Here is a 288,358-nt window from a genome sequence, read left to right on the forward strand (position 1 = left end):
AGGCAGCTTTCTGGAAAAGATGGGAAGAGGCAATCTTCCCAGAGCACAAACTGCAATGTATCTTTGGGGAAAGCTATCCCAATTTGGATATATACTAAGGAAGATAATTTCTTATGTTCCTGGTAAGATTGGTAAATGTACCAGAGAGGTGCAAGACGTCCCTTTTACCTTTCCTTCTCCTTTTAATTTTCTTCCTCATCAAACCACATTTCTCCCAATATACTTAATGGTTACAACTGTGACAAGGGCTGTCCGAAACTGGATGGTTCCTCTGTATAATATTGATTTAATCCTTATTAATAAACTCGCACATTTTTACATCCTTACTTTAGAGATGAACAGGAGTCTCAGAGGAGTTAAATAACTTGCTAAGATCACATAGCTAAATAAGCAACAGAGTTGGGGTTTGAATCTAGATTTGTCTGACTACAAAACATGACACTATACTACCTGTGCATATGCTATGTAGATACCTCAAATACATGTCCAAAGCTGAATTTAATTCTCCAATGTTTCCCCTGCCCGAAGTTATTTATCCTTCTAGGTTCTCATAGTTCAGAACACCACTGCTTACCAAGATGATCAAACTAAGAATCTTGGAATATTCTTGAATTTCTGAATCTCACCACCATCATTGCCCCCCCCCACACACACACTCACCTACTCTCCCTGCTCTACTTCTTTTTCAAAACTCCATCCCATCCTATCACCACTTCAGATTCGCCTCACATCACTTTCCGGGTATAATCTAACAGCATCTCACCTTATCTGTCTGCTTCCATTCTTGTTTTCTGATTTATCGAAGCCACATATTTATGGAAATAATGTACAGTGCAGAGATAAAACCTCATTTATCTAGCGGTCAATATTTCAGCTGACTCCACCTTCTACATCATAGCCTGAAACACCTATGTGAAAAACCCTAAATAGGAAATAGGTACTGGATAAAAACCTAAATAGGAAATAGGTACTGGATAAAAACCTAAATAGGAAATAGGTACTGGAAAACCCCAAATAGCAATTCCAAACCCTGTGCCATGGAAAAACTGAAGCTCTCAAAGACTCTACTGGATTCATATTTGAAATGAATTTCACCATCCTAGTTGATGTTTTACAGCCTGCCTGTAGCAGGTTTAGAAACAGTAAGATTCAAAACAGGTGGAGCACTGCTGGGGGAGAACCATTTAAAGGCTTGCTGCTCAAAATCTGGACCCCGGACCAGCAATATCTGTGTCACCAGGAGCTTGCTAGAAACTCAGAATCTCAGACCCCATCCCAGACCTGCTGAATCAGAAAGTGCATTTTAACAAGATCCCTAGGTAAGTTGTAGGCACATTAAAGTTTTAGGTTTATTGATTGAAGCATATTAGATATTTGAAAATCAAACTCTACAACAACTTCGGGGCAATTAATCACGTTTCCATTAAGACCTACATAGGCACCTTTAAAAAAATAAGCCTTGTTAAAAGAATTTTAGTTGACTGAATTGCTTTTTTAAAAAGTTTGTATCAGGGGCGCCTGGGTGGCTCAGTGGGTTAAGCCTCTGCCTTCAGCTCAGGTCATGATCTTAGGGTCCTGGGATTGAGTCTCGCATTGGGCTCTCTGCTCAGCAGGGAGCCTGCCTCCCCCTCTCTCTACCTGCCTCTCTACCTACTTGTGATCTCTGTCAAATAAATAAATAAATAAAATCTTTTTAAAAAAAGTTTATATCCGGACATGGCCATTACATTTTTCTAAGGCAGTGGTTGAGAACTAGGATATTGGTTGAAGGAGAAATTGCTGCTATCCATGTTAAATCCTATTTATATATATACCACTCTAACCATCAAAATTGAAGTATGTCCACAAGTGTCTCACATTCATGATAGGTTTTTGAAGAAAAAAAGAACTAGTGGGGGGTATTTATCAATCTTTTCACCAAATTAGCTCTAATGTAGAGGACAATGAACATATATCTATGGAGGTCAAAGAGTCCACCATAATAAACTTCTTACATAGTATGTAAATATAAATTTTTTATATATTTTAATGTTTAAAAATTTTTAAAAATTCACTGCAAGCAGAAGAGACAATGAGTAAAAACCTCAATATTTGTTATAGCCTAGGGTGATAAAATTTCTCCAGATGTTACAGAGCTTAATTAAAATACTTAATAAATGAACAAAAACTAGATGGGGGTGAGGGAAAAGGAATGTTCCTGCATCCCAACCATGTCTCTAAATGCCTGGGAACTATTATGATTGTTTGTAAGATAACACAAAACTTTTGCTAAACCTATAAATGAACTCTCTGAAAACCACTCAAGTTGGAGACTCCCTCTACATGTTTCTCCTGCCACTGTTAATCAGTTTATATTTTGATAATTATGTGAGTAATAATAGTCTGTTGCTCAAACTATGTTATCAAAAGAAATTCACAAGTGACATGGAATTCCTCTCCTTTGTATATGCTGAAGAGAATAAAAAACATACATCTACACAAAGACTTGCACATATTCATAGCAGCATTATCCATAATGGACAAAAAGTGGGAACAATCCAAGTGTTCATTAACTGACAGATAACCAAATGTGGAATATCCATACAATGGAGTATTATTCATCAATGAAAAGGAATGAGGTGCTGATGCATGCTTTAAACATGAATGTGCCTTGGAAATATTATTCTTAATGGAAGAAACCAGTCACAAGAGAGTACACACCTACTGTATGATTCCATTTATGTGAAATGTCCAGAATAAGCAAATCTACAGATAGAAAGCAGACTGATGGTTGCCTGAGGCTTGGAATGGGAGCAGAAATTAACTGAAAATATGAGGGTATGAGGGAACTTTTTGTAGTGATAGAAAATTTTAAAACTGGATTGCAGGGACAGTTGCACTACTCTATACATTTGATAAGCACTGTGGAACTCTACATTTATAATGGGCATTTTTTGTATGTTAATTATACTTCAATACAGATGTTTAAAGGTTAAAAATTATAAATTTTATATATATATATAATTTATAAAAATTATAAATTCCACCCCAAAAAAACCCCCACAGAACAAGAAATAAGAATATAGGTCAAGTTTATCGTGTGGCATCATATATACCTGGCATATTGCCTCATAAGACATATGTGCATCCAAGACCTATGTGTATCCTGGTTTGATAATCATGGCTCTGAGGTGTCCCAAGCATGTTTACTCTTCCCATGTTTGACAAAAGAGATGCACTTAACTCATTAACAGCATCCCAACAACCATATTGCCAAAGAGAATGCTGAAGGAGAATAAAACTTTAAAGTAATAAAATGGGTTTATGTCTTGGGTAGTATAAAGATAGACGGGCATCAACGTGTTTTTACTAAACTTGTATTAGCAGTGGTCAAGCTCATTATTTACCTTACTGACACTGAAATAATTCATCGTAGTTCAATTATATTACAATGACATCAATTCCTCTCTATGTAATGAAATGTGTAAATAAATATCATACTAAAGTTTTAGGTTTTATTCATCAAAGATATCAATGACCATTTATATCAACTATTTTTTCCTCCCAAATCCAATCACATATGAATAGTATAGGCTAACTGAACTAAACACCAGACACAAACTTTTATTGGAATATTTTATTTACATTTTATATTTAAAGAGAATCATACAAATTGGGAAATATTTACAGCATTTCAAATCAGTGTACAAGAATGCAATGGTTTTGTCCATTCTACATTTAGCAAACAAAAATACATGTCTGTTCAGCTTTTGCCTAAATTCTGCTGGGATTTGCACTGGAAACACAACTTTAAAATCAAGATAAGCCACACAGAATACAAATAAAGTGCATTTTTAAGTAGCTTTATTTCACTTTGGTGGATGAAAGCTTCAAACTTTATATTAAGGCACCTGGAATTCCCCCCCCCCAATTCTTTTTCAAACACCAAGAAAATGTGTTCACAAAATTTATAGCTATATGGACAGAATTTTAGTTTACCTAATGTAATTTTAGCTCATTTAGGTAAAATGTAAACTCAATTTTTGAAGCTGACATTGTTTGGAAAACATTTTCTACAGACTAATTTCTGCAGACTATTCATACACAAAGACAAATTACCAATTTTTGTGTGACTTACTCATTATCATTTTCAAATAGTATGGTAATTTATATATTCTGCTTTTGAAAATCCCATAATTGAGAAATAGTTATACAGCATTTTTATAAGGAAATTTTTATCTATAATCTTATATCAAATCGGTGTCATTAATATACCAATCAATCCAGTCCAGTCCATAGTCTCTGATAAACTATGCTCAACACTCACATGAAGTACATTTAGCCTAATTTTAAAAAGAAATTGTTAAAATGAATATTTTGCTTTAATCTTGTTCTATCAACTTAATGTAGCCTAAAGAGACATTTCATGAAGTACTAGCCTAAGTTTGCATTGCTTTTTACATTACAATTCCAGATCAATATAAGCACCTGGAGAAAAACCCTGACACATATAGCCCAAGCTAAAATAGTAGCATTTTTAATTAAGATACTATCATAAAATAAAGTGATTACAGCTACTCCACATTTTAAAAGCAACGTGTTTTATAAGAAAATTGTTATAAATGAAAAACATGACTACTTGAAGAGAGTTTTAAATGTTTAAAAATGTTGCTATCACTATTGAGAGGAAACCTGCCTATGAAAAACAGTATGAGTTTGTGGAAAAAGTTAATAGATTAAATATTTTAAGTAATTTAACTATAGCATAATATTAGTCATCTCAGCACTTTCAGTATCATTCTTATTTAATTAAGTTTATCCAGTTCATTAATAGTAAACTAGGCCCTGATTGGCAGTTCTGTTATTACTAAAGTTTCAAGTTTTCTATTGACACAGATTTTAGGATTTAATTTCCCGAACAGCAGTCTCTTGATCAGGAGTTTCATCTTCTTCAAAGGTTGGATTGTCAACATGAGGAACAACATCCACTGCCACGGAACTTGCCTCATGGTTTACCAGCTGGAGATTCTCATCTTTAAAAAGAAATGGCAATTTTAGGATGATTTCACCCCTCTCTTAAGACAAAATTCAACACTCACATCTAAGAAGCCTTTCTTGTCTATCATACTCTGATTATTATGCTCATTCCCTATTTCTTTAATAATTATATGATTAGGCTATGTCTTACATAAGGCATATATGACCTTATTAAACTGATTTATTATTACTCTTATTCAGATGTGTGCTTACTTCCACTTAGATTATAGCCTCCTTAAAAGCCAAAGTTATGACTTCTGCTGCTTTTCCATCCTTAAACCTGGCTTCGCATTTCAATCACCTGGGTGCTTTAAAAAATTACCTATGGTTTTTCATATGCATAGATAGGTACACAGATTTTAAAAAAAACAAATAGGAAGGTAGAGGGAGTTCCTCAAATGGAGTACAAACAGTAACAGATGAACAAAATTACATAACAGAAGAAATATAGAACCATCCTGGAAACAATGGGGAAGAAAAGAACTTAACCTAAGTAACTTTGGAAAACAATATTTTGACTATACCCTATAAGGCTAAAGACAAAAAGACACTTGTAAGTGAAATTGTGAGTTACAAATAAGGAAAGGGGAAGGCTAGAATAAACTCTGTGGTGTTTGAGTACAATCAGATGTATCAGTATCGAGCTCACTGTTTTTCAAATAGATAAATATACATAGATGTTTGTGTATATTTGTCTGAGTATGTACACATATTTCCTAGCTTTGTTCACTGAAAGGGCTAATAGCAATGACATTCCCATAGCAATGATCATACCTAGTGCCCAGGATCCTGGTTTTTAAGTACTGTTCTCTAAAAAGCTACTGACCGCCCTGGATGATTCTGGGGTTAGAGGAAGGAGAATATAAGATTAACCTCTTGTAGCCTAGGGGTCAGCAAACTACAGCTTGCAAGTCAAATCAATAGTTAAGAGTGGTTTTCACATTTTTAAAGGGATTTAAGTCAAACATCCCCCCCTCCCAATGCAGCAGAGACTTAAGGCCTTCAACGCCTAAAATATTTACTATCAGAACCTTTACAGAAAATTTTGCCAATCCCTGGCTTAGAACATCTTGTGGTACCAGAAAGTGCTCAAAAAAATAATGAAGCATGTTGAAAGAACATAGAAACTACCTTGAAGGAGTTCCCAATGACCAAATCTATGACAATCTAAACAATGAATAAATCATGAGAATAACATTACAGAATAAAAGAAATATTTATGAGTCCATACTATTTTATATAAATGAATAAATAGAGAAAGGATAGCTTTTCCTTAAAATATAAGCTTAATTAACATAGAAAGAAGGATGGGGGCGCCTGGTGGCTCAGTGGGTTAAGCCGCTGCCTTCGGCTCAGGTCATGATCTTGGGGTCCTTGGAGCGAGTCCCGCATCGGGCTCTCTGCTCAGCAGGGAGCCTGCTTCCTCCTCTCTCTCTGCCTGCCTCTCTGCCTACTTGTGATCTCTCTCTGTCAAATAAATAAATAAAATCTTTAAAAAAACAAAAAAAAAAAAGAAAGAAGGATGGAAATAGAAAATTACCATTTGGTGCAAATTTCAGTAATAATTATTACAAGGAAAAGACATTGATTGCTAAAATTAGTGGCTAAAAGCATGAAAAACAGAACATATGCTTAGCCTCCAAGTATCTCTCTATAAGATAATACTTACAAATGGAAAAATAGTAACTTTAAAAGGAGAAGCTTGGCAGACACTATCTTAACCAAGTAAGCAAAATTAAAAGCCATCAGTAATAAGACATGAACATCATGTGCCTCATTATATGACAGGAGGCAAAGAAGGGCACAATACCATTTCTGTGGTATTCTTGTCAGAAATACACAATAGATAGTGAATTTAATCATTGGGAAACAGCAGATGAGTTCAAAGTGAGGGACATTCTACAAAATAACTGACCAGTAATTTTCAAAGTGTCAGTGTCATGAAAGACTAAGGAACAATCAGATTGGAGATGAAAGAGACATGACCATTAAATGCAATGTGGACTTCTCAACAAACTGGGTGGAGAAGAAATATATCCAAACATAATAAAGGCCATTTATGACAGGCTCACAGCTAACATCATGCCCAACAGTGAAAGGCTGAAAGCTTTTCCTCTGAAACCAGAAACAAGATAAGGGTACTCACTCTTACCACTTCTATTCAACATAGTACTAGAAATTATAGCCAGAGCAATTAGTCAAGAAAAAGAATTAAAAGACATCAAAATGGAAAGGAAGAAGTAAAATTATTTCTACATGACATGACCTTACATGAAGAAAATGATTAAGATTCCACCAGTAGGACTGTTGGAGCTAATACATGAATTCAGTAAACCTGCAGGATACACAATCAACATACAAACACCAGTCACATTCCTATATACTAACAATGAAATATTTGAAAGAGAAATAAGGAAAACGATTCCATTTATAATGCATCAAAACAATAAAATACTTCTGAATAAATTTAACCATGGAGGTAAAAGATATGTACTGAAAACTGTAAGACACAGATGAAAGATATTGAAGAAAATACACATAAATGTAAAGATATCCTACATTCTTAAATGTAAAGATATCCTACATTCTTAAATTATAAGAATACTGTTTAAAAAAAACTTCATATACCCCAAAGCCATCTATAGATTCAATGCATTCCCTATCAAAATTCCAATGGCATTTTTCACAGAAAGAACAATCCTAAAATTTATATGGAACCACAAAGACTCTGAATATCCAAAGCAATCTTGAGAAAGAACAAAATTGGAGGCATCATACTTCCTGACTTCAAATTATATTACAAAGCTATTGCAACCAATATACTATTGTAACCAGTATACCGGTATAGAAACAGATACATAGACCAATGGATCAGAATTGAGGCCCAGAAATAAACCCAAATACATGCAGTCACCCAATATTTGACAAGGAAGCCAAGAACACTCAATGGGGAAAAGAGTATTTTTAATAAGTGATGTTGGGTAAGCTGGATATTCACATATGGTAGAATGAAAATGGACCCCTATCTTACACCAGTTACAAAAATGAACTCTAAATGGATTAAGGACTTAAATGTAATACCTGAACTATAAAATTCATATAAGAAAACATAGGCGAAAAGCTCTTTGACATTGGTCTAGGCAACGATTTTTTTGTATAGGACGCCAAAAACACAAATCAGCAAATAGGACTACATCAAACTGAAACGTTTTGCACAGCAGAAGAAATAGTCAACAGAAAGAAGAGGCAACCTACAGAATGGGAGACAATATTTGCTTATCAAATACAGGATCAATATCCAAAATACAGAAGAAACCCTACAACTCAGCAGCAAAAACCCAAACAATCTAATTAAAAATAGGTATAAGAACTGAATAAATATTTTCAGAGAATACATACAAATGGCCAACAGGTACATGAAAAGATGATCAACATGACTAATCATCAGGGAAATGCAAATCAAAAACACAATGGGCTGGGGCACCTGGGTGGCTTAAAGCCTCTGCCTTTGGCTCAGGTCATGATCCCAGAATCCTGGGATGAAACCCAGCATCAGGCTCTCTGCTCAGCCTCCCTCTCTCTCTCTTTCCCTCTCTGCCTGCCTCTGCCTACTTGTGATCTCTGTCAAATATAATAATATATATAATATATATAATATGATATAATATATATGTATAATAAATAAATAATCCTTTTTAAAAAAAGAGTTGCATGATTAAAAAAAAAAAACCCACAAAACCCCCACAATGGGCTAATCACCTCACACTTGTTAGAACAGCTACCATGAAAAAGACAAGAGGTAAGTGTTGGTGCGGATGTGGAAAAAGGAATCCCCAGTGCATCGTTGGGAATGTAAACGGGCCTAACCACTATGAAAGATAGTATGGAGGTTTCTCAAAAAAATTAAAAGTACAAGTACCATATGATCCAGCAATTCCAGTTTGGGGTATATATGCAAAGGAAATGAAATCACTATCTTGAAGAGATTTCTGCACTTCCAAGTTCACTGCAGCATTATTCACAATAGCCAAGATATGGAAATATCCTAAATATCTGTTGACAGATGAGTAGATAAAGAAAATGTGATACACACACAAACACACAGGAATATTATTCAGCTATGAGAAGGAAGGAAATCTTGCAATTTGTAATGACATGGAGAGCATTTGTGCTACATGAAATAAGACAGAAAAAAGACAAATACTACATGATCTCACTTATCTGTGGAGTCTTAAAAAAAAAGCCAGATTCAGAAACAGAGAGTAGTATGGTGGTTGTTGGGGGATAGGGGTAGAGGGGATGGGGGAAATGTTGATCAAAGGGCATTAAGTCTCAGTTATAAGATCATTAAGTTGTGGAGATCTAATGTATAGCATGGTGACTATAGTTAACAATACTGTATTATAGACTTCTTAAAGTTTATACATTTTGCTATACTTACCTTTTTAATGTGTTATTACAACATCATTGACTATGTCCTTTTGCTGTGCCTTTACTCCCATGACTTACTCATTCCATAACTGGAAGCCTATAATTCCCCCTCCCCTTCCCCCACTTTACCCATCTCTCTCCCCTCTGGCAACCATCACTTAATTTTCTGTATTTATAGACCTGATTGGCTTTTTGTTTATTTATTCCCCCCTTTTTTTAGATTCCACATGAGTGAAATAATATGGTATTTGTCTTTTTCAGTCTGACTGCTTTCACTTAGCATTATAACTTCTAGGCCCATTCATGTTGTTGCAAATTGCATGATCTCATCCCTTTTATAGCTGTGTAATATTCCATTGTATTATATAGACCACATCTTCCTTATCATTTTGTCCACTGATGGACACTTAGGTTACTTCCATATCTTGGCTATTGGAAATAATGCTTCAATAAAACATAAGGGTGCATATATCTTTTTGAATTACTGTTTTCATTTTCTTTGGGTAAATACATCGTAGTGGAATTCTGGATATACATAAAAGTTGCTAAGAGGGTGCCTGAGTGGCTCTGTTGTTAAGCAACTGCATTCAGCAGAGGTCATGATCCCAGGGTCCTGGGACTGAGCCCACATTGCGCTCCCTGCTCAGCAGGAAGTCTGCTTCTCCCACTCCAGGCTGCTCCCCCTGCTTGTGTTCCCTTTCTCACTGTGTCTCTCTCTGTCAAGTACATAAAATCTTAAAAAAAGGTTTCTAAGAAAGTAGATCTTAAATATTCCACTACATACACACAAAAATTTGTAATTATGTGGTGAATTTGTTAACTAACCTTACTGTGGTAATCATTTTGCAAATATAAGTGTATCAAATCATGTTGTACACCTTCAACTACACAATTTCATGTCAAATATATCTCAATAAATCGGGGGGGGTGGAAGAGTAAAAGGGAAATGCAATTTGGGATCCTGGGACAGAAAAAAGGACATTAGTGGGTCAACTGGTGAAATCTGAAGATCTGACATTTGGTTAATAACATTTTATCAGTTAATTTCCTGGTTTTAATAATTGTATATGATTATATAATATGTTAACATTTGGAGAAGTTCAGTGAAGGATATATGGGCATTATGTATACTATTTTTAAAATTTTTAATCAGCCTGAAATTATATAAAAAAAACTTGGGCCCCACCCCTCATGGATCTGATTTAACCACTCTGGGGAAGAGCCCAGGCATCAGTAATGTTTAAAGTTTCTCTTGAGTGATTTTAATGTGCAGCTAGGGTTAAGAACTAGGGTCCTTAATTTAGTGGTTCTCAAAGTACGGTCCCTGGACCTACAGCATCAGTATCACCTAGGAACTTATTAGAAACAAAAATTCTCTGGCCCTACTCTGAACCTCCTGAGTCAGAAAGAGGTGGCAGCCCATCTGTTTTAACAAGCCCTCCAGGTGACTTGATGCATGCCTAAGTTTTAAAACCAGTGCTCTAACAGAACTTACTGCAATGTTGGGACAAACAGACACTAACTAATCAACTCTGTTTCCAAAGGTATTTAAAACAACTATCACTACAATAACCAATAGCTAATAAGCAAGATATCCACATAGTAATACATAATCATAGATAAAATTAAAGTCTACTCTATATGGTAATTCATTCAACATTTATTTGAGTATTTACTATGTGGTGGGCTGTTCTCAGTGCTGGATATACAATAGTGACTAATAAGACACTGTTCTTATCCAAAGGAACATTTAAAAGTTTTAATACAATTCAGTACAATAAATGCAATGATAGAAGGTCTATGGAAGCCGACAGTAGGGCTGCACAAGTGAGTCAAGAGAGTTTTTTCAAAGGAGAGTTAAGTTTTAAAGGGGGAGCAGGAATTTGACCTTCCCCCACCAAGAAACAGTTTTCTGCAGTTTCTTGGTGGGGGAAAAAGAGTGGAAGGAATGAGCAGAGAGAAAACAGTGGCTCAAACTATGATTGTGGAACTAAAGTTGGGAATTAGGGGATGGATTAAAGAAAAGGGATACTGAATCAATAAGAAAGAGCGGGAAGAAACTAAGATCTCCCTAGTTTCTGGTTTGAGGGACCTGAATGGGTGTTACTACATCCAGATAAAGAATATGTAGGAGAAATGTGGGTGTTATTCATCCAGATAAAGAATATAGGGGGAGGAATGTGGATTATCATTTCATTTGCTTGTCAAGTCCTCTGCAAAAACTGTTCTATATACCACCCTGCCTCATAAGAAGAACAGAACACATTAAAAAAAAAAGTAGATTGGAACTTAAAAAAAAAACACCTAGCCATAAACTGAATTATCCTGTACGCTCTCCTTTATCATCACTGAATTCTATTACCATACAGTTATGGAAACAAAAAAAATCACCTGGGGCAAACGGACAATGATTCTCTATTGTAGGTAGAATAATCCACAGATTATTAAGATTCTCATGAGTACTTTGTACTCCAGGAAATGTATGAAGATTAGATTATGAGAAAATTTGCATGACAGTATTCCCCAGGACATCTTCAGCAATGATGTGTATTGTATTGCTAAGTCTACTGAGGACAAAGGTTTATATTAATAGGAAGCTGAAACTCTCACAAGTCATCTTAACATTTAGTTTTATTCTACATCTATGCTAGGATTAGGTTACTTTAAGATGATTATTGAGAAAACCATCAAATCAACAAAAACCATGAAAAATGTGGGAGTTGTAGAAAAGGAAACTAATTTCTATATGAGGGTTTTCTCTTCCTAAGGAAAAAAAGTAATAAAATTCCCTGAAATTTCTCCACTGGTACAACATTACTAAGTTACAACACTGATTCACATGAAGTTTGAAAATAATATGTTCAATTTTAGTTTCCACAGTTTGTTCACTTCACAGTAAATAATCAACAGGTGGCAGCACATATTCTTATGCAGTTTCTGATCTGTGCAAAAATGGGCTCCTAAGAAGTTGTGTATAAATCAAGCTTTTGTAAACTGAATTCTTCTTTTTATCATTTCAGGACTCATTTATCTTAGTTTCTGATTGCTCTACAATAAACAATGGCTTCTAAAGTTTAAAGTTCCTTCTCAGCCTCTGTAAGTTAATAACCAATACTGAATGCATCAGAGAGAAGCTATCCTATAAAAAAAATCTTTTTAGTCTGTGAATATTGTCCACTCCTGATACACTTCATCTATTTCACATGCATTTGAATATGTGCATATTAAGTTAAGGTAGGGATGTGTCCTGCACTGCATCATTGTTACTAGAAAAAACCTGGAATGTTTTTTACTTTCATTTAAAGAATGAAAGGAAGAAACAAAAAGCAGGAGCACTCTGCCAGGCATATGCTTCACAATGGATCATTTGTGGGGCACTCACTGCTCCTCAGCATGGTGCTTACTTGCGGACTGCACATGTTCTTCTAAAGGCGGTTCATCTGCTCCCTGAACAGAAGCATAGCCAGACGATGCAGTCTCACTGCGATTATCCTCTTCTTGAGGAGATACACTATTTGATGCTTCATTGGAAACGGGGACTTGTAAAGACACTGATCCGTCTTCAACATCCACCTTTGGAAAGCATTGTAACAAATTAAAAGACTCTCAGAGTACATGTTTCCCCCTGACATGTCATTACAAAGTTTCTTCATAGGTAACTTATTATGGCAATGCTTCTTAACCTTTTAAACCTATAATCCCTTTTGACCATCACACAAATCGCTTGCTGGTCCCAGCCAGAGCAGTTGGAGTAACTGGGTCAAAAATGGGGTGGAAAATATTTTAGGCAGATTGCTTTCACATCTGACGGTCATCTGGGTGATCCAGTGCTTCACAATACAATGCCTGCTATAGGATAGGCACTAAACACACACCAAAAATACAAAAAACCCTCTACCCTGAATCAAGTTCACCTCCAGCAGTTTTCAAAAGGCAGTTTCCGGCAAAATTCAAATGAAGTCTGAAGTTTAGTTAATAGTAATGACCAAATGTCAGTTTCTTACTTTTGACAAACATATCACAGTAATGAAAAATATTAACAATAGTAAAAACTAGGTGATGGGTATGAGGGAATTCTCTGTATTGTCTTTGCAACTTTTCTGTAAATCTAAAATTATTCATAAATAAAACACTTATTTAACAACAACAACATCTCATGCTGTCCCCTAAGGGATTTGGGAATCAGTATCCCCTCTGTATCTACTAAAATCAAGAAGATTTTGTTGAGCTTGACTTTCTGTTGTTGGTGTATTATAAAATAGGCAAGTTTTATTTCATTTATGAAATACAATTATAATTTAGTATTTATTATACTTTTTCAAAACACAGATGCTCATCTAACTTAAGTTCAGTTGCTGTGCAATAGTAAGACCAAAAATGCAAAATCTACCACAAACCAGTTGGTAGTTTCTATGGTCATCACTTCAAATTCTGACCAGATAATAAGAGGAAAGAAGAAGGAAAATGGAGGTAGTCCAACATGGCACCTTACTGTCATTATGATGTAAATAGGTCCAATTTTTGATATAAATCACAAGACTAGCATATTACGCTAAAAACTAAGGATGTTACTCTCCTGAAGGCCCAGGTACATAAATAACTTGTTCCTTCATATAAATAGTTTAGCAATGTTTACCTCAATTCCCAGAGCTTTGAGTATGTCACATTTGCACATGGGGCAAGTCCTGTGTTCTAACAGCCATGGGTCAACACATGTCTTATGGAAAATATGGCTAATGAAAGAAAAAAACACATAATTTGGTTATCAGCTGTGAAATAGCAACAACACTTGGCTTAATATACTAACAGGTTACCCTATATTTTTGTTTCATATTTTAATAGATGTCTTTTTTCTTTTAAACACACCATTACAGCATAAACACTACAAAGGAGCCACAGAAACAAAATTAGGAAGTTACATGACACGGTACTTTTAAAATATAAAAGCTTCATTACCTTAGCTTAAAAAAAAAAACTATTTTCAATACTTACTACTTCAAAAATGGCTGTTACCCAACCTAAGACTTTGTTCAGTATTTCAGATCTTTATTATCTTGTCATCCCCCAACTCCAAAAATAGCACAGTTAGTCATTCTCAATAATATAGTACAATATAGTACAGAGTACAAGATAATGCTGATACTTTAGGTCATGTGGTAAGTTCTAAGAACACCACTATTTAATAGCTAAAACCAAAACCAAGAGTGTTAACAACTTCCAGGAGAAGGATAAGAGAAAACTAAAGAATGAAGACTTTCAAATACGTGCTCACTAAGTTGATTTTACTTTTTTCCCTCATTAGGATTGTTAAAATGATTTTAAATTAGATAATACAGTTATGTGTGTGTGTGTGTCTGTGTGTCTGTGTATAAATTACAGTGCTAGCTAGGTTCTTAGTTTTATATGAAAATAGTTTCCAAATTGTACCAGATTATGGGAACATATATAATTAGCCTTATACCAATTTCAATGATGTTAATATATAAAGCATTCACTTTTATTTAAATGAAAATAAATACTTTCTTTACATCAATTTGGAAACATTCAAAGTAATTTCCTTCATTCCAATCATTTAAATAAGCTAGATATTCTTATTGGTGATATAAAAGAAAGTCAAACTTACTTGCAGGTTAAGATGCGCACCAAATCATTTGGTTTATATAGTTCAATACACACAGCACAACTATCTCCATCAGGGCCAATTTCCTATGAGCAAATAGTTATTGTTACTCTGATGGATAAGAAAAGATATATTAAACTACAAAGCAAGATCAGGATATATATGCACTTAAATTGCATAGATTCTTTCAATAAGCAATGTAGAATTACTTAAACTTAACTGTAATCTAAAAAAAGTTCAAACTTCTGGAAACAAAGAATAGAAAAGTGGTTTCCAGAAGCTGGAGGATGGGGGAAATAGGAAGTAGGTGGTCGAAGTGTACAAACTTTCAGAAATAATATGAATAAGGTCTGAGGCTCTAATGGAAAACATTGTGACCACAATTGATAACACTCTTTACAACTGAAATTTGAAGATTATTTAGACTTAAAAAGGTAAGAGAATAAAGTCAACCAAAAGAGGGACAATACAAAGAGGAATAGGTAGTATTTATTTAAAATGCCATTTGTACAAGTTCTACAGCCATGTTTTCCCATTTAAGAAAAAATGAAGGCATAATTCACATGTGGTGAAATTCACTGTTTTTAATATGCAGTTTTACAGGTGTGAACAAATATGCAGTTACTCAATCCTCACTGCAATTAAGATATAGGATATCCCCAACGAATTCCTCTATACTCCTTTGTAGTTAACCTCTACTCCCACTCCCATCCTCTGGCAACCACTAATCTGTTTTCAGATCCTATAGTTTTTGCTCTTCTCAAATGTCATATAAATGGAATCGTGTATTATATTGCCTTATGAGTTTGGCTTCTTTCACTTAATACATTTAATACTCATCTCGGATATTAAGCGTATCATGAGGGTCTCCACAACACCCTTTTGTATTGCTAAATGGTATTCTATGGTGTGGATGTGCTACAGTTCGTTCATCCATTCGCCATTAGAATAACATTTGGGTTCTTTCCATTTTTGGTGATTATGAGTAAAGCTTCCATGAACAATTATGTACAGGTTTTTATGTGAACATGTTTTTTTTCCTTCTAGGTTAAATACTAGTAGTTGAGATTTCTGGATTCTTTGGAAAGTGTTATTTTTGGCTTCATAAAGAACTGCCAAATTGTTTTCAAAACTGGCTATATATTGCATTCTCACCAGCAAAATGCATAACAGTTCCAGTTGTTCCACATATGGCCAGCTCTTGGGTATTGTCAGTTGTACTGGTTTAAGCCATTTTGATGAATGTTCTGTGGCATCTCACTATGGTTTTAATTTGTACTTCCCTAATGACCAATGATATTGAGCATCTTTTTTATGTGCGTATTTGCTATCCATCTATTTTCTTTGATAAATGCCTGTTTCACCCCCTTTTCCCTATGCTGTTTGTCTTCTTACTACTGAGTTTGAGAGTTCTTTATATAGTCTAGATATAGTCCCTTGTCAGTTATGTGATTTGCAAATATTTTCACCCAGTCTGTGGCTTGTCTTTTCATTCTCTTAACCATATTAAAAAAATAAAAGATCTTAATTTTGACAAAGTCAGATTTCTGTTGCTTTCTTCAATGGGCTTGTTTTTGCTGTCATATCTAAGTAATCTGTGCCTAACCCACGTCTTGAAAATATTTCTATCCACAGCTTTCTTCTAAGAATTTCATAGTTCTAGGTTTTATATTTAGGTCTGTGACATATTTTGACCTAAATTTTACAGACAGTATGAAGTACGGATTGAGGTTCATGTTTTTGGCATAAGGATAGCCAATCATTGCATATGGAGAGCCAATAATTGACTATACTTTTTCCATTTAATGGCCTGTGTACCTTTGTGAAAAATCAATTGACCGTTTATGTGTGGGTCTATACCTAGACTCTCTTCTGTTCCACTGATCTAAAGGTCTATCCCTTCTCCAATACTACACTATATTGACTACTATATCTTTAAAATAATGCTGCAAATTAGGTAATATGAGTTATCCAAATTTGTTCTTCCTTAAAAAAATTGTTTTGGTTACTCTAGTTCTTTTGTTTTCCCATATAAACTTAGCATCAACCTGTCAATAAATACAAAAGATCCCACTACGATTTTAACTGGAACTGCACTGAATCGATGGGCTAGTTGGGGGGTCTGACATCTTGACAACAATGAGTTTTCTGACCCATGGACATAGCATATCTCTCCATTTATTTGGGTCTTCTTTGATTTCTTTCATTGGTGTTTTCCAGTTTTCAGCACACAGATCATGTTCACATTTTGCAAGATTTATACCTAAGTACAGAATGGTTCAGGTGCTATTATAAATGGTAATTTTTAATTCAATACATTCTATAGCTGTTTTCTGTACTTGTTTTACACACCAAAGGTAGTTCTTAACTGCTGTAATCTAAAAACGGATGTTCAAATAAAGTGCAACTGTTAGCTGGCATTGTTTAGTTTCCTGTTTTTGTGGTAAAAAATGACCATAACTTTGTGTTATTTTAATAACACAAGTGTATTTTTTTGTTGTTCTGGAAATCAGAAGTCTAAAAGTCAATGTGTTGGCAGTGCTATATTCCTTGTGGAAGCTTCATGGGAGAATCCATTTCCTTGTCTTTTCTAGCTTCTAAAGGCTGTCTGTATTCCTTGGCTCATGGCCCTTTTCTTGCATCACTATAACCTCTTACTTCCATTGTCAAATACTCTATTGCAATGGAGTCAATTCTCCCTTTTCCTCCTTCTTAAAACAACAATCAAATGTAATTACATTTAGGGCCCACCTGGATAATCCAGGATAATCTCCCCATCTCAAGATCCTTAACTTAATTTCATCTGCAAAGTCGGGTTTCTGCCATATAAGGTATTATTTACAGGTTCCAGGGATTTAAACCTAGATATCTATGGGGGGCAATGGCTATTATTCAGGCTACCTACCTCCAGCATCAAAATGATTTTAAAAAGTCAGTAAGATTTTTTTTTAGATTTTATTTATTTATTTGACAGAGAGAGATCACAAGTAGACGGAGAGGCAGGCAGAGAGAGAGAGAGGGAAGCAGGCTCCCTGCCGAGCAGAGAGTCTGATGCGGGACTCGATCCCAGGACCCTGAGATCATGACCTGAGCCGAAGGCAGCGGCTTAACCCACTGAGCCACCCAGGCGCCCCAAAGTCAGTAAGATTTATAAATTCCATGAAAAGCATACTTTGAAAGAACATTTAGTTTTAACAATAACTTGGTAGCACTGCTTGAAAACAAAGTCAAATATGTACCTTGTCTCCTTGTTTCAGTGTACGTAGCTGAAGCCTTCCAATAGCTTTTTTAGCATCTGCCTTTAATTGTCTCTGTAACAGAAACAGCATGTATTAGGAAAAAACTATTTTTAAAAGGAATAGGATGAAAAAGGTAGAGAGGATTAATAAATCTCTATCTGGTATAAGTAAATGTATAAGTGGATTTTTAAATATATAACATAATTAACCATAACTGTTCCATTTATGTGCTATCAGGCAGAATTTTCAAATTACTGAAATTTTTCGCTTATGTTTCCCTACATTCTTTTTTAAAAATTTTTTATTTATTTTCAGCATAACAGTATTCATTATTATTTTCACCACACCCAGTGCTCCATGCAGTCCGTGCCCTCTGTAATACCCACCACCTGGTACCCCAACCTCCCACTCCCCCACTTCAAACCCCTCAGATTGTTTTTCAGAGTCCATAGTCTCTCATGGTTCACCTCCCCTTCCAATTTCCCTCAACTCCCTTCTCCTAACTCCCCATGTCCTCCATGCTATTTGTTATGCTCCACAAATAAGTGAAACCATATGATACTTGACTCTCTCTGCTTGACTTATTTCACTCAGCATCATCTCTTCCAGTCCCGTCCATGTTGCTACAAAAGTTGGGTATTCATCCTTTCTGATGGAGGCATAATACTCCATAGAGTATATGGACCACATCTTCCTTATCTATTTGCCCGTTGAAGGGCATCTTGGTTCTTTCCATGGTTTGGCAGCTGTGGCCATTGCTGCTATAAACATTGGGGTACAGATGACCCTTCTTTCACTACATCTGTATCTTTGGGGTAAATACCCAGTAGTGCAATGGCAGGGTCATAGGGAAGCTCTATTTTTAATTTCTTGAGGAATCTCCACACTGTTCACCAAAGAGGCTGCACCAACTTGCATTCCTACCAACAGTGTAAGAGGGTTCCCCTTTCTCCACATCCCCTCCAACACATGTTGTTTCCTGTCTTGCTGATTTTGGCCATTCTAACTGGTGTAAGATGATACCTCAATGTGGTTTTTATTTGAATCTCCCTGATGCCTAGTGATGATGAACATTTTTTCATGTGTCTAATAGCCATTTGCATGTCTTCATTGGAGAACTGCCTGTTCATATCTTCTGCCCATTTTTTGATATGATTATCTGTTTTGTATATGTTGAGTTTGAGGAGTTCTTTATAGATCCTGGATATCAACCTTCTGTCTGTACTGTCATTTGCAAATATCTTCCCCCATTCCGTGGGTTGCCTCTTTGTTTTCTTGACTGTTTCCTTTGCTGTGCAGAAGCTTTTGATTTTGATGAAGTCCCAAAAGTTTATTTTCGCTTTTGTTTCCTTTGCCTTTGGAGACATATCTTGAAAGAAGTTGCTGTGGCTGATATCGAAGAGATTACTGCCTATGTTCTCCTATAGGATGTTTCCCTACATTCTTAAATAGCACCTTTGAGCTACAATGACAAATCCATTCCAAATGGATTCAGATGCTATGAATTTTCAAAGCAATTTTCCTGTGTTCAGCCTTTGAGTATCTTAAAATGCATCTTTTCCCATTTCCTTTTTGAATCATGTCTTGTTTGGTAGAAAGTGCACAGGATTTGGATTTAAATGGACCTAGATTCAAAATTTCTGTTTGTCATTTACTAAGTGAATAATCCTGAACAGGTAATTAAATTGTTGAACTTCTTTACTCACCTATAAGATGAGGATAATACCAATCCATACAGTGCTATTTCGCATTAGGGGGAAAACTGTTGTTTATAACCACTACTGCCTTATTATAAGGAGGGTGGATTCTGAAAGTAATAAGCCTTTCTTGTTTCACTGAACATATATGTACACCATTCCAGTCATGAAAAACCAAGTCCAGGGCTCATTTTGAGAACAAGGACTAAAATATGCATAACTAGATCAGAAGTGAAGTTGGGGGATTCAAGATGGTGATGTAGGAAGATCCTGAACTCACTTCCTCCCACAGACAGGACAAATTACTTGTACAATATATGGAATAATTTCCTCCGAAAAAGAGCTGAAAACTTGATAAACAGAACCTCCATAACAAAGGATAAAATAATAGCATCAATATGGGTGAGAGAGGCAGAGACATGTTCTCATCAAAACCAGACAAACAAACCCACCCCAGATACAGTAATCCCCAATTGAGAGGGATCTCACAAATATGGAGCTTTTCCCTAAGAAGCAATGGGTCTGTGCTTCACATTAGGCACCTCAGCCCCTACATCTTGCATAGGTGAGATAAGCCCCCAAAAGGCCTGGCTTTGAAAACTAACTAGGATTAGTTCCAGAAATATAGGGAACAGAGAATACCCTCTCAAAAGGCTCACACACAGATTCAATCACCATCAGACCCAGTGTAAAAATACCAGTTTGAAGTGTCCACCAGAGAGCCAGAAACTTGTTGATATTCTTCTGGGGGATGGAGACACTGGCAAGTGCCATTTTTTGATAACTCATCCTAACTTGCTGACACTGGTATTGGCAGTGACAATTTGGAACTCTTCCTCTAGCCTGTGGGTGCTAGAAAGTATACCCCACTGAGGGCCCCACCCATCCCCATGCCAGAGCTGTGGCCCCACCAAAGCAGGCAGTAATGCAGTGTTCACACAAGGGTCATCCCTTGAGGGCTTGGTGCAGATGGCCAGGGGAAGAGCACTTCTGAGCTCTATGGGATAGCTCTTACACCAGGCCACCCCTTCAAGGCTGGGAGAGATAGCTGATTTTCTTAATTCACAGAAATAAACACAGAGCATCAGGCAAAATGAGAGGAATATTCCAAATGAAAGAACAAGGTCTAGAAACTCCAGAGAATTTCAACAAGAAGACCCCAAAGACATCCACACCAAGAAACACTATAATTAAAATGGTAAAAGTTAAAAGATAAAGAGAGAATTTTAAAAACAGCAAGAGAAAAATAACCTGTTACCTATAGAGGAAACCCCATAAGTCTACCAGCAGATTTTTCACAAGAATCTTTCAGGTGAGAAGGGAATAGTATGACATATTTAAATTCTGGAAGTTAAAAAAAAAGTCCAACAAGAATTCTCTACCCAGCAATGTCATCATTCGGAATTAAAGGGAAGATTAAGATGTTCTCAGATAAGAAAAAACTGAACAAGTTCATGACCATTAGTCCAGCCTTACAAGAAATGTTAAAGGGTCTTCTTTAAGCTAAAAAGAAGTAGCACTAATCGAATAACAAGAAAATTTACAAAAGTAAAAATTTCACTGGAAAAAGTAAATATATAGTAAAAATAGTGGATTAATCATTTATAAAGCAAATATAAGATTAATAGCCATTAGTAGTAAATTTAACTATGACTATAGTAATTATTTAAGGGTTGCAAAAAACAAGAAAAAATACAAAACGTGACATCAAAGATATGAAATGTGGGGAGGGGACTAAAAAGTTTTGGAATCTGTTCAATTTTAAGTTCCTATCAACTTAAAACCAATCATTATATACGTACTATGTTACATATAAACATTATGATAACCACAAGGAAAAAACTTCAGTAAATACACAAAATAAGAAAGAAATCTGGGGTGCCTGGGTGGCTCAGTGGGTTAAAGCCTCTGCCTTCAGCTCAGGTCATGATCCCAGAGTCCTGGGATTGAGCCCCGCATCGGGCTCTCTGCTCAGCAGGGAGCCTGCTTCCTCCTCTCTCTCTGCCTGTTTCTCTGCCTACTTGTGATCTCCATCTGTCAAATAAAAAAAAATCTTTAAGAAAGAAATCTAAATGTAACACTAAAGAAAGCCATTAAACCACAAGGAGAGAGAAAGAGAGGAAGGAAGGAAGTAGTTTCTTTGGTAGTTTCTTCCAAAAGTGCCAGAAAATAAGTAACAAAACAGAAGTAAGTACATAACTACCAATAATCACTTTAAATGTAAATGGACTAGATTCTTCAATCAAAAGGCACAGAATGGGTGAACAGATTAAAAAAAAAAGACCTAACTTTATGCTGTCTACAAGAGACTCACTTCAGAAGTAAAGATACAGCATCTAAAAGTGAAGAGATAAAGATATTCCATGCAAATGGAAAAAAAAAAGATGGTCTAGCTATACTAGTACCAGATCAAACAGATTTGAAAACAAGATCATAATAAAGGATTGTAATAAGGATTGTAATAAAGAAGGGCATTATATAATAAAGGAGTCAGTCCATCGTACCAGATCAAACAGATTTGAAAACAAGATCATAATAAAGGATTGTAGTAAGGATTGTAATAAAGAAGGGCATTATATAATAAAGGAGTCAGTCCAGCTAGAAGATATAACATTTACAAATATACATGCACCTATCACAGAAGCACTAGTATATATAAAGCAAATATTAACAGGCCTACAGGGAGAAATTGGCAGCAATACAATAATGGTATGGAACTTTAACACCCTATTTACATCTTTGGATAGATCATCTGGACTGAAAATCAATAAGAAAACATCAGCCTTAAACAACACATCAGATCAGATGGGAGATAATATATATAACATTCCAACAGAACACACATTCTTTTCAAGTGCACATGAAATAGTCTCCAGGATAGGTCACATGTTATGGCACAAAATAAGTCTCAAATTCAAAAAGATTGAAATCACATCATCTATCTTCTCCAACCATGATGGCAGAAAACTAGAAATCAATTAAAGAAAAGTGGAAAGAAGACCTAAAAATGTAGAAATGAAACATGCTACTGAACAATGAGTCACTGAAAAAAAAAAACACAAAGAAAAAAATTTAAAAATACCTAGAGACAAATGAAAACAGACATACAACATACCAAAACCTATGTGATGTAATAAAAGCAGCTCTAAGAGGGAAATTCATAGTAATATAGGCCTACCTCAAGAAACAAGAAAAATCTCAAACAAGTAACTTTACACCTTAAAGGAAATAATAAAGATCACAGTGGAAATAAGTGAAACAGAGACTAAAAAGACAACAGAAAAGATCAATAAAACTAAAAGCTGGTTCTCTGAAAAGATAAAATCGATAAACCTTTTGTTACACTAACCAAGAAAAGAGAGCAGGTTCAAGTAAATAAAATCAGAAATGAAAAAGAATTTATAACTGATACCACAGAAATACAAGGATCATAAGAAACTACTACAATTATATGACAGTAAGTTAGACAACCTAGGGAAAAAATGGATAAATTCCAAGTAACACACAACCTTCCAAGTCTGATTATGAAGAAATAGAAAATCTGAATAGACCAGTTTCTAATAAGGAGATTAAATCAGTAATGAAAAACCTCCCAACAAACAAAAGCCCAGGACAAGATGGTTTCACTGGTGAATTCGACCAAACATCCAAAGGGTATTTAATACCTATGCTTCTCAAACTCTTCCAAAAATTGAAGAGGAAGTAACATTTTCAAACTCATTTTACAAGGCCAGCATTAATGATACCAAAAACAGACAGAGACACTACATAGAAAGAAAATTACAGGCCAGTATCTTTGAGAAACACAGATGTAAAAATTCTCAACAAAATATCAGCAAACTGAATTAAACAAAACAGTAAAAGGATCATTAAGCACAATCAAGTAGGACTTATTTCAGGGATATAAGGATGGTTCAACATCTGCAAATCAATCAACCTGGTACACCACATTAATAAAATGAAGGAAAAATCATATGATCATCTCAGTAGATGCAGAAAAAGCATTGACAAAATTCAACATCCATTTATGATAAAAACTCTCAACAAAGTGGGTACAGAAGGAATATATCTCAACCTAATAAAGGCCATATATGACAAACACACAGCTAACATCATATTCAATGGTGAAAAAAACTGAATGCTTTTCCTCTTAGATCAGGAAGAAGACAAGGATGCCCACTCTTGTCACTTTTATTCAACATAGAATTGGATGTCCTAGCCACATCAATAAGGTAAGAAAGTGGAATAAAATGCATACAAATAGGAAAGGAAGAAGTAAAACTGCAGATGACATGATACTGGTATATATAAAACCCTTTAGTTTCCACCAAAAAAAAAAACCAGCTGTTACAATAAATGAATTCATTAAAGTTGTAGAATACCAAATCAATATAAGAAATCTGTTATATTTCCATATACTAATAATCAACTATCAAAAAGAGAAATTAAGAAAGCAATCTCATTTATAATTGTATCAGTAACAATAAAATAGTTAGGAATAAATTTAACTAAGGAGGTGAAAAACATGTACACTGAAAACTGTAAGATGGAAGAAGTTGAAGACAACACAAATAAAAGGAAAGCTATCCCATGGCTCATGGATTGGAAGAATTAATATTGCTAAAATGATCATACTACCCAAAGGAATCTACAGATTCAATGCAATCCCTACCAAACTTCCAATGGCATTTTTCATAGAAAGAGAATAATTCTAAAATTTGTATGGAACCACAAAAGATCCCAAACAGCCAGTGCAATCTTAAGAACAAACCTGGAGGTATCATGCTCCTAGATTTCAAACTATAATACAAAACTACATAGTACTCAAACAGTATGGTATTGGCATAAAGACAGACACAGTTCAACAGAACAGAATTTAGAGCCCAGAAATAAGTCTGCACATATACAGACAATTTATGACAAAGGAGCCAAGAATATACAATGGAGAAAGGACATTCTCTTCAAAATGGTGCTGGGGGAAAACTCAACAGCCATATGCAAAAGAACAGAAACGAGACCACTATCTTACACCATAAACAAATTAAAATAAAGACTTGAATTTAATACCTGAAACAATAAAAGTGAGAAGAAAACATAGGCAGTAGGCTCCTTGATAGAGTTCTTAGTGACCAGTTTGTGGATCTGACTCCATTGGCAAGGAAACCAAAGCAAAAGTAAACCAATGGGACTACATCAAACTAAAAACCTTCTCCACAGCAAAGGAAACCACCATCAAAATGAAAAGGCCACCTATTCGATGGAGAAGATATTTGCAAATCATATATCCGATAAGGGGTTAATAGACAAAATATAGGAAAAACTCTTACACTTCAACAATAAAAAAACCAAACAACCTAATTTAATGAGGGCCCAGAAAGTGTGAAAAGACGTTTTTCCAAAGAAAACATATAGATGGCCAACAGGCACATGAAAGATATTCAAAACCACTAGTAATTAGAAAAATACAAATCAAAACCACAATGAAATACCACCTCACACCTGTTAGAATGGCTATTATCAAAAAGATAAGAAATAACTAATGTTAGATAGGATGTTGGAATGTAAGCTGGCACAGCCACCAGGAAAACAGTATGAAGGTTACTCGAAAAATTAAGAATAGGGGCATCTGGATGGCTCAGTCAGTTGAGCAAGCCCAACTCTTAGTTTCAGCTCAGGTTAGGATATCAGGGTTTTGAGACTGAGCCCTGCATCAGGCTCCATACTCAGCATGGAGTCAGTTTGAGATTCTCTCTCTCTCTCTCCTCATACCCCTCCCCCAACTCTCTCTCTAAAATAAAATAAAATCTCTTAAAAAATTAAGAAGAGATTGATCATATTATCTGGCTGTTCTACTTCTGGGTATTTATCAAAAGAATACAAAATCACTAATTCAAAAGGATACATACACCCCTATCTTCATTGCCACATTATTTATAATAGCCAAAATATGGAAACAATCTAAATGTCTATCAGTAGACGAACGGATAGAGTATGTGGTACACAAAGACACACATACACAGAGCAATACTATCCAGCCATAAAGAATGAAATCTTGCCACTTGTGATAAGAAGGATGGACCTTGCCAATATTATAAGTGAAGTTAGTCAGGCAGAGAAAGACAAATACCCTATGACTGTGCTCCTATGTGAATCGAAGAAAAAACAAACAAAATAATACAAAAACAAAACTCACAGATATAAAGAACAGACTGATGGTTACCAGAGGGGAAGGGGTTGGGCAAAATAGGTACAGTGGGTCAAAGGAATGGTGATTCATGATTACTACTGAAACTAGACTTTTGGTAATAATCATTTTATAGTGCATACAGGTGTCAAATTATGGTGTCCATCTAAAATGTAATCTTATGTATCAGTTTTACCTCAATAATAATACAAGAAGTGAAGGTGGGGTTTAGGTGGAAATCTCAGAGATAAGGGCAAATTGAGAAAGAATCAATGAAAGATTGTCTCTCTTTATGGGGTGAAGTGACCACATGGAAAAAAAAATCCCAGGTGGTATGAGATATTTAGGGTTGATTTAAAATTATTTGTAATGTTGCAAATAAATCCTTCTTTCCATTTCAGTTAGTATCTATCACATGCACAAATGCCTCAAGTGCATATATGTGTAAATTAAAGCAAAGGCTAGCTTTCACACTTGGGTGGACCCTGTTTAAAGCATAGAGACACAGCATGTGCAGCATGGCAAGATGATTAGCAAATCTCCTGTTCTGTAGTGTAAAATGAACTTAGTAGAAATGCAGCAAACAGTAGGTACTCAGAACCAGAGGTCACTGAGTATGTACCTCTATCCCTAGCAGGAAAACCCCCAACTGACATGAAGAATATGTGAAAATCAAAGATAATGTAAAGAAAGTATCTAGTATCATGCCTGGCATATACCAGACACTCAATAAAACATTTATTAAATGAAAATATAGGGGCCCCTGGGTGCCACAGTCAATTAAGCATCTGCCTTCAGCTCAGGTCATGATCCTGGGTCCCTGGGATCGAGCCTCAAATCAGGCTCTCTGCTCAGTGGAAAGCCTGCTTCTCCCTCTCCTACTCCCCCTGCTTGTGTTCCCTCTCTCACTGTGTCTCTCTCTGTCAAATAAATAAATAAATAAAATCTTAAAAACAAAAAAAGAAGAAAATATAGGGCACCTGGGTGGCTCAGTCAGTTAAGCAGCTGCCTTTGGCTCAGGTTGTGATCCTGGAGTCCTGGGATTGAGTCCCGCATCAGGCTCCCAGCTCCGTGGGGACTCTGCTTCTCCCTCTGACCTCCCATCTCATTCTCTCTCTCACTCTCTCTCTAATAAGTCTTTATTTTTTAAAATATTTTATTTATTTATTTGATAGAGATCACAAGTAGGCAGAGCAGCAGGCAGAGAGAGAGGGAGAAGCAGACTCCCTGCTGAGCAGAGAGCCCGATGCGGGGCTCGATCCCAGGACCCTGGGATCATGACCTGAGCCGAAGGCAGAGGCTTTAATCCACTGAGCCACCCAGGCGCCCCTCTAATAAATCTTTTAAAAAATGAAAATATAAACTACTATTCACCAGTAAGCATAACATGTCTTTGTAATCTGTTTATATACATCTGTAGCAAATACACTTTGGAAGAGAATAATCCATGGGTATAGGTATATGAAGAAAATCCTTAATGCCCCAACCTGCCTCCTATATATCATTTTGTGAAAGGTATTAAGCTTAATGCCAAGGAGATTAACAAACTATTACTTTGCTGACTCAGAAATGGCAGAGACTTCTTAGATTCTTACTTGATGAGCAGAAATAGCTTAACAGAAAGTTAAATAGGAAGGCCTAGCTAGTTCTTTGAAGGAAAAGATGATAATTGAGACCTTTCACTCCCACTTTGGGACTTAAATGTGAGTTAACGCAAAAGGGCAATTCAGGGGCACCTGGGTGGCTCAGTCGGTTAAGCGTCTGCCTTCAGCTCAGGTCATGATCTCAGGGTCCTGGGATGGAGCCCAGCATCATGTCGGGCTCTCCACTCTATGGAGAGTCTGCTTCTCCCTCTCACTCTCCCTCTGTGCTCACTCTCTTTCTTTCTCTCAAATAAATAAAATCTTTAAAAAGGGAAATTCAACAATGGTACTTTATTTTATGCACATGAGTTTTCTGTTCTGTTATTTGCAGAAGTAAATAATAGAGGGACAATGAAAGGAAGTACACTTAGGATCTTTAGAGCTGGAAGAACTCTTGGAACTCACCTAGCCTGGGGCACCTGGGCGGCTCAGTGGGTTAAGCCTCTGCCTTCAGCTCAGGTCGTGATCTCAGGGTCCTGGGATAGAGCCCAGCATTGGGCTCTCTGTTCGGCGGGGAGCCTGCTTTCCCCACCTTCCCCCTACCCCACCCCGCCCACCTGCCTCTCTGCCTACTTGTGATCTCTCTGTCAAATAAATAAAAATCTTAAAAAAAAAAAAAAAAGAATTCACCTAGCCTGATACCTAATCTGGCAGATAAGAAAACTGATGCCGGGGTGCCTGGGTGGCTCAGTGGGTTAAGGGCTCTGCCTTCGGCTCAGGTTGTCGTGATCCCAGGGTCCTGGGATCGAGCCCTGCATCAGGCTCTCTGCTTGGTGGGGAGCCTGCTTCCCCCCATCCCCTGCCTGTGATCTCTGTCTGTCAAATAAATAAATAAAATCTTTAAAAAAAAAAAAAGAAAGAAAAGGGGCGCCTGGGTGGCTCAGTGGGTTAAGCCGCTGCCTTCTGCTCAGGCCATGATCTCAGAGTCCTGAGATCAAGTCCTGCATCGGGCTCTCTGCTCAGCAGGGAGCCTGCTTCCCTCTCTCTCTCTGCCTGCCTCTCTGCCTACTTGTGATCTCTCTGTCAAGTAAATAAATAAAACCTTTAAAAAAAAAGAAAAGAAAACTGATGCCTACAGAGGAAGACAGCCTTGCTCGAAACCTCAAGAGTTGGTTAGCGTCAGTCCCACTAACACCTGGAGTTAAGTGTTCCTTCCCCTAATATCAAGGTAGCATCTTTTCTTTCTTCATTTCTTTTTTCTTTCACTGTGGCTTGTGCCAGGAAGCTAGTACTACTTTATATGTATGCAGTTATTTTATAATTTAAAATTGTTTTTGATATCTTAATAGACATCAAATCTTTACAAAAAAATTGGACTCATTTAGTCCTAACAACCCCATAAAGGAGATAATACTACCATTTTAGAGATGAGCAAATGGTAGTTTGGATAAGTTAAATAACTCATTCCAAAGGGCACACAGCCTCTAAATGACAGAGCTGTTACTGGGACTCTGCTCTTCATCCTTCAAGATTCCCAGACAAAACATCTGTAATTTGGCTACCTTTTGAAGTTTTTCCAACTCCTGGATTCTATAATCTGTGAAATTGTGGCCAGTCCTTATAGTGAATAACCAGTATGCCTAAGGGTCCTGGCCCTGGCCTAGACTTCCAAACATCCATACTTTCTTTTCACATAGAGATGAGCTATTTAGAAACCTAGATGTGAAAACTGCAAATGGTTAAAAAAGAAAAAAAAAAAGGAGGCAAGGGAAAAAAAACAGGAAAAGAAGAAAAGAAAAAAATGCAGTTCATAGGAAGTCTTTGACAATCATTTTGCACTTTGTCTTTAGAGCACTTCTGATTTAAACAAACTGTGACACAGCTGGGGAACTGTACGCACAAGAAGTGATACATCTCTAGTGTATTTACTTGAGTCTACGTAGTCTGATTTCTCATTCCAAGATATTCAACACAACATAAGTGCCTGAGTCTCCAGTGCTAGCACTTATTAATTTATTAGGAATGACTGTGAAATATATAACTTTGTTTAATTATATGCAAGACTAATGCAAATTTGAGGCCTGGGCTCAAAGGCAAGCTTGAAATGTAATGTCCAAGTCTACACTTATGAGATTATGAGAACAGAACTCACATTAAGACCAATGCTTAAAAAAAAAAAGACCAATGCTTAAAAAAAAAGAGCCAGGAGGATATAAAAACACAGGCCAAAATTCAAGACACCGGATGATCCTAGGCAAGGGACTTGATTTTGAAGGATCTCTAAAAGAGTTTCATCATAGTATAAACCAATGTTTAACAAAGCAGCTTTGGAATTAAAAAAAAAAAAAAAAGCTCTTCAAAAGGAAATTCAGGTAATTCCAGTAACTCCTAATGAACTTTTATAAAGAAAAGCAAAGACATTTTCTTTAAATATGGATGTGAGACACATGATTTTGGAGAGAAGCACAAACTGTGTTTTTAGAGCTTGAATGAAGATCACTCACAAAGCTGCCATTAGTACTCAAAACAGTTCAATGTCACACTGACAGAAAGAGTTTCCAAGATGCATTAATTCCTCTAAAAACTGAAATATGAGAACATTAAGATTAAGCAGTTTATATTAAATACACATGTTTGGATATATTACTTAAATCATACTTCTGGGTGCCCAAATATGCCTCTACATTAAAAAAAAATGTGTCTCAAAGCAAACCGTAATTTCTTTTTTTCCTTTTTTTTTTAAGATTTTATTTATTTATTTGACAGAGAGATCACAAGTAGGCAGGGAGGCAGGCAGAGAGAGAGGGGGAAGCAGGCTCCCCGCTGAGCAGAGAGCCTGATGCAGGGCTGGATCCAAGGACCCTGAGATCATGACTTGAGCCGAAGGCAGAGGCTTAACCCACTGAACCACCCAGGTGCCCTGCAAACTATAATTTCTATTTTAGTCTTTAGAAACAGAACTTCAAGCATATATCTAGTTTGTTACACTAATTACATTGGACAATTTTTTGATGCCTTGCCACCATTTCAGAATTCCCTCCTACCTTATAAATTCCAATAGGACATTGTTTCTACCTCTTTTTTAAAAAATGCATTTAGTATTTGAGAGAGAGAAAGAGTGTGTGCACACACAAGTGGGAGAAGGAGCAGGGGTGGGGTGGGGATGGTGGATAAACAGACTCCCTGCTAAGCAGGGAGCCAGTGAAGCTCGATTCCAGGACCCTGGGATCATAACTAGAGCCAAAAGCAGCTGCTTAACCAACGGAGCCATCCAGGCGCCCCTCTACTTCTTATCATATTCTGTAATTGTACCATTCACATGTCTTTCTCTCCTACTAGATTGCGAGTAGCTGGAGGACTGCCATAACCATTTTTAAAAAGTTTCCTATAGAGCCTAGTAGTTGCTCAAAGAATAGCTTCTGAATTTAGAAATCAAAACAGATTTTCATGATTTTCTCATCCAAGTCACAGTTGTACTCATTAAAAGCCTCTACCCCACAAAATCTGGAGAAACAAAGGTTTCGGGAATAGATGTTGGCCCCCACCACGGTCAGGATCAACCCCCTAAGCTTTTTTACATGTGTCATCTTGTTTAATCATTAACAACCTTATGGAGTAGGTATTTTAATATCCAAGTTTTATAGACAAGAAAAGGTTCAGAAGCTTGACTAAAGTCCAGGCAGCTGGTTAGTTGCAGAGCTGTGATTCAATTCAAGCCCAGGTTCTATCTGGCTTTAAAGTCCATGATCTCTCCACTACAGTACACTGCCTTCATTGTGTAATAGCAAAGAAGCCTTTAAAAGGCTTCACATTCCTTGTGAAGAAGATAAATGAAAGAAATAAGAAAAAAAGCCGAAAACCTCAAAGTCAGCTACTATACAATCTTCAGAGCCTTCTTAAATTTGCTACTTACTGTGATTTGGGGAACTCTTTTAAGCACGTATTTTATATCAACAGACTCTCCCTGCCTCCTCTCCAATCCAAAGAGATACCTGATATAAGAATATTTGGAAAGAGACTTGAAGACTAATTCAAAAAAGCTTGGTGGTCAGACAGTTTTCTTAACAGAAGCTTAATGTCATTATTCTATTGAAAAGCTGTGATCATTCTAGTCACTGAAGAATCTTGGCTACATAGTTTTCTTAGTTCTGAGTGAGACTTTATTTGGGCTGAAAATGAAAAGCCACTTCTTATCCTATATTACAATGTTCAATTTTTAAATTATAAACTCAAGAAATATTCTACTTAGTCTATTTGTGTATTTACATCTAATTAAGTAAAATAAATGTTCCAGGCTAGTGATTTGTCAGCTTGGTTTTGGGTCCCAAGGTATTCAGCTTTTAGTGTAACTGAAACCCACATGAATAACACTAGGCATGTAATCAAACCTAATTACTTGATGGGGGGCAGGGTATGCAAAAGCAAGAAATGAGGGTGGATAGAGGCAAACCAGATTTTCTTGCTTGAAGTCATCACTTCTTTTAAAATAAAATTTTTTCATAAAAGTTTGACTCAGAGTTTATAGAACAGAATCAAGATTTATGGTAACAGGATTCTTTTCCTCAGATCTATTCCTGTGAACAAAATCAATGTTTGAGTCATGTGGCTGTTCAGATATATGAGACCTGAAAGAAATCTTTCTTTTTTCAGCAAAAAACCTATGCATATAAAATCTTAAAAAACAAAACAAAAAAAAAAAAAACAAAAAACAAAAAACCTATGCATAATATTTTAATGAAGCATTCCTAAAGGAAAGAAAAGGTACAGACTATAATACAGTTTCCTGTAAGTCTATGCAACTATGGAGATGGGGATAGAAAGGAGTACAGACTACTTGCCTGAAGGTGATCACTGTGAACAGTGAGGAAATGCACTATAAGGAAGAGCAGTGAGGGAAGGGGAAATTTGACCCAGTAGATAAGTTATGACTCAGACTATTGCATTTTTCAAAAAAGACAATCAAAACCTTCAGAATTAGTGATATAAATGTAAGATTAGAGTAAGTGAATATCAAAAAAAAAATCCTGAGACCCATTATAAGAGCTTCCTTTTGTTCAGTGAGAGTCAGAGAAAGATTATACAACTAGGTCCTACTAAGAGAGTGATTTATTTAATCTACTCTTCTTATCTAAGAGCCAAAATAATAGTTTGGTAAAAGGCTCCAATAAGTCTCAAATTTGGACAGGAACAGACACATACATATGAATTTCCCCACCACAAATGTATATATTGGTAGCGGTACAGTATGCAGACACCTGATAAGTCTTCCAGTTAATTTCAAGTACTAGTGAAGAAAACCTAATGTAACCAGAACTATTTCAGATATTTTTAGTCATGCTTTAAAGTTCAAGGACAAATTTTAAGATATTAATGTAGCTTAGTTCTTCCTCATGTGAGACCACAAAGGAGTGCTATCTCTTTGGCAGCAAACTACAGAGACATGTGTGGCATATCTTTACCCAGAAAACCAATTTGAGTCTCAGGATCTGAGGCTAAGATGGGGGCTGGTCACTAGGTAATCCTGCTAGCAACCGGCCATAATGCCTGAAACTCAGAACCCCAATAATGAAAATAGGTGTATCATCAATCTTGACAGTAGTGCCAAGCAAGCATGACAAGCTGGTACAACATGGTCCATTGCTCCAGGTGTGTATAACAAAATCATCAATAACTAACATAAAAAAAAAAACACTTTGAGGCCACATTCCCAAAGGCCAGTTACAGTTCCCCTGGAGACTAGCAAGGAGTAAACAACTGGATCTACTGTGCTATCTTTCCTCACAATCCATCCCCTATATCTCTTTTTCTTTCAAAGTAGTCTTTTTTTAAAGTAGGTTCCATGCCCAGCATGGAGCCCAACAGAGGGTTGAACTCATGACCCCTGAGATCAAGACCAGAGCTGAGATCAAGAGTTGGACCCTTAACCCACTGAGCCACCCGGGTGTCCCCCACCCCCATATCTTGATCAAGGTCTTTTTAACAACAAAACAGTCATAGTTATTTGGACTTCGGCAATTAGTACAGCATTTATACGTGAAATGCAGTTAAGAACAACCTAAGCATACCAATACTTGCAGAAGCCAATGAAGGGAATAAATAGGCTTCTTTCAATCTGTAAGACCATTTCAAACATCTTTATATTGTTGTACCAGTTTAATTATCTGCTTACTTCCTTGTTCTATGACTACTTGAATTTTGTGATAAAACTGTATAGAGCCATTTAATATGGTAATGGAACTAAATCTAATTCTTCCTCAGGCCAATCACTCTCCATTGGTATCATATTCTTTGGAGGTTTCAGTTCGGTTTTCCAATACATTTGACTATCACATGATTTATTTATATAAGATAGTTGAATTTTGCCAACAATACTAGTATTATACCATATATGCAATATGGTTAGGGTATGGTTTGGTTTGGTTACAAAATAAATCAGGAAGTATCACAGAAGTGTTTATTAAACCTTCCTAGAAGAATTGTTCTTTGCCCATACACTAGAAATTATTATGGGCAAATATTATCACCAGTGAGGATGATTCTGTCATTTCTAGGTTCTATATTAGCCGAGGACAAACCAATCACTTGGCTGTTATATAGTTATAGGTTCCTATTGACTATCATGCAGGAAGGCCATCTCCCTCCTATGAGGAATACATGGGTATCATTCAGTATTATTCTTACTAGTTCATCTTATTTTGGTCTACCCTTTGGTCAAGATAAGTTAGAGGATCAGCAATGTAAGTTATAATTTCACTCAAAAAATGTCCACAAGGTTAGGGATCTGCATGTGTCTCAAAGATGCTCTCTCTGAGCTTCCATAGTTAAAAATGGGAGGCCATTAGTCCATAGGGACTTGGGCCTCCATTTGTAGTAGAATAGTTAACAGACCTGTTGTGTCAGAAACATGCTCTTTTCCAGTGTTGAGTGCTAGCACTCTCTAGCATTATGTATTGGGTCTGTGTGACCGTATTATCAAGTCATTATCCTCTTTCCAAGTGGATTCCCATTTTTTCCCTCCTGGCCGATGATTCCTTCCAATGTCTATTTCAGAGAATAAATTCTCTTCTTCTGAAAGTCACTCTTCATTAAAAGTTAGTTCAGCTTCTTCTATTACACATAGGCCAGGTTCTACTTCACATAGAGCCCTCTTTTATTTCACTAGCCAAGTTTAATCAAACATATGAAAAACAGTCTGAGGGGTTTGAAGTGGCGGGGGGGTGGGAGGTTGGGGTACCAGGTGGTGGGTATTATAGAGGGCACAGCTTGCATGGAGCACTGGGTGTGGTGAAAAAATAATGAATACTGTTTTTCTGAAAATAAATAAATTGGGAAAAAAAAAAACATATGCCTTGTTCCACTGAGTATTAACTGCTTAAGTACAGTTAGGATACATGCACCATACACCAAAATTCTGGGTGTTGCATGCCAGAGTCAAGTTAAAGTGGTCACTCCCAAATTCATTAGTTTGAGCACACCATAAGTTTTTCCATAATCTTCCTGGTCTTAGGTTATCGGTGTTCCCAGTGTGGACACAAATCCACCATGTAATGCCTAACATGCTACCTTCATTCACAACCCATTCATACTTTTCATTTGTTTAAAAGATTTCTATGCACGGACACACGGATGACATGTATTCTCACACATCGTATTATGACATTATCAGGCATGTGGCCACTATGTGCTACCTATTATATTTGGACATCTTGGTCATCACATTTATAATTATACATTTACCAGTTTGCTTGACATTATATACTATGCATTATAATAGTTCAGAGGAAAGACAATCCTGAATATTCTAATGAATTCCTCATATTCTAATGAAGGCAAGTTTCCATAACTCAGTTTCATTACCATTTCTACCTGCAAAATGGTAGCAATGCAGTTAAATTTAGTTATAACCATCATGTGTATCAAGCTATACCTTTTAAAAATAAATAGCCAAAATTAACAAAACAGGAAACAACATGTGTTGGAGAGGATGTGGAGAAAGGGGAACCCTCTTACACTGTTGGTGGGAATGCAAGTTGGTGCAGCCTCTTTGGAGAACAGTGTGGAGATTCCTCAAGAAATTAAAAATAGAGCTTCCCTACGACCCTGCAATTGCACTCCTGGGTATTTACCCCAAAGATACAGATGTCGTGAAAAGAAGGGCCATCTGTACCCCAATGTTTATAGCAGCAATGGCCACAGTCGCCAAACTATGGAAAGAACCAAGATGCCCTTCAACGGATGAGTGGATGGGGAAGATGTGGTCCATATACACTATGGAATATTATGCCTCCATCAGAAAGGACGAATATCCAACTTTTGTAGCAACATGGACGGGACTGGAAGAGATTATGCTGAGTGAAATCAGTCAAGCAGAGAGAGTCAATTATCATATGGTTTCACTCATTTGTGGAGCATAACCAATAGCATGGAGGACAAGGGGCGTTAGAGAGTAGTAGGGAATTTGGGTAAATTGGAAGGGGAGGTGAACCATGAGAGACTATGGACTCTGAAAAACAATCTGAGGGGTTTGAAGTGGTGGGGGGGGTGGTAGGTGGGGGTACCAGGTGGTGGGTATTATAGAGGGCACAGCTTGCATGGAGCACTGGGTGTGGTGAAAAAATAATGAATACTGTTTTTCTGAAAATAAATAAATTGGGGAAAGAAAAAAAAATAAAAATAAATAGGAAGTCAGGAAAACTGAACATGTAAATGACATCGTGACACTTTCAAATATTAATAAGCAAAAGGGATTAAAAGTCATATATCTAACCCTTTAGTCACCAAAGGATACACAGATATAGCCCACTATGCAGTGAAAGAGGCCCTTTCCAAAGCTTTCTCTAAAAGGTGAGAAGTTTTAATGCTGTTCTTTTTTTAAAGGTTTATTTATTTGAGAGAGGGAGAGAGAGAGAGAGAGAGCGCGGGAGAGCGCATGTGAGTGCGCACATGAGCAGAGGTTGAGAGGGGGAGAGATAGGAGGAGAGGGAGAGAATCTCAAGCCAACTCTGTGCTGAGCACGGAAGCTGGCACTTAGAGCTCGATCCCATGACCCTGAAATGATGACCCGGGTCAAAATCAAGAGTCACTGACTGAGTCACCCCACTATACTGTAATGCTATTCTTGACCATTTTTATACAACTTTTCATAAAATATATTATAAACTATGAAAATTACTTAAAGGAGTGATGAGACCAGAGTTAAATATTCAGTGAAAGTTATGTGACAGCAATCAGTTCTTTATAAATCATTACTTTCTGATGGGGTTTAATGCCATGCAAATAGATTTATTATAGCACTTAGAATACAGAAATACATATCCCATCATGAACATATGTAAAACCAAACACTCTTACCATTGTATCTATAACCTTTAATAGTCATACTGGATACCAATTTCTCTCTAACCTCAGAGGTAAAAACAGTACAATATATAAATGTCAAATATTAGCATACTGTGAAACTACTGAATGGCTTGGCTTAAGAAATTTAAACATCCTTTTGACCACAGCTAGTAACAGACTGAACCTGCCACCAGTGTGATAAGCTGCTTCTCTGAGGAGAGGAACAGAAGTCAATTAACTGTACATATTTCTCAATATTTATTTATTCTCTCGAATCATCACTCATTACCATATACTGGCGTCTAATCTTTATGAAGGTTTCATAATAAGATTTCAATTTCTTGTCTTTTCCTAAATTCAATTAACTTCAATATAGAAATCTTCACTGCTCCCCTACTCCCCAATAAATTGGGTTCATCTTTCCTTCTTAGAAAGAGAATACATAAGTGGCCAGAATTTCATTGCCTTGGGAGGAACTTCTCAGTACATATAAAAATGTATTCCTGCCCTCACTATATGATCAGCTGAATGCATTAAATCCTTACTGAGCATTCTGGAGAAACAGCACCATGCTCTGTTGTGTTGAGAAACTTAAGAGGAGGAGGAGCTAGGAAATGATGGTGGCTTGGACCAGGGTGGAGGCAGTGGAAGTGGTGACAAGTAACTGGATTCTGGATATTTAATGAAGGCAGAACTAACAAGATTTGCTGATGGAGGTTACATGGGAAGTGAGAAGTAAAAGAGAAATAAAGGATAATTCCAAGATTTCTGGCCTGGGGTCAAGAGACGTTCTTTTTTTTTTTTTTTTTTTTTCTATTTTATTTATTTGAGAGAGAGAGACAGTGAGAGAGAGCATGAGCGAGGAGAAGGTCAGAGAGCAAAGCAGACTCCTCATGGAGCTGGGAGCCTGATGTGGGACTCGATCCCGGGACTCCAGGATCACGCCCTGAGCCGGAGGCAGTCGTCCAACCAACTGCGCCACCCAGGCGTCCCTAGAGACGTTCTTTTGAAAAGGGAAGCAATAATAGCATGTTTGTACATCCACAGTGACAGAAGACAGGGCAGAGGACATAGATACAGATACAGATGCACACGGATGAATAGCTTTCGCAGAAGCAAGGAGAAGCACTCTCCGGATCACTTCAATTTCCTCAGTGGACTGAGATCCAAACTACAAGCAGAGAGTAAAGTTGGGGGAGGTGCTGGAGGTTTAAGGAGAAAAGAACATGTATGATTAGTTACTTGCAAAAGTGGTGGCAGGGTAGCTAAGAATATGTAGTATGATTGTTGGCAGCATTAAGGGCTCACTCAGAGTTTGTGGTCATAAATTTAAAGTGAGATCGGTCTGTGCTGAGGTCAGTGTTTTTCTGCTACTTGAAAGTGCAGGCACAGAGCAGGGAGGAAACAGGATTAAACCTGGGTTGGATTTTGACAGCAAGTGTAACAAACAAAGAGAAGGGCCAAAGGAACTGAAGATGTATCCATGGGACATGGGAAATGAGGGTATCAAGGGAATGGGAGACAGTTTAAAGTGCTAGGATCAACGGCACACAACCACAGGTAATTCCCTGGTTAGATGACGATTCTGTGTTCTTGCTCTACTAATTCTGTACTTCGTGCCCATTTATACACCAGTTGTTAAAACAGGATATGACAGAAATTATGAATATATGACTGGAGCCTGGCATTATATCATGCACCATCAGATCTTTAAAGCCACCTCCTCATGACATTCAGCCTAGTCTCTTCCCAGCCCTGATCCCACATGCAAATACATGCATGTACAGACACATACATACATGTACAATAACAGTGGTGGTAACCACAGTATTTTGTTATATGGGGTTTGGGTGAAGGTTTTCTCCCTTTTATTTTCTGATTTCTATATTTTCTATATTGAGCATGAAATGCTTTGGTAATTTAGAAAAAAATTTAAAAGAACATATGTATTTACACCCATATATAATTAAATGCTGGCTGTGCTCTGTAATGAGGTGTCAGAAGATTTAATTAAGCAGGATTAAGGCCATGGACAAATTACAGAAAATAAAACTTTTGAAAGGATGGAAGCTGGTATGCTTTAAAAACTATCACTTTTCATAAAACATGCATGGATCACTGTCTAGCAAGCAAAATACATTAAAATGCATGACTGAAATTACAATTAAAAGAGTATTTTTAGGGTTCCTGGCTGGCTCAGTCAGTGAAGCATGTGAGTCTTGATCCTGGGGTTGTGAGTTTGAGCCCCACATTGGGTGCAAGAGATTACTTAAAAAAAAGTATTTTTAGATTGGAATAAAGAACCACTACAAACCTGTTTCCTGCTTTGAGCTCTTGCATTCCGTAATCTTCGAGCAGAGTAAAAGATAAAATAGCCCACAGTTGCTGCCGTAATAATAAAAAAGGACACAGAAACAAAGAAAATTGAATAGTGATTCACCCAAGGGCCATGTTTTTTCCCTACTTCGATGACCATTGTTACTTGTATGCCTCTTTGAATAGACTGTAGAATTTTTGTGCCTTTCAGATTGCCAATCATGATTGCAACAATGTCTCCTGCACCTGTAAAAGAAAAGAAATTCAGTTTTAGTTTTGGTCAGCATTCTGAGTATAAAAATCCAATTGCTAAAGTGATTTTATAGCATTCCCAGTGAGACATGGAAGGATACTCATTCACTCAATTAACGTTTATTAGGCACTTACTATGCATATGTTATAGGGAATATAAACATGCTGAGCCTTGGTTATTGATCCTAAGGAACTCAGACTTTAGTAAGGAAGCTACGACATGTAACAAACACCTCCGCTTTCTTCAGGTTAACTACCTATAATTCAACAGTATTGAGTTTAGGGTCAAATTCACCTCTTACACGAGGTCTTTCTTAAAGATAAATATTCCCCCAGATGGTAGAAAAGAGGGTTTACATCTGAGGGAATCTGAGATTTGGGAAAGACAAATACTTAACTATATATTTTCCCATTTTATAAGGTAATAGACTGGCTCATGAGCTCACTACTAAAATGTACAAGAATTTACATATCAGGAAGTAGTAATCTGAGAAAAATGTTTGAGACCAAACATACCACACACACACACACACACGCATGCGCACATATGCGCACATACATGTGCCATTTTTCCATATCCTCTAAAGCAATATAAAATTTGTCCAAGGTACTCTAAGGTTTTGTACAGACCTAATCAGGTTAGCAATGAATAGAACATGTAAAATTAATAGTAATGTATGGTTCAACACCAATGAAAGTCAAGCCTGAAATTAGACTAATAGTCTTATAATCTAAATCTTGGTCTAGAGGCTTAATCTCCTTAACACCTTCCTCTCTACCCCCAACTATGTAAATCCTGTGAGAAAAGTAAAGGACAAACATTATCTTTCCTGGTGTTGTGAGAATGTAAGATTACTCATGCCATTCCAATGCTTATCAAGGTTTATATTCCTTCTAGTATATACGACCTGAAACCAATAATCTTCAGCAAAAAACAGAGCTCTTTGAATGTTTAGAGATTACCAACCAGAGAAACCTCCCACTGATACTAGGTTCAGGTACTAATCTTGGTTAATGATCAAACTCCAGTATGGAATAAACACAACCCCATACCCACCCACACGTGTGCAAGCTTGTGGGCACAGGACTCTAAAAGGCTTTATCTCTTTAACTAGATTTAACTACGTCATTTTTTTCAATTTGTAAGGTAACAGACTTTAGAATTTATTTTTTTTTCAGACTTTAGAATTTAAACACAAAAGTGTACTACTAAAACAATATTCATACTTTCAATGGTCAAATTAAGAGTATAAACCTAAGATGGCAAGGTACATAGCAGAATTACTACCCGAGTAATCCCTTAAGTTTATGGTTCCTGGTGGCCAAAGTCTTCAAAGGATCAAGATGATCTTACTTGAAGTTACTAATTAAAAAAACAGATTCATAGGGTATTATTACAGATCCTTAAAGTTCTAAAGACACTTTTAAAAATATATGATAGCCATTCAGTTAAAACCTTTTACAACTTCACTAATTTGCTGATACTCCGTTTGGTAGATACTGATGACTTACTCTCATTTACTTGAAGAAAATCTTGAAAGCAATGGGAAGTGGAGGAGTCTGGAATGCCTTTTGATGTATTTTTCTCCTCTATTAATATATGACCCAAATATCCCTTACAGATCTAGAGAACTGGCTATTTTGCAAGAGAGCAGCTCATTTTTCTATTTATTTGGGAGCTTTACATTTCTAGCTTTGGCACTAAAAGCACAGATAGCATTTTAATTCTCTTTTGTCATTATTTGTCTTTTCTCTACAAGCCACCTGTCAGGAAAATTTTTGGTTATGAAGATTATTTAACCCAGCATTTATTTCTGATAGTGTAACCTGTATAATCCTTGAAAGTAGAGGTAATTCTAAAACTCAAGCTTTAGAATATAATTTTAAAGATTTTTAAATTTTTAAAATTTATTTTCAGTGTAACAGTATTCATTGTTTTTGCACCACACCCAGTGCTCCATGCAATCCGTGCCCGCTCCAATACCCACCACCTGGTTCCCCCAACCTCCCACCCCCTGCCCCTTCAAAACCCTCAGGTTGTTTTTCAGAGTCTATAGTCTCTCATGGTTCACCTCCCCTTCCAATTTCCCTCAACTCCCTTCTCCTCTCCATCTCCCCTTGTCCTCCATGCTATTTGTTATGCTCCACAAATAAGTGAAACCATATGATAATTGACTCTCTCTGCTTGACTTATTTCACTTTCTTTTTAAATCACAGATGTGTCCTAAACTTTTTGACTAATGGAAATAAGTTTTCATTCTTTTGGAAGATATGAGGTGGGTGGCAGGGGTGGATGCTAAGGAACATACAGACCATTGTGGTCAGCTGGAGATTAAAAAACAAGGACAGTCAAAAATGTACTTTGACCACACATAGGGAACAATGTTGTGCTTCAATTGCCCCAAATGCACATTCATATATGCTATATATAGTCCAACTATCTATTGAATCAGTTTTCTAATCATATACAAGACCTATTTCGAAACATTCTTCTACATCTCCTCCCCTCTACACCTTTGCAACTATTTAAAAATTGCTTCCTCCTTCCCTTCCCAATCACAACCCTCTGTTAATGGTATCAGAGCCCTCTGGTCATCTGGTATGAATTCTCAGAATCCTGTCTGAATACTCACTGCTAACCTAAGCAGTCATATAGATGTGATTTCCTTGGTGTATTATCAGATCCTTCCTTCCATTCCTGCTGCCTACTTAATATACGTCCTCATAATGTCCTTGCCTAAACTCCTTCAGTAATCTCCTAACTTGTCACTCTATATCTAATATTTCCCTGTCCTTTAAGTTTCTTTTTTTTAATTATTATTTATTTATTTATTTTCAGAAAAACATTATTCATTATTTTTTTCACCACACCCAGTGCTCCATGCAAGCCGTGCCCTCTATAATACCCACCACCTGGTACCCCAACCTCCCACCCCCCGGCCACTTCAAACCCCTCAGATTGTTTTTCAGAGTCCATAGTCTCTCATGGTTCACCTCCCCTTCCAATTTACCCAAATTCCCTACTCCTCTCTAACACCCCTTGTCCTCCATGCTATTTGTTATGCTCCACAAATAAGTGAAACCATATGATAATTGACTCTCTCTGCTTGACTTATCTCACTCAGCATAATCTCTTCCAGTCCCGTCCATGTTGCTACAAAAGTTGGGTATTCATCCTTTCTGATGGAGGCATAATACTCCATAGTGTATATGGACCACATCTTCCTTATCCATTCATCCGTTGAAGGGCATCTTGGTTCTTTCCATAGTTTGGTGACTGTGGCCATTGCTGCTATGTCCTTTAAGTTTCATCAGAGTTTACCTTCCTGGTTGACTTTTGCCATCACTTGGTTGCATCATGCCTCTTTTCTGGCTCTAAAGTCTCTCCTGACCCTTTGGCCTAGCATTGAAAGCCTTTTATGAGGGTCCCATACTGGTCCCAACTGCTGTTTTCAGTTTGATATATCTCCACTACAACCCCATCTCATGAACACTCACATCTAGGCACATGGTATTGTCTATTCTCGTTCACTTTTTATAATTCTCCTTTTTGCTCTTTCTGTTCCCTAAGACTACATCTGCTGACACTCCCCCCTCCTTCTCTGCCTGTGCATTACTCAAATCCCAGCTCAAATGCTGCCTCCTATAATCTTTTCCCAAGTTCCAAGAGAGAACATAAATGTTCCCTCTTTGTTCCCTTGTCACTTGGTTTTTAACCTTTATCTAGTAGTTCATTTTGCTTTGTGTTTCAATTGGCATATTGTAGTCCCTCTCTAAATTAATAGCGTTTTAAGGATAGAGACTGTCTTTTAATGAACTACAGTAATGCTTTCCTTTAACTGGTATTGTCAGGGAATTGGGTATCCTCTAAAAGTAAAATTTCCAAGTAACAAAAAGTTTTACACAAATAATTTTTACAACATTAAAAAAAGTAATCTATACTGTCCTATTTTCCTAACTAGGAAATACTGATTATGATTTATTATTGAGAGTGGATCATCTTTGTGAGCCATTATTTTATATGGTACTGGTAAGCTTATTTGTCCCCAAACTTTTACAATTTTTCACCAAAGTCATAGATTTTGGAGCTAGAATGGACCTTAGAAGTCATCCAGTCTGACTCATTTTTGAGTTCTCATTTGGGTAATTTCTTTTTTGGGGGGGTAGGTTCTCACTAAGAGCATCTCTCTCTCTCTTTCTAATTTTATATTTCCAATCTGCTTTCAACTCTGAAAAGTCAATGAAGCTTTGGTCTAAGGGAAAAGTAAAACAAGCTTCCAAAGAGAGCTGGAGGGCTTCAGTTGCAAGTACCCTCTGATATTTATATTGGTTGCTCAGTGACATTTTTGTTTGCTTCCTGAATCCTGGCTATGCTCTGGATAATTGAGGTTGCCAGATAAGATTTATCTATAAACTAGACCCTGTCTTAAGTGCTTTACATGCATTAACATATTTAATCCTCATATCCACCCTATAAGGTAAGCATAGCTATTATCTCATTAAAGATAAGATCGACTAACTTGCCTAGGATAACACAAGCTAATAAGTACAGAATTGGTATTTGAACCCAGGCAGTTTGGCTCCAGTGTCTCTTCACCACCTTTCTACGTCACAGTGAAACCTAAAGCTATTATTCTACTGTAAAAATGAAAATCAGATACATTCAGGATGGGGGCGTTGTGGCAAATATTTAACAAGGAGGAAGCCTTAATTTGTAGTGCGTGCCAATTTCCATGGTATAAATAATTCTTTCTTGGCTATATGAGTGCACAGTTGGGAAAATACGGGTAAAATTACCTTTTTTTTTTTTTAAGATTCATTTATTTTATTTGAGAGAGAGAAAGCTTACACAAGCCAGGTGGGACAGAGGGAGAGGAAGAGGGGAAACAGACTCCCTGCTGAGCACAGAGTCTGAAAGGGCCTCAGATCTCAGGACCCTGATATCATAACCTGAGGCGAAAACCAAGAGTCAGATGCTAAACCAACTGAGCCACCCAGGCGTCCCTGGGTACAATTGTCTTGATAGCATTCACTTAATTCAGTCAGGAATCCTTGAACTTGCTACTTAAAAATCATTAACAACACCATTTAGCTCAAGGTTTGTTTGTTTTTACATTTTCACTCTGCTACCTAAAATATTTTGGGAGAAGGGACAGATTAAGAATAGGTAACAATTAAGCCGAAGAAATACTCCAATTTCAAATGTTCGACAGTGAATAATGGTTTCTGCCTATGACTATCTTGGGAACAAAGGTAATAAAATAAACTGTAGCAACTCTTATACTCTTACAGAATATCATTCAATTAAAATGTTAATAAAGTGTGTTGATCCTTGGCACTACTGGTCAAAGACACTTTCCAGTTATTATTCATAATATATAGAAATTTGATTGAAGCTTCTGCTGGTGGCCAAGCCCTTTCATTTCTTTTCAAAAAAGTTGATGATATTATAGTTTTGGCCTACTCTTACTTATTTGTGAACACAGAAAAATTCAATGAACAAATATTTCTCAAGTAGAAACTATGTATTAAGTTCTGTGATTCTGGACCTTCCCCCCACATTTAAATATTAATGTGTCAAAATATAAAATAAATTCTAAAATTTTACAATATATGAATTATTCTAAGTATAATTACGGCACACTTATAGCACTGTGGCCTTCAAACACAAATTATGGGTATGGTATGCTGTTCTAGTATCTCTTTCAATGTGTATTCCACTTTTAATATTAGAAAAGAATATTTGCAGTGAATGACATACTAGATTAGTAAAGGGCTACTGAAGGCCAAAGTAGCTCTTCCCAAACTAAGCTCATATTCAGTACTGCCCAACATCTTGATAATACAGTGAGATCAGCACTTCTGAGTCCACTTATACATAGGATGAATAAGGTCTAGGTGTGAAGAATTCCAACATGATTCTCCAACAAACATTTCCTCCATTAGAAAACCTGGAACCAATTCATGTGGACTTCTGAGTATTCATTTTGTTCACCAGTAGCTTTCAAAGGCTCAGTTTTTCCCCCTATAGCAATTAGGGTAGGTCAACATATTCAACTTTGGGATACTAGGGAAGGTCAGTGTATTTCAAAGAGGAACACTGAAGGACCTAAGACCAAGGCATCCTAAGAGGAATTTTTTTAAACTAATAAAAAAATTATGTAAACTTTTTAGCTTGACTAGCTTTTCTTCCTTCAAATTTCTGTTTTGTGACTTTTTTGCCCCCTTTTGATTATTGCCAGCCACAGATGAACCGAATTTAGCTTTCTTCACATCAACTCTCTTGATGAAAAAAAAAAAAAAACAGTTCTACCATTGTACCTCAACAGACATACAAAAGATTTCTCAGAGGTATTGGAAATATAGCTCAGTGGTTCACTGTAATCAAACAGGTATTGCACACCTCATTAAATATGTCCTTATGCTCTTAACAAGCCTTTTAGTTAAATTCTGATCTCTTGCAGGATATGAAACAGGCATTAGTACAGGTTAGCTGTTGGGTAAAGCAATGGTTCTTAACATTCTGGATTGTTAACAAATTACCTTTTGGGAGGAGGGATGGTGACAGTGAAAAAGACTAAAATCAACTTTTATTATCATTCTTTTTTAATTTTTAAATTTTATTCATTTATTTATCTGGGGCAGGGTGGGCACAAACCAGGGGAGCAGCAGGCAGAGGAAGAAGCAGGCTTTCTGCTGAGCAGGGAGCCCAATGGGAGACTATAATCATTCTTTTAAGCCCCCGCAAAAATGATGCTGAGGTGGACAACCATGCATAGTATGGCAAGTTGCCTTTCTTTCTGCCCTGAACCCACAGATACTTCTGCTACAGGTTTTGAAAACAATTACCACCTTATGGAATAGTCTCAGATTTGATATAGCACCAAAAAATCTCTGGCACAGAAGAGTCCACAGAAAACAGCATATTAAAGACACTAGGGAATTAGAAGCAACACTATTCAAAGGTCACATTTGCATAAGTGGTGGATGACAGGTCATGTTCACAGGTAAACAATTCTTAGAATTATTTTTTAAAAACCTAGTCCTATCTGGACTATTCTGATTTTCATTAGGGTATGTTTAGCATATTGTTAAGAACCAGAGAGCTAGATTCGCATATCTCCAAGTTTTTAGTCTCAGGACTCCTTTATACTCTTTAAAGTTATTGAAGAATCCAAAGAACAGCTGCTTATGTGCATTATTTCTATGTACAGTTGCCATATTAGAAATTAATACTGGAAAAATTTTTAAATATTTATTCATTCATTTAAAATAACAGTTGTAAATAGATGTTAATGTGATAGACTTTTTTTCCCCCAATTTATTTATTTTCAGAAAAACAGTATTCATTATTTTTTCACCACACCCAGTGCTCCATGCAAGCCGTGCCCTCTATAATACCCACCACCTGGTACCCCAACCTCCCACCCCCCCGCCACTTCAAACCCCTCAGACTGTTTTTCAGAGTCCATAGTCTCTCATGGTTCACCTCCCCTTCCAATTTACCCAAATTCCCTACTCCTCTCTAACGCCCCTTGTCCTCCACGCTATTTGTTATGCTCCACAAATAAGTGAAACCATATGATAATTGACTCTCTCTGCTTGACTTATCTCACTCAGCATAATCTCTTCCAGTCCCGTCCATGTTGCTACAAAAGTTGGGTATTCATCCTTTCTGATGGAGGCATAATACTCCATAGTGTATATGGACCACATCTTCCTTATCCATTCATCCATTGAAGGGCATCTTGGTTCTTTCCATAGTTTGGCGACTGTGGCTATTGCTGCTATAAACATTGGGGTACAGATGGCCCTTCTTTTCATGACATCTGTATCTTTGGGGTAAATACCCAGGAGTGCAATTGCAGGGTCGTAGGGAAGCTCTATTTTTAATTTCTTGAGGAATCTCCACACTGTTCTCCAAAGAGGCTGTGATAGACTTTTTAAAAACGATTTTATTTATTTGAGAGAAAGGTGCCCCTGAAGTAACTTTTCTTTAAACAGCTCCTTTTTATCTTAGAAGTACTACTGACAAACAGATGATTAAGACTTGGGTATTTGGACAACCTTCTCTAAAAATGGAATGAAGTGAGCCTGTAATTTCAAGTAAAAAACAAATAACAGCATTTGTTGCTAAGTAAGTGAAATGTAAGTGTTCAAGCAAAAATTAGAACTTGGGAAAACTTTTATGCACCACATGAACTTGACAACTTCCTAGTACTTAGACTTTTCTGGTGAGATCAGTGGTGATATTAAATAACCATGATTTTTTGATATAGCATAACCTTGAATCTTGAATCACTATAAGATCTGCGTAACTCAGTGAGCCAGTACTTTCTAAATGACCAATGCATGGTATTACAAAAACATGCATGGATAAATAATCCATTTGACATATAAGTTAGATCCGTGCATTTTCATTTAGTACAAAGAGTTCATGGATATGGTTTCAAATTCTACCCTGCACCTAAGAAACTGCTACTTGTTGAGTTTTGGTGCAGTACCAAAGAAGATGTCTACAATTATTTCAAAATGTTGTTAAGTGCTATAAATACCATTTTTAAAATTACAAATCTGCACGAGTAGATTTCCTTCATATACCTAAACCAGAAGAACAAACCACAATAGATCTAATGCAGATACGAAGATCCAGCTGTCTTCTATTAAGTCTGACATTAAAGAGGTTTGCACAAATGACAATACCACTCTTCTTATTATTTTAAGTAATTTTAAAATATTGCTAAATATTTTTAATTAAAACAGCTCAGTTGGTTAGGCATCTGCTTTCAGCTCAGTCATGATCTTGGGGGTCCTGGGATTGAGCACAGAGTCAGGCTGCCTGCGCAGCAGGGAGCCTGCTTCTCCCTCTGCCCCTCCCCCTGCTTGTGCTCACTCTCACACACATAAATAAATTTTTAAAATCTTAAAAAAAGAGGCTACTTCAGCTCACAACTCAGTCATATAAGTGCTTTTCCTTCAGACAACCCTCATACTTTGGTATGCTGTAGAAGTGTTTTATGCCTACCTCCCATTTCATCACACAGAATATTCAAAAAAAGTTGTGCATGACAGGGCAGAGATTTAATAAAATTAATTATGCTTATTGATTCATCAAGGGCATTCCTAGGTGAAACTGGACTTTTTTATTATAAATGCATATAGATACAGTATACAATACAGCTTGGTGCCTCTGTCTTAATTTCTGCTAATGTGCCAGCAGTATTTCCCCACTATTGCATTTATACCACCTGTGTAATAAACATCAACACAGTGAATATGGCAAATTATGTCTATGTGTTATTATGAAAACAGTTTTCAATTCATGGACCCCTGAAAGAGTCTATGGGACCAGTAGTCCCAGATTTTTAAAACTGTTGGGCTAGATTAATGATACTAAAACTTTAAATATGCATGACGATTAATTACTTTGAGAAACTTGTTAAAACACTGAATTCCCTGGGCCCAATTCCCTGATTTAGTCTGTCTGAGGCCAGACTCAGAAATCTGTAGTTTAACAAGTTCTCAGGGTTCTTTTGCTGCATGTGGTCTGTGGCTCATACTTTCAGAAATACTGGGCTGGAGTTTGATTAATTACAAAATTACAGTTTGATGTTATGGTCAAGGAATTTCTAGATAGTGGTTCTCTCTGGCCAGATCAACACTAATCCTTCACTCTGCATAGTAAAACTCTGCCAATAGGATTATTTTGTTTTTATCACTAAGTACTTCATACAGAGACGTTTGAAACTTAGTAGCCACATCAGAAACAGGCCCATTTCTTTCCTGTTAGAATACATCTCTGTTGCCTCTCCAGTTTTTTCTTACCAAAATGTCTATAACAACTTCCTAACTGGTCTTCAAGCCACCAGTATTAGCCTCCAATCCATTCTTCCACAGCTACCAGATAAATTTTTCTAAAGGGGAATAATGTTCATATTATTTCTTTGCTAAGGGCCCTTAAAAGAGCTCTATTTCACCTACAGAATAAAGTTCAACCTCCTTTTATAAGATCCCAATCCATCTGGGGCGCCTTGGTGGCTCAGTGGGTTAAGCCTCTGCCTTTGGCTCAGGTCCTGGGATCCAGCCCTGCATCAGGCTCTCTGCTCAGTGGGGAGCCTGCTTCCTCCTCTCTCTCTGCCTGCCTCTCTGCTTACTTGTGATCTCTCTCTCTCTCTCTGTCAAATAAATAAATAGAAAAAAATATATATCCCAACCCATCTGGGTTAGAAATTCAGCTTTTACACTGCCTAGTGCATATTTCCCTTGAAGTTATCTGGGTTTTGGGGGTGTTTTTCTTTTTGTTTTGTTTTTTTGCTAACTCTGAACTCCTTTAGGTTAGGGACTGGGTCTTTCATCACTGTATCTACAACACCTAGCAGAGTGCCTGGCACATAATATACATCAAATAAGTGTTTGATAAATGTCATTTTAGGTATGCTATACGTAGTGATAATCTGAATCTTGATTCAATCTGAAAACAAATTTATCCTTAAAGATAACTGCAGTGAACAGAATCTAAGGTGCGCCTTCTCCCTACAGTCAGAGACGGCATATCTTGATAGGGCATCTCTGCGTGCAGCAAGGACATATTATATATACACAGACAAAATGTTAAAACACCAGGGCGCCTGGGTGGCTCAGTGGGTTAAAGCCTTGGCCTTCAGCTTAGGTTTATGATCCCAGGGTCCTGGGACTGAGCCCCACATCAGGCTCTCTGCTCTGCTTCCCCCCCATACACACTCTGACTGCTTGTCTGACTACTTGTGATTTCTGTCAAATAAATAAAATCTTGAAAAAAAAGTTAAAACACTAGTTCTACTTTACAGACTTTGGGTTTTATGTGACGCCTACTGCCACAGTGCCGATCCCACTGAAATCACCATACTGCCAGAGCAGCAATAATGGTGGCAATAATCCCTCTCCAACCTGAGGCCTGACCATACCTCAGTTTCCCATTTACATTCAGGAGCTAGGACAGATGATGTTTCATTCTCCAGCTCAAGTTAGAACCCAGTCATCCTGGCTCACTGGGAGACTGGTAATTTAGCCACTTAGGAAGGGGTTCAGAGGACATAAAAGAGAAGTCTTGAAACAGCTGAAAGAGGTTTATTGTCTATACAACCTTAAATTTGTGCTGATATGAAGTAGAAGAAAATAATAAGATATGCTATTGCAAGACTATGCAGAAATTGCAGTATATGATGTTTATCTTATTAATAGGGTATTCTGTAATTGTATTAAAATTTTATGCCAAAGTTCTATTGTCATAGTTTTTGATTGGGGGTAGTAAGGTTTCTAGAAAGCAAATTCAACATTTTTGCTGCTATTTATTAATGTTTTCTGGAGGAAGGTTAGTTGGTAAACTCTACAGCATCAATGTATTTATTCAATCCTTTGGGATAATAAATTGTACAATATCCAAAGCTGTTCAGAATTTGATAAGAATATGTGATGGTGCAAGGTGAAGCAACTACTGACTAGCAACATATATACCACAGGTTAAAAACAGAAAGATATTTGTCGGGCAGTAAAAAAGGGCAAACAAGAGATTTAGGGATTTCTGGCAAAGGAAACTTATACGAAGGGGCGTAAGAAATTATGGTGATTGTTTGTCCTTGTATTAATCAGTTCTGTTTCCCTATAACATGAGACCTCAGGAAGGAGAATTCCAGTGAATAAACTGTTGCTGTATCCATAGGAAAAATACGAGCACAAAACCAAACCACAGCCTAGATTTCCAGTGAAACTGGGACATGGTCTTCACAACTTGCCACTTTACCCTCAACCCTTCGAACCAGGCGACATCTGCACATTCAAATGTATGGAAGGGACATGCACTCTGTGCCTTACATACTCCCCAACTCTAGGGAGTGCCATTTTTGTGTAGATCTAAAAGCCCCATCTAAACTGATGCTTTAATGTGAGACTAAAATACCATTGGTCAAAAAAAAAAAAATGTAGTAAAGGGGAGTTCCCTGGTCGGAAAGGACCACATCGAGCTATCCTGCTCACTCTTCTACCACAATATCCAGTACCGTGCTTGTCATATAGGGTATTCAAAATTGTGTTTAAATTGGAACTTCTTTTTGCATACATTCTCTTCAGGTATACTTTGTGATAGGGGAATTACATTGGAAATTTCATTAATCATTAAAACTAGGAAGAGCATTATGTTTAGAGATTCAGTACTCATTGTGACCTGGCCATAAGAACGAAAGGGTACAAAAGTCACAGATGTCCCATCAGTATTCTATTAGGTCTCTGGATTAGAGAAAAAGAGAATATGCCCCTGTAGAAATTTTGGCATTATTCCATATAAAAATTCATAAATAAGGACACTATACTAATTGAGAAGATTAAATTTCATCCTCTGTGAAGTATCACAAAAGCTAACTTTTGTACTAAGGTCCAGACACTAAATATAAAAATAAACACAAACCGATCTCACTTATGTTTTTATACTTTCACAGTAAATTGTTTCTGAAAGTCAGTAAGAAAAATAAAATAATACCTGGAAGTCACATTAACTTGATATAAAAGGTACCACATTAGTATAAAGAAATATAACTAAGATGTTTGTCATCACAGTTGAAAACATGCTGTTCTCATCAGAGTGAGATAACTAGTTTATTCACTCCTTGACACTGACAATACTTTGATACAGTTAAAATCTGAGGCCAGTCTAATAAAATGAGGGAAGAGGAGAGAAGCAAGGAGGGGTTATCAAATGCATGGAACTATCATGCTTTCCAAATTCTATTTCAAGTGGTAAGTGTTTTAGGAGAAAAAGGGTTCTATAGATCAGGGAGTTTAGAAAATAACCCAGGGAACAAAACAGTGCTTCTTTAGCATATCAGAGGCTCTGAGAAGCCATGAGTGATCTGCATTGCCAATCTCCAAAAATAAAGTGCTACAGTTTAGGGTGAGGAGTTGTTAGTATCCTGTGAAGAACCTGGATGCGTAGTACTTCATGCTTTATATGTTTTCTGATTTATCCCTCACATTAGCCCTAGGAGGTAGGTACGATTATCACCTCCCATTCTGTAAATGAAAAAAACTGAGTCTTGAAAGAGGTTAATCTGGCCAAGGTTATAAAGCTATTACATGACAGATTGTGATTCAAATCAAAATCCATCTGATTCCTAAGTCCCCTCTCTTCGTCACTGTGTCATCAAAAGATCCATAGCCATTGCTATCGTTACAGCTTAACATCTTGATTTTAAGGAGCTGTTGCTGCTTAAAATGGAAATGCACAGTGAGAAGAACAAGATAGTTGTTTCAGCTCCTTGATTATGTGATTTCTCCCTCTATTTCTCAAAAACTTCCCAGAAAAACAGCAATTTGGATGTCATGGGGTTCCCCTCCCCACTTTTACATATAAAACAATTACATATCTCAAAATGTGGTAGTGAAGAGCTACAATAACCAAAGGAGAAATGCTATGATTAGTAATAAAACTGTTAGCAAAAGGTTCAAGAGAACTAACATTTGCTAAACATCCACTCCATGTCAAACACTTTATTTTTTTAAAGATTTTATTTATTTGAGAAAGTGAGTGAGCAAGAGCATGAGTGGGGGAGCAGGGGAGCTGGGTTGGGCAGAGGGAGAGGGAGAAGCAGATTACCCAATGAGCAAGGAGCCCAAATGGAGCTGGATCCCAGGACCCTGGGATCATGACCTGAACTGAAGGCAGATGCTTAACCAACTGACCCACCCAAGAGTCCCATCGAACACTTTATTTACAAAATCACAGAAACTGGGCATTGCTATTCCACTTTTCATGAACAAGATCAATGAAGTTCAGGTTCACAACCTGCCCAAGATCACATATTTATTAATTAGTAGAACTGGAATTCAAGCTCAATACTCTGACCCAAGGACACCCATTCTTCCACTGTAATATGCTACCTTTCAATTTCAAATAGAACACATTCATTCTTGGTATACTAGATTGAAATAAAAACAGAGCAATCATGTAGCTTTCCTTAACATCAAAGAATAATCTGTTAGTCTTTAATTACATTACTTAAGGTAAGTCAACAGCTTCTTCTTCATCAATTCATTGAAAAGGCATCAGTCAAATAAGACTGGCAAAAGGGTTGGGGGGTGACTAGGGCAAGGGAGGTGACTGGTGGGCTGGCACTAGCCAGTTTCAGTCTCTCTTAAATATTCTGTACTCTTGCCAGAATGAAATGATGGTGGCAGAAAGCAAGACTTTGAAATACCACTAAACTCAAAGCATTTGGGACAATGTTAAATATAGGTTGCTCACAGATGTTTGAATGAAGACCTCACTCAATATAATCACAGTTTTCTAGCATTCATCTAAGTGATTGCCGAGATCCTCTAAAATGGAAAAGATGTACCAACTTGAAAATATATTAATGGCTAACTAGGTGGCAAATCATAGTTATATTTTCAAAACTTTCAGGAACATTACAAATACTATTAAAATAAGCCAATTTCTGAGATCACCATAGGTTAGACCACAGGTTAGGAAAATAAAACGCAGAATCCTTAAGGTGAAAGTGAAACACCTGGAAAAGGGAAGGTAGAGCTAGAGTTGACATTGCAAAGAAAATAAGCAGAAAAAATTCTAAACCAGCATGATCAGGACAAATACAATAAACTATATCTCACCAGGCTATCATTATGAACAAAAGTAACACAGGAAAGTCTAATGGGTTGTATTCAAAATTTCATTTGTAAGTCAGTTGTTGGGAAGTAGAGGCAACACATTATCCCATAGCAATGTTGCTAAAGAGTGTGGGTTCCCAAATGAGCCCACAAATGATTGCATGTGAAAGACTTTGAGAATTAAAAACTGCAAAGCAAATATGAACTATTATTTAACCCATATTTGTAATAAAACTTTGCAGGAAACAATATCACTGGAATACCTAAAGTATAACCAACAAAGGCATTTCAAATTTATCTTAAATATTGGGACATAAGAAAATACATATTTAATCAGGGGGATTACATGGCTCATGAGAGGTTTTTGTGGAGACTGTAGGAGTGAGTTATGGACAACACTCAAGGTTGTTAGATATGAGAGCAGTGATTTGTTGTGACGTTTAATTTCACTTCAAAAGAAGTGGAACCACACAGAAGGAAGCTTGGATTTTTTAAAAGATTTATTTATTTATTTGAGAGAGAAAGAGTGTGAGCTGGGGAGGGGTAGAGGGAAAGAGAGAATGTCAAGCAGACTCCCCACTAAGCATGGAACACAACTGGGGGCTGATCTCATGACCCTGAGATCATCACTTAAGCAGAAATCAAGAATCAGATGCTTAATGGACAGCCACCTAGGCACCCTGGAAGCTCAGAATTTTTAAAAAAGACAGGGCTCCAAGAGTGTGTGAGGGTGTGTATGTGTGTAAGATTATTTAAGGCAGGGGAAGAGAGTGGAATAGTAGGGTACAAAACCTGTCCAGTGGACTATCACTTCAAGGGAAATGCTAATTTTTAAAAATAAGTAATTCAGTTTTAATGATGTCTTAAATATCTTTTTTATTAAGATTTTATTTATTTATTTGACAGAGATCACAAGTAGGCAGAGAGGCAGGCAGAGAGAGAGAGAGGAAGGGAAGAAGGCTCCCTGCTAAGCAGAGAGCCCGATGCGGGGCTTGATCCCAGGACCCTGAGATCATGACCCGAGCTGAAGGCAGAGGCTTAACCCACTGAGCCACCCAGGCACCCCTTAAATATCTTTTTTTTTAAAGATTTTATTTATTTTATTTATTTGTCAGAGAGAGAGAGAATGAGAGCGAGCACAGGCAGACAGAGTGGCAGGCAGGGTCAGAGGGAGAAGCAGGCTCCCTGCCGAGCAAGGAGCCCGATGTGGGACTCGATCCCAGGATGCTGGGATCATGACCTGAGCTGAAGGCAGATGCTTAACCAACTGAGCCACCCAGACGTCCCAAATATCTTTTTTTTAAACAATTTTTAAGGGCTTTGTTTATTTGAGACAGAGAGAGAGAGAAAACATGAGCAGGGGGAAAGACAGAGGAGAGGGAGAAGAAGATTCCCTGCTGAGCCAGGAGCCCAAAGTGGGGCTCAATCCCAAGACTATGGGATCATGACCTGAGCCGAAGGCAGACAGATGCTTAACCATCTGAGCCACTCAGGTGCCCTTAAATATCATCTTGATTGAGCTTGTACGTTTGGCATAACATTAATAAAGTGTAAAATAACAACACCACAATTCTCCTCTGCATGTACTCTAACAAATTCTCTTTTCTTGAATAACAAAACCACTGTCGGGGTGCCTGGGTGGCTCAGTGGTTTAAAGCCTCTGCCTTCGGCTCAGGTCATGATCCCAGAGTCCTGGGATCGAGCCCCACATCGGGCTATCTGCTTAGCAGGGAGCCTGCTTCCCCGCCCCCCTCTCTGCCGGCCTCTGCCTACTTGTGATCTCTGTCTGTTGAATAAATAAATAAAATCTTAAAAAAAAAAAACCACTGTCATCAGATGAACACAGTGTGTCATAGGTGAAAACTGCCAATGTATTGGATTCTTCATACAAAGCTGTTAAACTTAATAGTATTCTTAAAAGTACTGAACAGAACAGATATTGAAGGGGGCAAGTGAGGGAAAACAGGCTTCTTATGGAAAGAAACAAAAATAAGGTGAGAGGTATGTATATGTATTGTGGGGGGTGAGAAAAAATATATAAATAGTGATACAAAGGGTAAAGACAAATAGTTCATATTAAAATAGGAGAACGTCTTTAAAATTCTTTAGTGTTCAAGGTTATTTTACACATAAAGAAACCAATTAGTGTTAACAAGAAAGGACCACATTAACAATCATACAGGTTAGATATATTCAAAATGTCAAAGCAATTCTTTAAATTCTCATAATAACCTGTAAGTCATTTCTGTTATCAGACATGATTTGTTCCTATTGTTGCTACAGTCACACTATTAATGCTTTCTTTAGGATTTATCAATGCTATAGGAATATTTTGGGTTTTTAAAAAATAACTGATTTTTCTGATTATAAGTATAAAATATATTCAGTATATATATATATATAGGAAATTCAGAAAATACAGAAAAACATAATGAAAAAGAACAATAATCGCCCATAATTCTACCAATCAGAAATAGCCAAGGTTGACATTTTGGTGTATTTTCTCTTTAAAAGCTAAGACTATTTGGTTGAAGGCAGAACTTCACTAAGCTACTTTATCAGTTCATCTGAAAAGATAATGACTGGTATCGAAACACACACACATCAACAAGTGAGTTCTAGAACATCTTCTTTCAAAATTCCCAAAATAAATAGGGTTAACTCAAAATCACTGATTTGTAGTTAACTTGAGCATTCAAGCATTAAAACCAAGTAAATCACGCCTAGGTTCTGAACCTAACGGCCTCCACAAAGTCAGGCATGAATCATCAAACTTTCTTTTCCAAAGAAATCAATACTGTAACAAGCCAATTGGTTAAATTCAAGCAGCAAGTATGTGCCATGATATACAGAAAGACATACATACAGCTTAAAGAGAAAACAGAACAGGAAAGAGAAACAACAAAGAACCCTTGTGCTCTGCTTTGCTCATAGGGCTCCAAAGTGGGTGTTAACAGCAAAATGTGGCAACTCTGAACTGGCTTAGTAACTGCATCAAAAAGCACATGTCCTCTGTGCTTGTAAAGAACTCCCCTACAGTATGTAGCTAAGGACCCCCACAGGTAACTAGCTCCACAGCAGTGAAGGCCACAGTTTCTATGGGTGACTGAGTTCCTACCACATGTTGTAAGAGGTCACTCCCCCAGGACACAGAGTTCAAAAATTCTTCATCTTGGTGTATGAGTAGTCTTCTAGGGTTCTGGTATGGTTCTGTTTCTTGATCTAGGTGTTCGCTACACAGGCATGTTGACTCTATGAAAATCCACTGAGCTACAGACTAATGATTTCTGTATTTTTTGGTATATATGTTATACTTCAACAAAATTTGCAGATACAAAAAGTCTTCATCCCTAGATAATATTTGTGGTACCCTATCAAGTAAACTCTGGGCAAAACTCCAATAAATGGGATGCCTGGGTGGCTCAGTTGGTTAAGCACTGCCTTCGACTCAGGTCATGATCCCAGTGTCCTGGGATCAAGTCCCACATCGGGCTCCTTGCTCGGCGGGGAGCCTGCTTCTCCCTCTGCCTCTGCTTGCCTCTCTGTCTGCCTGTGCTTGCTCGCTCTCTCTCCCTTTATCCCTGACAAATAAATAAAATCTTTTTTAAAAAAAAAAACTCCAATAACTGTGTACAGTTCAGTGGCCATCATGAAAATGAAAAGCCATCTTAGCCAATGAGGTGCTACTTAACCAATCAACTTGGAAACTAGATGCAAACATTTGTGACAAAGACATCACCTATAGGAGTATCATGGGAGAAGAGGAACTAAAAGCACAAATCTCTCAAAAGATCAAGGCCACAACAGGCAATGCTTTTGGGTTAGACCAGATCACATTTATGGCCAGAATATACATTTAGGTAAAGCTCTGTAGAGAATCAGTTTTGTTTTAAATGTTCTAATTCATACTCCTCCCTGTCACCATTTCTGTACTTCCTTTCTGCCAGTTAATGAAAGAGAAGCTTGATCCCTACCCCCTCAGTCAAAAACCTCCCCCTTCAACTTACAGGGAAATCCTCTATTTTTAATTACATGCAGAAATGCTTACAATAACAAGTTGGATACAAAATTTTACATACAGTATATAATTATAATTCTTAAAATATATATGGAGAGCAAAAGAAAATGACAAAAAACACCCCAAAATGCTAAGTGGTTATATCTATGGATTTTTGTCTTCCTTCAAATTGTATTTTAATGCTACATTAATAGTCATAAAAACCACCCTTATGATCAAAGCAGGATATAAAACCCTAACTATACATGAAAAAGGAGACAAGAAATATTAATGGAACTATTGAATTTTATGCATAGCTTTTATTTTTAGTTTTATACTTTTTATATTTTCCAAGTATTCTGCAAGAAAAAGGATTAATTTTATAGTCAGAAATAACATGGAGAATGTCTTTGATACTCCCCTGTTTACACTTAAGCCTGGGAACGGAGATTAAATATGGAATTCTGTAGGAGATAACACATCTTCCAGAGACGGGGTGGGGGGGTGGGGGGGATGGGGGGTGGGGGGGTGGAGTTCTTTATGTGCTTAGAAAAAAATTTACTGATTGAGCTATATTTCTTTTAAAGGTTTTTATGTAATGGAATTCCACGTATCAGCAACATGTTCAATGGAAGCATTTTAACTGGAGAGATAAATTGAGTGCTGGTGTAAACCAAGTTTTTAAAACAAAACAAAATTTAAAAAACAGGGAAAGCTCAATGTAAATACTCATTCTATCTCGTAGTTACCTAGGTCATTTCATTATTAAAACCCCATAAACTGGCCTATGATGGTCATCACCTTAAAAATTAGGGAGCTTGTAATCTGGAAGCATTTGTAGTACACTCTTGTTCCACCTACTTTACCTTAATTATTTCATATATTCAGGCAAAAGCACAGTATACATACAATAGACCCTTGATAAATGCTCGATGAACTGAACTTTAAAAAAAATTTTACTTACTTATTTAAGAGACAGAGAGAGAGAGAGAGAGAGAGAGAGAAACCCAGCGAGAGAGCATGAGCAGAGAGAAAGAAACAGACCCCCAACCAAACAAGGAGCTCTGATCCCAGGACCATGAGGTCATGACTTGAGCCAAAGGCAGAGGCCCGGCCCAGCCAAGCCGACTGAGTCATCCAGCTGTCCCTCGATGAGTTGAACTTTAATCCCCTTCCCCATTAGATAATTTTCTAGTAAATCTTATGGCCCTCTGGCATTCTTGGGTACTTTTTTTTTCATTCTTGGGTATGTAGAGCAACTGAGCAAGCATTTTCAGAGCACATACAGTAGAAAGGTTCTCATGAGGAATATGAAAATTAATCAAATATTACAATCCAGTAGGAAGGCAAGACATATAAACACAGAACTACCAGCGAAATGCAAAACGTACTATAGGACATGGAGTGCCATGGGAGCAAAACAAAAGGATTATTTTAGTTTTGGTGTGGGCTGTGGTGGGAAGAGGAAAAGAAGGAATTGAGAAAGCTTCAAAGATGAGGAGGCATCTGTGTTGGGTTTTGAAGGATGGGTAAGTTTTTGGCCAGCAGAGCTGGGAAGAAAAGGGTATGGAGGCAAAAGCAGAAGTACTAACAAAGGAATAATAATGGGAAAGGACAGAAGGCATTTAAGGGTCAACATGAGAGAAGAGGTACATAAAGCTTTGAAAGTGTGTTGGGACCAGATTGAGTTCTGTGTGTCATGCTGGGAAACACAGTCTAAAATTTGTAAGTAATCGCCTTTGGAGCAATGGCATAGATGTGATCAGAGCTGTGTTCCAGTGGCAATGTGGAAGAAGAACTGGAAGAAAGGACTGGAGGGGGAGACTGATTAGAAGCCTAAGCATTTGTTCCTATGAGAAGACACAGGAACTTTTAAAAAGCAGGCTAATAGCCACTGAAAGGGAGAAGGGGACCTTATGTGAATAGACTTAAAGTGATAGAATTGTCTGGAAGTGGCAGTTATTTATCAGAGGTCGGTCTGCTGTTGGCCTGGGTGTGAATGCAAGAAGAGGTGTTAGATGAATGAATTAATAAAATAACAGAAATGAAACAAAGGAGAAGAGAGACAAAAGACTGCTTAGGAAAACTTCAAAGGAGTGATTAACAGTGTTAAAATATGGTACTTCTGGGGCGCCTGGTAGCTCAGTGGGTTAATCCTCTGCCTTCTGCTCAGGTCATGATCCCAGAGTCCTGGGATCAAGCCCCACATCAGGCTCTCTGCTCGGCAGGAAACCTGCTTCCCTGTCTTTCTCTGCCTGCCTCTCTGCCTACTTGTGACCTCTCTCTGTGTCAAATAAATAAATAAAATCTTAAAAAATATATGGTACTTCAGAGATATCAAGTTATCAAAGATACCAATTTGTTTAGAAATTGATTTTAAAATAGTACTTTATATTGTCAAATAATCACTACCCAGTCTCTTCTCATCCTCTTTTGAACCTCCCTATTTAAAAAAAGGTTCTTTTCGGGAGGCCTGGGTGGCTCAGTGGGTTAACCCACTGCCTCTGCCTTCAGCTCAGGTCATGGTCCCAGGGTCCTGGGATAGAGCCCCTCGTTGGGCTCTCTGCTCAGCAGGGAGTCTGCTTCTCCCTCTTCCTCTGCCTGCCTCTCTGCCTGTCTGTGACCTCTGTCTGTCAAATAAATAAATAAAATCTTTAAAAAAGAGGTTCTTTTCAATGTCAACATCTTAGGAAAAAAAGCAGGATAAAAATTAAATGTCATGTGGCTGAAAAGGGACTGGGTGATAAATCAATGTAAAAATTATCTCAAAGTCCTTTATGAAGAGGTTTGGTAGCTTGAGGGAGAAGTAGTTATATGAAAAAAGAATAACAAACACAGGTTTTGGCCCTAATCCATTGTGCCCCCAGATCATTTTCTTGCAAAGAATTCAGTTGACACACCCTATTCCTAAAGTGGTAAAGTTAGGATTTTAGGTAATGTGGATTTTGAAGTACTCTAGGTTATTCATCTTCGAATTATGTACTACCAACATCAGATTCCATTTTAGTTTTCTAAAATACATTTAACTATCTTTATTGTGATTAAAAACACATTTTAAGTAGTTTCCTATATGCCGGGCACCGTGTTAAACACTGTATTTGCATTATCTCATTTAATCCCAGGGATTTTCCTTAAAGATTTTGTTTATTTATTTGTCAGAGAGAGAGAATGGGCGCACAAGCAGGGGGAGTGGCAGGCAGTGGGAGAGGGAGAAGCAGACTCCTGGCTGAGCAGGGAGACCCATGCAGGAATCAGTGCAGGATTGATCCCAGGACCTGGGATCATGACCTGAGCAGAAGGTAGATGCTTAACCCACTGAGCCACCCAGGCATCCCTCCCAGCAATCTTATGAGGCAAGATTATCATTATGTCCATCCTAAACAGGAGAAAATAGAGACTTAAAGTAAAATGACTGGCCTAAGATTTTAAAAATACAGAAAGCCCCTGACTTCCAATGATTCAACTTAATGACCGTATCAAAGCAAAGTGCATCCAGTAGAAACTGTACTTCACATTTGGAAAGTAGGACTTTTCAGGAGCTAGCAATATGCAGGAGATACGATCTCCTGATGCTGGGCAGTGGCAGCCACCTGGGATTCTCAGTCAGACATGCGGTCATGGTGGTAAACAATCTGTACATTTATATCCCTTCTGTACCATACAAACATTCTGTTTTTCACTTTCAGTACAGGATTCAACAGATTACATGAAATAGCCCACATTTTATTACAAAGTTGGCTTTGTGTTAGAAGATTTTGCCCAACTATAAGCTAATTTAAGTGTTCTGAGCACATTTAAGGTAGGTTAGGCTGAACTATATTCAGTAGGTTAAGGTGTATTAAACACATTTTCGACTTAATGATATTTTCAGTGTGTGATGGGTTTATCAGGGACATAACCCCATCATAAGTTGAGGAGGTTCTGTAGTAAGTGGCAGAGCCCAACCTCTTAATATGTTTGACCTGTATATACAAGCAATTGTTTTAAACATCCCATCAGAGACCACCAAATCACTGACTTAAACTGCATGGTTTAGTCTCGCTTTTTTTTTTTCCCCACAGCCCTCAGGAATAATGCTTCTCCTGTCATGCCTTTGAATGTGTTTCAAGTCCCTGTAAATGTGTCATAGATTTTAAAGGTTGTAGCTCTGCTCAGGTCTTTGAATTAATTCATGTCTGCGCTTGTTGACGCAAAGAAAATTGTACAAGCAAGTACCTAGACCACTTCAACCCGTGGGCTGTGCTCGATTAGACAGCATGCAAGGTTCAGACCCATCTGCCTGGCAAAAACAGAACAGTTAGTTGCACAATAGCATGTCAACATGTCTCACTGTGACAGTCCTACATTTTACATGGCTTTCGTGTTTACTCTGAGTTTTGGTTGCTTATTTCATTCTCATACTTAAGATATATGAATAGTGGTTAACCTTGAAAACCAAAATTTTCTCCTAATTTTCTTCCAGGGTTCTGGATCAGTTTGACTGAAAAAAATACCCAGAGACTGCAAGAAAAACTTTAAATAAATATCTGTCATTTGCAATTATTTATCTGTGTGAATCAGGATTTTCTGGACACTTTCCAACCAAAATGAGGTATGGGAATAAACTGCGTGGCTTGATGCAAGGCTACAACCACCTTCTGTGATATTTTGGTTTACATAAAAACAGCCTTGGGGTGCCTGGTTGGCTCAGTGGGTGAAGCGTCTGCTTTTGGCTCAGGTTGTGATCCCAGGGTCCTGGGATCCAGTCCCACATATGGCTCCCTGCTCAGCAGGGAGCCTACTTCTCCCTCCTCCTCTCCACCTCAGAGGCTGCTCCCTTTCTTTCTCTCTCTCTCAAATACATAAATCTTTTTAAAAAAGATTTTATTTATTTATTTGACACAGAGAGATCACAAGTAGGCAGAGAGGCAGGCAGAGAGAGAGGAGGAAGCAGGCTCCCTGCCGAGCAGAAGAGCCCAGTGCCATGTGGGGCTCAATCGCAGAACCCTGGGATCACAACCCAAGCTGAAGGCAGAGGCTTTAACCCACTGAGCGACCCAGCTGCCCCTCAAATAAATAAATCTTTTAAAAAGCCTCATTTTCCTAACTGATTGCTCTTAAAGTGGAGTTTCTCTTCAATAAACAAAAGTTTTAAAGCAACTGCTCTAAACCAGTTAGTTCTGTTACTTGAAAGAAATTAGTCTTGTTCCCAGGCCTGTGACAGGTGAAAGTATGGATGTTCAGCATAAACTCAAAGAACAAACAATTTTAGCACCGGCTTTGTTGAGAGTGGGTAAAGAGAGTTTTCATAAACAACGACGACAGCAATGGCTTTTCAACATTTGCTGTCCCTTGTATAAATCAAGCCAATACACATTGAGTTAATCAACACTTAAACCTCAATCCCACCTCTTTGCCATGAAGATCCAGGATAAATTGTTTCTGACCAGAGATTACAATGAACCTTAAGCTTACTCTCAGGAATAAGCAAAGCAAAACACACAGAACTTGGAACAAATGTTCAACAACACACGTGCATGAAATGCAAAGTGATTTTCCCCCTGTGTTGAAAAGCTGTTTCTCTAGGAGTTTATGGAAGAAATGTGATTCTATACTTCAAGTAACTAGGTGGGATTTTGATGGCTAGTTGCCCTAATGGTAAAATTTACTATGGTTATCAAGTCAGGAAGAAATTTTTAAAGTCCCCAAATACTTTTCTGAGTGTACTTTAATTAGGTGGTCAATATTTACGGCTTTATTTCTACCTGATAGTATCCTGAAACAAAACAGCCATGGTTAGATTCAAACTGACAGCTGCATGAACATTTATTTGTATGTTTTTTTGCATCTTGTTAGCATTAACCTATTGTAACAACTAACTTTACTTGATTGTAATTGTTATCTGCTAGGTGGTTTTGATTTGTTATCTTTAAGAATCATGGCAACAGAAGTATCTCCATCTTACTGATGCAGAAACAGAGACTCAGTAAAGTTAAAGAGCCTGACCAAGGACACAAAGCTACTATGTAGTAAAAACAGAATTCATTTACTTGTGGAGCATAAGGGATAACATGGAGGACATTGGGAGATGGAGTGAAGTGAGTTGGGGGAAATCGGAGGGGGAGAGAAACCATGAGGGACTGTGGACTCTGAGAAACAAACTGAGGGTTTGGAGGGGAGTGGGTAGGGGGTTGGGTGAGTCTGGTGGTGGTATTAAGGAGGGCACATATTGCACGGAGCACTGGGTGTGGTGCATAAACAATGAATCTTGGAACATTGAAAAGAAATAAAATGTAAAAAAAAAAAAAAAAAAAAGAAGGGAACCCCCCCCCCCGCCAGAATTTGATACCCATTCTTGACTACAATGCCTGTGCTTTTCCTAGTGCACCATATGGTCTCTCAATAACGTACGAGTAAGATGTATGTAGAGAGCCTGGCACTCAGTGGGAGCTCAACAAAAATTAATTTTATTGTCCCTTAAAACTATTGGACAAATATAAGCTTATATTCTTAACAGAATTAGGATGAAAGCCCTCTAAATGGGGACTTATTAAAGGGTACTCTTCAATTCCCAATCACCCATGCAAATGAATCTCATTTGGAGGAGACAAAGTCAAACTTTTGCATTTAGGTAGCCAATGGAAACATAAGGATTTCAAATTTTGTCAAATCCTTCTTCTTCATTTTTATCAGGCTTTAAAAAGTAATTTCATTCAAACCAATGAATTATCAACTAAGAGAGATACAGCTGCTCCTTTAGCCGATATTCAAATCTAAGAATCACAGCACTTTAGAGCTGGAAGGAATCTTAAGAGTTCATGTAGTTCGCTTTTGCCTCTACACACACTGCCAGTTTGGCTTCCACCTTCTACCTCTCTACTATCACTTGGCTAGCGAGTAATTTGTACAAGGTCACAAAGCTGCTAGAGGCAAATAAGGGACTAAAAGAACTCAGATCTCCTGAGTTCCAACCCAGTGCTCTTTCCATTATACCACCCAGCCACTCAATGGGAATGCTCTCTCTAGGCTGGGCCAAACTCACACAAAACCTCTAGCACTTAAATAAGCAGATTCTGCTCCCCATTGATTCCCTAAAAGGCTAATCCTATCAGCTAGCTTTTCTTGAGAAGGATGGTGTGTTAAACTCTTTACAGGCGTTACTGCATTTCATCCTCAAGGCAAACCTGTGGGAGTAGTTCTTAGTTCTTTCCCTTTTGATTGACGAGGGAACACAGGCTCAAAGACTTCAAATAAGTTGCCCAAGGTCACAGGACTAGTTAGCAATGGAGCCGGAATTTAACCAAGGTCTGACTTGGGCCCCAGCTCTCAACAACTATGATATACTGCTACTATGTGTCCCTTCCCTTCTATCCAATTTTTTTCTCTGTCTTCTGGGGCTTATGAGCATACATATGCTAAGACTACCTTATCACAAATAAGGTTTCTGGAAGAACCACGAAAAAGGGGAAAACCCACAACATCCCCACAAAATGAAGGCCTACCCAGACTACTTTTCCCCCAAAGTCTAGGCCTTTGCTATCCTCAAGCACAAAGCTCTTCTTTTTCCGGTAACATTGATCACCTGTTTCACCACTCAATAACCTTAATCGGATCTTTCAAAGGCCAATGAAAGCAATGATACTGACAATCACTTGGGACCTGAGACCCCGCGGGGGCAGAGAAGAGCCCAAGAACTAGGCAAAGTTTCTGTTCAAACTGCAATGAGGTTACCAGGGCACCGTAACACAATCTCGTACCTGATACTAGGAAACATGGAGAGAAAAACAGGGAGAGAGGAGGGAAAACCCTGCTTTGGGCCCGAGGCTGTTTAACTGGAGAAGAGTGAGGAAGGGACTTCAGGTAGCCTTCTCTCCTGTCATGACTGCAAAGCCAGTGCCCACCAACAAAGCAGATAGTGCAAGGAGCCCTTGTGGAACACCAGGTAAAGGGGACGCAAAGAGCCCCAACAGTCCTCTCTAGTTGCCAGCCTCCACACTCCGTTTGTCTTGCCCTTTTCCACCAGACGGGCAAATCCTGGAGGATTTTCTCGCCCAACACCCCCTCCCCCCACGCAGGGTGAAATCTCGGGAAGGAGAGGACCCTACCTCACTCGGTGGGGACAGAAAGGGCACTCGGTTTCCCCTCGGAGCAAGACAGCACCGAGGAAAATAAGGGGAAAAAAAAAAGGACAAAAACTGGCCTTGGTAGGGGGTTGATGGGGCTCAATGTAGTAGCTGCACTCACCCGGGTGAGACATGGGGATGACCTCATTGCGGGTCCCCGGGAAGTTAAAGATGACGGCTCCAGACGCCCCTCTCTCGTAAGCCAGGTGAATCTTGTCGGCGAAGGTGCAGCCCCCGCCGCGCTGGATCAGGGCCAACCAAGAGACCTGCACGGAGCTTCCCCAGTCCCCCGGGACCGTGGGCACTGTGAAATTCGTATGCGGGTTACAGGCGTTGAGCGCCCCCGGCCCGTCGGGCGGCACCAGGACCCCCGCCACAGGCTCGAGCGGCGAATCCTGGCCGTACACGCCCTCCTCGCTCAGCTCCCACACTGTGCGGTTCACTCCGGTGTGCGGAACCCGCCAGGACACGTTGAGGTACGCGGTCCACACCGCCTCGGCTCCCCGGGAGCCGGGGGCATGGGGGCTCAGAGCCAGCAGGAAGCACCACGCCAACAATCGGGAAAAGCCGCAGCCGCCGCGACATAAGACCCCGGCCCCGGGCGGCGGCCCCATGGCTCGCGCGCTCTGCGGTTCCCGAGGGCCCCTGGCACGCGCCTTCCCGGCTCTCGGCAGGACCCCGGCCCGGCCCAGGTGCGCGCCAGGTGGGGAGGGGCCGGGGAGGGGCCGGCGCGCGCGGGAGCTAGGTAGGAGCCCCGAGGCACGTAGTGTCCAGCAGAGCGGTTGCGGCAGATTCAGCTCCTCGCGTCTCCGGTCTTTCTCCGCTACTGCTGCGGCCGCGTCGGGCTCTGGGGCTTTAGCAAGAAGCTCCGCCCAGACGACTGGGGGTAGAGGTGGCTGGGAGGGAGGAAAGGACACTGCGGGATCCGCCTCTTAAAAGGGTAGCGGGATGGGCAGGCGTTAGAGTAGGCTCTCGGGCTGTGTGGCCAGGGCCAGGTATGTCTTGGCGTGTTGTTAAAAAAAAAAAAAAAAAAAAAGACAGGCCGGGAGCTAGAGAATCTGCGACCATAAAAGCTCTCGGATAGGATCTGAGTCCGTTTTGGATTGCGAGAATGGGTTTTTCGCTCCGAACATTTGTTTAAAGGCCGTTTCAGTCTTAGGCTGCTAGAATGTGAAAGTACTTCTAAACAGCACAGATCCGAAGGGTCTGAGTTGGAGTCAAGGGAGTTTTGGGTAGGTGGGTGGTGCTGGGGGCAGGCTGGTTATTGATTCTCTTGGGGGGGGGGCAGGAATAGCTCATTGTTACTTTTTTTTTTTTTTTTTTTTGAACCTTTCTCCTTTCCTGCTCCAGACGGGCGTCGTACCTGGGTGTTTTCTTACGCTTACCTCATGCTAAATAGACTGCATCTGAAGCCCCTTCTGGAAGTAATCTTAGTCCTCAGAAAAGAATTACCCTTTCCATACACCTCAAAACTGAGCCTCTTTTCTTCATCTTTCACAAACAGGTTTACCAAATCTATACATCTGCGCCATTCCTGACCTTAACTACACAGTCGTTCCTCACTTCCCACCAACCGAAAGGAGCCTGGCTCACCTTGGTGATTCACTCATGGCACTGTTGCGTTATGATTCTTCCTTTCTTTAATTGTACAAGTTTTATCTACCCTGTCAATTGCATTTAATAGGTGCTCCAGAAATATGCATCGGATTAAACTAAATTAATACACCTGTTGTACGACAGGAATGGATAACTTTTGGCCTTGGGGAAATTACTTCTCTGTGCCTCAGTTTCCTCATCATCTGTAAAATGGGGATAATAATATCACCTACCTCAAAGTTGTTCAGACAATTAAATGAGTTTGTACATGTAAAGTACTCAGAATTGTGCTTAGCAGAGTGTAAAAAAGATATTTGTTAAATACTGTTATTACTAAACAGGGTCAGGGACCCCACCCTACCTTTTAAATGATTTTAAATTTGTCACTTTGAGATAATAATAAGAGATAATGACATTCAGGATGTTTTAGCCACTTTTTCAGTACAAAGGGATACAATTCACTTTATCTAGCCCAGCATTTGATCAGTTCCCTATCATTCACTCCCCTCAGTCCTTGGCCCAACACTTACTTAATCAGTATTATTCCCAAAGATTAAGCATGAGACAATTCTTCACTTGGTACTCTGATGGCTTGAGAGAAACCTGGAGGAAAACTAACACCATAACTAAACATCCCCTGGAATCCAAATAAATAGGCAGTTCTATGAAATATAAACCCTATACACTGAAAAGGACGTTTTTATGTTAGAGGTCAAGGCTGGTATAGGAGGCCAATAGCATAGCACCCCCAACTACTGATGATGTTAATCTCTGGGATAAAAATTATCGATGGAGAAAAGAAAAGGTAGGATCAATCATCTCTAAGAAATGGTACAATTCCAGAAATTGTCTGAAGTTGTTGGCGAAGAACTCAAAATTCAGTGAATATTGCCTGCATGGCAATCAACTATATTGTATTTTAATGAAACACTATGTTTAAAATTAAAGAGATCTGTTATAAGACATCTACAAAAAAATGAATGTTTGGAGAGATGTTTCTTAGTATCCGTTCTTAAACAATTATTTATGGTCCATCAACTGTATGCCAGCCAAGGGCTAAGTGTTGGGGTAGAAAAGAAATAAGACATTATTAGCTTTTATGACACAAACAAGCAAACTGATAGTTGGAGTATAGGTGCTATATGTATATAGGGTAAACGCTATAACAGAGGTGTTCACAGGGCAGTAATGGGTAACAGAAAAGAAGAACCTCACCCAGACTGGGAAGTTAGGAAAAGCTGCCCAGAGGAGGTTACACCTGTGCTAAGCTTGAGAGGGTTAGCCTTCTTAGGCATTGAATAATACGAGGGAATGAATGCACTGAGGCATGAAAGTGACAATGCTGGGAGACAGCAAGTACTACAGGCTCTATAAACACAAAATTGTTGGAACCCAGAGTACAAGACATAAAGCTCTACAGGTACACAGAAGTCAGTTCTCGAGAGTTCTTTCATTTAAACTAGAGAGTTTGTACTTTATCCAAAAGCAAGGAGTAACACAATCAGGGTTTACACATGGAGTAATATAATCAGATCTGAATTTGAGAGATCGTTATGGCTTCTGTGCGAATAATAGCTAGGAGAGGACAAGACTAGAAGCAAAGAGCCCAGAGAGCATGTTTTTGGCAGTGCTCCAGGTGAGAGATGAAGGTGGCCCAGTGCAGACTCCAGGAGATGAAGAGAAGTGGATAGATCGGAAGCATGTTTTGGAGGACGAAAAAGAAGGAAGAATTGGGGATTGCTCTGAGGTTTTTGGCTTGGAAGACTGAATGGCATTCAATCAGGAGGAGGGTTTTAAATGTGTAGAAAGGGTAGGAAGAGAGATGAGCTCTCTCAGGACCTGTTGATCTTGAGGTGCATATGATGTAACTAGGTAGCACTGGCTGGTGGGCAGTTGAATTTTCTGATTACTGAACACCCACCAAGTAAAAGCCACTGGAGAGGTGTAGGTATACAGAGACCAAGAAAAAAAAAAGTCCCTGCCCTCAATGAGTTCACAGTTTAGTAGGAAAGTCAGAGGTAAACAGGTAATAATAGTACAGTTTAATAAATGTTATGACTGAGAAAAACTTCGGTTGCTATGGCAACATGGGTATGGCTGAGTCTTTAAGAACAAATAGAGTTAATCAGGCAAAGAGAGTAAGGGTATTCAGGCAGAGGCAATCGTCTACTACTTGAAAACACCAGGAGCATTCAGGAAACTAATGTTAATTAGTCAAGTATGGCTGGGACACAAGTTGCAAAGGGAGAGCCAGAGGAGGTGAGGCTGGTCAAATAGGTCGTGCCAGAACATGAATGGTTTGGAAAATTGTGCCAGAGGGTCTCAACTTAGTGCATATGTGCATACATGCACGCACACACACACACACACACAGGGAATATGGCAAAATGATAACAACTTCTGAGTCTCGATGGTGGGTCTGTAGGTGCTCACTGTATTATTTTTTCAACTTGACTCTGTATTTAAAGCATTTTGCAATGATGAGTTTTAAATTATGAATTTATATGGAAGTCAGTGGAGCAAGTAAATGATTATTGTCAAATGTAGGCTTAATAGAGCATCTGGGTTGTTCGAGGACAAGACAGGAGGCAGAGTGACTAGTGAGGAAACTAACCTCCACAGCACTGTTCTGGAGGTCTAGCCCAGCTGTGGAGATGGAGATAACAGATGATCAAAGCTTGAAGACATGTACCGTTAAAATCATCCTATGAACTCCCCTTGCTATGGGTCCATTCTCACAAAGCAACCTTTTGTCCTTTAGTGCCTCACGTAAATATGCCTACAGGGAGATAATGCACTGATCAGCAAACACTAGTATCTGGTCCACTTGGAAGTTATACTTCTCATTATAAATTAATCAGTTGGCATTCTGGCGTATATATTGGTCTCTTGTGAATTTGGCGAACTGTGAATCAGTCCCCAGGAGCCCAGTTTCTGGTTATACAACCAATCAAATTTCAAAGCCTACAAAGCTAGGAGCCAGACTGTGCATCATGACTCCATCAAAGTCCTTCCCCTCTGTGGGGACTTGTCTGGGTAACTCCATGGCTTTCTCCAATCACATCCCTCTGTCATGCTGTGATTTCTTTTCAAACCGCAACAGAGTCTTGATGCTAACAATGAGGTCTGTGGATCAGAAGCATCAGCATCAGCATCAGCATCAGCAGGGAGCTTGTGAGACATGAAGAATCTCCGGGCCCACCCCGAGACCTGCTGAGTCAGAACCCACGTTTTAACAAGATCCCCAGGTGATTTGTACACGCAAGTAAGTCTGAGAAGCCCTGGGGTAGACTTGAGTAGTCCTGATGTGTAGCCAGCACCCAGCCTCTGCTTGAAAACTCCCAGTGTCCGAGTTTACCACCTCCCACAGCATTGCATCCTGAAGAGTGCTACACTTTTCTTGCTGGAAAGTTCGTGTAAGCACAGTTTGATTTTGCTTCAGTCCCAGGCTTCACCTTATTCATATATATATATATATATATATATATATATATATATATATTCCTTATACCCTCAAACCAAATATCCTAGCCTGATGTATTCCCTCAGGGCCCTACCATCCCTAAGGCTAATTAATAACAGCTACTATTCATCAAGCATTTACTATGCACTTTACATGCACTACCTCATTTAATTCTCACAATCATCCTTTATTGTTCCCATTTACAGAAGAGGAAACTGCCTCAGAGAAAACTAGCAAGCTGCTTTAGGTCATATAACTAGTCCCAGAATCAGGATGCCAGTGCAGTTCTGACTCTTAAGTATTAATAGCTGATAACAACTCAAGATCTTCCCTCTGGAGAGTGGCGTTCACATTTTAAAGATTTATTTATTTATTTGAGAGACAGAGATCACAAGTAGGCAGAGAGGCAGGCAGAGAGAGAGGAGGAAGCAGGCTCCCTGCTGAGCAGAGAGCCCATGGATGTGGGGCTTGATCCCAGGACCCTGGGATCATGACCTGAGCCAAAGGCAGAGGCTTTAACCCACTGAGCCACCCAGGCGCCCCACATTTTAACATCAGCTTATACCAAAGGAAGTTCAAGGGAAATGTTTCTTGTGTGCATTTCAGGCCCTATAACCCGTGAGGGAGACACACTTGGGTCAGGAGCCTTTCTGAATTCCTCAAATCCTACTACAAAGGCTAGCCCTGCCAAATATTTGTATCAGCAATACTGAAACGAAAGCTGCCCTGAGTGGCGCACCGTCTAATAATGACCTAATAATAAGCAGAGCAGCATCCTGCAAAAGCAACAGAAGGGCACCGCTGTGGCCAATTGAGTTTCCCGTCACACTGAGTTTCTGCACCGGCACAGAGATGGACGATAGCGTTCAGCCTTTAATATGTCTGCAAGAAATGAGACATCACATCTGGCTTCTTACCATTAGATAAATGGCAAGGCACCATCTGGGACAAATAGTGTCCTGGCATTTAAGCAATGTTGTGGCTATTCAGCTCCACAACATAGGTGTAGACAATGCCTAGAGAGGGGATGGCAACACATTTCTGCCCTAGGCAGCTGTTCTGTGGCTAGCAAGAAGAAACTGATGGGGAGTGTGGAGAGAGAGAGCAGCCAAACAAAACAAAAAGTCCAAAAGAGGAAGGAGTAGTATACTTTAAAATAACATCGTTTCTGAGTGCAGGTACATTTCGGTCAGCTCAAGTGGGTACACAGCCATTAGAAAATGGGATCTTTTGAAACCAAGCTTTCATGCACTCAAAGAATTTCAGAGAGAGGTTTTACAAGAGGGCCACCGCTGTATTTGAAGCAGTCTTCTCATATCCATAACACTAATAGCTACCATGGAGAAGCATCGAGAAAGATCAGGTACTTTCTGCCTATGAGGCAAGCATTATGTGCTACCTGTTCCAGAAGAAGAAACTGAGGCTCAGGTTTAGTAACTTGCTGAGGTCATCCATGGTAACCAAACCGCAGAATTGGAATTTGATGCCACGTCTTAGTACAAAGCTACACTCTTCCCAATACACCTCTTGCCACTCTGTCCAACAGTGCCTTCAAAAGTAGAGGCAGGAAGGCAATGTATTTACTGAGAATCTACTATGTGCCAGACAATTTACATGCCTTAATTCTATCAGTTGGTCCCTACAACAGGTAATGAAATCCCATTATAATTATAATTATTATAATTCCCATTTTTTTTCAGATGAGGAAGATGAGGCTCAGAAAGGTACGGTATCTTGCCTAAGGTCATACAACCAGTATGTGGCAGAGCTGGAACTCACATTGCGAGTATGACTCTAAATTCTATGCCATTTTCACTCTGCCCTACTACCTTTCCACATGCACAGTAAGGTTATTATTAGAGGGTAGATAGAATGGGTATTTTCTTCCTTTTTTCAAATTACATACAGTTAGCTACTGTATAGTACATCATTAGTTTTTGATGTAGTGTTCAATGATTCATTAGTTGCATATAATATTCAGTGCTTATCACAACATGTGCCCCCCCAATAAGGAATGGGTATTTTTATAGCCACATCCAGTGACATGCTTTAGTATAATAAGAACCCCCTCACCAGAGTGCCCTGATTTCCTGCTGTGCAGCCCCCAAATTCCTAAACAGTGATCATGAAAGCACATTGAGTCAAGTGCTTCATTGTCATTTATTAATGCCTACATCTTCCACTGAGCACACCCGCACCATGTGTATGGAGAGTAGCGCCTGAACCTGTGTCACCTGAAGAAAGGGCATTTTGTGTCCATTGATGAAAACTGCTACACAAAGGAATTGTACTGATGGAGGACAATGCAGAAAATTTGTGCTAAACTGCGTCAACTTTGTTGCTACTAGGGAATCACATCAGCTATCTTGAGTTTGGAGAGATGACTGAGGGGATCCCAGATTGCTAAAGAGGAACAAGGGTGGGGAAGAGCCCAAGGTGTGGGGGCAGGAAGGGCTTCAGGGGAACATTAGGCAGGGTTGGTACTGGGGGCAGAGGGTGGGCGGGAAACAATGGACTCCAGTGGGAGTAGTTCTTATCCTCCACTGCCAGTATCAGGACAACCTTGTTGGGAAACTCATCTGGTCTCGGGCAGTCTCCTCTCATGCCTTTTCAGGTTTTTCTAGTAAGATGAAGATTTCAAAAGAAATAAATCTGTGACCATAAGAGATTTACATAGGTGCTATTGAAAGAGAGGAAAGCAATTACTTGGGGGAAAATGGGAGAGAAATAGGTGGGGTTTTTTTCTTTTTTTAAGATTTTATTTACATGTCAGGGAGAGCGAGAGACTGAGAGAGTAAGCACAAGCTCTCTTATGGGGAGTGACAGGCTCACCGCTAAGCAAGGAGCCGGATTCGGGACTCCATCCCAGGACCCTGAGATCATGACTTGAGCTGAAGGCAGACGCTTAACTGACTGAGCCACCCAGGCGTCCAGAGAAAAATGTTTTTAATGAATTTGCCCTACAGTTATGAACACATATTTGAGCTTTACTTCCTACCCATTCCTGCTACGTAGTAGACTAGATTCACAGAGCTCACCCATTCTAACCTCTGTTGTTCTTTTTAACTTTGCTGTTGACTGGTTATGTGACACGGAGGAAGTTTCTCTTTCTTCTTGATCAACTATAAAACAGGGATGATAATATTGCAAAATTACGTAGCTGTGTTTTGAACCACGTAATGTTCCCTCAGATTAAAGCCTAACAAATGGGCTAGTCTATCTAAAGAAGTGTCTCTGATCTTGCCACTGCCTAGGACAAATAACAGGAGGGAGTGCGCCTGGCAGGCAAGGATAGATCTGTTTGCTAAGTTAGCGAGGATGGGAGTTCTTAAACATGTACATGGGCAGTGAGGCTTTTGTTTAACCTATGGACAGAATGGGATTCGTTTTTTAATAGGAACATAATTTGGTAATTCCCAGTAGACCTGGGATTTCTGAAAAGTAATTTAAGAATAAATGTACTTATATTGTATCACAATCACCTACCGAGGCCAAGGCTTGTTTTTTTAGAAGCTCAAGTCTGCCTGAATGTGGGCAAAGCAGCCTTTGTATTCCAAGGGGCAAAGTCACAAATTCACAGCTGCCAGCTATATATGCATTAGGATTAGCCACAACTGGCCAGGGCTCAAAACTGATCAAGAACATGTGGATTAGCCACAATTGGCCGGGGCTCAGAACTGATCAATAACACATAGTAAACAAGTATTTGGCAATAAGTGACAGGGTGCTATCACATAGTTGAGACAACTGAAATCGGCCGGCTTACTGCTCAAAATTCACACAGTAATTAAGTTCTGTCACATCAGAATTAGATAAGTGTTATGGTTATATTGGTTGCAGGAACCAGGCAAGGGACAAGCAGGCCTTCAACAAAAGGGTATTTTGTGGCTACAAAACTTTGGTTTGCCTTCATCACAAATCATGCGGTGTAAAGCGTAGGAACTTTAACGAGGAAAAATGCTACCGGGAACAACCAAAGGGGGGAAAATGCCCAGATCCACGGACCACAGCACGCTCTGGAATCTACAAAATCCCTTCTCCCTTGGCAGACAACTTCCAGTTAGCAGGGGGCAGGTTCCCTTTTTTCCTAAGTTGTCTCTGTGTAACTTTGGGGGCAGATAACATCAGTATACTTCATGTTCTTCATAGCAAACTAGTTCAGATGCAGAAGTCAGTGACTGCTTAATATTCTGGATGTTGTCAACTCTCGAGCCACAGAAGGCCTTTCACTAGAGGCAATGAAGTGGCTCAGTAATGTTTGCTCTTCGTGAGGAAAAAAAAGAGCAGAAATTGAAAGCCTGAAGCTCTTGTTTGTTTGAAGAAGAGGCTCGTCGAGTTTACCTTCAATAATCTCACCAGTTCATTAAATGTCTTCGTTTTTCGGAGGTGGGGATGGCTGAGGTGTTTAGAGACCTGACAAGAGAGCATATGTTTGGACCCTACACACGGTGTTTATAGTGGAGCACCCTGCTGATTTCAGGATCTGCTATTTGGTTGGATTCAAGATGGGATGAAAACCTCCCACACATTTCAACTATCAGTTATGCCCCTCATAGGCATTTTCGGCAGAGATTTCTAAGTTCCAAGACAGAGGTAATAGTAAAAAAAAAGAGAGAGAGAGAGAGAGAGAGAAAGATTGTATTTATAATGTCTGCTTTCTTTTTTTCACAGAATCCTGTCACTCCAATTCGTGTTAGGTAGCAGTGAACAAGCAAAGGAGAAGCAGACATTCTGGGGGGAAAGTGCCAGATTAATTCCACCTGATTGCTGCAGTCAGTATATAAATTTAGGAATAAAACATTTTTTACTAACTTTGACCCTCTGGACTCTCTGACATACAAAATTTTAAGCAGTGGTATCATTGGGCATGTAGGAATTATAATTTTCTCTTTTGGAGTTTCAGTGATTTAAAGGAAAATTCACCTGTTCTCTAATTTTCTCATTAGAATAATAAATTTTGGGGGGCGCCTGGGTGGCTCAGTCAGTTAAGCATCTGCCTTCAGTTCAGGTCAGGATCCCCAAGGTCCTGGGATAAAGCCCCACACACTTCAGGCTCCCTGCACAGCAGGGGAGCCTGCTTCTCCCTTTACTTCTGCCCCTCCCCCGCTTGTGCTGTCTCTCTTGCTTACTCACTCTCGCAAAGAAATAAATAGATCTTTAAAAAAAAACAAGAATAATAAACTTTTTTTAGAGCTTTTAATGTCTACAAAGTCTTATGACAGTGTCGGGGAAGATTAAAAAGATCAAAGCAACACAGTCCATCCATTAAGTATCTCAGGCTACTGGGGGTAAATTGTTTCAGGAAAAATTTTGTGGGCCCTCTTTGTTTTTGCCTGCATGCATCTAGATTATCAGCAATACAAGCTTTAATTAAAAGCTTCATCCAATCTCAAATGTCTACTAATGGAGAAGTGATATTAATTTTCTTTTAGACTATTATAAATAGCCTTCTAATTGATCTCCCTGCTTTTTGTCTCTCCGTCCACGTCATCCTTCATCTTACTGCCATATTATGCTTTCCGAAACATAGCTATGATTCTGTAACTTCTTGTTGCATATTAAATAAAATACAAATTTCTAAACTTAAAAAGCTAGTCCCACCACAATCGAGGGCCATCTGACTACTGCTTCCTTTATGCCTTCACTGTATGTGACTGGACCTGTATTATATAGGTAGCATCTTCCAGACTCTGCTACATTTATTTCCCTACATATCTATCACCTCCATTAGAGACTGAGTTCCTTGAACGGGGGCCACATATTTTTTCTTTTTGGTAGCCCCAGCTCCTACCCTGGCATGTTAGAGTACATTTGAAGAACGAGTAAATGATTGGCCTGACCCGAAGGGCAGGCTATCTATCTGGTATGAATTTTTCCCATTGTTTTCAAGGTATAGTTTACACACTGTAAAACTTACCCTTTTTAGTGTATAATTCTGCATGTTTTAACAAACATACAGTTGTGTAGCCTCGACCACAATCAAGACACAGAACACTCTCATCACTCCTCAACTTCTCTTGTGTTTTGCTTTTATAGTCAAAACCCTGCCCCCTCACCCTTACCCTGGCAACCCCTGGTCTGTTTTCTGTCCCTATGGTTTCACTTTTTCCAGAATGTATTTCCATTCAGTATGTAGCTTTTTGTGTCAAACTTCTTTCACTTAGAAAAATGCATTTGATATTCATCCATGTTATTGCGTTGGCATGACATTTAAACAAAAGAGTTGTCAAAGAGATGGGTGCTGTGAGGGGGTACACAGTCTTGTGTGAGTATAGAGACAGGAATGTTTGCTTCTGACTCAAGGAATTAGAGGAGATTTCATGGAGAAAATAACATCTGAGTAGGGCCTTAGGGGACAGGTGGGGTTTTTATAGGTATGAATGAGGAGAGAAGATAGATCAGGAAAGGATATAGCAGGAACAAAAGCTCTAAGTCAGGAAACAGCAGAATAGGTTTAGAAAACATTGTTTCACTTAGGTGCCTGCTCAAGAGGAGGAGTAGTGGGAGACAGGCCCAGAAAGGTAGGTTAGGACTTTGTTGACCTTGAGTACCTATTGAGGAATTTGATCTTGATTTTATGAAGCAGTGGTCAGCCATTGCAGGTTTTTGATTCAGATTCTTTTTTGGGGAGAGTAATACTTCTACCCACAGGTAATTATGCTGCCCACCAGGGCTGAAGTAGATTGTTGTTCTCTGTCAGGGTGAGTAGACAACTGTGACTCTTAAAACAGGACAACAAATCACATTGAAATATATCAAAAACACACCAAAGCTATAAAATGTCTGTGCTAACAGTACTTTCTAGAATATGTATTCATGATATGACCAAATCCAACACCTACAAAAAGCTCCCTGATCTCTCCATTCATTTGTAGTCTCTCAATTCTCTCTATAGTTAAGATATCAAAAAGCCAACTGTTGTTCCTGGATCCTCTTTTCTTAATTCTCCATGGAAGCATCTTCACAGGGGTGAGAATTTACATTGGGGCGTCTATCTTAGCAGATAGCCAGTAAACAAGTCCCAACTTAACAGCATTAATTTCTTTTGTAAACCATATCCCACCAATATTGCCCAAATTGCTATGTAAAAAAAAAAAACAAACAGAAAACAAATCAATCAATCAATCAATCAAACAAATAAACAAAAAAACCTTCCTAGTTTGGATGCTTTTTCTCTGAGTCAAGAACAGACATTTGACCAAAGAGGATATGCAGATGGCAAATAAGCACATGAGAAGACGTTCAACATCCTTAGCCATTAGGGAAATGCAAATTAAAACCACAATGTGATATCACAGCATGCCTCCCAGAAAGGCTTAAAAAAAGTAGTAACACCAAATGATGATGAGGATGTGGAGAAACCGGATCACATACACACATACATTGTTGATGGGAATGTAAAATGGCAAGCCAATCTGGAAAGCAGTCTGGCCATTTCTTTCTTTCTTTCTTTCTTTCTTTCTTTCTTTTTTTAAAGATCTTATTTATTTATTTGAGAGAGAGCAAAAGCGAAACAGAGCATGAGATGGGCAGAGGAACAGAGGAAGAGGGAGAAGCAGACTTCCCACTGAACAGGGAGCCTGCCATGGGCGTTGATCCCAGGACCCTGAGATCATGACCTGAGCCAAAGGCAGATGCTTAACCGACTGAGCCACCCGGGCATCCCTCTTGAAAAAGTCTGGCAGTTTCTTATAAAACTAAACATGCAACTACCACATGCACATGACTCAGAAATTCCAGTCATGAGGCTTTGTCTCAGCTAAACGAAAAGTTAGGCTCACTAAAACCTGAATATCAGTGTTCATAGCAGCTTCATTCATAATTGTCCCAAACTGGAAACAACTCAGATATACTTCAATAGATGAGTGATTAAACTGGGATACATCCATACCCTGGAATGCTACTCAGTAGTAAAAAGGAATGAACTATGAATATATGGAATGATCTGGATGAATCTCCCCAGAATTATGCTGAGTTTAAAAAAAATAATAAAAATAAAAAAATACCCTGCCATTGCACTCCTGGGTATTTACCACAAAGATACAGATGTCGTGAAAAGAAGGGCCATCTGTACCCCAATGTTTATAGCAGCAATGGCCACAGTCGCCAAACTATGGAAAGAACCAAGATGCCCTTCAACGGATGAATGGATAAGGAAGATGTGGTCCATATACACTATGGAGTATTATGCCTCCGTCAGAAAGGATGAATACCCAACTTTTGTAGCAACATGGACGGGACTGGAAGAGATTATGCTGAGTGAAATAAGTCAAGCAGAGAGAGTCAATTATCATATGGTTTCATTTATTTGTGGAGCATAACAAATAGCGTGGAGGACAAGGGGCGTTAGAGAGGAGTAGGGAATTTGGGTAAATTGGAAGGGGAGGTGAACCATGAGAGACTATGGACTCTGAAAAACAATCTGAGGGGTTTGAAGTGGCGGGGGGGGGTGGGAGGTTGGGGTACCAGGTGGTGGGTATTATAGTATTATAGAGGGCACGGCTTGCATGGAGCACTGGGTGTGGTGAAAAAAATAATGAATACTGTTTTTCTGAAAATAAATAAATAAATAATAATTTAAAAAAAATAAAATAAAAAAAAATTTAAAAAAGAGCCAATCCCAAAAGGCTACCTACAGTATGATTCCATTTATATAACGTTTTTGAGATGAGAATATTATAGTAATGGAGAACAGATTAGTGGTTGTCCCACAGTTAAAGAGAGGGTGTGGGTTGGAGTTGTGGGTGGTTATAAAAAGGTAATACAGGGCGCCTGGGTGGCTCAGTGGGTTAAGCCGCTGCCTTCGGCTCAGGTCATGATCTCAGGGTCCCGCATCGGGCTCTCTGCTCGGCAGGGAGCCTGCTTCCTCCTCTCTCTCTCTCTCTCTGCCTGCTTGTGATCTCTCTCTGTCAAATAAATAAATAAATAAATTTTTAAAAAAGGCAATACAACAGAACCTGTAGTGATCATGTTATTCTGAATCTTAACTGTGGTGATAGTCACATGAAATGACACACATGATAAAATTGCACAACACATGCTAATGAGTGCCTGAAAACTAGTAAAATCCAAAGAAGGTGGGTGGATTGCATCAGTGTCAATTTCCTGGTTGTGATATTATACTCTAGTTACTTAAGGTAATAGCACTGGGGGAAATCTGGAGAAAGGATACAGGATATCTCATTTCTTCTTTCTTTTCTTTGTTTTTTTTTTTGATCATTATGTTATCTCTATCTCTTACAATTGCATGTGAACCTACAATTTTCTCAAAATAAAATGTTTTTTAACGAGAGGAATATGTGTTGTTTGTAAGAAATGTATGCTGCATTATTTGAATTAACTTCAGAAAATTATTATTTTTTTTTTTGCCAAGGAATTTGGATGTTTTCTTATAGCATTAAAAAAATAGTAAAATTCACCATGTTTCTAGTTTCAGCTATGTTCTCAGGAAACGAGGAGCCCAAAGAAGGGAACTAATTCTGCTCCTTCTAGAGTGGTTCTAAACCTTTTTTAAGATTCGTAACTACTTCTGAAAATTTAATGAAACTCATGTACAGAATAAATGAACACACACAGTTTTGTGCCCAATCTCAAGGAGTTTTGTGGGCCTCATGAAGTTTATCCAATGACCCCATGTTAATATTGGTCTACTGCTGTACTGTTCTGTATGGAAACCAAGGGCCCCATGTAACTATTTAAAATGAAATAAAATAAAAAATGCAGTTCTTCAGGCACATTAGCCACATTTCAAGTGCTCAGTGACCACTGACAGCTAGCTTGTGGCTATGTATTAGACAGTACAGACACAGAACTGAATGTTCTAGTGAACTGAATTGTGGAACATTTAGGATAAGATTTACTTTATTTAAAAAAAAAAGCCAACTCCATGTACCTATAACTTCAAGAATACTTGAGCTGCATAAAGACCCTGTGTGACCCACCTGTGCACCTCCAAGGACTGTGCACCCCTCACCCCAGCCTAAGAACCTCCTCTTTAGATGGATTCTCTTTTAACCATAAATGTTTTCTTTTCTATTGGGTTTAAACAAGGGGCTAATTAAAATCTCCTTTGAATTTAGTAGGCTATAGATGGAAATTATTATCATTTCAATTAGTATATACAATGACAGAAGAAGACAGGGCTGGCATTTGCAAGTAGGGAGCATTATTTGAAGTGCATGAAGTACTTTTGGATGAGACTATAGGTACAGATGAATAAATACTAGGAGATAGTCAAGAGTCAGGCTCATCTACTTAATACCAAAACAATCCATTAAAAGTGGAAATTCAGTTGCTTTGTTCAACTATTATCTTTTATTTATTTTAGTGCTATATGAACACATGACATTGTGGCAAAAGTTATTAAAATAGAAACATGGGGAAGAACAAGATTTTATGCTGTGATGGGAAAACAAGTAACTGAGTTGAGTAACATTTTACTTTTAAATTTTTTACGATTTAAGTTCAAGTTAGTTAACATATAGTGTATTACTAGTTTCAGGGGTAGAATTTAGTGATTCATCAGTTGCATAGAACATCTAGTGCTCATCACATCACAAATGCCCCCCTTAATGCCCATCATCCAGTTACCCCATCCCCTCACCTACCTCCCCTCTAGCCATATTGTTTGTTCCCTAGAGTTAAGAGTCTCTTATGGTTTGCCTCCTTCTCTGTTTTTATCTTACTTAATTTTTCCTCCCCTTCTCCTGTGTTCATCAGTTTTGTTTTTCAAATTTCACAAATGAGTGAAATTATGTGGTATTTTTCTTTCTCTGATGGACTTAATTCGCTTAGCATAATACGCTCTAGTTCCATCCATGTCATTACAAATGGCAAGATTTCATTCTTTTTGATGGTTGAGTAATATTCCATTGTATATATGTACCACATCTTCTTTATCCATTCATCAGTTGATGGAAATTTGGGCCCTTTCCATATTTTGGCTATTGTGGACATTGCTGCTATAAACTTTGGGGTGCACATGCACCTTTGAATTGTTATTTTTGTGTCCTTTGGATAAATACCTGTAGTGCAAATGCTGGGTAGGGTAGTTCTAGTTTTAACTTTTTGAGGAACCTCCATACTGTTTTCCAGCGTGGCTCCATCAGTTTGCATTTCCACCAACAGTGCAAGAGGTTTTCCCTTTCTTCACATCCTCACCAATATCTGTTGTTTCCTGACTTGTTCATTTTAGCCATTCTGACTGGTATGAGGTGGTATCTCATTGTGGTTTTCATTTGTATTTCTCTGATGATGAGTGATGTTGAGCATCTTTTCATGTGTCTGTTGTTCATTTGTATGTCTTCTTTAAGAAATGTCTGTTCATGTCGTCTGCCCATTTCTTGACTGGATTTTTTGGTTTGTGGATGATGAGTTTGTTAAGTTCTTTGTAGATTTTGGATACTAGCCCTTTGCTAGGTCATTTGTAAATATGTTTTCCCATTTGGTAGGATGCCTTTTAGTTTTGTTGATTGTTTCTTTGCCTGTGCAGAAGTTTTTATCTTGATGAAGTCCTAATAGTTCACTTTTACTTTTGTTTCCCTTGCCTCCGAGACATGTCTAGTATGGGTTGCTATGGCTGAGATTGAAGAAGTTACTGCCTATGTTCTTCTTTGGGATTTTTTTTTTCTCTAGGATTTTGAATGGATTCCTGTCCCATGTTTTTAGATGTGTAGGCAGAAAAAAGGTAGAGAAAATGCAAGGATACTTGTGTCTTGCAATAAGTAGCTTTCAAATTCATTGTAATTTTTTGAGTGTGTAGGAATAGAAGTCATTCATGCTTTCAGTGGCAGTCAGTTACAAAAGCTCTGATTATCTTTCCTTTATTAAAAGAATTATATTCTTTCCGTGGGGGAGGAGCAGAGGGAGAGAGAGAGAATCTTAAGCAGACTCCACGCCCACCATGGAGCCCAATGTAGGGCTTGACCTCACAATTCTCAGATCATGATGTGAGCCAAAATCCAGAGCCAGATGCTTAACTGACTGAGCCACTCAGGCATACCTAGAAGAATTTTATACTTAAGATGTAAACAATATCTTTACCTTCCTGGTTTTCTCCTTCAAATATTGAAATCAATTTTTTTTAAAAGATTTTATTTATTGATTTGACAGAGATCACAAGTAGGCAGAGAGGCAGGCAGAGAGAGAGGAAGGGAAGCAGGCTCCCTGCTGAGTAGAGAGCCCGATGCGGGGCTCGATCCCAGGACTCTGGGATCATGACCTGAGCCGAAGGCAGAGGCTTTAACCCACTGAGCCACCCAGGCACCCCTGAAATAACTTTTTTTAATTTCACCTAAACCTAAGTGCACACCAGAATTATTATATTGAAAGTATAGTTTTCTCAGGGTCATTGTTTCTTAGTCTCCTACAAAAGAATTGAGTTAGATCTCAATTATAGATACTAGTAGATGGGAAGCAGTGATGTAGATAATACAAAACAACAAACAGTCCAAAGACACTTGGGGTTGACTTTGAAATGCATTTTTCAGTGTGTTTTCTTTTCATGTTTTACCCAGGCATTCCCTTCAGACCCATAAGAGGTAACCCTGATGTAGCATGAGTGATCAAAGCCAGTTAGCCTCAGATTTCAACATTACCAGTGGACTAGCTGCATTCAAATAATTAAATTAATGGCATAACTTAGCATAATTATATTCTGTATATCACCTTTCTCCAGTGAGTATGTAACCACTAAAGAGCATCTATGGACTCATGGATCTTATTCATTCCGGAAATTTATTTACATCTTCAAAGTGCTTGGTTTTAAAGTAATCAATTAGATTGATTTTTGTTTTATTCAAATCTATTTGGCTGACCTTGACTTACTGAGTATCTTGGTGTTTTCTTAATTGAAAGAGTTGCCATATGGTGTCAAAAGACATTGGAAATTTTGATTCAGATGCCAATATAGCATGTTACTATTTAGATATGCTTAAGTACCAAGGTGTTTGTATTAGTCATAAAAATGCTCAACGTGCCCTCTGCTGGGCCTTTCTAATGTTGGAGCAAAAAAAAATGCTCTGTCATCTGGTTGTACAGTGGGTTGAGGAAAGGAATTCCACTGAAACTACTACAGGTGATGAATAAACCATAAATATAAAATTACATGTCTTCTGGAATGGATAAGTCTGGCTCACTTAGTTTCAAAAGGAAGATTTTAAATGCCGTCTAGATGCAAAGAAACCGAAACTTTGTTATGTGCTTAGGAAATTCCCTGTGTTTTATGAAATGAAATAATTTTATTGTCAGGTGATCTCTCCAGAAATATATAAACCAACTAAATAATTCTACCATCATTATGTTATCGTATAATTACATTATTATGTAAGCCAACTCAGTCATTCTGCCACAGGAGGACAGCTGTGAGCAGGTGAATTTGAATTCAAGATTTTTTGCAGGGTTTGCAAAGATGCGTTTCCATCCACTACCCCCACCTCCATGGTTTTATCTGAGGCCCAATCTTATAAATCGGTATGTATTCCTATAAATTAAGTGGGTAGTTTGCTTATGAAGAAGATCAGGGAATTAGACACAGTGTTTTCTTTGGCCAAAGTTATTTATATGTTTTCTCTTTGATCAAAATATTTTTTAACAACCTCTGTGGTAAAGTAACAAATACCCAGCAGCTGTCTTCTAGACAACCACCTTTACTGTCAGTGGGGCTATACACAACTCAGTTGTGTAAATTGTATACACAGCCACATTTTAGCTGACCACATTTGCCTGCGTATAGCTTCAAAAGAAGCAAATCCTGAAACTACACAGAATCTAGAGAGACTATTGTCTCTACTCTCCCCAGCGCCAACTGGCACTCAAAAAATAGAACTGGCCAGAATATAGCTGGCTAGTTTCTTTATGAATTTCTCCCTAAGGCACAAAGATCAGCTTCTCACACCCCTGGGAATCTAAAAAGGTTTTCATTTTATCACACTGAAAATTCTTCTGGACTACTTCAGTCAATGCCTTCAATTCAATCATTGTTCTCTGAGTTTTCTAAAACATTGTCCTCAGTTGCTCACACCATTATTAAATAGTAACAGGTGCAAAACGAATGCTTGGAGCACTAGAAATTTGCCTTTCGCTGTGTTAGTTCTCACTGCTTTCCTTTTGGTATGAATGTTAGTGCCATGTCAAAGACGGGTGAAACTGACTCAAGGACAGGAAAACAAGTATATTTAAAGGAATTGGGATTATACATTTTTTTTCATATTTCAGTAGAACATGGTACTTTACTGTTTAGCTTCTCAGAAATCAGCATACCATCTATTCGGTAATTAAGGGTAAGAGTTTTTATTTGTCTCATTTTGCCATTTTGTTTGGCAGACAGCAAAGAAATCTTGAATCACCCTTCTACTACTCTGAGTAATGTTTTCTTTGTCTAAAGTACAAATGGATATTGTGACCTTGGAAGACATTCTTAGAGAATATACTCTGAGATCTTAGATCTTAGTAAAGAAATGGAAGTATCCCCATAAGAAGTTATGCCAGAAAATGCCCCAGATGAATGTCAAAACTCCCCCACAAAACACTACAACTTCATGTTTTCAAAATATAATTACAGGCTAAGGGCACAGGCCATTAAACAGGAGCCTAAAGTCCCAGATTTGTAATGTATTATTGCTTGAAGAAGACACATTTTGTCGGTACTTACCACTTCACTAACATTTTAAGTATTCATAGAGTGAGGATTAAAGGGCTGTGGACAAGTATTTCTTCAGAGAAATATTAATAGCGTATCCAATAGTTTAGTTTTCAGAAACAATGTGGGTATTCTTTTAGATTTAACTTTGTTTTCATTGCTAGAAGTACAGTCCAAGAATACGGAATAAAGAAACTAGAACTCTACTTTCATTATAAAATTATTTTGCAAATAGAGTAGAACTTTACTAAATCAGACTTGCTTGAAGTTGGCAAGTCCTATAATTGGAATTACAGAACATAGAAAGATTTCGTTATTTTGGAGGAAGGCTAGTACTGATTCCAAGATGAGAGGGAATTCATGGTGTCTCTAAATTCTGCACTGGGAACAGTTACCTTGAATGAGAAAACCAATTTTTTCTAGTGTCTCAGGAAATATTCATTTACATAAAAGCAATTGGACTATTAATGAAAACTATTTATATTGTTCTTTGAAATAGAGTCCTATATTTCATCAGCTTTGATTACATTACTACAGATGTCTAAAAAGCTATTTTTAAAAATACCCTTCCATAGTTCATTGATTTTCTGTCAGATAGGGCTTCCTCTGAAAATTTTAACAAAATACAAAATGCAGCTTTATTATTTTCAAGTAATACAATAACACAAATGAATTGCCTCTAAAATCATGCCAAAGAGAAGCACTGCTGGATGTCCTTTAATGAAGGCAAAGACTGTTTGCAGGAAAATAGTTGCTTTTATGTACTGCTTTAACAAGAGTTTCTATTCTCTGAAGGCACTTCATCATCTCCCCCCTCCTTTAAGTGCCAACCCCAGATTTTTAACTTAGATTAAACACTGGTGAGAATTAATGAGGGTTTTATTCCACTCTTCCCCAGTTCACAGAGTAGGACGCAGATCACTACATCTGCAACAGCTGCAGCATACAAGTAAGTGAGACCATAATGTTAATTCCACAATACCCTGCAGAGACGCAGGCCCTGAAAGGGAATCTGGTTGCTTCACTCCATGACCCTGTGGGTGTAAGCTGTCTGTGTAGGTATGTGAATCACTGGTGGTAATCTAGGCAGTTCCTATTGCCAGAGCTTTATATAGAAGCAGCCTAACAAAGAAGTCATGTCCCCCTCTGCCAGCTGAAGGTGAGACACCAGATAGCCTCGGGGAGAGTTGACTGAAAAAGAACACTGTTAATAGCCAGGAAGGCTGTCAGCAAGCTGAGGAACCCCAATATTTCTGGTGTGACCATACTCCATTGGCTAGAGAGAGAATTAAGGAGGTCAGTCATATTTACTGGGAAGGGCATATACTCCCCTTTTCAGCCCCGTTCATTCATTCATTCATTCATTCATCAGCTAGAGCCCAGCAATAGTCACTGAGCTCAGAGCTGTGTGTCCTGAAAAGAATGAGAGGAGGTCCCTGGATCTCCAGCAGTCTGCTCCTGCGTCCAGGTCATGCCTTATCCTATCTGATATTTTGCTCTCAAGTCAGTATCAATGACTTAGTTTCTGCTGTGGGTATCAGTTGTGAAGGTGAAAATGTTAACCTTTCCCAGGAGAATGTTCCTTTTAAACAGGGCCTCAAAAACCCTAAAACTTTTAAAAACCCCAAAGAGGGGCGCCTGAATGGCTCAATGTGTTAAAGCCTCTGCCTTCGGCTCAGGTCATGATCTCAGGGTCCTGGGATTGAGACCTGCATCGGGCTCTCTGCCCGGTGGGGAGCCTTCTTCCTCTTCTCTCTCTCTCTCTGCCTGCCTCTCTGCCTACTGTCGGCCAAATAAATAAATAAATAAATAAATCTAAAAAAAAAAACCCCCAAACCCAAAAGAATGCAGCTTTCAGGAGGGGTGTAGTTTCACATATCACAGGGAAGAGGATCTTGTTTGGGCAGGGAAACTCCTGGGACCCAACAGACCACATTACACAGGTGACTGGCTCTCAAATCCTCTCCAAGACTCAAAATGTGAAGTCATTCTCAAGACTCAAAGGCAATGCCCCCTCCCCATTGACAGGAAAAAAAGAAAAGATCGTAGCAGTAAGGAACATTTATGTTCAACTTTGCCTTTAGTAAAAAAGCCAAAAAGGCAATACCACTGACTGAGAATTGAATGGATGATATAAAGCAAATTGAAGGCAACTTCATGTAGTGAAGAGTTTAATCCTATAGTGATCCTTAATTAAACCTATATTTAGTCCTATGTTGTTCAAGAGGGCACAACTAGGAACACTGTGTGAAAAGATGGAGGGAGGTACAGTTTGGTGCATTTTGGGAAAGAACCTCCTGAAAAAAGTTAAGCTGTCCAGCAATGAACTGAACTGCCTGCCTGGTGAGATCATGAAATCTCTGCCGCTGAATGTGCTCAAGTAGTAAGTGGACGGCACTGGGATGCACCAGTAGTTGAAAGGATTCGTGCTGTACATGGAAGGCTTATATTCTTTTATGTTTGCTCTGCGAATCTATTACTATAAGATAATTAAGAATCCAGGAGGGACATAAATAATACATAAGAATGCAGACACACAGTCCAAAAGCAAATTAGTATGACCCATGTTATTAAGCGTTGGCTCGGTGCAGAAGAATGAAGAGTGATCAAGGTAAACTGTTAGTTGAGAAAGGTTTCGAATAGGACATACCTTTTGTCCAAGATTTTGTTTTTGTTAAATTTTTGTAAAGATTTTATTAATTTGTCAGAGAGAGTGTGTACAAGAAGGGAGAGTGGCAGGTAGAGGGAGAAGTAGGTTGTCCAAGATTTTAAAGCGAGAAAGAGACATGGACAGGTAAAGAGGAAGAGGTACAATAAACCAAGAAGGAGGATGCCTTCAAAGGCATTATCTTACTACTACCATTTTTGTGTGTCTACTGTAGAAAACAGCCATGCTAGCTGCTTTCTTTAAGTGTGCTCTTTCTTCCTTTTATTTACTTATTTTCAGAGGTTTTATTTATGTATGAGAGAGAGGGGCGGAGAGAGAGAGAGAGAGAACACAAGTGCAGGAGGAAGGACAGAGGCAGAGGGGGAAACAGACTTCCCGCAGAGTAGGGAGCCCAATGTGGGTCTCAATCCCAGGACCTCAGGATCTTGCAGATGCTTAACTGACTGAGCCACCCAGGTGCCCCTACGTGTTCTGTTTCATTTAGTATTTATAACCACCTGTAAAGTTGCACTGTAATATTCTCATTTTACAGGATGAGATGCCTGAGCTGAGAAGACCGGAGGAATCCAGAGAGGTTAAATAACTTGTCCAAGATCACACGGATAGAAAACAAATGGTAGGTTTCATATTTAGGCCCAGGTCGATCTCCCTACAGAGCTCATGCCCTAAATCACTAGTACATGCCACTGCTTCTCATTAAACCCATGCTGTATGCTTGAGGGCTCAGAGAGAGAACTATGAAATGTAAAATGTGGCAAGGCAGGACACATAGTTGGCCTTCAGTAAATATTTGTGGAGTGGAGAAGTAAACCCTTGCTTTTTAAAACTCCAAATTTTTATGTCTTATTTTATTCCCACGTTTGAAAACCCAGTTGTGAACCAGAGTTTGCTCTCCTAAGAGCTTCCCTGAGCCCAGGCTATGGCTGCATAAACAAGAACAAATAGCTCTCCAGGGCTTTATACCCTAGGGTTTAACCTCAGGTATCATGGAGTAATATACATCAGGTTAGAGCCCTCGTATTTCTCTTTAGACCTTGAATTCCTCTTGTGGAAGAAGTTTTCAAGGGGGGTGCAGTTTTCAGGGGGAGAAAGGATGTGTTTGTGAAATGGTCAGAGAAACCATACATCTTCCTTCAGCCAAATGCAACTTACACTTCTCTCCATCTGAGTTCTATTCCAAAAATTGTCTACAGAGCCCTTTGGTAAATAGGCCCTTTTTGTATCTCCTGGCTTTTTGACAAGACTAATTTTTTTAAAGAGCATTTGCCTCTATGTTTGGAATGGTACTAAATTTCTCATAATCAACCACTGTGGCCTCCAACTGCAGCTACTCTGACCATGTATAAGTTACTGAGCATTTAGATTCTGGTTATATCCTGCATGAGGCTAATAAAAAATAATTGGTGGAAAAATTACTTTGAAAAATGGTTATTGGGTCCATGTAGACATTTTTAGAGCTAAAATAATGTCAAACATCCTATTTGACTGATTATACACTCCTCGGCCTCCTCCTCATCCTCCTCCACTGAATCGACTGCTTTGAGGAGAAGAACTCAATTTACATTTCCATTTAAAAGCTAAAAATACACACAAGCAAATGCAGATTGGATTTAATTCAATTCTGGAATGCAGGGCATCCAGGCATTTAATGATTGCAGTTTTGACATCCTTAGGCCTTGACTAGGTCTCTACCATTTTTTATTAAAATCCCAATCTCCTCAGTGCAGAAATAGGTAATTAGCACTAGTCATAACAAACAGATAATTTCCCAGGACATTTGTTCGATTAAAATGGCCTGAAAGAATTCTGTCGTGTGCTCCTTTTTTATAATAATTTCACATTTTTATGTAACATCCTCCAGATACTAAGGTAACACTCAATTCAAGCCCCAACTTGCACCTGATTTCAGACGTTAAAGCAGTTCCATTTGGTACCTCCCAGATGGTTAGTTTGACGTTCAGGCCATGCAGCATCTCTTGCCTTCTACTGTATTTCCCCTCTCTGCCCAAGCATCAACATGCCCCCGACACATACCCTTATAATCTGCAGCCACAGCTCTAGGACCCTTCTGGCCTAAATTCTCTCACATTTTTCATCTCAACCATATTCAACCTTGCCCTTCTCACCTCCTTCAAGAGCTCCTCCTCTCTTCCATGTGCACTCCTTACCTTCCATGTGCACTGCCAGCCTTCTACACTGCTTCCCCCAGTCCTGGACTCCTTTGAGATACCTTGATTCCAGAATTTAGTTTGAAACCTTTCCACTATATGCTCCTAGTCTCACTTTCCTGCCATCCTTAGTTATTAGCCCAGTTGGAAACTAATTCGGTTCATATTCAGTTCTGTTCTCCCCTCTCTATACTGCTCATTCTTTATCCACTGTGTCTTCAAGATCTCTGGCTCCATGACACATGTTTCACAGATACAATTTCCTCATTTCTTTTCAGTGAGAGCTATACGAAGGCTTATGATGTTTCTCTGTGGTCCCTGACTTATCTTACTAGCCCTGAAGATACCACTTCTCCTTCAGTTACTTTCAGTAGAGGCAGCTCATCCTTCTGTACCCCACATATTTCAGGCCTATAAAGGGTTTTCTCACTCCCAGGTGGTTTCCAAACCACTCTCTCCTCACCCTCATGAATAAATCTCCAGTTTCTTAGAGACTCGTGGATAGTCAAGAGACTCATAGCACTTGGTTTGACCACCCTCTGTGTCTTCCTGGCCTGTTTAATGAAGGACCAACATCCCAGGCATTTGTCCACATATATGAAAGACTGTCATCAGAATCACAGTCATCTTCTCCACACTAAGTCCTTCCGCCATTGATCTGAAGTTGATCCAACTTCAGGGAAATTGGCCTCCATTCCACTTCTGTCACCCTATTGCCATGACCATACTCTGGACATTATCATCATCCTGATCTGCTCAACTTCTGAAACTCTAACGGAAATGCCCCACTTTCTGATGGCCTATCCTGTTGCTCTCCCTTTATTAAAACAAGATTTTATTTATTTACTTGTTTACTTACTTATTTAATTTATATCAGAGAGAACATTCTCCCTTTTAATACGCCCACTACTGATCGTTGATTTCCCTGCTAACATCCATGCTGATGAGAAAAAAAAAACCCTGATTTCATAATTTCTTAATTACTTCGGCTCCAATGACCTTAATACTTCGATTGTAGTGTCCTATGCTGCCTTCTATGAATTGTACATGTCAGTTCTTCCTACTACATTTTCCTCCTTGAGGATAATGATTATGTTTTTGTGCCATTTTTGTACAGGGCCTTGCATAGTAAATGCTCACTAGAGAGGAAGTATCATGTATTAAATGATAACACTGAATCTAGAGTGAGGATATTAGGATCCAGACCCTCATTTAGAGACCTACAGACTGTATGACCTTGGGGAAGTTAACTCACCTCTCTATGCTTCAGTTTCCTTATATATAAAATGGAGATACTAACACTATGTGTCTCATGGAGTTGTTGAGATGATTATACTTAGAAGAATGCTTGGCACATAGTTAATAAAATGCTATTAACAATTGCCTCCATAAAGGGCAAGGGAAAGAAATCTTAATAGGAATTCATGCAATATTGAAAGAAAAAAAGAACTCCACTTATTAGGATTAATGATACTGAGAGACAGTTGTTTAAAATAGAAATGAAAAGCAAGTTAATTATTAAGCAAATGTTCATCTCTCTCTCTTTGCACTTCCCACCAAGGAGATGCCAATGGTATTTACTGATTTTTGCCAGACTAGTTTGACCACATGGTGTCACTATCATTGCATGGCGAAGTCATTAGAAGGTCATGCTGAGAATATATGTTACTAAAAATTTGGGTTAAAAATACAATATACTTCAAAAAATCCAAAAGGGGGGCGCCTGGGTGGCTCAGTGGGTTAAGCCGCTGCCTTCAGCTCAGGTCATGATCTCAGGGTCCTGGGATCGAGTCCCACATCAGGCTCTCTGCTCAGCAGGGAGCCTGCTTCCCTCTCTCTCTCTCTCTCTCTGCCTGACTCTCCATCTACTTGTGATTTCTCTCTGTTAAATAAATAAATAAAATCTTAAAAAAACTGTTAAAAAAATCCAAAAGGTCATAGCTAAAATTATTAAAATGTTAAACACTTATGTGATGGTGGTAGTTTCTGAGTGTAGGTGAAATAAGTTGTTGCTGACACGATGTGATGAGGAATGTTCTAACATCCAATTTCCTCAACTTTATTGTTAAAGGACCTGTTATTATCACCAGTTGGAAATTGGGTTTGTTCACTTAAGTCATGTTGTTTCCAGGGTCAACAAGTGAAGTTTCCTCTTGGATACTTGATCAAAGTAGTTCCTGCATATCTGTCTAACCATTCCCTATATGAGTAGGACATAGGACTTGCGAGTTTAGATGGAAATGGGTAGGACTGATTTACACAAAGTCCTTGTGCCTAAAGAAGGTAGGCTTGAGTGATGGAAGAGGGGCAGCTGGGGTAAGAGGACTTAGGAACCATGGATTGCTGAAAAGAGAGGGAGAGTACTTAGGAAGAACTAGCTTATTTGTACAATCCCACTCAGGCATTTCTTTGTGTGTATTCACACACACACACACACATGTAATAATTATCAGGGATGTGGGGGAAAATCAATGTCCTGGCAGCAAATCACGATATAAATAAACATTAAAAGCTTCAGAGGAAGAGGCCAAGAGTTAAGCAAAGAATATGCTAATGAACAAAAAGCACATGTTTAGACTCTGACAAAATATTTCTTGATTTTAAAGTGGAGAAAAGGGAAATAAAATGTACTTTAAAGAGCTCATAGTGAATTGACTCATTTTTTTTTCTGAAACTAGCATCCAGAGGTAGTGTAACCTTGACTTCCCCATAAAAAGATAAACTCGTATGTGGTTATGTATATATGTACTTCTGTGGAGGTGAGAGAGATAAAGAGAGATAGAGGCTCTTGGGAATATATGAGAGATGTACCAAAATCCTGCTATTGTAAGCTAGGGTATAATAAGCTTGCGACGCTTCCCGTTTCATGAATTGCAAGCATAGTTGAGGTATTTACCAGACCTAACATATTGTATATTTGTTAGTACATCTCATGATCATAACAGTTTTTAAAATATCTGTGTCATTCTTTTTTTTTAAAAGAACGTTTTTAAAAATATTTATTTACTTGAGAGAGGGAGAGGGAATGGGGCAAAGGGAGAGAGGAGAGAGAATCCCAAGAGGACTCCCCTCTGGGTGTGAGCCTGACGCGGGTCTCGATCTCATAACCCTGAGGTCATGACCTGAGCTGAAACCAAGGGTCAGTCACTGACTACACCACTCAGGTGCCCCAACTTTGTCATTCTTTATTTAACTTGTGGTATAATGTGGTCAAATATTTTGTAATAAGCCTGTCTTTTTTTGCCCATGTTTTCTATTTTACACCTGTTTCTACATTTATTATTCATTACTGTTCACTTTATCTTGTTTTAATAAACAATTTTTCTAATTTGTCATTTTGTTTGTGTCTTACAACTGGGCACTCAACATGGAGCTATATGTGTAAACAACAAGAATGTTTTCAATACTTTTATTCAGGGTACCAACAAAATTAAATCTAGAAAAAGGGAAAAACAAAACTGTTTCTTTTACCTATTATTTCAGTGTATCACTTTATTAATTCCCCTAAACTGACTGTAAACTATTGGATTTCTCTTTGGGTCATATTCTAAAATAGTGAATATAACTGATCTATATCTACATTAATCTATACATATATGTAAAAATATACATATGTATTTATATCCTAGCTTGACAATAAGAATAACAAGATTCAGAAGCGTTACTGGAGTCCTGAAACTTGATAAGAGGCATCTCCCAGAAACTTCTACCAAACAACAAACTTAATAGTGGAATAGCAGGACCATTTTTTTAGTAAAATCAGGATCAAGTCAAGGATATACACTATTATCACTACTAGAGTGGATAATAAGTGGAATAAAACCACTGGGAAGAATTAAGAGACACAATTAATATAAAAGACAGGGAAAAACTTTATGGAGAAAATTTTCATTTATCTTGAAAATTTAAGAGAATCAATGGTCTAACTATTAAAATTAATAAGAGCTCAACAAGGTGGTCAGAGGCAAGATGTACCTCAGTAATGATGCAAGTTCAATGTCAATAGCTTCCTTAGGTATCAGCAATAATTATGTTCATTGAAGTAAAAGAGCAGAATTGAAAATAACCCAAATGTTCATTAACAGGAGAGTGGTTAAGAAAATTATGTGCATGTACACACTATGGAATATTTTGCAGTAGTTAAATGAATTAACTAGATCTAGATGTAAATGTAGTAACATGAAAATAGCCCCAAGTCCTACAGTTGAGTAACAAAAGCAAGTTGCAGAATAACTTTATCAATCTTAAAATTAAAACACAAGTTGACTGTATTTTCTGAAATATATATATGAAATACATATTTCATATATATAGAATATACATATATTTATATATATATATATATGAAAATTTATGGAAAAAAGTCTGAAAGGTTACCTACTGGATGAATAGCATTGGTTATTTCTTGGGAGAGGACTGAGATTGGGGGTGAAAATCAAGGGAGACTTTAATCTCTAGGTTTTTTTTTTTTAGGAAAAACTATGACTTAGGTAGGTAAAAATAAAGACAATGATAGAATGCAATGGTTTGTTGAATTCACCTAATCAATTCACTTAAATTTGCCCATACTTTCATATATAAAAGGAAACTTCTTTCTAGTTTCTTAAACTTTGATTCATTCAACAACTAGTGAAGACCACAAGTTATGCTCAGTACAATGGATACAATGGCAAGCATGACAAACATGGTTTCTGCCCTCCTGGGACTTACAATCAAGTGGGAGAAGCAGATAACAAACAAATACCAAAATAATTACACATCATAAGACATTTAAACAGAAATGAGCAGCATGGTTTGATGGGAAATACTGTGCTGAGGGAGACTGCCCAGAATAAGAAACATTTTGATCACATATTGGGCCACAAAACAAGCCTCAACAAATTCAAGAAGATCAAAGTCATGCCGTACATCTTTTATGGCCATAGTGGTATGAAACTAGACGTCGACCATAAGAAAAAATCTGGAAAGAACACAAATACATGGAAGTTAAATAAATGCTACTAAATAGTGAATGGGCGAACCAGGAACTCAAAGAAGAAGTAAAAAAAAATACATGGAAACAAATGAAGATCAAAACACAACTGTCCAAAACCTCTGGGATAAAGCAAAAGCCATTCTAAGAGGGAAGTTTATAGCAATACAGGCCTACCTTAAGAAGCAAGAAATATCTCAAATAAACAACCTAACCTTGCACCTAAAGGTGCTAGCAGTGGAACAATAAACAAAACCTAAAACCGGGGGGGGGGGGGACAAGATGGCGTGGTACTAGGAAGAGGCGTCTTTTCAGCTGGTACCCCAAAGTGAGCTGATTACCTACCAAAGAACTCTGATCACCCATGAAATCAGCCTGAGATCAGAATTATACACGTCTGGATCTCTCAGGGGCAGAAGACGCCAGTGAGCAGGTAAAACGGTATGGGAACGGCGGACTGATATCAGAAGATAAACAAAAGGGGGAGGGAGCCACCAGAGGCGACCGGTGGGAAAGTAATACCCCAATATGAGCGAGAGTGCCCTGCGTCTGGGGACCAGCATTAACTTGGAGACTGGTTGTAAGCACTCCAAAAGAGCAAAGGATCGCGGGGGCAAATTGTGGGAATCGGGGCGGCTAGGGACAGGGGCTTAAGTCCCCGGTCCCAGACGGCCTCCCCGGCGCGGAGGCAGAGAGAGTGCGGCGGGGAAACCGGCTCCTGGTCCCTAAGCCGCCAGCGCGCCCCAGAGCGCGTGGGTTCCGGCTCCTGTGAGGGGATGGGAGCTGCGCCGGTCTGCAGAACGCGGGCTAGCCCTACCACAAAGCTTGAGATGCGCGCGCACGTCCCTCCAGCTCTCCTGGGTTTCTAAGGCCCGGGGGCGCTCCTTGACCCGCGCCATTGTTTCAAAGTCTAAGCCGCGTGCGCGCGAAACTCTTCCCTGGACAGAGGCGCGCAAAAGCCCAGCCTGCGGCTTACGGACCAGCGCCCCGTTCTCAGTGCCCCAGACGCGCGCCCGACCCACAGCCGCCTCTGAAAAGAGGTGCGCGCACACCGGGCACTCCCAGCCCGGGCCGGCGGCAAAATCTCAGTGTGCGATCGCTGCTTGGAACCTCTCTGGCGGTCAGGAGCTCCCAGACAGCCGCCACTGCCTTGGCTTTGGGGACGAGCAAAAGATCCTGCGCCCCCAGGGTCTGCAACTTGGAACCAGCTCTGCCAGCAGCCAAGGGGGAATTTAATCAGCTTCTGCACCCAGACTGAGGCTTCTCTCTGAGACGGAGATCAGGAAGTGTTCCAGGGTGCACCTTGACTGCACCAGAGTTGATACATCCAGCTACATCTGTTCAGTCTTCTCCCACCAAAATGACTAGGAGGAGGAATGCCCAACAGAAGAAAAATACAGAGGATGGACCTTCTGCAACAGAGCTAACGGCTATCAACATAGACAATATGTCGGAAAGAGAATTCAGGCTAACAATTATCCAGGCAATAGCTAGGTTGGAGAAAGCCATGGATGACCAAACAGAATTGATTAGGGCCGAGCTGAAAGCGACCAGACAGGATGTTCACAATGTTAGGGCGGAGCTTAAAGCTACCAGGGAGGAGGTCCACAATGCTCTCAATGAGTTCCAATCTAATCTAAACTCTCTCAAAGCTAGGGTAACTGAGACAGAAGATAGAATTAGTGATCTGGAAGACAAACAGATAGAGAGAAAGGATCAGGAGGAAGCCTGGAACAAACAGCTTAGATCCCACGAAAGCAGAATCAGGGAAATAAATGATGCCATGAAGCGTTCCAACGTCAGAATTATTGGAATTCCTGAAGGGGAGGAGAAAGAAAGAAATCTAGAAGATATCGTGGAACAAGTCCTTCATGAAAATTTTCCGAATCTCGCGAATGAAACCAGCGTTCATGTACTAGAGGCTGAACGGTCTCCACCCAAGATTATACACTCCAAAAAAACATCACGACACCTGATAGTCAAATTGAGAAATTATAATTGTAAGTATAATCTCTTGAAAGCCGCCAGGGCAAAGAGGCTCCTTACTTACAGAGGGAAGCCCATCAGAATAACGTCAGACCTGTCCACAGAGACCTGGCAAGCCAGAAGAGGCTGGCAAGATATATTCAGGGCACTAAATGAGAAGAACATGCAGCCAAGAATACTTTATCCAGCAAGACTGACATTCAAAATGGATGGAGAGATAAAGAGTTTCCAAGACTGGCAAGGCTTAAAAGACTATGCAACCACCAAGCCGATACTGCAGGAAATATTAAGGGGGGTTCTATAAAAGAGGAAAAATCCCAAGAATAGCATTGAACAGAAATATAGAGACAGTCTACAGAAAGAAAGACTTCAAAGGTAACTCAATGTCAATAAAAACATATCTATCAATAATCACTCTCAATGTGAATGGCCTAAATGCACCCATAAAACGGCACAGGGTTGCAGATTGGATAAAACGACAGGACCCATCCATATGCTGTCTACAAGAGACCCATTTTGAACCTAAAGATACACGCAGGCTGAAAGGGAAGGGGTGGAGAAGCATCTTTCATGCCAATGGGACTCAAAAGAAGGCTGGGGTAGCGATTCTCATATCAGATAAATTAGACTTCAAACTAAAGACTGTAGTCAGAGATACAGAAGGACACTACATAATCCTTAAAGGGACTATCCACCAAGATGATCTAACAATTGTAAATATCTATGCTCCCAATATGGGAGCAGCCAATTACTTAAGAAAACTGTTAATCAAGATAAAGAGTCATATTGATATGAATACACTAATCGTAGGAGATCTTAACATGCCTCTTTCAGAATTAGACAGATCATCGAAGCAGAAAATCAATAAAGAAACAAGAACATTGAATGACACATTGGACCAGATGGACCTCATAGATATATACAGAACATTCCACCCTAAAACAGAATACTCATATTTCTCAAGTGCACACGGAACCTTCTCCAGAATAGACCACATACTGGGTCACAAATCAGGACTCAACCGATACCAAAAGACTGAGATTATTCCCTGCATATTCTCAGATCACAATGCTCTGAAACTGGAGCTCAATCACAAGGAAAAGTTCCGAAGGAACTCAAACACCTGGAAGCTAAAGACCACCTTGCTTAAGAATGCTTGGATCAACCAGGAGATCAAAGAAGAACTGAAACAATTCATGGAAACCAATGAGAATGAAGACACTTCGGTCCAAAACCTATGGGATACAGCAAAGGCGGTCCTAAGGGGAAAATATATAGCCATCCAAGCCTTGCTCAAAAAAATTGAAAAATCCAGAACACACCAGCTGTCTCTACACCTTAAAGAACTGGAGGATCAACAACAAATCAAACCAACTCCACACATAAGAAGGGAAATCATCAAGATTAGAGCTGAGATCAATGAGGGAGAAACCAGAGATACAGTAGAACGTATCAATGAACCTAGAAGCTGGTTTTTTGAAAGAATCAATAAGATCGATAAGCCACTGGCTACACTAATCCGAAAGAAAAGAGAGAAATCCCAAATTCATAAAATTATGAATGAAAAGGGAGAGATATACGCCAAGGAAGTATAAACAATCATCAGAAGTTATTACGAACAGTTATATGCCAATAAGCTTAGCAACCTAGATGAAATGGATGCATTCCTGGAAAAATATAAACTACCAAAATTGAACCAGGAAGAAATCGACAACCTGAATAGACCGATATCTAATAACGAGATTGAATCAGTGATCAAAAACCTCCCAAAAAACAAGAGCCCAGGACCTGACAGATTCCCTGGGGAATTCTACCAAACCTTCAAAGAAGAAATAACACCTATTCTCCTGAAGCTGTTTCAAAAAATTGAAGCAGAAGGAAAACTTCCAGACTCTTTCTATGAAGCCAGCATTACCCTGATCCCCAAACCAGGCAAGGACCCTACCAAAAAGGAGAATTTCAGACCAATATCACTGATGAATATGGATGCTAAGATTCTCAACAAGATCCTAGCCAACAGGATCCAACAGCACATTAAAAAGATTATCCACCATGATCAGGTGGGATTCATCCCTGGGCTACAAGTATGGTTCAACATTCGCAAATCAATCAATGTGATACAACAAATTAATATGAGAAGAGAGAAGAAACACATGGTCCTCTCAATTGATGCAGAAAAAGCATTTGACAAAATCCAACATCCGTTCCTGATTAAAACGCTTCAAAGTATGGGGATAGAGGGAACATTCCTGAACCTCATCAAATCTATCTATGAAAGACCCACAGCAAATATCATCCTCAATGGGATAAAGCTTGCAGCCTTCCCATTGAGATCAGGAACAAGACAAGGATGTCCACTTTCACCACTCTTGTTCAACATAGTATTAGAAGTCCTAGCAACAGCAATCAGACAACAGAGAGAAATAAAAGGTATCCAAATTGGTAATGAAGAAGTCAAACTCTCTCTCTTCGCAGATGACATGATTCTTTATATGGAAAACCCAAAAGACTCCACCCCCAAACTACTAGAACTCATACAGCAATTCAGCAGCGTGGCAGGATACAAAGTCAATGTGCAGAAATCAGTGGCTTTCTTATACACTAACAATGAAAATACAGAAAGGGAAATTAGAGAATCGATTCAATTTACTATAGCACAAAGAACCATAAGATACCTTGGAATAAACCTAACTAAAGAGGTAAAGGATCTGTACTTGAGGAACTATAGAACACTCATGAAAGAAATTGAAGAAGACACAAAAAGATGGAAGACCATTCCATGCTCTTGGATCGGAAGAATAAACATTGTTAAAATGTCTATACTGCCTAGAGCAATCTATACTTTTAATGCCATTCCGATCAAAATTCCACCGGCATTCTTCAAAGAGCTGGAGCAAATAATCCTAAAATTTGTATGGAATCAGAAGAGACCCCGAATCGCTAAGGAAATGTTGAAAAACAAAAATAAAGCTGGTGGCATCACCTTACCTGATTTCAAGCTTTATTACAAAGCTGTGATCACCAAGACAGCATGGTACTGGCATAAAAACAGACACACAGACCAGTGGAACAGAGTAGAGAGCCCTGATATGGACCCTCAACTCTATGGTCAATTAATCTTTGACAAAACAGGAAAAAATATACAGTGGAAAAAAGACAGTCTCTTCAATAAATGGTGCTGGGAAAACTGGGCAGCTATATGTAGAAGAATGAAACTCGACCATTCTCTTACACCGTACACAAAGATCAACTCAAAATGGATAAAAGACCTCAACGTGAGACAGGAATCCATCAGAATCTTAGAGGAGAACTTAGGCAGTAATCTCTTTGATATCAGCCACAGCAACTTCTTTCAAGATACGTCTCCAAAGGCAAAGGAAACAAAAGCGAAAATAAACTTCTGGGACTTCATCAAAATCAAAAGCTTCTGCACAGCAAAGGAAACAGTCAAAAAAAACAAAGAGGCAACCCACGGAATGGGAGAAGATATTTGCAAATGACAGTACAGACAAAAGGTTGATATCCAGGATCTATAATGAACTCCTCAAACTCAACCCACACGAAACAGACAAACACATCAAAAAATGGGCAGAAGATATGAACAGACACTTCTCCAATCAAGACATACAAATGGCTATCAGACACATGAAAAAATGTTCATCATCATTAGCCCTCAGGGAGATTCAAATTAAAACCACATTGAGATATCACCTTACACCAGTTAGAATGGCCAAAATTAACAAAACAGGAAACAACATGTGTTGGAGAGGATGTGGAGAAAGGGGAACCCTCTTACACTGTTGGTGGGAATGCAAGTTGGTGCAGCCTCTTTGGAGAACAGTGTGGAGATTTCTCAAGAAATTAAAAATAGAGATTCCCTACGACCCTGCAATTGCACTCCTGTTTATTTACCCCAAAGATACAGATGTCGTGAAAAGAAGGGCCATCTGTACCCCAATGTTTATAGCAGCAATGGCCATAGTCGCCAAACTATGGAAAGAACCAAGATGCCCTTCAACGGATGAATGGATAAGGAAGATGTGGTCCATATACACTATGGAGTATTATGCCTCCGTCAGAAAGGATGAATACCCAACTTTTGTAGCAATATGGACGGGACTGGAAGAGATTATGCTGAGTGAAATAAGTCAAGCAGAGAGAGTCAATTATCATATGGTTTCACTTATTTGTGGAGCATAACAAATAGCATGGAGGACAAGGGGCGTTAGAGAGGAGTAGGGAATTTGGGTAAATTGGAAGGGGAGGTGAACCATGAGAGACTATGGACTCTGAAAAACAATCTGAGGGGTTTGAAGTGGCAGGGGGGGTGGGAGGTTGGGGTACCAGGTGGTGGGTATTATAGAGGGCACGGCTAGCATGGAGCACTGGGTGTGGTGAAAAAATAATGAATACTGTTTTTCTGAAAATAAATAAATTGGAAAAAAAACCTAAAACCAGCAGAAGAATAGAATAAATATTAGATTAAAGATTAGAGCAGAAATAAATGATATAGAAACTAAGAAAAAAAAAAGATACAAGTGAAACCAGAAGCTGGTTCTTGGAAAAAAATCAATAAATCAAAAAATCAATAAAATTGATAAACCTCTAGTCAGACTTACCAAGAAAAAAGAGAAAGGACTCAAATAAATAAATAAAATTATAAATAAGAGAGGAAAAATAACAACCAACACTACAGATATATAAACAATAATAAGAGAATATTATGAAAAACTATATGTTAACAAATTGGACAATTCCTAGGAACATATACTACCAAAACTGAAACAGGAAGAATAGAAAACTTGAACAGATTGATAACTGGCAAAGAAATTGAATCAGTAAAAACAAAAACAAAAACAAAAAAATCCTAACAAACCAAAGTCCAGGACCAGATGGCTTCACAGGCAAATTCTATAAACCATTTAAAAAAAAACCTAATTCCCATTCTTCTTAAACTATTCCAAAAAACAGAAAAGGAAAGAAAAGTTCCAAATTCATTCTATGAAGCCAGCATTGCCCTGATCACAAAGCCAGATAAAGACAGGACTGAACAAGAGAACTGCAGGTCAATATCCCTGATAAGCATAAATGCAAAAATTCTCAACCAATTGATAGCAAACTGAATTCAGCAATACATTAAAAATATTATTCATGGGCGCCTGGGTGACTCAGTTGGTTAGGCGACTGCCTTCTGCACGAGTCATGATCCTGGAGTCCCAGGATCGAGTCCTGCATCTGGCTCCCAGCTCCATGGGGAATCTGCTTCTCCCCTCTCACTCTCTCTCACTCTGTCTCTCAAATAAATAAAATCTTTAAAATATATATCATTCACAGTACACCCCCATCAGAAAGGATGAATAACCAACTTTTGTATCAACATGGACAGGACTGGAGGAGATTATGCTGAGTGGAATAAGTCAAGCAGAGAGAGTCAATTATCATATGGTTTCACTTGTGGAGCATAAGGAATAACATGGAGGACATCAGGAGAAGGAAAGGAAAAGTGAATTGGGGGAAATCGGTGGTGGAGACAAACCATGAGAGACTGTGGACTCTGAGAAACAAACTGGGGGTTTTGGAAGGGAGTGGGATGGGGGGAATGGGTAAGCCTGGTGGTGGGTATTAAGGAGAGCACCTATTGCATGGAGCACTGGGTGTGGTGCATAAACAATCTTGGAACACTTAAAAACTAAACTAAAATAAAAAACAAACAAACAAAAAAAGAAGATATGGTACATATATACAAAAAAAAATCATTCACCATGATCAAGTGGGATTTATTCCTGCAATGCAAGGGTAGTTCAATATTTGCAAATTAATTGATATGATACATCACATCAATAAGAAAAAGGATACGAATGAGCTGATCATTTCAATAGACACAGAAATAACATTTGACAAGGTATAATATCCATATATGATAAAAACCCTCAACACAGTAGATTTATTTTTTATTATTTTCTATTAAATATTTATTTATGTGTTTTAGGAAGGGAGAGAGTGCGTGTGTGCATACACGAGAACAGGAGTTGGGGGAAGGGCAGAGGGAGAGAATCCTTAAGCAGACTCCCTGCTCAGCAGAGAGCCTCAGGAGGGGCTCTATTCCCATGACCATGAGCTCACCATCTGAGCCAAAACCAAGAGTCAGACACTCAACCATTTGAGCTATCCAGGCACTCCAGAAAAGTAGTTTTAGAGGAAACATACCTCAACATAATAAAGATCATATGGAAAAACCCACAGCTAACCTCATCCTTAGCGGGGAAAAAACAGAACTTTTCCCCGACAACAAAAACAAATAAAAGACCAGGTCAGTAAGGAAGAAGTCAAACTTTCACTATGTGCAGATGACATAATACTATATGTAGAATACCTGAAAGACTCCACCAAAAAATTGCTAGAACTGATACACAAATTCAGTAAAGTTGCAAAATCAATATACAGAAATCTGTTCCATTTCTCTACACCAATAATGAAGCAGCAGAAAGAAAAATCAAGGATTCAGTTTCATTTACAATTATATGCAAAATAATAAGATTCCTAGGAATAAACCTACCCAAAGAGGTAAAAGATCTATATTCTGAAAACTTTAAAGCACTGATGCAAGAAATTGAAGACAACACAAACAAATGGGAAGAATGCAAAGAAATGGATTGGAAGAACAAATATTGCTAAAATGTCTGTACTACCCAAAGCAATCTACAGATTTTATGCAACCTTTATCAAAATACCAATAGCATTTTTCACAGAACTAGAACAAACAATCCTAAAATTTGTATGAAACCATGAAAAACACTGAATAGCCAAAGCAAGCTTGAAAAAAGAAAGGGAAAGCTGGAGGCATCACAACTCTGGACTTCGAATTCTGTAAGAGCTGTAGTAATCAAAACAGAATGGTACTGGCATAAAAATAGACATAGAGATCAATTGAACAGAATAAAAAACCCAGAAATGAACCAACAACTATATGCTCAACTGATATTTGACAAAAGTAGGAAAGAATATCCAGTGGGGAAAACAATTTCTTCAACAAATGGTGTTGGGAAAACTGGACAGCCACATGTAAAACAATGAAACTGTATCATTTTCTTACATCATACAGAAAAATAAACTCATAAGGTATTAAAGACCTAAACGTGAGACCTGAAATTATAAAAATTCCAGATGAGAACACAGGCAGTAACTTCTCTGACAACTGCTGTAGCAATTTTTTAAAACTAGATATGTCTCTTGAGGCAAGGGAAATAAAAGCAAAAATAAGCTACTGGGACTGCTTCAAAGTAAAAAACTTCTGCACAACGATGGAAACAATCAACTAAACAAAAAGGCAACCTACTGAATGGGAGAAGATATTTACAAATGACTAATGTGATTAAAGGGTTATTACCAAAATTTATAAATCACTTATACAACTCAACACCCCAAAACCAAGTAATCCAGTTAAGAAATGGGCAGAGGTTATGAACAGACATTTCTCCAAGAAGACATCAGATGGCTAATAGGTGTATGAAAAGAAGCTGATCACCACTTATCATCAGGGAAATGTAAATCGAAACTAAATGAGATATCACCTCACACATGTCAGACTGGCTAAAATCAACAACACAAGAAACAACAAATGTTGGCGAGGATGTGGAGAAGAAGAACCCTCAGTCACTGTTGGTGGGAAAACAAACTGGTATAGCCACTGTGGGAAAAAGTATGGAGATTTCTCAGAAGTTAAAAATAGAGCTACCATATGATCCAGCAACCACAGTACTGGGTATTTCCTCCAGAGAATACAAGAACACTAATTCAGAGGGATACAGGCATCCTGATGTTTATAGCAGTGATATTTACAATAGCCAAGTTAGAGAAAAAGTCCAAGCATGCTTTGATAGTAGAATGGACAAAGAAGCTATGATATATATATACATACATGTATATACAACAGAGTATTATTTGGCCATGAACAGAATGAAATCTTGCCATTTGCAATGACATGAATGGACCTAGAGTATATAATGGTAAGCAAAATAAGTCAGACAAAGACAAATACCATATGATTTCACTCATATGCGGAATTTAAGAAACAAAACAAACGAGCCAAGAAAAAGAGAGCGAGAGTGAGAGAGAAAACAAGAGACGGACTCTTAACTATAGAGAACAAACTGATGATTACCGGAGGTGGGGGTGTGGGGAATGGGTGAAATAGGAGATGGGGATTAAGGAGTGCACTTGTGGTGAGCACAGGGCCATGTACGGAATTGCTGAATCACTCTATTGTATACCTGAAACTAACATTCCACTGTATGTTAACTAAATGGAATTTAAATAAAAACTTTAAAAAAGTAATGCTTGGAGGTCAAAGCAATAGGGCTTTATGTTTAATAAGATGCAAGGGTGAAGAAGAGGAAGGTATCGAGTACTTTCAGGCTCAAGAGCAGGGAAGAGTTTAATGGAATGGAGGGACTGATAGGAAGCCAGTGTAGCTAGAGTTGAGTGAGTGGTAAGGGTGGGAGGGGCAGTGGAGTTGCGGAGGCAGGGAGGTTAGAGGAGATGAGGTCAGAATGGTAGGCAGAAACCAGGTGATTGATGACTAGGTAAGGATATTGGAAGGAGTTGAATTTACTCTAAGTGCCATGGGACCTAAAAGATTTTAGACAGGGAGTGATTTATCTTTTCTCAAAGGCATTTTATTTTGGATTCTGTGTGGGGATAGGCCTGGAATTGGAAAAGAGAAGCAAGATCAGTTAGGAAGTTATTGCCTATGGTCTGAGGATAAAGTCTTGGAGATGGATACCAGGTAGAGAGATTTGAGATTCCTTTGAAGTGGAACTGATTACTTTTCTTAAATTAAGTTCTTGGTGTGTATATCTGAGTCCTTCATGAAGTTTTTAATTATTTTCTTCATTTATATACTATGTTTCTATTTCCTCTTCATTTCTGGAAGACATTTCCCCCAAACATTTAGCATTTGCCTTTGCTGCTCTGATTAAGCCCTTTCTTTCCCTGCACTTACTTGCTCTGGAGTTGATGAGTTTGGGGGATTCTGAAATGCTTCAAACCTTACCCTGATATCCCCTTCATTCAACATATTGGAAATGATAAAAATGTAAGAACCACTTTATCCCATCCAGATTATTGACTTGGCTGAAATAAACTGCACTCAAGGCAGAGGAGTCAAGATGGTGGAGAAGTAGCAGGCTGAGACTACTTCAGGTAGCAGGAGATCAGCTAGATAGCTTATCTAAAGATTGCAAACACCTACAAATCGAACAGGAGATCGAACAGAACAGCAATTCTAGAAACAGAAAATCAACCACTTTCTGAAAGGTAGGACTGGCGGAGAAGTGAATCCAAAGCAAAGGGAAGATAGACTGCAGGGGGAGGGGCTGGTTCCCAGCAAGCGGTGAAGCAACGGAGCACAAAATCAGGACTTTTAAAAGTCTGTTCCGCTGAGGGACATCGCTCCAGAGGCTAAACCGGGGTGAAGCCCATGCGGGCTCAGTATGGCCTCAGGTCCCGCAGGGTCACAGAAGGATCGGGGGTGGCTGAGTGTCGCAGAGCTCACAGGTATTAGGGTTGGGAAGCCGGCTACAGAGACAGAGTCAAGAGTGAGCTTACAGCTCGGGGTTACCTAGAACCAGTCGCAGGCTCGGTGAGCTCGGAGCGCAGCTGGAGGTCAGGCAGACGGGAGTTATTGGGCACTATTCTCTGAGGGCGCACTGAGGAGTGGGGCCCCAAGCTCTCGAGCTCTCGGCTCCTCTGAACTGGAGACTGGAAGGCTGCCATTTTCATTCCCGTCCTCTGGAACTCTACAGAAAGCGCTCAGGGAACAAAAGCTCCCGAAAGCAAACCCAAGCGGATTACTCAGCCCGGCCCCTGGTAAGGGCAGTGCAATTCCAGCTGGGGCAAAGACACTTGAGAATCACTACAACAGGCCCCTCCCCTAGAAGATCAACAAGAAATCCAGCCAGGACCAAGTTCACCTACCAAGAAGTTCAGTTTCAATACCAAGGAGAGCGGCAGAATCCCAGAGGAGGAGAAAGCAAAGCATGGAACTCATGGCTTTCTCCCTATGATTCTTTAGTCTTGCAGTTAATTTAATTTTTTTTTCTTTTAAAATTTTTTTTCTCTCTTCTTCTGCTAAATTTTTAAAAATTTTTACCCTTTTCTTTTTTAACGTTTTTAACTAGTTTATCTTATATATATATATATATATATATATATTCTTTTTTATATTTTTTCTTTATTCGTTTTCTTTTTTAATTGTTTCCTTTTTTTCCCCTGAACCTCTTTTGATCCCCTTTCTCCCCCCCCCCCACGATTTGGGATCTCTTCTGATCTGGTTAAAGCATATTTTCCAGGGGTCTTTGCGACCCTTATAGTATTTTACTTGCTTCTTCATATACTCTTATCTGGACAAAATGACAAGGTGGAAAAATTCACCACAAAAAAAGAACAAGAGGCAGTACCGAAGGCTAGGGACCTAATCAATACAGACATTGGTAATATGTCAGATCTAGAGTTCAGAATAATGATTCTCAAGGTTCTAGCCGGGCTTGAAAAAGGCATGGAAGATATTAGAGAAACCCTCTCAGGAGATATAAAAGCACTTTCTGGAGAAATAAAAGAACTAAAATCCAACCAAGTTGAAATAAAAAAAGCTATTAATGAGGTGCAATAAAAAATGGAGGCTCTCATTGTTAGGATAAATGAGGCAGAAGAAAGAATTAGCAATATAGAAGACCAAATGACAGAGAATAAAGAAGCTGAGCAAAAGAGGGACAAACAGCTACTGGACCACGAAGGCAGAATTCGAGAGATAAGTGACACCATAAGACAAAACAACATTAGAATAATTGGGATTTCAGAAGAAGAAGGAAGAGAGAGGGGAGCAGAAGGTATATTGGAGAGAATTATTGGAGAGAATTTCCCCAATAATGGCAAAGGGAACAAGCATCTAAATCCAGGAAGTGCAGAGAACCCCCCTCAAAACCAATAAGAATAGGTCCATACCCCGTCACCTAATAGTAAAATTTACAAGTCTTAGTGACAAAGAGAGAATCCTGAAAGCAGCCCGGGAAAAGAAGTCTGTAACATACAATGGTAAAAATATTAGATTGGCAGCAGACTTATCCACAGAGACCTGGCAGGACAGAAAGAGCAGGCATGATATTTTCAGAGCACTAAACGAGAAAAACATGCAGCCAAGAATACTATATCCAGCTAGGCTATCATTGAAAGTAGAAGGAGAGATTAAAAGATTCCAGGACAAACAAAAACTGAAAGAATTTGCAAACACCAAACCAGCTCTACAGGAAATATTGAAAGGGGTCCTCTAAGCAAAGAGAGAGCCTAAAAGTAGTAGATCAGAAAGGAACAGAGACAATATACAGTAACAGTCACCTTACAGGCAATACAATGGCACTAAAATCATCTCTCTCAATAGTTACCCTGAATGTTAATGGGCTAAATGTCCCAATCAAATGACACAGGGTATCAGAATGGATAAAAAAACAAAATCCATCTATATGTTGCCTACAAGAAACTCATTTTAAACCCAAAGACACCTCCAGATTTAAAGTGAGTGGGTGGAAAACAATTTACCAAGCTAATAAACATCAGAAGAAAGCAGGAGTGGCAATCCTTATATCAATTAGATTTTAAGCCAAAGACTATAATAAGAGATGAGGAAGGACACTATATCATCATACTCAAAGGATCTGTCCAACAAGAAGATCTAACAACTTTAAATATCTATGCCCCTAATGTGGGAGCAGCCAACTATATAAACTAATTAATAACAAAATCAAAGAAACACATCAACAATAATACAATAATAGTAGGGGACTTTAACACTCCCCTCACTGAAATGTACAGATCATCCAAGCAAAAGATCAACAAGGAAATAAAGGCCTTAAATGGCACACTGGAACAGATGGACATCACAGATATATTCAGAACATTTCATCCCAAAGCAACAGAATACACATTCTTCTCTAGTGCACATGGAACATTCTCCAGAAAAGATCACATCTTGGGTCCTAAATCAGGTCTCAACCAGTATCAAAAGATTGGATTCATTCCCTGCATATTTTCAGACCACAATGTTCGCTGAAGCTAGAACTCAATCACAAGAGGAAATTTGGAAAGAATACAAATGCATGGAGACTAAACAGCATCCTTCTAAAGAATGAATGGGTCAACCAGGAAATTAAAGAAGAATTGAAAAAAATTCATGAAGACAAATGATAATGAAAACACAATGGTTCAAAATCTGTGGGACACAACAAAGGCAGTCCTGAGAGGAAAATACATAGCGGTACAAGCCTTTCTCAAGGAACAAGAAAGGTCTCAGGTACACAACTTAACCCTACACCTAAAGGAGCTGGAGAAAGAACAAGAAAGAAACCCTAAACCCAGAAGGAGAAGAGAAATCACAAAGATCAGAGCAGAAATCAATGAAATAGAAACAAAAAAAAAAAAAAAATCCAATAGGGGCGCCTGGGTGGCTCAGTGGGTTAAGCCGCTGCCTTCAGCTCAGGTCATGATCTCAGGGTCCTGGGATCAAGTCCCGCATTGGGCTCTTTGCTCAGCAGGGAGCCTGCTTCCCTCTCTCTCTCTCTCTGCCTGCCTCTCCATCTACTTGTGATTTCTCTCTGTCAAATAAATAAATAAAATCTTTAAAAAAAAAAAACAATAGAACAAATCAATGAAACTAGAAGCTGGTTCTTTGAAAGAATTAATAAGATTGATAAACCCCTGGCCAGACTTATCAAAAAGAAAAGAGAAAGGACCCAAATAAATAAAATCATGATTGAAATAGGAGAGATCACAACTAACACCAAAGAAATACAGACAATTATAAGAACATACTATGAGCAACTCTACACCAACAAATTTGACAATCTGGAAGAAATGGATGCATTCCTAGAGACATATAAACTACCACAACTGAACCAGGAAGAAATAGAAAACCTGAACAGACCCATTACCAGTAAGGAGATTGAAGCAGTCATCAAAAATCTCCAAACAAACAAAAGCCCAGGGCCAGACGGCTTCCTGGGGGAATTCTACCAAACATTAAAGAAGAACTAATTCTTATTCTCCTGAAACTCTTCCAAAAAATAGAAATGGAAGGAAAACTTCCAAACTCATTTTATGAGGCAGCATCACCTTGATCCCAAAACCAGACAAGGATCCCATCAAAAAAGAGAATGACAGACCAATATCTTTGATGAACACAGATGCAAAAATTCTCACCAAAATACTACCAATAGGATTCAACAGTACATTAAAAGGATTATTCATCACAACCAAGTGGGATTTATTCCAGGGCTGCAAGGTTGGTTCAACATCCACAAATCAATCAATGGTGATACAACACATCAATAAAAGAAAGAACAAGAACCATATGATACTTTCAATAGATGCAGAAAAAGCATTTGACAAAGTATAGCATCCCTTCCTGATCAAAACTCTTCAAAGTGTAGGGACAGAGGGCACATACCTCAATATTATCAAAGCCATCTATGAAAAACCCACTGCAAATATCATTCTCAATGGAGAAAAACTGAAAGCTTTTCCGCTAAGGTCAGGAACACGGCAGGGATGTCCATTATCACCACTGCTATTCAACATAGTACTAGAAGTCCTAGCCTCAGCAATCAGACAACAAAAGGACATTAAAAGCATCCAAACCAGCAAAGAAGAAGTCAAACTATCACTCTTCGTAGATGATATGATACTATATGTTGAAAACCCAAAAGACTCCACTCCAAAACTGCTAGAACTTGTACAGGAATTCAGTAAAGTGTCAGGATATAAAACCAAAGCCCAGAAATCAGTTGCATTTCTCTACACCAACAACAAGACAGAAGATAGAGAAATTAAGGAGTCAATCCCATTTACAATTGCACCCAAAACTATAAGATACCTAGGAATAAACCTAACCAAAGAGGCTAAAAATCTATACTCAGAAAACTATAAAGTACTCATGAAAGAAATTGAGGAAGACACAAAGAAATGGAAAAATGTTCCATGCTCCTGGATTGGAAGAATAAATATTGTGAAAATGTCTATGCTACCTAAAGCAATCTACACATTTAATGCAATTCCTATCAAAGTACCATCCATCTTTTTCAAAGAAATGGAACAAATAATTTTAAAATTTATATGGAACCAGAAAAGACCTCGAATAGCCAAAGGGATATTGAAAAAGAAAGCCAAAGTTGGTGGCATCACAATTCCGGACTTCAAGGTCTATTACAAAGCTGTCATCATCAAGACAGCATGGTATTGGCATGAAAACAAACACATAGATCAATGGAACAGAATAGAGAGCCCAGAAATAGACCCTCAACTCTATGGTCAACTCATCTTCGACAAAGCAGGAAAGAATGTCCAATGGAAAAAAGACAGCCTCTTCAATAAATGGTGTTGGGAAAATTGGACAGCCACATGCAGAAAAATGAAATTGGACCATTTCCTTACACCACACACGAAAATAAACTCAAAATGGATGAAGGACCTCAATGTGAGAAAGGAATCCATCAAAATCCTTGAGGAGAACACAGGCAGCAACCTCTTCGACCTCAGCCGCAGCAACATCTTCCTAGAAACATCGCCAAAGGCAAGGGAAGCAAGGGCAAAAATGAACTATTGGGATTTCATCAAGATCAAAAGCTTTTGCACAGCAAAGGAAACAGTTAACAAAACCAAAAGACAACTGACAGAATGGGAGAAGATATTTGCAAACGACATATCAGATAAAGGGCTAGTGTCCAAAATCTATAAAGAACTTAGCAAACTCAACACCCAAAGAACAAAGAATCCAATCAAGAAATGGGCAGAAGACATGAACAGACATTTCTGCAAAGAAGACATCCAGATGGCCAACAGACACATGAAAAAGTGCTCCATATCACTCGGCATCAGGGAAATGCAAATCAAAACCACAATGAGATATCACCTCACACCAGTCAGAATGGCTAAAATTAACAAGTCAGGAAATGACAGATGCTGGCGAGGATGCAGAGAAAGGGGAACCCTCCACACTGTTGGTGGGAATGCAAGCTGGTGCAACCACTCTGGAAAACAGCATGGAGGTTCCTCAAAATGTTGAAAATAGAACTACCCTATGACCCAGCAATTGTGCTACTGGGTATTAACCCTAAAGATGCAAACGTAGTGATCCGAAGGGGCACGTGCACCCGAATGTTTATAGCAGCAATGTCTACAATAGCCAAACTATGGAAAGAACCTAGATGTCCATCAACAGATCAATGGATAAAGAAGAAGTGGTATATATACACAATGGAATACTTTGCAGCCATCAAAAGAAATGAAATCTTGTCATTTGCGATGACGTGGATGGAACTAGAGGGCATCATGCTTAGCGAAATAAGTCAATCAGAGAAAGACAACTATCATATGATCTCCCTGATATGAAGAAGTGGAGATGCAACATGGGGGGTTAAGGGGGTAGGAGAAGAATAAATGAAACAAGATGAGATTGTGAGGGAGACAAACCATAAGTGACTCTTAATCTCACAAAACAAACTGAGGGTTGCTGGGGGGAGGGGGGTCGAGAGAAGGGGGGTGGGGTTATGGACATTGGGGAGGGTATGTGCTATGGTGAGTGCTGTGAAGTGTGTAAACCTGGCGATTCACAGACCTGTACCCCTGGGGATAAAAATATATTATATGTTTATAAAAAATTTAAAATAGTAAAAAACCACTCAAACTTAAGCATTTCTTTCTTTTTTTTTTTTTAAGCTTAAGCATTTCTTAAGGCAATTTATCTATTAACAGCATAGTTCACTTTCAGGACCTGTTTGCTTATCCAGTGAGTACTTAACAGGCTCCAAATTTTACACTTTAATAATGGGCCTCTTGATTTTCTTGCATGTCTGGGACAGAGCGGGATGGACATCTGGAACATTTGGAAAGGCTTGTTAAGACCTTATGTCATTACTTAAGGATACCATAAGCATGTCCTCCTGTTTCCAACACCATCAAAGGACAAAATCAAAACAGACTGCAAATTGGACAATGTTCAATTAAAGATTCACCTCTAAGCATTAGGCTACCCATTATTCCTCCTCAGTGGAAACTCTTCTCAGACTGAAGTTACCCCCTTCAGAGAAAAAAGACTGCTACTAGGGAGGCTATAGATAGACTGGGCCCAGGAGTAAGAAAACTCTGTACCCACATCATGAAACTAGGAGAAGCAAGGAGTGCAGAGGCATTCTTTATGTTTCTTGGGTACTTTAAAAGCAACCTAGAGGGGATGAGGAGTCCCAGAAATATAAAATGGTGGTGGTGGGTGGTGGGAAGAGAATATATTTGCACCACAGTAAGGCATGAGCATAGTGTGTTGTCAGTGACAAAGAGACAAGCAGCCCCTGACATCTGGGATCCAGCCTGCCACTATTAACTGGGCCTTGGTGTTTTCTTGTTGAGCATAAATAGTCTCACAGAACCTCAATATTAGGGAAGGTTGCTCTGCAACCATGATGGATCAAGACAAAAATAAGACTACTCCACAATCATGTCTGAACATTGTCAAAATATGAGCAGTGTCCCACCCACCAAAAATGACCAAACATCTCCCATCCTGGCTAATATGAGTGACTGTTTCTTCTTTACCAACTACCTCTCTAGCTTTAGGTCAGTCTGCCCCACTTAGAGATAAGATTTATTTAGGAATCCAATCACAGAATTTCCCCCACTTTCTGATAGCCTTTTTTTTAAAAAAAGATGTATTTATTTATTTGACAGAGAGAGATCACAAGTAGGCAGAGAGGCAGACAGAGAGAGAGAGAGAGAGAGAGGAGGAAGCAGGCTCCCTGCTGAGCAGAAAGCCCGACGCGGGACTCAATCCCTGGACCCTGAGATCATGACCTGAGCCGAAGGCAGCGGCTTAACTCACTGAGCCACCCAGGCGCCCCAGCCTTTAAACATAGAACAAAACCAGCTAGTGTAGCTAACTCAGCCTGGTTTCCTCAAGAATTTCCTGGTTTAAGCGCTGAAAGTCTCACGTTCCAGGGAATCCTTCAGTCTCAGGCAAACTGGGGTGGCTGGTAAATGGCCTGCTTCCCTAAACCCTCGTGCAGATCATCTAAAGCAAGTCCAAATCCTCTTAAGTCCCTTCTACCACCCTGTCATTGAGATGCCCCATGGTTTCCCATGGTGTGCATTCTCCCTTTGCTGCAGCAAATAAAAAACCCACCTTTTTCAACTACAGGTCTGTTCCTAGTGATCTGTGGTTGGAGGGCATCAACATCAGTAAGCAAAGAGGCACAACATTGTGGAAATTCTCCCAAGGTCTAGCATGGAAAAATGGGATCGAAGGAATGGAGAAGTAGGTGGAACAGGGCCAGAAGGCAAGGGTGCTACAGCCCTGAGGGGGCCAACGCTGAAAAGGTGGTTTTTAGGGGTGATAAAAGACGAGGTGATGGAGATGAAGCCACGAGCTTTTGGAGGAGGAAGAGGAGTTGTTACGCACCCCCCACCCCCATGCTTAAACAATCATTGAACACTACATCAAAAACTAATGATGGGGGCGCCTGGGTGGCTCAGTGGGTTAAAGCCTCTGCCTTCCGCCCAGGTCATGATCCCAGGGTCCTGGAATCAAGCTCCGCATCGGGCTCTCTGCTTCGTGGGGAGTCTGCTTCCTCCTCTCTCTCTGCCTGCCTCTCTGCCTACTTGTGATTTCTGTCTGTCAAATAAATAAGTAAATAAATAAATAAATAAAGTCTTAAAAAAACCCTAATGATGTGCTATATGCTGGCTAATTGAACATAACAGTTTTAAAAAAAGAATAATATAAAGGTTAAAAAAAAAGAACACTAGTGAAAAGATAGCAAAACCTCACACCCTTTTGGCTTATGTTACAAAATAATGAGTCAATCTGTAATGGCCTGTGGTGCAAATATATTCTCTTCCCACCACCCACCACCATAGTGTCATAGAGTTTTTGTATCCACACTTGCTTTACTGTCGACTGCATCATCTAATAATTTCTATATAAGGTAAATTTCTGGGAAGGGAGAACTCCAATAACACACCGGTTGACAGGTCTTACAACTGCAAAATAGTAAACTTACAATTTTAATTCTTTGGGGTTGAGGACATTCAATGTTAAAGACCAGTAATCAGACAGGAAGACAAATCACGAGAGACTCTTAAGTCTAGAGAACAAACTGAAGGTTGCTGGAGGGAAGGTGGTTGGGGGACGTGGTAACTGGCTGATGGGCATTATGGAGGACATGTGATGTGATGACCACTGGGTGTTATACGCAACTGATGAATTACTGAACTCTACCTCTGAAACTATATTTTGGCTAATTGAATTTAAATTAAAAAAATAAAGTGGTAATAGGAAAAATGAAAAAATAAAATAAAGGCCCTACAACAGTGTCTGACATATAGTAAATGGCAACAAATATAAACTATTACAAATACTATCATTATGCTCTCTTTTTCAATGTGCTTATTTGAAAAGAGGGACAATGCAGTAAAAAAATGTTTTTGATCACGTACCCTTGAGTATGCTGGAAGTACATATTGAATGCTAAATGTAACTGCCTTGTTTTTAATACTCTGCTCAGAGTCAACGTTTAGATGACTGTGTACATGCCCTTTGGTGAAATTTATTGTAAGTGATCTTTGGTAAATCTTTTAAAATCAGGGGCTGGGTACCCACATTGCACTCGATATTGGCCGCTACTGCACGTTGCAAAGCAAGTTTTGCAACCGGATTACAATTTAGATTGGTACTATTTATACTTAAAAAATAGCAGGGGGTCAACTGGGTGGCTCAGTGGGCTAAGCTGCTGCCTTCGGCTCAGGTCATGATCTCGGGGTCCTGGGATCAAGTCCTGCATTGGGCTCTCTGGTCAGCAGGGAGACTGCTTCTCTCTCTCTCTCTCTCTCTCTGCCTGCCTCTCTATCTACTTGTGATCTCTCTCTCTGTCAAATAAATAAATAAAATCTTTTTAAAAAATAGCAGGGGGTGAAAACAAGGTGATTGTCCATGCAAAAGGAAACTTAGAGCACTCAGAATCTAAGTTGGAACATTAGGGAAGTAGGTTCCTTAGAACAGATTCAGTTTCTGATTTTCATGAGAAAGCTGTCTTTCTTTATTTCTACAAAAGTAAAAGTCACCTGTAAAAATGTAGGAACATGCATGGAAGCCTTCTGGAGACCTCTGAAGTTCAAAAGAAGAAAAGTGTGAATGCCTAAGTTCTGGGAGTGTCTAGAATATATTATAAAAGGTAGCAAGTGGAGTTTTGTACATTTATGATAACTTGGTACTGCTGAAAGATCGTCTTTACCAGGTGTTTTGATACCCAGGGAAACAATCAGCTTGTTTATCCTACATTAGTACTAAACTGCCATACTGCATGTGTATAACCTGCATGCTCCAATCGCTACTATTCTTAACACAAATTTGATTTACTCTCTTTTGCAATTCTGAAATGTGTTGAATTTACATTAATTTCCTTAGGGCTCAAGTTTGGTAGTGATAACCAATTATCCTGATATTGTGTGCTTCCAGTTCTTACCCTGTTTGAAATTATTGCCTTTTATTTCCCTCTTTAGCTATTTGGGGCTAAAAATACCCATTCTTACCCACACTATAGAAAACTTGGGTAAGAAACCTACTTCTTTACTATTTTAAGTATCATTTATTTGGAAAGTGGCATTGTTTTACAAAACAAATAAAATAAAAACAATAATTCATGGAAGTAAATTCCAGTAGCAAGTTGATAAATTAGATGGTTATACTTACTTATGAAGTCCTAAGGAAATACTTATAAGGGAAACTTTTACTTTTGATGTAAATTTTGGTGTGATCTTATTTCTACCATGCCTTTTCCAATGTATACTCTTTTTAGAGAGTAGTTTAATATGTATTAGTCCCACAAACATTCAAATCTCATATGCACACAGCAGATAGTCAGATTCCCATTTCTCTAAACATTTTGTGTACTTACAATATGTTATTGTTTACTTATAATAATCAGTTTTGTAGTTACTGCATACTTGAATACATACAATTCTTTCTGTCTGAGAAAATGAATCAAACTGAAAAGCACAAATTGAAAATGGAATTAAAATATTTAAGTTTTCTTTAATGTTTAGAAGTAAGTTATTACATAACTGTTTTCTTCAAAAACAGTTATGTAATAAACAGTGAGCAAACTAATACAACTAAGAAAATCGTGAAAGGAATATAGAGATCACTTCATGAATTGCTTTTGTCTTTGGAACAAATTAATTACAAGTATTAATTAAGGGATAATAGTGCTGGGCAAAAAAGAAAAAAAAATTAAATCATTTTTACAATGTCATTGCCAGATCCTAGAGTAATTCTAGATTGAAATACCATTTTAAGATAAACAAAGACACAAATCCTCTTTAGGACTCGGTCATTACTTACCGAAATTTGCCATCTGTATTGTCTGGTTGCCAGTGTCTGGAACATTGTAAATCACAACAGCATCTGCGTTTCTTCTGCCCGCTGCTTGAATTTTTTCCGAAAATGTACAATTACCTCTTTCTATCAGTGCAATCCAGGGACTGTTAGTATTAGTAAACTCAGTGTTGTAGTCACAAGCTTGGTAGTTATTGTTCTTGGGGATGCCCACCACCCCCATAGCATTAGCCACTGGTGAGGCTAATCCATAAACACCACATTCACACCTCTCTATCGTAGTGTAGTTGCTGGTTTCATTGTAATAAGTCACAGTCACATAGGCATTCATTGAAAAAGACGCTGTGATTTTAAATAAAAAGGTAAAAATTACAAGCAGCCGAAAACAACTGGACTTATTCTCCTGGTTCATTGCTTGTTCATCTGAGCATAAAACTTAAGATGTCTTCTGGTATTTCCAACTATCAGTCACCATTTGTCCACTCAGGTCCCCGCTAGGCAGAAGTTTGAAATTTCAGTTGCAAGTAGGTAACTGATCTCACCTCAAGCAACATAAGCTCTGAATACATCAGCTCTATTTCACTTTAGTTATCTACGTTCTCCCTTGCCTGCCCCTCCTCCAACTGTACACACGTAACCTTTAACCAGGACTACGTTAGCAATAAATAACACCATAAACTTTATTCTACATGTCAACTTATCAGGATTGGATGACTTCCTGCACTGAGATTTTTTTCTTAATGTGCCAGCTAATGCACGTTCATAAACATGGAGTGGATCGGAATGAGGAACTGGACTCTTGGGAATCCCACGTGACGAGGCTGAAAGTCACCTCTCTCAGATTATCTAAAACAAACTGGTTTTCCAAGCCCTGCTGAAATATGCTATCAACCAGTCCAGCCAGGAGTTAAGACCCAGAAGTTTAACTGCTACGGTAGAAGTAGAATTGATTTTATAGCCCTTCCTCCTCTTACTTCTTTGTGGAATTTTTCTTAACAGGCTCCCCAAGGAATATCTTCTGCCACCTTGTTTATTCGTTGAAAAGTCAACATATTCAGTGGCTAGGGATCCTTTTAAGTACAGTGCCTTGCCCGTGGTAGGCGCTCAAATATTTGTTGATTGCCTGATACCTGAGTTGCAGCATTCCATTAATTTTTATGTCCCATGTGTTATACTGTAACGAAAGATTGGTCAAGGTTTAATTTTGAATATTTAGTATTTTTAATTCTGGTGCTTTCAGATATCTAGACAGACTTATTTATTTTGTCACTTCCTTTATTGTAAGCTCTGCTTTTAATCAGGAGTGCAACTGATATGTATTGCTGAAGGGTCAACTGGTCTGGCCAAGTGGCTGGGCTAGGGAGATTGCAATATGTGCCAAGGGCTGGTGAAGAAGTTGATAAATTGACAAGACAGAGATAGCAGGAGTCTGGGCCAAAAGTCAGCAAATGAGACAAACAGGCATCAGGCTTTCAGAGAAGCTGAGGACACCAGGTCAAAAGGAAAGCAGGCACAATGGTAGTCTGAAGTCCAAGGGAAGTAGTCTGGAACTAGAGAGACTCCTAGAGCCAGGGGAACAGGAAAACAGAAAATAGGAAAATGGGAGACATTGTTGAGTGAGATAATCAATGAATATATTTCTTCCCCTACTTCTTGTCCATCCTTAGGCATCTGAGATAACAGCGTTGGAGTGGACCCTGCAGTAGGAATGAACAGAAAGATATTTCTTCCCCTACTTCTTGTCTGTCCTTAGGCATCTGAGATAACAGCGTTGGAGTGGACCCTGTGGTAGGAATGATCCCTTCTATTCAGCAGAAGGGAGGAGTTCAGGAAATGTGCAATAGAAACTGATGAATAAATCTCAACAGATGCACGCTACAGATTTAAGCTTTCTATCCTATCATAGCTGTCGATTACTCACCTGTACATCCCCTTCCCTGTTATTATAAGCACCTTACACATAGTAATCGGTTAATAATTATTCATGGAATTGAACAGGAAAGTTTAAAGGTCTAGGTGTATTAGCTTGTGGTCTACTTAAGAGTAAACACAAAAAGTTGAACATTTTGCTATTAGGACTATGATTTTGATGTTCAAACTCATAAGAAAGCCTGTCTTCACTGGACAAAGAAAACTGTCATATTGAAAAGGGAAGTGTTACTATGGACAAATCTATTAGTTTGCTGATTGTTGATAGACATCTCTGATAAATGCAACATCAGCATGCAATATGCAAATAATTAGTCAAGTCCTAGAAATTTAACTTTTGCTTTTCCTACCAGGTATTAAATTGCTTCTCAAGGAAAAACGTCTCATGAAATAGTTTAAAAACAGATTAGTGAGAAATTAAATCTAAATTCATTAGGACTTAAGTTTTGTTCATTGTAACTTAATAGTTTCAAATCTTCAGATTATATTTTTTGCAGAAGTTAAGTCATTACAGGCCTTAAAAATGACAACTTCCTTGTAACACTTTGTGGCAGTGCTGGTACATTAAAAACGATTTTACTAAACTACTTAAAATTGTTCTGAAGGTTGAAATGCATGAATTTCTTCGGTAACCAGCATCATATATCTTTTTTTAAAAAAAATATTTTATTTATTTATTTGACAGACAGAGATCACAAGTAGGCAGAGAGGGAGGCAGAGAGAGAGGAGGAAGCAGGCTCCCTGCTGAGCAGAGAGCCCGATGCGGGGCTTGATCCCAGGACCCTGGGATCATGACCTGAGCTGAAAGCAGAGGCTTTAACCCACTGAGCCACCGAGGCGCCCCCAGCATCATATATCTTGTACAAGGTGCATTTATGTTTCCTTTTATGACATTCAGAGAGAGAGTTGTAACTTACAAACATAATCTTAGATTGTTTTTGAAAATTTGCAGTTAAGTAAAATTAGTCCCAGAAAAATAAACACCTGCCAATGTAATTTTTATGTTAACTCTTAAGGTAATTTGCTGGGGTGTGAGAGGTCTAGTTCTTTTTCAGTGTTTTTTTTTTTAAGATTTTATATATTTGAGAGAGAGAGAGAGAGAGAAAGCACGCATGCACATGCATGTGAGAGTGAGAGCACAAGTGGGAGGGAGGGGCAGAGGGAGAGGGAGAAGCAGACTCCCTGTAGAGCGGGGAGTCTGTTTCGGGGCTTGATCCCAGGACACTGAGATCATGACCTGAGGTGAAGGCAGATGCCTACCTGACTGAGCCACTTAGGTACCCCTGAAGTTTTGTTTGTGGAACACCTACATTATACTCACCTGGAATTTCATTTAAGTGAAGATTTCTGGGTTCCACCCCCAATCATCCTGAATCAGAAACTGAGGAAAATATCTAGGAATTCACGTTTTAAATGAGCTCTCCAGGTAATTCTTATGCACTTGACAATTTGAGAACTTGAAAGCATAAACTTGTACATGAAAAAAACAGTACAGGATCGTAGTTTTGACAGATTTGGTGCTGTCATTTTATTTCAACCTCATTGTGCTTCAGCTTCCAATCTATATTGTATCTATATAGTGTACATCTACATATTGTATGATCTATATTTGTGTGTTTCTTTGTACTTCAGGTGGTAGTCTGAACATTTTTTTAAGTATATTGCAAACCCAAAGTTGGCACAAGTGCTGATTCTGCAACAGCTACTATTTTATCCTCAGGAAAATAAAAACCTCTCTGGGACTTTTTCTTCATTTACACCATAAAAGAGGTTAGATTAGAGTTTATTTATCCATAAGATGGATATCCATAAGATGGATCTTTATCCATAAGATCTTTTCCAGATCTGATATGCTAGAACTCTGAAAATAAAAGTTGTTTAGAAACTATCAATTTTTAAAAAGATTTTATTTATTTATTTGGGGGCTGCTGAGTGGGAGGGGCAGAGGAAGAAGAGAATCTAAGACTCTGCACTGAGTGTGGAGCCCAACACAGGGCTTGATCTCATGACCCTGAGATCAAGACCTGAGCCAAAATCAAGAATTGGATGCTTAAACAGCTGAGCCACTGAGGTGCCCTGAGGGGTTTGAAGTGGCGGGGGGGGGGTGGGAGGTTGGGGTACCAGGTGGTGGGTATTATAGAGGGCACAGCTTGCATGGAACACTGGGTGTGGTGAAAAAATAATGAATACTGTTTTTCTGAAAATAAATAAATTGGGGGGAAAAACTATCAATTTTTAATTTTTCCTTCCTTTCAGCACAATTTATGATGAAACTGCATTGAAAGTAGCTGAAATCATAGCACCTAAAACCAAGGTAAATTCAAAGTGTTGGTTAAAGCTTGAGCTTTAATAAAATTGAAAAGTGCTCTAAACAGTGCTGTATAGCAGTGGCTTTCAAACTTGTCTGCGTATTAGAATCACCTGGGCAGCTAGCTGTTAACTACCTTGATGCCCAGGTTACAGCCCAACCAGAAACTTAGGCATAGCAATTTTTCAAATTGCCAGGTAATACCAACGTGAAGCCAAGTTTGAGAACCACTGCTATACAGTATTGTTCAAACATTTAATATTCCTGGACTTTTTCGATTACTTGTATCTTAATATTAAGGACCTTAATAAGTATTAAATATCTTAGCAAAAGTACATAATTAGTATTAATAAAAGCATAGAGAAGGGAATTATTCATCTCTTATGCAAAGAACATTTCAAATTTCTCCATATGATTGAATGACACTTATGGCAAACCCATAATTGGAAGATGAGGAAGCACAGAGTTGCATTTCTAATAGAATGCAGGTAGCCCTTGATTATTCATAGCAAACTTCCACTTCTGGGCTGGATGACTCTAACTTGGTGTATGTTCAAAAGGAATAAAAATTAATTGTAATATTAGCCCAAGCCAAATAAAAGAAATAACTGAGATCTGATATTACAAAATCACTTGATGTCCAAAGTCAAATATGCCTAGGAACATATGACAGCAAAGCTACATCTTACTTGGGAAATAAATTGCCTTTGTGATTTTGAGGGGGGAAGGGAAGCATTTTGTGGGTTAAAATTTTTTCAGTGGAATTTGTTAAGAACTGGACCATTAGAACTGGGCAAGATGCCTGAATGTATATTTTAATGTTATCTCTGAAGTTTATATGGACTGTATATCTAGCGGGTCCTCTTGTTTTTACTTCTACCCACTGCATTAGTAGTATATAGGTTGGACTGCTGACCAGAGACCCCAAATAGTGGTGACATAAACAAGATAGTTTATCTTTCTCTCATGTAATAGCCCGAACAGTTAAGAAGTACAAAGCTGGTATGGCAGATCCACATCAGGGACATAGGCTCCTACTAGCTGGTTGGGCTGACATCCTTATAATGTTGCTCTTCCTCTGCAAGACAGATGTCTCACCACCATGCTCACATTTTAGTCAGTGGGGAAGGGAGGTAAAGGGAAAGAGAGCATTTTCTTACAGCCTTTGGGAAATTGGTTAGTAATTGTACAGATCACTTATGCTTACTTCTGAGCTTAGTCAGAACTTAGTGGCAAGGCCATATCTAACAACAAAGGAACCAGGGGAAAGTATTGTAGGTAGCTATGTTCCGAGCTAAAAATTGACAGATCTACTACTATAGAAGAAAATAGTTATTAGGGTCAAGTAACAGTCTCTGTCAACCTCTTTATAACCATTCTCCTTCCAGGAGACAGTGACCATTCTAAAACAAATTGAATCATGGCGCATATGGCCACAAACTGTATAATAGCTTCCCAGTGCTCTGAAGATACATACTAAAATCCTTACTATGGCCTACAAGGCTCTGCATAGCCTGCAAGAGGTTTGGTCTCTTTGCTTGTCTCCTCTTGTACCCCACTTTCTGCACTCCAGCCTCATCAGTTCTCATTCAAGTCCCCAAATACACATTCACTTTCCCAGGAAAAACTTTCCCAAGTGCCCCCCACCCCCAACTTGGCTTCCTTTGTCATAAAGCTCTAATATAAAGCACATATCTTTTCTCTGTAGCACTTAGCTCACTTATTTGTATAATTACTTGAATGTCTCTCTCCTCCACAACACTGTAAGCTCTATGAGAGTGGGAGCCATGTATTTTTGCTTCGTACTGTGTTGTGTTCCTAGTGCTCACCCAGTACTTGTCGCAGAGTGAGCATTCAAACACTTGGATATATGTTGCAATAGTTCAGCTTATTATTTTATGAGCCCCAGGATTTGGAGAAGTTTATCTCACAGCGATCTGATATATTATGTGAAATTATACTCTTCCTCAAACATTTTACTCTGTGTTCATATTAGAGCTTAAAGAAACAGACCTCAGAGTTATAAGCCTAAACTTCTAATTTAATTGCTTGGACAATTTTACATTAAACCATTTAGTCTTTTTCTGTTTTGTTCCCCATTACGAAAGAGATATTACAGCCTTGTTGGGGGTAACTTCTAGATCCGAAGCTACTAGGAGTCAGATGTAGTCATCTCAGAATAGCATCGGAGGTACTCAAATTCTTTAAAAGGTGTTGCTTGATTTTCAGTGAAGATGTGCATATCATTACAAAAAGCTAAAATATTTCAGATTTCTGTCTTAGAAAAAATATATATCAGCGAAAAGGCAACAAGTTAGGAAAAACACTAGCAGTAAAAAAAAATAAAAACAAAAACAAAAGCAAACAAACCCTGGGATGAAAAAATTTCAATTGTTTTTTATTACACTGAGCTTCTATAATTGATAAATGGTCTAATCATATTAAAATGTTCTTCATAGAAAACCACATCTTCATAAAACACATAAAAGTAACACAAATACATTTTCAGTGTTCTATTAACTGTATTAATAGACCCAAAGAATCATAATACTGGTTGGCACCATTATTTTGCAAATTTTACAATTAAGGAAACTAAGGCCTTGAAGTTTAAATGGCTTTCCATAAAATTTCTCAGGCATTTAGAGACAGAGCTGTGGTTAGCTTTAAATCTGTTTTTTCAAAATCTACTTTTCATTTCTTTAGTGTAAAGGAAAACAGAAGCTTAAGGCTAGAAGTGGTGTCAACATAATAAGAGTGAAGATAACATAATGAGTGTTATGACCTGGACCAAGAGATGAGTTTATAAGTAATGTTTCTATTTTGGACAATAGACAAATATAATATTACTTGACTCGAAGATAATCTTGAAGAACTGGAATCTTCAGACAATACCCAAATTTGGTTTTGTTTTTTAATTTTTTAACCTTTTCCCCTAAAATTTCTTTACTAAAAGCAGTTAATTACTGAAATATTCAGGACTGGGGGAGACTGGGAGGTTCAGTCCATTGAGCATCTGCCTTCTGCTCATGTCATGATCCCAGTGTCCTGGGATGGAGTCCTCATTGGGCATCCCCCTGGGTGGGGGAGTCTGCTTCTCCCTCTGCCTCTGCCCCTCCCCACCACTTGTGCTCTCCTCTCTCTCTCTCAGATAAATAAATAAATGAAATCTTAAAAAAAATAGATATAAACTGGGGGTTTTGGAAGGGAGGTGGGTGGGGGTATGGGTAATCCTGGTGGTAGGTATTAAGGAGGGCATGTATTGCATGGAGCACTGGGTGTGGTACATAAACAATGAATTTTGGAACACTGAAAAAATAAAATTAAAAAAAATCAGGACTCAATAATATATATTTTACTTCCCATCAGTGTACCTGCAAATTCTTGGGTAGCAATGTTTAAGGAAGGAAAAAAGAAAAAAAATGTACCTAAAAAGCAAACCAGTGAAAAAGCAACCAGTACAAACCACAGAAATGACTTTAGAATAACAGAATCGGTTATAACATTGGTCCATATTGGCAGAGGTTATATAGCTCAAAATATCAAATGTTGTTACTGTCATCAAATAAAGGTGACACTAATTTCTTAGAAGTCCTTTTCTTTTTCTTTTTTACAAGATTTTATTTATTTATTTGACAGAGAGAGATCACAAGTAGGCAGAGAGGCAGGCAGAGAGAGAGAGAGAGAGAGAGAGGAAGGGAAGCAGGCTCCCTGCTGAGCAGAGAGCCTGAGCGATGTGGGGCTCAATCCCAGGGCCCTGGGATCATGACCTCAGCTGAAGGCAGAGGCTTTAACCCACTGAGCCACCCAGAAGTCCTTTTTTAATAAGAATAAAATGAATGCAGGATAATTCCATAAAAGAAATAAAAATAGCAGGGATAACAGGTGCTCAGATTCTTTCTTTCATAGGTTACTAAAGGATTTCAATGCATATAGCTCATCTGCCATCTAAAGTGAGAGACTATGGTTCTCCAGTAGATTATATAATATTTCACAATTTACTAATTGATTCCTTAATTTGAAAGTGACATCATGGTAATATATTTGTGTGGCTTTGGAATTAATGAATACATTTTCACTTGAAGGTAAGTTCTTGTGATGGTAGTTTGGTATTTTCTTAGGAAATGCTACCATAGCTATCCCACTTTAAAATACCAAAAATGTGGACACAGACATGTAACTCCAAATTTAGATAGAAATGCTTCTAGAATATAAAATAAATTGCCAGGGAAGCTGTTTTTAAGATCCTAAATTTTCAAAAATTGTTCATATTTCTTAATCAATATGAGAACAAAAATTATACCCGTTAAGGTGTGTAGCTTTGAAATCTCAGCCTGAGGTTTTTCTTCAATAGCCATGTAAGTATTAATTTTTCCCTTCCACAACATTTACATGTCAGTAAAATTGAATTCCTGTTTAAAGTTTATGATAGTTTAATAGAGAAACCCAGATTCCATTTGATAAACAAGTCTTCAACCCACATGGAAGAATCATATTGGTTCATTTAACAAGTATATGTAGTCTATCATAGGCCAAAAAATATGGAAGAGGGATGTCAAATACATTAAAAATGAGACAAGAGACCAAAAAACTTACTGTTTTAACTTTAATAATACACTCAAAATTTTAACACAAGAAGTCACTATTTTAATTAACATTTAAACACAATTATAAGGAACAAAATGCTGAATGCCTTGATGAACAAAGTACAGCATCTGTCTTTAGATTCACAAGCTGCCCAGAACATTTAAAATATATAGCATATGAAGTCACAGAACCAGAGGGCTAGAAGAAAACCCCACAAGGTAATTGCTTATCTAGATTGATTGATCTTGACATTGAATACTTTTTAACTCATGTGATGGTCATTTTGGTCATCTAACTAACCACATAACTGTCAACCACAGGGCTTTGCAAATGTGGAATGGTGATTTACAGTTAAAACGAAGTATAATAGATAAACAGAATAAAATCCCCTTAGTCACTGTTTTATATTTTCAATATGCACACTTTAAATGTTAATATGAGATAAAATTTCACTATTTAAACTCACATTACATGTACCAAAACTACACATGAATATAGCAAAAGTGGAAACCCACGTAGCCTCTGGCTTTTAAGCTCACACACTGGTCAAAACATTTAGAAATTTGAAGGATAAAAGTCACAATAAAGAGTGAAAAGCCTTAAGACAATTTAACACGCTCGTTGTACAGCTGACCAAACTAAGGACCAAGGCAACCGGACCATAACAATCCATGTGTGCTTTTTGAAAATGACAGTAACCATCACAGTCATGAGAAATGCAGGTTGACCACTTTAGGAGAATTTAATCTTCAAATTAGCAATTCAGAATTTCCCACTATAGGTGAAGAAAAGTGGAAGGATATTAAATATTCACGAGAAGTTAACTCTTATAAGTCAGGATGCCTTAGGCTGAGGCTTGAGAATAAAAGCACTTCACGAATAGAATAGTGAACACAAATCATTACAAGTCAAGATAATAGTTATATAGAAGAAAGGTAAATTTTCTTGATACACAAAAATTGTTTTGATGAACTTTTCAGTAATGAATTTAAAATGAACTGCGTTAGCTTCAAACACAAGAGGAACATAAACTACTTAATAACTTTAGAGCTTATGTAATATTCTTGCCAAAAAACAGTTGCTGAAATTACCAACAAAATGAGAGAATATCTTTAAAGCAGTGCCCTCCTTATAACCTGTAATCATTTCACTTGCCAATTTTTAAGAAGTATTAGTTGGACTATAAATCCTGTGCAGGTAGACTTCTACTTTATTGTTACCCAAATTACAGATATCCAAGATACCGACGATATGCACTCTATCCAGTCTACTTGCAGCTTTTATAATATCACCTAAAAATAAAAAGCAGATGGTAAGTATTGTAAAATAGTTAAATATTTACTTGGATTTAGTATCACATAAGCTGACTTTTTTTCTTATAACATTAACAAATGTCCCTCATCTTCCCTCCAATTTGTCACATATTCATCAAAGTTACATTATGGTAACTTCTGCACATAGCAATGAATATATCACACAGATGCTACTATTAATGTCAAGATATGGGCTGGTACTCCAAAGCCATATTTAGTTATTTTTACTTTTCAAATCTTTTTGGTGGACTAAAGTAAGTGTGTATTTTTTCAGGGTTATTTATATGGTACCAAGTAAGCAACTTACTGTTTACACTTCAAGGGAGTACAAAAATAACTTTTTCTATTTAGAATTTAATTGTCAATTCTTTACAAAACTTAATAGATGTAAAGCAAACTACATGTAGTTGAAGTTTTTTTAAAGGATATTTCCTCTGAAACAGCTTTATTAACTAACACTTAGCTTTGTATACTCATAAGAAGCTCTACCAAAAATGGATCAGGTAAAGGACATTACTGTATATGGTGGAGTAGGCAGTTTCAGAGCTGTGTCCCTACCACTAACTTACGGGCTGACAAAAACTCTCAGATCAACTTCTGCAGAACTCTGGCGTCTATACAAGAACTTAAAACAATCAGGGGAAAGATTAATAGAGAAAGAGCTGCTGTACTGTTGTAAGAACGTGCTGAGGTGCTTTAAATTGCCCATGTACTCCCTGTATCAGCAGCAGCCAGGAAGACGGCAGCTAACACTCCTGGTGTAGGCTGTTTGTACCAGATGGTGCCATGCAGAACTTACTCTCAAAGACGTGGTTGTGAGTTTGGACCAACTGGGAAATTCCCTCAAGGGCAGATACAAAAGCTTGCTTTCATTTCACCTGATTTGGGGCATTCCCATAACTGGGGTAGCTTCCCCAGTGGCTTTTGTTGAAAGCATATGGAGACAAAAACATTAGCCAGAGCAGCTGGGGCAAAGTATAAAGTTGGGACAAGCAACAGATCAAAAAGCCTGAGGAGGAAAGGGTTGGGAAAAGACACATGTGGGGGAATAAGGGCTTTTTACAACCTTCTGTGTACACTGGGGCATCAAGAAGCCTACATGCCTAGCGTTGGATGCATACTCAGAAAAGGCCTGAGGAAAACCTCCAAATATTCACCTCTGGCTGACCATCAGGCTCTGCAGAACAGGAAATGAAAGCTAAGGCAGGGCTGTAAACAGCCTGGGAAAGCACTGAACACAGATCCAATGGCAAAAACTGGAGATCATTTTTGTCCTTGTTTTCCTTTTCTCTCCTCTAAATATTTAAAGAAACTCTTCCAAACACCAACTGACCACTACTAAGCTAACAGATCACAGACTTCAATGGCTACACATGACAAAGACTTCATTTTAAGTACGAGAAAATGAAAACATTACACAGAGCCACATGGCTTTGGAATACCAGTCCATATTTTGACATTAATAGTAGCATCTGTGTGATATATTCGTATTGTGCAACCATCACTGCTTTCCATTTTCAGAACTTTTTCATCATCCCAAACAGAAGTTTGCATACCTTTAAAATCTTAACTCCCCATTAGATACCTCTGTTTTACTTTCTGTCTTTATGAATTTGGCCTCAAGACATGTGCTCTTAACCTTCATAGGCTGTAAAGCTGTACCTAAAAGCCAGTGGTGGATATAGGTTTTGTGGGGCCTGAAGGGCATACTGTTTGTTTGTTTATTTATTTATTTATTTATTAAGACTGTTTTTTTGGAGGGTGGGTGGAGAGCACACAGGGAGTGTGAGAGGGAGAAAGAGACTCCCCACTGAGCTGGGAGCCCAATTTGGGGCTTGACTCGGACTCTGGGATCAGGACCTGAGTTGAAGGCAGATGCTCAATAGACTGAGCCACCCAGGTGCCCCAAGGGCATACTATTTAGGATCCCCTTTTAAACATAACAATACTGAAGCAAGTGAGGGCTTCTCAAGCTTAGTCTTTGTTAACATCATTATTAAAGCCACCTCTGTTAGATATGTCACAAAATCTGATGAATGATTTACAACTGTGCAAATTCACTAATGCACAATGAATACAATAATGACAAATATAGAAAACAAGTATATAACTTTCTTCTTCTCTGAATGGGATGGACTTTAATCTAGATGCTTTGGAAAGATTTTCGAGATCTTTAGCTTTGATGCTAACTGCAACAACCCAAACCTTAATAATTCAAATTGTTATCATATATTGACTTTTATAAATAATGATTAACAGAGTGACTGAAACATAAAGTATAAGTAAAACCACTGTTTGAGTAAGTGACTCTGCCTACTTGTGCTAATGCTTTGAGCAAATGACGACCTCTCAAACTACTCATCTGGTACTAGGTTAGAGAATGTGCAGATTAAATACTCAGGATGTAGGACACCTAGAATGGTGGCTGACACAAAGCTCAGGTATTAGCAAACAATCATTTTCTACTTTAGAAAACCTAATATGAAAAAAATAAAACCTAGTATGAAATTAAGATGTTATTATTTACATCACATAGGGATTCTCTTAGAAGCACCTTAGAATGAGCTTCTCTACATTTGACTTTAAATTGTTAGACTTGTGTATAAAAACTGTACTTTTTTCGAAACATCACAGATGCACACAGTGAGGGTGACTTCTTTTGCCATCAGTCTGCCAAAGAGTAGCAAGAACAACAGTACCTAGCATTTCCAAAAGTGTGATTAACGTGCACTTCTTGCTTTTGGTAAAAGTGTAAATCAGTATAAACTTTTTGGATGACAATGTGACAGTATCTGCCAAAATTTTAAATGCCTACATATTTAAGTCAGTGACTACTTTTCTAAGAATTCATCTTATAGATATGTGTATAAGTGCAAAAATATGTATATATACACGGATAGATAGATACTTATTGTGGTACTCTTTGTTGAGAGCCAAAATATTTGAAAATAATCTCAACACCAATCACTAGGGGATTGAGTAAATAATTTTGGTACATACACATAGTTAAATATTTATAGGTATTAAAATGAATGAATCAGCTCTCTATATACTAACATGAAAGCTATTCAAGATACATTGTCAGGAGGAAAAAAGTGGTTATGGAACTATATGTTTACTATACTTCCATGTATGTGTATTTCTTTAAGACTGTGTGTGTGTGTGTGTGACCAAGTGATATTTATTCCCAGTTGTAAGGGTGGTTTAATATTTGCAAATCAATCAACATGATAAATCACATCAATAAAAGAAAGGCTAAAAACCATATGATCACTTCAATAGACACAGGTAAAGCATTTGATAAAGTTCAACATCCATAGTTGATGAAAAACCTTTGCAAAGTAGTTCTAGAGAGAACATGCCTCAACATAATAAATGCCATACATGGAAAACCCACAGCTAACATCATCCTAAATGGGAAAAAACTCTCAGTTTTTAAGACATCATGATGAGGATGTCTACTCTCACCACTTTTATTCAGTATAGTCCTGGAAGTCTTAGCTACAGCAATCAGACAACAAAAAAGAACAAAAGCCATCCAAATTGGTAAGGAGAAGTAAACCATTCAGTATTTGCAGACGACATGAAAGACTCCACCAAAAATCTGCTAGAACTGATTTAAAAATTCACTAAAGTCATAGGATACAAAATAATCATACAGAAATCAGTTGCATTTCTATACAGTAATAATGAAAACAGCAGAAAAATTAATTAAAAAGACAGCCCCATCACAACTGTAACCAAAATAATAAGATACCCAGGAATAAATCTCACCAAAGAGATGAAAGATGTGTACTATGAAAACTCTAAAACATTGATGAAAGAAATTGCAGATGACATAAAGAAATGGAAAGACATTCCATACACAGAGGTTGGAAGAAAAAATACTGTTAAAATGTCTGTACTACCCAAAGCAATCTACAGATCTTATGCAATCCTTATCAAAATACCAACAGCATTTTTCACAGAACTAGATGAAACAATCCTAAAGTTTATATGGAACTTCAAAAGATCCAGAATAGCTGAAACAATCTTGAAAAAGCAGAGCTGGAGGCATCAAATCCTGGACTTCAAGTTATATTACAAAGCTATAGTAATCAAAACAGTATGGTATTGGCATAAAAACACACATAAATCAATGGAACAGAATAGAAACCCCAGAAATGGACCCACAACTATATGATCAATTGATCTTCAACACAGCAGGAAACAATATCCAATGGGAAAAAAAATCTTCAACAAATGGTCTGGGACATATTCTGCTTGAAACAAATCACCTTGCTTTTGATTACCACATCACTTTTCTAGTGGTTCTTGCCCTTCATGTCTCAAATATTAACTGATTGGGCAGTATGATACTAGATTTTTTCAGGTGACCATGTTAGTGACTTTTGGAGAACAACTGGCATTAGCAACTGAGAGTTTTGCCTTGATAGTTCATACCAATAATAACATATACACATAGCAGAAGAAATGTGATGAAAGTCGATGTTGTATGTCGTAAGAAAATAAATACACAAATATTTAAACTATATATTAGGGCACTAATTAAGAAATCTGGACTTTCTGGAAGTGAAAAGAGCTGCAATGTAGAAAGTAATACTGCAAAGTCAGCTACTCTATCATCTCTAAAATAAACTGTGGTAAAAGTAAAAGACTCACAAAACAAGAGATTCAAGCTTAGTTTGCAGTAACCATTCCTGCCAAAAGTTACTTCATCATCAAGCACAGTTCATAAAACTTGTTTAAAAACAATGTGTACTCAAGAGTTTCATCATCTTAGAAAGACCCACCACAAAATCCCAAGATAATAAAGGCTGTCTTAAAAGTTCTTTTAAATGTAATATCCTTCTAAGCTCAATGAGAACTGCTAGAAACTTTACTACACACTCAGGAAAATGAGATGACAATAGGAAGTAGATAATTATAACTGGATACATAATTTTACGGGAACATGGAAATAATTTAGAGTTCAGTAAATTATGTAGCAGCCTAAACAATTAGTCAGTTGAAGTGTTTCACTATTGGGATTACATGAACTCCTAGCCGTCCTCAAGGAATTTATTGCATAGCACTTGAATAACTAAACATTTATAAGAGAAAACAATCATACTGTACTATGCTGTGGAGGTCTTAAAATTTCAGGCAATTGTAAGATGAAAGGACAGATCATCCCGCCTTAGTTAAAAGGAGACAGGAGTTGAACTGGCACTGCTCCATGTTATACCACTTAAATCTAATGAATACTTACATTTAGAAATGTATTATAAGAGAATATTCTTAATGTCTGCCTGGAATCAAAACCATTAATTTGTCCAATTTTATTTAAAAATATATTCTCATTTATAAATCTTGGGGCACATTTACCAAACGTCCCTTTAAATTATATTAAATGTTAAAGCTAGAACCATTTATATAATTACATTTTAAGATTAGAAGTGTTTACGATATTAATTTTATCCTCTGAGTGAAAGGAATACTGAAATTATCTTACCTGCAAGTGCTCTTGAACCTGCCAGTGTGTCATTTCCAGGTTCATCCTGCGGATACACACAGCTGTAATTCATGCAGGTTAGTAATGTGTCGATTTGGGATGTTCGGAGATCTTCTGGACAATACATGGGCAGGAATGCAACATCAATTGCGATCTCATGGTTCAGACCTATATAGAAAAACCACAATTTGTTAAAGGTGGGTTAGTCAGGAAGGTAATGAGGCCAGGTTTGCTAGTCTGATCCTGACATATGCCAAGTAGTTTCACGTGTATAAATGCATGGTTTCAAAGCCAAGAACTAAACCCTTTGCTGTGTAAAACTTTACGAATACATGCAGCTGGTTGAAGAGGAGGCACTTTACTGCAGTCTATCACCTCTCCTGGAAATAACAATCCAAAATGTTTTATCAAAAACCAAAAAACCCCACAAAAATCATAACCCCCCAAAAAACTCCAAAGTGTTTTAATTTAAATTTTAATATCCAGAGGATGACCTGGTCACATAAATGAAGACAAGTATAATATTTTCTTGGTCATTATGTCAGGGGCCATTACAGAATAGAATAATTCAGAGATAACTATTGGTTCCCTTTATGCCATTTGGACTTAAGGATGTATGACTCAAGAAAAGCCAGGGATGGTAGTAACAAGGTCCCATTTGTCCTTTATTATACAATACAAACTTCATCTACTTACCATTAGGGTTATAAAAGTTGCAGCAGAAAAGGGGCTATGGGGGAGCAACCAAAGTAAATCCCGACCTGTGACTGTCATCTCTTTGTTAATGGGTTAATGTCTACTAGGGTGGATATAAAAGACTTCTTAAGGGTACTTGAGGGGCTCAGTCGGTTAAGTGTCTGACTCCTGATTTCAGTTCAGGTCATGATTTCTGGGTTCTGAGATTGAGCCCGGCATTGGGCTCTGCACTCAGTGGGCAGTTGGCTTGAGGATTCTTTCCCTCTGCCTTTCCCCCTGTTTTTGCATGCTTTCTCACTAAAAACAAAACAAAACAAAACAAAACAAAAACCTTTCTTTTAAAGACTTTTTAGAGGCAAGGCTTTGAGCTGGGTACAAAAGGTTGAATAGCATTTCAATAAACAAGAGAGAAGTTATTTCCGGCAGAGCGGGGAGTAGCCAAAATTATATATCAGAGTAAGGAGACCATCTTGACTGAAGGAAGGGTAAACACACAGAACACAGCTTGAAAACCCTATGAATTCTACCCAGCCACCCCATACAGAACCCTGGAGGTTATCCTTAACTTCTTCCTTTTGTTCTTCCCTGATACATAGCAAGCAAGTTTTATAGATTCTATGACCTTCTTATCTCCTCTACTCATCGCTATAGTGATTCTTAACTACTGGGCATGGGTCAGTGATAGGTAAACAAACTCCTTCCTGTTAAACTGCAAACTGATCCAGAAACACAGGGCATTTTTTTGCCTTTAAAAAAAATATTTTATTTATTTATTTGACAGAGAGATAGAGCCAGAGAGCACAAGTGGAGAGAATGGCAGAGGGAGAGGGAGAAGACGACTTCTCACTGGGCAGGGATACCACTACATCCCAGGCCCCTGGGATCATGACCTGAGCCAAAGGCAGACGCTTAACCATCTGAGCTACCCAGACACAGTATATATTTTTGCTTTTTATGGGCAAATGACACTAAATCTCCACAGCTTTAAGTTTACATACAACTAAGTGCTCTTTAAAGGTTTTAAGGATTACTAAAGTTTGGTATTCATAAACTGTAATAGTCATGATATCCAGAATTTACTGAGGATTTCAATTCAGTATAAGAAGTGTAACTATCCCATAACTCTAAGTAATGTTGCAAAACTCAAGTGGAAGTACACATGCTGCTGGGGCGCCTGGGTGGCTCAGAGGGTTAAGCCTTTGCCTTTGGCTCAGGTCATGATCTCAGGGTCCTGGGATGGAGCCCCGCATCGGGCTCTCTGCTCAGCGGGGAGCCTGCTTCCCCCTCTCTCTCTGTCTGCCTCTCTGTCTACTTGTAATCTGTCTGTCAAATAAATAAATAAGATCTTTAAAAAAAAAAAGAAGTACACATGCTGGTATCTTATTTCCTTGATTCTAAGACCAAATTTAACTCTAAGATATACCATCAACTTAATAACAGTTTTAATAAAAAGGAAACTGCATTAAATGTATCCATTGACTGTAAGATGCATTCCAACTCCCAAGTGTAAAAAAAAGAAAGTATGGGCTTAGAATTGAGAAAATATCAGGAGTTGGAAATCCTGATATTCTCAGAAAGGTAGTTTTATTATCTGTGTGTCATTGATATTATTTTGAATTATTTTCTATATTATAAAATACGGCAAGTTTAGCTTCATCATTACTCATGAAATTTGTCGTGAGCTGTTTGGTTAAAACTAGAGTTCCGGGTATAAATGTTTAAGTAAACAGGCCTCAGAGCCTCCGTACTTGCTGTCTGTGCCTAGAATATTCTTTCCTCAGATAACCAGATTGTTCTTTTACCCCCATCACGATTCTGTGAAATGTTACTTTTACATTTGTGAAATGTTGACCCTAACCCTGATCACTCTATTAAAATGTAATCCTTTCCAGGGCGCCTCCATGCCTCAGTCGGTTAAGCGTCTGATTCTTGATTTTGATTCAGATCATGATCTCAGGGTTGTAAAAGATTGTGTCCCAAAAACCAGGCTCCACTGTGGGCGTGGAGCCTGATTAAGAGATTAAGATTCTTTCTCTTCCTCTCTCTCTGCACCTCCCCCCAAAAGATAAAATGTAATCTTTTCCTACTCCCTTAAACTCAAACCCCTTTCTAGCATTTATCACCATCTCTTTTATCAGCAAGCTCTTTTATTTGTTGTGTTCACTCATGTAACCTTGTAACCTCAGGACTTAGAACAGTGCTGGCCACACATTAGATGCTCAGTGAGTATTTGTTAAATTGAGAAAATGAATGTACATGTATGCATTTTTTACCTATAGTTTTCAAATACTAGACTTTAAGACATTTGTATATTAAGTGTTCAAATATGAATTCATCTGTATTCCTGTTACCAATGAAGAGGAACACAAATTATCCTTCCTATAGTGTGCATACATTTGTATTTCAATGGTGACTTCCTATTTATGTGTTACTTCAGTAAGTAACTTATATTTTACTGTCTAGGTAAATGTGATCATATATCTGGACTAAATTCAAAATTAGAGGAAAATATAAAATCAAACAAGTTAGTTCATATTATTCTTTTGTAGTGTGTGTTATGTGCAATTTATATATCTTCTTCCTCAATTCTTTGTGACCACTAAATTTCTTTTCCGATAAAAAGTGTGAAAGTGTGTGTGTGTGTGTGTGTGTGTGTGTAGGTGCATGTGTGCATACACATGCACACGTTTGAGGGGAGGCAATTTATAATCCTGGTACCTAGCATAATGCTTGCAATATACCATATTTTACTTACTCTAAGATGCCACTAAGAAAAATGCTACCAACTGAACAAAGGCATGACTTCAACTGTAAGATGCATACTGATTTTTCAGAGGTTAAAATATGGGGGAAATGAGTGTCTTATGGTGATGAAATCTGATAGTAGGTACTTTAGGTCTCATACATTATAATCACTTTCATTATGCAATGAAATTAGGGACAGAATTAAAGTGTGGCAACAGTAACCTAGCTCTGGAACCCATATAATCCAGCATACTGCTCTAATGAGATATAAGAGTGGAGAAGCATCTCAGTGGGATAGGATATCCTGAGGATGTCGTCAGTGAGGTAATCAAAGGTGAGAAAACTCAATGCTACTCAGTTAATGGTTCTGATAGGCTTCAGAATGGAAGGAGGCATACTTTATGGGTAAAAGTAATTGGCCCTGAGCCCACAGCTAGTACCAAGGAGGGAAGGAGTTATGTTGGCCTGCTTGGTTGCTTTAATAGAAGAAAAAAGTCAAGGTAAGTAAATCCTTATTATTGCAATATAACCACAGCATATTAAATTGCTTTGATGTTATAATTAATGCTATTAAATTTTAAATTATCTTTTAGATGCATTTTACAAAAAAGGAAAAGAACAAACCATATAAAAATTAGGGGAGTTTCTCTTGACTTGCGTGAGACAAAATGGATGACCTACAGAGGTTTACAAAAGACTGGCTGAATTATGATCCTTATTGCCTAAGTCAAATGCAAATTGAAGAGAGGACTCTTAAGCTTTGATTGACTCAGGATTTTGAGGGTAACTAAATCAATGTTAGTAGAGCCAATGATATACTGATGCCATCTAGGAGTCTAATCTAGGTTTTGAAAAATGTTTTCTTGTATTTAAAGGGGGAATAACTGAAAATCAGGAGAGACTGACCAATAGATTTTGTAGTGGGCCTAAAGGCCCTGAAAATTTAGTTTGTTACTTCATTCCAGTATCTTCTTTTTGAAATGTGTGTTATTTCATAATAAATAATGGACTGAGGTTTTAGCGCTCACTAAAAACATCTATTTATTTGAGACAAGATGGTATGGCAAGGATTTTAATATAAAAATCAGCATTTCTGGAATAGGTTTCTGATGTTGCAATAGTACCCCGCTGTTGTTAGGAGCTATTAGAATTGTATGTAGGAAGATTCATAATTCCATTCAATGTTCTCAATAATGATTAATCCCAGACCAGTCAGAGTTAATGCTTATAACAGAGTTGTGGTATGGATAACCTTTCTAGCTCCCAGAATAAGACACTTCAAAATTACTGAGTCCTTCAGGGATCAGCAAGATACTGCAGAGGGATAATTAATCACTGGAAGATAGTAACAATGTAGGTGGACAATCTTCATGTTGGAAGAATTTAAAATATCATAGAGATTTATCTGTCTGGATTGGTTTAGCTAGTTTTATCTAAAAACAGAGGTCTATAAGAGGGGTCAGCAAACTATGACCTGGGGGGGGGTCAAATCTAGCTTGTACCTGGTTTTGTACAACCCATAAGCTAAGAATATTTTTTTTTACATCTTAAATGGTTGAAAAAAATCAAATGAATATTTTGTGATATGTGAAAATTATAAGCAATTCAAATTTCAGTGTCTATAAAGTTTTATCCAAACACAGCCATGCACATTCATTTATATATTGTCTATGGCTGCTTTCCCACTAAAACAGGAGAACTAATTAGTTGGGACAGATACTGTATGGCCTGTAAAGCCTCAAACATTTACTACTTGGCTTTTTACAGAACAAGTATACCCCCATGTACTGAACACATATAAGGTCATCTTTCAGTTTTAGGATTATATCTTTTAACAAATAGTACCATATTGAGAGATGTATTCGTTTCTTTTGAGTTCATTGCTCACATCATGCTTATGACGGATTGCCCATTGTCTGGTCTCATAATACAACTTAGGTTTCATATTTTCACAAAAGGTATAATAAATTCACCACTTTCACATCTGATATTTGCCACTTATTTTAACCAAAATCTGAGAATATCTGGGGCACCAGGGTGGCTCATTTGGTTGTGTCTGCCTATGCCTCAGGTCATGATCCCAGGGTCCTGGGATTGAGCCCCTAGTTGGTCTCCCTGCTCTGCAGGGAGTTTGCTTCCTCCCTCTCCCTCTGATCCTCACTTGTGCTTGCCCTCTCTCTCTAGTGTTTTCTCTCTCTCAAATTAATAAATAAAATCTTTAAAAAAACCCCAAATCTGAGAATATCTATACTTCAAGTCCTATTAAGAGAACAGTATTTCTTAATCTTAATTCTACTTCTGCATACCAGACAAGCAGGACACATTCTTGTCATTGGCTCTGGTGTAGCAGTAAGTCTCCCTTAGGAAGGTAAGGGATATTGAATAGGCTGCTTCTCTGCAGTGTACCAAAATTTTAAGGAGCGTGGGAAGGCCTCCCTTGGATGATTTTGATAGGTTACCTCTTCCCATCAAGGTTCTATAAGAATCAGTAGATCAGCTCTAGGTGTTATATAAGTGATGATTTGCTGGATTCTACTCCTGAAACTAATATCACACTATATGTTAACTAAAATTTAAATAAAAACTTGAAATATTAAAAAAATGAATCAATGGATCAGTACCATTTATTTTAGTTCTCTAGGTTTCATTTATGTATTAAGTTAGCCATTAGAGAGCTAAGTATATGGATTTTGTGATAATTAAGGTGAAAATATATTCCTTTACAGAAAATGTTACTAAGCTTTGACTAATTATTATACTGATTATATTTGTAAGTTTGATGAAAGAATCAATTGCCTGAAGAACATTTCTATATCTTTATAAAAGAAAACTATAGATGAAAATATCAAACTACTGTTATTCTATCTTATTTATACAACAACTTCATATGGTATAATCTGATGTGAGTTTTAATAAAGGAAAAAATAATAGGTTTTCTATATATGAGTGTTTGTTTCGTCTGTAATAGGAGACATGATTTCTAATCATGGCCTTGGTTCTACCTAACCAGGGTATAGGACTAGATGATATGCAAACTTCTTTTAACTTTAAAATTGAATACCTCATCAGGAAAAAAATCCCTTTCTTTCTTCCTGCCAGAAAGTTGACCAAAAATTACTGCCAAATGGTAACTTAGTTATTTGCAAGTATCTAGTAATATGTACTTTTTCTGTTTCCTTTTAAATGTTCTGTTTTGTTTTATCCATCTGTGATTTATTTTTCACGTCTTTTATTCCTGTAAAACACCTTAAGTCCTTGAAAACAGGTGGGACATAAAACGGCATAATTCTAGTGTGGATTAGAGCTGATTGGACAGAAGGACACATTTCACATTCGATTCTTGCTTTTAAGTGATGTAAAGAGACCAAGTAATGCAGTCTAGTAAGCAGAAGCATTTGAAACAGGTCTGATATGTCTAACAGAGTCAGGAGAAATTAATACTTTTTGTAGACTGTACACATACACACAATTAAACATATAAACATATGTGTGAGGAGGCAGAGAAGAGGGAGTGGGAGAGAGTAAAAATGGAAAAGGAATCCTGATAAAAGTCAAGGTAATTCTCCTCAAGGATTTTGATGGATTCCTTTCTCACATTGAGGTCCTTAATCCATTTTGAATCTATTTTTGTGTGTGGTGTAAGGAAATGGGAGAAAGGGGGTAGGGTTATGGACATTGGGGAGGGTATGTGCTTTTGGGCAAATTGGAAGGGGAGATGAACCATGAGAGACTATGGACTCTGAAAAACAATCTGAGGGGTTTGAAGTGGCGGGGGGGTGGGAGGTTGGGGTACCAGGTGGTGGGTATTATAGAGGGCACAGCTTGCATGGAGCACTGGGTGTGGTGAAAAAATAATGAATACTGTTTTTCTGAAAATAAATAAATTGGAAAAAAAAATTAAAAATTAAAGTCAAGGTAATTCATTCTAGTACTCTAGATGTAAAAATCTATGAAATGTACTTTTTTCAGCCATTAAATCTATTTGCTAATGACTTTTCCTCATTTTTTAATTTTAAGGTAACAAGACCTTCCTTTAAGATACAAATACAAATAAACATTTTCTTTGACTCTGAGAATAGCTTATTTCCGCTGAGATTTTTATTTTAGAATTAGTTTTTTGATCTGTATGTTTTTCATTCTTTGGAAAGAAACATACAGTTAAATATAAGTTTAAAAATGTCTTGACTTTTTTAAAAGTTTTTATTTCAATTCCACTAAGTTAACATAGAGTGTAATATTAGTTTCAGGTGTACAACATAGTGCTTCAGCACTTTCATACGTCATCCTGTGCTCATCACAACAAGTGCACTCCTTAATCCCCATCATCTAGTTCACCCATCCCCCACCCGTCTTTCCTCTGGTAACCCTCAGTTTGTTCTCTAAAAAAAAAATGTGTTGACTTTTAAATTTCTGTAAGTTCCATGGCTACTTCTCAGGTTTGAGTAACCTGAGAATATCCGTTTATTTTCCCTTATAGACCAGGGAAGATTTTTAGCTTCTTTCTGTTACAACCTGAGATAGCTGAGAATTTCATTTTTTTCAGGGACTAAACAGAACTCTGTTCATAGAAGTTTCTCTCAATTGGTGCCCCTTTTCTCTTTAACATACACTTTACTTTTCAATGGTTCAGATACACTGAGAAAGAGGCAGAGTGCCTGAGCAAGAAAGTGGTGGCTAAAGAAAACAAAATTCATTTAAGATGTAGTCAGGTAGTCAGGGGTGAGGAAAGTTCTGTTGGTTCCCATTCTTCTCTGCCCAAATACTTTCCTAGGACTTGCCAATGTTTAAAAACCTATAATTAGAGCTTAATGTATTCCAGAATTAGTGCTCCATGCCTCCATTGGTTTGAGCTAAACAGGAACTCTCCTTGGACTTTTTGTTTTGGAGAGGGAGCTTATTTTTTCCCAAGCAAAATAGTATTGTCTATATTAAAAATATATTAAACTAATGATATTCAAAGAAAAGGACACTTTGCTTACCTAGGATGGTTACTTCAAAATGTCCAAGGCTTAGGGCACTCTTAAAGTCCTCAAGGTTTTGGGGCCTTCCCTCTGGTGGTATGTACTTTGCAGGCTGAGAATTAAACTGCTCAGTAAGAAACTTCCTCTGCTCGAAAATAAATTTTCGTGGAATACTTTCAGGATAAACATGGCTGTAATGCAGGTGATCAATTAAGCCAAACTTTTTCTCTCTCCACAGCTGACTTTCCCACCTATCGCTTATAGTTCTTTTGGCTTTTCCTGCGGTACTGGTGCTTGCGCTTTCTTGACCTATTAAAGAAAAATGAGATAGATACAATGGACTTGCAAACTAATCAAATTAAATCATTCAGTACAAAAAAGTACAGATTAATGAGGAATAGCTTAATTAACTTTAAAAATCAAATAACCACATATAAAATGTAAATTGAATGTCCAAAAGGTAATTCTTATTAAAGAGAAGAGAGAACAAAATTCATTTCAAAATAAACTTTTCCTTCAAAATATTAGAAACTGATATTGTTTTTCTCTGTTGCTGGAATTATGAAGATTTGTAATTGCCTTCCTTACTTGTTTTCTGTATTTACTAAACTCTCTTAAATAAACATATGTTCCTTTTATATTCAATGAAAAATTCAAGTTAAGTCCAATTCATAACTGTTAGAGATGTGACCACCACTCACTATTGGTGATTCACTATTGGAATTTAAGCTTCAAATAAAATTTGTTAATCTTTGCTAAAAGGAGCCTGAACAGACACAAAATACAGTCTTCTTCATGGCTATAACTCTCCTTCAGGAAAATCACTTATTATACATGATACTCCTTTCTGATCTAAATAACATGGAAAACAAAGAGGGAACTAAACTCAGATGAAAAATCCCTGCAATTCGTAATTGTTTTCTATCAACAAGTCAATTTATCACTTATGTACAGTTTATCTAACACATTCAGTTTCTAAGGCAGAATATAATTTCTCCCCTACACATTATGACATTCATTCATTCTTTCTTTCATTCAACAAATAATTAGTGAGTACTTATTAAATATATTCCAAATACTATGCTAAAGAATTTGCTAAAATAATATTTTAATTGAATAATACACCCTAGGAGCTGAAGGCACATGACATAATCAGAAAAAATAGATATTGGAAACAGACTCTCATGTTGTCAGTTCTGCTAGCTGAGACAAGCTGACAGCAACTCTGTTCCAGAATTTACCAAGGTTGCTGAATTGCTTCCTTGCAGGTGGCCCATGCCTTGGTGCTCATTATTATCCTAGGTTAAAGAACCATGCTAGCGCTGAAGGGGGTTTCAATAGCAAAGTTTCAATGTGATTGATACACAACTTCTGCTTTTGAAATATACCCTATTCTCACACCACTTTTTTTTAAACCTCTTCAGAGACTTACTAAAAATTTCTTATGGGGTAAAGTTCTAGACTGAGTTGTAAGTGAAGGTAAAGAAGTTGAATACACATTTCTTACTCTCCAAGAACTCAAACCACTATAATATTATAAGAGTTTAATTCAAAATTCAGTTGATCAACACACTTAATCTCCTATAATAATGCTTGATAACAAAAAGGATAAAAAAGGTAACTGCACATGAAAAAGAATGAAATTAATCAAAGCCAAGAGAAAAACCCAGTTAATAGGATTAAACTGAGAACTATAGAATGATTTAATCTTTTTTATTTTCTAAAATAGGCTTCCTTTCCCCACGCTGATGAAAGTACATAATTAGAACAACAATAAGTAGCTATCACAATGACTCAAGTTATAGTGAACATTTCTGACTTATTCTAAAATATAGCAACCAAAAAAACAAGTTATAAGCTATTCCAATTTTTAAAAATGAAATAATCACATCTACCTTACAGGAAAAAAAAACCCTTATGACTGACTCTGTCAGGAATAAGTCAGAGTATTTGCTATGCTTTGTTTGAGTATTGGTATCAAGGACTAGCAAGGTATAAATTTTTATCTGAAAAATTCCTTTGAAAATTCTGCTTTTTTATTTTAGTAACTTGGGACTGTAAGTACCTACCCTGATTATATGTTCACAATTATTACAAATGGGCATGATCTCAGTACAAGAGATACTGTCAGTCACTGTTTGTGAATGGCAAGATTTTAAAGGCAATAATTAGGAGACGAAAATATGGCTAGAATTCACATTTTTCTAAAAATATGATGGAAAATTATGAACTGGAATTCTTTCATTTTTAGTTTGAATACTACTAAAATTACCATGTGAAACACATTATGTTTTTAGGCCCAATGCACAACAAAGATACAGGTTAATTACCTAAAAAAATTATGTTTTTGCATATATATGTATATATACACACACACACACATATATACATGATTATATGTTATAAACATAACTTATTTTAATGATTCATTTTACCCTAATTTCTGGTGAGAGTAGACTTACATTTTAGTGGAGAAAATTTTAGTAGAAGACCACATTAAAGTTGTGAGGTTAAAAAGAAAAACCCAACATATTATAAACATATGTATGTAAGAATGGTGATTTTGTTTCTTCACAAAATCTACTCTGAGCATTTTATTATATGCATAAAAATGATGGGCAGGATGTATGGAGGCATTTGGGAGGGTGAAGAGCTATTTTCTTTGCCTCTTCCCTGCTTACATCAACTAATATCAACTTGGTGTAAGAGCTACAAGGCTAGAAAAGAACAGGGTATTTTTCATTCAGTAGAAAATATAAAATAGACTTTTTAAAAAAATGTGTAAGTCAGAGGCTACCTATAATGTTTTGTGATCTCAATAATACTGTTACTGTCATACTCAACAGTGAAAAATTGAAAGCATTTTCTCTAAGAACAGGAACAAGACAGGATATCCTCTCTCACTACTTTTCTTCAATAGAATGTTGGGAATCTTAACCACAACAATAAGACAAGAAAAAAAAAAGGCATCTACCAAGATGCCCTTCAACGGACGAATGGATAAGGAAGATGTGGTCCATATACACTATGGAGTATTATGCCTCCATCAGAAAGGATGAATACCCAACTTTTGTAGCAACATGGATGGGACTGGAAGAGATTATGCTGAGTGAAATAAGTCAAGCAGAGAGAGTCAATTATCATATGGTTTCACTTATTTGTGGAGCATAACAAATATCATGGAGGACAAGGGGTGTTAGAGAGGAGAAGGGAGTTGAGGTAAATTGGAAGGAGAGGTGAATCACGAGAGACTATGGACTCTGAAAGACAATCTGAGGGGTTTGAAGTGGCGGGGGTGGTGGGGAGGTTGGGGTACCAGGTGGTGGGTATTGGAGAGGGCACGGATTGCATGGAGCACTGGGTGTGGTGAAAAAATAATGAATACTGTTTTTCTGAAAATAAATAAATTGAAAAAAAAGGGCATCTAAATTGGAAGGGAAGAAGTAAAACTGCCACCATTTGCAGACGATGTAATATATACATTCCTAAAGTCTGCACCAAAACAAAAACAAAAACAAAAACAAAAAAAACCACAAAAAACCAAAAACCAGTTAGAACTACGAAACAAATTCAGTAAAGATGAAGGATACAAAACCAATATACAGAAATGTGTGGTATTTCTATACACTAGTAACTATCAGAAAGAGAAATTAAGAATGCAATCTCATTTACAATTGTACCAAAAGGGAAAAAAAATACCTGAAAGTCAATTTAACCAAGGTAGTGAAAGACCTGTACTATAAGACACTGATGAAAGAAACTGAAGATGACACAAACAAATGGAAAGATAGTCTCTGTTCATAGACTGGAAAAGTATTGTTAAAATGTCCATACTACTCAAAGCAATCTATAGATTCAATGCAATCCCCATCAAAATTCTAATGGCATTTCCCACAGAGCTAGAACAAGTACTTCTAAAATTTGTATGGAACAACTAAAGATCCTAAATAGCCAGGGTAATCTTTAGAGAGAATAACAAAGCTGAAGGTATCATACTGGCAGATTTCAAACTATAGTACAAAGCTTATAGTAATCAAAACGGTATGGTGCTGGCATAAAAATAGACACACAGATAAATGTAAGAGAGCTGAGAGCCCAGAAAGAAACCCACATATATACAGACAATTAATTTATGGCAAAGGAGCCAAGAGCATACATTCAAGAAAGGACAGCTGTTTCAATAAGTGGTGCCGAGAAAACTGGTTAGTCCCATGGAAAAGATGAAACTAGACTGTTAATTTACACCATACAGAAAAATTAACTCAAAATGCATTCAAGATTTGAATGTAAGACCTGAAACCATAAAATTCCCAGAATAAAACATAGGCAGTAAGCTCCTAAGGCACTAAGACATCAGTCTTAGAGATGTGTTTCTGTATCTGACTCCAAAGGCAAGGGAAGCAAAAGAAAAATAAACAAATGGGATTACATCCTACTAAAAAAGTTTTGCACTGCAAAGTAAACCATCATCAAAACAGAAAGGCAACCTACCCAATGGGAGGAGATATTTGTGTATATCCAATGAGGAATTAATATCTAAAATACAGAAAGAACTCATACAACTCAACAATAAAAAAAACCTGATTTAAAAGGGGCAAGATCTGAATAGACATTTTTCCCAAAGAAGACATACAGATGGCCAATAGGCACATGAAAACAAGTTCAAACCACTAATTACTAGGAAAATGCAAATCTAAACCACAACAAAATATCACCTCAAACCTGTTGGAATGGCTACTATAAAAAAGACAAGAGATAACTATTGGAGAAGGTGTGGAGAGAAAGGAACCCTCACATACTGTTGGTGGAAATGTAAATTAGTGTAGCTGCTAGGAAAACAACATGGAGCCTTTTAAAAAAATTAAGAATAGATTTATCATATAGATCTAGCTGTTCCACTTCTGGATATTTATCCAAAGAATACCACACCACTAATTTGAAAAGATATATATATCCTTATCTTCATTGTCACATCATTTACAGTAGCTCCAATAAACATCTTAGAGCATGCCTTCTTGTGCACTCAACAAATAGGTCAGAGGGTATAACATATTTGGTATTGTCAAATTACTCTCAAAACTAGTAGTACAACATTTATATGAGAAAGGGGAGCATGACTCATTTTCTTTGAAATACACACGTATCTGCTTATATTATAAAACAAACGATGGAAAAATACATTATAGAATGAATTAAAAGGTTACCTACAGTGGGTGAGAAGGAATCAGGTGCAGGGAACAGGGATAAAAAATAAACTTCTTTAAATATATATTCTTTTTCTATATTTGACTATTGAACTATGAAAATCATTTAGAAAACTAAGTATTTATTTAAAGAAATCAATCTTTAAGCATCAAAATAAAAGACATAAACCTAAATTTCTATCTACTTGATAGTATCCCCATACAGAGAGAAATATCACAAGTGGCTTTAAAGAATAATAATTCACTAAGCCTTAGTTGGCATATTCAAAGACAAAATAATCGCAAAACAAACAAAACAAACCTTAAATTTTTTCTAGTAAAATTGTTGTTATAAATGTTGAGGTGATTATTCTGGAACTGTTTTTATATGTGGTGAGTGAAAGAAAATAAACTACTGTGTAATATTCTGATTCTATCATCTCCAGGGTCTTCAGAGCCAGGATTCTTGTAATGAAAAGAAGCTTCTTCTATCTTTATCACCTAAGTCAAAATTCTGTAGTTATGAATTTGAATTGAAAATATAAAAATGAAATCATGACATATTTTGTTTTAACTAAGCAACCAACCAGTCAGCTGAGTACATTTTCAAGTTCTGTCCACTGCAAAGGCCTAGAAATAATAACTAGACCAATACCAATCAATACCCATAATGCATCATCTGTAGTCTTTAGATACCAGAGCTCTGTGGAAAAATAGCTGATTCTATGTCTGGAGCAGAAAATGTTCACAATGAACGTGGATATACTTTGTCAAACCAGTTATCAAAAATATATTAAAACAATTAGAGTCATATCAAAAGGACTCATAAGCAAATTTTAAGAGTTTCCTACTAGCCAAAGACAAAACAGCATGACCAGCAATGAGTATGGTAATTGCGACAGAAAGAAACACATCAAATATATTTAAATCTATGAGTTCATAGCATTATTAAAAATACCAACAACAAAAAACTAATAAGTGATCTTTGGAAAATTCTAGGGATCCAACTCATTACTTTGAAAATTGATAAAGAGAAAGAATCAAGCATCTATCCTGCCTTTCCTCAATGAACTGTACATCTTAGTAACCAAATAATAAATTAGAAGTTTTTCCTTATAAGGCTATTTCAGTTACTAAATGAAGAAGGAGTGATAGAATTAGGTTATGACCATTTCACAGCCTCTTATGAATTAATGGACCTCAGCATTTATTATCAGCAGCCACTAACAATATCAAGAAACGACAAAACTTTATGAGTTGAGCAAAATGGCAGAGTAGGCAGCTCAAAGCTTCCATTCCCCCCACCCCAGAAACATTAAAAAATATGTAGAAACTATCAGAAATTACACTGTCAGAAATCTATAAAACAATCAAATGTTTACAGCAACAAAGTGAATGCCAAATCAAGAAAAAGTTCACCTGCAGGGTACCAGAGTGGCTCAGTTAAGTGTCTGCCTTTAGCTCAGGCCAGGATCTCAGGGTCCTGAGATTGAACCTCCCATCTGGCTCCCTGCTCAGCAGGAAGTCTGCTTTTCCCTCTCCCTCTGACCTTCCACCCAATTGTTTTATCTCTCTCAAATAAATAAATAAAATCTTTTTAAAAAGAAAAAGATCACTTAAAAATATTAGGAAAACTTTGTGGCATTTTTACTTGCCTTTTTCCCACCCTTTCCCCAGCAGGGTAGGATTCCTAAAGAAGGCAACCTGCATTTCCTAGTATGGGACCCTGGTACAAGATTCTAGAGGAAGCAGAGAAGATACTATTCACAAATTATTGTGTTTTCTGCTCTAACATGTCTGGAAGATTTCTGAAGGACTAATACAAGACTTCTGTCTCTGTTTCACCTAATCTGGAACTCAAGCAGGCTGGAATAGCAGTAGTCATTTCTGGAAAACACTGGAATGTAGACAGAGAACCCACAGACACCTGGGATAGAAGATTACAGTTGAGACATAAACACCGTAAGGCAGAGAGGAAAAAGCCAGGGACAACATTTTGTTGGGAAGTTGGTGTATTCAAAATCATTCCTGTATCTTGGGAAATTTAGAAAGCCAAGTGCACACTCAGGTTAAGATGCATATGCAAAAAAGACCTCAAAATGGATGAAAGACCTCAATGTGAGATAAGAATCCATCAAAATCCTAGAGGAAAACATTGGCAATAACTTCTTCAACATCAGCCACATCAACTTCTTTCAAGACACGTCTCCAAAGGCAAGGGAAACAAAAGCGAAAATGAACTTTTGGGACATTGTCAAGATGAAAATCTTCTACACAGCAAAGGAAACAGTCAACAAAACAAAGAGGAAACCCACCGAATGGGAGAAGATATTTGCAAATGACATAATAGACAAAGGGCTGATATCCAAGATCTATAAAGAACTTCTCAAACTCAATACCCAAAAACCAAATAATCATGTCAAAAAATAGGCAGAAGACATGAGCAGACACTTCTCCAAGGAAGACATACAAATGGCTAACAGATACATGAAAAAGTGTTCATCATTAGCCATCAGAGAAATTCATATCAAAACCACACTGAGATACCACCTTACACCAGTTAGAATGGCAAAAATCGACAAGGCAAGAAACAAGAAGTGTTGAAGAACATGTGGAGAAAGGGGAACCCTTGTACACTGTTGGTGGGAATGCAAGTGGGTGCAGCCACTTCAGAAAACAGTGTGGAAGTTTCTCAAAAAATTAAAAATAGAGTTACCCTATGACCCAGCAGTTGCACTACTGAGTATTTATCCTCAGTATACAGATGTAATGAAAAGGGCCATATGCACCCCAAAGTTCATGGCAGCAATGTCCACAATATCCAAAATGTGGAAAGAGTCGAGATGCACTTCAACAGATGAATGGAGAGAGAAGATGTGGTCCATATATGCAATGGAATATTACTCAGCCATCAGAAAGGATGAATACTCAGTTTTTGCATCAACATAGGTGGGAATGGAAGAGATTATTCTAAGTGAAATAAGTCAAGCAGAGAAAGTCAATTATCATGTGGTTTCACTTATTTGTGGGACATAAGGAATAGCATGGAGAATATTAGGAGAAGGAAGGGAAAAATGAAGGGGGGGATTAGAAGTGGGGGACAAACCATGAGAGACTATGGACTCCAAGAAACAAACTGAGGGATTCAGAGGGGAAGGGAGTGGGGGGATGGGTTAGCCTGGTGATGGATATTAAGGAGGGCATGTATTGCATGGAGCACTGGGTATTATAGGCAAACAATGAATCATGGAACACTACACCAAAAACTAATGATATACTGTATGGTGACTAACACAACATAATACAAAAATTAAAAAAAAGAAAACAAAAATGTGTATGCCAAGGATTCTATATCCAACAAAACTGTCCTTCAAAAATGAAAGAGAAATTAAGGCATTAGAATATTAACAAAAGCTGAATGACCTACCCCACAAAAAATGCTAACAGGAGTCCTTCAGGTTGACATGAAAGGACACTAGGCAGTAACTTGAAGCTTTATTTAGAAATAAAAATCTCTACTAAAAGTAACTACATGGGCAAATATAAAAGTCGGTATAACTGTATTTTTAGTTTGTAGCTCCACTTTTTTTACATAAAAACAAACATCTATAAAACAAAATATAATTATAAATCATGTTATAGAGAACACAATGTATACAGATGTAATCTGTGATAACAAGAACATAAATGGGGGGATGTGAGAGCTGTATAGGAACACAATTTTTATATGCTTTTGAACTTACATTGACATCAATTCAAACTACATTGTTATAAATTTAGAATGTAAAATTTAACTCCCATGGCAACCACAAGTAAAATATCTAAAATATATATACAGAATAAAATGTGAAGTAAATCAAACCAAGTCGCTATAAAAAAATCTACTCAACACAAAAGAAGGCAGTAATAGAGGAAATAGACAAAAAAGTGTAAGAGAAACTGAAAACAACAAATGGCACAAACGTCCTTTTGTATCAAAAATTACATTAAATTCTACAAAGGCAGAGACTGGAAAGTGGGAAAAAAAAAACGGGCAAAGAGATGCTGCCTATAAGAGACTCAATTTAGCTTCCAGGACACCAATAAACTGAAAGTAAAGGAGCAGAAAAAGCTATTTTATGCAAATTGTAACAAAAGGGGAGCTGAGATGGCCATAATAATATCGAACAAAATAAAATTAAAATAAAAAAAACTTTTACAAGAGAAAAGGGAGAACATTATATGTTGATAGGAGTCAATTTATCAAAAAGATATAACTATAAATTAATATGCACCTAAAAACACAGTCCCAAAGTATGTGGAAAAGAACTTTTACAGAACTGAAGAAAGAAATAGTTCTACAATAATAGTGGGTGACTTTGGTACAGCACTTTGAATAATGGATGAATATCTACAGAGAAGGTGAATAAGGAAAGACAGGTACAGACAACACTATAAAACAACTGGAACATATATGGAACACTTTACCCAACAACAATGGAATATACATTCTTATCAAAAAAACACATGAAACATCTCCAGAATGTATCAGGACACAAAACATGTCTCAATAAATTTATAAAGATTGAAATTTTACAAAATATCTTGTTTATTTTCATTTTTTTCAGATTTATTGAGGCATAATCGGCAAAATTTGTATATATTTACAGTGTACAATATGATAGTTTGATATAAGTATACCCTGTGAAATGAATACCACAAGCAAGCTAATTAACATTCATTTCTTCACAGTTATCTATTTTGTTGTTAACACCTAAAGTCTACTCTTAGCAAATTTAAAGTATTAAATATAGTAAACTAAAGCCATTATGCTGTACATTAAATTCCTTAGAACTTAATCATTTTATAACTTAAAGCTCTTATCTACTGACCAACTTCTCTCCATTTCACACAGCCCTCAGCTCTTGGCAACTTCTGATCTCTCAGGTTTTCTGAGTTCCACTTGTTTAGATTCCACATATAAGTAAGACCATACAATCTTTGTGTTTCTATGTGTGGATTACTTCCCTTAGCACAATGTCCTCCAGGTTTATCTGCATTGTCAAAATGGCAAAATTTCCTTCTACTTTATGGCTGAATGCTATTCCATTATATATAGATAGATAGATCATATTTATTTTAAAGATTTTACTTATTTATTTGACAGACAGAGATCACAAGCAGGCAGAGAGGTAGGCAGAGGCGGGGGGGGGGAAGCAGGCTCCCCACTGAGCAGAGAGCCTGATGCTGGGCTTGATCCTAGGACCCCGAGATCATGACCTGAGCTGAAGGCAGAGGCTTAACCCACTGAGCCACACAGGTGCCCCAGAGAGAGATTATATTTTTATCCATTCATCAGTCAATGGACAAGAAAGTTGTTACCATTATAAGCTGCTGTGATAATGCTGTAATGAATATGGTAGTACAGATAGAGCTGTGATACTGTTTTTATTCCCATTGGATATATACCAGAATTAAGATTTCTGGAGTGTATGGTAGGTTGGTCTATGTTCAGTTTACTAAAAGACTTGCATACTGTTTTTCAAATAGTCATATCAATGTACAATTTTTTTTAAGTTTTTTTTTTAAATTTTATTTATTTATTTGACAGACAATGATCACAAGTAGGCAGAGAAGCAGGCAGAGGGAGAGAGAGGAGGAAGCAGGCTCCCTGAGCAGAGAGCCCAATGCGGGGCTCCATCCCAGGACTCTGGGATCATGACCTGTGCCGAAGGCAGAGGCTTTAACCCACTGAGCCACCCAGGCGCCCCTCAATGTACAATTTACATTCCCACCAACAGCACACAAGATTTCCCTTCCTCCATACCCTTACCAACACTTATGAAGTATCTTCTATGACCACAATGGAATGAAACTACAATAATTTAAGGAAAACAGAAGAATTACCAAATATGTGGAAATTAAACAATACCCTCGTGTGTGTGTGTGTGTGTGTGTGTGTGTATACACAGTCTGGGTTGCCCACCATTATGGCTCTAATACCTGACTAGAAAATGGGCAGCAGTTGCAGAGAAAACCTGCATTAAATGTGGATTTCTTTAAATAATACACTTAAAGCAGCTAATAGGTTAAGAAAAAAATCACAAAGGAAATTAAAACTACCTGGAGATGAGTGAAAACAAAAATACAACATAAAACTTACAGAATGCAGTGAAAATGTTATCAGAGGAAAATTTATAGCTGAAATAGTAGAATTAAAAAAGAAGATCTCAATTCAACTACCTAACATACTTTAAGGAATAAGAAACATAGAAAATTAAAGTCAAAGTTAAGAGAAGGAAATAATGATGCTTAAAGCATATATAAATGAAATGGAGGACAGAAAAATAATAGAGGGGTGCCTGGGTGGCTCAGTGGGTTAAGCTGCTGCCTTCGGCTCAGGTCATGATCCCAGGGTCCTGGGATCGAGTCCCGCATTGGGCTCTCTGCTCGGCAGGGAGACTGCTTCCTCCTCTCTCTCTGCCTGCCTCTCTGCCTACTTGTGATCTCTCTTTGTCAAATAAATAAATAAAATCTTAAAAATAAAAGAAAAATAATAAAATCTGTGAAACCAGAAGTTCATCATTTGAAAGATCAGCAGAATTGTTCTTTACCTAGACTGACTTCCTAAAGAAGAGAGAAAACACAAATAATTAACATCAGAAATGAAAATGGGATTTATTACAGAAATAGAAAGTATTAGAATACTATGAACAGTCATATGCTAACAAATTAGATAACCTAGATGAAATAGAGAAATTCCTAGAAATAAATTACCTAAACTTGCTCAAGTAGAAATAGAAAATCTCCAGAGATCTATAACAAGAGATTGAATGGGTATTCAAAAATCTCCCAAACAAGAGAAAACCAACATCAGATGGCTTCAATGCTGAATTCTATCAAACATTTTTTAAAGAATTAATGCCAATCCATCTCAAAAATCTTCCAAAAAACAGAAGATGAGAGAATACTTCCTAAGTCATTTTATGAGGGCAGTATTACCCTGATACCAAGTTCAGATTAAAAAAAAAATCACTAGAACAGGAGGTGGCAGACTAACATATCTTAATAATATAGATGCATAAGTACTCAACAAAATCCTAGCAAACCAATTTCAATCACTTCTTAAAAAGATTATACACCATGACCAAGTATGATCTAGCCAAGAAATATAAGATAGTTCAACAAAAAACGATCAGTATATATAATACATCACATCAATAGAATGAAGGTAGTACCACATAATCATCTTATCTGGTACCAAAAAAGACATCTGAGAGCTTGAGTTGGAAGGCACATGTGGGAGGAGCACATTCCCTAGCTGAATGGACATTGTGTTCCAGAATGGCTTAAATTATCAGAAATAAGAACACTATTAACTAGAAGTTAATAATTAATAAACCAGGAAGTTTTCTGATAAGTCCTGCCAAGACATACATTCCAGAAAGGAGAAAGAAGATGGCAGCAGAGTAGTAGGACCCTACACATATCTTGTTCCATGAACACAACTACATAACCATGAAATTATCCTAAATACCCCATAAATAGACCTGAAGACTGTCAGAACAAACTCCATAACTAATGGGAGAGAAGAAGCTGCACCAAAGATGGAGCAGGAGACATGACTGGCTTTGGTAATGTGCAGAAGGCAGAAATTTAGACAAAATGCTAAGATGGAGGAATCTTGTTCCAAATGATGGAACAAGGTAAGGCCATGGCCAGAGAAAGTGAAACAGATATAAGTAACATGCTTGATGGAAAATTTAATGTAACAATCATAAGGATATCCACTGGGCTTGAGAAAAGACTAGAAGACATCAGTGATACCCTTACTACAGAGGAAAAAAAACAGTTAAAAAAGAATCAGTCTGAGATGAAGAATAGATTAACTGAAATTGAAAATAGGCTTGATGCAATGAGCATTAGGCTGCAAGAAACAGAGGAATGAATTAGTGACCTAGAAGACAAAAGAATGGAAAATAATGAAGCTGAAAAAGAGGGAGAAAGAAGAATAATGCAACAAGAGAACAGGCTTAGGGAACTCAGTGACTCCATCAAACACAGTAACATTTGTATTCTAGGAGTCACAGAAGAAGAAGAGAGAGAAAAGGGGGAAGATAATTTATTTCAAGAATAGCTGAAACAACACCTATCAAAATCAATAAAAGCAGGCCAACACTAAGACATATTGTAATTAAGTTGGCAAAATATAGTGAGACAGAAAAAAATCTTAAAAACAGCAAGACAAAAGAAGTCCTTAACTTAAAAGGGAAAACCCACAAGGCTAGCTGGAGATTTCTCAATAGAAACTTGGCAAAACAGAAGGGAGTGGCATAATATATTCAAACTACTGAATAGGAAAAATTTGCAGCCAAGACTACTCTATTCAGCAAGGCTATAATTCAGAATAGGAGAAATAAAGAGTTTCCCATACAAACAAAAACTAAAGGAGTTTGTGAGCACTAAACCAGCCCTTCAAGAATATTAAAGGGTACTCTGAGTAGAAGGGAAAGACCAAAAGTGACAAAGACAAGAAAGGAATAGAGAAAATCTCCACGAACAATGACAAAACAAGAAATAAAATGGCACTAAATACATATCTGTCAATAATTACTTTGAATATAAATGAACTAAATGCTCTAATTAAAAGATACGGCTGTCAGAATATATTAAAAAAACACAAGACCCACCTATATGCTGTCTATAAGAGACTCATTTTAGTCCTAAAAACAGCTGCAAATTGAAAGTGAAGATATGGAGAAATATTTATCATGGAAATGAATATCAAAAGAAAGTCTGAGTTGCAATAAGTATCTTGGAAAATCTAGACTTTAAACCAGACTGCAACATGAAACAAAGAAGGGCAGCATACATAATAAAAGGGACAATACAATAAGAAGATACAACAATTCTAAATATTTATTCACCTAACATGGGAGCACTCAAATATATAAAACAATTAATAATAAAGGAGCTAATTGATAATAATATGATTATAGTAGGGGACTTTAATGCCTCACTTATACCAATGGACAGATTATCTAAAAAGAAAATCAACAAGGAAACAGTGGCTTAAAATGACACACTGGACTTAACAGATATATTCAGAACATTCCATATTAAAATAGCAGAATATACATTTTGTTCAAGTGCTCATGGGTCGTTCTCCATACTAGATCACATATTAGGTCATAAATCAAGCCTCATAAGGTAGAAAAAGATTGAAATCATACCATGCATCTTTTCTGACCACAACATTATGAAACAAGAAGTCAACCACAAGAAAAAATTTGGAAAGACCGCAAATACATGGAGGTTAAATAGCATGCTATTAAACAATAAATGGGTCAACCAGGAAATCAGAAAACAAATTTAAAAATACAGGGAAACAAATGAAAATTAAAACCCAATGGTCCAAATCCTTTAGGACACAGCAAAAGCTGTCCCAAGAGGGAACTTACAGCAAAACTAGGCCTACCTCAAGAACCAAGAAAAATCTCAAATAAACAACTGAGACTTACACCTAAAGGAGCTAGGAAAAAAACAACAAATTGAGCCTAAAGCCAGAGAAGGAAGGATATATAACCTTTATTATATAAAGGTTAGAGCAGAAATAAATGATACAGAATCTAAAAAAAACCCAAAAAACAAACAAACAAAACAAAACTAAGAGAACAGATCAGCAAAACCAGGAGTTGGTTTATTGAAAAAGTAATAAACCTCTAGCCATACTTATCAAAAAGAAAAGAGAAAGGAACCAAATAAAATAATAAAAAACAGAGAAGAAATGAAAACCAATTCCACAGAAATAAAAACAATTATAAGAGAATATTATGAAAAACTATAAGCTATGAAAGAATTTGAAGATGACACAAAGAAATGGGAAGATATTACATACTCATGGATTGGAAGAACAAATATTGTTAAAATGTCTGTACTATCCAAAGCAATTGAGAGATTTAATGCAATCTGTATCAAAATACCAATAGCATTTTTCACAGAAATAGAATAAACAATCCCAAAATTTGTGTGGAATCACAAAAGACTTTGGATAGCCAAAGAAACATTGAAAAAGAAAAAAAAAACTGGAGGCACACAATTCCAGACCTCGTTATATTACAAAGCTGTAGTGATCAAAATAGTATGGTATGAGCACAAAAATAGAAACATAGATCGATGGAACAACATAGAAAACCCAGACAGGAACCCATAACTACATGGTCAATTAATCTTTGACAAAACAGGAAAGACTATCCAATGGGAAAAAGACAGTTTCTTCAACAAATAGTGTTGGGGAAACTGGACAAGGAACATGCAAAAGAATGAAACTGGACTACTTTCTTATACCATAACAAAAATAAACTAAAAATGGATTAAAGATCTAAATATGAGATCTGTAACTATAAAAATCCTAGAGGAGAACACAGGCAGCAGCCTCTTTGACCCCAGCTGTAGCAACTTCTAACTAGACACATTGCTGGAAGTAAGGGAAACAAAAGCAAGAATAAACAATTGGGACTATGTCAAAATTAAAAGCTTCAGTACCATGAAGGAAAGAACCAACAAAACTAAAAGGCAACCTATGGAATGGAATAAGATATTTGCAAATGACATGTCTGATAAATGCTTAGTATCCAAAAATAAAGAACTTACACAACTCAACAACTAGAAAATGAATAACCCAATAAAAATGGGCAAAAGACATGAATAGACATTTTTCCAAAGAAGACATAGAGCTGGCCAACAGACATGAAAAGATGCTCAGCATCACTCATCATTGGGGAATTTGATATTAAAACTATAATGTGGTATCACTTCATACCTATTGGAATGACTAAAATCAATTACAGGAGAAACAACAGATCTTGGTGAGGATGTAGAGAAAGGGGAACCCTGTTATGTTGTTGGTGGGAATGCAAACTGGTACAGCCCCTGTGGAAAATAGTATGGAGTTTTCTCAAAGAGTTAAAAATAGAACTATCCTACAACCCAACAATTGCACTACTAGGTATTTAGTCAAAGAATACAAAAATACTAATTGAAAGGGATATATGTACCCTGATGTTTATAGCAACATTATCTATAATATCCAAATTATGGGGGCAGCCCAAGTTCCCATCCACCGATGAAGGCATAAGGAAGATGTGGTGTGTGCGTGTGTGGGTGTGCATGCATGTGCCCATGCTCACACACACAATGGAATATTACTCAGCCAAAAAAAGAATGAAACCTTGCCATTTGCAATGACATGGATGGAGCTAGAGTGTATTATCCTAAGCAAAATTAGTCAGAGAAATATAAATACCATATGATTTCATTCATATGTGGAATTTAAGAAACCAAACAAATGATTAAATGGGAGAAAAGCAAGTGAGAGGCAAACCATGAAAGAGACTCTTAAGTATAGAGAACAAACTGATGGCTATTGGAGGGGAGGAGAGGGGTGGGGATGGGTGAAATAAGACAGGGGTTAAAAATTGCTCATGTTGTAATGAGCACCATGTGTTGTATGGAAGTGCTCAATCACTGTTCTGTACAACTGAAAATATTATTACATTGTATGTTAACTTATTAGAACTTAAATAAAAACTTTATTAAGATTTTTAAAATTTATTTGACAGACAGAGATCACAAGTAGGCAGAGAGGCAGGCAGAGAGAGAGGAGGAAGCAGGCTCTCCACTGAGCAGTGAGCCTGATGCGGGACTCGATCCCAGGACCCTGGGATCATGACCTGAGCTGAAGGCAGAGGCTTTAACCCACTGAGCCACCCAGGTGCCTCAAGTAGAAACTTTAAAAAAGGGCATCTGACAAAATCTAACACCTGTTAATCATTTTAAAAAAACTCAGAAAACTAGAAGTAGATGGGAAACATCTACTCAGTAGAGTGAAAACAGGCTTTTATAAAAACTGCACAGCTAAAATAATACTCAATGATAAAGTACTGAAAGCTTTCCTCCTAAGTACAGAAAAAAGATAGGGATGTCCACTTTCACCACTGCTATTCATCATTGTAGTGGAAGTTCTATACAAATAAATTAGATAAGTAAAAGAAATAAAATGAATCCATATTAAAAGGAAGAAATAAAAGGACCTCTGTATGCATATGACATAATCCCATGTATACAAAATCTGCAAGAATCTGCAGGAAAGCAACTAGAGATAATAAACCAGATCATAATATTTGTAGATTACAAGATCAACACACACAAGTTAGATGAGTTTCCATGAACCAACAATAACTAATATGAATAAGAAATTAAGAAAGCAATTCCAATATAATAGTAACTAAAAGAATAAAATACCTAGGAATAAATTTGAGCAATAAGTTAAAAGACGTATGTACTAAAGACTACAAAACATCAATGAAATAAAATTAAGAATACCTAAACAAAAAGAAAGACATCAATATTCATGGACTGGAAACCTTAATATTATTACTTGATCAATATTATCTAAAGTGGTCTACATATTCAATTCAATCCCTATCAAAATTTCAAGGGCGTATTTTGCAGAAATGGTAAAAACTGATCCATAAATTCATATGAAATTATAAGGAATCCTGAATGCTAAAACAATCTTGAATAAAAATAACAAAGTTGAAGGGCTCAGATATCCCAATTTCAAAACTTAGTACAAAGCTACAGTAATCAAAATAATGTGATCCTGGCTGGCATAAGGCCAGACATATAGACCAATAGAATAGAACTGAGAGTCTAGAAAGAAACATACAATCTATGGCCATTTGATTTTCAAAAAGGGTGTCAAGACAATTCAATGAGGGAAAGAGTTGCCTTTTCTATAAGTGGGATGGTGACAACTGAATTTCTACATACCAAAGAATAAAGCTGGACCCCTATTCCATAGCATATAGAAAATTAACTCAAAACAAAATATTTAGGTTATATTCCTACATTTAGGACAAAAACCTAAATATATGAGCTAAAACTATAAAACACATAGAAGTAAACAGGAATAAATCTTCATGATCTTGGATTTGACAATGGAATATTAGATAAAACACTAAAATCATGAGATTGAAAGAAATATTTAATAAAGTATTGATAAAGTATGTAAAAAAAGAATTGATAAATTATACTTCATTAAAATAAGCAAAAGTAAATGAACAAGGATGTATTTTACCTTGTTGGTGATTTGGACTTTATTTTACAGATGGTAGGATGTTTGTGAAATGTTTTAAGCAAGAAATATGAACTGGTTTTTAGTGTTTTGAAAAGACTGCTTTGGTGCCAGTGTAGAGAATGAATTTAAATGCCTCTTATTATTACCGAAGTCTAGGAATTTTTATTCTGTCACTATTTTATTGTTTAATTGTCATAAGTAAACATTGATATGTGCAAAAAAACCCATTTGTGCATCACAGGATATTATCAGGGAAGTGAAAATAAAACCTAAAATAGAAGAAAACATTTGCAAATCATATATCTGAGAAGGATTTAATATGCAGAATAAAAAAACCCACATCCAACAACAAAAAGGCAAACAACTCAATTAAAAAATTAGCAAAGGAAGCCAATGTACATCTCTTCAATGAAGACATAAAAATGCCTAAAAAGCACTTGAAAAGATGCTCAACATTATTAGATATCAGTGAAATACAAATCAAAATCACAATGATATTTCACTTCTCACTAACCAGAATGGCTATAATAAAAAGAAAAAAAAATAGAGAGAAAGAGAAAGAGAGAGAGAAAGAAAGAAAATAAATTCTGGAAAGGATTTAGAGAAATTAGAGCCATCATACATTCTTAATGGGAATGTAAAATGCTGCAGCTGCTATGGAAAATAGTTTGGCAGCTCCTCAAAATTTACCAAGTAATTATCATAGGACCTAGCAATTCTACTTCTAGGTATATACTCAAAAGAATTGGAAACAGGGACCCAAACAAATACCTGTTCATTGTTCATAGCAGCATTATTCACAATAGTTAAAAAGTGGAAACAACTCCAGTGTCCATCAACAGATAAATGGATTAACAAAATGTGGCATGTATATGTGTATGTGTGTAAATATTATTCAGCCATAAAAAGGAATGAAGTGCTGATACACATTAAAACATGCATGAACCGGGGACGTCTGGGTGGCGCAGTCAGTTAAGTGTCTGCTTTCAGCTCAGGTCATGATCCTGGTGTCCTGGGATCGAGCCCCATATCAGGCTCCCTTCTCAGTGGGGAGTCTGCTTCTCCTTCTCTCTCTGCACACCCCATCCCCACTTGTGCTTTCTTTCTCTCAAAACAAATAAATAGATAAAATCTTTAAAAAAAACATGCATGAACCTTGAAAACATGCTAAGTGAACTAAGTAGACACAAAGAACAAATTTTGTAAAAGATGTGGCACATATATACAATGAAATATTACTCAGCCATCAGAAAGAATGAAATATTGCCATTTGCAACATGGATGGAGCTAGAGTATAGTATATAATGCTAAATGAAATAAGTTAGTCAGAGAAAGCAAAATACCTTATGATCTCACTCATATGTGGAATTTAAGAAACAAAACAGATGAACATATTGGAGGGGGAAAAAGCAGGGAGGGAAACAAACCATAAGAGACTCTTAATGATTGAGAACAAACTGAGGGTTGATGGAGGGAAGTGGGTAGGGAATGGGCTAGATGGGTGATGGCTATTAAAGAGGACATTTGTTGTGATGAGCAATGGGTGTTGCATGTAAGTGATGTATCAATGAATTCTACACCTGAAACCAATATTGCACTGTATGTTAACTAAAATGTAATAAAAATTTTTAAAAAAGAATCTGTAAGAGATTTATCAATCACTTGCAATAGGAGGACTTAATTTGGATCCTAATTCAAATAAATGAAAAAAGTTTTTAATGACATTTATGAGCCCACTGGAAATTAAAATGGTAGATGGATATTTGATATTAAGAAATTCTGTCAACTTTTTAAGGTATGATAATGATATTGTGGTCATATTAAAATAGTCCTTATCTTTTAAAGATATGCACTGAAATTTGTACAGATGAAGTGATATACTATGTGTCCAAGTAACATGGGATGAATGGGTGAAAGTACAGATAAAGCAAGATTGGTGAAGAGTTGATAACTATTGGGAACTGGGTGGTGGATAACATGTGTGTATTATCTATGTCATTTTTTTAATGTAAGAATTTCCTTCATACTGTATTATGCCCATCAAATTATTATGAAAATTTTCATAATTACAACAAAATTGAAATAATTTTACAAGAACACTATGTATCCATTATTTAGTTTCTCCCATTTTAATGTACTGACTATGTCTATCTCTATCCATCCATTAATCCACCTTATTTATATTCTTTTCAAATAAATTGCAGGCTTCTGTTTCTTTTCTGATAAGGGTTTCAGCATATATATCATTACCTAATTTAATATTTGTTTAAAATATTTTCATATAAATTTACAACAAAATGCACAAATCTTAATTATGTGCATTTGACAAATATATTTATACAATCAGGTAACCAAAACCTCTCTCAGGATATGGGGATTTCCATTACCCAATATTTTCTTTGTGCCCCTTCCCAGTCAATCTCCATACATCACTTCAACCTCTGTACTAAGGCAACTATTGTTCTGATCTACCAAAGATTAGTTTTTCTTGTTCTGGATCTTAATATAAATGAATTCATACAGTATGTACTCTTTTGTGTAATGTTTCTTTAATCTTCATAATATTTTAGAGTCTCATTTACCCTGTTACATGCATCAATAGTTGGTTCCGTTTTATTGGGGAACAGTATTCTACTGCATGAATATACCACAATGTGTTTATTCGTTCTCCTATTGATGAAGAACTGGGCTATTTCCAGTTTGGGCTATTGTAAGTAAATCTACTATTAATATTTTTAATAAGCATTTTGTGAATATAGGGTTTTTATGTCTCTTGGAGTGAAATTTCTGGGTCCAAAGATAGGTATATATTTTGCTTTATAACTGCCAGCCACAACTTTGTACAATATGGTTGTATCATTTTACATTCACACTGTTGGTGTATAAGACTTCTTGTTGCTCCACATCCTCACAAACATTTGCTGTCAGCAGATTTTGAATGTTAGTCATTCTGGTGGGCATGTAGTAGTATCTTACTGTGGTACTAATTTGAATTTTCCTGATGACTAATATTGTTGAATACATTTTCATATCCTTTCTGGCTATTCATAAATCTGTTTTGTAAATCATCTGCTAAAATCTTTTGTTCTTGTTTAAATGTGTTAGTTTGCATTTTTAATTATGCATATTAACAGTTCATTATGTTTTGCACACCAGTCTTTTGTCAGGTATATATTCTGACAATATTTACTCTCTACCCTCAGCTAGTCTATAAATTTTCTTTTTTTCCGTTTCTATTTTTTAATATTTTAGTTTATATTTAAATAAAATTTATATATATTTAACATTTATAACACAATGATTTGATATACATATACACAATAATACGAGTGATTACTATATAATTAATGTGTCATCTCCTCACATACATGATAGGTACCTGAAATCTACTCCTAGTATATTTCTAGTATTCAGTATAGTATTAATGGCAGTTATTATGCTATACATGAGATCTTTAGACTTACTCATCCTCCATAAATACAACATTATACTCTTTGACGGACATCTCCCCATTTCCCCCACGTCCCTGTCCCTGGTAAACACCATTCTTCTCTTTGTTTGCCCGTATGAGTCTGACATTTTTAAGTTCTGTATATAAGTAAGATCATGTAGTATTTATCTTAACCATGTGTTTCTGATGCTTTGACATCTGGGGCTTTGCTGACCCTGGACAGATTGCCCTTCCCAGGGCTAGCTAATTTTTAGAGACAGTAGACAACTTGCCTTGGAGCCTCACCTTTCATATGCAAACCAACCAACCCAGAGCCCACACCCCAACCACCGTTGTAAAAGGGCTCTCATATTTTAAGCCACTAATCCCCTATCCTAATTACCCCGGGACAGGGACCAGACAACTAGTGTCAGTCTTTACACCCCAGAGCCTGCTGAAATTATTGAAACTAGTCAATCCTAAATCTGCTCATCTGCCTTGCTTGCTTGTTCTCACAGAAGCCACAATACAGGCTCATGCCCTTGTTCTCCTGTCACTCTGCCTCCTGACTGACCCTGGCGCTTCCCATGGCATTGTGTGCTCCCTTCTCTTGAGATCTGTGAATATAATGACTATTTTTTTCAATGGCAGTTGCCTTCTTATCTGATGGACTTGCCATACCTATATAAAACTAAAACCTATATTTTAAAATGAGGGTTCATTGTGCTATTCTGTTCACTTCTGTATATATGTGAAATTTTTAAAAAGAATCTTTTAGTTAATGACATTGCTGCTATGAGCTGAATTGTATTATACCAAAATTTATATTTTGAATCTTTAACCCCCAGTCCCTTACATTGTGACTGTATAAAGAAAATAGGGACTTTAAAGAGGTGATTAATTTAAAATGGAGCTCATAGTGTGGGCCCTACTAATCTGAATGATATTCTTAGGAGAAAATTCGGATCAACAGTGACACCAGGGATGTGTACACACAGAGAGACAAACAGGTCAGTACACAGCACAAAAAATGGCCAACTAAAAGCCATCGTGTAAGGCCTCAGGAGAAGGCCTGCCACCTTGGTCTTGGACTTGCAACCTTCTGAACTGTGAAAAATAAATTTCTTTTGTTTAAGCTACCCACTTTGTGGCATTTTATGGCAGCCCTGGCAAGCTAATACAACTGCCTACCCCAACTAGAATACCAAGTCCATTAAATTAAGATAAGGAGTAGGTAAATGAGGCATCTTTGACTCTACTCATTTCCAGTTTTAATACCTAGATATGATTGATTGTATTTTCAATTTTTTTTCTCATCTCTTCCTCTTCTCTTTTTCATTACCACTGTTCCATTCCTGATATTTATCATCATTCATTAGTGTCTTTGACCCTAGAGTTATTTTCCTTAAACCTGTCCCTCTGATGGCTATCAGAGTAAGCTATTAAAATGTAAATTAAATTATGCCACACCACTACTTAATATCTTCCAAAGTCTCTCCCTTAATGTCTAGAGAATAAAGTCCAACTTTCTTCATATGGCATACCAGGTCCTCCATTAACGTCGATCTTTAACATTTCTTCAGTCATTAGACTACTTCCTGCCTTACACTTTATACACCTCAACAGATAGTGGTTCCTTGAGATTTCCATGAAATGTCTTATCTTTTGTACCTGTGCTACCTACCTGTGTTGTAGGCTTATATACGCTTAGCTAATTTGACAAAACTCTATTCATCTTTTAAGAATTAGTTCAGGTATTATCTGTACACTGTAGTGTTTTAAACTTACCTTTTACTTTCTCTAGACAGAAGAACTGGAAAAATACATAGAATACCATAGTAACTACCAGTAACTACCAGTAGAAATACACATTTTCAGACTTATATTTTACCATCTTTGCTTCAAATATTTTAATGTTTTAAACTTTGTTATTGTGGAAGTTTTAAAATATTGAAACTAGAGAGGAGAGTACAATGAGTCCCCTTGTATCTATCATCCAGTTTTAACATTTATCACCACGTGACCAACATTCTTTCATATATATACTATGCTACTCCCATCTCTACTGCTCTATTTTAAAGTCAATCTTTGAGATATCATTCCACCTATAGATAATTCAATGTATATCTTTAAAAGATAAGGACTTTTTAAAAAGATTTATTTTATTTATTTATTTGAAAGAGACAGAGAGGGAACATAAGCAGGGGAAGATGGAGAGGGAGAAGCAAGTTCCCCGCTGAGCAGGGAGCCTGATGCAGGGTTTAATCCCAGGACCCTGGGATCATGACCTGAGCCGAAGGCAGACCCTTAATGACTCAGTCACCCAGGCACCCCAAAAGGACTCTTTAAAACAAGAAAATAAACATATCACATTAATAATAATTTAAGAATATTATCAAATATTACCAAAATATTATGAAATATTTTGTTCAAAATATTATGAAATATTTTGTTCAAATTTTTCCCATTGTCTCATAAGTTATTTGCATTTAGTTTGGTTTAGTTTCATATAAACTATAGTTTTGCATTTGGTTTAGTTTCATATAAAATATGAATAAAATAATGAAATAAATAGAACATTGGAGATGAAGTTTAAATCTCCCTTTTTTGGGGCACCTGGGTGGCTCAGTGGGTTAAGCCGCTGCCTTTGGCTCAGGTCATGATCTCAGGGTCCTGGGATCGAGTCCTGCATGGGGCTCTCTGCTCAGCAGGGAGCCTGCTTCCCTCTCTCTCTCTCTCTGCCTGCCTCTCCATCTACTTGTGATTTCTCTCTGTTAAATAAATAAATAAAATCCTTAAAAATAAAAATAAATAAATAAATAAATAAACAAATAAATCTCCCTTTTTAAAATATTCCTGGTCATATTCTCTTCCTTCCTTGCTTAGAGACAATCACTATAATTAATTAGCTATGTATCTTTCCATTCCAGAGTAGATTCCTATATATGTAGCTATGAACAATAAATAGTTTGGCTTTGGATAATTTTAGAAATGTGTACAAATTAAAATATAATTCTCTCTTGTATTGTTTTATAAATTGTTATTTTAAGTTTTATATTCTTTCTTTTCTATAACTCTTTGTAGCTTTCTTTTTTATTCTTGGTCAGTATTGCTAGAGGTTTCTCTATTGTTTTAAATCTTTTCTTAAAAAAGACTTTATAATTCATTTGGCAGATAGAACTAGACAGCACAAGTGGAGAGAACGGCAGAGGGAGAGGGAGAAGCAGGTTCCCCACTGAGCAGGGAGCCCGATACTGCTACATCCCAGGCCCCTGGGATCAAGACCTGAGCTGAAGGCAGATGCTTAATCATCTGAGCCACACAGATGTCCGTATTGTATAAATCTTTTAAAAGAACCAACTTTTTTCTGCTATTCTTTTTGTTTTATATTTCATTAATTTGTTTTTAATTTTATTTTCATATTTTATTGGATCTAAAATGCTGTAGGGGCACCAGGCTGGCTCAGTTAGAAGAGCATGCAACTTGATCTTGGGGTTGTGAGTTTGAGCCCCATGTTTGGTGTGGAGATTTCATAAAAATAAAATCTTTAAAAATAAAATGAAATGCTATAAATTGTAAAACAACATTATTTCATGTGCTACTAAGAAAAAAAAGTACTTTGCCAATGAAATCATGATGTATAATTCATTTTGGAAGGTGCATCCCAATTTCAGAGATGTTAAACTATGCAAAAATGGATATCTAGGAATTGATGACATACAGAATTTCCTACCACCTATTTCAGTTTGCTTCTCTTCATTAGATTCTTTTAAACTTACTGAGACTTGTTTTATGACCACAGTATCGTTTATCTTGGTAAATGTTCTATGTGTATGTGGAAATAATATGTATTATGCCATTGTTAGGTAGAGTGTTTTTAATTTATTAATTAGCTCAAGTTGTTTGATAGTGTTAATGTATTCTATATTCTTACTGATTTACTGCCTAGTTTTTCTATCAATTGCTGAGAAAGGGATGCTGAAGTCCTCAAACATAATTGTGAATCTGTCTCTCTTCTGAATTTGTTTTCACATACTTTGAAGCTTTATTGTGAGGTGTCTACACATATAGGATTGGCATGTTTTCTTGGACAGCTGTAAATAATATAATATTCTTCTTTTCTCCTTGTTATGAAATCTACTTTGATGATATAAATATAGCCATTTAAGCTTTCTTTAATATGTCATATATTTTTCCATCTTTTCATATTGTATCTTTAAATTTAAAGTGGGTCTCTTTTTTTAAGATTTTATTTATTTGACAGAGAGAGATCACAAGGAGGCAGAGAGGCAGGCTCTCAGAGAGAGGGAGAGGGGGAAGCAGGCTCCCCGCTGAGCAGAAAGCCCAATGTGGGGCTCGATCCCAGGACCCTGAGATCATGACCTGAGCCGAAGGCAGAAGCTTAACTCACTGAGCCACCCAGGCACCCCTCTTTTTTTTAAGCTTTTATTTATTATTTGAGAGAGAGCACAAGCCTGGGGGGAGCCTCCTGCTGAGCAGGGAGCCCAATGTGGGGCTCCATCCCAGGACTCCAGGATAATGACCTGAGCCAAAGGCAGATGGTAACTGACTGAGCCACCCAGGCGCTCTTAAAGTGGGTCTTTTTCAGATGGTATATCGCTGGGTCTTACTTTTTTATCCAATATGATAATCTCTGCTTTTTTACTGGGGTGTTCATACTATTTTCTTTAATGTAATTAAAAAATGATGGGGCTTCAGTTTGTCATTTTGCTATTTTTTTCTATTTGACTCATTTGCTCTTATGCCCCCTTTTCTCTTGTCCTGCCTTCTCTTGGATTGACTAAAAAAATAATTTGATTTAGCTTTACCATTGACTTACTAGCTATGGTTTTTTTTAGGGGTTGCTATAAGATTTATAATATACAACTTTGATTTATTACATCCAAGTGATGTTATGCCACTTTGTGCATATAGTGTAAGAACTTCATAATAGTTTATCTCCACATCCTCTCTTGTCTTTGTGCTCCTGTCATACTTTTCTCTTCCATATACACTACAAAGCTTATATTCTTATATTTTTATTATTTTTCATCTAAAAGGGATTAAAATTGAGAAAATTTATTGTACTTGTACCTTTACTATTTCTGGTACTTTCCCTTATTTAGATCTAAATTTCCACCTGTATTATTATTTTTCTGCCTGAAGAACTTCTTTTATTATTTTTCATTGTGCAGGTCTGGTCGTGAATTCTCTCAGCTTCTGTTTTGATCTTTATTTTGTCTATTTTTAAAAGATACATTCACTGTGCATAGAACTGTAGGTTTACAAGTCTCTTCTTTTTATTGTCTTTTGGATAATATACTTTCTGAAGAGAAATCTATTGTTGTATTTGTCTTTGTTCCTCTGTGTATAATGTGTCTTTTTTCTTTTCCCTTTGGCTTCTTTTAAGATTGTTTTTTTATCACTGGTTTTCATCAATATATCTGTGCTTGCCTATTGAATAACTTTTTGTCTTCTTGTTCTTTTACTTTAAGAGAGGAGTGTGCTATGATTGCTCCTTTTAAATCTACTGGGTTGGGACGCCTGGGTGGCTCAGTCCCTTACGCCTCTGCCTTTGGTTTGGGTCATGATCCCAGGGTCCTGGGATGAAGTCTGCCTTCTCCCTCTCCCTCTGCCTGCTTCCCCTGCTTGTGTAAACATACACACACACACACATACACTCTCTCTCTCTCTCTCTGACAAGTAAATACAATCTTGAAATAAAAAAATAAATCTACTGGGCTATTTACATTTTGAGGTTATATTTTTAGATGTATACATTCCTGGTTTTTATTATCTTCTGGGTAGAATGTCACTTTTTTCATTCTATATTGTTTTCTTTATCTTTACTTACAGTTTCTGCTTCATATTTTATCTCATATTAATACTGCTATACCACATTTCCTTAGGAGAAGTCAGGTATATTTTTTGCCATTCCTTTGTTTTCAACCTTTGTATATAAATTTGCTTAAGTGTCTCTTATCATAGCATATAACTAGATTAATTTTTAAAACTGATACCTGTAAGTTTAACATGTTTACATTTATTGAAATTATTGTTGTATTTGGAATTATTTCAGTTATGTTGTTTTGTGTTTTTTTCTTAATCATGCTTTTTCTTTTCTTTTTCCTTCCTTTCCACCTTCCATTGTCCTGATTAAATTTTCACAATTACATTTTTCTGTGCTGCTGCTTTGAAAATTATACCTTCTATACCTACTCTTTTAGCATGTCCTTAAAATTTTAAATGTCATGTTTGAATTTACAAAGCTTAGAGTTCATCAATCACTACTTTTCTCCATAAAGATATAGTAACTTAGGAATGCTTTAATTCTCATCTTCCTACCCATCTTATTTTAAATAGCATTTTACTTTTACTTTATTTCAAATCCCGTGAAATTATTTACCATTGTTATTAATTTTTACTGCCTGTTTTTATTTATATTTACCAATATTTTACCAACTTCATTGCTCACCACTTCTTTTTGCATTTTAGTACATCTTTTTGGTTTCATTTTACTTCTTTCAAAATTCTTTAGTAACTCACTTGAGACAATATGAATAATAAATTTCACGGTCTCTGAATATCTAAAAATATGTTTATTTAACCCTCAAAATTCATTTAAACATAGAATTCTAGGTTGGAAAATATTTTCTTTCAACATTTTGCCAAGATATTATTCCATTATTTAAGGCATCTATTGTTTCTGACAAGAAATTTTCCAGTCTAATTATATTTCTTTTGTAGATAAATAGACATTTTCTTTCTGGCAGTTTTTAAGATGTTTACTATCTGTGATGCTGTGCAGGTTCACTATGATAGGTCTGCTTATAGATTTATTTAATCTTCATGCTTAGGATTCTTTGTGATCCTTCAACCTAATGATGCATATATACCCTTAATTTTGAAAATATACCTCTTTAAATATTGCTTCTTCCTCATTATCTCTAGTTTGTCCTCCTGGAACTTTCATTAGATATAAATTGAACCTTCTCACCTATCCACCATGTCTCCCAACTTCTTTTTGCCTTTCCAATCTCTTTACCTATCTTTGGTGTGATTTCTTCTGTATCTAACTTCCAAATGTACTAATTCTCTCTCTCCATTTGCATTTGCTTCCTCTTCAAAGCATGTATTTAATATATTAAATCGACATATTTGATTTAATAAATTATATATTAAATTAATATATTTAATTTAATAAATACACACAATTTATATATTATAAATATAAAATATTTTAAATAATTTTATATTAAATATAAATTAAATTTATATATTTAATTTAATAAATGTATATTAAATCAAATTTAAATTTAATGTACATTTAATACATATTTATATATTTAACTCACAGTTTATATTCATTTCTTTAACTTTTTAAACATGTCTTTATTTTATTTTATTTATTTATTTTTTTATTTATTTGAGAGAGAGAGCATGAGAGGCGGGAAGGTCAGAGGGAGAAGCAGACTCCCCATGGAGCTGGGAGCCTGATGCGGGACTCGATCCCAGGACTCTGGGACCGTGACCTGAGCCAAAGGCGGTTGCTTAACCAACTGAGCCACCCAGGCGCCCCAACATGTCTTTATTTTAAAGGCTCTTAGTATTTCTAGTTCTTAGGTTATAAATTTTCCCACATATTACATCTGATCACATTGCCTCAAAGAAGTTCATTTTCTTGGGAAGTCTGTAATTTTTTTAACCATGAATTTATCTTCTGTAGCTATTTTCTATGGGGCACCCTGGGTTGTAAGATTCCTCCCTTTGAGGCAGTTTCATACTTACCTTTGTTAAGACTTAAAGGGTTTCACTGATTTCAATTAGCAATAATTGCGCCTCGGATAAACCTCATTGGCTACGATACTGCCACTGCGCAAAGCTTGGTTTCACTAATTTCAGACCAGATGTTACTGTTAACTCCTTAGCTCAGTGTCGTCACCATTACAGTCAATTGAACTGTGACCACACCTCCATGTTGCACAGGTCTGGGATTTCAATTTCTCTCAAGTGGGACTTTTTCCCAACCATTGCCCAGAGGATACAGGAAGCTCCTTGACACTTTTCCACACTGATGGGCCTACTCTCTCTGGTCCTTCATAACCTTCCAATTCTATATCAGTCCTACTTTGCACAAAGGACTTTCAGCCCACAGTCATTTAGGTCTCTATCTAGTTCTGAAATGCCTGAGAGCAGTTTTAGTTCTAGTCCTACTCACAGCTAAATTTAAATTCTTTTGTTTTTGGCACTTTAGGATTTTTCATTATTGTTCTGAGGTTGGTCATATATTTGTGTTATAATGATTTTCCCCCTTATTTTCTATGCTTTAGTTTTTTTGGGGGGGATACAGACTTTAGATACTTCTGTGGGTTCTTGATCTCCCAGACTGACAAGAGGTCAACCTCAAAATAAGAATATCTCAAAAAGCAAGAAAGACAAAGTGTTAAAAAGTCTAGTCCAAAGAGTTGAGTCTTATAAGATCAGATTTAAACCAATCACTCTAAGGAACTAAATTGTCCTGTGAAATTTCTTCAGAAATGAGCCCAACATTCAGACCAGTCAAAAAAATAGCAAATAAAGGAACTACAACTATTTTTTAAGCTTTACCTATATATTTTTTTCAAATAAAAGTTAAACTTCCTACTTTATTCTTCTGGTAATTAAAAATTTAAAGATCTCTATATTTGAAGGGATGTATTATCAAATAAACAAATTGGTAAGTATAGGTTTTTTTATATTTACTTTCACTTTGGGGATGACAACAAATTGTTTTAAAGTTGGGACCAGTACTTTTGACAAGGACCTAAGCTAATATAAAAAAAACCAAAAACTATATATCTATTTAAAGTACTTATGCTAGAGAGAGGCAAGACACAAAAATGCAGAATAAAATCAAATAAAATCTCTATATAATAATGTTCCATAGTCATTTCATAAATAATAATCATCAAAGCAACATACGTTAGAAAATGCTTGGCATGTCTGGTTTATTACCTTTTGTCTGTGCAGAAGTTTCTGGCTGAGGCATAGGAACTCTACGAAAGATGGAAAAAAGATAACCAATAATTACAAAAAGACAATTGAATGAAAAAAACTAATTGGCTCCGTTCAGAATATATTCAAATTCTGTAAGTTTACAAAATTGATAGGTTTAGTTTCTTAAAGTAATGCACTAAAAACTTAATGAGAAGATATACAAGTTATGAATACACAAATTATGCATATATAACCTAGTTCAAATACTGCAATAGATTTTTTAAAAGATTTTATTTATTTATTTACTTATTTATTTGAGAGAAAAAGAGAGAGAAAAGGGGGAAGGGCAGAGGGGGAGGGAGAGAAAGAGGGAAAGAATCCCAAATAGACTCCCTGCTCAGCACAAAGTCCCACACAGAGCTTGAGCTCAAAAGCTTGAGATCATGACATGAGCCAAAACCAAGAGTGGATACTTAACTGACTAGCTACCCAGGCACCCCAAATACTACTGCTAATTTAAGTCTTCTTTTAATGGCCGGTTAGCTCAGTTGGTTAGAGTGTGGTGCTGGTAAGTCTTCTTTTAATATGGCATATTCCACAAAAGGAAGTATTTAACTTTATTATATAGCAACTAAAGATGGATAGAGATATTTATATATATAAATGTCTATTATGTATATATGAATATACATAATTTATAACTTATTTATATATATTTTAACTTATTTATATATATTTATACACTTATAAATACATACATATGTATTGCACATACATGTAAATATATATAAATATTCTAGAATATATATATTCCCAGAATATATACATTTCCAGAACATGTATCATTCTGGGAAACTATTTGTCCTGTCTAGCCTCTTTTCAAAGTTTTCTATAAGTCTCATGATGCTTTTTTTTTTTTAAGATTTTATTCATTTGGCAGAGAGAGAAAGGACAAGCAGGCAGAGAGGCAGCCAGAGAGAGAGGGGAGGGGAAGCAGGCTCCCTGCTGAGCAGAGAGCCCAATGTGGGGCTAAATCTCAGGACCCTGAGATCACAACCCGAGCGGAAGGCAGAGGCTTAACCCACTGAGCCACCCAGGCACCCCTATAAGTCTCATGCTGCTTTAAACTCATATTTCTTCTTTGAAATTTAACTCAAGTATTATTTCTTAAAAGAAGACATCCTTGATCTCTAGTCAAAGCTCACTGCTCCTCCTATATGCTGTCACTGTCATAGCACCATGAATAAGCCTCTATCATAGCATTCATCACTCCATGTTGAAATTACAGGTTCATGAGTCTGTCTCTTCCAACAGATTCTTTTATAAGCTCTGCTATAAGGTCTATATAAGTGTATATTTTATTTATTTTTGTATCTATATAATATTTACTTAATAACTGTTTATTGAACTGAAATAAATGGAGGAAAAGGAAATATTTTATTTTGAAACTGAGGAGAAGCCTACTTTTATAAGGAAAGATTTCCATCTTGTAGGCTATTAGCATATTTCTGTGATGATTTTTTTCCTATTGTATTTCCAAAGCTAAAAGCATAAAGTAAAACAGAATGACATATTATTGAATGCCACATAATATTGCTCATCTTATTTTATCAATGGATTTTTTCTTATGATAGTAGTATTCATTATTTTTCTAAAGAGTTATTAATGGACCAAAAAGAAGTAGCTTTCATGAAGGAAGAATGCATCCATTTATTTATCTTTAAACCCTAGAAAATAAAAACACATTTTATAGTTGCAATTTGAACTTTTCAATTGCTGGAAATATGGTATTTCTAGAAATTAGAGAGCTGAAACATCAACTCTGAAAGAAATCTAACTTAAAAAATAGTTAAATTACATTTATTTTAAGAACCTTAAATAGCGTGTATCTACTTTTTAGTACATGTGATTAGAAAGTAACTTTTTCCATCTGAAACAAATTAGAAGAAATAGTTTTCAAAACCCTAACAGCACCATTACATTGTACAGAACTTCTAAAAAAATGACTTAGGAGATTTTTACTGGAATATGTAATAATTCATTTGTAAAACTTAAACGTCTTAAAGGTGAGGAGCTAACTGACAGAAGTGGAGGTATATAATGTCTACAGGTATCAACTGAGGAAAATGAAAAAAGAGATGAAAAGCGAACAGGTAAGTACAGAAAAATAACTGAGGAGGAAAGGGAAAAGAGAGCTAAAAGAAGAGAACACTGCATATGCTGGGTAGTGACAGAATATGATAAAAATTATAAAAATTATGACTCTAAGTTATATTCTAATCTTGCCCTTTTCATCAACTTATTGACCATAGGTAAATATCATACAGATTCTATAGAATGTTATTCCCTCATCTTTATATCAGGATTACAATTAACAGTATTGAGGTCTTAGAAAGTATATTTCATGCAGAGAAACTGAAAGGACTTAATATACATACACACATGTACAAATCCTATAGTTTATCTTTCCTGAATCTCATATTTCTCTTTTATAAAATTGAAATAATTATCCTGCTCCTTCCTCACAGGGATTTCGAGGATCAAATGATGTAATATAAATAATTTTACATCATATATTGAAATTCTCTCTATAATTAAATGAAGGAATATTTTCAGTGCCTTCTACCTAAGAAAAACAGAAGATAGTATATAAAAGGACCAGAATATAGAGTTCTTTTAAGAAATTGATAATATAAGCAATTAGCAATAATTTACAATGATCAAAAATGCTTAAGTCTCTGTGATCATTAATCCAAATTAGCAAATGTTTTTCAGACAACAACCATTATTTAAAAACTTTTCCTATAGTTCCTTCTGCTTTTCTTAGGAGGAGACCTGAAAATGATTTTTTTGAAAATTATTTTTAAGAATTCATCTAACTATGGTATGATTAATTTTCTCTCCTTATAGAGTAAATATTACCAGGAGAATGAACTGAAGAAGTTTTAATGTCTGTTGATTATATTTGATTTCTCAGTGCTAACTTTTGAATGAATAGATGGACTTTGACTACATTTTACTATCTAACTAAGAGCACCATGGTTCACTAGCTATCATTTGTATTAAAAGGTTAATACAAGCTCTTAAATGGTCATATTTCTTATTATTATACCAACAGAAGCAGATCAACAGGTGATCTAGATGGACAAAAGAGATATATAATTTCGAAAGTAAATATCAAAAAAAAGAATCAAATGGACTTTCTAGAGCTGAAAAAGATAACAGCTGACCTTAAGAACTATGGCACGATAAAGAACATATCTGGTCTTTGTCTCTGGCTCCTGGTTCAAAAACCCTTAGAATTTCCATAGTGACAAAAGTGCCTCTGTTATGTTAATGAGGTAACTCATGGAGAGCAATAAGACAGCTGAAGATGAGAACTGTTATCAGATACATCAAGCATATGATTCAAGGTTGAAACACTGAACTAGCCTAACCTCTATTATGTTGGTGGGAGGAGAGCAGCTGCAGATAAAATTCAATCGCATGGCCAATGGTTTAATCTATCGTGCCTAAGTAATGAACTACCCTCCAAAAATCTAGATATCAAGACTTGGTGGAGCTTCGGGGTTGGTGAACATGTTAATGTACCAGTAGAGGCACAATAAGTCCTAGGGATCTAACATACATTACGATGACTACAGTCAACAATACTATAATATGTACTTGAAATTTGCTGAGAGTAATTGTTACATGTTTTACTACAAAAAATAATAGTTATGTGAGGTCATGGATGTACTGACTAATCTTATTGTGATAATTATTTTGTAATACATACATGTGTCAAATCATCACAATATACAACTTAAATTTACACAGTAATATGTCAATTATATCTCAATAAAGCTATGAAAAAATAAAATAAATTGTCCTTAGACCACTAAAAATAGAAGAAATGAGACCTAGGTGGTTTCTACTGCTAATTATATTCAACAGTGTAGTAGAGGTCCTAACCAGTAAAATAAAGCAAGAAAAACAAATAAAAGGCAAAATGATTGGAAAGGAAGAAATAAACCACAAGTATTTGCAGATTACATGACTTAACAGAGAAAATTAAAAAAAAAAAACCTACAAACTCAGAATAAGTTAATTTATCAAGGTTGCTGAATATAAGCTCAGGAAACAACCAAAATCATTTCCCTGACCTGGCACAACTACCACTGAAGACTAGAGTTTTTACAAAATCTTGAAATCTAAAATGATTCTATATGCTAACTGCTTTATTAGTGTCTTGGTTACCTTTCTGCTTCAGAAAACCAAAACTGTTAATCATATATAATTCATAATGGATTTATATGAGTTTATATAGGAAAGATTCATGTTTAAATAACTGGCCAACAAATATAAGCTATAGTATTTTAAATTAAAATAAAATGTGTTTTTTGTAGTTCCTCATTTCAAACCTATTGTCAAGTAGTCCATGCCAAGCATGGTGGTAGAGGGCTTCTGTTACAGGTTATCTTATCTCCCCCAAAATTCCTGTTGAAGTCACAACCTCCCAGTACCTCAGAATGTAATCTTATTTGGATATAGTTTCACTGAAGAGATAAATTAGTTAAAATAAGGTTATACTGGAGTAGGGTGGGCCCCTAGTCTAATGTATCTGATGTCCTTATAAAAAGGGGGAGTTTGGACATAGACACAGATTGGGGGTAAGGTTTCTACATGCCACAGAATGTCAAAGGTTGCTAGAAAATCACTAGATATTAGGGTAGAGACAAGGAGCAGATTCTTTCACACAGTGCTCAAAACAAACTAACACTTCTGACACTTTGATGACTTTGGACTTCAAGCTTACAGAACCATGAGACCCTAAGTTTCCATAGTTTAAGCCATACAGTTTGTAGTACTTCATCACAGCAGCCTAGAAAATGAACACAGATTTTGGTACCAGGAAGTGGAGTGTTACTGTAACAAGTAATTTAAAATGTGGAAATAGGGGCGCCTGGGTGGCTCAGTTGTTAAGCGTCTGCTTTCAGCTCAGGTTATGATCCCAGGGTTCTGGAATTGAGCCCCACATCGGGCTCCCTGCTCAGTGGGAAGCCTACTTCTCCCTCTCCCACTCCCTCTGCTTCTGTTCCCTCTCTCGTTGTGTCTCTGTCAAATAAATAAATAAAATCTTAAAAAAATAAAATAAAATGTGGAAATGGCTTTGGTATTGAGTATAACATGGAAGCTGAAAGAGTTCTGAGAGAAAGCTTGTTCTCTTAGAGAATATATATGTTGTTATGAACAGAATGTTGCTAGAAATAATAAAAGTAAGGGGTGCTTCTGGTTAAGTCTCAGACAGAAATGAGGAATGGGTTATTGGAATCTCGATGAAAGGTGATCCTTGTTATAAAGTGTAAGAGGTCTTGGCTGAACTGTGTTCTGTTGGATGGCAGGTGAAACTTGTATGCAGTGAACTTGCATATTTAGTTAAAGAGATTTCTAAGCAAAGTGTTGAAGATGCAGCCTGGTTTCTCCTTGCTGCTTATAGTAAAATACAGGAGGAGAGAGAGAAGTTGAAAAATTAAGAAAAAGGGAACCAAAGCTTCGACACTTGGAAAATTCTCAGCCAATCTATACTGCAGAAAATGAGAAACCTTGCTCTGGAGGGAACACCAATGGTGTTGTTGGACAACTATTTGCCCAAGAGATTAGGCTTGTGATTTGTGGATCCCATCAACCATCTCAGTAGGCATGCTGTTAGCTTGTACTGAAAGGGATATATGTGGGATGAAATGAAGAAAGGCTGTTGGATTTCTGGGATTCTACAGTCAGGAAACAAGTTGATAAGAGATAATCAGCTGTGATCATATGTTATCTTTCAAGAAAAGGGACAATGATTCCTCAGTTCCAGAGGGCATGGGTAGCACTTAGGGCCAAGAAAGTGGGACTGCCATCCTGGTGGGCCCAGAAGATAAGAGTATCCTGCCAGAGAGGGTAATTCTGGAGGCTTGAAATCAAATGGAATTTGTCCCACTAGGTTTTGAACTTTTTTGTGACCCATGACCCACTTTCTCACCGATTTCTCCCTTTTGAAATAGGAAGGCTTATCCTCTGCCCGTCTTATCATTGTGTTTTGGACAGATGTCTAGTTTCACAGGTTCATGGATGTAAAGAATTTTGTCCCCGGATGAATCACCCGGCATTTCAACCATATATAGATTTAGATGATGTTCAATTGAGACTTTGGACTTAAGAGTTAATGTTAGGGGTGCCTGGGTGGCTTAATCGTTAAGTATCTGCCTTCAGCTCAGGTCATGATCCCAGGGTCCTGCTCCCTGCTCAGCGGGGAGCCTTCTTCTCCCTCTCCTACTCCCCAGCTTGTGTTCCCTCTCTCACTTGTCTCTGTCAAATAAATAAAAATCTTTTTTAAAAAGAGAGTTGATGTTAGTATGGGTTAAGATTTCTGGGATGTTTGGATGGGATGTTTTGCATGGGAGAAGGACATGAAATTTTAGGGGCCAGATGGAGGACTGTTATGGGCTAAACCATGTCCCTATTAAATATCAATATGACTACCAATATATTACCAATTACATTTTCAATAACCCTCAGAATGAAACCTTATTTGCATTATACACTAATAAAAAATTAGAAAAAAAAAGAATGAGACCTTATTTGGAAATAGCGTCACTAAGTTATAATTGATTAAGATGAGGTCTTACTGGAGTAGAACAGTACTCCAGAATAGGTCCCTAAACTAATATGTCTTATGTCCTTATAAGAAAGGAAAATTTGAACACAGGTATGTTTACAGGGAAAATGCCATGTGAAGATGAAGGCAGAGACTGAAGTGATGCTTCTAGAAGACAAGAAATGCCAAAGATTGCCATAAACCACCAGAAGCTAGGGGAGAGGTAAGGAAGAGATTCTTCCTCACAGTGCTCAGAAGGAATTCACTCTGCCAATGCTTTGATCTTGAGACTTGAGCAGCCCTACAAAACTAGTACCACTTCTAGTGGAATTGGTCATTTTATGTGGTAGAAACAAAAAAATTTAATATGCTATGTGTATATTAACACAAGTGACTTACAGTTTGGCATATGGCCCTTGCAGAATTCTCTTCTTCTTAGTAGGGCTCAAACTTGTATATCCAGTTTGAAAACACTGAGAGCTCATAGGATCATCATCTTGACGCCGTTTGTTACTATCTCTTTCCTGACTTTGATTTTCTCTTCTAGCCGCTTGGGATGTTGAAGGTTGGTTGGCATTCTAAAACCAAAAATTTAGAGAAAACATTTTAAACTAATTCACAAAAATTAATTTTCTTAAAAGACTATAATTTTAGTTTATTCATTTTTCATAATCTTAAGAGTTATCACAATATTTTTGCAATCATAAAAGTACTTTTATAAAGCTGATTGATAGATAGGATTATATTTATCCTAATGCATCCAGTATTAAAATTTTTTAAAGGAAGGTAAACAAAAGCCCTTATACTAGTATAACCGAAAAGTTGGACTAGATGCTCATTTCTATGTGAACAGAAATCCTAGAAATAATTTTTTAAAAGATAAATTCACAGAAAAAATTAACTCATTTGTCTTAATTGTGCCTAGGTTTCAGTAGTGGTCTTTTCTGCTAGAGCCTTTATCCTACAAGTGTCATTGCTATGTCTTAAAAAATCTGGATGAGACTGCCATGCCAGATACAAAGATTAAAAATTTCCTATGAAAGTGTTCCTATAGTTCTGGCCTGGACAAAAAGGAATGGAATGAATATAATCATATATACCACCTGGGAATTTAAGTAAAGAGAATCATAATAGGCTCAAATTATGCAGAAAGCAAAAATAAGATACCAAGTGTTGAAGGCCCTGGGAAATATCAGAGGCTGTGACCTTCAGCCCAGCCTGCTTCAAAATAAATAACAGGAAAAAGAAACAAATGAAAAACATAAACGATTTTTTTCCTCTGAGGTTTACATCATTAAGCATCAATACATGTAAGTTCTGAATAAAATGTACAAGGTACCGATTGTAATTATGATCACAGTGCATTCAGAGATATACTATTAATTCTCTGGCACCATACCCGAAGTGTTTCTGATGCTGAGGCACTTTCAGTTGCACTGGTATGGGGGATATACTTTATAACAGTAATTATCCCCTGAATTGCAATGCGCTTTTGTTCCCTATACTGCAAGTCTTCAATCTCCTTCCTCACTTCACTTATAGCTGTCAAGAGCGACTCAACTGCAAAAGAATAATTCCAAGGAAATTGTAAGTTTTAAAGAACTGAAATGATAAAAATAAGAATTAGATTTGCAATGTCATTTCACAACATGAAATCATAAACTTGCTACATAACTTAAATTTGTGAAACTTAAGTTGATGCTTGGCATCATCTTCTTATGCCATTTTTGTAAAATAGGCAAAATATAATTATCAGTTAAATTCTGTTACAGTCCTCTAGTCTGGAATCTTAATTTGAATCTAAAATTTTGCATATTGAATGTGTAGTTGACCATTGAACAACGGGGGGTTAGGAGCACCAAGCCCCTTGCAGTAAAAAATCCATGTATAACTTTTGACTCCCCAAAAACTTTACTAACAGCCTACTGTTGACCAGAAACCTTATCGACAACATAAACAGTTGATGAACATATATTTTGTATATATATTATATACTGTATTCCTACAATAAAGTAATCTAGAGAAAAGAAAACATTAAGAAAATCCTAAGGGAAAAAAACATTTATAGTACTGTATGTATATTTATTGAAACAAATCACATATAAGTGGATCTGTGCAGTTCAAACCTGTGTTGTTCAAGGGTCAACTGTTATTGACACATATTTCAAAGTATAAAGTGTTGCCTAGCCACTGAACAGAAACATACATTTTAATATATATGACCATATACTGCATATTGCTGCCATTATTTAGATGATAGTAGGTCAGTTTTCAAAAGTTTCTCTTTTTTCCCCCAAACAATGCAATTATCCCATTGCTTTTAAAAAGTAATATACTTACATTATACTTTTCAACCATCATATCTTAATTCTACTTAAATAAATTAATGTTGGTCCTCTCATCAGTACTTTTTCTGTATTTTATTTACTTTGGTGTCATTTTTATTTAAAGGTAGTGCTCAATTGTGTAATATCCAATATATGTCATTTCACAAGAGCAGCATAATACAGTGTCAGTATCTTGATATCAAATTATCTAGTGTCTCTTTGATAGCTTTAGTCTCTGTATGTAATGTCATAGGAGTTTGAGACTATTAAATGCAGATTTTATCTCAATAACATTAAATCAAGATATGATGTCCAGTTAGTCATCATCTATGTTCTCCCTTTTTCTAGTCTAATAATAATCCAAATATTAACCTTTAGGAGGTATGACATACATTTTTAGATCATGAAAAAGATAAAATTTTTATGAGTGTTGTTACATATATTAGCTCATGATATGTATCACACATATGGCACATAAACATATCCTATATGACTAGTAATTACATTAGTACCTTTGACAGAACTACTGTACTTCGAAAAGGTCTCTGGCACTGGTGGATAGGGGTAATAGCCACCAATAACAGTATTCTTCACTTCCTCAGTATCGGTCCTTGTTTTAATCCAATGAATAAAGTTTTTTACCTTGGTGTCGTTGATATATGGCTGGCTTCTATGACCTTTTTGCAAGAGGGGTAAAACCAAAAAAAAAAAAAAAAGAGAGAGAGAGGAAAAAAAAAAACTCACCGTAATAAACTGTATGGACTATTTTTTTTATAAAAACAATTTAATATCAAAATGTTCTCTTATGTCACCAAGAAAAGAAGTTCATTTATGCAATGTGTAGCAGATCACAATATGCATACAAAAATGATCAAAGTCAGTAAATCAATCCTATGTTGAGAAGGAAATCAGACATATTACAATTTAAGAGGACAAAACTGTAGCTGCCTACAGGATACTGTGAAGTTATAATGAAAAGAAAATAATCTGGATTTTTCTAACTATCAAAATGCCTGGCATCTTCTTAAAAAATGGATTTTTAAATCATGTATTAATCTAAAGGTATGGCATCATGTTTGAACTGAATTGCCTATAATACAGCTCAGCATTTAAATTCACATTCTTAAAACATAATTAACAGTGCCATTTATATCTGATATTGTTAGTGTTTATAAAATGCGGTATTGACAAAGATGTGTATTAGTCCTTCTTAGGACTCTTCTATCGACAAATTTCTTAATTATCAACACAGTAGTATTTTAGTAAACATAGTAAAATATATCTTCATCTGGAAACTTTCATCTTTATTGCTTTGATCCTGTTATCAGAAAGAATATAGAAAATAATGTGCTTGTAGACTCTTCTTGCTATATAAGTAAAATCTGAGATCAGGGACCAAAATATGAACATTTTTAGTTAGTATTTAAAAATATTGTTTATGGTATCCATATTGTTAGATAGGGCCTAAGTCTTCCATCTATCAAAGCAATTTATGATTATCTACTTTATATCAAGCAGGAATTAAAGTTAACCAAAGGACATAAATGCAATTCTCCAATGACTCACAGAATCATTGCTTCAGTCATAAATAATCTAGAAGCAATACTTTTCATAGGCTAAATATTCTTTGCTAAATATTCTTTCAGCAATAAAGGAGGTTAAAACAAAGCTATCTTGTGGTTGAATGTTATAATGGAAAAGTTAATTTAATGAATGGAAAATATATTACATCTCCAATAAAGTATAAACCAAGAAGTTGCTCACCAGTAATAAACACTCGACTCTCATTTGTAGTGGTTAGGTAAAGCAGTCTAGGTACCTGATTGTCATTCCTGACAACTTTCAACTGCGTACACACGAAATAGGTCACTGTAGAAAATGAAAACAGTTATGAAGAAATTTCTGCCTTTCAAAGAGGACTTACCAAGATCAGTATCTAACACAGTGCTTCTTGAACTTTAATGAACATAGGAATCACCTGGGACAATTGTTAAAATTCAAATTCAAATGCAGTAACCTGAAATTCTCCACTTCTTATAAGCTCTAGGTGATACTAGTGTAGCCAGTCCTTTGACAACACTCAGAGCAACAAGATCTAACACTTACCTTTTTCTTCAGATAAAGGATCTAGCACTTACTTTTCCTTTAGAAAGTACAATGGCTGCACCTAACTGAAGTTATTCCTTGCTGCACAGTTGAAGACTGCAAGTCTCTCTAATCAGGCATACAACTGAGTGTGAACAGTTATTTCCTACAGAGAAAAAACTCTTAGTTTCTCCAGGATGCTTTTACTGATTAACCTGATCTAACACTGATCCCTGAATTACTCTGACTCCTTCCATCAGATAGGGGTATACACTATTAACCTGAATTTGCTTATGCCACTGTTTTACAGGTGTTTATCTTAATTAGACTTTAAGTCTCCATGACAGGGCTTATACAACCCATTCTTTTCTAGTCACCTTGCTGAATTGTTTTCAACTGTCTATCAATTAATTAGTTAGGTAAAGTTTCATTAAGCCAACTTTTTTTTTAAGATTTTAATTCATCACATGCCAAAACGGTTGTTGTCTTATGAACTAGGAAATGAAGAAATGTAAATTCTTGTAATCTTACAATAATGGTAAGTTCTCATTTGAGATAAATACTTCCTGAGAGTATGAAAATAACAATAAATTCATTTACTATATCTAAATTTTCCTAATTCTTTATCTTATAGCAACAAAAATAAAGGAAATCTGTTGAAATGACTAAGAATAATTCTCAATTTACATCACTCTTCCTTTATGTAAAAATGGTACAAATATGTCACTATTCATGGTTAAAGATGTTGATATAGGAATATTAAAGAAACTTCTAACTCTCATTTCATGACTTAAAAATCAGACATTCCGACCTGACACCTTCTAGCTGTTTGACATCCAAGAAATTACTTAACTCTTCTGGAATTTAGTTTCCTCGCCTGTAAATCTATAAAAACATCAACTTTTAAGATTAACTGGGAGGACAAAATGAGATAACATGTATGAGCATCTGGTACATAGCAAACACTCAATGTTCATTCTCCTTAGTTTTTCACTTTCCTTAATCAAAAGTAAAAAAGATTCTCTACTACCAAGGGATTCTGGTATTATTCTAGAAGACACTTGGTCATGTTCCCCTTCATGGGCCTGAAGTGCCCTTAATACTCACCATTCATTTGATAATTTTTTTTCACCTTGATCAAAATAACAAACATAACTCGTGACTATTGTCAACTACTGTACTAGAGTAAATCTCACCAAGGTCCGTATAAGGCTTTCTCAGTAAGATGTATTTCACGTTATCCGAAAAAATAGAACATGTATACTTGGTAACATTACTGTGAAGAAATCATTATCTAAAACGTGTTAGCTTGTTGTTTCAAGTGGTTACAAAGAGAGAGGGTCCTGGCGATAAAACCCACCTAAAATGAGGTAATGGAATTGTCACCAGAAGTCATTACTATCAATCATTTATGCCCTGAGAGAAGTTACATGAGAAATCATAGCCCCTTCAGCTTGGAACCCATGCCTCGGTTTTGGCTAAAACTCTTTCTGCCCTCTCCTTCAATAGTTGAGGTGAGGTTTAGTTCCATCCAGATATATTTTAAAATTTTAATCTCACAAGCATATGGTAGAATCTAATAAGGTAATATCTGAATGGTGTGGAATGCTGTTTTGCAATAACCAATAAAGGGGTCGCAGAACAGCTCTCTATATGGTCTCTAGGTATCCTGATGCTCTACAATTTTTACTTGTTGTTGATTTTAAAAATTACATATGGTCAAGATTGGAAGTTTTCCCAATGTTGGCAAAAATTAAACTATCAGTATTTTATTAATGTAATCATTTGAAAAATAGCAAAATAACACACTATAGATATAATAGCTTTATGCTACAAGTTGATACAAGAAAAAAACCCACTGAGGGGTGCCTAGGTGGCTCAGTGGGTTAAGCCTCTGCCTTCGGCTCAGGTCAGGACCTCAGGGTCCTGGGATTGAGCCCTACATAGGGCTCTCTGCTCAGCGGGAAGCCTGCTTCCCCCTCCCCCGCCTCTCTGCCTGCTTGCAATCTCTCTGTCTAATAAATAAAATCTTTTTTAAAAAACCCACTGAAGTTGTTGGAAAGTATTAAATATACTTTTTTCCTTATAAGGGATTTGAAGCTTACCTAAAATGTTTTCAAATGAATAAAATTAGTGGGAAAAATACCTCTGTATCTAAATAAATGCAAAGGAGAAAGGTCAACACCAAAGTAACTAAAATATTGACCAGCTGGTATAACATTGCCAATGTACTATTAACTTAATACTCAAATGAAATCATACTTACCACTGTCATTATTTAATTACACAGTCTATCAATCCCCTACCAATTAATTCTATATTAGTGAAGTCTTCATTGTCTTTTTTGTGGTCTACTTAGTCAATTTCGAAATGGATACAAAGGGAAATGAATGCCTATGTTTTAGCTTCACAGAATGTTAAGCTTTTACACCTGAAATGCTAATGATGAGAATTGATGAGAGCATCTATTTTCTGAAAAATTGGTTTCGATCCCAAATTAATTCTGAATAGAAAATCAGAAGGTGGTTAATATCAGTAATACCAAATATAATATCAATACAAAAATATTTAAACATGTTATCACATTGCTTGAATTTGCTAACTCATTATCATGCCACTCCATAATTCAATATACACTCTAACACTTTAAGTTCATGCCCCCACTTCCAAAAATAAAAAAAAGATGCAAATACTGGATTGACTACTTGGGTAAATATTTTCAAAGATTTCTGGCTGAGATGTAGAAAACAGCTCCACTATAAATGGCTGTTCTGAAGTCCCATCAGCGATGTGAATCCAGCGATATGACCAAAAATCTTCACGGTTTTCTATATGGATAGGATATTAGAATAAACAAAGGTAAACAATTATTCATGTATAAGCACAAAACTATTCACTGAAATACTTTTTACAACTTTCAGTTTTAAAAGCTTACCTTTCTTTTTTGACCGCTGGACCCTTCCTACAAAAACTAAAATGCCAATAACATCACAGATATGATTTTTTGGCATATCATCCAGTTCTGACCTAAAAAAAGCAAAATGGTTAAATACTGTATTTTTAAACAGTGAAAAAGCATTCTGAAATTATGATTGTGAAAATATAGATCTATATAATTGATACAGCATAATTTGGGGTATATTTTTGAGCAGTAATAATACACTGTTTCAGAGGCTAATGTTAAAAATTAATATTTAAGGTATTTTACATGAATATTCTACCTTGTGATAAACCGGTGATTTAATTTTGGCAATCTCCATTCAGGTTTCACCTGCTTTTCAGGAATGATAATTATGTTAGTTGGAGGATCTCGAAGGTTCAGGCAGATTTCTGAAAAACAAATATGTTACTTTAATATGACATTTAATATAGATAAGAGAATATACATGCATATAAATTACACAGCAAAATATTAGCCTGAACTTTTTTGGGCCTACCACTAATTTTAAGAACTAGACCATTATCAATAGCTTCCTTTTACTTGTTCCTATATTATCATATCTACTTATCTCTCAAGCAAAGGTTAGTGATTTCTTAGATTTTGTGTTTTATCATTTTTCTTAATTAAAAAAAGGTTTTAAAAATCATTTATAAAATTTTATATGAATGACCTCACAGCATATTCAGTGTTCTAGGGCTACCCTTTTCACTCAACATTACAGTCTTAAAATTCATCCATGTAGCCGCATGCAGTGTTTTTTTTTTTCTTACTCCCACTGCTGAATAATATTCCAGAGTGCTGATATATTACAATTTTTTTTACCCATTATTGTGTTGATGGACACCTGGATTATTTCCTGCTTTTGCTATTACAAACAGGGTCACTATCAATTTTTAGTACATGTCTCCCTGTGTACCCAGGCAAAACTTTTCTGGGGTATTATACCCAGGAGGGAAACCCTGGATTGTAGCATGTGCAAAAGTTCCACTCCATAGGCTAATTCCAAACTATTTTCAAGTAATTAACCTACTTACAGTTTTACCAGCAATGTGTAGGAATTCCCATTGATCAGCATCTTCTCCAAATTTTGCTACTACCAAATTTATTTTTTGTCAATTTAGTGACACAAAATGACAGTTTGTTGCGGTCTTCATTTGCACTTCTTTTATCACTAATTATGCTGAATGACATTTCATCTATTTATGATTCATCCATGCGTCCTCTTTTTAATTTTTTTTATTTTTAAAGATTTATTTTTATTTATTTGAGAGAGAGAGAGAGAGAGAGACAGGCAGCGGGGAAGGGGGCGAAGAGAGAAGGAGAGAGAGTAATTTTACTCTGCACTGAGCATGGAGCTGGAAGCAGGACTTGATCTCATGACCCTGAGATCAGGACCTGAGCCAAAATCAAGAGCTGGACACTTAACCAACTGCACCACCTACAAGTCCTTCATGCACCCACTTTTGTGAAATACCTGCTGTGTCATTTGCCCACTTTTCTATTGAATTTTTTAATTTAATTTTTTAAAAGATTGTATTTATTTGTTTATTTTAAAGAGGGAGAACACAAACAGGAGGAGGGGCAGGAGGAAAACCAGACTTCCTGCTGAGCAGGGAGACAGCCACTGGACTCCAACCCTAGGCTCAGGCAGACGCTTAACTCCTTACCAGGTTAACCACTGAGCCATCCAGGCACCCCTGATTTTTTCTTTAGTTGAAGGACTTCTTTTTATATATTGGATACTAATACTTTGTTGATTATATTATTGCAAATATATTCACTTATGTGTACATTGCTTTTTATTCTTTTCATGATGTCTTTTGATGAAAAGAGTTAATTTCAAGGTAGGTGTGGTGGGGGTGGCAGGTGATGGGGAGGGGCAGTTTCCCCTTGCCGCTCCCTTATGGAGAAGGAGGCACCCTCAGCAGGTCCGGATGCTCTCATCTCCTCCTGTACTGAAAGGAAGGCACTGTCCTTCCCCCCACTTCCAGCTCCTCAAGAAGCATGGCCCCTGAGGCCTGTGTGGGCGAGTAAGCAGAGGCAGCCAGGACTAGGGCCAGATAGTGGAGGGGAAGCCTCATGGCGAAGCCGCATGGCCGGCTTCCAATTGGAACTGGAGCTACTCTGCCAAGGTTTAAAAACTTTAAATGAGAATAAAGAGTATTATTTACAAGGAACTGAGAATGAAGAAGTCATCTCTAAGGGCTTCCAGGCTTTTTTTCATAAGAGAGACCGTATTAAATTAATGTATTTAAAGATTGCATAATCCTGCCTCCAGCACCAGTGGTTTCTCTGTTTTGTGATCAATGTGACTCACAAGAACTTCTTTAGTAACAAATGAAATGATCCAGGGGCATGGAAAATAATGACTTTTACCTTGGTTTAGGATTGGCTATGAGTTCCAGCATTTTCACTGGCAGGAACTTTACTTTGGGGGAAAAACAAAGTCTTCTGCCACTTGCCTGGAAGGGCTCCATGAGAGCAGGTCAAGGTGGCCATGCATATCTTAAAGAATGGTTGTGGTGGGCTGGATTGTTATCAATGGGAGCAGGTGAGGTGACCAACCTTGCTGCATAAGCCTTCGCACCAGCCACCTTAGGGACTCGGGGGCTCTCAGCATCCTAGTGCATACTATGCCTTCTTCATACTTTGTAAATGAAAGACTTAATCTCATGGGAAAATTGAATGTTTGCTAAGTATCCTAGGATCTATAGTTATGGTCATTCATGCTCCAAAAGAAGGGGGGATCAAAACTTTAAACGAAATGTCTCACAAGCTGGGAGATCCAGGTTTCGTGGTGTTTGCAACACTTGTGGTCATTGTGTCACTGATATTAATCTTCGTGGTGGGACCTCGCCATGGACAAACATTCTCGTGTACATAACAATCCGCTCTGTAACTGGAGCGTTTTTAGTCTTCAGTGTTAAGGGCCTGGGCATTGATATCAAAGAGCAGTATGCTAGAAAGTCTGTACTGTGACATCCCCTGGCCTGAATTCTACTGCTGAGCCTTATAGTCTGTGTGAGCACACAGATTAATTGCCTGAGCAGGGCCCTGGATATATTCAACACTAACATTGTGACTCCAATATATTACCTATTCTTTATAACATCAGTTTTAACTTGTTCAGCTATTCATTTTATGGAGTGGCAAGACAAGCCTGTTTATGATGTTGTTGTTACTTTAGTGGTTTCTTTACAATCAGTGTGGGAATATTCTTGTTGCAATCCTTTAAAGACGTCAGTTTTAGTCTAGCAAGTCTCCCTGTGTCTTTTCAAAAAGATGAGAAAGCAATGAAGGCAAATCTCTCTAAAATGTATGGCGTTCTTAATAATAATGAAGAAAGCCTAACCTGTGGAACTGAACAATACAGTGGTAAAAATATCTCCCGAGGAAATAGAAATCTCACAATTTTTAAAGAAAAATGTAATTAGGGACTCCTGGGTGGCTCAGTTAAGCATCCGCCTTTGGTTCAGGTCATGATCCCAGGGTCCTGGGATGGAGTCCTGAGACAGGCTCCTTGCCTAGCAGGGAGCCAGCTTCTCTCTCTGCCTGCTGATCCCCCTACTTGTGTTCTCTTTCTTTCTGACAAATAAATAAAATCTTAAAAAAATAAAAATGTAATTAAAAGGTTAATCTATAATTGTGTTATAAAGTGAATTTGAGTATCAGAATGTGTCTGAAAAAGCACTGTTCTCAAAAATATGTTCTCTGGAGACAATGCTTTTTAAAGTTTCACTGATTTGGACCAAGAAATTACTTTTCTTATATTTACATGATGGTAGCTCACTAAAATGACCTCAGTACATGGTCCATTTCTAGTAACACTGTCTAATTGTAGACGTATTTAAAATTTTCCTTCACCAAAATCTAAATGCACTAAGTCTATAAAAATGCTTTACTTTTTCATTGGTGATGAAAGCCTAAAATGTACATTTGTCATCCCCACTCTGTCAATCTCTGATCACTTGAAGGTTTCCTGATTTATAAAGGAACAAAATTTTCCCAATACATTATCCTGTGATTTACCTTACCTATAAAAATGACTCCTGTTTGATGGAATTATTTTAATCTTGAAATATTAGTTTAAGAGAATTCTAAGTTAGAAGAAAAAGTCAATTTACCAAACAAAAAAGGGTAGGAAGTTGCCTGATGGAGATGTTTCTAATGCTGTGACTTATCACCACACATTTGAGATGGTCTTCCTATTCCTTGATGGCACCTTGCTAAACCAGTGCCACCTGTGTCTTTCAGGTGCCTGACTGGTTTAATTCTTCACTTTCTCTAATCCCTTGATATCTGGAACTTTGATTACCATCTTATATCAGCTCTTGTATTTTTCAGCATATTTTCATGAGTTAACAACTCTCAAGTCAAAAGACTAATTTCTTAAATTTAGCTCATGTTATAATAAAAAGACAAATTGAAACCAAAAAAATTTCAATGTAGTTGGGCTTATTAATCATTCATTTACAAATGATATTTCCTGTGTCTTCTCCAAGAAAATCCTTCCTTATTCCAAGGTCAAATGCATACTTCTATATAAGTACTTATAAAAGTTTTGTCTTTTACATTTGCTGTATCTGGAATTGACATTTTATATGGGGTAAGATAGGGATATTTGTCATTTTTTTCTCAAGTATGTAATTATTTTTTCCAATACTATTTACTTCCTTGATGATCTGCATAGCACATCTATCATATCAAATTTTTGTGCGTTTAAGACTATTTCTCAATCTTATTATGATTTGCTGGTCAGTTTGTCTATACCTATATCTATATTACATGGTCATAAATTTTTTATAATAACTCATAACATTTATGAGAGAAGTCTTCACTCCCTCTGTAGCCCCTTATTTTCTTCAGAACTATCCTGACTATTCTCAATAATTATGTGCCTCCATATAAATTTTAGAATCAATTTGTCAGTTCCAGAAAAAAAAAATCTTACAGAATAACACTGAATTTGCAGATCAATTTTGGGGTACTTGATAAACTTATGAAACTGAGACTGACTTCCTACCTGGGTATAGGGGTTATTTCTTCATTTATTTAGAGGGCTTTCTATCCCCTTTTATGCAGTAGGTAGTATTTCCTAAGAATTTGCTGTTTAGCAAACAAAGATTAAAACAGGATGAAGAGGGGGCGCCTGGGTGGTTCAGTCAGTTGGGCATCTAGCTCTTGATTATGGCTTGGGTCATAAACTCAGAGTCCTGGGATCAAGCCATGCATCAGGCTCTGTGCTGAGGGTGGAGGAGCCTGCTTGGAAGAATTCTCTCTCTTCCTCTCCCTCTGCACACTGCCCCCCACCACATTCGAGCATGCTCTCTGTCTCAAAAAAAAAAAAAAAAAAAAAAGAGAAAAACCAAAAACCAGGATGAAGATACTTGATTTCTCATCTTGCCTATTAGGAGTCACATGATTCAAAAATTCACTTTACCTTTAAGTGTTTCAGTCTTTTCACATACAAGTGAAGAAGTTTTGTGTTACATATTACGTTGTACCTACAAAATAGTGTGCATTTTACAAAGCACTTTCACAGTCACAGTTACCTGATTATATTTAAGTTCCCTTCCAGCTACAAAATGCTAGGATTTTGAATGAAATAAATAGTCCTTTCCTACCAAAACCCCAAACACTTGATTCTATTATCTCAATAGGTATCATATAATACAGCCCCCCAAAAATCTCAAGACTTTAAAATGTTTATTTGGGATGCTAGCTGAATACTATTGGATAAAAGGTAGGATAGAATGATATGCAAAATGGCAATAAAAAAACCATGTATTACTAGCAAATATGTCTTGTGTTTTACAAGAGAATTTTCACCTATATAGGGTTCCATTTATTTGGTCTTTAAAAAAATTACATCTTAGTGTCTATAACTTGGAACTAAATATGTAAATATGAAAAAATAAATCAAGATAAATTACCCCAGTAGTTTGTCTTTCAACATCAATACCTGGAAGGCAGTGATAGTACCACAAACCCTTATTCCCTTACTGACCAAACCTAGCCCCCAATATATACTTTCTCATTTATCCTATTCATAACATACCCTCTTATTATTTGTAATCCCCACTCACACTTTTTTCTACCCAATTCATTCTCCCACTCTCCTGACCATTCATTCTTTTCTCAACTACATTTCTGTTCATTTCTGCTCCCTTTTTGTTCATCACATCTTCTTGCTGTTTATTGTCATTAAACCTTGACTTATTGTAATTTGTTCATCTTACTTATCTGTACCATTAGACTACTTTTTCCATGTTTTTATTTAAATTTTGGTTAGTTATCATGCAGTGTAATTTATTACCCTGATAGACTAATTTTTGGGGATAGTACTCTGTATTACTTATATTTGTATCTTCTGTGTCTAGCATGGTTTACAAAACTGTCTTCATTTCTCCTCAACAGATCATTAACCCATTTGAGCTTTTTAAAGATCACAAATCAGTAGTTCTCAACTTTAGCTGTGCATTAGAATTACCTGACGATTTTTAAAAGCACACCAACATCTTGGTTCCCTCCTCAGAGGGATTAAATCAAAATCTCTGAACCTGGCATGCTTACCGTTCTTTCAAGCTTCCCAAGCGATACTAATGTCCAGCCAGGGTTGAGATCTGCATATATGTGTAAGCTTAGCAAACGACAGCCTGCAGATGGTTGCTTGATTTTGCAAATAAAGTTTCACTGTAACACAACCATGACCATTCCTTACATATTATCTCTGTTTGCTTTCACTCTATAAAGAGGCAGAGCTGTGTACTTATGACAGAAACTACATTTATTGCCTTTATAGAAATAGCTTGCTGACCCCTGATAACGAGGGAAAAAAATCCCATTCCTTATTAAAAAAGTATGGGATAAAGTAGACTGATGCTGACACTGATAAAAAGTAAAACTGTTTTAAAGACTAAAAGAAACATTTTTTATATACTCTCATCCAAGCCCCTCATTTTAAAAAATAATTTATGTATTTGCAATTATTTACCTGAAAGTATAAATAGCCTCTCATATCTTAAAGAGAGTTTCCACTATGAAAATCTGGCCCTGTAGTTCTTTACAGCAGAGGCAGCATTCTGCTTGATTCAATTTCAGTGTTCAGTTTTAGTAGCTGTTTATCTATTGACCACATGTTGCCTATTGTTCTACTTCCCATACGTTTTTAAGGTATAGAAACAGCCATTAGTACCAGACACATTTCTAGATTTCTCCACAGCCATGTAAAAATTGTGATTTAAATTAATTCTCGTTACACCAGGAAAACAGTGTATCTCATAAAAAGAACACTAGGTTAGGGGGCAGAAAAACTAGGTTTCATTTTTCACTATGCCAGTGACTTATTACATGACATCAACAAATTTACTTACCTTATCTGTTACTGACAAACGTCTCAATTTTTACTAAAGCATTTTTTTTCACCTAGATATGCTTGGTTGTGGAAAGGATTTACAAGATAGATATAATAATACATGTTGCGAATTAGCTTCTTTTCACCAGTTTTTTCCTATATATTCTCAAGTAAGTCCCAACATCAATATTAGTTTAATTTCTTACCTTTCTATCATAAAGAGCAAAGAGATAATGGACTAATTGTATCAAACTACTAGGTAATGACTTGTTCATCCAGGACGACATGATTGATGTCTATCAAACCCTTAAGATTTTAATAAAGAATCATATGAGATTTTCCCAAATAAACATATATTTAAGGAAACAGTGAAAAAAGGTTATATTATCTGTACGTTCCCCAAGTAATTAAGCTTAAATGCGTTAGTAGGGAATTTAGAAATACATAGAAATACAGGTCCAGTATAAAACTATCGTGAACCAAAAACAATACTTAAATTTGCTGAGTGATATAATCTACAATTTTGAAAAGTAGAAAGGCAAAAAATCCATATCCACATCTGAAAACAACCACTTAATTTTAATGCTTCAAAATATTTAGGATGATGCCAAGATGTCAAACTTTGATTTCAACACTAATTAGGAAGAGCCTTTTCAAAATTGCAGCAATTCAATTGCATTTGAATATTGACTGTGGGCTTGATAACAGCAATTTTTCATTTTTAAATTTCCTGATTTTGATAACTGTACTGGGACTATAGTACAGAATGTTCTTGTTCTTAGGAAATACACATCGAAATACTACTGAAATGTTCTGAGGTAAAGGAGATTGTGTGATGGCTGCCACTTACTCTCAAAGGTTTCAGAGGACAAATATATATATAGAGAGAGGTGAGGAATGATAAAGGTAAATGTTAACAATTGTTGAATCCGTGTAAAGGGTATATGGAGTTCTTTGTATTGTTCTTTCAACTTTTATGTAAGTTTGAAATTATTCCAAAATAAAATGCTGTCAAAACCTTTTCGGATAGCTCCTTATAGTAACAGAAATGCATATTTAAGTCATTAATTTAGTATTATAATACAAAAATGAAAAGTAAGTACATCCTAAGTGGAGTTCATTCAGTAATCAACAATAAACATCTCATATTATTTTTTTCTTAATAAATGCAATAATAAATAATTTATTAAGTGATTGTTTAAAATTTTTATAGATAAAGGAATTTAAAGGTTTACCAGGTTCTAACTGATTCAGCAATTTATAAGAGCCTTTGACTGATATGGTACTTTGAAAATTTAAACAAACAAAATAGCCATAAAGCAATAAATTTATTGAATACTTAACCCATTGTAGAAATTAGTTTGATCTGTGGATCCACAGGCAGAGGCTGCATCCTGAACGGATAACTCTTTTTGACGGAATAATCCTGAAGAAGAAGAACTAAACCAACCCGCAAACTTTTATACCATTCAGGACACAGGGCGTTCCACATAATCACTGACACAGTGCCTGAACTGTCAGCAACTTCCAGAAAGGTCTAGAAAAAAGAGTGAAAAAGCACATACATATCTGTTACTTTTATCTACAGAGCATTCTAATTTTAAGAACAAGAAAGCAAGGGGCGCCTGGGTGGCTCAGTGGGTTAAGCCGCTGCCTTCGGCTCAGGTCATGATCCCAGGGTCCTGGGATCAAGTCCCACATCAGGCTCTCCGCTGAGTGGAGAGCCTGCTTTCCTCTCTCTCTCTCTCTCTCTCTTTCTCTCTGCCTGCCTCTCTGCCTACTTGTGATCTCTCTCTGTCAAATAAATAAATAAAATCTTAAAAAAAAAAAAGAACAAGAAAGCAAAAATATAGGGTGATGACTGAATAAGTTATGATATAATCTGTAACCATGAAAAGCTATGAATGATTTCTAGTGATAGAAAATACTTAAGGAAATGTTAAGTGATACAAAATTGTATGTATAATATGATTTCCATTTTGTAAGATAATTTAATATATGACAGTCATGTAATACATGATATGTATACCTATACACAGATATGTGATACATATGACATACATATGAAATAAATATGTGCATATATATGCTGTAGATATGTAGACATGATATATACATACAAAAAGGAAATAAAACACATTAATATTAATACTGGCTGTGTTAGAATTTGGGGTGATATTACTTATCAGCTTTATTTATAGAGCTTTCTGCATTTCCCAAATTCCTGCAAAGTATCTATAACTGTTTTAATGAAAGCTTAATAAAACATCTAAAATAATTTTTGATAACATGTGAAAATATGGTAAAATGTTAAATAAAAAAACAAATGGAACAGAAATCAGGAAGGTAGTTCTCACTGGCATTATATGGCACAGAGAGTCAAGGTAACAGAAAAATATCAGCTAGATTTCACAATTAGAAGGTCTCCAGTGAGTGACCAGCTGAAGAAAAAAGTCAGACCAATTGTGTTGAAAAGTAAACGGGAGGAAAGAAAGTAAAAACATCTAAGAGAGACTACTTCTCTAAAGAGTTTGCCAGAAGAGAAGAGAGGGAATACAGGAATCCTGAGGCCCAAGGAGATTTTTGGATTTTTTTCCTAATGAAAGACTAGAGTATGTCTCTATGCTGGTGTAGAAAGCACAGTAGAGAAGAAAAAGTTGAAGATAAAGAAAAAACTGTGAAGGAGACCAAATGAATTAGGGAACTACAAGGTACCAATACAGAAAGATTTCTTTTTGCATAAGAAATTACATAGAAAAATACCTTGAAATACACATTTATATATGTTTTAAACATTATTAAACTTATAAAATATTTTTTGTACATAAGTTATCCTAATATGGAGTCAGTTCTGTAAGCTATAATCTATAACCATTAAATTAACATGTAATATCTTGTCATTACTTATACCTGGTATGGCTCAATCATCTTTTTATCAGGTTTTCCATAGTATCGCAGTTTGGATTTATGCAAGATTCTCACAAGCAATGCAGGAAAATTCCTTCTGTTAGCCCAGGTCATTTCAAGGTGAGACAGGGAAATTATTTTGGTATCTAGAATTTAAAAAAATAGAAAAGAAAAAAGTCCTACTTAACATATCATGTTTATTTAAAAATTGTTTTAATGGTTAAAAATGGTAGCCAGATCATCCCCACAGCAACTCCTTCTCACCAGCTAAACGGGTCTACATACTTTCTACATAAAAACTTAATAATACATGCTATCCTTAATAATAATAGCTAATATACAGGGGTGCCTGGGTAGCTCAGTCAGTTAAGCAGCCAACTCTTGGCTCAGGTCATGATCTCAGAGTCGCTGGGCATGGAGATCCTGCTTAACCTGCTTAACACTTTTTCTCTCCTACCTACCATCCCTCCCAACTCTCTCGCATGCATGCATTTTCCCTCTTTCTCTCTTAAAAAAATAGCTAATATATAAATATGTCATACTATGTGCCCAGCACGAAGGTAAATATCTATATTAACTAATATACTATTCCGCCTCGAATGCCCTCTGTCTTGTCAAACTGGGTAATTACTACCTGAAAGACTTGGATCTAAACTCATCTCTCCCTGGGTGGGGGAATGGGTGAAATAGATAAAGGGGATTAAAAGAACACATATTCTGATGAGCACTGAGAAATGTATAGTATAGTTAAATCATTACATTGTACACCTGAAACCAATATAATATTGTATGCTAATTACACGTCAATAAACTCATCTCCCTTAAGAAATTCTGTGGGAAAAACTCAATGCCATGGAATATTTTCCCACTACCAAGCACGTACATATTTAATTTATAGAATTGTTTTATGATGTATTTCTGTATTGCCCTCACCGTAGTTTTATACCTGTTAAGTTCTGTATTTCCCAAACATGCCAGACCAGGACTTTTGCACTTGCTCTTCCCTCTGTCTGGAATATCTTTTTAGATGCCAGAGTGACTTCCTTCCTCCCCTCCTTCAAGTTTTGCTCAAAGGTCACTTTCTCAGTGATGTTATTCCTTACTATCCTATTGAAAATTGATCCCTTTACTTATGCCTCATCCCATCTTATTTTTCTACTTAGTACTCATTATCTTCTCATATGTCATATAATTTACTTTGAAATTTTAATCTCCATGCCTGCTGGCAAATACAAAAACTGCTTAAAAGCTATTCACCATCTTTAAAATATTAACTTGTAGTTTTTATTTTATTCTTCCTTGGCTTAAGAGAGGTTTGACTGGCAAGTCTGTCTACATTTTACTCTTTCATAGCCCAGTCTCAACTGTTAAAACCTTAATTTGTATTTATTCCAATATTTTATTTCACAAGGTATCTCCCACTTCCATTTTAATTTACCTGACATATTATCTACTCAACATTTTGGCATGAAAACCATAGTTGTAATTTCTTTTTAATAAGAATTTACGTGGAATGTTGTAGTTATACCTGTATCATTAAAAAAATACTGTTTTTAGTCCTCAGACATCTTGTATAATTTTCCTTTTATAGTCTTCCAAAACATTAATAGCGCGGTCATAGGTCCTAATATTTGCTTTTTAATTAGGTAAAATTATGGATCAACTCTGGATTACCTGAAATGTATGTGGAACACTCTTGGTCAATGAAGGCATGTCTACTTGTACTAACTAGAATAAATTCAAGAGTTATATGCTTTTGTAAAACCAGAGTTCTAAGAGCCACTGCTTTCACTATAATTGGGTCCACGGAGTCAGCTGTGATCAGACAACTGCCTGGTTAATGTTTTCCCAGTTTGGGTTTTTAACTCACAAACTTCATAGAATATACATATCTCTCAAATCCAAAAAAGAAATTTCAGGCTATATACAGACAATGAAGAATCTGTATAAATTCATAGAAGTGTGTTCATTTTTATAAGAATGAAAATAAATAAACTAGATATTCAATATTAAATGTTAGATAGCAAATGATAGAACAGTGATTCTAAAACTTTCTGGTCTCAGGAGACTTTTACATTCGTAAAAATTACTGAAGACCTCAAAAAGCTTTTATTTATGTGGTAATAACACTTGCAATATTATAAAGTAAAACTAAGAAATAAAATATTATTCATTAACTCCCTTAAAAAACAATAAGCCTATTATGTATTTATATATATATAAATACATATATATACATATACATTTATATATATATAAAATACATAATGAGACTGTATTCTCTAAAACATACATGAGATATATATGAGACTGTATTCTCTAAACAAGGAATCTAGTAAGAAGAGTGGCACTGATTTACATTTTTGTAAATCTTTTTAGTGTCTAGCTTAATAGAAGACACTGGATACTCATTTCTTTGGCATTCAGTCTGTTTCAGTGTCACATATCTTGTAGCCTCTGGAAGACTCCACTGTATACTTTCAAAGAATTAGAGTGATAAAAAGTAAATGAAGTCTTAGTAATATTATTATGAAAATAGTTCTGATGTGAATCCTTTGAAAAGGTCTTCAGGATATCTCTAGAGGTCCTTGAAGCACACAGTAAAAACCACTGCAAAAGAATAAAAATAAAATGGCACCATGTTCTAACTATTCATTTTACAAACATAGATAAATCCTGAAAAATTATTACAAATGTAGTACACAGGAAAAAATCCATAAATCCAAATCATTTATCATGGCAAATATCCTCGAGCAAATACTTTCAAACCAAATACAGCAATATGCCAAATTGCCATCATGTCCAGGTGAAGTCCTAAACACCTTGTATCGTTCAAGAGGAAGATATAATAAATTGTGAATAATTCTGGATCTTGACACAAAAATCAAAGTTTAAATAACTTAGTTAAAACATTAAGGGTAACCTCTAGAAGAATACAAATTAATGTATAGCTTCTAAAGCACTGTAAGATAAAGGAGTTTAAATCTTGCAAAAGTAAAAAAAAAATAAAGCATGGCGTATAGCAAACACAAAGTAGTTCTGCAAGAAGAGGTATAAAAACATCATTAATGACTTTAATTGGATTAAATTCATCTCTTGAAAGAAAAAGAATTGGTTTGGGTTAAAAACCCAAAATCTTAGCTATGTATTTCTTTTAAAAGGCAAATGTAAAACAAAATAGGAAAAAGGAATGGACAAAGATACATACACTAGGTCAGTTCTCAAAAATGTGGCATTTGCACCAACAGGATCATTAACTACCAGTGAACTTCCTAGAAATGCAAATTCTAGGGCCCTACCACAGACCTACTGAATCAGAAACTGGTGGTGGGGCCCAGAAATCTGCATTTTAAAACGCCTGAAGTGATATGGATGTCCATTTATATGTGAGAACCACCGCCCAAAATGCCAACTACAAGACAGCAGCAGTAGTAAATAGTACTATCAAGGCAAAATAGAATTCCAGACACAAAAGAATAAAAAAATTTCATACTGATAAAAGGTTAAAAATTCACCAAGATTACTATGTTATGAAACTTTATACATTATAGTAACATCTAAATCAAAAACTTTTAGAAATATGAAGAGAAATGAACAAAACCACATCATGAAGAGAAGGCAATATTCCTCTTGGAGAAATGGGCAGATAAAATAGATTTTAAAATAAGAATATGGAATACTTCAATTAAAATTTAAAAACTTGTTATAGGGGCGACTGGGTGGCTCTGTCCGTTGAGTCTGCCTTTGGCTCAGGTCATGATCCTGGGTCCTGGGATCAAGCTTCACATCTGGGTTCCCTGCTCTGTGGGGAGTCTGTTTCTCCCACTCCCGCTGTCCCTTCTCGCCCCTCCTTGTGCTCTCCCTCTCAAAGTAAATAAATAAAATCTTTTAAAAAACTTGTTATAATAGACTTCATATCTAATAAGTAAGCTTTTTCTAAAATTTTGAGGGTTAAAGAGGAACTCAATTTTAAAATCAGAAAATATAAATAATGAGTAAAAATAAAATCTCTACACTTCAAAACCTAGTGTACATAGCCAAAACAGTTTCCATGGGAAATTTCAGAATTTCAAAAGCTTTTGGAAGAAATAAACAAAGAAATAAGGGAACCAAGCATTCAACTCAAGAAGGTAGTACAAAAAAGTATGAACAAAAGAAATACAAGAAATTAAAGATGATAGTGTTAATTAAATAGAAAACATCTCCCCAATATAGACTTAATTAGCAAAGCCAAAAGTCTTTTTATAAAATACTAATAAAACAGACAAGTCTCTGGCAAGGCTGACCATAACAAAGGGTAAATATATTTAAGAATGTAAAAGGGAATGAAACAAGACTAAAAAATTTAAAAAATATAAACTAAAATTTAAAAATAGAGACTACTGCATACAACTTGGAGATCTAGGTGAAATGATATTTTCTAGTAAAATATCAACTCTCACAAATGGACTCAAGAAGAAGAGTCATTAATTTCATTACTTTTTCTGAGAAACTGAAAAGGAGTTATTCTCTCAACCCCCAATCCTGGCCCAAGGCCCCAGGTTCTAATAGTTTTAGGGATAAATTCTACCAAACCTTCAATGAACAAATATTTTATGTAAGCACAGAAAAACAAGCAAGTTTCCCAACTCATTCTACTAGGCTAATATTAATTGAACTGATATCAATATGAGGTTAAAATAGTAAATCCCTAAAAAATAAAACCTATGGAATAAATTCACTTTAAATATACAGATGTAAATACAACAACCATGACCAATTAGAGATATAAAAGTAATTCAACATTAGAAAATCCATCAATGTAATTTATTTAATGCATTCCTTTATTCAATAAACACTTATCGAAAGCACTCAGCAGACACCGTTCTGGGTGTAGGAGAAATGCGCCACAGCAGTGAAAAAAACAGAAGCCTTGCCCTCATGAATCTTATAAACCAGTGGGAGGAAAAAGAAAACAGAATTAATAATTTCAGAATGTTATCAATTCTATGAAGGGCATTTCCATGGTGATGCAATAAATAATAATGAGGAGGGAACACATATTTAAACAACCCTTTCTAACGTGTTTTATATATTTGAGTTGAAACCTGAAGATGGGAAGGAACTTTCCAGAAAGAGGAAAAAACAGGAGCAACTTACTAGAGGCAAGACAGAACAAGGAGGTTTGAGATAAAAAACAAGGCTCATATTTTGGAAATAAAATGGTGGAGGTGAGGGATTAGAGAGGTGAACAAGGGGATTCAGTAAGGCAGGGGTCTATAAACTATAGCCCCTGAGCTAAATCTGGCTTGCTGCCAGGTTTTGTAAATAAAATTCTACTAAAAAACAGCCAAACCTATTAGTTTACATATTGCCTATGGCTGCTTTTGCTATACTCTGACCAAGTTGAATAGCTTTGATTATGTGTCTGAAAAAGGCAAAAAGATTCACTATCTGGCCATTTAAAGCAAGTTCGTCCACACCACAGGGCCTTGCTCACCCTGATAGGAGGTCTGGATTGTTGTCTAAGTGCAATGGAGAGCCACTGCAGAGATTTAGACAGGAGATGGGCATGATCTAACATCCATTTTGAAAAGCTGTCTTTGAGATCACAATATTGGTTACCTTTGGAGTAGGATATTGACCAGGAGAGGGCATTAGGGAGACTTCTGAGATGCTTACAATGTTCTGTGTCTTGATTTGGGGTGGGGTGGGGAGGTGGTTTCAAGCTTTAAGCTTTTTTTTTTTTTAATTTCAAGCTGTATTTTTAAGACTTTAACACATTGTACATATCATGCCTTAATAGAAAAGTTTTTAAAAGCACAAAAATGCACCATAAGCAAAGAGAAAAGGGAGTGTGAGAATGTACTCTGCAATATATAACAAATACTTACTATCCATTAGCAAAGAATTCAGAAAAGTCAAGACATAATTTTAAATTAATACAATATGGAGAAATGGGCATTCATACATATGTTAGTGGGAATATAAATCAGTAAAACCTTTTCAGATGATTTGTCAATATCCATTACATGAAACAGTTTAAATACTCTTTAACTCAGCAATTTCACTTCTAAGAATCTATCCATCTCACAGAAATACTTGAACACAATGAACAAGTATGTGTATATCCTAATGATGTTCTGTGCTAGATCTAAAACTAAAAAACCAGTAACAGCCTAAAATTGATAATTATCCATTCACATGGGCATGATTATATAAATTATGGTACACCCATAGTGTGGAAGTGTGTATGAGCAGATATACATTAAAGATGCTTGAGTAAGTATAAACAGCAAATCATGCCACGCCATAGAATTTTTTTTTCCAGTGATACGCACCAAACTGCTGAACCTTTGGAGTTTTGAGATCAAAGTTGAAGTCATAGGAAAAGGAGGTAAAGGGGTCTTTCATTCCACCCCAACATTTTATTTTTTCAAAATTTTAACCATACGGCAAACTTGAAAGAACACCAATATATGCCCACTTCTAGATTTTTGTCGTCAAAATTATCCTATACCCGGGTCTTACATTTTTAATATACGTTTTATGTTTGCACAAATAAAGTGCTTTTAATATTATCTTGCCCATAGGTGTTCAATAAGTGTTTGCTTTTCAGTCTGTATTGCTATTTTTCTTGCTAGCCAAGAATATACTTTTAAATATAGTTTGGATTTTTTAGCACCTAGACATTGCCTTTTGTAATAAAAATATGTATTCAATAATGGATATCACTTCCATAGTCAGAAAAATGAAATATATTTTTATAAATATTATTCCCCTCTTAATTCTTCTAGACACCAAATTTTTCATTTGTGTATTCAATCTTAAAAATAAAAATGGTTAACACTTAGGGTAGTAATGCAGTGATGCCTTATTCCATGCTTGAGATAAAAATCATTCCATTATTTCATCTCTGAAATGACTATCTTGTTTTTAAAGCTTAAGTTATTTAAATCATCCTTGTCCACACGTTTCTATAACATCCTTTTCCCCTTATAACTGGATATTACTTTAATTGCATATTTTTGATCCAGTTGTCTTTTCACTTTCAAGCCTGTTGCTGATATACGTCATAGCAAGATTACGTATGAGCTAATACGACTGCAATGTAAAAAAAAAAAAAAAAAAACCTGAAAAACAGTAGATGTAGAAAATAACACCTTCCTTCCTTAAGTACTTTGCTTTATTTCATTTTTTTTGCATTTAATTTGGTTCCCATTCCATACACGTACATGCCTATAGTACTATCATTCCCCTTCCATCTCTGATAAAATATGTTTTACAGCAGTTGCTGATGACGAACCGGCATTTTCAGGCTAACTTCCTACTTCTGGTACAGAAGAATTAAACTCGGGTCAGTATTGTCCGTGATACGCAATAAGAAATATAAAAATGAAAATTCCAAGCCTGTCCACAAAAACCACACATTCAAAGAAGCAGTATTTACATAACTGCTACACTCTAAGCCATAAAAATGGCGTTTCATTAATGCAAGTTATTACGGAATAAATCACAGAACATCCTTTTTTGAATGAAGGTTAAAACACGCAAAACCACAAATATTTATGACTTTTATGCCGAATTCAAATCTATACACTCGCCAATCAACACAGAAAAGTACTAGTTCCACAAGTGGAATGGGAATGAAACGAAGATAATTCCACCGTAGGCAAACGCACACACAAGTATGCATGCCAGATTAAATCTGAGATGTATTCAGACACTTCCTAAATGGTCATTTGAATAATCAAAGCAAGAAACGGTCTGTGCAAATTTATTAAGCGAGCGCCAAACCGACATCCAGGAGCATTTGTTTATTCCCACTCGCGGCTTGAAATGAACAATACCAAAGCACCCTCGTTTCCTTTCCCACTAACGCAAGCTCCCGAAAACTAATTTTTTTAACCCCTCCGTCGTTCCCCATTACTTACTGTTAAAATTGTGTTCCTCAGGTTGCTTGTTGGTTAACCAGATATCTCCATACGGATCTTCGTTATTCCACAGGGCCAGGTAATGACTCTTCCCGCCTCTTAAAGGCCTCTCCGGTACCTCCTTGTGAGCACTATTTCTGAATGGAGTTTCTAGAGAAATAGCCTCTAGGGTATCTCCACAGTGAACGTTATCTATGCACAGGATCCCCTGGCCTAACCTTTTTTCGTTGTAAAGACACGAGACTCTGGAAATTTTCATTTCTATGCCAACTTTAAGAATATTTTTATAGACCAGAAAGTTCAGGCTGGGGTCCAGGTAGCACTTCTCCTGGTACACCCCGTCCGAGATCGTCACATCATAGCAGTAAAGGGGAGGTTTGGGTATCGTGTCGCGCGGCTCATCCTCTAACAGGTACCTCTGGACGGCCAGCACAGCGACAGGCACCACCTCCGACGGGGTGACCCACTGCAGAGGAGAATCCGTTATCTGCTCGAGGACCTTTTGGATCCAGGACCTGCGCCCGTGGGAACCGGCCCTTCGGATCACCCCTCCCGGGACCCCAGCCCGATTTCTCTCAGGATTCGGAAAATCTAGACCGGCATGTGAGGGGCCGGCCTGAGGCTGACCTGACTCACCAGACATTGTCGGATAACTGCGTACTCTCTTCACTCCCCAAAGCTAGTCTGCCCCGTCCAAAGCTGAGGACTGAGAAACCGCGCGCTCGAGCGACGAACGCTAGCTACTCTGCTCCCGCCGACTGGCAAGGCTCCGCCCCCGAAGCGAGGCTGCAAAGACGTGCCGCGTGCAGGCGTCAGCTCTCTCGCCCCACCCATCTCTCGGCGCGCTTCCAACTCGCCGGCACTGTTACTAGGCAGTCACACGCGCGGTTACGTAGCAGATCCTCCCACCTGGTGCCAGTCGGGTTGCCAGGGGAGGAGGAGGAGGAGGGACGGTGTTGGTCGCCATGGTTCCCAAAACGTCGCATGAGGGAGGGGGAGGAGCACTCGTGGTCCTTCTAGAAAGGAGAGTGCTGAGAGGCAAGAGAAAAGAGAAAGTGGCTGGAAGCGGGGTATGTGTAGTCCTAGCTCAGGTGTTTGGGGGTTTGGGCCTTGGGCCTGCTACAGAAAGTAAATTAGAGTTCATTAATATACATGAATTCCATACCACAGGTCTCCTATAGTAGGAACGAAACCAGATAATGTATGCACAGCCTTCAGGAAAGTCCCCAGCACAAAAAGTCCTCCATAAACGTTAGTTGCTATTGCTGTGAACATTAGCATAATTGTCTGTAGTGACTCCCTGAGTGCAGGGATGGTGAATTAGTGATTAAGTGCAAATGAAAACAGAAAATTATAGAACTGGCTTGGTAAAGCGCTGCCTTTAGGTTAGAATTTTTAAAATGTACGTATGTTTTATACAATATCTGGCTTAACAGACAACTAAGATAAAGAATGTCAGAAACTGCATTTCTAAACTACAAAAAATGTATGCGGTATGGCTATAAAGTGGAAAAGCTGATAAGAATTGTCCAAATCAAAAATAAGCCATTTGTTATATGTGCCCAGTTGTGCTAGTATACAGGCATACTTCTGAGATACTTCAGATTCCATTTCAGAGCACTGCAATAAAGTGAATACGGCCATAAAGTGAGTCAAATGAATTTTGGGGTTTTCCAATGCATAGAAGGTTATATTTATACTATACTGTAGTCTATTAAGTGTGCAAAAGCATCATGGCTAAAAAGAACATTGAACATACCTTAATTTAAGAATTATCGCTAAAAATGCTGACCACAATCTGGGCTTCCAGCCAATCATTTTGCTGGTTGCCTCACTGTTGATGGCTGCTCACTGGTCAGGTTAATTGATGCTGAAGGTTGGGGTGGCTATGGCAACTTCTCAAAATAAGACAAGGATGAAGTTTGTCCCATTGATTAACTCTTCCTTTCAGGGATGATTTCTTGGTAGCATGAGATGCTGTTTGATAGCATTTTACCCACCATGGAACTTCCCTCAAAATTGGAATCAATCCTATCAAACCATGCCCCTGCATTATCAACCAAGTTTACATAATATTCTAAATCCTTCGTTGTCATTTTAACAGTCTTCATAGCATCTTCACCAGGAGTAGAGTCCATCTCAAGAAATCACTTTTGCTCATCCATAGGAAGCAACTCCCCATCCCTGAAAGTTTTATCATGAGCTTGCAGCAGTTCTATCACATCCTCAGGCTCTACTTCTAATTCTAGTTCTCTTGCTATTTCTGCCACATCTGAAGTTACTTTTTTCTCTGAAGTCTTGAACCTTCAAATTGGTGAAAACAAAACAAAACAAAACAAAACAAAAACCTCCGGCTCAGGGCGTGATCCTGGAGTCCCGGGATCGAGTTCCGCATCAGGCTCCCAGCTCCATGGGGAGTCTGCTTTGCTCTCTGACCTTCTCCTCGCTCATGCTCTCTCTCACTGTCTCTCTCTCAAATAAATAAATAAAATCTTAAAAAAAAATAGAATACAGTAAAGTGAAGGGCAATAAAATGAGAGAATGTAGTAATTGTCCTAAGAATACTTTTCAAAGATGGTTATAGACTTGTTTGGATCATACTAATCTTCTTTTTCTATTTCATCATTGTTTATTAACTATTTATGAAGTCTCTACTATGAGGGAGGCACTGTTCTAGGCCATTGGGAATAACAATAGTTAGGCTCCTTTAGTCGAGCTTCTTCTCATTTGCTTGGGCTGAAAACCCCCAACATTATTAATATTTAATAAATTCATTCATTCTGCAAATATGTCTAGAGTATCTGCTCTGGGCCAGGTACAATCTTGCTATACAGACCAAAAAAAAAAAAACCATAATAAGGGGAAAGGGAATGGAGGGAGCAGGAGTTAATATTGTACATAGAGGAGTATGATGATTTGGAAAGGACTCTCTATTAAAAGGCTGAACAGAGTGGAGACTTACAAGAAGTGATGGAGTAGGTATATGGATATCTTGGGAAAGTACACTTAAATCTAAGGGAACAGCAAAAGCAGATTCCATGAAATAAAAGAATGCTTGGTATTTTCAAGGAAATGCAAAAGCCTTTGGCTGGGGTAGAAAGGTGAGGGGAGAGTGGTAGGAGATGAAGTCAGAGAGGTAGCAGGGCTCTGTCGGCTTTCCTCTGCTTCAAGCAGGAAGTTGAACCCCACTTCCTTCATGAAGACTCCCATCACCAATTCATTCTAGAATGAGCTCTCACTCATCAGTATCATCTTGTATTATCACTCCTTTAGCATTTATCATCTAATACCTTGTAATTAAAAAACAAAACTTCTAATGTATGTAGTTTGTCCCTCTAACTAGGGTTTCTCAGCCTGGACACTCTTGACATTTGGGGACACAAAATTATTTGTTGTGGGGATGTCTTATACACTAGAGGATGTTTAGCAGTATTCCCAGCCTCTACCAACCAGACACCAGTAGGACTAATCCTGCCTCCACCCAGCTCATGACAACCAAAAATATCTCCAGACGTGAACAAATGTCCCCTGAGGGACAGTAGGATTCCTGGTTAGGAACCACTAATTTAAATAGACTGTAAGCTTTTTAAGAGCAAAAACTGATTTATTCCTTTTGTTTTGTTTTGTTTTTCATAGTTCTTTCTTTACTTCCATGCATAAAAAACACTTGAATATTTTAAATAAATGAAACATGTAATTCCCACTCCCTCTTCAAAGAGAATATATATAAGCGTGCCTTTCTATAAACAAATACAATAAACAAAAATCCAAATTCACAAAACACAAAAAAATTTAGATCCGTGAGTGTTGGCACTTTGTTGTATTTGCTATTGAATCACCAGGGCAAAAATAAGTATGTAGCATATAGTAGGTGCTCAATACTAATTGTTAAGTGAATAAATGAAGTTTTGAATTTTTATTTGATTTAATGCAAGAGACATTAAATATCAGCTATCCCATTATTTTTTCAAGAAGAGCTGGTTCAAAAATCATTCAAATCTGCTCCAACAGCAACCCCTGAACAATATACTAGGTGAAATTTATGCATAATAGTATCGTAGCATCATATTTAAATCTTTCCAGCTAATTCAAAAAGGTGAATACTTGCAGTGGTGCTCAGTAGTTAATTGGTGGAATCAGGAAAAAATAGCACCCATGTTTTTTGTTTTTTACAATACTACACACAATAAAGATGTACAGTGACTAAGGGCACAAATCTGGAGTCTCAAATTGTTCTACTGACAATATGCTGATAGTGCCTATCCCTAAAAATTAAGGTGTCTACTTGGGTAGTTATCATTCCTATGTATAAATGTTCCCCAGTGTGGCATTATAAGTGTCTGTTTTCAGATTATTTACACAACAGAGTAATTAAGTGACTTTTAGAGTCAATAATGGGTATCATTTAGGTTATTGATTTTTTTTCCTTCCCCTCAGATCTGGATTATCTGTTAAATCCCCCCCCCTCCAAAGTGTAAAATAGTAAGAGCAGAGTAGATAATATTTAATTTTATCAAATGGTGATAGTCTAAGGTATTTGAGACACTTTAAATAAATCATAAAATCAATTTTGGTAGTCACTAAATCTGGTGTGCAGATAACAGCCACATTAATTTTCCTCAACTTAAAAACCTGACTAATGTAAGTAGTCACGGTTGTTGAAAAATTAAGTTCATATGGATAAAGTGCTTAAAACAGTGTCTAGCATATACTAATGGTTCAATAAATGCTAGTGATTTTTAATATTATTTTAAAAAGGAGATAATGGCATAACATAAAATCATAAAATACTGGAACTGTAGGAGCCATTAGATAGGCGCTAGTTCAGTGTTCTTCAAACTTCGTTGTGAGGCATTAATGAGGGCATGAAGTCAATAACTGGTCATAACCAGAAATTAAAAATATGAAAAAAAAGAACAGAAGATGTCAGAATGTATCACATAAAATAAGGGTAAGTATTGTTTCATAAAATTTTTGTTCAGATTTGTTGGTGTGTGTGTGTGTGTGTGTGTGTGTACACTAGGTTGTGCTGTAAAGTGTTTTACTTACTATAGATTCTGGCCAGAAAAGCTTAAAAAAACTGCTATAGTTTACCCCCTTTTACTACACATGAAGAAATTGAGGCCTAGAAAAGGGAACTCACATGACAAGACCACCCAGTGATAACTGACAAGAGAATCTGAACTACTGATTACCAAGACAATGTCCTTTCCTGAATGATCTCCCAATTAGATCGATGTTCTGTTTGAAAAGGCTTATTTTATTATAATTTTGGTTATTTTTATTTGAATAATCTTGCTTAATCTTCTCATTCATTTCATTATTCTTTCATTTATTTGCATTCGGGAGTAAGTCAATATCATTTCCAGGCCTGAGGCATCGGGCACTGGAGGTGCACTTGTAGGTTCATCTCATTCGTAAGATTATGACAGTGTAGGTAGAGATGTGGGGGAGGAAGAAAAAGAAGTGGCATGACTAGTTGGTGTTAAAGGGATGTGGAGAGTTCGGATGCTATCTCAAAGAGTATTTAGGTAAGCTCTCTAAACATCACCACGGTAACAAAAGAGGGCCCGAGGGTGGCTGCCTGGCAACCAGAGCACTACAACCTCCAGCTCAGTGCTGCCCTTTTCCAACATCTTTCATTTTAAAGGCTGCTCTTGATGATTTTATTAACTACATAACCTCCGTGTGCAAGGATGAGTCTGCATAGTTTACAATACCCCCTAGCTCACTGGAATCGAGAATGTTCCTATGTTCCCTTTCTATCTGATAGCAAATATGTTTTGATTTATTTGTTGGCTATATATTTAGAAACAAACGTCTCTAACACAAGCTCACTGCATCAGAGGTTTTTAGGCTCCTTCTGACCCTCAGGAACTCAGATAAAGCTCGTATTTGTCCCCATGCTTTTGTTTATCCTATGTACATATTAGATGCACAATAAATAGTTAATTGATGCTCCTCCCCCTTCCCTTCTGTCCATTCAAATCCTACTGTTTTTTTTTTTTTTGTTAATAGAGCTCAGTATGTTAGCTTTTCTTCTGAATCTCAGTATTATATATGTGTAAGAGACCTGGATTTTAGCATATGGATTTGATCGGTTTTAATTTATTAGGTCTTTGTTTCCCTGCTTGAGAAAGGGAGACTGCCAGTAAATTCCCAGGATTCTACAGATTACTTTATTCCTGTTTATCCTCATTTGTGGTATCTAGCATGCTCCAGTGTTTATATTTCTCCTCTCAAGAATTTCTTTTTGTTGAAATGTGTGGATAAAATTTGATGACGTTTTGGAAATACAAACATCTGTATGTATACTGGGTTGCCTTACCTGAAATTGACCTGGGCCAGAAAGTTGGAACTCAATAGGCTATTTACCTAAAGATGTCTATGTTAGTTTATTAAAAAAAATAGCAGCTTTATTGAAATATAATTCACGGAACACATAATTCACACATTTAAAGTGGAAAACTCCATTGTTTTTAGTATACTCAAAGGATTATACAACCATCACCAAAATCTAACTTTAGAATATTTTATGATCCTATAAAGAAGTCCAATACATATTACTAGTGATTCCCAATTCCCACTTCCTGCCCCAGCCATTGCAAACACTAATCTACTTTCTGTCACTATGAATTTGCTTATTCTGGGCATTTCATATAAAGGGAAACATAACATAGTGTTTGGCTTCTTTCACTTAGCATAATGGTTTCAGGTTTCATCCATGTATCATACTTTATTATTTGTTTTTGTTGAATATTTCATTTTATAGCTATATTACATTATGTTCATTTATTTCTCAGCTGATGAACATTTGAACTGTTTCCACTTTTTGCTATTGTGAATAAAGCTACTATGAATATTAGTGGATGAGATTTCATGGGTACATATGTTTTCAAATTTCTTGTATAAATACCTGGGACTGAAATCTTTGGTTCATATGGCAACTCTATTTTTAACTTTTCAAGGAACTGCCAAATTGTATTCCAAAGTGTTACTCCATTTTACATCCCCACCAGCAATATGTAAGAATTTCAGTTCTGCCATATCTTTGCCAACATTTGTTATTTTCCATCTTAGTTTATTGTAGCCATCCTACTGGGTGTGAAACGGTATTTCATTGTGGTTTTCACTTGCATTTCTGTAATGACTAATAATTTTCAGCATCTTTTAAGTGCTTATTATTGACCATTTTTATATATTCTTTGGTGGAATGTCAATTCAGATCCTTTGCTTATTTTTAAATTGAGTTATTTATTTTTTTATTATTGAGACATAAAAGGTCTTTATGTATTCTATGTCTTCTGGATATAAGCCACTTACCAGGTATGTGGTTTGCAGAAATTTTCTTTGATTGCTCTGGGTTGTCTTTTCACTTTCTTGATGGAGTCCTTCAAAGAATAAAAATTTTTAATTCATATATATATATACACACACACACATAAATGTGTATATATATATACTTTTCTTGCTTGTGTGTTTGATGTCACATCTAAGAAACTATTGCCTAATCCAAGGTTCAAAGACTTACTCTTATGTTTTTTTAACTAAAAGTTTTAACTAAGACTAAAAGTTTTAACAAAAAGTTAGATTTTTAGTGGTTACATTTAAGTCTATGTTCTATATTTAGTTAATTTTTTTTAATGTGATGTGAAGTAGGTGTCCAATGTCATGTTGGGCCTATGGATCTAGGTGTTCCATCACCATTTATTGAAAAGACCTCCTTCCCCATTGAGCTTTCTTGCTACTGTTGTAAAAAAAAAATAACCATAATTTTAAGGTTATTTCTGAACTCTCAATACTATTCCTATGATTTATAGATCTATTCTTTTTTTCAAAAGATTTTATTCATTTATTTGTCAGAGAGAGAGAGAAGGGGCACAAGCAGGCAGAGGGGAGAAGGCTCCCCGCTGAACAAAGAGCCTGCTGCGGGACTCGATCCCAGGACCCTGAGATCATGACCTGAGCTGAAGGCAGGCACTTAACTGACTGAGCCACCCAGGGTCCCTATGGATCTATTCTTATGCCAGTGCCCCACAGTCTTGATAGCTGTGTCTTTGTAGTCATTTTGAAATTGTAAAGTGTCAATGCTCCAGTTTTGTTCCTCTAGTCTAAGATTATTTTAACGATTCTGGGTCTCTTACATTTGCATGGGAATTTCAGGATTAGCTTATCAAATCCTGCAAAAATGACAGCTGTTATTTTGAATTGGAGGCATTACTCTATTCACATTTTTCCGTCTTTATTGAGATATAATTGACATATAGCTTTGTTTAAGATGTACTATGTGGTGTCTGATACACGCATATATTGTGAACTGATTATAATAAGGTTGTTTAACACAACCTTCATCTCTCATGATTACAATTTTTCATAGATGTTATGTTGAGAACACTTAAGATTTACTCTCTTAGCAACTTTCAAGTATTCATTACAGTATTATTAACTATAATTATCATACTGCACATTAGATCTTCCGTACTTATTCCTCTTAAAACTGGAAGTTTGTAGTTTTTGACCAACATCTCCTCATCTATCCCACCCCACAGCCCACAGCCCTGGCAACCACCAATCTACTTTGCTTCTATGATTTTGGCTTTTGTAGATTCCACATATAAGGGAGATTATATAGTATTTGTCTTTCTCTAATTTATTTCACTTAGCAAAATTCTCTTAAGGTTTATCTATGTCATCACAAATGGCAGGATTTCCTTTTTTATGGCTGAAACATATAATACTATATTACATATATATGTGTGTATGTACATACACACATATACACATATGTATATATATATCTGCAAAGAAGTATGATCAACATTCTGCATGAAATTTCCTCTTGAGGCATTACCTGACTCTTAACTTGTGCTTGTTCAGGGTGAGAGGCAAAGAAACCAACATATTGGGAGATGGAGAGGAGAAGTGAGTTGGAGGAAATCAGATGGGGAGACAAACCATGAAAAACTGTGGATTCTGAGAAACAAACTGAGGGTTTTGGAGGGGAGAGGGGTGGGGGGTTGGGTGAGCCCGGTGGTGGGTATTAAGGAGGGCACGTATTTCATGGATCACTGGGTGTGGTGCATAAACAATTAATTTTAGAACACACACACAAAATTAAATTAAATTAAATTTAAAAAAAAGAAGCCAAGCATAAAGCAGCTGATAAAATTTGACAAAGCTAAACAGAATCATAATATCACAGAATGCTAGGAAGGCAAAAGAGGAATTCAGGAATCTCCAAAGTACCCTAGTACCCTAAAACCTCAGGTTTTAGTTGAGCCAGGAAGTGTTACACCATGTGAGTAAGGGTAAACTGGCAATAGACCAGCTTCAACTGCATTAAGATGATCTAATCCCACTACACCTGTTGTTTAGAAAAAAAAAAAAACTTTATCTTCTTCTGAGGAAGATACCATTTAGAACCACTACAGTTTTCTATGCATGAAGTTTAGAATTCAATGAAGAAATTGCCAGATATGCTAGGAAAGAGGATCAAATGACAAAAAAAATCAAGAAAACAAACAACAAAAACAAACATAGGTGATTAAAAAGTTGGAGTAAACAGACTGAATGGCCTTTAAAATAACTATGAATAATATGTTCAATAAATAAATGATATATAATTTTATCAGAGATACAAAAATTATAAAGTCAAATGAAAATGAATAATTAATCAAATAACTGAAATTAAGAAATCAATGGATACATTTCACAAAGATTATGCAGAACAGAAGAGAGGATTACTGGACAGGACAGTAATAGGTCTAGTATCCAGACTAAAGCTCAGAGAGAAAATCATTGGATAATATAGAAAAAAGAATGAGATGGAGATAGCATAGTAGAAAGATCTAAGATATATGTACCTGGAACCTGAGAACAAGAGAGAAAGAGTGCAAAAACAGTATTTGAAGAAATACTTCTGAAGGCTTTTTTTTTTTTAGACAGAAGAAAGTTCTCAAGCTACATGTTCTAGATGCTGTATGAATCTAAAGCAGCATAATGACTGTGGCAGGCAGACTAATTCATCCCCCAAAATGTCCACATCCTAATCCTCAGAACGGTGTGTGTATTATGTTACATGGTAAAAGGAATTAAAGTTGTAGATGAAGTCAGTTTTGTTCATCAACAGAATTTTTTTTTCCAATTTATTTATTTTCAGAAAAACAGTATTCATTATTTTTTTTCCCAATTTATTTATTTTCAGAAAAACAGTATTCATTATTTTTTCACCACACCCAGTGCTCCATGCAAGCCGTGCCCTCTATAATACCCACCACCTGGTACCCCAACCTCCCACCCCCCCGCCACTTCAAACCCCTCAGACTGTTTTTCAGAGTCCATAGTCTCTCATGGTTCACCTCCCCTTCCAATTTACCCAAATTCCCTACTCCTCTCTAACGCCCCTTGTCCTCCATGCTATTGGTTATGCTCCACAAATGAGTGAAACCATATGATAATTGACTCTCTCTGCTTGACTGATTTCACTCAGCATAATCTCTTCCAGTCCCGTCCATGTTGCTACAAAAGTTGGATATTCATCCTTTCTGATGGAGGCATAATACTCCATAGTGTATATGGACCACATCTTCCTTATCCATTCATCCGTTGAAGGGCATCTTGGTTCTTTCCATAGTTTGGCGACTGTGGCCATTGCTGCTATAAACATTGGGGTACAGATGGCCCTTCTTTTCACGACATCTGTATCTTTGGGGTAAATAAACAGGAGTGCAATTGCAGGGTCGTAGGGAAGCTCTATTTTTAATTTCTTGAGGAATCTCCACACTGTTCTCCAAAGAGGCTGCACCAACTTGCATTCCCACCAACAGTGTAAGAGGGTTCCCCTTTCTCCACATCCTCTCCAACACATGTTGTTTCCTGTTTTGTTAATTTTGGCCATTCTAACTGGTGTAAGGTGATATCTCAATGTGGTTTTAATTTGAATCTCCCTGAGGGCTAATGATGATGAGCATTTTTTCATGTGTCTGATAGCCATTTGTATTTCTTGATTGGAGAAGTGTCTGTTCATATCTTCTGCCCATTTTTTGATGTGTTTGTCTGTTTCGTGTGGGTTGAGTTTGAGGAGTTCATTATAGATCCTGGATATCAACCTTTTGTCTGTACTGTCATTTGCAAATATCTTCTCCCATTCCGTGGGTTGCCTCTTTGTTTTTTTGACTGTTTCCTTTGCTGTGCAGAAGCTTTTGATTTTGATGAAGTCCCAGAAGTCTATTTTCGCTTTTGTTTCCTTTGCCTTTGGAGACGTATCTTGAAAGAAGTTGCTGTGGCTGATATCGAAGAGATTACTGCCTATGTTCTCCTCTAAGATTCTGATAGATTCCTGTCTCACGTTGAGGTCTTTTATCCATTTTGAGTTGATCTTTGTGTACGGTGTAAGAGAATGGTCGAGTTTCATTCTTCTACATATAGCTGTCCAGTTTTCCCAGCACCATTTATTGAAGAGACTGTCTTTTTTCCACTGTATATTTTTTCCTGTTTTGTCGAAGATTAATTGACCATAGAGTTGAGGGTCCATATCAGGGCTCTCTACTCTGTTCCACTGGTCTATGTGTCTGTTTTTATGCCAGTACCATGCTGTCTTGGTGATCACAGCTTTGTAATAAAGCTTGAAATCAGGTAAGGTGATGCCGCCAGCTTTATTTTTGTTTTTCAACGTTTCCTTAGCGATTCGGGGTCTCTTCTGATTCCATACAAATTTTTGGATTATTTGCTCCAGCTCTTTGAAGAATGCCGGTGGAATTTTGATCGGAATGGCATTAAAAGTATAGATTGCTCTAGGCAGTATAGACATTTTAACGATGTTTATTCTTCCGATCCAAGAGCATGGAATGGTCTTCCATCTTTTTGTGTCTTCTTCAATTTCTTTCATGAGTGTTCTATAGTTCCTCAAGTATAGATCCTTTACCTCTTTAGTTAGGTTTATTCCCAGGTATCTTATGGTTCTTGGTGCTATAGTAAATGGAATCGATTCTCTAATTTCCCTTTCTGTATTTTCCTTGTTAGTGTATAAGAAAGCCACTGATTTCTGCACATTGACTTTGTATCCTGCCACGCTGCTGAATTGCTGTATGAGTTCTAGTAGTTTGGGGGTGGAGTCTTTTGGGTTTTCCATATAAAGAATCATGTCATCTGCGAAGAGAGAGAGTTTGACTTCTTCATTACCAATTTGGATACCTTTTATTTCTCTCTGTTGTCTGATTGCTGTTGCTAGGACTTCTAATACTATGTTGAACAAGAGTGGTGAAAGTGGGCATCCTTGTCTTGTTCCTGATCTCAACGGGAAGGCTGCAAGCTTTTTCCCATTGAGGATGATATTTGCTGTGGGTCTTTCATAGATAGATTTGATGAGGTTCAGGAATGTTCCCTCTATCCCTATACTTTGAAGCGTTTTAATCAGGAACCAGAGATACAGTAGAACGTATCAATGAAACTAGAAGCTGGTTTTTTGAAAGAATCAGTAAGATCGATAAGCCACTGGCTACACTAATCCAAAAGAAAAGAGAGAAATCCCAAATTCATAAAATTATGAATGAAAGGGGAGAGATCACAACTAACACCAAGGAAGTAGAAACAATCATCAGAAGTTACTACGAACAGTTATATGCCAATAAGCTTAGCAACCTTGATGAAATGGATGCATTCCTGGAAAAATATAAACTACCAAAATTGAACCAGGAAGAAATCGACAACCTGAATAGACCGATATCTAATAACGAGATTGAAGCAGTGATCAAAAATCTCCCAAAAAACAAGAGCCCAGGACCTGACGGATTCCCTGGGGAATTCTACCAAACCTTCCAAGAAGAAATAACACCTATTCTCCTGAAGCTGTTTCAAAAAATTGAAGCAGAAGGAAAACTTCCAGACTCTTTCTATGAAGCCAGCATTACCCTGATCCCCAAACCAGGCAAGGACCATACCAAAAAGGAGAATTTCAGACCAATATCACTGATGAATATGGATGCTAAGATTCTCAACAAGATCCTAGCCAACAGGATCCAACAACACATTAAAAAGATTATCCACCATGATCAGGTGGGATTCATCCCTGGGCTACAAGGATGGTTCAACATTCGTAAATCAATCAATGTGATACAACAAATTAATAGGAGAAGAGAGAAGAACCACATGGTCCTCTCAATTGATGCAGAAAAAGCATTTGACAAAATCCATCATCAACAGAATTTAAGATAAGAAACATCTCCTTGAAGTGGCAGGGGGGTGGGAGGTTGGGGTACCAGGTGGTGGGTATTATAGAGGGCACGGCTTGCATGGAGCACTGGGTGTGGTGAAAAAATAATGAATACTGTTTTTCTGAAAATAAATAAACTGAAAAAAAAAAAAAAAAGAAACGTCTCCTGGACCTAGGTGGCCTCTTAAAAGTGGAAGAGAAAAGCAGCCATGAAAGATGTGAAATGGGGATTTGAACAGTCATTGTTGGCTTTAAAGATGGAAGAGGGGGGCACCTGGGTGGCTCAGTGGGTTAAGCCTCTGCCTTCAGCTCAGGTCATGATCTCAGGGTCCTGGGATCGAGTCCCGCATCAGGCTCTCCGCTTGGCAGGGAGCCTGCTTCCTCCTCTCTCTCCGCCTGCCTCTCTGCCTACTTGTGATCTCTCTCTGTCAAATAAATAAATAAAATCTTTAAAAAAAAAGATAGAAGAGGGGATCACAAGCCAAGGAATGCAGGTGGTCTCTAGAATTTGGAAATGGCCTTTAGCTTACAGCCTGCAATTTTGGGCCCTCAGTCCTGTAAGCACAAGGAATGGAATTCTGTGAACAGCTTAAGTGAATAAAAAAAATGGATTTTCCTCTAGGGCCTTCAGAATGAAACTCATCCCTACTGAACTCTGTATTAGCTATCAAGACACATACTGGACTTCTGGCCTACAGAACTACAAGACAACAAATTTATATTTTTTAAGTCACTACACTTATAATAATTTTTATGGCAACAATAGAAAACTAATATAGTGAGGAAGAAAACCAGATATAGGTAAATTAAAATAAAACTGAAAGGTACCAGAAACAAAGAGAACAATTTTACAGTAACTAGAGAACAAAGACATATGATCTTTGCAGGAGCAACAATAATCTTGACAACTGAATTTTTAAAAGAAATAATGAAAAAAGAAAATGACCTGATATTTCCAAAGTGCTGAGCAAAATACGTTCTGACCAGGCAAAAGTTCTTTCAAAATGAAGGTGAATCAAAAAGGTTTAATAGAAACACAAAAATTGAGAGAATTTCCAACTATCAGACTGGCACTAAAAGAAATACTAAAGGGAGTTATTTAGGCAAAAGGAAAATGAACCCAAATGGAAACAAGGTGATTTAAGAAGGAATGAAGAGCACCAAAAGAGTTAATATAAATCTACATAAATATTGTCTATTCAAAAAAACAACAATGGTATCTTTTGGAGTTTAAAATACATGTACAATTAAAATACATGATAATAGCACAAAAGATGAGAAGGTGCAAATGGAATTGAAGTGTTATGAGGATCTTACCTTGTCTGGAAAGTGGTAAAAGCACTATCTTAAGGTATATTTTACTAAGCCAAGAAGGATGTTGTAATTGTGAGAAACAAACTATTAGTAAAAAAAAAAAAAGGAATCACAGAGAAGCAACAAGTGTGTTAAAAATGAAATAATAAACAACTAGTTAATCTAAAGGAAATCAGTAAAGGAGAAAAAAACAGAATAAAGAAGAGAGGGCAAATAGAAAATGAATAGTAAAATGGTAGATTAAAACCCAAATTTCTCAGTAATCACATTAAATACAAATGGAATAAGTACTGCAACTGAAAAAACAAGATTGTCAGACTGGATAAAAAAGTTACAATTATGTGTGACTTATAACAGACATACTTTAAATAAGACATAGAAAGTTTGAAAGTAAGTGTTGAAAAAGAATAACATGCAAACATGAACAAAAATAAGGCAGCTATAGTTAAACTACTATAAGACAAATAAGACTTTAAGCCAAAAAGCATTATGAGAGATATTAGATATATCACAATGATTAAAGAATCAATTCAGTAAGTTAGACAAAACCTTAAGTGGTATGCATAAAATAAAATAGCTCCAAAATGTATTAAGTGAAAGCTGACAGAACTCTAAACATAAATAGATAAATCTACAAACATGCGTAGAGATTTTGAATAAGCAGACAAAATAAAAGGTATGGGTACAGAAGCATGAACAAGACTAACAAATATATCCTAACATATTTAGAACATTATATGCAATAAATGTATAATACATACTCTTTTCAAATTGTTCCTGGACTATTTATCAAAACTGACCATAGACTGAGCCACAAAGCAATTCTCAACAAATTTCAAGTGGCTGAAATCAGAGTATATTCTCTGACCACAGTGGAATTAAGGTAGAAATCAGTAACAAAAAGACTAGAACTCTCCAAATATTGAGAAATTAAGCAATATGATTCTAAGTAACCCAATATCAAAAATTCAAAATGGAAATTAGAGCAGTGCCTGGGGGACTGAGTCAGTTAAGTATCAAACTCTTGGTTTCAGCTCAGGTCATGATTTCAGGTCATGAGATTGAGTTCTGCATTGGGCTCTGTGATGGGAGTGGAGGTAACTTAAGATTTTCTCTCTTCCTCTCTCTCTGCCCCTCCCTCCCTCACACACCTGCATGAGCTCTCTCTCTCTTTACAAAAAATAAAATAAAATAGAAACTATAAAATATTTTGAATTGACTTATAATAAAACTATAACATTATAACTTGTCTAGTGCATCTAAAGCAGTATTTAAGCAGAGTAGTGCAGCGGAAGCGTGCTGGGTCCATAAAGCAGTATTTAGAGAGAGAGCTTTAAAACCTTATATGTATATATTAGAAAGGATGAAAGGCTAAAAATCAATGATGTAAACATCTACCTCAATAAGGTTAAAAAAAATTTAAAAATTTATATTAAACAGGAAGATGATAAGAGCAGAAATCAAAATATAGAAAACAGACAATAGGGAAGATAACAAAGCTGGTTTTTTGAAAAGACCAATTTAATTGAAGTCTGTATCAATATTATACGAAAAACAGAGAAAATAAAAATTACAAGTATCTGTCATGAAGCTATACATATTAAAAGATGAGGCAATATTATGAATAATAAATGTGATAATTTGCCTAAAATGCACAAATTATGTAAAAACCACAACTTACCAAAACTGATTTCAAGAAGATATATAAAATATATTCATACAAAGAAAATAACAGACCCAGATGGATTCACAGTGAATTCTCAACAATATCTTAGGGAAAAAAATAACATGAATGTTACTTGAAATCCTCCAGAAATTGAAAAAAGAGTGAATGACACATTTCCTTATGTGTTTTATGAGGTCATTATAATCTTGATACTAAAACCTATCAAGGACATTATAAGAAAGGCATACCATTGACTAAATCTCTTGTGAATGTAGATGCAAAACTCCTACACAAAATATTAGCAATATAAATCCAGAGATTATGAGGATAGTACAATATAACCAAGTTGGATTTATTCTAGAAATGAAAGAATGGCTTAACATTTAAAAGACAGTGTGGTGAGGAGCACTGGGTGTCATATGCAACTAATGAATCGTTGAACACCACATCAAAGACTGATGATGTAGTATGTGGTGGCTAACTGAACATAATAAATAAATAAATAATAAATAAATAAAGGCAATAATGTAATTCATCACATTAACATAAAAGAACATATGATTATGACAATAGAGGCAGAAAAAATATCTTTGATAAAATGCAACACTCACTCATGTGAAAAAATCTTGGAAAACTAGGAATCGAAGGAAAATTTCTTAATCTGTTATAGGGTTATAAAACTTACCCAATACAAGGCATACTAATAGTAAACTATTGAATGGTTTCCTTCTAAGATCAGAAATGAGACCTGGTTGTCTGTATTACCATTTCTAATTAATCTTGAACTGGATATTTTAGAAAATAAATTAAGAAAGAGTAATGGAACTTACAAAGATTCAAAAGGAGGAAATACGGGTTTCATTATTTACAGGTGAAATGTTTGTAAGTTTGGGAATTCTGAAAGTATTTACAAAAAACTTATTCGAATTAATAAATAAATTTAACAAGTTTGCCTGATATAAGATCACTGTATGTATTGGCTAGTGTTCTCTTAGAGAAACAGCACCAATAGGCTATAGGAAAGGATTTATTATAAGGAATTGCTTTACACAATTAGGGAGGTTGTGAAGTTCCACAATCTGCCCTTTGCAGGCTGGAGATCCAGGAAAGCCAGTGGTGTCATTCAGTCAGTCTGAAGGCCTGACAATGAAGATCCAGGCCAGCAGGAGAAGATTGATATCCCAGCTCAAGCAATCGGTCAGGAAGGGCTAGATTCTTCCTCTGTCCTTTTTGTTGTATTTAGGCCCTCAACAGACTGAATAACGCCAACCCACACCAAGGAGGACAAACTACTTCATGGGTCCACCTATTCAAATGTTATTCTCATCCAGAAACAATTCACAGACACACCCAGAAGTAATGCTCAGCCAAATATCTAAGCACCTTGTGGTGCAGTCAACTTCACATGTGAAATTAACTATCATAACATACAAAAGTGATTTATGTTTCAATGTTAGTGACAAGCAGAAAATAAAATGAAAAATACCAGTACTATTAGTTTCCAAAATTTATCAAATATTGAGATTAAAGTGAACAAAAGATGTATAATACCTTTACAAAGAAAATTATAAAAACATTGAGAGAAATTAACAAAGACCTAAATAAAATAGCATTGTACACTGGTCATGGATTGGAAACCTCTCTCTCTCTCTCTCTATATATATATATATATATATATATAGATATAGATATAGATAGATCGATCCAGATAGATCTAGCTCTAGATAGATGTCTAAATCTAGATATCTAGACATCTATCTAGAGCTAGATCTATCTAGATCTAGATCTATATCTATAGATAGATATATCTAGATCTATAGATATCTATCTAGAGCTAGATCTATCTAGATCTAGATCTATATCTATAGATAGATATATCTAGATCTATAGATCTAGATATCTATCTATCTATAGATATCTAGATATCTATCTATCCATATCTATCTATATCTATATCTATAGATATATCAAGATCTAGATCTATATAGATCTATATCTATATCTATATCTATATATCTCTCTCTACATATCTCTCTCTATATACACACACACATATATATAGTTATATATATAATTATACATAGTTATATATATAAATATAATTATACATAATTATGTATATAATTATGTTTGGTTAGCCAACATATAGGAGAACATTAGTTTTGATGTAGAATTCAACAATTCATTAGTTGTGCATAACACCCAGTGCTCATCACAACACGTGCCCTCCTTAATACCCATCACCCATTTTCCCCATCTTCCCACCCCCCTCACTTCTGTAACTCTCAGTTTGTTTCTTGGAGTCCAGAGTCTCCCATGGTTTATCTCCCTCTCTGATTTCTTTCCATTCACGTTTTCCCTCCCTTCTATGGCCCTCTGCTCTTCCTTATATTCCACATATGTGTGAAACCATATGATAATTGTCTTTCTCTGCTTGACTTATTTCACTTAGTATAATCCCCTCCAGTTCCATCCATATTAATGTAAATGGAAGACTCTATATTTTAAAGATGGTAATTTTCCCTAACTTGATCTCTGATTCAAAATAATAATCCCAGCAAACTTTTTAAAATGAAAATTGACAAATGAATTCCAAGCTTTACATAGAATTACAAATGGCAATAACAGTATTAAAAATCTTGTAGAAAAAACAATTTGAAGATTTACAGAAATCAAATTGTTTTACAAAGCTATAATAACCAGTGTGCTAGTGTTTCAAATGTAGAAAAAAATTGAACAATTATATAGTAGATTCTGAAAAAGATCTACATGTATACTGTCATTCAATTTATGATTAAAAAAATCTATCACGGGGCGCCTGGGTGTCTCAGTGGGTTAAAGTCTCTGCCTTCGGCTCAGGTCATGATCTAAGGGTCCTGGGATCAAGCCCTGCATTGAGCTCTCTGCTCAGCGGGGAGCCTGCTTCCTCCTCTCTCTCTGCCTGCCTCTCTGCCTACTTGTGATCTGTCTGTCAAATAAACAAATAAAATCTTTAAAAAAAATCTATCACAATGAGATAGAGGAGAAAATGGTCCAAAGGACCATTACAAATGGTGTCTTGGACCAACTGGGTTACGAAATAAAATCAAGTGATCCTTTTTATCTATTTCAAACTGTATACAAAATTTAATTCCAAATGGACCACAGATTAAAAGTAAGAGGTGAAACAAATTAAAAAGTTCTTGAAGATAATGTATTAGTGCTAAGAGGGTAATGTCTTAGTGATCTTAATATAATCAAGCATTCCTTAAAAAGGACAGAAGAAGCACTTATCCTAAACAAACAAAAAAAAAAACCCACTTTAACAGAATTCAGACATTAAGAGAGTGAAAGGCAGGTCACAGAATGGGAGAAACTATTTTCAATACTTATATCTGAGAAAGGACTTGTATTCAGAATTATACAGAACTACAAATCAATAAGGATAAAGGCAACCCAATTATTATTATTATTTTTTATTTTAAACAAGAGGTTTATTTAAACAGCAAGATGCTTGGCTTGAAGGAAAAACTATCTAAGATGCATTTTTTTATCCTTACTTAAGGGGAGATTGGCTATGTGTAACAGCTACATACAAAAAAGCCATAAAATTGTCCTTGGTTTTACAATGGTAAATGAAAAACATTAAAATTCTCCAATTGAACAAGATATGCAAGCATTTTTTATGCTGCTCTTTTTTTTTGTTGTTGTTGTTGTTAAACAGTGAGAGCAAAACAACTTACTGGAATATCAATATAAGAGCTGAATGAGCATGCCACTAATGGAGAAAGGGCATTTTCACAGAACCAGTATTTTTCCCCATCCCATCTCCATTTGATGTTGATCAAAACATCGCTGGCCATTTGGTTAAAAAATGCAATATTCTTGTGCACATACATAGTTACTTTATGTACAATAAAGCAATAGGGAGTGGGAACATGAAAGAATAGAGAAAACTACACCATAGTAGGCAGGATGCAGTGGAACCAAATTGCAGTTTTCTTTCTTCTTCACTTCCTCCTCCTCCTCCTCCTCTCCTCCTTCTTCTTCTTAAGAGGGAAGAAGAAGAGAGGGTGAGGTGCATAGGGAGGAAGAGAGAAAATCTTAAGCAAGCTCCTCAGAGTGGAGCTGGATTATGGGAATCTATCTCACCACCCTGATATCATGACCTGAGCTGAAATTAAGGGTCAGATGCTTAATCAACAGAGCCACCCAGGGGCCCCCCAGATTGTGGTTTTCTAATTAAGAATGTCTTCTTGGTATGGAGAAACAGTTCTGGGGTAAAGTAGCAGGGTTCCTTTTTAGTAGACACTTCCTGTCTGTTGTTGGAATACACCAATTGTATCTTAAGCCTCCATTTCCAACTGTGTAGGTGTGTCTGTTTCATTGATTTGCTGCCCATCAAATATGAATCTGATCTGCCTCATTGACAAACCCTATCATTCACAGTAAGCTTTCATTAGTTTACTAAGTAGTGTATGCCTCTTAATCTTAAACTGTGCCACAAGAACCATCCTGTCCTGCTACCTTCAAATTATTAAGGTCATTGTTCTCAGTCTTGACTTCTTCCTTTGTCTTTTCATCGGCCATGGTGAGTGTCAGAGTCCCCTCACCTGCTGCCTCACGAAAAGTGCACCAGATCCACCTCTAATTGAGCACACAAGCAACACCAGGAGTGACAAAAGGAGGTAACCCAATTATTTTTAGTGACAAATCTTGAACAGCTGCATCAAAAATACAATATCCAAATGGCCAATAAAGCAATAAATAGGCACTCAATATTTTTAGTTATCAAGTAAATGTAAATTAAAATCACAATCAGATAATACTCTACATCTACTGAGGAATGATAAAACTGAAAAAATTAGACATGTCAACAAGGATGTGGAAACTAATACATTGCTGGTGGGAACATAGATAGATAAAATTACTTTGGAAAACTGATGGGTTATACATATCAGAGCTTACCATATTACCCAGTAATTCCAGTCAGTTTTATAAGTACAACAGAAATCCTATTTATCTGAACCAAAATAAAAGTATGAGAATGTTCATATCAACATTATTTGTAATAGTCCAAAATAGTAAATAGCCGAACTGCCTATCAACAACAAACTAATGATGTTATATATTCATCCAATAAAATTATAGCAGCAGTGAAAAGGAATGAACTACTATCACAAACAACATGGATACATTTCACATATAATATTGAACAAAGGAAGTTAGATACAAAAGAATATGCATGTATGATTCCATTTATATAAAGTTCAAAAATAGACAAAACTCATCTATGGTGATAGAAGTCCAAATAGTGGTTTACATTGTGGAGCTAATGACTCAGAGAGACATGGAGGAGTGCAGGTGATTTTTCTTTTTAAACATTTTTTTTAAAAAGATTTTATTTATTTATTTGACAGACAGAGATCACAAGTAGGCAGAGAGACGGGAAGCAGGCTCTCCGCTGAGCAGAGAGCCCGATGCGGGGATCATGACCCGAGCCAAAGGCAGAGGCTTAACCCACTGAGCCACCCAGGCGATGTTTTATATCCTGATCTGGGCATTGGTTCCATAAGTGTGCTCATTTTGTTAGGAAACATATCAAGCTATACATTAATACTTGATATACGTTGTATTTCTTTAAAATATTTTTAAAAAATGTGATAATATCTAGAGCTGGAAAGGATATGTGGAAATAGATACTTTTGTACATTTTTATTGAAATTTGATTGTTATATCCCTTTTGAACACTGAAAGTTATATTTATGGAAATTTCAAATATGTCTGTCACTAAGCACTTCCGGAAATCTTTCTATAGTAGTCAATATCATTGATTGCCTAATATTTCTGATTCTTACTGTAGGTGTGTGGCTGGATTGTTCTCAACATCCTTGGATTTAGGCATTGCCATAAACTGATTTTGACCAATGAAATTTGAGTGGAAGTGACATTCCCACAAACAAAATAAAAATGACCAATGGTTATGTAAAAACCAAACAGCCCTCCCCTGCCCAGAAAAACCCTCCTCAACTTCATTAACAATTAACTAAATCCAAATATAAATAATAAATTTCATTTTTTATCTATTTGGACATGCAAATAAGAAAAAGAAAGACCTAGCACAATATTACAATGGAGTAAGAAACTGAACACTGTTGGGCTCTTGCCCCAGGTCACATTGCAGGGAAGTGGGAAAGCCCAAATCAGAACCCATGTCTATCTGTATTTACAACAGGTGAGCCTGCTCTTCCTATCACTCATTACTCAGCTCTGTCATAGACTCTGAAGGTAACCCTAAGCATGATACAAATTGTGTCATGAGCTATATTTCAAGTCACTAATTCTCACTCTCCCTCCAAATCTGTTTGAAAAGTAGAAATTATGAATGTGTTGAAGTCATAACTGCAGCTTGCCTTGCTAATTGGCAAAAAAAAATCAGACTCTGAATGAACATTCAGCTGAAGCACTATGTCTATAATGCAGTCTTCTTTCTCTACCATAAGTGAAAAAACAGAGAGAAGGGTGTGCAACATGATGAGATCAGTTTTTAGCATCATTTTTTCCAAAAAAGGAATAATTTAACCATGCTATTTTTGAATTTGCTTCTTTCATATAATTTAATGTCATTCCATATCACTTTAAGGAACTTCATTTCAATCATTTTATCAGGCAACTTTAGTATTCCTCTATATGTATGTGTATATGTATATAGGTAAATAATTCATAGTGTATCATAACCAGTAAGAAAAATAAAATTTAATATCTTCCCTTTCTCTTCCTCATTCTTTCTTTTTCTTTTCCTCTTCCCCTCCATGATCTCTCGTCTCTTCTTAGAAAGCATAGAAATACTGATAAGTAGCAGCTGCTGGCCAGAGCTAGTCATATACATAGGTAGATGACAAGGAAGACACTCCCAGGACAGTCAGGCAACTGTAGATGAAAGATGTACAGGCTGCACTGCTCATCCATGGAAAATTCCATTCTAAGACAAGGATGTATATGTGTTCATGTGTGAAGAGATGTGGTGTGTCTAACAAAATGGGACATAGCATTTTCAGTTCCTTTTACTCTGATTATAATACTGTGATCTGAAGAAGGAACTGTTAAGAGAAACACACTCCAAGCAGTCAGACAACTCTTGATATCAAGTACATATGCAGCACTGTACTAACCAAACTAGCCCCATGGAAAATTCCATCCTCACCTAAGGATAAGGCCGTGTGTGTGTGTGTGTGTGTGTGTGTGTGTGTAACAAAAGGTAATAGGCCATTTCAGCTTTACAAAGGTTAGTTTTTACAAATATTCATTGAAAAATGTTAACAGATGCTGAAAATTTTAAAGAATGAAATATATGTAATCTGTATCTTATCATCCAGAAACATCTGGTATTTATATTTAGGTCTATAAACTTCCACAGTATTATTCTATTGCTGTGGCTTGAATTGTATCCCTGCAAAAGACATGTTGAAGTCCTAACCCCTGTTACCTGTGAATGTGACTTTATGTGGAAATTAGGCCTTTGCAGATATAATCAAGTTAAAATGAGATCATACTGAATTAGGATTCAGTATTGAAAACTAATTCAATCCTATTTGAATATGACTCGTGTCCTTATAAGGAGAGAAGAAAAGAGATACAGAGACAGAGAGAAAGGCCATAGGAAGACACAGACAGCAAGGGGGAGAAGGCCATGTGAAGATAGAGGCAGAGATTGGAATGATGCATTTACAAGCAAAAGAATCCAATAGTTGCCAGTAACTACCAAATGCTAGAAGACGCAAAAAAGAATTTCACCCCTACAGTCTTCAGAGAGAGCATGGACCTGCTAACACCTTGATTTTGGACTTCCAACCTTCATAACAGTGAATAAATTTCTAGTGTTTCAAGCCACCTACTTTGTGGTATTTTGTTATGACAGACCTAGGAACTAATACACTGTTCATATATTTTTTTAAATTATGTTCGGTTAGCCAACATATAGTAGCACATCATTAGTTGTTTTTTTTTTTTTTGCCAGTTGAGGATATTTATTTAGTTATTTATTTTCAGTGAGCCAACATATGGTGTATCATTAGTTTTTGATGCAGTATTCAATGATTCATTAGTTGCATGTAATACCCAGTGCTCATCAGATCACATGCCCTCCATAATGCCCATCACCCATTTACACCACTCCCCTACCCCTTTCCCTTCTGCAACCCTTAATTTGTTTCCCAGGAGACAAACCATGAGAGACTCTGGACTCTTGCTCATATATTTTTAATAAACTATTTGAAAATAATTTTTAAAAAATCCTCCACAGCATATTTAGCATCCTTCCATGTTGATATTGCCCATATCATTACTTTAATAGGTTGCAGAAGGAATAATTTCTGTATATCTTCAAATTCTTAATTTCTAAGTCAAGCGGAGAAAGACAACTATCATATGATCTCCCTGATATGAGGAAGTGGTGATGCAACATGGGGGCTTAAGTGGGTAGGAGAAGAATAAATGAAACAAGATGGGATTGGGAGGGAGACAAAACATAAGTGACTCTTAATCTCACAAAACAAACTGAGGGTTGCTGGGGGGAGGGGGGTTGGGAGAAGGGGGGTGGGGTTATGGACATTGGGGAGGGTATGTACTTTGGTGAGTGCTGTGAAGTGTGTAAACCTGGCGATTCACAGACCTGTACCCCTGGGGATAAAAATATATGTTTATAAAAAATAAAAAAATTAAAAAAATTCTTAATTTCATTTACTTTTTTGAGTATAAAGGTAGTTTTGTTTTAGATAAGCAAATAGCAGGGAAAATCTGTAAAATAATATTTAATTGTCCTGTGACCCCACTCTTAGGCCTTTTTCCAAGATATTATCTATAAATGGTTTTGGTATATATTATCACAGATACTTTTCACTTCAGATTCAGTACAAGAGAAATGTAACTCTTTTCCTCTCCCTCTGTCACTGAGAGATGCATATTTTTTATTGATATAGGATATAAGCACAAGAATGCTTATATTTTTATTGAAATGTAGTTGATATACAATATTATGTTAGTTTCAGATGTTCAACATAGTGATTCAACATCTCTATACATTACAAAGTGATTACCACAATAAATATAGCTACCATCTGTCACCATACAAAGTTGTCACAGTATAATTTACTATATTCTTTCAGCTGTACGTTACATCCCCATGTCTTATTTGATTTGTAACTGGAAATTTATACCTTTTAATCCCCTTCCTCTATTTTGCCCAACCCCTACCACTTCCTGTTTGGCAACCATCAGATTGTTCTGTGTATCTATGAGTCTGATTCTGTTTTGTTTTGTTTTGTTGGTTCATTTGTTTTGCCTTTTAGATTACAAATCTAAGTGAAATCATATGGTATTTGTCTCTCTCACTTATTTAAATTAGCATAATACCTTCTAGGTCCATCAGTGTTGTTGCAAATGGTAAGACATCATTTTTTTTTAATGACTGAGCCATACTCCATTGTAGATACATACCACATCTTCTTTAGCCATTCCTCTACCAATGGACACTTAGGTTGCATCTATATTTTGGCTATTGTAAGCAATGTTGCAATGAACACAGGAGTGCATATATCTTTTCAAATTAATATTTCAGTTTTCTTCAGATAAATACCCAAAACTGGAATTGCTGGATCATATAAGAATGCTTATTGAAGAATTACCTATAATGGCAAAATACTGGAAACTAATATTCACCAGTGAGTGGAAGCCTGAACACATTGTTATATATTCATAATAGAACATTTTCTTCAGCAACCAGAGAAAGATTAAGTTATATCTATATTAATGACTTAAAGAGATATTCATGACATACCAAGTAAAATACATACACAGACACAGAATATTGAGAAAAGAAAAGAACAATACACTGGAATTTGGAGGTGAGGAAGGAAAGAGGTGTGTGTGTGTGGTAATTATATTTAATATAATTATATATATAATGTGGTATTTTAATCAGATCATTATACTATTTTATTCCATTGTTTTCAGTGAACACATGTTAATTTTGTAATTCTTGAAGAATATTTGATCACAGATTGAAAAAGTATACACATTTGAAAACCTTTTGTCTGATACGAATATATCATTATAAATTTACAACTTACAGTAAATTTAGTACCTAAAAGTAGAAAAAATAACATACTACTTAAAGCCTGAGTATTTAATGCCATGAACATACAAAATACGTTTAACTTATGAGTCATTTCACAGAAAAATCTCTATTTGTAATATATACTTGTTTTCTTAGAAGGGCCAAAACATCATTCCAGTACCTTGAATTAGGAAATTTTATTTATTTAAAAATCCTCATTGATGACAGATAAAGGTTGGATAAAATTACTTAGGAGGTGTTATAATAGAATTTGCTGAAGTCAGATAAAAATGATATTACAAACACCTCTTTTGAGAGGCTCTTCAGGGTCATTTACTTGCTTTTGCTATGTGTTTCCTTTTCAAATTTCTATTTCACCATATAATTTTGGAGTAGCTCCTGATTATAGTAAATGACCATTGTTTTACAAAATTTGATATTTTAGCAAAATGAAATAGCCTCTGTCACATTAATTTTCTTCTCATCAGTACATTGCTATCATCATGGTCTTCTCTCTAATTTATTGTGAGGATTGTAACAGTGTCAGTATTTTCCCAGTCTGTTGAAGACTGGTAAATGACTGAGAACTGTCATAAAGTGTATATTACAAGTGGTACTGGCATGATGTCCCTGAGATTATCTGCAGCAGATTTTACTGGTCATGCTCACAGCTTAGTGATCTCAGTGTCTTTATGCACCATGTATTATATAGAACAATAAGTTGAATGTTTCCTGTGTGCCAGGAGCTGTGCTAAACAATGTATAAGCATAATAGCATTTAAAATAAACAATTATCCAACGAGATAGCTATTAGAATTTGTACTTAAAACCAAGTCTTAGGGTTTAAGCCATTTGTCAGGTAGCAAATATCAAAGCTTAGGGCTTGAATTTAGGGGTTTTGAACTCCAGTTGTACTCTTTACCTATAAGCTATAATATTTCTAATACTATCTGAGGTATACATTACTGAAGTTCAACAGTGCCTGATTCTTCTTCTATTTTATGCATATTGGAAGGTTATTTTTCCTAGCCCTCTTGTAATTAGGGCCATCTAACTAGTTCTGGACAATAGGCTATGAATAGACATTATAACTTTTTGTTTTCAGGTTGAAGTATTTAATTGCTAAGGTGTTCACCATCACTTACTATCAGGGAAATGCAAATTAAAACTACAATGAGATATCATCTTACACCTGTCAGAATGGCTAAAATAAATAAAACGTGAATGAAGTGAGGATGTGGGGAATAAGGAACCCTCTTGCACTGTTGGTGGGAATGCAAACTATTGCAACCACTGTCAAAACAGTATGGAATTTCCTCAGAAACTTAAAAATAGAACTGCCCTATGATCCAACAATCACACTACTGGGTATTTACTCAAAGAATATAAAAACACTAATTCAAAGTTATACATGCTGCTCTATGATTATAGCAGCGCTATCTACATTAGCCAAATTATGGAAGCTGACCAAGTGTCCACTGATTGATGAATGAATAAAGAAGAGGATATATATATATATATATATATATAATATTATATAGATGGAATATTATATATCCACATATATATGTGGAATATTATTCAGCCATAAAAAGGAATGAAATCTTGCTATTTGCAATGACATAGATGGAGCTAGAGAGTATAATACTAAGCAAAATAAGTCAGTCAGAGAAAGACAAATGCCATATGATTTCACTCATATGTGGAATTCAAGAAAAAAACAAATAAGCAAAAGGAAAGAGATCGAGCAATCAAGAAACAAACTTTTAACTATAGAGAGCAGTCTGATGATTGATGGTTACCAGAGAGGAGGAGGATGGAAAAATGGGTTAAATAGGTGATTGGGATTATGGAGGGCACTGTGATGAGCACAGGGTGATGTATAGAGCTACTGAATCACTATATTGTACACCTGAAACTTATATAACACTGTAGGTTAACTAACTATAATTAAAGTAAAAACTTTAAAAAAGAGAAATATTTAACTGCTAATGTGCAACTCTCTTGCCACCTCTCTTCTCTAGCTGCAGCAACTGAAGAGGCATTGCTTGGATCCACAATGTAATTTGTGTGAGTCAAAAGCGTTCTTTTGCTGTGTTTAGCTACTGAGATCATAGGACTGTTTCCTACCAGAGCCTAGCTTAACCTACCTGATTAATACAAAAACTGGTACTGAAATGTAGTATTGACTTAACAGAAACCTGAAGTGTGACATTGGCTAAGTGGTTTCATGGTAGGAGTTTTCAGTGGCAAAATTTTGGTGAAATTGTAACTTATGATAGACTTAGCACAGATGATTAGGGGATTTGTAAATATAAGGGAAGAGTTTGGATAACAATGCTAGTAGGGAAATATAGAGAAAAAGCCTAGAAAAAAATGTCAGTACTGTCCATAGGAGTGATAATAGTGTTCAGTGATTGCTGCTGGTTTTGATTGGTGTGATGGCTCACTTTATATGTCAGCTGGACTGGGCTAAGGGATGCCAAGATAGCTAGTAAAACCTTGTTTCTGGGTGTGTCTGTGAGGATGTCTCCAGAAGAGATCAACATTTGAATCAGTAGAGTGAATAAAGTAAAGGGTTGCTCTCGCCACTGTGGGTGGGCATCCATCAATCTATTCAATGCCTTAACAGAGCAAAAAGGTGAAGGAAAAGCAATTTGCTTTCTCTGTTTAGGCTGAGACATTCATTTTTCTCCTGCCCTTGTATATCAGTACTCTGGTTCTTGGACTTTCATATTCAGGCTGGGAATTAATACCATCACCCCCAAGTTTCTAGGCTTTCAGGCAAAGACTGGATTACACCACTGATTTTCCTGGTTTTCTAGTTTGTTGATGGCAGATTAAAGGACGACTTGGCCTTCTTAACAGTCTTCCTTGGAGAGGAGGTAAGTTCCCCTGTGGAAAGAAGAATGAAGCAAATATTTGGTAGACTATGATGGAGATTATTAGTGTTCACCAATATCAACTTCTCCTCTACCTTTTGGTCATATAGAATATCACATTTACCATTCCTTTGGATGTAAATAGAGCCACATGACTAATGCCGGCCAATGGATTGTGAGAACAAATGACAGAAACATTTAATTGCTTTTGTGTAATTTCCTTCTATTTTATGGTAAAAGAGGCAGTCTTAGGTTGAGATAGCAGTGCCACATCTCAAAGCAACATAAGAGTCACCATTTGGAGAACTGCCCTACACAGCCATTTGATTATACTGAGTTGTTTGGTTTGCTTGTTCCTTGGCATGGCCTATCTTATTCCTTTCACATATATGAAACAATTGTTATTATAAAAATATTAAGTGTAAAAAGAAATTAGAAAGATTGTTAAATATCTCCTAAACATCTTCAAAGAGTAAGTATCTCTTATGCTATAGAAACTAATCCAGGCACAGAAAAACAAGCATAGATATTAACTTAAATTTATGGAGCTAGCAAAACCTTAACACAAACCTGGTGAAGTTAAGTAAGAATAATAGACTAATTGCATTTTTGAGTAAAAGCACATTAATTTCTTTTATAAAATTTTATTTATTTGATAAAGAGAGTGAGAGAGAGAGTGAGAGCACCAGCAGGGGAAGATTGGAGGGAGAGGGAGAAGCAGACTCCCTGCTGAACAGGGAGTCTGATGCAGGATTTGATCCTGGAACTCCAGCATTGTGACCTAAGCCAAAGGCAGACGCTTAACTGAGCCATCCAGGTACCCCAAAGCACATAAATTTCTAATAAATATAGTAAATATTGTGGATTGATTAACTCAAACTCCATTCTACCCTCCTAATTGCAGTTAGAACTCTGAGAGGGAATTAGGTTCTACCAATTAGACAGACTTGTTGGATTATTTGTGAGTTAGAAGTGACATGGAGGACATCTTACTGCTGTTGTTGCCTCTGGCAAGGTCATGGATAAAATAATGGAAACTCCATTTAGCAGAGACCACCTTTGAGTCCAAGGGCAGCAGACACATTTGGATCTCCAAATTATATTTGCTCAAACTTATCTCTGACTTATTCTGTGCATGTCAGCCAGCCTCTGTCCTTTGTCCACTCCAGTGTTTGCATAATGGGTGTATGAGTAGAATAGACTTCATGGCAATACATGGGTTCAAAGTCATGGAGTACTCACTGAGAATAGCCAGTATCTCTGTGGTCAGTTAATTACCTCAGACTATTCTGCCATAGAGGATGACGTGATTTGTCCTTAACAGAATTGACACTTTCTTTAGATATGGGTTTAGCTTGTATTTCTGCTGGTATCACAATTTGAAGCTTACAAAATATCTGATTCAAGGGACCCATTCTATGGTGAAGAAGGTGTGGCAACAGACACATGACAACTGGTCTGATAATATAACATATAAACCAGCATCAGCTGGCTCAATACATTGATTGAATGGCCTGTTAAAGTCTTAGGTAAGACACCAGACAGAGAACAACACCTTGCAGTTTTAGAATATTGTCCTTCAGAATGAGGAATATGTACTCGTATATCAACAACTGATAGGTGGTACTGTATTCCTTTTTTTAGTGTTTGTTTTTATTTTATTTTGATAATCTCTATAACCAACATGGGGCTTGAACTCATGACCCTGAGATCAAGAGTTGCATGCTTTTTTGACTGATCCAGCCAGGGTGCCCCATGTGATACTATATTCCTAATAGTTAGAATACATATATATTGGAACCACCACAATGACCCATTTACAAAATTTGTGTTTCTTGTTTCTACATGCGCAGGTTCTGCTAGTTTAGAGGTTTTGCTTCTGAAGAGGGAATGGTTCCACCAGGGGACATTTTAAGGATTTTACCAAACTCAAACATGATCCATGCCGAGATGAATATATAACTAGATAGATGAGTAAATACATAGATATAGGTAGTTAATTTAATTTAATTTTTTTAAAAGATTTTATTTTATTTGTCAGAGTGAGAGAGAGAGAGAGCACAAGCAGGGGAAGCAGCAGGCAGAGGGAGAAGGAGGCTCTGTGCTGAGCAAGGAGCCAAATGTGGGACTTGATCCTGTGACTTTAGGATTATGACCTAAGCTGAAAACAGATGCTTAACCAGCTGAGCCACTGAGGGGTCCCTAGACAGTTAATTTTAAAGTAAACTTCTGGAAACCACAAACAATGACTTGTGAGAAGAGTTAATTGTTGCCAAATGGAATCTTGATTTTTAAATGTGCAATATAAATCTACCTATTCTTTTTGTTCCATTGTGCTCTTCATCATTTTAAAAGAATGTATACTCGGCCCGTTATATACTTTGGTGCTTGCTATTGCTAATGCTCCTCATCAAGCTTCTTTGAGTGGTTAATCTAGGAGGCTGTCATGTAAAGACTTCATACGGAGCCTATCTACTTATTGTCCTGTGTTATGCTTTTGTCCTCTGAAAATTCATATGTTGAAGCAGTAACCCCCAATGTAATAGTATTTGAAGATGGAGTTAGTTAGATGAGCTCATGAGGACATGTGTCTAGTCTGATGGGATTAGTGCCCTTACAAGAAGAGAGACCAGACCGGAGAGCTTGCTCTTCCTCCATTCCACCTCTCCACACACAAAAGAGGTCATGTGAGCACACAGTGAGATGGCAGTCATTTGCAAGCCAAGAGGAGACCTCAGAATGAAACCTACCATGATTTTAGACTTCCCAGACTGCAGAACTGTGAAAAATAAATTTCTGTTGTTTAAGCCACCCAGTCTATGGTATTTGTTATGGCAGCCCAAGCTGATTAAGACACCTGAGTAGGCAACCATCAGTTGCAGTGACTGGAGCAACTTTACCACCAGGAAATATGATTGGACATTGACAGCCACCTGAATTCTAGTCAACCATTGGTTATTAAGATTGGGCTAGGAAATAATAATATTTCTTTCCAGTAATTGAAAAGAGCATTGAGGGGCACCTGGGTGGCGCAGTTGTTAAGCATCTGCCTTTGGGTTGGGTCATGGTCCCAGGGTCCTGGGATCAAGCCCCACATCGGGCTCCCTGCTCAGCGGGAAGCCTGCTTCTCCTTCTCCCACTCCCTCTGCTTGTGTTCCCTCTCTTGCTGTTTCTCTCTCTGTGTCAAATAAATAAATAAAATATCAAAAAAAGAAAAGAAAAGAGGACTGAGTGTGTATGTTACGAATTTTTGAAAAGGAAATCACAATTACATTAATAATTTTGATTTAATTGGTGCAGAAACAAATATAATATCAGGAATATACTATGTATTTTACCTCCTTCAATCCTCAAAAGAAGATTATGAGTTAAAATTAACAAAAATTTTACATTATTGGGAATTTGTGAGGATTCCATGAAATAAAACGTAATTGGTTACCAAAGTCTTCAGCCTAACCAATCATTAAATAAATGTCATTTGTAATAATCTAATATCAATATAATATTAAATATTTCTAATACTCTTAAAAGAATGAAAACCAAGACAAATATAGAATTCTTATCTTTTTAAATATCCTATATAAAGTGAGTGGAATAAATTTATATTTTCAATTTTTTTGATATCCTAATCAAACTTTGAGTGAAAACTCTATTATTCTCATTAAATAACTCATTGTCTTACATAAAATATAAAGTCCTACATTGCAAGGCTCTGAATTAACAAAATTTAGTGCCATATACCTTAATTTTAAAACCTTCCCTATGATCCAACAAATATATATCAACTCTTAATAGAAGAAGCTAAAATATTTTGTGTAGATATATCAGTATATGCATGTGTTTGTGCATTTGTGTGTGTAGTTATGAAAAGGTAGGTGTTAATTTTAACAAGAAGTACTTATAGAACTTCTTTTCAGATAGGTAGTTTGTAAACAATAAATACACACATAACTATATTTATTTTGTTAGATACAGAAAGCTATGTAATCATAACATAAAGGTTCTTGCTGTTTTCCATTTTGGATTCCTAAAATATTTTAATTTGTCACCTCATTTGATCTTCACAACAAACTTACGTTACAGTGGTTTCCATGCCATGCATTTGTTGTGATGATGAAATGAATTAATCTACATGAAGTCCCTAAGCACACTGCATGCAAGGTAAGGAAGCATTTAGCAAATGTTTATCCTTTTAATACTTTTAAAATCCTTTTCATCCTTTCTATATCATCACCCTTGTTACTACTATTATTATTACTCTTAATACAACCTGTGTTACTCACGATAATAGTAAAGTCTTTGATCATCTGTTAACACGTGGGAAATTCTTATGCCCTAAAAGATTTATTGAACATGTTATAACAAGTTGTTTAAATATGTGCATGGTGTTTTATATGATTTCCATATAAAATGCAGTTAATGTTTCAGCATAATTATTGACCAATAAGGAAATGCTAGTGATCTCCCCTATAGATCTTTCACTCTAAATGTTAATTTTAAGCTTCTGATTATCTTTTTTTTCCAATTTATTTATTTTCAGAAAAACAGTATTCATTATTTTTTCACCACACCCAGTGCTCCATGCAAGCCGTGCCCTCTATAATACCCACCACCTGGTACCCCAACCTCCCACCCCCCCGCCACTTCAAACCCCTCAGACTGTTTTTCAGAGTCCATAGTCTCTCATGGTTCACCTCCCCTTCCAATTTACCCAAATTCCCTACTCCTCTCTAACGCCCCTTGTCCTCCATGCTATTTGTTATGCTCCACAAATAAGTGACACCATAGGATAATTGACTCTCTCTGCTTGACTTATTTCACTCAGCATAATCTCTTCCAGTCCTGTCCATGTTGCTACAAAAGTTGGGTATTCATCCTTTCTGATGGAGGCATAATACTCCATAGTGTATATGGACCACATCTTCCTTATCCATTCATCCGTTGAAGGGCATCTTGGTTCTTTCCATAGTTTGGCGACTATGGCCATTGCTGCTATAAACATTGGGGTACAGATGGCCCTTCTTTTCATGACATCTGTATCTTTGGGGTAAATAAACAGGAGTGCAATTGCAGGGTCGTAGGGAAGCTCTATTTTTAATTTCTTGAGGAATCTCCACACTGTTCTCCAAAGAGGCTGCACCAACTTGCATTCCCACCAACAGTGTAAGAGGGTTCCCCTTTCTCCACATCCTCTCCAACACATGTTGTTTCCTGTTTTGTTAATTTTGGCCATTCTAACTGGTGTAAGGTGATATCTCAATGTGGTTTTAATTTGAATCTCCCTGAGGGCTAATGATGATGAACATTTTTTCATGTGTCTGATAGCCATTTGTATGTCTTGATTGGAGAAGTGTCTGTTCATATCTTCTGCCCATTTTTTGATGTGTTTGTCTGTTTCGTGTGGGTTGAGTTTGAGGAGTTCATTATAGATCCTGGATATCAACCTTTTGTCTGTACTGTCATTTGCAAATATCTTCTCCCATTCCGTGGGTTGCCTCTTTGTTTTTTTGACTGTTTCCTTTGCTTTGCAGAAGCTTTTGATTTTGATGAAGTCCCAGAAGTTTATTTTCGCTTTTGTTTCCTTTGCCTTTGGAGACGTATCTTGAAAGAAGTTGCTGTGGCTGATATCAAAGAGATTACTGCCTATGTTCTCCTCTAAGATTCTGATGGATTCCTGTCTCAAGCCCCAAACCAGGCAAGGACCCTACCAAAAAGGAGAATTTCAGACCAATATCACTGATGAATATGGATGCTAAGATTCTCAACAAGATCCTAGCCAACAGGATCCAACAGCACATTAAAAAGATTATCCACCATGATCAGGTGGGATTCATCCCTGGGCTACAAGGATGGTTCAACATTCGCAAATCAATCAATGTGATACAACAAATTAATATGAGAAGAGAGAAGAACCACATGGTCCTCTCAATTGATGCAGAAAAAGCATTTGACAAAATCCAACAGCCGTTCCTGATTAAAACGCTTCAAAGTATAGGAATAGAGGGAACACTCCTGAACCTCATCAAATCTATCTATGAAAGACCCACAGCAAATATCATCCTCAATGGGAAAAAGCTTGCAGCCTTCCCATTGAGATCAGGAACAAGACAAGGATGCCCACTTTCACCACTCTTGTTCAACATAGTATTAGAAGTCCTAGCAACAGCAATCAGACAACAGAGAGAAATAAAAGGTATCCAAATTGGTAATGAAGAAGTCAAACTCTCTCTCTTCGCAGATGACATGATTCTTTATATGGAAAACCCAAAAGACTCCACCCCCAAACTACTAGAACTCATACAGCAATTCAGCAACGTGGCAGGATACAAAGTCAATGTGCAGAAATCAGTGGCTTTCTTATACACTAACAATGAAAATACAGAAAGGGAAATTAGAGAATCGATTCCATTTACTATAGCACAAAGAACCATAAGATACCTTGGAATAAACCTAACTAAAGAGGTAAAGGATCTGTACTTGAGGAACTATAGAACACGCATGAAAGAAATTGAAGAAGACACAAAAAGATGGAAGACCATTCCATGCTCTTGGATCGGAAGAATAAACATTGTTAAAATGTCTATACTGCCTAGAGCAATCTATACTTTTAATGCCATTCCGATCAAAATTCCACCGGCATTCTTCAAAGAGCTGGAGCAAATAATCCTAAAATTTGTATGGAATCAGAAGAGACCCCGAATCGCTAAGGAAATGTTGAAAAACAAAAATAAAGCTGGTGGCATCACCTTACCTGATTTCAAGCTTTATTACAAAGCTGTGATCACCAAGACAGCATGGTACTGGCATAAAAACAGACACACAGACCAGTGGAACAGAGTAGAGAGCCCTGATATGGACCCTCAACTCTATGGTCAATTAATCTTTGACAAAACAGGAAAAAATATACAGTGGAAAAAAGACAGTCTCTTCAATAAATGGTGCTGGGAAAACTGGACAGCTATATGTAGAAGAATGAAACTCGACCATTCTCTTACACCGTACACAAAGATCAACTCAAAATGGATAAAAGACCTCAACGTGAGACAGGAATTCTGATTATCTTTTAATATTATTTTTCACATGCATGCAAACATATATAGACCAATATTCAATGTTACATCCTGATGGTGTGTTGAATTTCTTTTCATTTAAAAGGAAACATACTATGCCCCATGGCTATGCAACAACTTTTCTCCTTAGAATATTGCATGGATATTCATGGTGAGGTATATACATATTGTATATTTCAACCTGTGTATACATAGAATGTGGGGGTAATTAAATGGTGCTCTTTGCTTAGAACTTAGAATACTTCTAGATTGCTCCATCTCATGTGTTCTCTTCTATTGAACATTTTATCATTAAATTAGTCTTCAACCTATTGTTTTTACAATTGCATTATAGATTGATTTTATGATTTTGTATTTGCTCTTGAGCTAGTGTGTCTTATCTCTAGTGCATCTTATGTGTCTCAAACTAGTGCATCCTTTTCAAGGTTAATCTAGTTGGATATCACTCGGTTAATATCAAATGAAGACATTAAATCATGTTTGTCAAAGTGATAATGTATTTGGAAAAGGGAATCAGTGGTGATTTTTAGAGATTAATTGACATTTTTCATGATCCCACAATGAGTAGTGTGAATTCATTTATAGTTTAAGGAAATAATTAATTTCCCTAATCAAGTTCTTAAAGAAAACTATTGTTCACTCACATAATTAGTCAGCCTAGGCAAATGCAAGAAAAAAAATTGTATATTCCATTGCTGCCTCTTAGTCAAAATCAGTATTATGATTCTTTGATATTTAAATGTTCTTTATTTTCCTCCCAGCTTTAATTACACATGATTGTCATTGTATTTCACATATTTCTAAGTGGAGAAAGATAGCTTAATATTTTGTGAGTTACAATAAATTAAGCCTCATTATATATCATCATAATCAGTGTGTTGAAAGGGACCATCTCAATTCTGAAAATTCTCCTCTCTCATAATGCAATGATTTCCTTACAGCCCCTGTAAGGTTTTCCCATCAACCAACTAAAGCATCAATAACTAGACATTTTGGTTTAAAGGAAAACAACTAGATAGTAGTGGTAAACTATTGCAAATAGAAGCAGAAAAGAAAACATACATCCTGGTGATTAAGTAGGTTGAAAATAGGAAATGACCATGTCAGAATTATTTTTTTAGGTACAGAATTTTGTACTGTGATAATAATATTTATGAATTTATCTGTTGCTTTTCCAGTTCTGAAAGTATCTACTCGGGATGCCTGGGTGGCGCAGTTGGTTGGACGACTGCCTCCGGCTCAGGGCGTGATCCTGGAGTCCCGGGATCGAGTCCCACATCAGGCTCCCAGCTCCATGGGGAGTCTGCTTCGCTCTCTGACCTTCTCCTCGCTCATTCTCTCTCTCATTGTCTCTCTCTCTCAAATAAATGAAAGTATCTACTCATGTTGTCTGATGAATCCTCATGATAAACCCGTGTCTTTCAATTAGTACAAGATTCAGTGATACAGGTTTTTTTTTTTAAAGATTTTATTTATTTATTTGTTAGAGAGAGAGAGAGAGAGAGCAAAAGCAGGGGTAATGTTAGGCAGAGGGAGAAGCAGGCTCCCCACAGAACAAGGAGCCCAATGTGGGACTTGATCCCAGGACACTGGGATAATGACCTGAGCCAAAGGCAGACACTTAAAACACTAAATTGGCCAGGCATCGCAACAGTGATACAGGTTTATTAAAAGGGTTAAGAGATAACCCACCCCAAAGCCCTCAAGACATAGTATGCTTGGTAAGTTATCAGCTATGCAATATAACTACTCTTTTTCTTTCTCCTCTTCATAGAATTAATGGTAACACAAAAGATATTACTATTACTACCTTGAGTAGTAAAAATAAAAACACATTTAATAATCACCTTTTATTAGGTGTACAGTCTGGTTTGTCAGAAATGGGAATAATTTTTCTTTTACATTTGGGCCATGCTAGCCACATGGACTTCAGACACAACAGAGAGATAGAAGCACTAAACACAGGAGATGCAGAGTGGGTGTTAATCTTAACTAGTAATAACTTTTCAAAAAATAATTGTGTGTAAGTGATTTATGAATAGGATATCACTGTTAATAATGAATTTGGGCTGATGGGTATGGAGATAAATGCGGTGACAATATAATCACTTATGTGTATTTTTCACATTTCAGGTAACAAAAGTATTTTAAATATATTGCCTCTTTCAAACAGAAAGCGAGCCTGTGTTACAAAATGCATAGTAATTTTACATGATAATGGACTATGAAAATTAAATGAAATAAGCCACAGGTCTGTATGATGTATGCTGCTTGATAAGACCTTGCTTATCCCTTGGTATAGGTACCTAATGAATGATGTAGTCCAGATTATTGTTCTTTAGGGAATGCTGCCTCTTCTTAAATGTCTGGAAAGGATACAATGAGGTTGTGCCTACCAATCATAGTTTTGCTCCTCTTTTTATTATGTTTGTATTCTCATTGTGTGTGCTGACTGATTTTTGTTTGTGGAGAGGTGACCTATTGAGTTTTGTGTATTAACTTTTTGCTATAACATCTTATCTCTATATCCTTCTTATTATTTTCAGGGTGTTCTATTTGAATGATTATATTTATAGGTTTTCTGAAATAGTTTTAAATAAACATCTTGCCCCATAATTCCACTGTTAAGTGTTTTAAATCATAATTCCTTCTAATCCAGTTTTATCATGGGGTCTTCCTGAAGCACTAACATCTAGAAAACCTTGGGTGTGGGAAAAAGATAATTTTAACTCATATTAAAAATTCCTGAGAGATTTTACTTTTTGGTAGTTAGATAAGTAGTTTTCAAATAGGAATTCAATCTGTCTTATTCAAATACAATTTTGTAGTTATGGAATTTATTGTCGTTATACAATGATTGTTTCTGCATTTCTGTGGCTTTTCAGTTTCCAATGTATTTTCTACATGCTTCATCAATTAATTCTCATGGCAAATCTGAACTGTAGAATTATTAAGTGTCTCTTTGGTATTTTTGTTGTGAGCTTTGAATATGAAAATTCACAAGAAAGCCCAAAGTATAGTATCTGGAAGGAAAATAATCATTCAGCAAAATTTCCTTTTTGTTAATACCATTGCTGCTAATGTTACTACTACTACTTTTACTGCTGCTACCACTACTTTTACTACTATTATATCTAACCATCTTAATAACACTATAATTATTTTTTTCTAGTAATATGAAAAGCATGTTTGTCACTCCCGGGATATGGTAGTTTCATTTACATATACATATTGGAACATATTCAATTTGCCTTTTTCTAGGACATTTCATGGATACCCATGCCAAAATAGATGACTTTTTATTTTAATTCATGCATCAGAGAAAGGGAGAAAGTTAATGGTTGTCAGTGATAAGCTTTCTTGAGTTTGTTCATTTAAGTATTCAAAAGAAAGAAAGATAGGAAGAAAGAAAGACATATAAGAATACAACCAAGGACAACATTGTTTTGGGGATAACCTAGAATTAATTATATAATATACATTGATCAATGTATATGCATGTGCATATACACATATCTGTATCAAAACAAAAAAGGTCATTATAAGTCATCTTAAAATTTATTATTCTAAATGTTAGTAATATTAATTATGACTGATTCCCAAGTATGACGTGGTACATCACTTTAGAACCACTTCTATACTTCACTATATGAGGAAATAAATAAGGCATGTAACTATTATCCAGGAGCTCACAATTCAGTGAAGAAAACAAACACAGATACTGATACTGAGATTAATGCTGATAGAAGCTAGACCATATTCAGGGCTATGCTAGAACTACAAAGAAAGATTTGTGGAGAGAGAGATGAATCCTGATCTTCCAGCTTACTTCTCCTTGGAACTGGGAACTGGGGATTTGGAGAAGGAGTTATTTCTAGAAATAAGAACTGTGTAAGTGGTTGGTATTTTGCTGTCAGGCGCCTCTGAAGTCTGAGCAGCACACCATTTGGGTGTGCTGAAGGCAAGGAATCTTCTAGGAATTTACAAACATGGTGTTGTGTTAAAAGAATTACATCTCGGGGGGTGTGAGAATGGGCAAAATGAGTGAAGGGGAGTGGGAGATATGGTCTTCCAGTTATGGAATGAATAAGTCATGGGTGTAGAAGTCACAACATAAGGAATACAGTCAATAATATTGTAATAGCAATGTAACAGGACAGATGGTAGCTATAGGTGTAGTGAACATAGCATAATGTCTAAAACTTGCCAAGTCACTAAGTTATACACCTGAAACTAATATAATGTGTCAAGTATAATAGCTATCTATCTGTCTATCTATCTATCTATCTTTTAAATCTAAAGTGCTAGCTGAGTGAAATCAGTCAAGCAGAGAGAGTCAATTATCATATGGTTTCACTCATTTGTGGAGCATAACCAATAGCATGGAGGACAAGGGGCGTTAGAGAGGAGTAGGGAATTTGGGTAAATTGGAAGGGGAGGTGAACCATGAGAGACTATGGACTCTGAAAAACAGTCTGAGGGGTTTGAAGTGGCGGGGGGGGTGGGAGGTTGGGGTACCAGGTGGTGGGTATTATAGAGGGCACGGCTTGCATGGAGCACTGGGTGTGGTGAAAAAATAATGAATACTGTTTTTCTGAAAATAAATAAATTGGGAAAAAAAATCCATACCAGGTTCTGGAACATATTCCAAATTGGAGAATACTGTTTGACCTATTTACTAGATGAACTATAAGGCTACCAGTTTAGAAGGGGGCCCAAAGAAGGAAAAATTTTTGCAACAAGGGTAGACTTTAGTGTAAATGGGTCTAACTTCTAGGCTTTGTTACCTTTCATACCTTATGATACTAAACCTAACTGTGGTGGGGAAAAAAACAATACTTCAATAAGAGAATCTCAATTTTATGGGTATGTGCAAATTTATAAAATCAAATACACTGATTGAAAAACAAAAACAAAAAAAATAAAGTGCTAGGCAAATATAAGTTACTATAAAATATAATACTGTCCATGGAAAAAGCAGAAAAAAAATAATGCATCGTGAATGAAATTTTTTATGTGACTATCAATACACATTTGTGGAACAAATAAGTGTTATTCTTCCTGAAAAAATAAAATTACTTTATACTTTCTCTGTAAATAGAAGTCAAGTGAATGGAGTAAAACTAAATGTGAAAGTATGTTGCCCAGTGGGCATGGAAAATGAAAGCTTTGGAAGACCTGAGATAAGGATGTGAGTAGATTACATTCCAGGTCAGATAACTGGAAATCCAACATTCTAAAACTCTATATATCTACCTGCAACTAATTATACCCATAACTAACTATAAATGTAACCAATTATAATTAATCATAAAGATACCCAACCAGAGCTAGCAATAAATAGCAATCAGAACTAATTAGCGTTCATGATAGTAATTGCAACTGGGAAGTAATCACAACTAGTAACCACAACTACTGAATAGATATAATTAATAACTATATCTAGTTGAGAATCATAACCAAAAGAAAGCACAAAAACAATAACTAAAACTAACCAGAATTACAAACTAACCATGCCTAGTGACTATAACTAGTTAATAGCTATATAACAACACACATATGTAGTAGTCACTATAACTAACAACTTGGACTAATTAGTAGCCAAAACTAGTAGCCATAACTAATTAAGATTAATAAACCACAAAATAAAGAACCACAACTATACCAAGTAATTAAAACTAACCATACATAGCAACTAAAACTAGTTGGCCCCCACAACTATCAATGATAACCAGTTAGTAGCAACAACAGAACATATGAACAGAACAAACACACAGAACAAACATAGCCAAGAACAGAACTAGTTAGTAGACATAACTAATAAACACAAGTGGTTAGTAGTTAAGGCTAGCAACATCAACTAGGTCGCCAATCATAAGCATAAGTAACCATAATTATAACTAACCATAATTGCAACTAACCATACATAGTAAACACAAGTAGTTAGCAGCCATAATTACTACCCACAGCCAATTCTAGTCATAAGTGACCACAACTAATTAGTAGGCACAACTAATAACCATAAACACTTAGGAATAATAACCACCCACCACCATGCCTAATATACGTGACTTTGTGTTGAAAGACATTACACTTTGTTCTCTGTAAGTAACCAAATCAAATGATTGTGATTGAATAAAATAGTATTGCCCAGTGAGTATGGATCATGAAAACTTTGAAAGATCTGAAGATAAGTCTGTGATTTTATTATATTTTAGATCAAATAACTATAATTTGAACACCATAACTACCTGTCACCCACCATACCTATTAAAAGTGTACTCGTAGGGGTGCCTGGGTGGCTCAGTGGTTTAAGCCTCTGCCTTCAGCTCAGGTCATGATCTCAGGGTCCTGGGATGGAGCCCCATGTCGGGCTCTCTGCTCAGCAGGGAGCCTGCTTCTCCCTTCTCTCTGCCTGCCTCTCTGCCTACTTGTGATCTCTCTCTATCAAATAAATAATCTATAAAAATCATTTAAAAAATGTACTCATACTTGACTACAACTAACCATAAATACAACTAACTACAGTTACTACCAAACAGCACCTGTAACTACAACACCAACCAAATCCAGTGGTCACAATTAGTTAGTAGCCACAACTAGCTACCACAAATAGCCATGTCTAATAGCCATGACTAGTTATCAGTCATGAATGGTATCCATTCCTAATTAGTAGCCATAACTATTTACAATGAATAGTTAGCAATATGACTACATATGATTAGAATTAACTAGAATTATCCATAACTGGGACCCATGACTATATTAACTGTAACTAACTATAGATAATCACAAGTAGCCTAACTATAACTAGACCATAATTTTAACTATAGCTAACTATTAGTAACTACAATGATGATAACAATAATAACTATTATTGACTATAACATAACCATACTTAAAGGAAAAAATTGATGACAGAGAAACTATCAAAAGATGTAGATTCTCTATGGGGCACCTGGGTGGCTCAGTGGGTTGGGGCCTCTGCCTTCGGCTTGGGTCATGATCCCAGGGTCCTGGGATCGAGCCCCACATTAGGCTCTCCACTCAGCAGGGAACCTGCTTCCTCCACTCTCTCTCTGTCTGCCTCTCTGCCTACTCGTGATCTGTCTGTCAAATAAATAAATAAAATCTTTTAAAAAAAAGATGCAGCTTCTCTATAACTGCATTTGATGTTGGGATATAAGAATGCAGCAATGTGGGAAAGAAGGGAATTTGGGGTGCTTTGGGAAAGCTGGAATGTGAAGCGAATACATAGGTCCTGCTCTGAGGTTTATCTTCTTTTGGAGGAGCTGTTGCCTGGGTAAGACAAGAACAAGGCAACCAACTTTCAGCCCCTAATTGGTTGACTGACAGCTGTGGATTCCAACTGCCTAGTAACATATATAAGGCTAGAGGAGAATGAGTGACTGTCAGTTCTTGGAATGGGACTTGGGATAGAGGTTATAACATGAATATATTAGTCTAGTAATTGTAAAGACTGGTTTGATGAAGGAATACTATTCACAGAAAAGCATTTCCTCGTCCAAGAAGGCAGGAAAGGGCATATAATTCAGAGTGTGTTGTTGGAAGGCCTTATTTTTAAAAATAATGGGAGAAGAGTGGTAAGAGCTAAGGGTTGATTTGATGTGAACATTATTTCTCTCTGCATAGAGCCGCTTCTGATTTTCTTGACTGTTTCCTTGTCCTGGAAGCAGTTATGCAAACAAAAAAATGGCATGTGACATTTTAACTGTGCTGCAACAGAGATAAATAAATTCTCCACTGTTCAATGAGGTCAAAATGAGTTGGTTTGCACTCTATGTTGATTGGTAGAGGGGTGACTTTGATAACTCTGCTAGAGAAGTTTTCTGGATCTGTGGAAAGTCAGCCACCAATGCCTTTTATCTGCTTGACACTGACTCTGTACCTTATTTATCTGGAACATTCTATCATCTACATATATGGCAGGTAGGCTTAGTAACTTGGACAAAGTATTCTCATGCTCACTAACATGAGCTTGTAGCAACCTTATTTTAGAGTGGGGTGGGGTGGCCACTTTAAAAATCTCATGTTCTAATTCCATGTTATGGTGAGTTGGTGTTGGAATACGTAATACTATTTGGGGTGGTGCAAGAACTAGAGGTCACTGGTGGGTCACCTGAGCAGTGGCTGGGTTGTTCCAGCTGTGCACTTAGAGGGCTTACAGACCTGGTAAACCAATCATGAAATTGTAAACATAACTGCTTGGAAGCATAGGAAAGATGAGTGAGAGCTAATCATTAAACTGTGGCCTGGCTCAGAGGAACTATATTTGGAAGGGGGAGTGGGGAACATTGCTTAGTGGCTGTGTACACTTAGTGGGACTTTTTTTTTTACTCTGTGTAATTGGAGATGTAGTGGTAAGATGAGACCAAAGCAGGGTCCTCCTGAACCTGGGTAGCTCCTGCCTGTGGGGATGTCATGGCAGCATTTCTTTATATTCTGTGATTACAAAAGAAAAAATTGGAATCACAAGTAGGAATTTAAAGTGTACGTGTATTTAACACAAGGCACTGTTAGGGCTTCTCTGGAAATGGAAATGACTGCTTTACAAAGTTGTGAGCTAACTTTCACTGCTAAGTGCTTGAGCAAAGACTAGACAAACAATTGTCAGAGACCCTATAAATAGGATTGAGTGGCTGGATTGGATGGATGACTTTTTTTCTATCATTCTAACTAACAATAATCCTTACGCTGTATACCTGATAAAAAAATAAGGTAAAAATTCACCAAAGCAGATTTATAATTAGCCACCAAATAGCATTCATGTATCTATATCCCAGAATCCATTCTCCTTACTCTGCTTACTTGATCTTTCAGTAGCAGTGGACACAGCTGATCATGCTGTTTCTTGAAATACTACCTTCACCTGTATTCTTGGAAACCATACTTTTCTAGGTTTTCTCCTTACCTCTCTGGTGGCTCTTTCTTTGTCCCCTTTGCTGGATCCTCCTTTTTTCTCCAACATCTAAACAATGGGGAGGTCCAGGGATCAGCCTTTGGATGTCTTCTCTTTTTTACTTAAAGTCACTCCCTATATGATCTTGTTCAAATTATGCTTTATATGATCTTCTCATGATCCCCAGGTTCATGTACCCTGCCTAAACCCATGTCTTGAACTTCTCCTTCATTTATGCAGCTGCTTTCTAAGCATCTCCAATTAACTGTCTGCTTTGGGGAAGATGGAGTGGAAGTGATTTTCCCTATTCCTTTCACCCCTTGACATTATATACAAAACATACATAATTCTGAAATGTAGATAGAAGGCAGCCTGATTAAGGATCTCAGGACCTGAAGAACAACGTAATAGTGGGGTCTCTGGGTTTTCTTTTTGCCTTATATATACCAGATATGTAGTGAAGAAGCCGGCAAACCAGAAAATTCAACAGATGCAGACAGAAAAGCTCCAATGAAAGCCTGCTCTTTCTAGCCAAAGGACCAAGAAAAGGACAGCCTAACAAGACAAAATTTTTACATAATAAATGCTCTACTCCAGCCAAACTTCACAGTAAAAAAAAAAATGCCCCACTTTCACCATGCCAGCAACTAGTACAGCACCTAGACTTTCACTCTCCTGGGATTATAACAAGTATCCCAACACCCCACTGAGGTGGGGTCAGAGAAGGTTAAGTAGGGACCCTACAGTTTTCATCTTTGCTGGCTAGAAATGATCTAAATACACCAATTAAAGTAAAGATTGGCCAAGTGGATCAAAAATATGATATAATTATATGCTGTCTGTAAGAAACTCACTTCACATATATAGGCATTCCTTAGAGATAGTGCAGGTTCATCTCCAGACCACCGCAATAAAGTAATTACCATAATAAATTGAGTCAAATTAAATTTTTCTTTCCCAGTGCATACAAAAGTCATGTTTTCACTATACTGTAGTCTATTAAGTGCGCAAAAACTTTGTATCCAAAAAGAATGTATATATCTTTTTAAAAAATGATTTTATTTATTTATTTGACAGACAGAGATCACAAGTAGGCAGAGAGGCAGGCAGAGAGAGGGGAAAGAAGACTCCCTGCTGAGCAGAGTGCCCAATGCGGGGCTCAGTCCCACGACTCTGAGAACATGACCTGAGCAGAAGGCAGAGGCTTAACCCACTGAGCCACCCAGGTGCCCCAAGAATGTATATATCTTAATTTAAAAATACTTTATTGCCAAAAATTGCTAATGATCATCTGAGTTTTCAGTAAGATGTAATTTTTTTTGTTGGTGGAGGGTCTTGCCTTGATGTTGATGGTTGCTGACTAGAGTGGTGGTTGTGGAAGGTTGGGGTAGCTGTGGCAATTTCTAAAAATAAGAAAATAAGACAATGAAGTTTGTCCCATTAATTGATTCTTCCTTTCACAAGCGATTTCTCTGTAGCACATGATGCTATTTGATAGTATTTTACCCACAGGAGAACTTCTGTCAAAATTGGAGTCAATCCTGCCAAACCATGCTGCTGCTTCATCAACTAAGTTTCCATAATATTTTAAATCCTTTGTTATCATTTCGACATTCATCACAGTATATTCACCAAGAGAAGATTCTGTTTCAAGAAACCACAATTTTTTTGCTCACACATAAGAAGCAACTCCTCATCCCTGAAAGATTTATCATAAGATTGCAGCAATTCAGTCACATCTTTAGGCTCTACTTCTAATTCTAGTTCTCTTGCTACTTCCCTTGAACCTGTAGTTTTCTTCCACTGAAGTCTTAAACTCCTCAAAGACAACTATGAGGTTTGGAATAAACTTCTTCCAGACCTCTATTAATGTTGATATTTTCACCTCTTCCCATGCATCAGGAATGTTCCCAATGGCATCTAGAATGGTGAATCCTTTCCAGAAGGTTTTCAACTTACTTTGCCCATATCCATCAGAGGAATCACTGTCTATGGCTGTCATAGCCTTATGAAATGTCATTTCTTTACTCATAAGACTTGAAAGTCAAAATTATTCCTTGGTCCATGGGCTGTGGAATGGATGTTGTACTAGCAGGCATGAAAACAACATTAATCTTTTACATCATAGCTCTTGAAGGACCAGGTGCATTGTCAATGAGAAGTAATTTTTTTCTTTTTTTAAAATTTAAATTCAATTAGCAAACATATAGTACATCATTAGTTTCAGATGTAGAATTCAATAATTCATCAGTTGCATATAACATCCAGTTCTCCTCACTTCACATGCTCTCCTTAATGCCCACCACCCAATTATCCCATTCCCCACTAACCTCCCCTCTACCAACCTTCAGTTTGTTTTCTATAGTTAAGAGTCTTTCATGATTTTTCTCCCTTCTGATCACTTCCCATTCAGTTTTCCCTCCCTTTCCCTATGATCCTCTGCACTGTTTCTAATATTCCACATATGAGTGAAACCACAGGATAATTGTCTTTATCTGATGGACTTGTTTCACTCAGGGTAATACCCTCCAGTTCCAGTCACATCAAAGCAAATGTAAGTATTCATCCTTTCTGATGGCTGAGTAATATTCGTGTGTGTGTGTGTGTGTGTGTGTGTGTGTATTCATATCTTTATTCATTCATCTGTCAGTGGACATCTGGGCTCTTTCCACAGTTTGGCTATAGTGGACATTGTTGCCATAAACATGGGGGTGTAGGTGCCTGTTTGGATCACTACATTTGTATCTTTGGGGTAAATACCTTGTAGTGAAATTGCTGGGTCATAGGGTAGCTCTATTTTTAACTTCTTAAAAAATCGCCATACTGTTCTCCAGAGTGATTGAACCACCTTACATTCCCACTAACAGTGTAGGAGGGTTCCCCTTTCTCTGAATCCTACCAACATTTATTGTTTCTTGTCTTGTTAATTTTAGCCATTCTGACTAGTGCAAAGTGGTATCTCATTGTGGTTTTGATTTGTATTTCCAGGATGCCAAGGGATGTGGAGCACTTTTTCGTGTGTTTGTTGACCATTTGTTATGTCTTTGGACAAATGTCTGTTCACGTCTTCTGTCCATTTCTTCATTGGATTATTTGTTTTTTGGGGTGTTGAGTTTGATAAATTCTTTATAGATCTAGGATACTATCCCTTTATCTGATATGTCATTTGCAAATATGTACTCCCGTTCCGTATGTTGCCTTTTAATTTTGTTAACTGTTTCCCTTGTTGTGCAGAAGCTTTTTATCTTGATGAAGTCCCAATTGTTTATTTTTGCTTTTGTTTCCCTTGCCTTTGGAGATGTGTCTTGCAAGAAGTTCCTGTGGTCAAGGTTGAAGAGGTTGCTGCCTGTGTTCTCCTCTAGGATTTTGATGGATTCCTGTCTCACATTTAGGTCTCTCATCCATTTTGAGTTTATCTTTGTGTATGGTGTAAGAAAATGGTTCAGTTTCACTCTTCTACACGTGGTTGTCCAATTTTCCCAACACCATTTGTTGAAGAGACTGTCCTTTTTCCACTGGATAGTCTTTCTTGCTTTGTTGAAAATTAGTTGACCATAGATTTGAGTGTCAATTTATGGGTTCTCTATTCTGTTCCATTGATCTATGTCTCTGTTTTTGTGCCAGTCATACTGTCTTGATGATTAGAGCTTTGCAATAGAGATTGAAGTCCTGCATTGTGATGTCACAAGCTTTAGTTTTCTTTTTCAACATTCTTCTGGCTATTTGGAGTTTTTTCTACTTCTATAAAAAAGTTTAGGATTATTAGTTCCAGCTTTGTGAAAAATTTTGATGGTATTTTGATAGCTTTTGGCCTGTCTCACCTTTTGATCTGCCTTCCTCACTAAGCTTTATCATTTTTGGCTTTTGATTTAGAGTGAGAGACATGTGACTCTTCCTTTCATTTTAACACTTAGAGGTCATTGTAAGGTTATTAAGTGGTCCAATTTCAATATTTTTTTTTTTGTCTCAAGGAATAGGGAGGCCCAAGGAGAAAGATGAGGGAATGGACAGTCAGTGGAGCAGGCAGAACATACACAACATTTGGTGGTTAAGTTCACTGTCTTATATGGGTGCAGTGTGTGGTGCCCCAAAACAATTATAATAGTAACCTCAAAGGTCACTGATCATATAATAATAATGAAAATTTTGATATATGAGAATTACCAAAATATGACAGAGACAGAAGTAGAGCAAATAGAAAATGGTGCCAATAGACTTGCTCAATGTAGTTGTCATAAACCTCCAATCTGTAAAAAAAAAAAGAAAATATATATATATATAAAATATCTGCAAAGTATAATAAAGTGAAGTGCAATAAAATGAGGTATGTCTGTCTATATGTTTATAATTGTTATATATATAATATATATGCTTGTTGAATTAATCCTTTTATCAATATATAATGTCCTTCTTTGTCTCTTGTAACAGTTTTGACTTAAATTCCTTTTTGTCTCATATTAATATAGCCATTTCAGCTCCTTTTTTGGCTACTATTTACTTGTATGGAATATCTTTTTCCATTCTTCTACTTTCAACTTATTTGCATCTTTGGATACAAGTCTTATAAACAGCATACAGCTGGAACATGTTATTTATTCTTCTGCTGATTTCTGACTTTTAACTTAGAATTTAATCCTTTTTCACTTAAAGTAATTATTGATAATGAATGAACTACTTATGACAGTTTGGTATTTGTTTTCCATATGTCATACGTATTGTGTTTCTTAATTCCTTTACTACTACCTTCATTTGTGATTATTTATAGTATATCATTTTAATTCTCTTCTCATTTATTTTTATTTTTAAGGGTTTTTTTTAGTGGTCACCTTGGGCCTTACAATGAACATTTTAAACTAATAACAACCTAGATGAATAAATATCACTTTGTTTTAAAAGCATTAAAAACTCTCTACTCTATACACTGTTGTTTTTCCTCCTTTATGTTGTTATTCTCAGAAATTACATCTTTCTATATTGTGTGCCTGTTAATATTAGTTTATAACTTCAAATGCATTTGTCTTTTAAATCATATAGGAAAAACAGATGAGTTACAAACCAAAAATATAATAATATTTGTTTTCATATGTACTTATGTCATTACATTTCTAGTGGTTTTTATTTCTTTGTATGGCACTGAATTACTATCTACTGTCCTTTCATTTCTGCCTGAAAGACTCTTTAGCATTTCTTTCAGAGAAGATGTACTAGCAAGGAACTTACTTAGCCTTTTTTGTTTGTAATCTGGGAATGCACTAATTTGTATTTAATTTTGCTGGTTATAAGAGTCTTTGGTTGACAGTTTTTAATTTTAATTTCCCAGCACTTAAAATATGCCACCCACTGCCTTTTGCCTTACATGGTTAATAGCAAGTTTTTTTTTTACCAGAAACTATGTAAGGCAAAAGGAGGAGATTATGCTGAATGAAGTAAGTCAAGCAGAGAGAGTAAATTACCATATGGTTTCACTTACTTGTGGAGCATAAGGAATAACACACGGATGACATTGGGAGAAGGAGAGCAGTGGGTTGGGGGAAATTGGAGGGGGAGATGAACCATGGGAGACTATGGACTCTAAGAAACAAACTGGGGGTTTTGGAGGGGATGGGGATGGGAGGATGGGTGAGCCTTGTGCTGGGTATTAAGGAGGGTACATATTGCATGGAGCAATAGGTGTGGTGCATAAACGAATCTTGGAACACTGGAAAGATAAAATTAAAATAAAATAAAATCTAAAAAAATTGGCTATTAATCTTATTGAGGATCCCTTGTATATGAACATTCCTTCTCTCTTGCTGCTTTAATGTTTCTGTATTTTTTGACAGGTTGATTGAATGTGTCTTTGTGTAGATCTCTTTGAATGTCTCGTACTTAGAGGTATATGAAGTTTCTTGGATGTGTAGATTTGTGACTTTTTTTTCAAAGTTGGAAAATTTTCAGCCTTTGTATCGTCAGATATTCTTTCTCCCCTTATTTCTATCTCCTTTCTTTCTGAGGTCCCTACTGTATATATGTTGATTCACTTGATGGTGTCATACAAGGCACTTAGGTTCTATTCATTTTTATTCTTTATAGTTTCTTACTGCTCCTCAGACTTAATAATCTCAATTGACCTATTCAAGTTTGCTGATACTTCGTCTGACTGCTCAAATCTGCTCTTGAACCTCTCTCATGAATTTTTCATTTTAGTCACTGTACTTTTGAGCCCCAGAATTTTATTTGTTGCATTTTATGATTTCTATCTCTTTATTAATATTCTGTTTTGTGAGACTCCATTCTCTTAGTTTCCTTTATTTCATTGTGAGTGGTTTCCTTTAGCTCTTTGAGCATATTTAAGACAGCAGAGTTTTCTAGTAAGTCCTAGCTCTGTTAAGTCCAATGTCCATACTTCTGCATAGAAAGTTTCTGTTAATTTATTTTTTCCTGTGAATGAGCCATACTTCTCATTTCATTGCATGCTTCATAATTTTTTTGTTGAAAACTGGACATTTTAAACATTATGATGTGTTAACTCTGGAAATCAGATGTTTCATCCTCATGATATTTTATTGTTTATCATAGGTTTTATTTGTTCACTGTTAGTGTTTATTCTAAGCAATTTTTTAAATAAAGACTGTACTTTGTCTTGTGCTATCTCTGAAGACTTGTTACTTTAATGCTAAGCAAAGCTAGTGGTTTGACAGAGATTTCTTTGAGTGCTGTGTTTCAGGGGCCTTTCTTCTAGTTAGCTATTTCGGTTGTTGTTTAATCTTTTAACTATCTTATAGTGTTTTGATAAGGTTGACTCTGATAATTTTTGCCTGGTTATTAGGTGTTTCAAAGAAGGAACAGGCACCTGCAATTCTTATTCTGCCATTTAAATGGATGTCAATATGAAAAATCTACTTTTGAGTTTAAAAGGGAAAATTCACAAATAGTTTATTCAAATATGTATGTATGAAGAAAGTAAAAATTTTACATATATAAACCCAAGTGTTAATATAAAATGTCTCTGAATGTTTGTCCTACTTATAATTTTTATCGTCTTTTCGATTTTTCAGTTACCATTTTTATAACCAGAGGAATTAAACTAAATATGGCATATCTCATTTTCCTACATCATAATCTCCCCTCTCCCCATGCACACATAACTGTGTCTTTAGGTGAGGATGGAATTTTCCATGGATCTGGAAGTTGCTATATATGCACTCAGTGTCAATAGTTGCCTGATTGCCTTGAGTGTTTTTCTCTTTCCATCTCACTGTTCAGACCACAGTGCTGGCTCCTGTAAACAGGTAGCACTTATTTGTAGTTATATATAAGCTCAGAGGAGAGAGAGAGAAGTTATTGAAATTTTTAAAGGGGTAATGATTTATTGTGTAGCATGATACATATGTATAAACAGTGGAATAGTAATGCAACTGTTTAAAATAATGATGTGGAAATTGAAGAAGTTACATAGTATGATGTCAAGTTGTGTGAAAATAGCAAACTGCAAAATAATGTGAAATGAATGATCGAATGTCTGGAAAAAATGAACAATGGATATAAAAATAAAAAATAAAGTAATTCCATAGGTTACACTCTCCCATACCTTTGTCTTTATCTATGGAAAGTGAGTCTTTCTGTTCACACAAGATATTTGTACACACATACAGAGTGTATAAGTGGCTGATGGTTCAGGTCTACTTTTTTACAACCTTGAAATAAAAGCTCAAAGTATAGCTTGGATACTGATTTGTGTTTTCTAACTTTTGAAGAGATATAATATTTTGAAATGCAGTGCATGAATTAGAACATAACATTGTTAAGGGCTCTTTCCTGGGTTCTACCATTAAGACTTGACTCTGTCTGTCTAGTCTGAAAAACCATATGTGACAGAAAATGCTTTTACTTTGATGACAAATGTATACAATTCTCAACAACTTTACTTAGTTTGATTTAAAATTTTTTACTATGATCTCTGACATCATTATCCATTATCAAAGTGTAAGTTTCAGCATTTCCTGTGAAATTCAATTTCCCCAGTGTGATGCATCAGATATTATCTCCCTGGGTCCCTATTACAAAGGGCACTGTGGGTGTTTCTCTTTAAGGGAATTATTTTTCTCTCACAACTATTTTCATATACATTGGTCTAGTTCTATTTAGAAACAGTAAAGGTCAGGCTTTTTTGCATATGATCTGTACTAAAGGGGAAATTATTTTCCAAATGCCACTGAGGATGAATTAGTAATTTCTGACTGCTGTGAAAAATTGGCTATGTCAGTGCTTGAGTATCTGGATTGCCTGAACCCAGGAACTCATTCTCCCTATGTTCTCTAATCCTTATATTATACCAAAGTGGCCGAGAGTCCTCGGATATTCAACTTGTACAAACCTACCTGGCATCATGACAGATCTGTAGGATTGTTGTGACCAGAGAATCCCTTCCTTCCTTCCTTCCTTCCTTCCTTCCTTCCTTCCTTCCTTCCTTCTTTCTTTCCTTCCTTCCTTCTCTCTCTCTTTCTGTCTCTCTTTCTTGAATCTCTACGTTCTATATGGAAAGAAAATCTGATTCCCACATATTATTCAAGGTTGGCTTTCTTATTGGATTAGTTTCTTTAAGCAATGTAGTGTGTTTGATTGTGGCCCCCAAATACATGTATTCATATTTTAACACCTGTATCCTATGAATGTTATGTTATTTGCAAAAAGGTCTTTGCAGACATAACTAAGTTGAGGGTCTTGAGAAGAGATCATCCTGGACTACTTATGTGGGTCTTAAATCCTATGATGTCATTATGAGAGATATAAGAGAAGGCCTTGTGAAAATGGAAGCAGTGATTGGAGTTAGGCAGCCATAAGCCAAGTAATGCTTGGTATTACCAAAAGCTGGAAGAGAGAAGGAAGGATTCTCCCCTAGAGACTTTGGAGAAAATAGCCCTATCGACACCTTTATTTTTGATGTCTGGGCTAAAGAACCCTGAAAGAATAAACTGCTACTGTTTTAAGCCATTACGTTTATGGTAATTTGTTATGCTAGCCACAAGAAACTATTGCATGCATATTAGACATTTTCTGTAATAACTCATCCATCCATCCACTCATTCATCCATTCATTCATTCAGTTTTAGCATTGTGAAGCCTATGTGAGCAATTGAGGTGTTCTGTAAGGTTACACCTCTGAGGATAAATTTAGGGCCCCATTGAAAAGCCCCAGGTGACTAACAACTTTATCAACTGGGGTTGCGGTATTTTTTTGCTTTGCAGTAGAAATACTGAGCAGTTATGCATTGACAAAATCCACTGTATACCAGGATCTGATACTGGAAATATCAAGTGACCCAACCTTGTAGAACTGAGTGGATGTGTTTGTTGTAAGGTAGATGCAGGGAACCAAAACCTTCTAGATAGGGATTCAAATTTGAGGCACTCAGTTAAGGACATTAGACATCATCCATACTCTTATTTTCTACATCATTGAGTCTCAGAGTCATAGGTGCCACCTAAATGGTGACAGCTGTGTAGAATTTGAGATGCATTATAGCTTGGTATTTTATTATGTCAGGATCGAATGTGTTTCTAAATAAGGACTGGATTCTATCTCTGTCTCACATTAAAGACACCAATCTGTTAACCATCCTTTTCTACTTCTATATTCCAGTGTTTAAAATATCCCCTCTCTCTCCAATGCATATTCATTGGTGAGTGATTGAAATTGTCTCTAAGGGGCGCATTGGTGGCTCAGTGGGTTAAAGCCTCTGCCTTTGGCTCAGATCATGATATCAGGGTCCTGGGATTGAGCCACGCATCGGGCTCTCTGCTCAGCGGGGAGCCTGCTTCCCTTCCTCTCTCTCTGTCTGCCTACTTGTGATCTCTGTCAAATAAATAAAAATCTTAAAAAAAAGAAATTATCTCTAAGATTTTATTTTTTCATTCATTCATTATATTGAGATGGATTTGTGTGACTAAAGTACAGTTAAGCTTTGGTCTTTGAGAATGAATTAGTACTTTCTGATCGCCACAGACAGGTGCCATCCAACAAAACATTACGATGACATTCTGGTTTCTATATCATTTGAGATATTTCAATGTATCTTGACAGTAGGAACATTTAGCCAGTATGTTTTGATGGAATAAAGTTAGAACAGCTGTATCAATATCAGGCCTTTTTGGTATCTACCATAACTTTTAGTTTTTATTTTGTGTGTACATGTGTTTAATGTGTTGTATGTGTATGCAACTGTGTGGTTGGGGGACAAAGGGTTTAACCTGTAAAAATGATGTCTGCATAGTCCTGTTTTGTGAGAAAGGATTTTAGAACCTGCTGTGTAGAGACTGAAGTGGCTGAGTCATCATTATTTTTCATTTTCTGTATCTTCAGATGACGATTATGTTGTGGTCTTTGAGTCTTATAAATTAAAGTTTTCAAACATTTCTCATTATGCAGCCCTGAAATACACATATACACCTCCCCTCCCCACACATATAGTAAAGAAATATTCTCACATTATGAAACACATCAAATTTGAAGATTATAAAGGAATAAAGATGAAACATAATTGAAAATTCTAATGTTTTCTTCTTTGACTTTAGTGAATCTTCTTGTGTATTCCCTGGATCATTCTCACTCTACTTTGAAAAATACTAAACTATACATTTTTTCTTGTCACACCACTTATTATAATCTTTAAAAGGCTACCACTTAGTTTAGACTTGTTAATACAAACCTCTTAATAAAATTCCTTACCTGATTGGCTGCTTTTGTTTTGTTTTTACTGAGGTAAAATTCTTAAAACATTGAACTAACCATTTTATTGTATACAGTTCAGTGACATTTCATATATCCGCAATTTGTGAAACCATCACCTCTACCTAGTTGCAATATATTTCCATCACCACAAAAGGAAACCACATACATATTAGCAGTCACTGCACGTTTTCCTCTCCCTCCAGCTCCTGGCAACCACTGATCAGATTTCTGTCTCTATAGATTTACCTACTACAGATGTGTCATATAAATAGAATCATCCAATATGTGGCATTTTGTGTGTGACTTCTTTCACTTAGCATAATGTTTTTAAGGTTTATCTATGTTGTAGCAAGTATCAGTACTTCATTATTTTTTATGGCTGAATAACATTCCACAATATGGTTGTACTATGTTTTGTTTGGTCATTAATCTACTGATGGACATTTGGGTTGTTAATAGCTACCTTTAGACTATTGTGAATAGTGCTGTCATGAGCATTTATGTACAAGTTTTGTTTGAATACCTGTTTTAAATTCTTTTCATGTATACTCAGGAGTGGAACTGATGTTACATGGTAATTCTACATTTACCTTTTTGGGGAACACTAACTTTTTTTTTCCATAAATACTAAACCATTTTACATTTTGACCAGCAACATACAATTATTCCAAATTCTTCATATTCTCTTCAACACTTATTATTTTCCATTTTCTGATTATAGCCATCCTAGTGGTTATAGGTTGGTAACTCACTACAGTTTTGATTCTCATTTCCTTAATGACTAATGATATTGAGCATCTTTTCATGAGCTTCTTTGTCATTCATATATCTTCTTTGGAGAGAATTGTTTTGTCAATTTAGCTTTTGGATAGCTCTTTGCTAGTGTGTAGAAATACAGCTGATAATTGTGTATTGATCTCATATCCTGCAAGTTTGTGCTATGTGTTCATTGCTCCAAGAGTTTTTTTGTTAACTCTGGTATTTTCTGTGTATAAGATCATTTGAGATAAAATAGAGATATGTGATAGAGACAATTTGATTCTTCCGTTTCAGTTGGTTGCTTCTTTCTTTTTTATTTTTAAAGATTTTATTTATTTATTTGAGAGAGAGAGATCACAAGTAGGCAGAGAGGCAGGCAGAGAGAGAGGGGGAACAGGCTCCCCGCTGAGCAGAGAGCCCGATGTGGGGCTCGATCCCAAGACCCCGAGATCATGACCTGAGCTGAAGGCAGAGGCTTAACCCACTGAGCCACCCAGGCACCCCGCTTATTTCTTTTTATAGCCTAATTTCTCTGGCTAGAATTTCCTTCACAGTCCTGAATAGAAGTGGTGAATGTAGTCATTTTTATAAAAGATTTTATTTATTTATTTGAGAGAGAGAGACTGAGAGAGAGCTCGAGAGGGCAGAAGGTCAGAGAGAGAAGCAGACTCCCCATGGAGCTGGGAGCCTGATGCAGGATTTGATCCCCGGATTCTGCGATCATGACCTGAGCAGAAGGCAGTCGCTTAACTAGCTGAGCCACCCAGGGGCCCAAGAGTAGTCATTTTTGTGTTGTTCCTGTCATAACTGGAATTATTTCTTTCTTTCATCACTGAGTATAATATTAGTTGTGGCTTTTTAAAAAAATAAATTTCATTTTTCATGAAGGTACTTATCTTCTATTCCTAGTTTGTTGAGTGCTTTTATCATGAAATGGTGTTGGGCTTTGTCAAATCCTTTTTCTACATTAATTGAACTGATCCTGTGTTTTTTCCCCTTCCTTTTATTATCATGATACATTACATTGATTTATTTTCTTATGTTGAACTACTATTTTATTCCTGGGATAAATCCCACTTGATCATTTGTATACTACTCTTAATATTTTGCCGGATTTTGTTTGCTAGTATATTGTTGAGGATTTTTGCATCTATATTTATAAAGGATATTGGTTTGTATTTTTCTTTTAATGTGATGTTTGGATCTGGCTTTTGTAATAGGGTAATGCTGGCCTCATAGAATGTTAGGTTGTATTCCTTCCTCTATGATATTTTGGGGAATCTGAGAATGTATTCATTTGTCTTTAAATGTTTGGTAGACCTTAACCAATGAAGCTCATCTTATCGTGGGTTTTTCTTTGTTGGGAAGCATTTGATTATGGATTCAATCTCTATTTGTTACAGATGTATTTAGATTTTCTATTTATTCTGGAAGCAGTTTTGGTAATTTTTGTGTTTCTAGACATTTGTCCATTCCTCTAGCTTTTCTAATTTGTTGGTCTTTAATTGTTCCTACTATTCCTATTATGATTTATTTCTGTAAGGTTTGTTTCAATGCACTTTATCAGTTTGCTAGGCCTGCCATAACACAGACTGGGGCAGCTAAACAACAGAAATCTATTTTCTCACTGTTCTGGAGGCTAGAAATCCAAGATCAGGTTGTTGGCAAGATTAATTTCATTCTGAGGTCTCTCTTCTTGGCTTGTAGATGGCCATATTCTCCTTTTGTCTTCATATGGTCTTCATATGTGCAGCTGCGCTCTAATTTCCCCTTCTTATAACAACACCAATTATATTGGATTAGGGCCTACTTCAATGATTTCATTTAAACTAATTACCTCTTCAAGATTGTATCTCAAAATACAGTCACATTCGAGGTAATAAAGGCTAGAACTAAAACACATGAATTTTGGTGTGACACAATTCAGTCCATAACATGTCCCCACTTTTCATTTTCTGGTTTTAATGACTTGTCTTCTCTTTTTCTTGGTCAGTCTAGACAAAGGTTTGTTAATTTTGTTTATCTTTTCAAAGAACCAATTTTTGGTTTTGTTGATTCTCTTTATTGTTTTTATATTATCTATTATTTATCTCTCTCTGTTCTAATGTTTATTATTTCCTTCTTTCTCCTAGCTTTGGATTTATTTGCCCTTTATTTTATTTTATCTCATTAAACTGTAAAGTTAGGTTATCAATTTGGGATTTTTCTTGTTTTTAAATATAGGCATTTATAGCCATAAATTTCCTGTTGAGCACTGCTTTCACCATACCTCATAAATTTTGGTATGTTTTGTTTCCATATGCATTTATTTTTATTTTTTCATTTCATTTTTTAAAATTTAATGTTATTTTTTCAGTGTTCCAAGATTCATTGTTTATGCAGGATACCCAGTGCTCCATGGCATATGCATTTATTTTAATGTTTTTTCCTAATATCCTAATATCCTAATTTCCTAATATCCTAATATTGTGCTTTTTCTTTTGACACATTTTTTTAGTATTTTTAAATTTGTATGCATTTGCACATTTTCCAGTTTTCCTTGCTTCTTTGATTCCAGTTTTCCCTCATTGTGGTTGAAGAAAATACTTAATATAATTTCACTTTTAAAATACATTAATTATGATGAGCACTGAGTGTTATATACAACTAACAAAACATTGAACATTATATCAAAACTAATGATGTACTATATTTGGCCAATTGAATTTAAAAAAAACAGAAAAAAAGAAAATATATTATTTGTTATGTGGTCTAATATATGGTCTACACTGGAGAATGTTTCACGTACACCAAGAAGAATGTGTATTCTGATATTGCTGTTGGGTGGGTGTTCTGCATTGTCAATTAAATCTAATTTGTGTGTGTGTGTGTGTGCGCGCGCACGCGTGTGTGTGTGTTTCAAGGCCTCTATTTCCTTTTTGATCTTCTATCTAGTTCTTTTCATTTTTGAAAGTGGGAAATTGAAACCTCTGTTATTGTAGGATTAACTATTTCTCCCCTCAATTCTGTCAATTTTTGCTTCCTATATTTTGGGTTATTTTTTTTTCATTCTTGGAGCATTTTATTATATTTTAAATTGCACTTTCATTTTTTTCCTTTTTTTAAATAATTTTAAAAATTTTTTATAAGCATATAATGTATTATTAGCCCCAGGGTACAGTTCTGTGAATCACCAGGTTTACACACTTCACAGCACTCACCATAGCACATACTGGGGCTTTGTTTTTATGTGGGTATATGTTTCTAATTGCCATATCATTCTGATCGACACGTTTATGAATAAATAACATCATTTATTGTTTTTAAGATCTTTTAAAGTTCTTTTTGTCTGATATTAGTATAGCCACCACAGGTCTCTTTTGGCTACTATTTGCATGAGATATTTTTTTCTACCCTTTTACTTTAAACCTGTCTATAGTGTGTCTCTTCTAAACTGAATATAATTGGATCATGCTCTTTATAAACCCACCGGCTAATTTCAACCTTTTATTTAAGGGTTTAACCTGTTTATATTTAAACTAATTACTGACAATAAATAATTCTTCTTTTTTAAAATTTTGTTTTATTGTGGTAAGAACACATGATATCTATCCTCTTATGAACGTCTTTAAGTACACAATACAGTATTGCTGTCAGTATAATGTTGTACAGCAGATCTGTAGAACTTATTCATCTTGCCTAACTAAGACTTTATATTTGTTGAATAGCAACAATGCATTTCTCCTTCCCCCAGACCTTGGAAACAGTCATTTCACCCTCTGTTTCTATGAATTGATGATTTTAGATACTTCATAAGTAGGATCATGCAGTATTTGTCCTTCTGTGACTGGCTATTTCACCTCGCATAATGTCTTCCTGGTCCATCTATTTTGTCTCAAATGGCAGGATTTCCTTCATTTTCTTTTAAAGATGAATAGAATTTCATTTTATGTATGTATATACCACATATTCTCGATACATTCTTCTGTCAATGGACATCTATGTTGTTTTCCTTTCTTGACTATTGTGAATAATGCTTCAATGAACATGTGAGTGCAGATATCTCTTTGAAATCCTGATTTCATTTCCTTCAGATAAATACACAGAAGTGAAATTTTTGGACGTATGACAGTTCTATTTTTAGGTTTTTGAGAAGCCTTCATACTATTTTACATAGCATTGGCATCATTTTACATTCCCACTGACAGTGTACAAGGGTTTCATTTCTTTATATCCTTGCCAACGCTTGGTATCTCTTTTTTTTTTCTCTTTTTTAAAAGATAGTCATCCTAACAGGAGTAAGATGATATTTAATTGTGGTTTTGATTTTACATTTCCCTCATGATAAGTGATGGTGAGCACTTTTTTCATATACCTGGTGATCATTTGAATGACTTCTTTAAAAAGAGATGTCTATTTAAGTCCTTTTCCCATTTCTAAATTGGGTTTCAATATCTTCCCTTATACATCCCAAGATCCCAGGGGATATTTGGAACTTCCGATAGTACTGAACCCTACATATACTACATTTTTCCTATATATACATACCTACAATAAAGTTTAATTTATAAATTAAGCATGGTAAGAGACTAACGACAACTAATAATAAAATAGAATAATTATACCAATAAACTGTAATAAATGTGATGGTAATGTACTCTCCCTTTCTCAAAATATCTTCTTGTAATGATGTGAGATGATAAAATGCCTATGTGAAAAGACAAAATGAGGTCGAGTGATGTAGGTCTTGTGATGTAATATTAGACTACTACTGTGATGTAGTATTACTGCTACTGTTGAGGATCATCTGCTTCTGGACAGCAGTTGATTACATATAACTGAAGGTGAAACTGCAGGTAATTTGTTTTGTTTTGTTTTGTTTTTGCTACTGAAGGTAGGACTTCCCTATGTATTTTGGATATTAAGCTTTTATCAGATATATAGTTTTTAAATATCTCACATTCTTAAATTGCCTTTTCACTCGCAGCAAAATTTCTGGTATGCAGCAAAAGCATTACTAAGAGGGAATTTTACAGTGATTCCTTACATTAAAAAAGGGAGACAAACCATAAGTGACTCTTAATCTCACGAAACAAACTGTGGGTTGCTGGGGGGAGGGGGGTTGGGAGAAGGGGAGTAGGGTTATGGACATTGGGGAGGGTATGTGCTTTTGGGTAAATTGGAAGGGGAGGGGGTGCCTGGGTGGCTCAGTGGGTTAAGCCGCTGCCTTCAGCTCGGGTCATGATCTCAGGGTCCTGGGATCGAGCCCCGCGTCAGGCTCTCTGCTCAGCGGGGAGCCTGCTTCCTCCTCTCTCTCTCTCTCTGCCTGCCTCTCTGCCTACTTGTGATGTCTCTCTGTCAAGTAAATAAATAAAAAATCTTTAAAAAAATTGGAAGGGGAGGTGAACCATGAAAGACTATGGACTCTGAAAAACAGTCTGAGGGGTTTGAAGTGGCGGGGGGGTGGGAGGTTGGGGTACCAGGTGGTGGGTATTATAGAGGGCACAGCTTGCATGGAGCACTGGGTGTGATGAAAAAATAATGAATACTGTTTTTCTGAAAATAAATAAATTGGTAAAAGTGAAAAAAAAAAGGGAAAATCTTCTGTATGAACAACCCAACATCACTTCTCAAGGAATTAGAAAAATAAGAACAAACTAAGCCCAAAGTCATCAGGAGAAAGTAAATAATAAAGATCAGAGCAGAATTAAATGAAATAGAAAATAGAAAAACAATAGAAAAAGTTAAAAAAAACCTGAATTAATTTTTTGGAAAGATAAACAAAATTGACAAACCCTTAGTTTGACTAACTGAGAAAAAAAGAGACAACTCAAATAAGATCAGAAGTGCAAAAGAGGACATAATAACTGATGCCACAGAAATAAAAAGGATTATGAGAGGTTATTATGAACAATTAAATACCAACAAATTGGATAATCTATTAGAATTGGATAAATTCATAGGAACATACAACCTATCAAGACTGAATCATGAATAAATAGAAAATGTGAAGGGAGCAACAATGAGTAAGGAGACTGATTCAGTAATCAAAAACAAAGAAAACCCCAGGAGCAGACAGCTTCATTGGTGAATTCTCCTGAACTGTTAAAGGATAACTAACACCAATCTTAAATGCTTCTAAAAAAAGAAGGAACACTTCCAAACTGATATTGGCAGAGGATGGGCAGAATAATGACTAGGTCCATCTCATGTTACCTTCCCTTATGTAGTCTTGCTGATGCTAGATGAAGGGGAAGTCTCAGCATCCTACTGGGGGTAAAGTGGCTTGCCAAATGGCTCCAACTTGTATCACCTTGTTCAGTCTCATTGATGTTGTGTGGGGGTAGAGAATTAAACGGCCGCTGGAACCTGTTAATACTACCATTGCTAGAGAACCAGAGCACTGCCAGCTTCTGCCAGATGAGGAATAGAAGATTACCTCCCTGCCGTGCCCCTCGGATACTATCAGAAATCTCTGCTGTGCTCCTGTGATACTGCTAGAGGCAGGTGGGGAAATTTGAATGCTGATGCCTACTTCTGTCGGGGCAAGGGCAGGATGGCAGGATGACTTACTCTAATCTACTGAAACCATGGTGGGAGGAGTACTGTTTTACCATTGGTATTTGGTTGGAATAGGACAGATATTGCCAAAATGTTTTCTATTGTTATATCATTCTTTCTGCAGTCCTTTCACTAAGGAGAACAGGCTTTTTTGGATTTTTTTTCATTTGCGTTTTGGTAGGTTTATTTTCAAGTGTTATGAAATGCCCTGTCCAGGATATACATCAAGGAAACCAAGGGAACTTACTACTGGGTTGTTCCTTAAGTCTAGAGGCAACTTTGTAGTCTGCCTTCTTATTTTTTTAATTCCTTTCAGAGTCTTCCTATGCTTTTTTGTCTTGTTATGTCCAGAGATTTTTTTCTATTATGGGTAGGTCCTAGGAAAAGTGGGGCAACTTCACTTTGGCAGAACTGAAATTCTCTGTAATGGTTTATTTTTAATTAAAGAATAGCAAAATTGAGCTCTTATTGTGGAAAACTTGTTAACTGGAATAGTTACTTGTATTTATTCACAGATTTATATTTAGAATAAAAGGGAGAAATCTAAAGTTTTCCATTTCTTTAGGAAATGAGAGGGCAGTTTCACGAATTTCAAGGTCATAATTATTGCCATTTATGCATTACAAATGAACTTTGAATATCTGATGGATGACATGAGGAAAAACTTATGAAGTTATACATTCTCTTCAAAATAATCTACAAATTCAGCAAAATCCCAATACATATCTCCAGTCGCCATTAAAAGAATGTTAGTGGAGTACTGTCACCAAGATGGCAGAACAGAAAGCCCCGGATCCTCCTTACCCCATGGATACATGAACATAACATTGCACAGATTGATTGCATTCATGAAAACCAGTTACAAAGCTCCAGAACTACAGGCCAGCATACGCCCAAGAAGGTAATCAGAAAATTGCTGGTAGTTACTCACCAAAGCTCCCACCTTTGGTATAGCACAATGTGGCTTCTTTCCAGGGAGGGAAAGAAAAGAGTAAAAGGCACAACCAACATTCTAACTTCAGTGGGTTGCATTAGGGACTGGGGTTCTCTTACATGAATCAAAACACTGACAGGAATTGGCACCAGGTTGAGGGCTGTTGAGAACAAAGATAATCACTTCAAGGTCTAACCCCAAATAATCTACAGTACTGAGGATAGACACTAGGTAGAGCTCATGTGCTACAGCTTGCTACAATAGCTGCAAAACTCTAGGAGTACAAAGAGTCATCAGGGAAAGCTCCTGAGTAGAAACAGGGAAACATCTTCAACTAAGAGATCATGTATACAAACCCAGAAAAAAATGCACTCCCAGAGAAGGATTGAGAGGCCTCCAGAATATCAAGGTAGGCTTATTGGTGAAGGTCATCCTTATACAAAGCTAGACTGTAAAAACTAGGTGAAGTCGCTATTTTTTCAAATGCTCAAGTCCCAATGAAAGATAACAAGACATACAAAGAAACAGGGAAGTATGGCCAAGTTGTAGGAACAAAATAAATATCCAGAAATTCACACTAAAGAAATGGAGATATATGAGTTACCAAAGAATTCAAAATGACTGTCATAAAGATCCTCAATGAACTAAAAGAGAACATAATTTTTCTTGCATAAAAATTCTAAATGACTTTTAGATAATCAAAGTGTAGATACTTTGCACTAAAAGAAGGAAAGCACAAATCCCTATGCCTGAAATACAGTCTGCTGACTGAAATGAATTCCTTTTCCAAAATACAGTATATTAAGGAGGCTAGGGACAAAGGGCAATTTTCCAGTGAAGAAATTTGAGAAATTCTACCTTAGCTAAGTGATCAATGTCGGTATCAATAGTGATAAATAATATTGAGAGTATTTATTTTTGATATGAGTGGCAACTTACCTATGTTGTATTCCTCAAAAAAGAAAAGCCATAATCCTAGTTTAATCATAGTTTTAAAATTATAAAAATTTCAATAAAAGGGTATTCAACAAAACACTTCGCCAATATGCTTTAAAACTGCCAAGGTCACCATCAATATGAGAAATCTGAGGAATTTTCACTGCCAAGAGAAACCTAAGGAAACACAACAATAAACATAATGTAGAATACTGAATGGGGTCCTGGAGCAGAAATACATTAGGTAAAAACCAAGGAAATTTGAATATGCTATGTACTTCAGTTAAAGATAGATCATTAATATTGGTTCATTAATTACAAAGAATGTACCATAATAACATAAGCTGTTAATAATAGGAGAACCATGCGAAATGATATATGGGAACTCTGCACTATATTCTCAATTTTAGTGTAAATGTAAAGCCATTCTTAAATAAAGTCTACTTTCCTTTTTTGCTTTTTAAAAATTTTTTTGTTAAGTGCTTGTTTTGGCAGCCCATATACTAAAATTGGAACAATACAGAGAAGATTTGCATGACCCTTATGAAAGAATGACATGCAAATTTGTGAAGCATTCCATAGTTTTGAAAACATAATGGTCAAAACCTTTGGGATTCAGCAAAAACACTCCTAAGAGGGAAGTATATAGCAATACAGGTCTACTTCAAGAAGCAAGAAAAAATTAAATAAACAACCTAACCGTTATACCTAGGTAACTAGAAAAAGAAAACAAATGAAGCCTAAAGGAGCAATAAGGGAAATAATAATGTTTGGCACAGAAACAAATGATATAGTAACTAAAAACAGTAGAACAGACCAATGAAATCAGGAGCTGGTTCTTAGGAAAAAAAAATAGACTTATCAAAAAGCACACATAAAGGACCCAAACAAATAAAGTCACAAATGAAAGAGGAGAATTAACAACCAATGCCACAGAAATACAAACAATTATAAGAGAATATTATGAAACATTATATGCCAACAAATTGGACAACCTGGAAGAAATGGATAAATTCCTAGAAATAAGCTACCAAAACTGAAACAGGAAGAAATAGAAAATTTGAACAGACCAAAACCCAGAAAAGAAACTGAATCAGTAATCAAGAAACTCCCAACAAACAAAAATCCAGAGCCACATGTCTTCACAGGTGAATTCTACCAAATATTTATTTTAAAAAAAAGATTTCATTTATTTATTTTTGAGAGAGAGAGAGAGAGAGACAGTGAGCATGAGTGGTGGAGAGGGTCAGAGGGAGAAACAGACTCCAAGCCCAATGTGGGACTAAATCCCAGGATCCTGGGATCATGACCTAAGCCGAAGGCAGACACTTAACTGACTGAGCCACCCAAGCACCCTCTACCAAACACTTAAAGAAGAGTTAATACCTATTTTTCTCAAACTATTCAAAAAAAAAGTCAAAACGGAAGGAATACTTTCAAATCCATTCTATGAGGCCAGCATTACCTTGATTCCAAAACCAGACAAAGACTCCACTAAAAAAGAGAACTATAGGGGGGGACAAGATGGCGGGGTACTAGGAAGAGGCGTCTTTTCAGCTGGTACCCCAAAGTGAGCTGATTACCTACCAAAGAACTCTGATCACCCATGAAATCAGCCTGAGATCAGAATTATACACGTCTGGATCTCTACAGGGGCAGAAGACGCCAGTGAGCAGGTAAAGCGGAATGGGAACAGCGGACTGATATCGGAAGATAAACAAAAGGGGGAGGGAGCCACCAGAGGCGACCGGTGCAAAAGTAATACCCCGATACGAGCGAGAGTGCCCTGCATCTGGGGACCAGCATTAACTCGGAGTCTGGTTGAAAGCACTCCAAAAGAGCAAAGGATCGCGGGGGCAAACTGTGGGAATCGGGGCGGCTAGGGACAGGGGCTTGAGTCCCCGGTCCCAGACGGCCTCCCCGGCGCGGAGGCAGAGAGAGTGCGGCGGAGAAAGCGGCTCCTGGTCCCTAAGCCGCCAGCGTGCCCCAGAGCGCGGGGTTCCGGCTCCTGTGAGGGGATGGGAGCCGGTCTGCAGAACGCGCGCTAGCCCTACCACAAAGCTTGAGATGCGCGTGCACGTCGCTCCAGCTCTCCTGGGTTTCTAAGGCCCTGGGGCGCTTCTAGACCCGGGCCATTGTTTCAAAGTCTAAGCCTCGCGCCCGCGAAACTCTTCCCCGGACAGAGGCGCGCAAAAGCCCAGCCTGCGGCTTACGGACCAGCGCCCCGTTCTCAGTGCCCCAGACGCGCGCCCGACCCACAGCCGCCTCTGAAAAGAGGTGCGCGCAAGCCGGGCACTCCCAGCCCCGGCCAGCGGCAAAATCTCAGTGTGCGATCGCTGCTTGGAACCTCTCTGGCGGTCAGGAGCTCCCAGACAGCCGCCACTGCCTTGGCTTTGGGGACGAGCAAAAGATCCTGCGCCCCCAGGGTCTTTAACTTGGAACCTGCACTGCCAGCATCCAAGGGGGAATTTATTCAGCTTCTGCACCCAGACTGAGGCTTCTGAGACGGAGATCAGGAAGTGTTCCAGGGTGCACCTTGACTGCACCAGAGTTGATACATCCAGCTACATCTGTTCAGTCTTCTCCCACCAAAATGACTAGGAGGAGGAATGCCCAACAGAAGAAAAATACAGAGGATGGACCTTCTGCAACAGAGCTAACGGCTATCAACATAGACAATATGTCGGAAAGAGAATTCAGGCTAACAATTATCCAGGCAATAGCTAGGTTGGAGAAAGCCATGGATGACCAAACAGAATTGATTAGAGCCGAACTGAAAGCGACCAGACAGGATGTTCACAATGTTAGGGCGGAGCTTAAAGCTACCAGGGAGGAGGTCCACAATGCTCTCAATGAGTTCCAATCCAATCTAAACTCTCTCAAAGCTAGGGTAACTGAGACAGAAGATAGAATTAGTGATCTGGAAGACAAACAGATAGAGAGAAAGGATCAGGAGGAAGCCTGGAACAAACAGCTTAGATCCCACGAAAGCAGAATTAGGGAATTAAGTGATGCCATGAAGCGTTCCAACGTCAGAATTATTGGAATTCCTGAAGGGGAGGAGAAAGAAAGAAGTCTAGAAGATGTCGTGGAACAAGTCCTTCATGAAAACTTTCCGAGTCTCGCGAATGAAACCAGCGTTCATGTACTAGAGGCTGAATGGTCTCCACCCAAGATTATACACTCCAAAAAAACATCACGACACCTGATAGTCAAATTGAGAAATTATAATTGTAGGTATAATCTCTTGAAAGCTGCCAGGGCAAAGAGGCTCCTTACTTACAGAGGGAAGCCCATCAGAATAACGTCAGACCTGTCCACAGAGACCTGGCAAGCCAGAAGAGGCTGGCAAGATATATTCAGGGCACTAAATGAGAAGAACATGCAGCCAAGAATACTTTATCCAGCAAGACTGACATTCAAAATGGATGGAGAGATAAAGAGTTTCCAAGACCGGCAAGACTTAAAAGACTATGCAACCACCAAGCCGATACTGCAGGAAATATTAAGGGGGGTTCTATAAAAGAGGAAAAATCCCAAGAATAGCATTGAACAGAAATATAGAGACAGTCTACAGAAAGAAAGACTTCAAAGGTAACTCGATGTCAATAAAAACGTATCTATCAATAATCACTCTCAATGTGAATGGCCTCAATGCACCCATAAAACGGCACAGGGTTGCAGATTGGATAAAACGACAGGACCCATCCATATGCTGTCTACAAGAGACCCATTTTGAACCTAAAGATACACGCAGACTGAAAGTGAAGGGGTGGAGAAGCATCTTTCATGCCAATGGGACTCAAAAGAAGGCTGGGGTAGCGATTCTCATATCAGATAAATTAGACTTCAAACTAAAGACTGTAGTCAGAGATACAGAAGGACACTACATAATCCTTAAAGGGACTATCCACCAAGATGATCTAACAATTGTAAATATCTATGCTCCCAATATGGGAGCAGCCAATTACTTAAGAAAACTGTTAATCAAGATAAAGAGTCATATTGATATGAATACACTAATCGTAGGTGATCTTAACACGCCTCTTTCAGAATTAGACAGATCATCGAAGCAGAAAATCAATAAAGAAACAAGAGCATTGAACGACACATTGGACCAGATGGACCTCATAGATATATACAGAACATTCCACCCTAAAACAGCAGAATACTCATTCTTCTCAAGTGCACACGGAACCTTCTCCAGAATAGACCACATACTGGGTCACAAATCAGGACTCAGCCGATACCAAAAGACTGAGATTATTCCCTGCATATACTCAGATCACAATGCTTTGAAACTGGAGCTCAATCACAAGGAAAAGTTCCGAAGGAACTCAAACACCTGGAAGCTAAAGACCACCTTGCTTAAGAATGCTTGGATCAACCAGGAGATCAAAGAAGAACTGAAACAATTCATGGAAACCAATGAGAATGAAGACACTTCGGTCCAAAACCTATGGGATACAGCAAAGGCGGTCCTAAGGGGAAAATATATAGCCATCCAAGCCTTGCTCAAAAAAATTGAAAAATCCAGAACACACCAGCTGTCTCTACACCTTAAAGAACTGGAGGATCAACAACAAATCAAACCAACTCCACACATAAGAAGGGAAATCATCAAGATTAGAGCTGAGATCAATGAGGGAGAAACCAGAGATACAGTAGAACGTATCAATGAAACTAGAAGCTGGTTTTTTGAAAGAATCAATAAGATCGATAAGCCACTGGCTACACTAATCCAAAAGAAAAGAGAGAAATCCCAAATTCATAAAATTATGAATGAAAGGGGAGAGATCACAACTAACACCAAGGAAGTAGAAACAATCATCAGAAGTTACTACGAACAGTTATATGCCAATAAGCTTAGCAACCTTGATGAAATGGATGCATTCCTGGAAAAATATAAACTACCAAAATTGAACCAGGAAGAAATCAACAACCTGAATAGACCGATATCTAATAACGAGATTGAAGCAGTGATCAAAAATCTCCCAAAAAACAAGAGCCCAGGACCTGACGGATTCCCTGGGGAATTCTACCAAACCTTCCAAGAAGAAATAACACCTATTCTCCTGAAGCTGTTTCAAAAAATTGAAGCAGAAGGAAAACTTCCAGACTCTTTCTATGAAGCCAGCATTACCCTGATCCCCAAACCAGGCAAGGACCATACCAAAAAGGAGAATTTCAGACCAATATCACTGATGAATATGGATGCTAAGATTCTCAACAAGATCCTAGCCAACAGGATCCAACAACACATTAAAAAGATTATCCACCATGATCAGGTGGGATTCATCCCTGGGCTACAAGGATGGTTCAACATTCGTAAATCAATCAATGTGATACAACAAATTAATAGGAGAAGAGAGAAGAACCACATGGTCCTCTCAATTGATGCAGAAAAAGCATTTGACAAAATCCAACATCCGTTCCTGATTAAAACGCTTCAAAGTATAGGGATAGAGGGAACATTCCTGAACCTCATCAAATCTATCTATGAAAGACCCACAGCAAATATCATCCTCAATGGGAAAAAGCTTGCAGCCTTCCCGTTGAGATCAGGAACAAGACAAGGATGCCCACTTTCACCACTCTTGTTCAACATAGTATTAGAAGTCCTAGCAACAGCAATCAGACAACAGAGAGAAATAAAAGGTATCCAAATTGGTAATGAAGAAGTCAAACTCTCTCTCTTCGCAGATGACATGATTCTTTATATGGAAAACCCAAAAGACTCCACCCCCAAACTACTAGAACTCATACAGCAATTCAGCAGCGTGGCAGGATACAAAGTCAATGTGCAGAAATCAGTGGCTTTCTTATACACTAACAAGGAACATACAGAAAGGGAAATTAGAGAATCGATTCCATTTACTATAGCACCAAGAACCATAAGATACCTGGGAATAAACCTAACTAAAGAGGTAAAGGATCTATACTTGAGGAACTATAGAACACTCATGAAAGAAATTGAAGAAGACACAAAAAGATGGAAGACCATTCCATGCTCTTGGATCGGAAGAATAAACATCGTTAAAATGTCTATACTGCCTAGAGCAATCTATACTTTTAATGCCATTCCGATCAAAATTCCACCGGCATTCTTCAAAGAGCTGGAGCAAATAATCCAAAAATTTGTATGGAATCAGAAGAGACCCCGAATCGCTAAGGAAACGTTGAAAAACAAAAATAAAGCTGGCGGCATCACCTTACCTGATTTCAAGCTTTATTACAAAGCTGTGATCACCAAGACAGCATGGTACTGGCATAAAAACAGACACATAGACCAGTGGAACAGAGTAGAGAGCCCTGATATGGACCCTCAACTCTATGGTCAATTAATCTTCGACAAAACAGGAAAAAATATACAGTGGAAAAAAGACAGTCTCTTCAATAAATGGTGCTGGGAAAACTGGACAGCTATATGTAGAAGAATGAAACTCGACCATTCTCTTACACCGTACACAAAGATCAACTCAAAATGGATAAAAGACCTCAACGTGAGACAGGAATCTATCAGAATCTTAGAGGAGAACATAGGCAGTAATCTCTTCGATATCAGCCACAGCAACTTCTTTCAAGATACGTCTCCAAAGGCAAAGGAAACAAAAGCGAAAATAGACTTCTGGGACTTCATCAAAATCAAAAGCTTCTGCACAGCAAAGGAAACAGTCAAAAAAACAAAGAGGCAACCCACGGAATGGGAGAAGATATTTGCAAATGACAGTACAGACAAAAGGTTGATATCCAGGATCTATAATGAACTCCTCAAACTCAACCCACACGAAACAGACAAACACATCAAAAAATGGGCAGAAGATATGAACAGACACTTCTCTAATCAAGAAATACAAATGGCTATCAGACACATGAAAAAATGCTCATCATCATTAGCCCTCAGGGAGATTCAAATTAAAACCACATTGAGATATCACCTTACACCAGTTAGAATGGCCAAAATTAACAAAACAGGAAACAACATGTGTTGGAGAGGATGTGGAGAAAGGGGAACCCTCTTACACTGTTGGTGGGAATGCAAGTTGGTGCAGCCTCTTTGGAGAACAGTGTGGAGATTCCTCAAGAAATTAAAAATAGAGCTTCCCTACGACCCTGCAATTGCACTCCTGGGTATTTACCCCAAAGATACAGATGTCGTGAAAAGAAGGGCCATCTGTACCCCAATGTTTATAGCAGCAATGGCCACAGTCGCCAAACTATGGAAAGAACCAAGATGCCCTTCAACGGATGAATGGATAAGGAAGATGTGGTCCATATACACTATGGAGTATTATGCCTCCATCAGAAAGGACGAATATCCAACTTTTGTAGCAACATGGACGGGACTGGAAGAGATTATGCTGAGTGAAATCAGTCAAGCAGAGAGAGTCAATTATCATATGGTTTCACTCATTTGTGGAGCATAACCAATAGCATGGAGGACAAGGGGCGTTAGAGAGGAGTAGGGAATTTGGGTAAATTGGAAGGGGAGGTGAACCATGAGAGACTATGGACTCTGAAAAACAGTCTGAGGGGTTTGAAGTGGCGGGGGGGTGGGAGGTTGGGGTACCAGGTGGTGGGTATTATAGAGGGCACAGCTTGCATGGAGCACTGGGTGTGGTGAAAAAATAATGAATACTGTTTTTCTGAAAATAAATAAATGGGGAAAAAAAAAAATAAAAAAAAAAAAAGAGAACTATAGGCCAATATCTGTGATGAACATGGATGTAAAAATTCTCAACAAAATACTGGCAAACTGAATCCAACTGTACATGAAAAGAATCATTCAGCATGATCAAGTGGGATTTATCCCTGGGCTACGAGGATGGTTCAATATTTGCAAATCAATCAATGTGATATACACCTTAATAAAAAAAAGGATAAGAACCATAGGATCCTTTCAATAGAAGCAGAAAAAGCATTTGACAAAGTACAATATCCGTTCATGATAATAAAAAACCCTCAACAATTACTTCAACATCATAAAGGCCATATATGAAAAACCCAGAGGTGATATCATTCTCAGTGGGGAAAAACTGAGAGCTTTTCTTCTATAGTCAGGAACAAGGCAGGGATGTCTACTCTCACCATTATTAGTTATTAGAGAACTAGAAGTCTCAGTCTCAGCAATCAGACAACAAAAAGAATTAAAGGGAATCCAAACTGGCAAGAAAGAAGTCAAACTTTCACTATTTGCAGATGACATGATACACTATATAGGAAACCTGGAAGTCTCCACCAAAAATTTGCTAGAACTGATACACAAATTCAGTAAAGTCAAAGGATACAAAATAAACATACAGAAATCTGTTACATTTCTATACACCAATAATGAGGCAGCAGAAAGAGAAATCAAGGAATTGATCCCATTTACAATTGCACAAAACCCATAAGATATCTAGGAATAAATCTAACCAAAGTAGTAAAAAATCTATATTCTGTAAACTATAGAACACTTATGAAAGAAATTGAAGAGGACACAAAGAAATGGAAAAACATGCCATGCTCATGGATTGGAAGAGCAAACATTGTTAAAATGTCTGCACTATCCAAAGCAATTTACAGATTTAATGAAATCCCTATCAAATTACCACCAGCATTTTTCACAGAGCTAGAACAAACAATCCCTAAAATTTGTATGGAACCACAAAAAAACCTTAAATAGCCAAGGCAATCATGGAAAAGCAAAGCAAAGCTGGAGGCATCATGATTCCAGACTTGAAGCTATATTACAAAGTTGTAGTCATCAAGACAGTATGGTACTGACAGAAAAACAGACATATAGATCAATGGAACAGAATAGAAAACCCAGAAATGGACCCACAACTATATGGACAATTAATCTTTGACAAAGCAGGAAAGAATATCCAATGGAAAAAAAAGACAATTTCTTCAACAAATGATGTTGGGAAAACTGGACAGCAACATGCAAAAGAATGAAACTGGACCACTTACCATACACAAAAATAAATTCAAAGGATTAAAAATCTAAATGTGAGACCTGAAACCATTAATATCTTAGAGGAAAACACAGACTTCTTTCTAGACATGTCTTCTGAGTCAAGGGAAACAAAATGAAAAATACACTATTGGGACTTCATCAAGTTAAGGGGGGCATATGATGTGATGAGTAGTAGGCGTTATATGCAACTGATAAATTATTGAACACTACATCTGACACTGAAGATGTACTATGTTGGCTAATTGAGTTAAAAAATGATAAAAAGCTTTTGCACAGTGAAGGAAGCACTAAAAGGCAACCTATGAAATGGAAGAAGATATTTGCAAATGACCTCTTATAAAGTGTTTGTAGCCAAAATCTATAAAGAAATTATACAACTAAACACCCAAAAAACAAATAATCCAGTTAAAAATGGGTAGAAGACACTAGATATTTTTCCAAAGAAGACATACAGATGACTAACAGACACATGAGAAGATGTTCAACATTACTCATCACCAGGGAAATACAAATCAAAACTACAATTGTCTATCATCTCACACCAGTTAGAATGGCCAAAAGTAACAACACAGGAAACAACAGGTGCTGGTGAGGATGTTGAGAGCAGGGAACCATTTTACACTGTTGGTGGGATGCAAACTGCAGCAGCCATGCTGGAAAGCAGTATGGAGGTTCCTTAAAAATTTAAAAATAGGGCGCCTGGGTGGCTCAGTGGGTTAATCCGCTGCCTGCGGCTCAGGTCATGATCTCGGGGTCCTGGGATCGAGTCCCGCATCGGGCTCTCTGCTCAGCAGGGAGCCTGCTTCCCTCTCTCTCTCTCTGCCTGCCTCTCCATCTACTTATGATTTCTCTCTGTCAAATAAATAAATAAATAAATCTTTAAAAAAATTTAAAAATAGAACTACCCTATGACCCAGCAACTGCACTACTAAGTATTTATCCAAAGGATGCAAAAATACTGATTTGAAGGGAAACATGCACCCAGATGATAATAGTAACATTATCAACAATAGCCAAATTATGGAAAGACCCCAAATGTACATCGATTGATGAACAGATAAAGCAGTTGTAGTATGTGTACACACACCACACCACACACACCACACACCCTCTAGAATATTACTCAGGCATAAAAAAGAATGAAATCTTCCCATTTGCAACAACATGGATGTAGCTAGAAAGTATTATACTATGTAAACTAAGTCAGTCAGAGAAAGATAAATACCATGTGATTTAACTCATATGTGGAATTTAAGAAACAACAGATGAATGTAAGGGGGAGAAAAGAGAGGCAAACAAAGAAACAGACTCTTAACTACAGAGAACCAACCGAGGGCTGCTGGAGGGAAGGTGGGTAGGAGGTTAGGCTAAATAGGTGATGGGGATTAAGAAGGGCACTAGTGATGAGCGCTGGGTGTGGTGTGGAAGTGACAAATCACCGAATTCTACATCTGAAACTATTATTACACTGACCGCTAACTTCGTGAAATTGAAATAAAAATTAGGAGAAAGAAAAAATGAAGTTTTTGTTTCAATTCCACTTAGTTAACATACAGTGTAATATTAGTTTCACGTGTACAATATAGTGATTCAACACTTCCATATAACAACCTGGTGCTCATCACAACAAATAAAGTCTATTCTAAAAACCTCCCAAATAAGAAATCTCCAGGCCAAGACGACTTCATTGGAGAATTCTGCTAAATGTTTAAAGAAGAATTAATACCAATTATATACAATCTCTTCAATAAAATGAAAGTGGAGGGAACACTCCCCAATTTATTTTATAAAGCTAACATTATACTTATAGAAAAGTCAAAGATAGCATATAAAAAAGAAAACTGTATCAATATCCATAATGAACACTGATGAAAATTCCTTATAAAATGTTAGCATACGTAATTCAGCAGTGTAGAAAAATAATTATACACAATGGGATTTATTCCAGAGATGCAAGTTTGGTTCAATATTTAAAAATCTGTCATTTTTAATCCATTATACTCACAGGTTAAAAAGTGAAAATTATATGATCCTATCAATCCATGCAGAAAAAAAAACCCCAAAGAAATTCAACACTTATCCATAATAAGTAATAAAACTCTCAGAAAAATTCAAATAGAAGGGAACTTTCTCATTTTGATAAAGAGGATTGTATTAGTTTCCCAGAAACACCCAGAAACTACAAACTGAGTGGCTTAAAACCAGAAATTTATTGTCTCTATGCTCTAGAAGCTCTAAGTTTGAAATCAAGCTGTTAGAAGGGCTATGCTCCTTCTAAAGCCTGCAGGGAAATATCCTTTCTTGCCTTTTCTGACTTCTGATAGCTCTAGGCATTCTTTGGTTTGTGGCAGCATAATTCTAGTCTCTTCCTTCATGGTCACTTGGCACTCTTCCTAAATGTATCTCTCTGTTCTCTATCTCCTCTTCTTCTTCTTCTTTTTTTTTAGAGTTATTTAACTATTTGATAGAGAGAGAGAGCACGATGGGGCGGGGCAGAGAGAGAGAGGGTGGAAGAATCTCAAGCAGATGTTGCACTGAGCTCAGAGGCTGACACAGGGCCCAAACTCACAACTTCAAGTCCATGGTTTGAACTGAAACCAAGAGTCAGATGCTCAGCCAACTACACCTCCCAGGCACCTCTCCTCTTCTTATAAGGACACCAGCCATATTGGATTAGGGCCAACTTTAATGACTTCATCTTAAATTGACTATATCTTTGAAGACCCTGCTTTTAAGTAAGGTTACACTTGCAGGTACCATGGGTTAAGACTTCAGTAAATCTATTTGGGGGACACAATTCAACTTGAAATGGTCCACTCTCCAACATATATACATATTAATCCTTTTTAAAATATTTTTTATTTATTCCTTGGAGAGAGAGAGAGAGCACACAAAATCAGGGGGAGAAATAGAGGGGGAGGAAGAAACAGGCTCCCCACTGATCAGGGAGTCCAACCAAGGGGTTCAATTTCAGGGCTCTGTGATCATGACCTGAGCCAAAGGCAGACACCCAACCATCTGAACCACCTAGGTACCCAAATCAATTCATTTTAAAGAGTGGTGTTTTAGTTTCCTACTATATGTATGGGTTTTTAATTTGTTGTAGTTCTAGCAGATTCTCTGTATAAATTAAAATTTTATACTTTAGTGTTTTGAGATGCACTAAAGTTTGTTATGAGTATTTTTTAAAATATTTTAAAATAGTCTTGTAAGTCCATTCAAATCCATTCTCCTTGAATTTTATTTTATCTGGTATTAAAATCGCTACATTTGTCTGGTTCTTTTTTTCACATATAACAGACTTTTCCCCCCGTCTTTGTATAGTGCTTTTAAAAGTACAGGTATACCCCTTATAACACACGAAGTTACAGTGAGAAAATGGCTGTCAATGAGGCAGGAGGTTCACATCAGATACTGAAGCTGCTAGTACTGTGATCTTGGCCTTCCCAGCCTCCAGAACTGTGAGAAATAAATTACCCTTGTTTATAAAAAAAAAAAAGAAGAACATAGGCATACCTTGGAGATATTGGAAATACAGTTCCAGACCACTGCAATAAAACAAGTATTATAATAAAGCAAGTCAAATGAATTTTTTGTTTTCTCAGGGCTTATAAAAACTATGTTTATACTATACTGTACTCTATTGTATGCATTAGCATTAGGTCTAAAAAATGTACATGCCTCAATTAAACAATAGTTTATAGCTAAAAATGCGAATCATCTGAGCTTTCAGTGAGTAATACTCACCAATCACAGACCACCGTAACAAATATAATAATAATGAGTAAGTTTGAAATATTGTGAAAATTACCAAAATGTAACAGACTTGAAGTGAGAAAATGCTGTTGGAAACATGGCACTGATAAAACTGCTTGATGCAAGGTTGCCATCAACCTTTGATTTGTATAAAATGTAGTATCTGTAAAGTACAATAGAGCCAAATGCAATAAAATGAGGTATGCCTGTAATATTTAGTAGCATTTGTAAAACATCAATTGGTTTTCCTTGTGAAGTATTTAAAATTAAAGGAATTTTAAAGTTTCGTTGCACTAAACCTCCAATAACGCTACTCTCCAGACTTTATATGCAGCTATTTCAACAGTTTAATGTATACCTTTCAAATCCTTTTATCTGTGCATTTACCAATAATTATGTTTTGAGAAGAAACACACAGCATTATTTTCAATATGTATTTTATAATGCTTCACACACTTTTTTTTCTTATTCCTGTAACTTGATTTAAAATTTTTTTTCAAAGATTTTGTTTATTGATTTAAGAGAAAGAGAGAGCATGTACATGGTGGGGGAGGGGCAGAGGGAGAGGTAGAAGCAGACTCCCCACTGAGCAGGGAGCCCCACACAAGGCTTGATCCTAGGACCCTAGGATCATGACCTAAGCCAAAGGCAGATGTTTAACCAACTGAGCCACCCAGGTGCCCCAACTGTAACTTGATTTTTAAAAAATTTTCTATTTTAGTTGACACATGATGTTACACTAGTTCAGGTGTACAACATAGTAATTCAACTTCTCTATATGTTATATTGTGCTCACCTCAAGTGTTGCTACCATCTGTAGCCATACAATGCTATCACAATACCAGTGACCACATTCCCTATGTTGTATCTTTTATTCGCATGACTTATTCATTCCATAACTAGAAGCATGTACCTTGCATTCCCTTTCACCCTTTTTGCTCCCCCCTCCCCTTTGGCAACCTTCAGTTTGTTCTTGGTATTTATAGGTCTGCTTCTGTTTTTTGTTTGCTTATTCACTTGCTTTTTATTTTTTAAAAAGATTTTACTTATTTATTTGACAGAGACAGAGAGAGAGCACAAGGAGAGGGAGCAGCAGGCAGAGGCAGAGGGAGAAGCAGACTCCCCACAGAGCAGGGAGCTCAACACAGAACTTGATCCCAGGGCTCCGGCGTCATGACCTGAGCTGAAGATAGACACCTAACCAACTAAGCCACCCAGGCATCCCTATTTACTTATTTTTTTCAGATTCCACATATGAGTGAAATCATATCATATTTTTTTCTCAATCTGGCTAATTGCACTTAGTGTATACCTTCTAGGTCCATCCAGGTTGTTGCCAGTGGCATGATATCATCCTTTTTAGGGCTGTGTAATATTCCACTCCATTCCATACTATTCCATTCATATATGCACCAATCTTCCTTGTCCATTTGTCTATTGATAGACACTTAGCTTACCTCCATATTTTGGCTATTGAAAATAATGCTGAAATCAACATAAGTATTGATATATCTTTTCAAACTAGTGTTTTCATTTTCTTGGGGGTAACTACCCAGTAATGGAATTACTGGATCATATGTTATTTCTGTGCTTGACTTTTTGAGGAACCTTCATACTGTTTTCAACAGTAGCTGTAACTTGACCTTATTTTACTATTTTTCTGTGTTAGTACATTTAAATTGCCCTCATTTCCTTTTTTAAATATTTCACTCATTTATTTGCAAGAGAGAGGGAGTATAGAGGGAGAGTGAGAAGCAGACTTCCTGCTGAGCAGGGAGTCTGATGTGGGCCTTGATCTCAGGACCTTGAGATCACGACCTGAGCTGAAGGCAGAAGCCTAACCAACTGAGTCACCCAGGTCCCCCTGCCCTCATCTTTATAATAGATACACAGAATTTAATTTCTGAACATAACATTGTTTATTGTTATCTCTCCTTTAAAAAATATTCATTTATTTGAGAGAGGGAGTGTGCACAAGCAGGGGTAGGGGCAGAGGGAGAGAATCTCAAGCAGACTTCCTGCTAAGGATGGAGCCCAAAGAGGGGCTCAATTCCACAACCCTGAGATCATGACCTGGGCCAAATCATGTTGGATGCTTAACTGACTGAACCACCCAGATGCCCTGTTATTCCTCCTATTATGGCTGTTTCGATTTTGTCAATTTTTTTTGTCATGACATAATTTAATATAATGACAAATCCTGTAAATATTTCTGTTCTTTAAGCATGTAGACATTTAAAAAATTTATTTATTTTAGAGAAAGAGAGAGCATGAGCAATGGTAGTGGTAGAGGGATAGAGAGAGAGAGAGAGAGAGAGAGAGAATCCTTAAGCAGACTCCCCACTGAGCCCCGAGCCTGATATGGGGCTCAATCCCAGGACCCAGAGATCATGACCTGAGTCAAAATCAAGAGTTGGCTGCTTTACCAGCTGAGGCACCCAGGTGCCCCTAAGCATAGGATATTTTCAGTAACAGGCTTATGGTTTTAGGCTCTGGTTCTAAAGATAATTTAGGGTGCCAGGGGATGGAGAAGTTAATCTTATGACTTATGTGACAATCTAATTTCTATGATGACTGAGATGCACTACATATTTCACAGAGGCAGAGATCTTTGGCAAAGGCAGGTGCTGACAGGTACATCTGTAAACCAGGTTCTGGTATTTGGAGTTCTAAGTATCCCTTGTCTGTGTGTTTATGAGTGAGGGTTCTAGTTGCAGGTAGACAGAAGTGTTCTGATCCCTTCTGCCATGTGAGTCGCACCTGAGACACTTACTGTAGGGAAAATGTCTTAGATATGCCTGGATTTTCCCTCTTGCTGAGAATTTGTATCACTGGGTGCCATGTGAAAATGAGAGTGGAATTTGGATTGGGTGACTTCTGAGACCCCCTTTAGACCCAGCATATATTATAAACATCTTGTGGAAGTATGCTGAATTGGGGCTGGAACACAGGTGTGTGCCTGACAGGAAAGTCAAATTTGTCAGCTTTTCTATTTAAACAGATTCCCTAAACCATTGTTTACAAACATTTTCCCTTCAACGCATATCCCTGCAGAAAGTTTCTGGTGTTTCCTCTAATATTTATTCATTTACTTATTGGATTGGGAGACTCAAATGTCTGAGGTAGAGATTAAAATTTTGCCTCTGAGGATGAATTTGCCCTATCCAGTTGCCATAGAGAACTGATGTTAACCATAGAAACATAATGTACTTTTGGTTTCTATGACACCTGAACTATGTTATCTTACCCTGGGAGAAAAACATTAAACTTGGATGTTTACAGGCAGAAAATGTGTGATACTTGCATCAAAATAAGGTAATTTGGGTGTCTCTCATCACCATGAGTGTGTGTATATGGAAGGGTGTTAGGGGATGAGAGAAATTAAATAAATGATTGCAAATATAAAGGCTGGTTATTCCTGTTTTGAGGGCAGGCTGGCAGCCACTGCTAAGAACAGACTGAAGAGGCTGAGTCACTAGCTATTCCACTTCCTCTCTTGTTTCTATGTCCTTGGATAATACCCCCATAGTGGGGCTCTGTGATCTCAGATTTTGCAAGGCCAGTGTTCATAAACTAATTTTGACTCTGCACTGTTCTCCACGAAATATTTTTGTGGTACCCCTGAAAGATGTATCTTCATTTATAATATAACTTCATTTATTAAGGAAATTTGGGAAAGGTAAGTTATAAATGCACAAACTTTGAAGCAAGTGAATTTTGAGATACAAGGAATGTAACAGAAACATTAATGCATTTTTTCCTGGACTGCAGTGGATTGTTTGCACACCTCTTAGTTATCTGAATGCTACTTTGGAAAATTACAGCTATAAAGGAAAAATTTTAACTTATTATATAACTAATTGAAATATGTGAATGGCTCTTCATTACTATATGCAAAAAGTACAAGTGCCCTAATAAAGCTTTTGGTGTCAGTGGTTGAATTTTTATTGTGATATTGCTGATGTAATAGTTTTTTTCCTATTTATTATGTTTTTTCCTATTTGTTAATTAAGAAAGGCAAATTATTTAAATAAAAAAAAAGACTAGTAAGTAGAGTAACCGTGGTAATTAATGCTGTAGTGGTTACTATAATAGCATTGGTAGCCAACATTTAATGATGCTTAACTATATGCCAAGCCCCATGCTGAATGTTTAGATGCTTTATCTTATTTAATCCTAACAGATGCCCCCAGCTTATCAGGGAGGAGATAGAAACTCTTTGTACAATACTCTGCTATAACTTTATTTATTGTTGTTGCATAAATAAGACCTACTCATTATAGGAAAAATTGGAAGATGCAGGTGAGCAAAAATATAGAAAATAAAAGTCACCCATCATCACATCCCTTTCAGTTAATCACTATTGTGCCCTACCACGCATATGTTCTTCAATATTTTTATAAAAACAGTATTATGCAGTATGTAGTTTAATCAAATCATTTCATTCAATAATGTATTGAACCTTTCCCCTATTGATAAATAAATATACTTTTAAAACACCGTTTTACGGGCACCTGGGTGGCACAGTCGGTTGAGTCTGACGCTTGATTTTGGCTCAGGTCATGATCTCAGGGTCCTGGGATCAAGTCCTGCACCTGGCTCTGTACTCAGTGTGGAATCTGCTTGAGATTCTCTTCTCCATCTGCCCCTCCCCTCACCCACTCTCCCTCTGTAACCCTCTGTAAAATAAATAAATAAATAAATAAATAAAATCCTTTAAAAAAAAAAAAGAAAGAAAGGCAGATTATTTAAAGTACTTATTGTTGTTTCTTTTGTGTTAACTATACCTTGGTAAGCAGTGGTATAATGCCTATTTAAATCTTTCAGCTTTACATTTCTGACTCTGTGACACAAGTGTGGTCTCTGCTAACTCTTGTTTCTAGTTTGCTACCTAGTTCACTGTTAGGCTATGCTCATAAGGAGTGCCACCTGGAGACATGCATCTGGAGGAACAGAAGCTAGTTAACCACAGTTCTGTTCCTGGGATGAACTCTACTTGATCATAGTATATTATTCTTGTTATGCATTGTTGCTTTAATCTATTAAAAAGCACATTTAAATTAATGAGGTGTATTGGGCTATAGTTTCTATTACATGTCATTAGTTTTCTTTCTTGATTTCAGGGTAATGCTGGCTTCATATAATGAGGTAGAAATTGTTTTTGTCTCTTCTTTTTCTTCAGGAATAATTTATGCAGAATGAATATTATTGCTTTCTGTTTCCACAAATGATGGAGTAACAGGAACAAAATGTACCTTCTGTATTAGTGTCCTATTGCTGCTGTAACACATTACCACGGATGTAGTGGTTTAAAGCAACACATGTTTATCATCTTACAGTTCTGGAGGTTAGCAGTCTGAAACAGGTTCCATCAGGATGAAACCA

At 36.8% G+C, this 288,358-nt stretch overlaps 2 protein-coding genes, 1 non-coding gene and 3 pseudogenes across 5 annotated transcripts; 2 read left to right on the forward strand and 4 right to left on the reverse strand.

Annotated features, from left to right (window-relative positions):
- Positions 1-3,601: 3,601 nt before the first annotated feature.
- On the reverse strand, positions 3,602-119,055 carry RNF128 (ring finger protein 128). 2 transcript variants are annotated; one of them, XM_044235470.1, is made up of 7 exons: positions 118,339-119,055; positions 39,424-39,671; positions 18,307-18,378; positions 15,071-15,153; positions 14,084-14,180; positions 12,852-13,020; positions 3,602-5,012 (listed from the first exon to the last, which is right to left on the reverse strand). In XM_044235470.1, exons 1-7 carry the CDS (start codon positions 118,742-118,744, stop codon positions 4,879-4,881), a joined length of 1,209 nt encoding a protein of 402 aa, XP_044091405.1. In that variant the 5' UTR covers positions 118,745-119,055; the 3' UTR covers positions 3,602-4,878. The 2 variants fall into 2 exon arrangements, with proteins under 2 accessions (XP_044091405.1, XP_044091404.1); XM_044235469.1 differs by lacking the exon at positions 118,339-119,055 and adding an exon at positions 66,535-67,042.
- Positions 119,056-127,158: 8,103 nt separating this feature from the next.
- Positions 127,159-205,967, reverse strand: RADX (RPA1 related single stranded DNA binding protein, X-linked). 2 transcript variants are annotated; one of them, XM_044235405.1, is made up of 14 exons: positions 205,221-205,967; positions 197,311-197,453; positions 195,745-195,937; positions 187,327-187,435; positions 187,041-187,132; positions 186,811-186,933; positions 183,785-183,889; positions 182,533-182,697; positions 181,093-181,253; positions 180,093-180,271; positions 173,090-173,130; positions 142,381-142,671; positions 133,961-134,128; positions 127,159-128,445 (listed from the first exon to the last, which is right to left on the reverse strand). In XM_044235405.1, the coding sequence occupies exons 1-14, from the start codon at positions 205,861-205,863 to the stop codon at positions 128,315-128,317; spliced, it is 2,544 nt and encodes an 847-aa protein (XP_044091340.1). In that variant the 5' UTR covers positions 205,864-205,967; the 3' UTR covers positions 127,159-128,314. The 2 variants fall into 2 exon arrangements, with proteins under 2 accessions (XP_044091340.1, XP_044091339.1); XM_044235404.1 differs by having other exon boundaries at positions 186,799-186,933.
- LOC122897746 lies at positions 171,858-171,979 on the reverse strand (annotated as a pseudogene).
- On the forward strand, positions 189,389-191,431 carry LOC122897481 (annotated as a pseudogene).
- Positions 205,968-225,690: 19,723 nt separating the features above from the next.
- On the reverse strand, positions 225,691-225,979 carry LOC122897092 (annotated as a pseudogene).
- A 44,755-nt stretch (positions 225,980-270,734) lies between these two features.
- On the forward strand, positions 270,735-270,841 carry LOC122897797. The gene has a single exon (XR_006382639.1). It is a non-coding gene; the product is annotated as a U6 spliceosomal RNA (small nuclear RNA).
- Positions 270,842-288,358: the final 17,517 nt, after the last annotated feature.

Source organism: Neovison vison, chromosome X, assembly GCF_020171115.1.
Source record: "Neovison vison isolate M4711 chromosome X, ASM_NN_V1, whole genome shotgun sequence".
In the NCBI taxonomy this organism is placed as follows: domain Eukaryota; kingdom Metazoa; phylum Chordata; class Mammalia; order Carnivora; family Mustelidae; genus Neogale; species Neogale vison.

Excerpts from the sequence above, each read along its gene's own strand:
- RADX (XM_044235404.1), bottom strand. The coding sequence starts at position 205,863 with ATGTCTGGTGAGTCAGGTCAGCCTCAGGCCGGCCCCTCACATGCCGGT. Across the intron at positions 186,934-187,040 it reads CCAGCGGTCAAAAAAGAAAG|AAAACCGTGAAGATTTTTGG; the intron begins GTAAGCTTTTAA and ends CTATCCATATAG. Across the intron at positions 142,672-173,089 it reads AACTTCTGCACAGACAAAAG|GTCAAGAAAGCGCAAGCACC; the intron begins GTAATAAACCAG and ends TTTCTTTAATAG.
- RNF128 (XM_044235469.1), bottom strand. The coding sequence starts at position 67,027 with ATGGGGCCGCCGCCCGGGGCCGGGGTCTTATGTCGCGGCGGCTGCGGC. Across the intron at positions 18,379-39,423 it reads GAGCTCAAAGCAGGAAACAG|AGACAATTAAAGGCAGATGC; the intron begins GTTTGTAGTGGT and ends TTTCTGTTACAG. Across the intron at positions 5,013-12,851 it reads AGAACATGTGCAGTCCGCAA|ATGAGAATCTCCAGCTGGTA; the intron begins GTAAGCACCATG and ends TTCTTTTTAAAG.